The sequence below is a fragment of the Phalacrocorax aristotelis genome, chromosome 7 (assembly GCF_949628215.1).
Source record: "Phalacrocorax aristotelis chromosome 7, bGulAri2.1, whole genome shotgun sequence".
Classification (NCBI taxonomy): Eukaryota; Metazoa; Chordata; class Aves; order Suliformes; family Phalacrocoracidae; genus Phalacrocorax; species Phalacrocorax aristotelis.
In genome coordinates, this window is record NC_134282.1 from 48,485,956 (window position 1) to 48,773,022 (window position 287,067).

At 45.5% G+C, this 287,067-nt stretch overlaps 2 protein-coding genes across 11 annotated transcripts; one reads left to right on the forward strand and one right to left on the reverse strand.

The window, feature by feature from the left end:
• The first annotated feature begins 33,009 nt into the window (after positions 1-33,009).
• CHD2 (chromodomain helicase DNA binding protein 2) lies at positions 33,010-106,647 on the forward strand. Of its 10 annotated transcripts, XM_075100624.1 has the most exons (42): positions 33,010-33,362; positions 36,007-36,078; positions 36,789-36,878; positions 41,119-41,179; positions 50,146-50,279; positions 64,571-64,778; positions 67,590-67,676; positions 74,065-74,126; positions 75,454-75,576; positions 75,908-76,057; positions 76,948-77,081; positions 77,733-77,958; positions 78,691-78,791; positions 79,471-79,515; positions 79,675-79,850; positions 80,532-80,656; positions 81,261-81,477; positions 82,106-82,195; positions 83,019-83,209; positions 84,235-84,423; positions 84,899-85,061; positions 85,446-85,598; positions 86,115-86,186; positions 87,395-87,544; positions 88,172-88,320; positions 88,842-88,938; positions 89,693-89,785; positions 90,246-90,419; positions 91,331-91,506; positions 93,001-93,042; positions 94,082-94,221; positions 94,949-95,087; positions 95,226-95,376; positions 96,715-96,837; positions 97,152-97,280; positions 98,040-98,180; positions 99,383-99,517; positions 100,899-101,077; positions 101,482-101,581; positions 102,108-102,324; positions 102,683-102,932; positions 103,047-106,647. In XM_075100624.1, the coding sequence occupies exons 5-42, from the start codon at positions 50,218-50,220 to the stop codon at positions 103,378-103,380; spliced, it is 5,493 nt and encodes a 1,830-aa protein (XP_074956725.1). In that variant the 5' UTR covers positions 33,010-33,362; positions 36,007-36,078; positions 36,789-36,878; positions 41,119-41,179; positions 50,146-50,217; the 3' UTR covers positions 103,381-106,647. The 10 variants fall into 10 exon arrangements, with proteins under 10 accessions (XP_074956725.1, XP_074956730.1, XP_074956726.1 ...); XM_075100629.1 differs by lacking the exon at positions 67,590-67,676; XM_075100625.1 differs by lacking the exon at positions 41,119-41,179 and having other exon boundaries at positions 33,182-33,362.
• A 3,293-nt stretch (positions 106,648-109,940) lies between these two features.
• RGMA (repulsive guidance molecule BMP co-receptor a) lies at positions 109,941-136,228 on the reverse strand. Its single transcript, XM_075100623.1, has 4 exons — positions 135,861-136,228; positions 128,545-128,660; positions 115,586-116,097; positions 109,941-113,158 (listed from the first exon to the last, which is right to left on the reverse strand). The coding sequence occupies exons 1-4, from the start codon at positions 135,872-135,874 to the stop codon at positions 112,457-112,459; spliced, it is 1,344 nt and encodes a 447-aa protein (XP_074956724.1). The 5' UTR covers positions 135,875-136,228; the 3' UTR covers positions 109,941-112,456.
• Positions 136,229-287,067: the final 150,839 nt, after the last annotated feature.

Consider the following 287,067-nt stretch of genomic DNA (forward strand, 5'->3'; position numbering starts at 1 on the left):
TTTATGAACACTTAACAAGACCTATATTAAGCTTCAGGCCTCTTCAGTGCACATATTTTACATTTACATTGAATCAATGCAGCGGGGACAGATCCATTTTTTTGCCAGGCTCACACAGCAGGTCAGCAATGGACCTGACTGGCCTGCTTTGGTAATTAGTAATTCATAATGACCCGCTGCATGGAAAATGGCAAGAGAAATGCTTCAGGAAGAGGTGGCCTCTCAGCGCTGTCATGGTTTCGGAAGATTCGCTGCCTCTTCCTGTCCTTGCAGCCTTTCTAGGAATAGCTGAAGAGCGATAGCCTCGTTTAACAAATATAGGCTCCCGCTAAGTGGTTTTGGAGGACAGGCACAAGGGCCAGTCTGCGAGCCTGGTGCCTCTCTACATCTGTTCCCACACCTTTCATAAATACCAGGACAAGAATAATAAATGAAAGCCTGTGAGTGTCCCAATTAATGCAGTTATGTGTAAGTTATACAGACTGGGAACCTAAGGCAACGAGCTTGTGTTTCAGACAGTTCTACATCCAGAGTGCCAGACTTTTGTTTGGTAGAAGATGTAGGATTTAGGTCAAGATAAGCATTTCCTGAAGGAAGATGCTGAGGACTTCACTACTGCTGGTCCCTACGTTTCTACACTGGGAACCTTTTGAATCTGTCTTGAATCTTTGTCAGTGGAGCAAACCCATTTTTTCTAACCTTTGATTTAGTATTTCTGCCCGGGAAAGAAAGAATCAAATTTTGATCCACTTCACTCCACCGCACTTCTGCAGTGCAGAATGACGCTGATGGACAGTAGCTGTTTCAGCCTGTGTCTGGTAACTCTGAGCTTTCAAAGCTGCAGAGCAATGACAGGGCAGTGCAGGTCTCTGGCCTCTTCTCAGGCAAAGGCTCTTCTTGTGATGTCCTCAAGTCAGCGGGTATGGGAAGGTAGCAGTGTGGTAATGTGGAGTGGAGGAAAGCCAAGAAATTAGTTGCTTGATTTTCCTAGTGTCAAGCTTAGACCCCATTCTGTAAGCCAATAGAGGCCACAGGGATGCATGGACAAGCCCACGGCGCTTCTCTGGGCACAGGGTTGCAGGTATGTTCTCCATCGGCCGGTGACCCATCCCCTCACCGTGGGAAGCTTCCAGCGCCTAGTGCTGGAACAAGGTCTGCATGCACCATCTGTCAGGGGACAGAAAGCAGCAGGGTCAGAGTCCTTCCAGTCACCTCTGCAATCTGCTTTCAGGCCTCCCAACCTTGTCTTTATCTTTGTAATATTTAAAAAAGAGCAAACATTAGGTTTCCCCTGTGCTTGTTAATGAAGCCCATGTCCTTGGCCATACCAGATGGTAAATTTGTCTGGTCGTAACTCCGGTATCGCAACAGGTGCATGCAGGCCACAAATTCATATGTACAAAGGAGACTGTTGATGCAGGGAACGGACTCTATACCGCCTTGCCGGGAAGGTGCAAAGCAGGCAGTCACCGGAGCAGGAGGCTGCCTGTGCAAGGCAAGCTGCCGGCAGGGTTGCAGGCCCCCTCCTGCTGCCTGTCCCTGCCTTGCCTCTGCAAGCTCATACTGACGTGCTGCAGAATGTGCCACTGCCCATCTCTTTCTCCTGAGTGGGAACAGCACAGGGAGCAGGACAGGGTTGTGTTTGGATCCCTCAGCCTTGGCCTGAAGGGACCTTGTCCATTGCCAAGGGGGCAGTTCAGTTAATGAGTCTGATTAATCACGGACATCTTTTTTGGTTTTTGCCAGTGAAGTCTTTGATGGCTGATAAGTTACACATCAGGCAGCTGCAGACCGGCTCACTCTTGAATTGCAGCCATAGCCGCCAGTTCTTACATGATGCCCAGGTCTGGGACAGTGTTTTAGCATTGAATGGCTCTTGATCCTCCAGCTGCTTCCCAGGAGCCTGAGACGTTCACTCCTCCTCCCTCCTTCTGTTGTGCCTACTAAAACTTTTCCCAGTGCGCTGGCTCACAACTGCTACCCGCTGCATCCACTGCCTGGAAAGGAGAAACTGCTTGAGGCAGGGAAAGCTGTGAGCTGGCTTGGGCTCCTGCAGTGATCCTCCCACCCCTCCCAAGCCCAGACAGCTTCAGGGCATGAACGGTCTGATGAGCCTCTTCCCTCATCTGGGAGAACTGCTGTTGCTTTCAGATTTATTATCTGTGTAGCAGAAGGCTGTACCAACATATCCTTTATCCTGCTGCAAGCAGCAGTGGGCAGATTTGCAGGGGAGTGCAGGGGTACGTGCATAGACATGTGTGCTCTCCCCTGTGGTTCAGGACCAGGACGTGGGTATCCAAGTCCCTGTGTGCTTCCACGCCATCTGGGTCCCTTCACTAGTTTCTTTGCCAAGTATCTATTGATTTCAGGCACACTGAACGCAGTTCCTTAAATGCATTTGTTGCTTTATGTCTTCAAAGTACTCAACAAGCATTAGCTAATTAATCTTTCTAGTGTGGCCTGTAAAACAGGTAAATATTATTCTTGCTCTGGAGCCAGAGAAGTGGAAACAAGAAGATAGAGTGGCTCCATGAAACTATCCCAGAAAATTGTGTTGAGGCCAGTAGTGAAGACTCCTGGCTATTGATGGCAGCCATCATCTGTGCTGCCACAGGCATACGTATCTAGTGGCAACCTTTTCTAGAGGAATTAACAGTAAAGACCTCAGTTGTCATCACGGTGATATGCCAAGATACAGCACAAATTCTGATTTCTAGCCCTGTAACCCACATGGGCTTCACCAAGTATGGAGTTGCCAGAAGGGACAAAGTGGAGCGTGGTCCCTGTTCTCAGCATCGCTGTGTATTAGATGCTCAGCTCTCTATGCTGAGCTGCATTTACAGATGCCATGTGAGTTAGAAAATGAAATACTGTGAGACAGCCTCTTCTTTTACAGCCACTTCATTGACAGCTGCCGAGTAAATCGGATTTTGAAAAGGCATCCGAATTTAGGATGTTTCTTTCACCCAAACCACTGCAATTCCCAGACATGTTAACTGTGAAGGCATGAGGGTACCCTAGATGTGAAAAATAAAGCAGCTTCCTATTGCTGTTTTCAGTTTGAGCTAAAATTTCCCTGTGAAAAATATGTAGCTGCCAGCACTGTGGGTGGAAATTATTTTCCTTACTTTTTTGAATAACGTAAGTCTTAATAAGAAAAAAATACAGCCTAAGAGCTTGACACGGTTTTGCCCAGTTTGATGATCAAAAGTGCTTTTGTTCCTTCTGCTGCTCCTATTGTTTTGCACGGAGAAGACTCCAGTAAACAAAGAGCAAGGCTGCCCAGGCAGCAGCAGAGAAGAGGATTAAACTTTAGGAGTGAGGCATGGATGATACCTGGAGGTGACGTGTTTTGTACTGAACATTTCATTAGCTCCCACAAAGCTGCCTAGCTGGCGCCTGTTCATTAGCCACACACATCCCAACCCAATTGCCCATGGAGCTCTGCAAGGGATCCCGTCGCTTTATCCCAACGGTGCCGCATACAAAGCAGGAAAGCTCCCGATTTCAAGCTAGCCCCTCGGTAGGAGATATAATTAGGGAGTCTGGTCCATCAATATTTCACCGCATCTCTGCTCCATGAGGGAACGGGCTGTGGGATCTTTCTCTGTAGCTCATGTGCTTCTCAAACTTATCTCCTTGACAACTCTTTAGTTTAAATAAAGATTATTTTAGAACTGGAGCTGTCAAAAAACCCAGCAGCTCCAGGAAGTTTTCTTGTTAAAGCATGTTGGCTCGGCAGCACCATCTTCTGTTCTGCCCTTTAAACAGCCTCAGATATCACACTAAAAATGAGCGCTTGTGCCTTGGTTAGCTTGGGGCAAAAGAACAGTTTGAATAAGATTCAGTTTATGTTTTCCATGCTGGGAGTCGAAGCAATAAAACAGATCTAGCACAAGAGATTGGAAGTGTGACCCAGCTCTGCAGACCGACGGGAGGCAGCGGGTAAACCCTTCCCATAGCGGCACCTTGCAACCACGGGCAAATCGCTCCGAGTCAGGTGGTTTCCCAGGTGAAGTACCTTCACTTTGGTGGTTGTACTCCTGTTTATAGGATTTTTCAAGAGCCATGACCCCCGCTTTACTGTAGTGGCTTCAGGGGAGCAGGAACTGAGTGCCTGCTCTGCACAACCCATCTTGCATGCTCACTGAGCCCTGCTTTCCCCAGACTTTTGCTGTTGGGTTTGCTAGGCTTTGAGGTGAAGACATTCTTCCTCTACAGAAAAGTTGCCCGATGGTTGCTCTTTGGTGGTTCTGCATAAATGCCAGGGCCCACCCAGCAGAGCCCAGGGAGATCCAGGGACAGGAGGCGAGGCAGGGAGAGCGCAGAGGGGAGGAAGGGCTGGGAGGAGCCGAGGCAGGCTGGGGAGTTCTCACACAGTGGCAAAAAATCAGGAATTACGGAAGGAGCTGCTCCTTGTCCCACTTCTCCACAGCACTTTGGGATTCAGGCAGAAATTTGTGGCACAAAGGTTAAGTTAGGAGGGCAGCTACAGTAAGTTCTTATATTTTCTTGTGGCTGGCTGCTACCTCTTCTCAACATCCTGCATACACCCTCTGGGCTGGCAGCTCACTTCCTTCACCTCCAAATACAGCCCTGCTTCTTCAGCCCACCGTATAGGCGGCTGCCCATATGTGTGGCTGTAGTGTGTGTGTGAGAAAGAGAGAATGCCCATATTTACCTTTCACTTCAGAGTGTTGTTGCAGGCCCTAATTAATAAATATCTCAGCAGCTCAGATCTTTGCATGGCAATCACCACACAAGCAAAAAGTGTTCTTATGAAAAATACAACAAAGCCCTTAAATCTAAAACACAGCAGCTCTCTTGTAAGAGACACTCTGTGGCAGGATTCTGCAACACAGCATTCTCGCTTTAATATACAGACCAAGGTAATATAAGAAATACTTGGAGAGCAGCCACAGATTTCACAACAGCTGATGCTACATTTTTGTCAGGATTAAGTTCATTTCAATTATAGAAAGGCTTGTGATCACCTGCTGGGAGGTTTTAAGCAGTTCAGGAGGCTGAGGGTGTGTATACAGCTATATTTAAATACCAAATGCATAGCATATTCCAGCACCATCCCATTCGCAGAGCACTCTGCAGACATCCCCTAATTAAGTGTTTAAGTACAGATTCCTTCTGCCTTTATGGCTTGATATGGGCAGATTTTTTTAAAGATGCACATAAATCCTAATTTAATTTGGAGACGATCTAAAGGAACTGAGGAGACCGAATAAAATGGGCATCATGCCGTGCATCCCTTTGTTACTGGTGCATTGCTCAGGCTATGCCAGAAGAGGGCTAAACCTTGTACCTTTTGGTGCTGCTTCAACCCTTCACTTCGTACAATGAAACCATGAGATGCTCTGTCCCAATGTAAGTGCACAGATGCCAAGGCAAACCTCAATAAGGAGACTTTTATTTTGCACAGTGGTTGATAGACAACGGAGGCAGAAACAAGGCTGAGAAACCTGTGTGGAAGCCTGGAGCTGCCCATGCAACCTCAGAGGGAGAAGAGGACTGGGAGCTGGGACAGAAAATGAATTCCTATTGAAGGAAGGTGCGCAGTTTCACATGGCTTTTCTGCCAGCCACTGACCCCAAAGGTGTCTTCCGTGATGTAACTGGGCCCAAGCGGCCAGAGCCTGGTTGGCTGCAGTGTGAAAGGGAAGAGACTTACAGGGATTGCTCAGGGTTTAAAATATGCATTTTGCACAGTACTTGCAGCCTGTGCCATTTTCCTCCCCGCTCCAACCCAGGTACGATGGCAAACACAGACCTCTGGGGATCACGAAGTTTAATCATACTAAGACTTTGCCCTTCTGTGCCCTCATCTGTGGGAGGTTTGCAGAATTAGTAGCAGATGGTCCCGCAGGAATTACCAGTATCCCAGTTTGACTGAAGGAGAAGGCAGGTATGAAGGAGGCAGCCATTCACCTCCTGCTTTGCCTCCTGCTCCCCATCGGGTGGCTGTAAGCAATGTCGTGTTGCAGGGCTAGCCAGCAGGGTCACCACTGATGATCCCCTGTCCTACCATGCCTGTCTTGTCATCGTCAGAGCCCACAATTGGTCTGAAGGTGGCAAAAAGGGACAGAAAACAAAGAGGCCAGAGGACTCTGACAGCACAGGCAGAAGGGAAACCTTTCAAGGGCTTGGCAGCTGTGGGAAGTTGTCTTCTGGTGAGGTCTGGCACCTCATCTTCTGATAGCGACGCTGGAAGGCAAGTCACAGCTATCATTTAACCCAGGGAATGATGTCGTTTGATTGTCCTTTTAAAAATAAATTAGGAAATGGCTAATGCAAATTTTTAAAAGTGTCAGAACAACAGAAGCTCCCTAGCACTTTCCGAAGTGCTGCCAGAAGGTTGTTCTCAAAGGAATTAATTTTGTATAATTAAATATCTCCACAGAGCTCTCCAAGTATCAAACCAAAACATCAACAAGCAGCACTCTGCAGACTAATCGGAATCACACTGAAGATTGGCATCATGTGCTGAAGTGTTAACAGATGGAGCGGATGGTCACGATGGAGAAGTGGGAAGACAAACCTCCCTTTCCACCTCTGCCCCAAACGATGTGCTTCATTCCCTGTCTCAGCTTACCCATCTGTTAAACGCATGGAAAATACTTCCTATAGCGGGGATATACCCAGAGAGCGAGCTAGCTATGGCCACGGAGCGGTGCGGAAGAGGCTTCGAAGGAGCTGAGAGCTTTGGTTTTTTGGAGGTGGTTCAGACGAGCCGGGGTAGAAGCCCTCGTGGGATCTGGAGGATTACATCTCGCTCTGCGCTACAGCAACAGGACTCTCATTGCTTGCAAACCCTGAGCATTCAGGCCTGCCGGAGGCTGACTCCCACATCTCTCCGTGTTGTTGTATGTTGCAGCAGAGACGGACCGGAGGGTTGAGCTGCATCCTGGAGGCAGAGGAATGCCGCCAAGTCCTGCCCTGGAGCATACTCTTCTTGGGTTGCTAATTCATACAAAAAATCAAGCATTTTTGCTTTCAGCCTGATCCAGTTACTGTCACTGGCTCCTTTTTGAGGCCCTAGGAAGTAGAAACCTTCTGTTACAGCCAGCTCTGTTGCTGCCCCCAAGTTGTTGTTCTCAACTCCTCCTCTCTGTTGAGGAACAGTGTGTTTACATGCATGGCCATGTTTTGGCAAGCTGGAGAGATTTTTGACACTTGGAAAATAGAGCTTTTTAAAATGTTTCTTACTTCAACACCTTCCATTTTATAAAACCTGGGCTACTCATTACAAATCAGGTAAAATGAGAAGAAGTGGGAAATAGCAAAGTCCTCAAAAAAGTGTAAATACTGTGTAATAGGTGAAAACGCTGGTGCAGGTTGGTACATGGTATAATACAGCCATTCAGTGCAGGCTCAATTATTTCTCAAACTGGTCTGAAAAGCCCACTAGCTTTGCTATCTATTACGAGCATTTACCCCACTTACAGGAGACATTTCTACACAGTGCAAGTTCGGGATGAGACTCGATGTGGTTCCCACCTGATGCTCCTGGGAATTCCTTCCCGAGGCAGCTGCCGCGGTTTGCAGTGCACACGTGGTGCCTTAGCACAGTACGGGATCATCTGCCTGCCAGGCAGGAGCATCTCACCCTCTTAAAAATGGTCAGATTACTGATCCCTTGCAGCAGACAATAAAATTATCCCAGGATAGGGGGGCTTTGGGCTGTTTTAGTGGAGTGACAGACACTCAGGTGAATTGTTTGCATGCCGGATGATTTCCATTGGCAGGGATAATCATGCTGCAGTAGGGAAAAAATTTTTTTAATGACCTTTTGTTTTGTAAAGCCACTGCAAATAATAAAGGAGAGGGAGATAAATTACCAGTGCTGTGTTTCTATATACACCTAAAAATTTCTGTTTATAGTATCTCACATTACCGTTGGCCTGATCCCCATAAATGCTGGGTAATAGCAACAAATCTCCCAAGGATGGATAGGGGCTAAAGATTATTTTCAACAGGAGGGGGAACTCTCTCTGCGCCAGCTGCTGGGGAATCACCGCTTGCTTCAGGCAGAAAAAATGTCAGGGGAAAAGCTATGCTCACCATTTTGTTCCTTACATGTTTTCTCATATGTTTGCAAGAATTTCACAGGCTATTTAAATGCAGTGATTTGGTTTTATATGTACAGTAACGGTCCATAAATCTAATAGTAAAACAAGCTTCTGTGCAAAGTGTGCTTTCATTTGGTCCAAGAAGAAACAACATACCCACTGAAATGCAACAGCTTAGGCTTTCGGAGAGGTTTGGCACAGGAAGGGCAGAGTACACTTGTCACACCCCTTGGAGGTCTGCAGGTGAGAGCCTTTCCCTTATAATGTCAAGATGTTTACAGAATGCTAAAATCTGTGCAAGACACAGCCACACTTGATATCTGAATTTCTATTTAAAAAAAAAAACAACAAAAGTTCAGATCAGAGAAAAGTATTATTGCCCTTTTGACCTAAATAAATTTTTAAAAAAATCAAGAACCTACAATTTATTTAGAGAGAAGGGAAGGGAAAGGGAAGGGGAAGGGAAAGAGAGAGAGAAAGAGGAAAGAAAGAGAAAGAGAAAGAATAAAAGAATGTGCTGAACAATTCATTTCTTTGACTCCATTTTGTGCACTTACAAATACACAAAATCCTTGTTTTCTGAACAGGAGGACTCAAACAATTGGGGGCAGTTGACTTGTTCAGAGCTCCTGGCCCAGATCTTGCTCAGTTTTTACGGCATCGCACACCATGACATGTTCAGGCTGTTCTGGAACCACCTTATTTCTCACTTTCAGTAATAGTACTTCTTGCTTCTCAGCTTGTTTCGCTCTCTTGTACGCCTGAGGCAAAACACGGGCCGTCCACACATGCACACACGCGCTCGCAGAAGGGTGCCCCGCGGAAACCCACCGCCCGGGCGGCCCGAGCTCCCGCGGGCTGGGAGCTGCCTCGGCGCCCGGTAGCGCTCTGAAACCCAGCCTAGAGCTTACGGACGCGGGTTTCAACCACGTTCAACCCCAGCAGCGGCGCGACACCGGGCGCAATTCTGCATGCTCCAAAGAAGCCAAATGCTCTCTTTTCTTCCCCTCTGGGAGTTTGGCCCCGAATGCCCGGGTGGCGGGTTTCTCCCCGTCCCGCGGCCCCCAGCTCTGCGGCAGGACCCCCCGGCCGGGCTCCCACGCCACGAGGTGGCAGCAGCCCGTTTCCAGCGGGGCCGGCGGCTCCCGCCGCTCCTGCGCTCCCAGTCCCGCCCCTGCAGGGATTCCTCTCCCCTAAAGAAAGATGGGGTTTCATCTCACACCGCCGTCGCCCTCCCCCGACCTCCCCCGACCTCCGTATCCCCCGTGAGGGTCCTTCGCTGCGCCTTATAGCGGGCTGGGAATGGGCTCCGGGCTCCAGGCTCCAGGCTCCAGGCACAGTTGATAAGGGCGATATTATTAAACACTGGTGGCGTGTTAGGGTGCTTTAGGGTTTGGTTTAGCAGGCCCTGGGTTTAAGGACTCCTCGCTGCTCCTGCTGGGTGGTAAAATAGGTCTCTCCTACCTCTGTCCTCTGGGATCCCTAAACGGATCTGTGGGAGTTTAGTTCTATTTTCTGTCATACCTTGCCCTTCATTTCACCCTGTCCATTTGAGTATCAGATGTGGTTTAATTCTGGCAGTTAACACACAGAGCAAGTATGGCAGATTAGCAGCCCTTTCATTTGACTTCCCAATCACTTTTTTTTTTCTTTGCCATAGGAATGTCTCAACTCATAAGCGAGAATTACTTTCCAATTTACTGCCATGGATGAAGCAGAACGTGGCAAAGATGTGTTTCCTTTTCGCACACTGTGCTGGTTTTGGCTGGATTTCAAGTCTGAAGCTCCCCTATACGTACGTAGGTATATGCTAGATGTTTATGCGCTATTGTGGTTGGTGCTAGACCGAAAGCATTGCCAGACAAGCAGACGTTCTTTTCTCCTCATTTGCAAGGGCTTTATCTTCAGCGCAGAACAGGATGAATTTAAGTCTGCTGGCATCAATTTGGCTCAGAACATGTAACATTTTTCATTACTTCTTTTTTTTTCTTCTCTGTTAGGATATTCTTGAGCACTAGGAAATTATGCAACCAAAATGACTGTGTTACTCATAATTGCAACAACTCATAATTGCAACAGCCTTTGGAGTCAGCTTACGCCTGACTGCTGAAATAGTTTTATTCACCGATAGAATATTTCTGTGTTTAAAGAAGAAAGCCTGTGGTACATACCCTTACAGCCATGACTTATGCTTCGTTCTTATAAATAGATGGGGAAAACCACAGGGCTTATTTGTTTCTTAGCCTAGGACAGCCATAGTCACCTCTCAGCTTTGGTCACAAAATTCCTGGCAGAGCAATGGCATTGCAGGTCTGGTTTAATCTCTCTGTACTTCATAGTTACGTCCATGAGGCACACAGGGAACCTCAGCACTTCACAGTGACATCAGGACTGAGATGTGGACCTGCCTGCGCCATCTCCCTCAGCCAGCAGCAGGTAACGGTCTTGGGGCTAGAGCAGTCCCAGATCCACCTGGAAGAAGGAAATGGGGCCAGTGTACCCCATATTAACCAGTTCCTTCTCCAGAGAGGTCTACCAATTTCTAAAGGTGCATGTGCAAGACCTGCATTTCTGCACACAGGTGAGATAGCGAGGAGACACCACACATCATCTCATCGCAGGCCAGGCTCCAAGTATGTGTCAGGCAGGACCACCTGAGTGACTGCCTTCCTCGTCAGTCATAGCTTTAACAGAAGCTGGAACAGCAGGGATGAAAACTGATGCAACTCTCCCAGCAGGTCAGTGGTGAGCCAAACCACAGCATTAGAGGTGAAGTCAGAGTCGCTGGGAAACTCAGTGTCCTCTGAGCACTGCTTTAATCTCTTGCCTACCTTTGGTATTTATATTCATTTCTTCATTAAAGGTCTTTTGTTTGCCCAGGGTAATGTGTCATTCTTCCCAGTGGAGCTCAAATTTTAGGCAGGTGCAAGTCATGGCACAGCTTTGCCAGATGACCCGCTGCGCTACACTTGATGACACAGGGGAAGCTGCAGTTCTGCGGTGGAAGAGGAGAATCCCTGGTGCTGGTATTTAGCGGCACAGCCATGCTAACAGGGATAAGGCTGGGATGCCGATGTTTGACCCAGCCTGCTGAGGGACCTCCCCATCTTCTAATGCCCTTGCGATGGAGGGCATCAGCCAAAATACCAGTTCCCCCTTACAAGTGCTCTCAGTGATGCTAAATTGGCATTATGTGTGTCCTGCAAAGAAATATGCATCCTCTAGCATATTCCTCCACATTTACACCAAAAAGGAGACAACTGGGACACGTTTCTTCATGAGCAGGAAGCAAAGCCTCATTTCCTGCAAATTTGTGTCCCGTATTACTGCAAAAATCCTGACTCCCTCTCCATGCTCCCGTCACATCCACACCAAGAGAGAGTATGTGCTGTGATGATACTCACGCTAATTAGCAGGCTAAAATGCACGTGCAGCCCGGCCGGGCAGCTGCTGCCGAGCGGGATGGCAGATGGCCACGCTCGCAGCCTTCCTACCCCGAGCTCGAGTGATTGGAGGTCAGGTGGGGGAAGGGGTTTTGGGAGACACACAGAAACTTCTCGGTTCTTCTACAAGTCTTTCAAGTGTGGTTGGATTTGGCAACAGAGCTGAAAGCGTTGTAAGATGCACTGCCAGATTGTGCAGCACAGTGTTTCCATAGGAAAGTGGGGTAACAGGGCTGGGTTGAGCTGAGCTGGCTGCTGTCTCACGGGACTCCACACAATCTCTACCTTCTGCATCTTCTAAACATCCTCAGCGAGTCTGGTGTTGCAGATGCCAGCACACCAGAGCAAGCTCCTGTTGGCAAGAGCCTGCAGCATTTTCCAAACTTTGCCTTTTTGGGGGTTACACAGAAATATGTGCTGAGTTAGAAAATGTATAAATATTGAAACCAGAAGTGGGGGAACTTCTTTTTCAGAGTGAAAGAGTTGGTAGGATCCCTTCTATAGTTCCTCTTCCTATAATTCCTCTATACCAATGTGCCCCCTTAGATGGTCGTTTACTCTGGCATTAAGGCAACGCAGAGGTACAGGCCCTTTCTGTTCCCCTGCTGATCTCACAGTGTGCTCGGAGTGTGCTGGCTTAGGAGAGAGGAACCGGCCGTGCCGAGAGCTGTGGCACTATGGGGCTGTGTCGGGGTCAACATGCACCAACCTGAGTCCTTGGTGCTGCTGGCAGGAGGCATCTTGCACGCCTCTGTCCCAGTCCCCTATTCCCAGTTTCTGCGTGCTGGCCGTTGTCCTCAGGGAACTGACCCACCTGAAAAGGAGAAAAAAAGGAAAAAGAATGAGTTCGAGTCTGGGTTAATTCATCGATCTGGCTGACAGCATGGCCCTTGATAGCAACCATCTCCACAAGAGAAGGGGCCACTTTCTTTTGGAGCAGCAACTGATACAGAAGCCAGTTATTAAAAAACATCTTCCATAGGCACAAGCACTGGTGCCAAGACAGTGCTGCTCTCCTCCAGCCCCGGCCACTGTTTCCCAACACCACAGTGCCTCGCCTCGTGCTGATGGGTGGTTTCAGCCAGGTCTGAGCTGGCTGGAAGCTCCTGGTTAGTTGTCAGCTAAATCAATTCCCTGACCCAGCACCCCGGGGTGGCCGCGCATGGCCCGGGGTGGTGAGGAGGACATCTGTCCCGCCCGTTCAACATTACCATGGATTTGTGCCCAGTTAAAGTGACTATTAACTGTGGCCTTCATTAGTAGGATTGACAACGTCAACTTTTAATCAAGCGTTTGGCTTGCGGAAGAGGCGGAGGAGGGAAAGGATCACTTCTCCATTTACCACGGATATGTTTCAGGAAAAAAAAACAAACCTAACTAAAAAAATTCCCCATGAGTAATTTGAGTGTGATAGAGCTGGATTTTAAAATTCAGGATTTAGCTGTGGGAGGGATAAAATATATTTTAAATCCCTACTTTCTCTCCCCAGACAGATGAGTTTTAGCAAGGATCAGGTTAAGGTGGTGACTGTTTTCCGTGTTGGCTTTTGAATGTTTCTGCCAGAACTGGATTTTTATGTCCCATTTATAGCGGGGCTGGAGCAGGGGAAAGGTGCGGTAATGGAAGTGCTGACACCACTTCATCGCACGGCAGCCCTGCTAATGATGCCCACGGAGCTGGAGGAGCCAACTTGGCAGCTTATATGGGGCCAAGCCTGACAGAAAGGCTCTTTGAAAATAACTTACTGCTCTAAAAATAAACACAAAAAGAACTAACCTTCTTCGCACTGAATGAGCAGCCCTTGGCTTTACTGGAGTCCCAGGACATTGCCCAGGGCTTCCCCAGCCAGCGCTGGCACAGGACAGGGTTAATTGCTTGAGGTGTGGTGAGAATTGTTGGGTGTGATTTATTAACATTTTTTATCTGATATAGGAGGTACCTGAAGGAGAGAGGAAAAACTAGCTAAGCCAGAATAGCCCTGGCCTTGCTGAGGGTGGAGGCAAGGTAATACACAAGACTAAAGGCATCTTATCTACATCAGGTCCCTCTGTCCCTGTGGAACTGCAGGAGGAGAGCTGCTGGCCACCAAGCGTCCTCCCAGCCCCACACCCCAGCCCTCTGGGACTGTGACGGGCAGGTGTGGTCCCGCTCTCGGCTTCCTACCACCTATTTCATGACTGTGATCCCTTTTGCTTGTACGGAGTGGAAATCCGTTCCTGGGGAACAAAGACTGGCTGCTTTAAGCCACCGTGCTGTGGTCTCCAGGGAGTTTCTGATTTTGTTCTCGGAGAAGCTGCTTTCTTCTTTTCTCCTGTTGAAATGCTCGTTGTGCCACAAACCACAGGGCAAACAGTCGGCAGAGCAAACCGACTGCAGGTGTAGGCAGCAACCGCTGTGCTCAGCGCAGGGCACACAGACCCAGGAGCGGTGGTGCTACAGAAAATAAGTTTCTATTTAACACCACGTGAAAGCGCTTCAGCTGGTAACACCATAATTTATCTTGATTTTTCAAGAAACCAAGTCCAAAGCTGAGTTTTGAGCAGAGCTGAACTCAGTTGTTTGCGGCAGAACTGTGCAAAAACCAGGAAGTTCTGAGGCTTGCTGAAGCAGAAACACTTGTTCAAACCACAAAATCTAAAGGGAGATTTAAGAGATCCTGGTGCTTTTAACAAGAAATTGTCCTTTTTCATAAAGACAGTTTCTCTTAGCAACACACCAGTGTTTCAGCAGGGAGGTGACACCTAGCCAGCAGGACCCAGGGGATGGGAAATGCAAGGGATGCTCAGGAGGTGGGAGAGCAATGGAGGCACCACAAGAGCTAGGAAAATTAATTCAAAATATGTATTTTGAGTGGACTTCTACAGTTGGGAAAAGCATACGGGTTACTTGAAAAGCAGGCTGAGAACAGATGTTTTAAACTCAGAACACGTTAAGGTGAAAGGCCCCGACGCAGCCATGCTCATCGAGGCCCCGGCACAGCGTGGCACATCCCGTACTGCAGTGCACTGCCTCACTTCGGAAAATGTATTTATTTAGCGGCAGCCAGTGGTTGTGTTTACCCATTCCCCTGTGACAACAGTGTCCACTGTGCGGAAACCCAGGTTGCATTAGTAAAGCTAATAAAGCTGGGGCATCTTTGCATTCACTCCTTTGTGCATGTTTACTGAGCTCAAACCCTTTCGCTTTCTTTGTCTCAGATCACGGCCTTGGAAATGCAATAGAAAATTCCAGCAGTTCCCTCCAGCTGAGCAGAGGCTGCCACGTGGGCAGGTCTGTGCACAGCCATCGGTCCTCTCCACCATCAGACGTCTTCACGTAACTCCAGACTCAGACCGAGATTAGCTTTCACCTGGAATGCACGTTTGCAATTCTTCCAGGGAGTCTCTGTAGGAAGCCTTGTGGGCTGTTGAAGGGTTTAATTTCATTTCTCTGTACAGCTTGTAAAAGGCTTCTTGGAAACCAGATCTTTGCATTTTACTTGAGTTTGCTTATCTGCCAAAAGCTGTTTCAAGTTACTCTTTCCAAGCTGCGTTAAATGAATCTTTAGGTAAGAAGGAGGCAGCAACAACAAGCACTGTATATCTTTGTTGAGAAGTCACTGCTTCTAATTACGTTCCCTCCTTATAAGCTTTAATATCGAGGACTACAAAATGAGGTCAACCTCTATTAAATGTAATGACGTTCCCTGTGGAGCTTGCAATGAAAGCAGCTTCACAACAAAGGTTTCTATTTAAGGGGGGGAGTTTCTGTTACAAAGAAGTCCCCTACCTCAGTGCAGGGACTTCATTTTCATTTGCTGGCTACCACAAAATGAAAAGATTTGGGTTGATACTTTAACCAGTGTTTATCTGAGAAAAACCGATAGGAGAAGATTAATTAAAACATGAAGATGGGGAAAAGCAAAAGCTACATTGCTGCAGGAGCTGACCTAGAACCGGTCTAGCAAGCAACACCTTAAATTGCAGGCAGCTCAAGAGAGGGCAGAAAGCACAGCTGCATCTTTGAACCAAACCAGGGTCCTCGTGGGCCACAGCTGCCTGCAGTGAGCAAAAAGGTTATAGAAGAGGAGCGGGTTTGCCTCATTTCCATGCAGGTTAGACACAGTTGGTTCCCTATGGGTGCTTCAAGGAACAGGCAGTGTTGTTTGCTCCTTGAGGAGATGAAATTAAACTTGCAATGGATACAGGAGCCAATTTTGAACGTTGCAAAGAGCGCTGTTTGTGCAGCAGTGCGGTGGCCCTCTTGCTGGGCAGCTCTTGTCTCTGTGTGCCTGTCAGGCAGGTGTTGTCCTGCCCAACTGGTAAGTCTGCCAATCTCTGATTTTTCACATGGCGAAACTGCAATAGCTTGAATGGGCTGTTTAGTGTGACTATACCTGTTTGTGTGGCTTTTTATCTTGGTATTTTAAGCTAGGCAGGCACAGTGCTGTCTTCAGAAAAAGTTCTCTTTTACACTGGAAACTGGAAGTAAACATGGTCATAACTTTTAAAAATTGCTGTTGCCCTGATAATAGTCTAACAACTGGCAAAGTACGTTTGCTCTTTCTTTAAAGGCATTTTTTTCTTCCTGCAGCCCTGCAGGCAGGAATTTGCCAGGCAGTTGTTAAAACATCACGCCTGCCAAGCACAAGAGGATTATTTTGGCATCAGCTCTCAGCTAATATTAACTGCGCCGCGTTAAGGTCGCCATGTTTGAGGCTGTGTCGAAAGCAGTTTTAGAAAGGTGGCTGCCAGCTTGTTCACCTCCTGCCTCTGGCTGCTCAGCTTTCCACCCCGCCCCCCCTCCTCACTGCTGCTTAGCTCTCTGCTTTACATTTTTTATCGCTGAAGTCAGTTGAAATATCATGCAAATGCTATCTGCCTTTATTAACGCCCCGGCGTGCTAGTGACGCACTGCAGCCTTTCTCGCAGGAAACAAAAAATTACCCTGGGGTGCGCTGGGAAGCGGGATGCGGACCAACCTTCTCCGCCAGAGGAGATTCTCGCCCTTTAAGAGAAAGCCTGCAGTAATTTTCCATTACCCTGCACGGTCATGTCTACGTGGCAAGAATTGTTTGTGGAGGCTGGAGCATCACGGGTGAGGCGCAAGCCCCGATCTGGCTGCGGTTGCTTGGCTACGCGCTCGGCATGCCGGCAGCATGCCAGGCTCCTGGGAAGCACCTTTGTTCCCAAGAAGGGATTTGAGTTGTGTTTTCATGCCGAAGGCAGGGGACAAATGCTGCCCTTCTCAAGCAGCCGGGCAGAACTGGGGTTTCCACATAGCACGAGCCAGCCAAAATACTCAGTAATAATAATATGTTCAGAGTTCATCTGCTGTGATGGTTTCTCTGCCTTTGCACAAGGAAATGTCTTATAATGAGTTAGCGTTGTTTCCTCTTGCACTGATCAAAACAGTCACTTAATCAAGGCACCGTGTTGAAATAATGTCAGCAAAATCTCCCTCTGCTTTTCTTGTTTCCATCTAATAAACTAGATGGATAGTTGTTGTTCTGCAACTTGATAAACAGATTTTTTTTTTTTTAATATAAGTCCTATTGGGTAAGTTTCTCCTTTAGTCCAAGGAGAGTTGTCTGAAGTGCCTGAAATATTTCAAATGCCACTGGCAAAATCTGCAGCGGTGTGGAGGGTCGGGTTTGCATGCTTTCCCTGCTCGCTGGGGCTCGGCTTCAAGTACAGCAGCAGTGTTAGCGCAACAGGCATTTTCATGATGTCTCAGGCACGGCTTCAGCTCCAGGGTAGATTATTTTATTTGTGTGAGGCTTGATATTTCCATTAATAACACAGCTTTGTGTTCCTCTGCTAGCAGCCTGTGTTGTCGACTCTCCCTACACCAGCAGCCAAGCCTACACTGATAACAGTTGAGCAAACAAGTCCTCCCCGTTAGGTAATGCTGCCATTTGCTTTCTGCAGCAGCTCTGGGTGCCCTTGGGAGCTGGCCCCCAGGAGGAATGAATGAATGTATCATTTTGGGGTGTCTGGCTACCTCTGGAAACCCGAGAATTGAAAAATGGTATAGGTGGAATATATCGAGTGTCAGCCTTAATTTTGTTTCAAGGAGTATGAAGCCAGAGGGGAATTTTATGCTCATAATATGGCATCTTCCATCACACAGAGGAATGAACCTCACCCAGCAAAGCTGTGGCACAGCTACAGAGGGGACCACCTACCCAGCCCCACTCCTTGGGGGGCTCCAGATGAATCATGGCTTTGAGGCACCTCTCCCTGGGCACAGGTATACCCTACCTGCAGCCCTCCCTATAGCCCTGTTACCCAGCAATGTTTGGCTCCTAACCACAGCCCCTCTGAGGTTTATAGTTTAAAGAATTTGACTTTCTGGAGTTTCTCTAGAAAATCAGCAATGTTCTCTGCTTTCTGTTCTCTTTTTGGTCCTGTTTCCACACGTCCAGCCTCTCTACCACCTGCTCCTCATCCCTGCTGCCGATGGATCCCTTGATGCCAACTAGCAGCTCAGCTGATGCCCTGGCCATCTGGGGACCTGCACAGCGCTCCCCGCATCCCAGAGAGCCACACAGGAAGGGTGGAGCTGGGCATGTTTAGCAGCTTGGCTGTGTGCTGTCTCTCACCCGGAACATGCTTGCCCTTCATTAGTGAAGTCTGCTTTGTATGTTGGCAATGACTGAGCAGATGTTTAGGATGGTGAGTTTACATATCCATAGGTCAAATTTTCCCATCTCGGTAACTTGATGGTTAGAAACAGTACCTTATCCACCTCATATGCTGCTTGGCTCTCTGTTCAGTTAACTTTTTGACTTATCTGTCCTTGGATTGTGTTTTTTTTTAAAAAAAAAAAAAGTCAGCTACTGCCTCTTAGCAATTTTAGAAAACCTTGGTATCTAAGAAAAAAAAAGAGTTTGGCTTTTGAAATGTAATTGTTAGTAGTAGCTCTTTTCCTTTTCATTGTGTTTTCAGCTGTGAAAAGCAGGACTTCTGAACTCAATTTTTTTTTCAGGAAGGCAAGCTAATGCAGAGGATTGCAAAGGAGGGTCCCTTTCTGAAATATATTTGGCCCTGCACTGTGTCTGCTAGAATGTGCCACCACCATGGCTTGCCTTTGGGATTTGCTCCACTCGATAAAACGCAGAGGATGCGGTCTGCCAGGAGGAGGGTTTGCCTCCCTTGTTTGAGCAGTTAGGAATGTGGGTGAGTCACTGCCGTGTTTGAGGAATGAAACCTTCCATCCCAGATTCTTATGCCTTTGTTTGCTTCTAGAACTGCAGTGTTGTTGAAGATAACTCGTGCTCCCATGGCTTCTCTGTGGCTCAGTCTTAATATCTGGTTTCACATTTTGTATTTCCTTCTTAAAAGCATGTAGACGAGACTACATCTTTCTATGTGTCCTTGGAAATCCATAGACTCCAGCAGACTTATGAGATCAGAGCAGGCAAAACCAATTCTGTCCCCAGTGAACGAGGCTCGTTCTCAGTACAACCGGTGCAGCAGGGTGTAGTTCTTCTACAGCAACGTCGCTAATTAAAATAGCGGCAGTTTCCAAATACAAAATTAGAACAGTCTTTGAGGACAATTTGTTTCAAGAAGTCAAGAAAAGCAGAGAATGTGTAGGAAAGACACAAAAAACACAGGATAATTTTCTAACTTTTCTAGCTTTCAACTATTTGATTAAGCTTAGGGACCTATGGCCATTTTGAGAATGAATTATCTGATTTCAAAGGTTTTAAATACCTCAAATGATATTACCACCTTTGAAAATAAGGTCCTTACTTTATGTGGTTGCTTAAGTATGAGTTTAGCTTCTTTCTTTTATGTTTTGCAGATTGAAAAAAAAGAGATAGTAAAAGACTCTGCATACATACATTGTGCCATTTTTCCTTTACTGCAGTTTGACATCTATAAATTGATCATTTTTCCTTATATAATAGATAGCTTTCATTCTTGGGGTTTTTTACATGTTGATTTAAGTCTGCCAGTTATTCCCAAAAGCTCAGTATTTATATTTATTCCACTGCAAGCATGTGACTTGTGATTGCATAATTATATCAAAATGAATTTGGTTTTCTTTTGTTGCAAAATGTTCTAGGGCTACAGATATGATTTGAATGCATGATAAGCTCCGAGTATTAAGATTACAAGAAAAACTATCTACAAAATCCTATGGATTAAGGTCATGCATGAGATATTTAATTCTCCCTCCTGTGAGGTTTGACTGCAAGATACAGTCTGCTCCCACTGACTTCTTAAAATGAAAAGCTTGAAAAATTGACCAGATTCTGTCAAATATGCTTCGCTCCTGGAGGTGTTTGAAGGAATAGGGGACTGTGAGGAAAGGAAGCAGCAGGGACCAGGAGGGTCAAAACCCCTGCTGGCTCACAGCTTGAAAGTGAGGAAAGCCACCAAGATGACTCTCTGCCAGAATTCAATCCACTATAGAATTAACTATATGAGAAGGGGAAGCTCTTCCTCTTCTGTGTGGCTGTGATTGCAGCAGTGTTTCAAGTTTCAGTTGGGACCAAGGCTCAGTTGTGCCAGGCCAAAGAATCTGTGTCCCTGCAAGTAAAAGATGCAAGGTGAGGTTAGGAGAAATGTGGAGGGCAGAATGGAGGTGATAGGGGAAGCATCTTGGCCCTATGGAAATTTAGTCATAGGAGTTTTTTCCCCCAGAGGCAGATACATGATCAGACAATAAGCCACAGAGCCTTGACTTGATGGGAGGTAAAATTGGGATTGCTCTGTGTTGGCCAGCCCATCCCTGAGGCACTTAAGTCTACTGCTCACCTCTAAATCTGCTAGGGGCTGAGGGTTTGGGTTTTTTTTTTAATAGAAGTGACCATTCTTCTTGTACTTGAATTTGCTCTGAGATGACAAGTTCTTTTTTCCACAAGCTATTGACAATCATCTGATGGGAATAACTTCCAGTAACTGGTTCTGACATACAAATGGTGTGTATTTTTATGGCGAACAAACCACCCTGTTATTAACAGTTAAACATGATCTGCATGCATTCCCTCTCAAAATAACCTGTGGATGTAACAATTTCACCCTGTTGCAGACATTATTAGTCTCTTCTCTCCTTCATGATGCCTGTAACTAGGGCATCTCTGCTGCCTGACTGCATGCCCCAAGGGAGCCTGGTGGTGTTTGTGCAAACCTGATTGGGCTGAGAAAGGGGTGGAGAAATGCAGTTCTCTGCCCAGGATATATTTAGTGAATGCAGCTGTGGGAGGCAACAGGAACAAGAGAGCTCTTGTATTGCCAGAGCTCTGACAGCTCACATGCCGAAATAATCTGCTATTTTCTTAGCAATACATTCCCCCCCACCCCCCACTGTGTTTTTAATTCGAATGTAAACTTAAACTTTTCTGTAGCAGAATTCTTCCTGCAGCTTAAAAGTGAGATGCGTTATTATGCCAGCCTTGCTATAGCCCTTCGAGGGGAGCAGCAGGCACCTTCCACATGCGCTGAACCTTCTCTGTGGCAAAGAGGGAGATTTGACTTCATTTTCACCCATTAGAGAGGCTAGTGGTGTACGAATAACGCCTTTCATGTACACTGCAGTGCTTGCTTGGGCTGGAAGCAGCCCTGCAGCACTAGCACAGCCCCTCCCAAGCAAACAAACTCTGCTTTTTTGCTAGGGCTGATGAGCTGGGGTGGAGAGTATGCTTTCAGTATGCCAGGGCACTTCATTGTGCTGTGCAAACTCTGCTGGTCTTCCTGGCATCCCTGAGAGTCTGATCCAATATTCTCTGGTACATCATGGAACAAAAAAAAAAAAAAAAAAAGCACAAAAATAGGTTTACTGACCCGCTGGGTCAAGTGGGAGCTCTGCATTAGGACTAATTTGTCTGTGCTCCCTGGCCGTGTTTAGACTTGCCCTGGAGAAAAAGACCAAGGCTGGGAATTCCCTGTGCATCTTCTTCCCTGGCTTGTTCAGCCGTGAACAAAAAGCTGTGAGCTAGTTGGCCTCAGGCATTAAAAGTTTATGAAAAATTAAACTGCAGCATATAAAAAGAACAGGGTTTTTTTGGTCTTGTTCTAATGCAGTTAAGGGGTTAGAAAAACAAGACTGGTTCAGGGAGGTCCAAAGTATGTCTTTGTCTCTGGGCACAGCCCAGGGATAATGGAGATGTACACATTTAGAGGGAGACACACCATGCTGTCCTTTTCTTAGAGCTTGCCCTACCTCAGGGTGCTTTTCTGTCCGCAGCAGCATTGCTGGGAGATGCTGCAGTGAAACAGCCGAGTTTCCTCTGCCAGGGCAGCACCCTGACCCTTCCCACCCCACAGTGGGCAGCACGGGTTTGCTGTTCCCGTGGCGGGGACTTGTACCCACCAAAAATCCGTATCTGAAGTGCAGCTCCTGTGGGCGGCTTTCATGGTTCCACCACAGGCTGGCACAGATCCTGAAAAAAATCCAGCTTTTATTAAAATTGTGTGGTATATGTGTTCTGGATATAGCTGTCCCACCTTGGCATGCTGTGACCAAAGGGAGCTTCAGTGGTCAGATTGTTCAAAGTGTTTACTAAAGCTTAGAAAAATGCATCTGTGAACTCCTCTGCACTGAGCCCGATGCCCTGGGTACCCACACCATCTTTTCTGTAACTAATGTAGCTGAGGCTGTGTCTGAGACTTGAGTTTTTCAGCAGTTAAATGGTTAACTTCAGGACTAATTGGCTCTGAGAGCTCCAGTCCTTTGCAACAGATTATTGGCATGCTGGTAAGAGCAGCTCCCTTCCTTCCCTTCCCCCATCATTGTAAAAACATGTACTGTAGCGAGAAACCAAATACCACATGGCGCCCTACACGGAGCCCATCAGTGCTCCAGCACGGTATTTAGCACAAAAGTCCTTTTATATTTGGGAAGCGGAGGGAGAAAATTCTGGAAACGCAAGATTGCGGTGATACCAGCTGAATCAGCAGATTTATTTGCACTGTACAGGGCGCTGGAGTCCAGAGCCCTGCGTGCCAGCCCAGGCTGCGTGCACCCACTCACCCCACGCCAGCGTGGGGAAGAGCCCTGGGTGTTTTCCAAAAGCTGAAGGCAGATAGGAAAGGCTGGTCCCTGCACAAGGAGAGCTCTGTGCGCTCCCCGTTGCTTCTCTGTTTGTCAGGTTACGGCTTTGTGGAGGGCTCAGAGGAGTCCCCAAGGGACTGAATGTAAAGAGAGAAAAATGAGAGCTTTTAAAAAAAAAAAAAAAAGGTTGCACTTCTGGTTTCCTGCGGGGACGTGTGTGTTTTTAGGCAGCTGTCTACAGAGGCAGTCGCCATTTTGTGAGGCCGCATTAATGCAGCAGGAGGGGACATGTTGTGTTCATGGGAGTTTGTATTTTAAGGTTTTTCTCCTTGGTTTTAATCAAGAAGCTTATTCATTCCACCTTCACCCTCTTTCAGTCCAAAGGCTTTGATTTTTAAACTTAGGGCAAAAAAGAAATGGCAACAAATAAGAAAAACCAGGAAAACAGGCAAAGTTCTCCTGGGGGCATCACAGTGCCCAACCAGAATCAGGTCTCCCCCCAGGAGACTTCAAAAATTTTAGAGGTGTAGTGTGGTCCCAAAACCGTCACCAAGCCCATAGTGAGGATCACCAGGATGATAACGCAGCTGCGCACCTGGCCTCGCGGCGGCATAGCTGAAGTATTCAGAGAAAAGGTACTGTATTAGGTATGTTTTAAACAGAGTGTTTGGTTCTAGTATGAAAAGATATCTGACTGGTCTGTGTGCACAAGGTACCAGCCCTTTTTGACTGGCATGGGCTGACTTCTAGGTATTGAGGTATTACTTTTGATCTAAAATCTCAGACTACCACTAGTGCTGCAGAACTGCTCATTTGATCAAAAAAGGAAACACTGATTATGGCAGAAGCAAGGTCAGACTGAATCCTCCTCAGTGCAAATCTCTTAGAGCAAGCAGCAGCATTTTTCTTAAGGGTCTTTGATGTTGGAGTTTACTTTTTCCAACTTGGGTTCTTTCAGTTGCAAAATACTTTATAAGGCTCATTTGTTTGACAGGTCTCTGGGAGCAGGAGCATTAATGCTGGCGTTTTGGAATACAAGCAATGTTGCATTTGATTTTGGTTTTGGTCATTTTCTGGTTTCAGAGTCAGGAAAAGCTGCTCATTTATTTTTCATGTAGCTGTATTTTTATCCTGGCTTCTTAAGGAGGCGGGGCTCGTGAAATCATGCTGTTAGAGGCCTTGAGCTTTTGATCTGATGTTCAGTTTCAACAAATTTCAGTTCTAGAGTTTCTGTGCTTCGGGGGAGGCTGCGGGTTAGGAGGCAAATTGCTTCTGCTAAAGAACGAACTACGAAATGAGTGCAAAGGCTATCTTTTCAGCTTTCCTTGCTGACCAAGCAATCAGCATCTATGTGCCAGCTGACCAGCCAGTAACGCGTAGCTCAGAAATATCGCAGACGCTGCCTGAACATGGTGCAGGAGAGGGGATGCTGCAGCAATGCAGTGCTAGTTGGGTATGCAGGCTGTTGACTATCAGAAAACCGGGTCTCATTATTTCACCTGCTCACAGAAGACTTGATAACTTCTAGCCATGACATTCAAATACAAACTAGGACTGCAAAAAGTATTAGTCATATTTAAAACCAAGAGTAAGTCAGATTCTGCCATGTTAACTGCAGTTGAATTTTGCAAGGTCTTTGATCTTCTCGCTCTGGGTCTAAAACAGCATTTTCTTCTAAACTGTGTCACCTGCAAAGATTTCTCTGAGATGGTGATTCCTTCGTTATAGAAAAGCAATGTAAAGCCACCTTTTTGCTACCTTAACATCATTATTTTCTTGATTGCCCTTTTGTACTCTGCTAGGGTTACACTAAATCCGCAGGTGAAATGTAACTGGAATGCAGTGTGCACCAATGACCAGCAATACATGTAGTACAGAGCTCTAGTATGAAGCTCGTGCACATCTTTGATTTGTTTGTGTAAGACTGTGTATTATAATATAAAGCATAAAATAATTTTCATATATAAAAATTACTTTTCCAGCATATGCTAATATGCCTTTCTGAACCTCTTAATTAGGTTATATTTTCTCCTATGCTTAATTCCATTTTATTAACAACACTTGAGTAGAGTTTCTGCATTTAAATAATGGTTCTTCAACTGTATTTTTTGTTCCAATTTTCATTATCTTTAGAGTGTGTGTGTATATAAAGATAATCCTTTATTAATCTTTTCAACAGAACAGTTTTTGTTCATGCAGTAAAAGTAGTTTCCCTGAATATTCATTATCAGCACCTGATATGCTAGCCAGGAGCACAATATCTTAATAATTGGAGTTTTAGGGGAAAAAAGCCTGTTACTGAAGTCCCAGTGTTTCATTTTTGTTCATGTTATGATTCTAAATTATTCAAGCATTTGACTTTATCTCCCACACATACAAAGTCATGTTCCCCATACATTTTTTTTTTTCCTCCAAAGTGTTCTATGGTCTTTTTTATCTTACGCACTAGGTCAGAGCATTCAAATGTACTGTTTAATACCAGTAACATGTGACTTGTTACAAGAAAGTTTTAGATAGTTTCCCAACTAATTGCATTTTATTTTGACCTGTTTGCTTCTACTTAAGTCTAACATTTGGTGTTTTGATATTCTGTTTTATGGAAGGGTTTTAAAGGTATACTGAAGGAGATAAGAGGTGAAGTACCTAGCACAACTTATTCCTTTTGCCATTATTAACAAAAATAGGCAAGAAAAAGAAATGTTGGGGTAAATACAAAGAATAACGATGCAATTATACCTGCATATACATGCGTCCTCTTACTCTTCAAATTCAGACCTCTGCTTTCTTCTACAGACTGGGTTAGTTTATGGCAGCTACATTTTCCAAGTACTGACATACATGTTCATTCCTAAATTCACTTCATATGCTTCCAAATCCTTAGGACAACATTCCTTTCAGACACACCAAGAAAAACCTGGAGTGATTCCACTGACCTAAATGTAATTACTCAGCACTGAATTAAAGGCACAGGCACATAACTTAAGACCCGTATGTTTGGAATAACAAGAAGAGATCAAATCCCAACTTTTGTTATTAATCTAAATGCTTCCAGACTTTAAACAAGACACATTTGTAGAGAGAGGTAATAACTCATTCCTAAATCCACTATTAAATCTTGAAGCAAATAAGTAATCTTCTGGGCACGCAGAATCTTGTTCAGGTCTTCTGCTGGGTGAAACTGCAAAGAAAGTTGCAGTCAGGTTTTTCGGGCAGTGATTAAGTGCTGTGGATGTCTCACCCAAGATATCTGGCATTCCCTTTGCTGCTTTATTGTACAAAAAGCCATTGACCTCATTTTGCGACAGGACTGTACCACAGTGTTTTCTTGGGCTGCTTACGTTTTCTCACCAGCTTACCTTCTAATACTAATATTTGACTAAATACATTAAAAAATATACTGTGAATGATTTCAAACTGAGACAAGATTGTCACCGTTAATGACTTGATCAGAGAGAAAGAGTATTTGTTTCAGCATGCAAATCTATTGCCTGCAACAGTTAAAGCTGCTAATTCTGGAGTTTAGATGGACAACATGCCTGACGTGCACAAAACTGTTCTAGCCCCTAGGCTGATGAGCTCTCCTAGCTGGATAAAGCTCTGGCAGGAGCCAGTTTATAGCAAATTGACTGTAGGAAGAAAATATAAAAGCTTATGGGAAACATCAGTCTGACACAGAACCTATTTCTGTTCAGGTGACATTCTAATCCAAGCGTGTCCCTGATATAGTAGCACTATATAAAAAATTGATTGGACTCCGCATCTAAAAAGTATTGACAATTATGAAGAAGTTTGTTTTGAGCTACAAATATAAGGGGTCGTCCTTTCTGTGTGGTACATTCCAACAGGGTGATTCAGTGCTTCGTCAGACTGTCTATAAAATAAAGAAAAAAATATATGCTTGTAAGATTTCAGAAAAAGACATGGTTCCTTTTCACTGCATGTGGTGATTTGCTGAATAATGCATCATTTTGTCAACTATTATATAGCAATCAATAAAATGCCCTATGGTGCTACCTGCACACAAGAGACAAGAGCGAAGATCGTTATGGATACAGGCTTGAAACTTGCATGAAATAAAAATCCCAGTTCTGTACTTGCAGTTTTGGAGGCCTGGGTTGTTTTTCTTTTCATTCTAGAGTAGCTGTAATTCATCTTGTTCACTCTGAGTGAAATTCATTGTGTTTGCAGGGCTAGTATGAAGCCCTTTGCCTCCAAACCTCCAAGGAGATTTACCAAGAAAGTATACTGGTGGTTACGCTCGTCATCTAAACTTTCCAAAGTATCCGCTAGAACTCAAATGGGGAGTTAGTAAAAAATAAAAATTAGAGCTTATAGTCGTGTGTGTGGGTTGATCTTGATGTGTAAACGCCTGTTTGTGCTAAGTCTGTTTTCCCTTTTCTGATCATATTCCTTAAACACTTAAGCAATCGAGCTTTACTGGCTCATGTTTGCAGCAAATGAATTTCAAGGATGGACAGATGAATGCCTTTGGAAAATGAACTTTAAATCTGCACAAGTAATCATGCTTGAATTTCAAATTATCTAAGTTTAAAACAAAACCCAAATTATTATTTTCATTATCTAGATCTTCTAAAACTGTGTATTTTCACAGCTACATTTAAAATTCAAATATTCTGAAGGTTTTGCTTAGGTTACAAAATGTTTTCTTCTGACTCTTTATGGAACAATTATCTGATATACTGGAAAACGGGAGAACAATATCTTTATTTTGAAACATAAGATTGGGTACGGCTTTCTTAATCTTGCCAACGCTTTTTTTTTTTACAGACTTTTGGTAAAACAGTGACCATCTCGCAGCTCAGCAGAACGCTCCTATGACTCTGCAGACCATATTTACAGCCAGAATGGTAAGATAAAGAACACTGTTTGCAGCTTCTACCTTTTAAAGAGATTTAACACCCTACCAATGTGTCTAATCCTTGCATGTTTCCAGTCTTGCAAGTTTCCAAGCAGCAAACTTCACCAGTACAGAGAGGTTAAAGCATGTAAGTCAAATCACAGAACCTGCCTTTGCATGCTGTAGCTGTAGGTATTGAAGCTCCTGGGAAAGGTGCATGTTAGTTTATTTGCTTTCCAAGGTAATTTCAGTAATAAGCAAAGTTGCATCATTCTTTTCTCATGTAAGGAGACATGTAATACCTTGTTAGCGCTTACAGACCTTCTAGTGTCTAAGTAGGTACAGGTGAAATGGGCATTCAGTATTTTTTTTACCATGTCCCCGTCCTCTTATGAAAGTTTGCCAAGCCAAGCAGAATAGTTTGTTACCTAAAAGCCGACCTTAAAAATCCAGATGATTTCATACAAGTAGCAGGGGTTAAAAAAAAGGGGTAAAGAAATGGATTTGTTGTTCTAAGCTCCAGTGGCTTACTTTAAGAAGCAATTAAACTTATTATTAAAAAATCACCCAAATTCTTTAAGTTCAAAGCAGTCTGGAGTTTTAAACTGTCATAAGATTTCATCAAAATAAGGGTTACTGTACCTTTCCCACATTTCTCATACCTCTAAGACTGCCAGTTAAGGCAATCACTGTATGTTAAATGTTAACCAAGTACAGCATAATTACCTTGACTGAGATGGTTGCTATTTCTTACAGTTAGGATGGCAACAAGGGATAATCTGCAGATGATCTGTAATAACAACAAAGAACTTCAAATTTCAAACCTCCTTAAGAAAAGTGGACTTGATTTCTCAAGAAAAAGAAATGTATATTCCTTAGAGAAGCTAATCTAAAGCACAGTAATCAATCCTCTCACTAGACAACAGTTACTGGTATTTTATTTGCCTTATTGTATACAGGAACTCTTGCCAAACTGAAATAGCAAGGTGGGAAGGTCGTTCAGGAGCTCTAAGATCTAAAATTTTAGCTAAGGCCACAAGATCGCACCTACAGAAGGAATACTAATTCTCTGATGCATTGTGGCCAATGAGTTAAAAATTTGCTGAGGGAAGGCAGTTAAATCGCACAAAAGATTTTGGTACCGCTTCTCACTTCCATTGCGTTGTTACACTTTTTATTGATAACTAATTTTTTTTTGAAAACAGGAATAAAAAGAGCTGAATCTTGGTTAAAATTGCTTCATCTTGAATAAACCAAAGAAGCACTGGAGTTTGGCTTAGCAGGCTGAAAGATTTTTTTCTTTACCATATGTTCATTGTTTCTAATCATTCATGGTAATAAATCTTTTTCTTGCTGCTCACAAGGTTCATCGTTCTAAACATGAGCACCATAAAAGTGCTAGCAAACCCACCGTATTAACATAATCTTAGTTTTCAGTGTCAAATCCTAGAAACAAAAAGGGCGTATGTAGAAGTTCTCTCTATGTGCGTAGATGTGTTCGCAATTATTCATTACAGGCTGGAACAAAAGTCTGGATTTGAATACCAGTTCCAGACCCAGAGCAGAATGAATGGCACGAGCTGATTGCTAGAATTGGTTTTGATCCTTGCTGCTGCTGTTGATACTGCTTCTCTTGTGACAGTAGCAAAAGCTTTAGCTAGGATCAATGTACCATAATCATCTTCACCAGTCACAGAGGGAGGTTGTTTCCATGCTTAGAAGAACTTTGTCTCTATTTACATTTCTGGCTGTTGATGTTACTCTGTGTCACTGCTAAGAAAAGCCCACAGATGACAGCAGCGCAGGCAGAGCCATGCTCTTACAGCGTCTTTGCGCACGCTGCCCCAAAATCCCAGGTTTTCAGAGGTGTGATAGAAGGTAATTTGTATCTGCCTGTACAATTACTGTGATTTTAACAGTGAATTACTGAGGAAGGAAACAGAAAGGGGGGAAAGCATGTTGTTTTAGCAACTTAGTACAGGCTACATACAAAAATAGAAAATAAAGCTATACTTTATTCAGGTCAAAGCAACAATTTCTGTGAACGCCCAGTTGGGAGGAAGTTAAATGCCTCCCGCAAAACAGCTTGCTGTGTTCAAAGGGTGTTTGATATCCTGTTTGCATATTGTCTATCGAAATACTCCAAACTATTATGTTTGGCTTAGGGCCTGGAAAGTTGTTATTGATTTCTCCTGAAAAGTGGTACAGTTTTGGTTGAGGAAAAGTTTGGTGACATTGCACATCTCTGTTGTTTAGCCTCCTGCTTTCCATTTCAAAAGGCAGATACAATACTTAACCATTTTGCCAAATATCGGTGTCAGATCTCTGCCCTTCCATTATATTTGTGTCTCTAAAGAGCTGTCTGCTATGTTTGCACCTCATATATGGCAAAGAACAAGACGCTTCACCAATCTTTTGGTATCCTCTGGTAGAGAGGGCTCGTTGGGGCAGGCAGGGAAGGGATGCTGCCCTGTGAAATTACAGGGTGTTTTGTGTGTTGTCCCTAAGGGATAATAACAATCTTCATGGGAGCTGGGGGGGAGGAAAAATGGTTGTAGAAGAAAATAGTCTGGGTGAGTACCAGAAAGTGAGGTTGTGTACCTCTATCTGGAATTCTAGCCACAGATGCAGTCTCAGAAAATAGTTCCCAAATTAGTAATGGAAACATTAATTTTTCTCCTTATTATCAGACACATGGTTCATAAAACATGGCTGAAGTATTTGGTCTAATACACAAAACAAGAAAGCATCTCATCTAAAACAGAAGAAATAAACTGTATGGAGGAATTTGCAGTTGTGCAGAAATGCTGAATTTAGAAGGAAGAAACTGGTGTAACCACAGAGGCAGCAGGAAAGAGAATTTTATGTTTATAGAGAGCTGACCGTGGGAGATAAAATGTGGAAAAGGAGACTAGCACTGTTTTACTGTTTCGTTGGGGAAGAAGAATGCAAACAGATAGACCAGTATGTGAACAGCAAAGTTGTCTGAGTGCTGTGGCTCTGGAGAGAGTGACTGTACTCATGTTCACATACACATATAACTCACTTGAAGCCAAGGAGCAGAAGAGGTAATGGATACTTGTGTAAGCTTTTTTGGAGCTGCGTTAGGCCTTGGTGGCCAGGAAGCAGAAGAGCAGCACTTGAATACGTTTAATGGGGATATGAGACTTCCAGTAATTTTTTGGTTTCATGGAGCAGCAATACAGTGACTTTCAAACACACTTCTGTCTGTAAATGTACATGAATATTTTTAAGAGGAATAGTTTATTACACTAGACAGGCTGGTATAGTTAGAGAAAACCAGATAACAGTTTGAGCACACAGGTTAGGTCTTGTTCAGTTACATTCTTAAACTCTTCTGGCTGGACTTGCGCTACTCTTACAAAGTGCAGTTACGTCTTGAACGCCTGCTCTCTCTTCTCCCTTTCATGTGGTTGTTGCAAGTGATCGCACTTCATATATTTTTCTAGAAATGTACTTGTATTCTGGGAAGAAACAATAGAAAGGCTGGAAATTGCACAGTGACCTTGTCATCTCGGTCCTTGCTGTGAAGTCATAACTCGCAGTGTTGGCTGAAAATGCCAACATAACTACAAGTGCTTTTGCTGTGCCCTACTTTTGTATAGTTCCTGCCTTATCCTTGGTTGCCTTTCCCCTTTCTTCACTGTTGGTCGTTTTCCAAGGACAGCATCTGGATTCTGTCCATGCAAACACCTTTACATATAGTTATGTGTGAGTAGTTCCATTGAGAGCAAGAGGATTAGCCTTTGCAAGGATCTGAATCGGAATGAAGCTGCAGGACAGGCTTCCTGCTCTCCATAGCCTCTCTAGACCAGAACTTCAATTATTCTTCTTGTGGGGGCGAAAAAAGGCCTTTTGCCCTCTTCCAGTGAGACACAGTATCTGGTGTTTTGCTCCACCACTGATTTCTTGGCTGTAGGCTCCCATGCTGCGGTACCTTTGTACAGGCCGCCACCATCCCTCCCTTGAAGACTGTAACCACCTTATCACCACTGTCTACAAGCCAATAGATTTGTGCGTTACTATACAGGAAGGTCAGCTTTTCTCTGTATTTCTAAAGGAAATACATCTCTCAGCTCAAAATCATTTCTCCTCAGGGACATTAGTGAGTGATTATTTTCAGCAGACCAGCTACTCCTGGACCAGCTCAGGAGATTGCTGCTAAAATCCAATGGCATGATTCCAAGTGCCATACTAGCTCCTGAGATCTTCCATAATAATTTTAAGCATTGTTGGTTTAATTACTGCCATAACTACCCACATCATTAGTATAAAAAAGGAAGAATGGGACACCTTTTCTCTCTGCTTTTAATGGAGTAAGCTGTGCAAATAAAAGGAGAAAGGCATGCCTATCATTCAAAGTGACTGCTGAAGTATGTAAATATTAATTATGCTGTTCTGTCAGGTTTGCTGGGTGTGCCTCTGGCAGAGGAACATCATAACCGACTGGCTGGGGACAGGTGTTCATGACAGTGACCAAGAATGTGGGGGAATGCCCCTCTATCATGCTGGTATCTTAAGTGGTTTCCATGGCAGTAGTCAAAATAGGAGACGGTGTCCTGGTGAGGTTGGCACACAAGACAGTTTCTATGGTGTTGGCTAAAAAAAGCTCCGTACCTAGTTTTGTTTGGGTGTCTGTGGTGTTTTTGGGAGGTGCTAATGGGGACTGATTGATGCTGCAGACAGGCAGGTGACATGGTCACTCCGGCTCTTTCCACCGTCGAGGCACAGGAGCAGGTTGAGGGTGTACAGCACAGAGGATGCCCAGGGCAGTTGGCTGTACTTGGGTCAAAGGAACAAAGGTTTTTTGTGGCACCACTGTCTGTGGTGAGGGGGAGCTGGTGCCCAGGCCTGGCTAGCAGGTGAGCTGGGCCAGGGCCCAGGCCGGACTGCTGCCTACCAAGGGCTAGTAAGAACCGAGGTCCTTTTTGTGGGAAGGGCAGCGATGGCAAACGAGGCCGTGAGGTGACGGCTTGTAGGTGCAAGCTGGCGAGGGGCGCCTTGGGCGGTCTGAGGCATAAGGAGATTTCTGAAGCCTAGAGGAGAGGGCGGCGCTGAGCCCGAGTGGGGTCACGGCTGAGGCGCGGCGGGGCGGAGCGGGGGAGCCCCGGCCCGGCGGGGCTGGGGCTGGGGCGGGGGCGACCTCAGACCCCGGGGCCGCCGGCGGGGCGGGCACTCCGCTCTCCGCTGAGGGGACGCTGTAGAGACGGGGCGCGAGCCCGCGGCTGGCGGGGCGGGGGCGCGAGAAAGCGAGCGGGAGCCAATGGGGAGCGGCTGGCGCCGCTCGCCAACACTCGGCGGCGGGTGAGCGCGGCCAATAGAAGGCCGCGGCTGCCGTGCGCGCGGGCCCGGCGTGGGGAGGTCGAAGGAGGGCGCGGCGCGGCCAATGGGAGCAGTGCGCGCGCTCGGGCCCGGCGGGGAGGGCGCGGCGCGGCCAATGGGGAGCGGCGCGGGTCGCGCGCGCGCAGCCGAGGGCGGGGCGGCGGGGGGGAGGGGAGCAGGGGCGCGAGCCCGCCCCTTCCTCGCCGCAGTGAGTAGCGATCGGGCGGCCATGTTGTGCGGGGGGGGAGGGGAGGAAGGAGTTGAGAGGAGACGGGAGAGACTCTCTCACACACACGGCACAAGATGGCCGGGGAAGCAGCTGCAGCTGCCGCCGGGCTCCCGGGCGCTCTCTTCGCCGCTCGGAGCGGGGAGGCCCGGCGAGCGGGCCCCCACCCCCGGCTGCCGGTCTCGGGGGCCGAGTCGGGGCCCGGCACTGTGAGGGTTCCGGGGCGCCGGAGGGGCGGCAAGCCGGGCTGCCGCGCGGGGCTGCCGACGGGCGGAGGGGGTAATGGCGCCGGGCGCCGGAGCCCTGCCCGCGCCTCTCCCTCGCCGGGCGGGCGCGGGGCCGCGCTTCACCGCGGACAGGTCGCAGAGGGAGCGGCGCCCCGCTCTCGGGGCCCCCGTTGCCCGCCAGCGGGCTGCTCTTCGCCGGGTAAGTGCCTGAGTCTCCTCGCGTCTCATTGTCCTTTGTCCTTGGGAGGAAAAACAAAATGTCCTTGGAGCCGGGAGGGGGAGGGGGCGCCTGCCTCTCCCTTCCCCCCGCCGCCGCTTCCTGAGGGGAGCCTCGGGGACCCCCGCTCGTCTCCGTGACCCCTTTCGGGCGAGGGGGGACCCGCGGGTTCGGGAGAAGGGGTGCCGCAGAGGGAGCCCGGCTCGGCGGCCGCCCCAGTGACACTCGGCTGCCGGGCTCCCGCAGAGCGCGCCCCCTCCCCCCCGCTCCTGCAGCACCGAGGGGGCTCCGCACGCCCCGTCCCCCCGTGCAGCGCGGGGGACGGGGGCAGCTGCAGGCGGGTTCCCCGATGCAGCAGAGCGGAGAGGGGGGGCTGCAGACCTGTTCCCCTCCGGTGCAGCGTGGAAGGGGGGCATCTGCAAACCAGCTTACAACTCCAATGCAGCAGTAAAGGGAGGGGGGGAGGCGAAGAGACTATACTACATCATCAGTTAAATGTTTAGCCCCAAGCCCGTAGCTGTTTAAAGCGCATTTGTTGCCCATTGCTGCTCAGACGGGGATGTTTTCGTAGTTTGCAAGAACAAAGACGCCATGTCCTTTTCTCTTAAAAATAAAACTTGGTGGTTTTTTTCGTGGGGTGTTGGCTTTTAACTCTTTCTAAACCAGTAAGAAAAAACAGTCTGCGGATGAGACAGCTTAGTACTTTAAGGAAACAATAGATAGAAATTTTACTTCACTTGCAAAACAGCACTTTAGGTGCAGAACTTTAAAGAAAACTCGTAAGAATTACGTGCAATATGATTTTACAATTAAAACGGCAATGCAAAAACTTACAAGCTTTAAAAAAACAAAGCTCGGTCATGCCAGGTCTACAGTTTAAAGTTGGCAAAATACTACAGTTGTGATTTAGACGACACTACGAGAAGAAAAGGTAGTTACTTAAATATGAATTACGTGATAAGGAGACGAATAGCTTTGTGTGTGACATTAAAAGATTTAAAAAGCATTAATTGGGTGTCAGTTTTGGATTTAGTATTCAGTTTGTGCATTTTTCAGGGACCTCGAAGTCATTTCTGTTTACGTAGCATTTTTATCGTTGTTTCGATTGTTAATAATTTAGAAGTCGTACAACACCTATTGCAAGACTTTCTAAAAATGCAAGTTTAAATGGAATGCCTCATGTTTGTTTTGCGTTGGCTTGCATTCAGCAATTGCCAATTTAAGGGTAAAATCGTAATTCCAGGTGTATAAAAAGTAACTGTAGTAGAGCAAGAGGTAGATATTAAGAACTTGAGTTTCAATTGGAGATTGTGTATAGCCATATTTGTTGGATTTATCTGGTGTACGCTTGTACAGGATTATAAAACTCTGTGCACGTTTTAAATATTGCAGTTGAAGGTAGATATACATTTTTTTTCCCGTACTTCCTCTGCAAATACAAATCCGTCATTGCAACAATGAAAGTTCGGGTTTTTTTTTTTTTTTTGAAATATAAATACAAGTTTCAGCAACAATTGGACTTCTTTCACCTTTATATAAAGTGTTCGGTATCTTTATTTTAGATTTGGATTATGGTGGTTTTATAACCCCAGCAACAGTTCTGCAGTTTAGACCAGGTTCTGACATACACACTTTGCTGAAAAGAAAGTTCTAGCTTTAGGTGGGTGTCTGGTGTGTTTTTATTTTTTTTACATATTAGGGGATAATTTTTGAAATAGCTTTGACTTCCTTCTTTCAGTGACTGAAAATAAAATACCAGCTAAGTGTCCCTGAAAATAACTTGCTCTTAATTCTTTACGTATTTTATTTAATGATTCTGCATTTTTGTGGGTGTAGGAATTTTAATTTATATTTAGATATCTTTTAATGTAACTTTAAATTATTTTAATTACCCATATATTTACAGAATTATTCCAGACTTCTTCTAGAGTATGAAGTAGTGGTGATAAATATAACTGCTGCAAAATAAAATGTTAAGCCTTTTCACAAAAGGCAAGAAAGTTGGCTAGAGGTAGTGCAAATATGATGTTCCTTGTGTTAAAGAGCATAGTTTGGGATCTGATTAAAGGTTAAAGCAGCTGAAGGTTTTAAAACTGTTCTGAAGGGCGAAAAGGTATCTTTTTGGGGGAGGTCAAGTAACTTAAAATTTAAAATTCAGAGAAGCTGATGACAGAAACCATTTTAAAATTACTCTGCTCTCACTAGAGGTTTTATTTAATTTTGCATAGCCTTCTTGTAACAACTTTAATAAGAAAAAAGTACAAGGACTGAGAAGTACAGTGTGATAAATTACTCCTAAGAAAACAAATTTTAAATCTGCTAGACTTCTGATCTCCAAGTCATTCAAAATAAATGGGGGACAGAAGATTGCAGTTATGCATGATCTATATTTTTGCATGAATGTTATGTCAATCACTCTTCATCTCCAGTGTTTTTCTTCAGCCAAGAATGTACAGCCACCCGTACTTTTATTTTTAGAGTTGAGTTCTAAAGATACAGTTACTGCTGTCATAAGTTTTTCCTAACTTAATAATTACCTAAAGATCAATAAATTTCAAGCATCTGACTTGTTCTGCTTTTCTAAAGCAAAATGCTGAAAATTTCCAAACTTTCTTTTTTTTTTTAGGTAGAATTCTCTGAACAATGCCTTGTTTCCTGACTGGCTTCCAGAAGAATCGTTCATACCTTATTTTCTTAGGTAAGAGTGGTTACGACTTGTGGTAGTATGTTCATTTCCTTGTTATTTTATTTTTGATCTTGGGATTTATCTTTTTGCTACTGTGCAGACAGGAAAAAAAACCCTCTTTTTTTAAATTTGAGAGGGCACGTTTTATAAATTACCTGGATTTCTTAAAAGCCTTTTTTTGCAGATAGGGTAGACTGTCTTAATGTGATGTTTATGCTGCTAACTCGGTATAAATTTTAGTTTACTATGGCTATTTAGTACGTGGGTTTTTTATTTTTTTATTATATATGTATACACATACATATGTGTTGTATTTGGTGGGAAATGACAGTATTTTTGTATAAACCCAGAAGTTCTGTATGTCCCATTTCACCAGCAAAAGCATGCATTTAACTTCAAAAACTGTTGGTTTTTGTACTTAATGAGTTTGTAGCATTAATGCTTGGGGTTGTTATAGAATTTGTATATGAGAAATAACCCTGTACTTCAGGTATTCATACAGAAGATTTTTGGGTCCTATTTCTTGTTTTTGGAGACCTGAATCCTAATGCTTGACAAGGATAGAATATTACATTTTTGTACTCTAGGTGAAATTTTTATTAATGGTAAGACACCTTATGTGTTTTGAAAAAGTTTATAGCCGTTGAACATTAGAACTGTATGTAAAATCTATATGTACCTTTTGTTTTCAAACAAACCTGTTTGTTTTTTTTTCTTTAAAGGCAATTACTGGATATTGTTCTTACTTCCAAAGATTCAGATGGCTGGTTGGGTAAAAGACCTTGAGCAAAATTCTGTACTGTCCATACCAGGTATGTTACACTGTGTTGTGGTGTTTTTTTTACTAATTATCCTGGAAGTAATTTTTTTCAGAATAAACATTGAATGTTTAAGCTGCAATGTTTCACCTTGTTGCATTTTCTTTCAAATTGTAGTGGATTTGAAAACAGCTAGTATGTACTAAATACAGTAACCTTAATGTCTCCTTACACGTCATCTAAGCTTTTTATGGTCACTCATAAACAAGATGTTTTTTAAGAATCTGAAATGACCATGTCAACACATTGTAAAATAAAGCTGTGCTTTTGGGAATTGCCACCTCTACTAAGGACGTTCAGTCTAATCGAACTTTAGAAAAGCTTTTCTTTCAGTTCAAGGTATTGGTTCGTTAGCAAGTGACACTCATAAGCTTTTCCTTTCCAGTAAATTCTTTTTATACAAGAAACTTGGAAATGCTCTTTTCAGTGTAAATTTTACTCTAAAAGCCTAAACCTGCACCCAGTTGTTATGAAGTATCTTGCTGTCCTTCTTGCAGTATAAACAAATGAGCTTTCTAATGTTTGATTATTACTGCTTTTTACACTGTAAGGTTCTGCATTTAGAGACAGAGTAACATGTTATATTTGAGTCATGCTTTCACCACTGTGTAATTAAAAGTTGGGGATCTTGTTTGCCTGTCTTAACTGGTTCCTTTTTACAGCTTTTACCATGCTAATGTACTTCAATACATATTCAGGACCTCAAAGCGTAAGGCATCTTCATGAAGACGTGTATCAGGATTCTCAAAAATATTCTTGATAATTTGTTTTTTAAAATTACATAATTTATTATGATAACTTAAACAGATCTTATGAACCTCTGCCTAAGTGCAGCTCTTCTCTTGGGCTTGGATGAAGCTTCAGCCTGTTCATATAAGAGAAGTTGTACCAATTTTGTATAAGCTTCTTAAAAATGTCTCTTTAGGTTGTAATAAGCCTTTATATGCAGTAGGTCACTGCTAACATGCAAGACAGAATTAAAATAATATTTATAGATAATAAACCTGTACTGTACACCATGGATGTCCTGCAACAAAACACAATTAGTGAACAAGGCTGTTAGGTATGTTCTAGAACTTCGTTGTGTAAATTGCTGATGTGAAGTTTGAGAATTAGAAGTTTGTGTTAAAAATGATCTGGTACCTTGACAAGAACAGCAGAATGTATTTGAAATCCCGTGCGAGTTTTTAGTCAGCAGATATTGCAGAGTCTACTACGATAAAGGCAAGACTAGCCTGATGCACATAAAAGTCTCATAGTAATGATGGGATGGAACTTGTCAAACTCAAGACTTGTGTTCCTAATGTTAAATCCTTAAATGTTTAAAGCTGCAACTTTTAATTGACGTGTTCTTGGAAAAAAATAATTAAAAAGTAGAATGCTCAAGAGCAGAGTCCTCTTGACTGACCTGTGCATTTTATGGTGAATAAGAAATTGAGCACTTCTATCTTAACGGACTTATGCATTTCCTATATTGTCATTATGCTGTTTGTGCTGAATAGATATTACAATAAAAACAGTTTTAAATGTGTCTTGTTACTTTCGTGACCTCTCTGGAGCTGCCTTCTCTTTTAAGAGCAACGTTTTCACCTAGTAAATGGCAGCTTGATCTTTAGTTTAGGTAGACCTCACTAGGCTAGATGCGCAGTACTGGGGACTTGATGAAAGTTCGAAGTTCATGACCACCCTACAGCATAGTGATGAGGGTTGATGGGTCAGAAGAATGCCCTGTGGTCAAGTCTTAGTAACTTTTGGTAGAGGAGTCTCTTCCTCTGTGGTGATGCAAAGCTGTCATGGTTTTAGCTGGGATACGTATTAAGTATCCTCATAGAATTGATTTGTAGCATTGACACCTTATGTGGAAAAACATTGGTATGGTGATATATATATTATCTTTGCCGAAATACTTTCTGAATTTATCCTGAGAAAGAATATGATGTCGGCTAAATAGCTTTACAGCATCTGACCTTACCTCATGCTGTAAAAGGGGATACGCTTTCCTGATTCTTAGAGCTAGCAGTGCCAGCCTTTTGGTGAAGAAGTCATGGACCTATGATGCAAGGCATGTCTTATGTGATGCAGGCTGTACTGTACTTCTGACATCTCATTCTATAATTTAAAGATAAATATAAACCACAACTATAAGACTGCCTACAAAAAATAAATCCATCTTTATTTTTAAGTAGGGGATGGATTTTTTTTAATCACATAGGGGCTACAGCAATTACTGTGAGTAGTCTGATTAAAATATTTTTAGTTTGACATTTATTTAATAAATTTAATGTTAAATAGGAAATACAGGTGTTAATCTGAAAGTCTAATTTTTGTCAGCTGAAACTAGTATTTGCTGGCTCTATAGTTCATGGCTCTTGGCGTAAACCTTCAGCTTTTGTGATGCATTCTATAGTTTGGGAGTGAATGTGTTCTGGATATTGAAATTAGAAAACTCAAAATACAGTGGTATATTTTATAATGATGGAAAAATGATCACTTGTGTGATTGTATGAAAGAAACATAATACGTTATTAACATCTTGGCGCTGTCTTTACAAAACTCATTGTTCGGTTCGTTTGTTCACTTCCAAGTAGAGAAGTCTTACTACTACTAAATGATACGACCCAGACAAATACTAGATCCCTTTTGCAAAATTGTGGTGAGTTCAGAAGAATGTGCTCAGGTTGAGTCTTAGTGACCTCTGCAGTAGAGGAAGCTTGTTCCACTGTGGTGATAGAAAGCCATATTAGCTATACTCATTAAAGTTTCTGTGAAATTACCATGACTGGATGCTAACTCTAGAATTAAAGAAAACAGGAACCAACTTGAATGCAGATGATGTATGTTTAGCTGTGCTGTAAATTATTAAAAACAGCTGAGAACTGTGAGTTGAAAATCTTTCAGTCATTAACTTTGCCTAGCCTTTATATATAAAATCATAATTTCTAAGCAGGTTTTTTTGAGCGAAATGCTACATACAGGGCAGAAGATTTAAAGGGCATAAGTAAACCTCTTTACCTAGCTCAGTCTTTGCTTTGCGTGACTGATAGATGCCCCTTTTGTGATGAAAGTTCAGCAACCATGTTTTGTTTCTTCTACAAAGTGCCCATCCACCATTTTAGAAGTACTTCAGTTTTGTGCTTACATTTAATAGCAGCTGCTGGATCACATTTTAAATGCATGTTTTAAACCTCTCTATTTCATGTTCATTTGGATATTGTGCATGTTTGTGCCAGTTCACTGTTATAATTTTTTATCGTTTCCCCTTTCTAAAGGTATCTTTTTCCATATTAGTAATTTCAAGTAATTTGCATCAACAAAGAAATTGCAATTCTGTTCATCACAGCTTGCTTTCCTTCTACACATCTGAGTAGATATCAGTTTGAAGAGGAGAATTTAGAGGATTGTAGAAAATAATGCATAGTATCATATCACTGAACAGGTTCATTAATTTTTATGTATTTGAGGCTATATTCCAATATAAGTAGATTCTGAGAGGTCACAGGAGAGGCAGTTCACTTGTACATGTTAGGTGGATGACTTTTATGGCTCATGATAGTGGATGACTTCACGCAGTTGAAATTTACAGTAAAAACTGAACGGTTCATGAGTTATTCTAGATTCTTAGGTCTTATTTTAAACCTACTACCTACTACCTACTACCTACTAAACCTACTATCACTTAAGGTGATTTTGATTAAATGTTTATTGAGCTGTATTGCCAATAAGCATTTTCAAAGTTGGGTTTCCATATATGGGCAAGGCCCAAATTTGAATAACTTGATCTGTATTAATGTGTTAAATAATTCCACTGCATCTAGCTGATGCCACCTCTCAGTAAAATGAGTATTTTGATTATTTTTAGGTGAAGGGCAGGTCAGTTAGTTTCAGCATACTTCCACTTGGTACCCCATTGATATTTTCCAAAAATTTCAGAAAATGTTGGGATTTCTTTGTTATTGTTGCTTTGTTTCTCAAGGGATTTGCGTAGAGGAATGGGTCTGAATTTCTTGGATGGTTTGTGCAGGTTCTTTGGTAACAGGTTGCCTAATGATGCTTCAGGTTTTTTTTATAAAAATGTCTTTTGTACCATGTGCTGTGATCTGCTGGGAATTTTGGGTGTTTCTGTTTTTTTTTTTTTTAGGATAGGGCTTTTGTAGTAGTCACAGGCTAGTGCTCTGGTCTTTATTTTTTAAATTTTCTTTTAATTCAAGTGTTTAATATATCATTTTCCCTACAGATGTGTTGAGGAATTGATTTACTCACTGTAAGCAAAATTACTGCTCTTGATTGAAGCACTGGTAAGTTGTTATTCCTAATAACATTTACTTTTTAGCTTTAAAAAAAATATGAGCACACATGGCTATAATGTTTAACTTGCTGACACTTTTGGCTGAATACATTCTGAGGTTACTTAAAGTGTGTCTGTGTGTGCATGTGTGTTTCTAGAAGGATCAGGTAGAAGGACCACAGGAGCATTCTTGCTGTGCTCTTAGGAAATAAAGCTATACTTGGATAGTATTGTCAACATCAAACTGGAGAACAGCTTTCGTCTCTAATTGTAGTTCCTTGGTCTTCTGCTTCTGTGAGTTGACTCCATGTTTCATTGAGAAGTACTAAATCATAGACTTGCTTGTTTGGAAGGGTTTGGTACACAAATGTCTGTCTCTACAGGGAAGTACTACACACGATTTGGATAACAAATGGTGTGGGAAGTATCATAGCAGGAAGAACTTGTCTTACAAGCATCTCGTGTTGTCTTTTTATGCTTCTGTCAGGATCAGCGATGGTCTTTGAGCAGATAGTAACTGTCTGTTCTGTGATTATTCTGTTTCTGTTCTTCATTCATAAAGCTTCAGCTTTGCAGAAAATGGGATGTAATGCTGATACGGTTTCCTGGATTAAACTGCTAGCTGGTAGACTTCATTTAGGAATCATTCCCCGTTTAGTCAAAATCCAGAATTGGCAGGCTTGAGTAGAAAAATTCATTCAGTTCTATACTGGATGAATATGAGGATAGGATTTTCTCCAGTTTCTTTTACTAAAAGGAATTTGGTCTTGATGACCTTTTGCTGTGTCTGGCACATTCTGTGACTCGCTTGGGAGTTGCCTCTGGAAAGCCCTAAGTCCTTTTGTTTTCTTCTCTGCTTAAAATTCAGACTCCTGGACTTTATATTTTTAATTAGGGCATCCATTGCATTTTGTGTACACGAATTAACTACTTTTTTTTTTTTAGTGGGAAGCTCTATTATAGAACTACACTTCAGAATACTTGCTTTTCTTTAAAAGGCACAGTTTCTTGGAGGCAGTTCTTACAGTATGTCATGCTACCTGATTGAGTAATGCCTTCCTTAGACTGCAGACAGCTTGAGAAAGTGTTCCAAGATGCAAATATTCTCTTGTTTCAGTGGATAGATGATAGTGATTTTTAACTGTCCAGTGTCTATGTATGTTAGCAGAGACCTTCAGCAACCATGCTTACCTTGCACCAGCTGCCATCTGTGCTGCCTCACGGGCTACAAAAGCAGCTGCTCCCTGTTTGTACTCCAGAGTCCCATGCTTTCTTCTGATCCACCCACGTGGTGTCGAGACTAATGTAGAGCTCTTCTGAAAGGAAAAAGGAGTATGTGGGGGTAAGGTGCAAACCTCGCTAGGCCATGTTATCATGGCCTTGTGTTCCTTTTTGTTTGGTATGTTTCATTTTGAACCAGTTTTATCATTGAGTTTTCATTCCTGAAGCAAAATAGTAGAAGACACTAAATCTGAGGAATTCGGTTCTTACTGTGAGTACGTGTGCTCACTTTTGATGATCTTTGATTAGTGTTTCATTGCTTCTACTCTGTGTTCTGTAAGTTTTATTATGTTGTTCTTTCAGAACATTTTCACACTGCAGGTGTGTGTAGAACAGCATATTTCTTGCTGTATTAGAAGTAAATGTTATTCCTTCCAACTGTTCCTCAAAACTCTTCCTATGTTGTCCACTGTTGCTCTCTTTCCCAGTCATCTGTTATAATCTCTAACCAAGCGACTCATGTTCCCTTTTTATATTAATCTTTGTTTCCTACATCTTTCTATGTGCATTTTTTCTGTTTTCTCTAATTGCATTGTAAATTTGCTGTTGTCTAATCTGGTTTCTTGAGCAGGAATTTGGCTTTTCAGTTACACTGAGTAATTCTTCCATCCTTTTCTGTTTTATAGTCCTTACCTAAAGGGGTGAATGTGAAACTCTTAATTGGCTTAAAGAAACAGTTTCAAAATGCGTTTGTAAAAACACTGAAATGTGTGGATCTTGAGATCTAGTATTACCCTCTCTGGTTAACATAGAAATGTTGAGTTGAAGCGCTGATTTTAACTTTTTTAATAGAAGGGGGAAAATACTTGAAAACACCAGGAGCTTTATTGAAGTTGGCATACTTTGCTTAATGCAGTAAGATTTATTATTTAAAAATAACACACACAAAAGAGTACATCTGTGAATAAAGTCACATCTTACCTGAAATAAATCTCTAAATCTGAGAAACCTGTCAAACAACCTTTCTTAGCTAAAAATACCTGATGCTGCGTGAGTTGTACATTAAGCAGAGCAGTAGAAGTACATCTAGTAGTGGTAAAAGCAGACGTAGGACTGTCCAGAGTACTTAGTTACTTCTAAAGGTTGGACAGAACATCATTATGGACTTGAGATGTTAATAAAGGGCATGTCTGCTTTTTCCTCTAGGGTGAAAGTTACCAGAGATGTGTCTCTGAGAATAAATATTGCTTTAATGAACTTTGAAGAGTAGAACTTCAGGTTTGGTTTGCTCAGAACCTCATTCTGTCCATTCAGCTCCCTCTGTTGGAGTGAATTCCCTTTACGAGCAGTATGTCACCTTGGTTTTTAAGTATAAGCCTCAGTGTGAGAGATTTCAGTCTGGAAAATTTTGTAAATGTATCGGTCTCTTATACACTTGCAGTGATGCATGGATATTTTACATGTTATTGGCCTTCGGTCTCATACTTAATGCAAGGTTTCAATAGATGTGAAATTGCCGAGGCTGCGGTTTTGGCTATAAGAGGTTTATCTTATTGATGTGGTCTCTTAATAGGTAGAACAACAAATAAGGAATTACAAAAAAACTGAAGAGAAACTTTTTCAACTCATATGTTTCAGAACTGTTGCATTAAACCTTTAGGCATGGTTGTAAATGGTTTCTGTCCCTTAATAACTGAGTGTCAATGTGTTACCAGTGATTTGATGGAAACTTTGAAAGCATTACATGACTACACAGGTCCTTCTATTTATCATGACCAAAATACTGTGTTTGAAAACAAATACAGTATATAGTAGATAATTAAGCTTGAAAAATGGGATGATGCCTAACTGATGTTACAGAAGGAATGAAATATTTGTGTCATCCAGCAAAAAGACTGGACTACTTAACAGCTACCTTGAGTGTAGGATCACTACATAGGTCTTAGTGAAGGAGTATATTTCTGCAACATTATTGAAACCTCTTAGTAAAATGTGCCTTAATATTTAAGTAAAGAAATGAAATCTTGTAAAGCAAATGTAGATTTCACATGAAAAAGTGTACAGATTGTTATTAATGTTTTGGCCATTATTGTGGCATCTTTTGATGTATGAATAACTTTCAAAACAAGGGCTGTTGTAGCATGTTCTTAATTATAATATATCATCAGTTCCGTTTACTGCTAATTATTTTACAAGGTCAAGAGGAGATTTTAAAATTAATGTGGTGGGGTTACTTGCAAAGTTTTTGGTACAATCAAACGTAGGTGAACCTAGTAGGGAAACTTGCCCTTAAATTGCTTTTGGCAGATCTCATTAGTGTCTAAGGCAGAAGGCTACCCCAACTGAAAAGGCTGACTAATACGTAACTAAATTACATTTTTGAGAGGTGGGGAAAGCTAATGCCGGTAATAAAATAATTTTTATAGTTATTGTAAGAAGCTTAATGTACGGAAATTTAAACGGTCTCATTTATGGCGTTTCCGCTGTGCTCATGTTAGTACTTCTGAATATTTGATTGTGACAATAATGGACAACTTTGTGGTGGTTCATTTTTCGTGTTTGGTACCTTGGTTAAGGCATTAGCATTAAAAATTATTCAAAGTTTTAATTGATCTTCAAATGGCTAAATGGATTTCAGATTAGGCTAGTAGACTAGAACTAAAAAAAAAAACCCCCAGACGTAAACAACCCCAAAAATTTGTTTATTCAGTTTAATCTTCCAAAATATTTAATTCTTGTCTTAACTGAGGATGAATTGCATGCTCGAAACAAAGAATTTCTGCAAACTTGAATGTTCAGTTTCTGGTTCTGAAAATGTGAAGATCCTGTGGTTGAATACTATTACAGCTACCCATGTTGCACAATGCAAAGTGAATTACCAGATCCTGCATTCCACTTTTATGTGCTGTATTTCTTTTCCATTGTATTTAAAACAAGAAAGTCTACAGACAACGGGACATATGGGCAGTTATGAAAGTCAGACTGAGGCTTGTTGCAGTGGTTCCATTGCTGTTTGGTTTGCCATAACTGGTTATTTTGAAATGAGAATGGGGAAGCTGGAATGATGAGGCAGAGACCACTAGATGGCTCCACTGATTGTTGCTGTACTGTGGGTAATTTCTGCACCACTTGTGAGAATCTGCCCAGGATTATCAAGGGAACGACATAGTGGTGGAGTTGGCTTTCAGACAAAAATGAGGTTAAAGTTATACGCATTCAAAAGAATAAATTGATGTTGGAGTGCAGATACTCAAAATCATAAGACATTTCAAAACCTTTTTGCTAAGTCAGTCTCTTCTACAGCTAGCATTGGTTTTAAAATGATGTTCTTAACATTTAGTAACCTCCTGTACTTGATTTTTGCACATTAGGAGGAATAGTTTTTAAGTACATGAGCTTATTTTTCTTGGAAGAAAATGTAAAGATGGGGATATTTTGTTTGTATTTATCCACGTGGAAGTCATTTGATCAGTTTGGTTTGTCACTCACCTGTGGGCTTGGTTGCTGGTATATGAAAAGTAAAGTTGGAATATGGATCAGGAGTGGTATGGTGGCCTTGCTAAAGGCAACTAGTGTAACTTGTTACCATTTTCATCTGACTTCTGACACATCCTTTCCCACCAGTAACTGAGCCAGTCATTCCATTTGTTTCTAAGTGTGTGCTTGCTGTTGCACTGTGTGTCTTTCATGAACTGGAAAACTGGGTTAAGGTGGTGGAATGTCTTAAATCCAGTCACCATCTGTATATAGGAAACCAGTTTTCATGCCTATTCATTGGTTTTGATGGATCTATGTCTTTGAAGAAGGGAGCATGGACAGTAGTTAAAATATTTGGCTTATTGTAATAAACCTGGTTTTCTACTAAGTGGTGTCAGCTTTAGTAGATGGGTCTGTCCAACAAACATGGTTGCCAGAGCAATGATCTCAGATTTCCCACTATTGATTTCTCTAGTGTTCTAACACTATGGAGAAATTTCAGATGGAGTTTATGGAGCCTGAAAGGGTTCTTGAACTTCTAATTGTTCCTCCCCTACTTCGTTTTAGTTTTGGTTAAAGTTTATATTTTTGACTTGATGATTTGACATTGTTTGTTCATGGTAAAAGTAGATGTTCTGGAATATGTAATATGGGTTGAAGCATATGTTTAAACTATCTTCAAGGTACAGTAGTTGAATGTCTAGTTTAAAGATATGATCTATATTCCAACAGCATTTTTCTTTTAATTTTCCATAAAGAATCCAATCAGATGAAGAGTCTCAAAAGGAGTCTACGAATGAGACACCAAGATGGCAGTTCCACTGTTGATTGAGAGGTTGAGGAAATGGACTAATGCATGAGTGCTGTGATATGTCTGTCCAAGAAAAGGATGTTAAAACATGGACTCTCGTGTTACTAAACCAGAGAAGATCTGGGTTGTGACCATCCTATCAAAATGGACTTTGCACTTGAATTAATCAGGGGACTGTGTCAGTGACTGTCCAATGATGGATCTGTTTGAGGACTGGGTGGCAAACTCTTACTCTCGGCTTGTGCATGCATAACAGGCAGATTCATTTGGTAAGAGATCTGTTGCTACCCTGTTGGAGAAAATGTAATGTTTTTTTAAAGTGACTTAATAAAAGGTTTTGGTTTCTTTCACACTTTGTGTTTGTCCTTTCTGGCTGAATATTTTTTCTTGTTTTGATATTGAGGTGGGTTACATTTTTGGTTACTATTAAAGTGAGAAATACTGTAGCTGCTAAGCACTAAAGGGAAGGTGAAATTTTGTGCTCTACTTGACTTAAAATGTGGTTTTCATTTGCAAATTGTCTTCACTTTGCCATGACTTCCAATGAATTTTTATTTGCTGGTTGGTTCATTCAGGTGCTTAATGTTAGGGGTTTTTCAGTGCTTGGCCTATTGTCAGGGTACTTCTGCTGAACTTTCTGAAGTTATTTTAAGATGGAAATTATATTAATTGAAGGCTGGGCAAATGACAATAAAGGAGTACTTGAATGTTTTTGTGTAACTTTTGAGGTATGCTGCTTTGGTTGTGTATGGGTACAGAAACTTTTCACCAGATTTCCTGGATAATGTACTTCCTGAACAGTCTATTCTGTCTTAAAATTGTTCTGTACAATTGTCCAATCTGCTTCACTGCTAATTAATGTAGGCTTAGCTGTGTGATGCTATACCATGTATTTGATGAGAAAAAAATTGAGTTACTTTTGCTGGTGCTACAGATGACATATTAACCTTTACAAATTTTCAAATGGTTCTAATGTTCAGGAAACAATTCCCTTTCAAGTTCCTTGTGGATCAGATAGTTACACTGTAGCCACCTTTATGTATGTTTCACCTGAAATTCGTAGTTAGACAATTGTTTTATGCCGGAGGGCCAAGGTGACAGACCTGGTCCTGAGATAACCTAGGTGTTCTCTTTTAAAAACAAACAAAATACAAAACCAAACAAAACCCCATTGTGTGTATTTAACCATTTGGCTTGCTCAGACTTCCTTGTAAATATCCATTTTTACTGTGATGAATTGTTCATATGTGATCAATCCAGCTTTCTGATGATACATGCTTGCTCAGGGTTGGTTTTGCCATGTGTTACGTGGTGGAGTTGGATACTGGGACCAACCTAAAGGTATCCCTATTCACATGAGTGGATTTACTTAGTGTTGGTTGATTAGAATGGTCTTGCATTGTGTTTTTTAGTTCTTGTGGTTTAGGTGCAAGGGGTCTTCTGTAAATAACTGGTAAACTGAAATTCTTTAAAATGGACTGTGGCAACAGAGCATATGCGCTCAAACCTCTTGATGTGGGAAAGGTGATAGGTTGTTGCAGGATGGGGATGGCAAGTGAGTGGAGTTGACAGGGACTATCTTGGTTCTACTGGTAGAAGCCAGTGTTTTCAGGCTGTTGGGGTGCTGTGCCATGGATGTCCCCACAGAAGCCCAAACTAGCTCATTACCCCCTTCTCCCCCAGCAGTCCCCCAATGTCTGATTTCACTGGCTTGTTGTGATGCTTATGAATATGCGAGATGTCCTTGCAATTTGAGTCTGTTGCTTGTGGGAAGACAACTGGTAGTCAGAATACAAGGGTTTGGGGGATGCTTGGATCTCCTCCATTTCCTCTGTGGTGCATCCTCCCAACACCAGGATGTTGTATTTGAGATGTTGCTTGATTTCCAGTTCTACAGCTTGGCTATTGTATGGGTTTAAAATTGGCTTTTTGTGTTAAAATCTATTAAGGAACACTAATGGGTTAAGAATGTGAGTTCGAAATAACCCTTTTAATGGTGTCAGACTTATTTTACAGTAGTGCCTTCGCCTAACTGATGAAAATTGTGTAGCTGTTGGATTTTTGCTGTTGGGGAAAACCACTAGGGAGGCGCTGTCGAGCTGGAGGGGGTTATCAGCAATGCGGGGCTCTCTTAGGAGTGGGTGACGCTCTTGTCCCAGGCTTTAAGTGCAGGTGTTGGGTGACGGATGGAGGACCTATTGTCTGGGGATACTGCCACTGAATTGAAAAAAATAGCTACCCCTTGGGTGGGCTGAGCCCCAAGGTGGGTTGTTGCTGGCTGCATGGCTGTTAGCTCCACTGCCATTCTTTCAAAATGGCTTGTAACAGCACCACTTCCTGTCCAGGGAGGAAGTAATTTTAGCCCAGGCACTGAAATATTTAGCAAATCTTTAAAACAAAAGACACAAATTCCATTTCTTTCTGGTTTCAAAAGGGTGCCTGAGCCACATGGGGTTAAGGTGCCCCTTCAGCTGGGGTAGTTGGAAGAAGCCAGGGCTGTGGGGGTAGCAGGCACCCTTTAGGTGGAGGCTATCTCTTTTTTTGGTAGAAATGAAGGGGTGGGTCTATGGTACATCACCTGAGTTGTGGGGTAAATGTAGAGAGTGTCAATCAAAGGCAGAGCTCAGAGCTGGGAAGGAGCTCTAGATGGCGGCTGTGCCTTAGAGAGAGCGCGCTCAGCTCCGTGCCTTCCCCAACACTTTACGCAACTTTCCCTAACTTTCGGGCAGCCTCAGGGGGCCCCCACAGCCCCTTGCCTCTCCTAGGCACTAATCGGGGGCTGAGCGGACCTTTTTCGGGCAGAAAAGCAGCTTTTGAGGGCTCCCTTTTCGTGCCTTGCTGGAAAGAAGAAGCCGTGGAGAGAGCCCAGGTCGTTGTTTTTCCAGCTTAGAAGCCATGGCGTACCTCCATTTTTGTGCGCTCTCCTAATGAGCTTTTTCCCCCGGACATTTTTGTACCAGTTATCGCTTCTTTTGCTTTATCGGCACCATATTTTTGGGATTAGAATATATATTTTTTTTCATTTTCTGAAATTTGTATTTTATCGTTATAACTCTAAATATTTTGGATCTAATGTTTTTCCACTACCCAAAACTAATATCGACTTGGTCCTGGCGGCGGTGCATGGATCAGGTAGGTGAGCAATTAATAATAATAATTTTTAGATTTCTGCTGTTTTGAGTACTTTGATTTTCGACCGATTTAAGCTGTATTGGGATGACGCAATAAGATACAGAGATTATTTGCATCCAGTGTTACTTTGGGAAAGTTTGCAGGATGCTCCTCTACTGTGTTTATTCTCGGATTTTTCTTATAAAAATGATTATTTGTTTTAAATCTCCGTTTTGCCGTGTTGATCAGTGTTGTGTATTGTTATAACAATATCATTGCAGCGTCAGGACTTTGTTCCTGATAATGAAAGCCAGTGAAACGAACTGGGACCTTACCTTTCTTTCAACTTTTGACAGTAAATACCTGGGCACAGGACTTCAAAGCAAACAGACACCCCTGGCCCCCTCTTAATATTTAAGAATAAAAAGATGATGAGAAATAAGGACAAAAGCCAAGGAGAGGAGGGTTCAGTCCACAGCAATGCATCGAGGTATGATCTATCAACTTTCTTTTTTTTTTTTTAAAAACCTGTGAATACCCTGTTTACTTTGACAGCCTTGGGTTACTGTCAGTGCTTAATACAAAACATTTTACTGATTTTGCTTCCTTTTTAAGAAATGACCTTGAGATTGTTAGCATGCCACACCCTATTTTTTTGGTAGCAATTTCTGAAAGTTGTGTTGTGACTTAAGGGCCCATGTCATAGTCAAAAGGTACTGTACCTTTATTCAGGGGAGCCCTTTCCTCTATATTATGTTTTTCCAGCTTTTGAATTTCAGTTTTTAGGTTTTTTGTGCTGTGAAAAATGACCTTGTCGGTTTAGCCATTGCTGCATTGCACCATTTTACATACAAGGCAAATTTTTCTTTGAAGAATCTCAGAAGTCTAAACTTTAACTGAGGGCCATACAGAAGCCTGGTGTAGTAGTAAATTATAGTAAATAGACACAAGAAAAAGTTACATGAATGAAAAAAAGCTCATTTTAAAATATAAACTGGAAAGTGCCTGTTTGTCTGATACCCCTTGCTTCAAATTTTATTTGAGCTTGTAGAACTTTGATACTGTTTAGGTATTTTAGAATATTTTTATACAATTTAACCAGACTTTCTCCTGCTGGTGATAGCATTTCGTTTCATAAAATATACACTGGGACTGTTAACAAGGGGCTCCAAATGCTTTGCTTGTTTGTTTAATGTATTTTTGCTCAGGGTGTTTTTATTTACTTTTGTTGAGTAATGAGATTCTTTACAGATTTTTTTATAAACTTAACCTTGATGTGGGAAAAGTATGAAATACTGGAAATGTTTGTTTGCTATGAATACAGAAGTATAATTACTGAATTGCTCATTTTGTATTTAAAGGGTTGGCTTTTTAAAAAATTGGGAACTAAACTAAATGCTTTTTTGTTTTCTAGTTTGTAAATACACTTGAGTTTTGCATTTTGTTAAATTTAATTGAATTGTGGCCTGTTTATTTTTTCTGGTGTTGTCTTCAGCAATTTTTGACCAACATTAATAAAAAAGAATTTTGAACTGTCTGTTGTATCACATGTGCTCTGTGATGTTTGCAGGTGTTTGAATAGTATTCTTGATGTCCAATATTTAACCTTCTTTAAACACACAAACTTGAAATACTGTGGGAATATATATATTATCAAATTGCTGTAATCTTCTAGCATAAATTTGGACGGTGTTCTGGATGTATTAAAATTACAGTCAAATTTTAAATCCTAAAATGGATATGGGTAAGTTTGTTTAATTTGAAATTATTATAACTAAATTAGCCTCAGGGACTATTGAAGTATTACAACACCTATACAGAGCCTTTATAATCAGTTTAAAACACATCAGACTTTCAAATCATGCTATCTTTATATTACTGTAAACAGTGCACACAAAATATTGCTTAAAAAGTCGATTTAAAAAAAAATACTTATGATTCAGCTTATTTAATTCTTTCTGGTTTTTTATTCAAAGTGCACGTTATCACCAAGACCAATAATAGGTATAATTTGTTCAGGAAATCTAAATAAAGTTATTTTATTGGTGTTAGAAATATTATGCTAAATAGGAGGTGAAACTGGAGACATCTAGCAGTAGTTCCACAGAAAGAAGACCTTTGGGGTTTTTTGTCCTTAGGGGTATTATATTTGCATAGTCTCTCATGTGTGCTTTTGGTGTTTTCATTGAAAGGTTATTTATCATAATTGATCAATTTACATGGAACACCTGTTGTGTGAGGTTACCCTCCCCCTTCACAATTTTTTTCCCTCATAATAAACTTGCTGTGGGTAACATCCACTCACCTGAAGTGTGGGAACAATTGAGCACAGGATATTTGTGAGTGAGCCCTGTCGAGCTTATTTCTGAGCTGTGAGTCAGCTGAATGTCGTAAAATGGGCTTTACTTCCTGAGGTTGACTTGAAGTTGTAGGGGAAATGATTTCTAGGAAGTAAAGCCACCACTTTGCTTTACTGTAGCCCAGAAATGCACTGATGTCTCCGCTTCACGTGCTGCTGGCCAGCTTTCTCCCCGGTTGTGAGACCAGCTCGGCATCCCTGGAAATACATGAAGTCCTATTACATAAAGCCTGGGTGGGAGGCCTGGGTGATGGGGACGGGTGGAAAAGGTAGAGGCGGCTGGTGCCATTCACCTGGGCTGGAGAAGCAAAAATGCAGGACTAGCGAATGGTGTTAAAGCAGAAGAAAATGAAATTCCTGCACACCACCTTAATGTCCTAACTGGGGAATATGTTTTGAACTGTCTCCTACCTTTCCAGTCCTAAGAAAGTGCAAAGGCATATGCTGAATAAACAAAAATACCAGAGGACTGTCCCAAAACAAATGATTATTCTTGGGATGGGAAATGGTGTTAAGTCTTTACAGTTGGTAAGCTATGGGGTGTACTTGGTGTCTTCCTAGGTGAACAGCAACACCTGGCCTTTGTATATTGACAGTAAATCTTGCCAAACTTGAAGCTGATTGATTTCGTGCTACTTTCTCCACCTAGGATAAAATTTGGGATGCTGCAGTTACTAATAACCACCACTGCTGTATCTGGGACTTGCATTAAATAATTGAACAAAATCCTGGTGTGTTTTCTAGCATCTTCTATGCTGCGTTTCTGAAAGGCAGGTGGTGTGAGAGGGGTATATCCATGATGCAACCCTAATGTGTACCTCAGAGGTGAGAGGCAGGCTGGGGTCCCCCAAAGTCCAGGATTGAGTTTTGATGGGGATAGCAAGTAACACACGGTGGATACGTTGTTCCTCTAGTTGCCCCCAGCCTGCAGATGCTGCAGTTGCTCTTGGACCTCATGAATACCCCAGTGTGGGAATGGTTTCTGCTACAGAAGCTGCAGGGTTGAACAAGCCCTTGCAGCTGTGTCCAGCTCTTGGCTTCTGTAGCACTAAACCATCATTTTGGGGTGAGGGGAGGGGGAGGAAGGTTGTGGTGGGTTAGATTTCAGCCTGTTTTCTGTTCAGAGAGCTGGAAGTCTAAGGTTTGAAATGGCGGGTGTTTTTTTTTTTTTTTGCTCAGCGGCCACCTCACAGAGGCAGAGTGCTTTGCAGTGTATGCTGCAGCCTTCACAGAGCAGAACACCCTTGTTTTACGTGGCAGCCATTTTATGAAGATGTAGTTACATACGAAAGAGGATTTGGTGGGGGGGGAGGAGGGAAATGAAGACATTAAACAAAATTTGCCGTCCCTGGCTGCCGATGAAAGCAGAGGGCATCCCCTTCTCGTTTCAGTAGGGCTCAGGAAGCCCCGATTCCCGGTGAAAGGAGAGGGGAAGGCTGCACCGCCTGGCATTTTGGTGCGGGTCCAGTTCAGTCACAAAATGGCTGTTCCTTTGTGCCGCATAGCTGACAGACATACTGCATTGCACTGTGTGTACTCTAAAAACAGCAGGAAGTTGCTGGTGGGGAGTTCAAAGGCCATCTTGTGCTCGCTGGGGACGGCGATTGGCTGCGCTCGCTTGGTAACAGGCGGACGGCGGCGGCGGTTCGTGCGGAGGCAGAGCTGTGCCTGCGCGTGATGGCTGCGCACGCCGCACGGCCTCTCCCACGCCTGCCCCGGCACGCCAGCCCCGGGCTGTACTGGGCTGTACTGGGAGCGTGGCCATGGACCGCGTGGTTGCGGCTGTCTTCCCTCGCTTCCTCTCATCTGGCAGCCTTGAGCTTTTATATATTTTTTTTTTTAATAGTGTAGGCTATTTTGAGAAGCAAGTGACTTGAAAAGGAGCAGGGTTATTTTTGGTGTGGCTTTTTAATTTTTCCCTTTTTTTAACTTCAAAAGGAATTGCAGAATATCATAGTATTCCTGGAACATCTGCCCTTTTTTTTTTTACAGCATTATGGCTTTCAGCATCCTTGAATCACTAAAACTTACTCTCGCTTTCAACATGCATTTTGCAACTGATTTTTTTTGAGTGGAAACGTTAAGCGCTTACTAAAATGCCTCTAACTATGGTTTTCAACTTTTCATCTAGGCTGACGGCTTAGTTTTTAGCTGTTACGGGCCGTCGTGTATGTACTGAGTCTTTCAGTTTCGTTTGCACTGCTGGATCCTTTAACAAAGATGGGTTTTTTTTTAACCTCCTTTTTAAGCTTTAACCCTTTATGAAACTGTCCTGAGGCTTTTATGAAAAGGGAAAATGCTTGATCAGTGCAGGACACAAAAGGAATAATGTGCAAGGAATTAATATGAATAATGATGTAATCTGTGTGCAGCACAAAGGAGATTGTTCTTGTGTTGCTTTGTTACTTCTGTTTCACATTAGAAGGAAATGTCTCATCTAATTACGAATGCACAATTCTGAGACTTTCAACTTCTCTGTTTCCTGTTTAGTGATTGCTGCCAGGAATGGATACAATATATACAGTGCTATAAAAGAGGCTCATCAACTGCAAGAAGCTACATTTAGCTGAAATTTAATCTCTTCTGGATTGTTCTCTTTAGTTAAACATCTTAAGCTAATTAATCAAATTTTATGTATTCTCTAAATGCATGACTTCTGCTGAATAAAAATGGAAGAATGGGAATAAAGAGCTCACCTGGGTAATTCTGTAACCCTGCAAAAATGCTTCCATGGCACACAGCGTGTGCTGCTGCCAGGGCATTGCTATGCTTGTGTGCACGTGCATGCACGCATGCTCCCACACCCGTTCCTGCCTAAATTTATTAGTGCCTTCAGCCAAGAGGAGTTGATGTGGCTGAGATTGTAGATTAGAGCCTGTTCCGCTTTCTGTTGGGTTGATGTTTCACCTGCTGTACTTTGAGGGCAACAGTTGCCCTTATCTGCACGTTCCCCCCATTTCCTATATGAGCTGAAGCCGAACTCTCCCACGGCTCAGGAAGAAATAATGTTGTGTTGCAGTGCCACAGGGTCATACCGCTCCTAGGGGATGGCACTTCTGAGAACACAGGTTCTCGTGTGTGTGTCTTGGGAGCAGTGTGGCTGACTGCATTTAGGCTACAATAACCACACTTGCATTTGCATTAAAACAAACATTTCCACTGTTAACTTTGAGCATTAGGAAGGCTCAGAGGGAGGGCCAGGAAGGCAGTGGTGTTCTGATTTTAATCTCTCCAGCTCGGTGTAGGGAGAGGCCAGCTCCCATCTTTGTGTTTGTGTTTCACCGCTCCTCTCAGAAACCTGTTCATACTTAGTAGTAACATAGTGGGTTACTGAGTTGCTAAGCCTGCCTCTGAGGAATTTTTATGCTGGCATGTCTCTCTATTGAGGCTTATCGCTGCTAGTTTTAAGGAGCAGATGAGGGTACCAGTGGCAGATGCAGTGAGACTCGCCACACAGTTAAGTACCTGGGACTGTGAACAGGAGTGTAGGAACGGAACTGAAGCTTCTGATGCCACGGCCTTGCTTCTTTTGAGCTCGAGACGGCTAAAGCAAAGTTACTTTGGGTGATTTGGGCAGCTTATGCTGAAATTGCATCTCCTCATACATAACCTGGAGGTGTGTGTATTCACTGTATCTTGTTTAATGCTGCAGACAACAGTTCCAGCAGGAACTGAGGTGTTAAATTAGGCTGTTAAGTTCTGAAGATGGAGAAGTGCTTCTAAATCTCTCATTGCCCCCAGCAATCCAGCTCAAGAAGGTGGTGGTAATGGATGGAGAAAGATTCTGTTCTGCATTATCTCTCCTCTCTTTCAAGGAAGATAAATACAAACAGAATGGCACTTAGGGAGGGGATGGCCTGGATTACCATAATTAGATATAAGCAGCCTTCTAGCGAAGGATGTACTGTTCTACTGACATGGTGTCTTACATAAATTTTTCTAGTGTGTTTTTATTAAAAAATGTGTGCTGAAATGCCATTTGAAGATGCTCTTTCAACAGGTGGTGGTGCGCTTGTAAAGTCTGCCTTTATATCCTGTAAAGAATCCTTGAAGTGAAAGCAAAAAAGACAAGATGAAAAAGTCACATCTGGTGACTTGCAATGAAGCTTTTGTAAGTCTGTCATGCTGTTAATGCCTCCTTTTCTTGGAGCAGGGAGTGTCTTTTTGGATATAATAAGCAAAACGTTGATGAGTCTTTCCAAATGTGCAGTAGCTGTTATTACATCACTGCTTGTGCAGAACTGCTGCTAAATTATAATTTTCAATATACAGCTTGCTTTGTATTTACCTGTGGGCTGAGATAATCTATGCTGTGTAGTGTATGTGGTTTATGGCCTCGACTTCTAAGGTTAAAAAAATAAAAAGTTTAAAACAGTGATCTCGGATTCCCTTCTGGTGCTGTGCTGGTAACGCTTACATGGCGTTTCGTCTTGGCAGGGCTTCTGTGAGGTGCCTGCCAGGGACAGGGTGCTTTACAGACGGGATGCTGAACACTTCATTGCTCACGAACTTTTAACCCGGCTATGAACAAGTGTGTTGCAACGTCAAGAATCCACTGACTCCAGAACACCTGGCTCCTTAGGAAAAAGTTGTGTTGTAATCATTTACGTTTCTTGCAAGTTTTATTGCTAGGTATAGATGACTTAATAGAATTGCTAATATATTAATTAGAGTGGTCATTTGCATCTCTTTCATGGGAGGAACCTCTGCTCTGAACTACTGAGCTGTCACCAGTTGAGAGCTTTGAATGCCCTGTGTTGTCTGTAAAACATAGGCTTAATGATGAGCCTCAAATCTCTTGGTTAAAACAGTTTTTAACAGTTACTTGGAATAAAACCCTCAGGCCAGGTCAGGCTCCCCTCTTCTGAACTGCAGGTCATCTGGAACCAGAAAGGAATGTGTGCACCTTTGTGTTCTTGTTAATGATTTTTGGGTCTCAAATTTCCGTATTACTGCATTTCTTTAATCTGTTACATCTTAAAGGAAGTTTGCAAATGTTACAGGAGAGAAAAACGACGACCCTTTTTGTACCAATTTAAAGGAAAATTGTGTATGCTACTCCAGTCCGCCCCCGTGCACCTACACATCCTTCACAAAACGTCGGATGCTGCCTGTGTGCAGGGTCCCCTTTGTGCTGCCGTTGAGCTTTAGCCTGGCTGTCCCCTGCTGTGACAAAGCAGAAGCTGTGGCTGGAATGGCAGAGGGGCACAGTGAGTTAACCCCTGCCCACCGTCTCTGCCTTACAGGAAGGTGGGTGCCCCTGGGCTCCTTTCACTGCGGTGCTATGAGGAGGTTCTCAGGGGTGGGTGCTGCCAGGGGCCAGCTTGGGTCCTCCCGTGGATGGTGGATGTGAGTACTGAAATGCTCCGCCACTTTCCTGGGGAGGGGGAGATGGGCCCTTTCCAAAACCCTGAGAACTGCAATTGTCCTTCCCTTTCTGTGCAGGGAAGGGGAAGGATGCTGCCTTTGGAGATTCTCAATGGTGCTCCTTAATCAAGCCGAGAGATTTTGACTCCTTTTGTCCCTGCCTGTGCTGGTTTTTTTTTTTTTTTCTTTTCTCACTGAACATCCCGGGCATTTTCAGCCTCTGGCTCAAAGATCAGAGAGCGAGAGCGCCAACTCTCCCAATCATGAATGAACTGCTCGTTTTGCTTGCTTATGCAAGCATAATGTGGTGTCTTTGTAGTGGAGGGGAAAAAAACCCACTTTTGGAAAATACTTGTCATTCAAGATAGCCCAATGTGCTTCGCAGGCAGCTGCAGCAGAGCAGTGAGGGATATATTTAGCTCACTCTGTGCTCAGGATTGCTTTGCCTTTGGCATTTGGGAGTCTTGTGCTGGGGCATGTAGCAGTGGCCAGAGTGTGTGTTAAGATTTCCTGCTGCCTCCTCCCCTTCCTCTGAGTGAGGCTGCAAACCCTGCACAACCCAATTCAGATGGTTATTCAGATAGGATACCTGCTGAGTGCATAATCCCTCAGTTGTTACAGTAGCACGATGGCCCTATTGTGCCTAGTGCTCTGTAAATGTAATTAACACCCATCTTCTGCAAGGAAGGTTTGCAGTCACATGTGGAAAATGTGTATGTTCTCCATGGTAACTCTTCTCACTTGCCTATTTAAGAACAAAAATAGTTGCCAGTCACAAAATGAGGTTGAGGAAATATTTCTCTGGTTTTTTGAAAGACATGTTTGTTATCTGGCAGGGGCAACCCTGAAACCTTGCAAGTGTTTGTGCCCCTTGAAAGCCTGCCCAGAGTTGGCCAAATTATATTGTGAGTATTGAAAGTTTTTTGAGACTTCACTTCTAGATAGTATGAAGAGCCTGCCTGTGTTTAGTATATTCCAGTTTAAGTTCCTGCTTTGAGACAGATAATTGTTAGAAATACAATTGCACATGGGTACAGATGGTAGAGAGCAGGAATATTTCCTTCCCTCCCTTCCCCCCTTTGCCTGCAGGAAATAAGTTGGGAAAAGCTGTTGCATTGACTGACACTTCCCAACTCTTATCACTCAGAAAATCTTTGCCTTGGGAGACAGGCAGGCACCAATCACTTTTTAGTAGACTTTCCGAATAAAATAAAGGGAACTCAAAAAAGCTAGGAATGAATCTATCGTCAGTATCACAATCTGAGTGTCATTCACTTAGCTGTGCTGCAAGCCCCACGTACTGTCTGTATGGCCGTGGCTTGGCTATTTGCTCATGTGGTTCACGTATTATCCCCTCTACCAAACGTTATTCTCTCTTCATCAGATCATCTGTGGCCAGAATCAGTCTTGTGTCGTTATCCCTGACTTGTTTGGCCTAGAGGAGAAATTTAATGTGTTTGGTGCTTTTTACAGCTACCGTGTGACTTGGGTGTGTGCATCAACATTAACTGGTGGCGAATGTTTTTATTTGCAATATATGTAGGCATTTCGTATATGTTTATAATAACAGGGAACATCACATTTATAGATCAAATATTCAAAGGAAATGTTGAACAGCACCACAGTATCCATCTGGGTCAGTGTGTTAGCGTCTTCCATGGTTTGTCACTGTCCCTTTGCATGTACAACAGTTTGCATGTAGGTTACTTTAGGAAGACATATTTGTTCAAATAGTTTTAAATTGGTAGCCTCTGATGGCTTTGCTGATCTGTGGTTTAGCGTAAATCTAGAGCTGGTGCAGCCAGTGGACGGGTGAGGCTGGGAGTCCTTGCTGAAGAGCTACAGGGGACAAGAAGCCTTTTACTGGTGGAGCTGGATCTGACAGGTACACCTGGTCTGGAAAAGACATCCTGCTCACTTCAGGGAGTCTCAGCTCGGCTGCCCGCTGCTGTGTCGTGGGTCGGCAGGACCGTACGGCAGCAGGTGCACTGGGCTGACCTGTGGTTCTGTCACATGACCCGACTTGTGTATATTTGAAGGTTGCCATGGGATTGGAATGTTTGGGCTGTTGGCAGACAGTTGGCTTGGCTCTGCCAGAGAGGGATGTTGAGGACCCAGGGGTGGCCAAACTGAGCAGCTGGCTTGCAGCTGGCTTGCTGCTGCCCCAAAATTGGGGTCTTGCTTGCCCCTTTTCTCCTCTGCAACTTGTCTGTGCTACCAAATGTAGTGTACTTCCACTGTTCCCAGTTCCCATAAAGGCTTGCTTCTTATCTTGCTCGCTAAGCCGGCAGAGACCTATTTTGCTGTTTCTCTGGGCTAGTCTTCTAATGTGCTGTCAGGTTCAGGTGGCTCATGGAGGAGTCCAGTGGCCCAGTCACTGCTGGCAAAAGCATGAGGTGAGTACTGGGCGCATGGGCTGCAGAGTGAGGATGGTTGGGAGAGGGAAGGGGGTGTCTCCCGGCTAACTGCCGATAGCCTTTTGGTGGCAGCAAGGCGAGACCTGTTTGGAGACCTGGGTGTCAGTTACCCACAGGAATAGTACCGAGTCTGCACGGGGTGATTTCACTGGTGCTGAGACCCTGGTGAGCTTGTGAGGCCCAGTGGAGCACTGCTGTTTGGATTCAAACTTGTTTAGATTTAAAATGTTCACAACAATTCTTAATGCTAGGAGGAGCTTGGTTTGTGGGAGGGTCTTGGGTCATTAATCCTTCTTGATCCCTCTGGCTGAAGTCAAGTTCTATCCATCAAAAGCCAAATGTTAAAGTCTGGGGCAGAATGGCCCCAGCTAGAGCCATTCCCTTGTCAGCTCTTGGTTCCAGAAACCCATATTGGGTCATTTTTTCAGCTTGTCTTGCACGTTCTGGAAACATACACTGTTTGTACTTGTTGAGGGCTTATAAAATGTTTTGTTGCTGTTAGCAAAGATGATCTAGAAAATGAAGTCATACGTGAAATATTAAAACTCTAAGGTTGGAGGCTTCAGGCATGCTGTAATTGCCTTGTAAACTTAGATGCTTGATTGTAAAGGGTCTTATCACTGCCGTTCAGCTACTTATTTCTTGGAAGGAACATGCCCTTCTTGGAAAGGGATGATTTGGTTTTCTTACCCCTCAAGTCAGGAGAAGGCTCTTAATTGAAACAGAATTATAGCCTGAAGTATTTCTTAGAAACCAGGGGAACATACTTGGCTGACGCTTAGCAGATCTCAGTTTTTATAAGTTTCTCACTTCAAGGGAGTTACTAACAGTCCAACTGTAGCTTTCTTGATGTTCACAGGCATTTTTCTGCTGAATTTGGAAGGGAGTTGGACTAGCTGAATCATGATTTTGTGACAATTATAGCTTATCCCCCCTTATAGTTCTATTGAAAGTAGGTCTTGTTTGGGTGTGAACTTAGGAGCATTAAAGCAGGGCAGATTCCAAAAGTAGCTTCTGAAAAGAGGACTTAAATCTCCAGTTACGTGCAGTGTAAGGCCTCACTTGACATAATGTTGCTAATCCTTTATATTCTGTTGACAGACAGGGAACCACTGGAGAGAGTCCAGTGGAGAGCTAGGAAGATGGTCGGGACTGGAGCATCTCTCTTATGGGGAAAGGCTGAGACCTGGGTTTCTTCAGCCTGGAGAAGAGAAGACTGAGGGGGTTCTTATCAGTGCTTATCAATATCTAAAGGGTGGGTGTCAAGAAGATGGGACTGGACTCTTTTCAGTGGTGCCCAATGACAGACCAAGGGGCAATGGGCACAAGTTGGAACATAGGAAGTTCCTCTTAAATATGAGGAAAAACTTCTTTGCTTTGAGGGTGCCAGAGCAGAGGCACAGGCTGCCCAGGGAGGCTGTGGAGTCTCCTTCTCTGGAAATATTCAAAACACACCTGGACGTGGTCCTGTGCCCCCTGCTCTGGGTGTGCCTGCTCAAGAGGGGGGTTGGTTGAGGTGGTCCCGAGAGGTCCCTTCCAACCCCTACCAGTGTGTGATTCTGCGTGACAGGTAGCAGTGCTTCCTGATTGTCTTGGTGATAGTTAGAAAGGATTATTTTATAGAATTAGCCTTTCATTTCTCTTTTTTTTTTTTTAATTCTATCAATGTATAAAAACAAGCACATATCCTTTTGCCTTGATAACAGGTTGTTTATTAAAAATAATAATTTGCAACAGCCTTCAAAAGGACATACCGCTTCGCATCTACATTTCTTTCCTTAGGGCAGGCGTGTGCATACCTGTGTGTGCAGATGTGTATGACATCTGTCTCTGTCGCTAGAGGAGTTGCCCTCTTTTCAGATGACACAGGTCACATCTTGGAAAAAAAGAATTATAGTGTCCAGATAATGTTGTGGATAAAGCATATGAATTATGGCTATTGGTGTGCGGGAAGGCGGTGTTCCTGTGTTCTTGAAATAAAGCTTAGGGCCTTGAGAAACAAAGATCTCCAGAGTGGGAGGAGGCCAGTAATTACTGTTCTGCCTTTAAACAAATACTGCCAAAGCTGTCTGGCCTCAATCTAGCCTGGGTTGTTATAATTTCTTCCAGCTATTGCTAATAAAACTGATTGAAGAAAAGTGTCTTCCTCTTTCGTGTGTCCCTGTGGAACATGGGACGCCAACATGACTCAGCGAGAGCCTGATGTTGCCACTTTGCGTTGTGACCGTAGAGGTTTGGATGCCTCCAGATCCCATTCTTTCACAGAGGTCGAGTCCCCGTCTCCGCAGGAGGCTCTGCGGGATGGTGTCCTGCCAAGACCTGCCCGTGGAAACCGGCTGTCCCTAGAGCTGCTGGAGCATCGTTTCCTTGAGTGGTGTGGCAATGCTTCCTAATAAAATTCCCTTGGTTTTCTTGAAAAAAAACCTGGAACTCTGAAAATTCTCCAGTGGAGTATCACTCTAAGTAGACTTGGTTGCAAAGCGATGTGGTTGAGTGGGGTGTTGGGAGCAGATGTCAGATCTGCGGATGTGCTCCATGAGAAACCGCGGAGACCTGCAGGGCAGCAGGCGAGCAGGGAGAGATGTGAGTGGATGGCGCTGCAGTGGGGCATAGCAGGAGAGCACAGCGATGGAGGGCCATGGTGGGGAAGAGGGAACTGGAAGCTGCAGAAGACCTAGAGGAAGGGACAGGCAGCCGCAGGGTGTAGCAAGACAGCTCTATGCTTTGGTTGCCTCGGGTAGGAGTGGGACAGCAGGAGATAGGGTGGCCTGGAAGGATGCTAGTTCAACTTGACTTTCCAGTCCTGCTAGGAGTGAGCAATGCGATACCCTCGTTTCCTTCAAAACCAAGCTGGGATGGTGAAACCAGCAACTACTGGTGACAGCTCACCCTCTGCTCCTTCCTGAAAAGGCTCCGTTTCTGTTGCTTCAACCTTAGAAAGTGTCGCTTACCGCTCGCTCTTTTTTCCTGGCGTGTGCTGCACCCTTCCATTTTAGGACTTGTGGCAGACCCAGAGCAGCAGCTGCCACTGCAACACAATCTCAAGATGGTGGAAGAGGGATGGCTGTAAAATGGCGGCTGGGAGCCTGGCTGTGCGCCCTGCGCTGGAGGGATTTCTGGAGCAGGTTCCCGCGGCGCTCGGCTGCTGCCCTCTGCCCGCTCCCTGGGAGACAGCAGCCGGGAGCTGGGCCGCTGCGCGGGGAGGCAGGAGCAGCTCTGCTGGTGCACGAGCTGCTGGGGGCCAGCCCTGTTAGATTTCACAGATACCTTAAGGATTTTTATCTGAGAGCGGAAAACTTATTTCCATGGTGTAAATTAGCCCGATTTCCATGTGGCTATACCTATGAATAGCAGCTGACTCTAGTGATCCCATCCCTACAGCGTGCGTTGATTTCTGTAGAACTGTATATAACTGTACATATGCTTTTGCTCTTTTGTCCTTCTATTATTTCTTTCTTGAATTGTGAAATCTGAGCAGAGCTTTTCATGTATCTTGTTACTTTTGTAGCTTTGTACAGAAGGAGAAAAATTATAAATCTGGTTTCCCTCTGCGAAGTTTTTCTTACTCTTCTTTTCATGATGTTACATCTGCAGCGTGCCCTTAAATATTACAAAATCTATCTAGCTGCAGATCAGGAGCGACTTGGAAAGAAATGCTCCAGTTGTTGTTGCTGCATTGCATTTTGGTTTGTGGCGGAGTGGGATTTGTAAAGCTGCCTTCCTAGGACGTATGTTATGTGTTGTAATGAGTTTCCCGTTTTCTTTAATTGGATTTTAAATGAAAAATAGGTGTTGGAGTGATTGGGGAAAGGTATTTGAGTATTTTGGTAATTTAAAATAGTTTGACCTGCCTTTGTTTTGTAGAGGAGCCTGCATTTAAGTGAACATTCTGTATATTAACCCATTTTAATATAAGGAAAAAAAAAGAGAGAAATATATCTATTTCATGTTGTGCTCTCCCATTATTGGCTGCTTGAGAAATGCAGTCTTCAAAGCATTGGTGTAATCCTTCCAAGAGGAACAGCCCCAGCCACGTGCCTGTATAAGCTCCTTTCTGCTCCTCTGTTTCTGAATTTATTATTTTTGCAAGAAACATGATATTTACTGTAATATATAGTATTACGCATACAGTAGTTAGTGCTGGTCTGTTTCAGAAATTGGATGTTGGATTTTTGAACGACTGGCCATACTAGAGTGTGGTGCAGAGCCATGATGGAGCAACTGCTTATCTTTAATATAGCAGGATGGTCTCTGGACACCCCAGCTTCCAATATATTTTCGTATTGCTCACTCTGAGCAAGCCAGATCCTCCCTGGAGGGCCTGTGCTGCTGGTATTGCTCATGCCTCTCTACGTGGTACCGCTACCCTTCTTGTTTCGGCTGATGAGCAGGAGATAGTGTACAATGATTTGGAGCCTGCACTCTTGCTCGTGTGTTCAGTGCCGGTCCTGGGAAGGAATTGTTTCTGCTTCACTATCCCAGTGCAGGGTGCCTGTTTGGGACAGTGCAGTTCACACCTGCGTTTAGGTTATTCCAAGCCTGTCATTGTAGCTTGGACATGGCTCAGGTTTGCTTGCTGCGTATTTGAAAGCTGTGACAGTACAGTTAAAATGTAATCTCTTCTTTCTCTACCATCAGTCACTCAGCATCTGAAGAAGCCTCTGGCTCTGACTCTGCAAGCCAGTCTGAAAGTGAGCAGGGCAGCGAGTCAAACAGCAGCTCGGAGTCCTCTGAAAGTCAGTCTGAATCCGAAAGTGAATCAACGGGTTCAAAATCCCAGCAGACCCCTCCTGAAACCAAAGAAAAACCAGCCTCTAAGAAGGAAAGGATAGCAGATGTTAAAAAGGTATTGCCCCTGCTGCTCTGCATAGCCATGTTACCCCCATACCCACCATGAAAGGGGAGAAATCAGGACCTTAACAAAGCTGTCCTCAACTTCCCTGCCACTTTGCACGATGACCAAACAGCTTCTGACCTCTGGTGTCCCCAGGTCACTTGTTGGCTGTTTGGTCTGTGTGCTTGTGACCTGCTGCTGTCATCCTTGTGAGCAGGAGCTTGTGCGTTTGATGGGCGCCACATAGGAAGCAATGGGGCTGATTGGTACGCATGGGGGCAGGCGCCTGTCATTGACACATGACCCTGTCTTTTCATCCTCTCCCTCTGTCTTTCCATTCCTCTCTCCTGTCTGTCCTCCCCCTCAGAAGTAGTAAAGCTTCCCCATGTGATATAAAATCAGGAAAGTGCTTGTCTAGGATTTCGGCTGCTTCGGTTTGTTTCCATCACTGTCTTCCTCTGAAAAAAAATAAAGGGGGGCAAAAAAAAGGAGAGGAGGAGGAAAAAAGCTATTTAACTTTTATTATTTATTATGTCCAGAACAGTGGTTCTTTGTGTGTTTTGGAGTTTTTTTCTGCAGCTTTCCAGCTTACCCCCTAGTAATACCCCCCCCCCCCCCCCCAAAAAAAAAAAATAGCCAGGTTTGCCTTCTACCTGTTGCTGTGCAGGAGGAAAAGGGATTGCAGGTGTTGAATGCATGTGGGGTCCCTCTGGTGAGCACCTGCCCAGTGCAGAAACTGTGCCTTGGGTACCTGCTTTCCGTAAGGGATGGAGGCACCCGAGTAACGCAGTGTGGTGTGAGGAGAGAAAGAGGAGCCCAAATCCCCATTTGGAGACAGGAACTTGGTGAACTGAGTTTACCTGGAGGGAGGAAAATCAGGTTAGGTCAGGGTTTTTTTTTTTTTGTGATGTGTAACTGTCCTGTTCTCAGCTATGGTTTGCACTTTGCACAGCTTGCTCATGCGAGTGAGTTTTATGGAGAAAGTTGCTACGTATGTAAAGACTGAGAAGGACGGTGCTTTCAGCCAGCACTCCCCATGTACTTGCGAGGGATAAGCGAAGGGTTCTGTTACCAGCTTCTCCCTCTGATAAATCTCTAGGCTGTTGGCTCAGGTCATGGCTAAATCCCCCATGTTCAGACTGGCAAGAAAGGATGTGTTTATAAGGCAGTTGTGGTAACACAATATTAAAATTTGTTTTACTATTGGTAAGTGGGGACTGAAGGAAGCTTGCTCTTCCTCTGTGGGCTTCTAAGAGCATGTCCCTAATGATAAACATAAAAATTATCCTATAAGGGAGCACATCCATACACATAGTGATAATTAGCATGGATGAAACATGAAAAGGTCAGGGCACCCTCTAATAAGAAAGCCTCTCCCTTCCTTAATTTCTCTGTTAATGGGTGTTTTCCCTAGCTAGGTCTAACCTAGGCATGTTGGTACCTGTTCTGCTTGAATAACCAATGCAATTAATTATTATATTATTGTTTATTTTGTATTTCTGTCTAGATACACCCATGAAGGTGAGGTTAACTTGCATTAGGTGCTATTCAGATTTGTCATGGGAGTTGATCCCTCAGCCAAAAACTGTGCCATTTAAAAGATGAAAAGACAAGTTCTTCAAACGGTTTGGGGAATATTCTGAGTTTTTCTTTCATGTGAATTTATCTCTGTACTCTTATGCCCGACAGATACACACCTTCACAATCTGCCTGTGCAGTGTTATCCCATTACTCCTTTAACAGCAGCAGAAAAATTGCTGGGCTGCAGCTTTGTATTCATTATGCTCTCAATCTCTAGTTGCTGCTACATCTGGCACTGTATTTTGATTTCCTTCTCCTGCCAGTAGCTTGCACAGACATTTAAGGACTGGAGGGAGAGAGAAGTAGAGGGAGAATGAATAGGTTTAGAAAACTGTAAGAGGATAAGCTCCTGGGGGAGAGAGGGATTGTTGGTGTAGGTGTTTGAAAGGCATTGTTGGTGGTTTGTATCTGCCCTGTAAATCTTCTGGTGTCCTGTGTCACCAACACAGCTCTGCATTCATGTCCCTTAGGGCATCAGTTCTTGTCTCCCCCTCCTCCTGTCCATCCAACAAGAACAAATGCATGCTGTTCTACACAGTGTATTAAACTATTTATGGCCTGGTTACAGCAAATAGAGCACGACCATTCCCAGTAGTCGGCTCTGCACATCCACATGTCCTGCGCTGCCAAACCGCATTCGCATCAGTGCATTCAGGAGAAGAACCGGCAGTCCTGCCACCTCGCCTCGCCAAAGAACAGGGTGTCCCGGTCCATTTGCCATCCAGGCTGGGCCACAGAATTCACTTCTGAAGTAGCTGCTGGTGATGTCACGTCAGGCAGCTGGTGGGGTTTTCCATACAGAAAGGAATTGTGGTGGAAGCTGTTAGTGACAGTGAATTGTCCCTTTGTGTTGGTACGTCCATGCATTCCACTCCACGTGCAGGGTGTTGCCTCCTTACCTTCAGCACCATTGCTTGCCGAGGCTGGCTATCTCAGCCTCTGCCCTTCAGCCTGAATGAGCTGGAGAGTAATTTGTACCCTGATGGAAAGATGAACCACTGTAAAGATAACGGTGAGGTAAAATATGCTGCTTCAGAGGGTTACCAAATACCTCAAAATAATGATAATCCTTTTCAGCCAGTTTTTTTTTGAAGTATCCAGCTACTCACTGGTTGCTAATTCCCTAATGGGTTTATGTTGATTTTTTTTCTTAAAAAAAGAACTTTCACCATCAAACTTCTCTAAAAATGTCAGGAATAATCGGGGTGAAGCAGGCCTTCTGATGGTCTGTTTATTTTGCAGATGTGGGAAGAATATCCTGATGTTTATGGGGTTAGGAGGTCAAACCGAAGCAGACAAGAACCATCGCGATTTAATATAAAAGATGAGGTAAGGAAAAAAAAAAAAGATGAGGAATTACTGAATATATAGAAACAACCAAATCCAAAAAGCAAAAGCGGGTCTCGTCTGCATTGCCTTGTAAACACCAAGTCCTAGCTTGGTGCGTGGATGTTGGAGCTCGCAGTTAAGGTCCCAGTCCTGCAGTTGGATCCGCTTGGCCTGAGACCTCTGGAGTCAGCGGGACGCTGCGTGGGCTGAGATCTGCATGCACTGATCTGATTGCTGGAATGGGGCGTAATGCAAGTCATGCTCTGCTGTAGAAACGTCCTGGAGAGAATGAGGCTGTGGAAAAAAAAAAAAAACAAAACACAAACCCAAAGCAAAACACAACACAAATCCAACCAGGAATAAAGGAAACTTCCCAGAAGCACCTCACAACAACAAAACAGTCATTGTTGCCCATCCTGGAATCGATCACGCTGATAATGCATTTGTGTGTATTCAGCTTTATGAACCATCACTTTTCTTTGGTTGAATATTGGGGAGTCTTTTGTGCTTCAGTTGGAGGTGACAGTGGTCAGAACCTGGCAGACAAACCTTCTAATTGTTTCTTTTTCAGAACATTGTTTTTTTTTTTCCTGAAGGTGCAGGAATTAGTTGCCACCTTCATTTACATCAAACAGGCTTTCTGCATACAGCTTTTCATCTGCAGGCCTTCAGGAAGGCTGAGTAGCTATAGCAGGGGGGAAAGAAAACCAGAGAGGCTTAGACCGAAAGGAAAGTTTGGGGCTTAAAGGTAGGTACAGAAACATGGTTGGGAATCTGAAGAAAAGTAGCCAGATTTTCAGCAGAGCGGAGCCCAGTGGAGCGCTCCGGCAGCCAGGCTGTTTGTGCGTCACCGCCGAAGTATGTGTTTGGATGCTCGAGGGGTCCGAGGCGTGCGGCAGACACAGGTCTCTGGCTCCTTGCTCTGGTGCGTTATCGTTGAGCCTTGTGGCATTCCCAGTGCCACCGCCTGCCTCCCCAGACTCCTGTGCTGGATGTCCCGCATAGCAGCAGGTTAGGAAGGGGCGCGGGGCACATCATTGACTTAGCTTTTGTTTTCCTTTTCAAGTTCGGCAAAGCCCAGGCTCGCTGGCCACCTCTCTGTGCGATGCCCCGGCATGCACTGTGCTGGCGATGTCACACCCACCACAGACCTCCGCTGCAGACCCGAGTGCCCTGTTAGGGGCTCAGGTAAGTCCCGTCTTTTTTTGTTTTACAATATTACGTGGTTTTGCAAATGTTGTTTTCTTTTTCGATATCTTTATTTCCTACTACTTAAGGTACGATAAAGATTAAAAAAAAAAAAATTCCGAGATGTAAAAACTTTGCTATACCACAAAATATTGTAAAAAACAAAAAAAAAAAAGTCCTCCAAATGACCCCACTGCCACTTTCGTGAAAGAGAAAGCCGACATTAACAAAATTGGACCACCCATTTCCCCCCTCTCTCCCAAAGCAACGCTGACCGGTCCCCATAGGGCAACTCCCATCTGCAGCAGAGTCTGATGGAGGGTGTGACGTGTCAGGAGCACAGTGCTGGGGCCTCGCAAAGAGCAGGAGGAGATGATGGAAAGTCTTGCTTTTGGAAGACCTAAACGCCAAGAGAGAGGAAATAGCGTAGCTCGAGCCTGCATGGTGCTGAGCATTCCTTGCTGCTGCTGGAGCTGGCAGAGACCCAAGGCGCTTGACACCTCTTAAGATTGCTTTTTACCTTTACAGGGTTAATCCTGTCGCCAGAGTGACCTGCCCTTGTCGCTTGCTGCTTGGGACTTCCAGCACAGTGTCTAGGGGCTTTTAATTGCCTTCTTCCCTAACGCTTCTCTGCAGTATTAGCAAACAGCATTGCCCAGGCAGCGTGGCAGGCTCAGAGGGCAGAACAAGAATCAGCCATTGCACCTCCCTGAGCGCTGCCCTGTGACTCACCCTGGTCAGGGGAGATCGCGCGTAGGTGGAGGTGGTTCAGTGTTTGGGGCACTGTTCAATCGCTAGTCTGTCCTCTGAGACCAGCAGTTTGGGCAGGGTTTTTTCTGTGTTAGAAATGATTGCCTTCTGGGAACTGCCCGGAGGCCACTGGGCACGTTGTAGAGGTCTCTGAGCTGCAGTCAGAGAGGGTGATAACTTGCGATCAATACTGAGGCGTGGGCTGAAAGATCAGGAAGCGAAAGTGCAGTTTTGCATAGGGGTACAGAGCTGCTCAGAGGACTAGAGCTGTATCCAGGAATAAGAGCACATGTGAGATTTTTAGTAAAAACAGTACTTGCCCATGCGTTTTCTTTGCAGTTAATAAATCAGCTTCAGGTTTCAGCCAGGGGAAGTGAGACGTGCAGAGCCAGGTGCCTTTCAGAGTATTCTGGGGCAGTCAAGAAATAAATGTGCCCAAAACAGACACAGCCCTTTTGCTATGAAAAGGATGGTTTGAGATTGGAGTTAGTAACAAATGTCACGGTGCATCTTTGCGAGTCATGCACCAGAGGTGTTCCCAAAATACAGTTGATTTAATTATTTAAAAAAAAAATTCTGCTCATTTGCATTTTGATTAATGCTTGCCTCATGTCTTTGAGGAAGGTTCAAACACTACCGGTATCACCGGGAGAGAGAACTTCAGCAGACATAAGAAAACTAACCCAGCAAGCTCAGATTCTCCAGCTTTTCTGGAGCACTGGACCTGGGCCTCTGTTAAGCCTGAAATGAGCAAATCCTCACTTTGACTTTAGTCTGAAATTTTTCTTGCCTCTGTTTAAGCAAGCCTTCATCTCTCCTACTAGGCAGCATGAGCTCAAGAGGCTTGCCTGCACCATGCCTATGGCCTTGAGTCTCTTTCTCCTGCCCTGAGCCAGCAGTGAGGACTCTTGTAGACAGTCTGTAGGACCAGAACATTAAAGCTGCTGCTGCGTTGCCCTGCTTGGTGCTACGTACGCAGCATCATTATGTTTTGTACAGCACTGCTCTGCAGCAAAATGCAGCATAATTAATCTAGTAAAAGTGCGTGCATTTTTAAGTGCTGGGAAAGAGAATAAATCAGATGGGAGGTGTCATTGACGAGTGGGGAGGCTGATCCCTTCAGCTGGAGGTGGGGAAAGTAAATTGTAAGAGACCAGTTCCTAGTCCAGTTGGAAGTAGTGGTGCAGGAATAAGCTGGGCATGTTTATAGTGTTTGGTAGGGGAAGGGGAACTAGGGAAGGCAAGTCATCTTTCTCCTTGGCCACAGCAGCAGCACCCTGGAGGGGCAGCCTGAGCCCAGCAGAGTTTTACCAGTGCTGGTACTCAGGCCCTGAGAGCGAGGAGTGTGCACCTGGCATCTCTTGCTTGGCTGACAAAACCCCTGGTGGGGACTTGGAGACGGATTTTGTCAGCTTAGCTTGTGTCATTCAGGGAGATGATGTTATTAAAATTCAAGTTGCATGCGATTTCCCAACCGGTCTGCTTCCTGATGATGGTAGGTGGCAGGCTGGAGTGCAGACGGGACCTCAGGTGCATGCTCTGGACCTGGCGTGCTCCCAGTGTCCTGGTTATCGTCTGCGCTTCCTTAATCGAGGAATTTACCGCCAGCCCAAGCCTGTGGGTTGATGTTGATAATGGAGTGTTACAAGCACAAGCTCTGTTTGTGCTGCAGAGTCCAAGGCAGGGGTGCAAATCTCACCCTTGGGCTGATTTGAGCAAGTCAGCATAGAGTTTTGCAGCTGGGTCCTGAAATGTGGATTTAAGTGGAATTAAGAGGTTGCTAAAATGAGCTTAAGCTTTAAAAAAAAAGTCTATTATTCTTTATGTATAAAATGGTAGAAAGCAGCTTTCAGCCAGGGGTTGGAGCCTGGCACCCCAGGGTCAGGAAGCCAGGAGGAGTTGGTGAGAAGGCGACATTGGTCTGTGGTAGGCGAGGGAGTGGGGAGGAAAGGCTGAGTCACCAGCGGCTGGGCGCGGGGCTGCAGGCACGGCGCTTCCCAGCACTCAGGCAGGGAGGATGTGGGAGCACAAGGCAGGCAGATGACTCAGGCTGGGGACTGGCTGTGTCAGAGGAGATAGAGCTGGGCTTGACACAAATCCAAAAAAGACAATGGTGTCTTTGAAAAAACATAACTGAAGGCGGCTGAATTGCAGTCACAAGCTAAATTTTTCAAGGCAGAAAAGAGGTGAGGAAAAGACGAGTCATTAAGAGATGAGCATCAGCTTCGTAGAGATAGCAACAGAGCAGAGGGAGAGTTAGAGGCATTAGGAAAATGGTCACTAGAAACTTAGAAAATGGGATTTTGGCAAAGAAGTGGAGTTACTTTCAAAGAGTCAAAGGTTGTATTTGGTTTTCTCCAAATCTCATCTTGTCTGACGCAGAGCAGAAGAGAAATCCACCTCTCTTTACTGGTGGCTTGCCAAAGGACAGCAAAAAGTAAATGTGCATTGAGGGGCAGCTCTCAAAAGTTGGAATGGCAAAGCAGCATACTTCAGAAAGCGGATAAGAGATTAAAAGAGAAAAAGAAAACTGAGGACTTTTAAACTTTGCTGTGTTGAAACTGAACTCTGTGGAATGCTTAGCTTATGTTGCAAGGGTAGGTAGGGCTCTCCGTGATGCTCACCAGTCACCTGCTTCCTGGATGCTTGGTCTATGAGACAGGGATTTCATACAGGGCCGTGAAACAGGTGGATGAACACGCGTTTGTAATGAGATACAGTGCAAAAGGTGTTATTGTGTCACTTGTAAATCTGACACCAAACCACTGTGAAATTCAGCAAAGCTCTTGGTCTAATGTGGCATTCAGTATTTCAGTATATTTGAATGGAAACACTGATAAAGGGAGGAGGAGATTTCTGTTGGTGGAAGGGAAACTGGAAAATGGAGATAAAGGATGCAGAAAGAAAGTGGGGGGGGACAGCCCTCCAGAGCCTTGACATTTTTCATGCTGCAGCTCACACCATTTCACAGAATACTTGAGTGAACAGCTCTCGGCTGTAAGCTTTGCTGGCTGTAGCTAGGAGGGTTGTGGGCGTACCAGGAGATGCAAACTGAGGTACCCATGGTGATGGACAGGCATCACCTAGAGCTAAAGCTGAATGCTGCAGCAAAAAGCAGTATGAAATGGAAGATTTCCAATAAGCGTGTAGAGCAAGCAGTCTTGGAGGCCACTTCTATCGTTTTAATACTCCTTTAGAAATCTCACGTTGGTTTCTTCAGTTTTCTCCATGCAAATTTGTGTTTTCTGGGGCAAGTGTATAAGACTAAGTCATCTGTTGGTTGAGGGGCGTTATTTGTGTGATAATCTGTTTTTACAGTTGACTAGTTTTTACAAAAATGGGGTTGTGTACAACCCGCCTAAAGGTTTTCAGGGTTTTTTTGAGCTATCTTGGTCTGTAGGAGTTAATGACACCCACATTTAAAATAGTACATCAAGTAGTTAGAATATCTCTAGATATATTTAGCCAGAGCGACTTCACTGGTGGAGACTGGAGGATTAGAAGGAAGCAAAGCAGCAGGGCATGGCTCTGACCCAGTCAGGTCCTCGGCAACTTAGGAAACCGAGGACACTCTTGTGATGAGAATACTGTCTTTTTATAAGAAATTCCTTCCTTATAGGAAGTTTCTCTAATGAAGGCAGAGATCATAATGCATTTGTGTGCCTGAAAAAGTTTCTGCAATCACAGACACTAAGCCTGAACACCCCCAAATATTGCAGGATTCCTTCTGAAATGGCAAGTATGGGCGCTCACAAAACTACATTCGGCTGCTGCACTTTCAGTTAAAAGCCTTGTAAAATAGCTGAGCCTCAGCACTGCGTCAGGCCCTGAAAGTGCTGTCCAGAAAGCACAAAGTCATGCTGCTGCCTGAGCTGCTGCCTGATTCTGAACCCTCAGGCAGGAGTGATGCTCGCCTTGCACCATAGGCAGAGGTAGCAGCAGCTGAGCTGCCCTCTCTCTGGGGTACATTTTGCTTCCGGTGCCGGGCAGTGCAAGGTTTGGTGGGTTAAATTCATGCTGTGGTTTTGTAATCCATGGGGTATTGTACACACTGCAGGACTCCTTGGCCACTGCTGCCACTGAGACGGCATCTGCCAGGTATTGGAGGTTGATGCTGAGGGGTAGGTGGGTCGCAGCCTTGCGCATCCCAAGCTCAGGGACTCCAGAACAGATGTAGTAGAGCTCTCCATCCTTTCTGCAGATTTACCTTCTTCATGCTGCGAGCACAGCGGCACTAACCCTGCAGCTGAGGTGGCGCAGAGGGAATGGTGCTGGGCAGCTGGCTGCTCTTTTGCAGCCCCATCGCACCAAAGCATCCTTCCAGTGCTGCAGTGAAAGAGCAGTCGAGCTGTGTCTGAGCTCAGACCGTGTGCATGTGTTTCGGTTGCGCCCTTGAGGAGACAGTCCAGAGTGAAGCCTACAACCTAATTTTCTTTCTTTTCAATTAAAGGCAAGTAGTGAATCTGAAAATGAGAGCCCAAAAAGAAGAGGCCAGAAGCAAATGAAAAAAACGTAAGTTTCTAGGGAAAGGCTTTTGAATGGTGGTACTTTGTCTTTTTTTAGTTTTCAAAGCAGTAGTATTGGATTGTTTGATAGGCATTGTCAACGTGGAGAGCTTCTAAAATAAATTATTTAATATTTCCAGTAATACTACTTTGGATGACTAAAATTGAAGTATGAATATGGGCGTACAGATGGATGCAACTTCCCAGCTTTTCTTTTGTTTATGTTTTTCCACTTTGCCTGTGACAGAATCTGAACAAGTCAGGTTCACTTTCTGTTGTCAGTCTTTCGCTTCTCCATCAGGTTACTTATTCTCCTTCAGAGATACTTAAAAGTGTTTAATCCCTGCTCCTCTCCCCTTTTTGATTAGTAGAGAATAAAATGCCAAATTATTATCCTTTATCTTTCAAAACCCTCTGCTACAACAGAAGACCTTCCATAAAGGATATTTTGGATGCCTGATCACCATGACTGAATTCACTTAGTCCTATTTTACTGCCTTTTTCTACCTAATAAGTACCTTCTATTTTTCCCAAACGCTAAAACGAACTGAAGGGAACTGCACAGCAGCCTGCTGGAGAAAACTTAAACATAGCCATGTCTTTTAATTTTTCATTCAGTTGTACGCACCAGTGCAGAACAAGAGGGAAGGTAATACAGCGCAGGGAAGACTGTGGTAGTATGGACCTCTCCTGAGCAAGGGGAATAATCTCATACTCCTTGGAGGGAGGAGAGGCTCTCCTTCAAGGGGAATTTCAGAACTGCAGCTTTGCTCTAATTGCCCACAGGGAACCTGCTTTCTTCCACTAACGATACGGCATGATTTGGCTTCGCACTTGGAAACTTTAATTGCCTGAATTTAGATGGCAAGAGAATTCTTGCTCTGTTTTCTGGGCTACAAAGAGATCACGTAACTGTGCATGTTGTGGCTTATACTCCATAAGTGAAAGTGAGCACTCATAAGATTTTTCTAGCTCATTTGAGGAATGCAGAAGTGGAAATGAAAAATATATAAAGTGAAGCATTTGCCCACCCAGTTGTAAGACTTACAGCTCTGCCACAGGCACTGTTGTAGTATGTGTTAAGAGCCACTCTCGCTCAAGATATACTGCCCCTACATGAACAAACACCTAGGTGACTGAGGCCACTTCCTAAAAGCAGAGAATCATGCCATAAAATCCCCCATGTGTTGCACTGAATGGCCAAGGGTGCAGTTTTGGACTTTTTCTTGTAATTATGGCCTGCTAGTATTAACCTAGATGACTTGGATGTTTGCTTAGCCAAGTATTTCTGTGGAAATATGATTGCCCTTCATGACCTACATTTCTGACTGTAGAAACAAATGGAAAAGAGAGGTCTCTGGTGAAGATGAGGATGAAGATGGAGGGGAGCAAGGCACCAGTGGAGAGAGTGAGCCTGAACCGAAGAAAGTTAAATCAAGAAGACCTGTCCAAAGGAGGTAAGGAGTCCTTGGTTCAGTCTGTCTCTTTTTCTGCATATGTCTCTTCTGCCTGTGCTGGCTGGAGGGGTAATCTCTATTTATCGCTGAAGAAGGGTTTTTTCCTGCAATATTACCCTTGTTTACGACCTAATAAAACTAGGACCTAGTTACTCTCTCATCTACCCATTTCATGCTCCAGTGTGTGATGCAGTGGTTTCCATGGTAGATAGAGCAGACTAAATCCCTAGGAGTCTAATATTAGAGATTCATGCTTTCTTAAAGACTTACTAAAATGGATGTTTAAGAAAAAACATGCTGTATTATGGCTTTCTGTTAATTCTTATTTCAGAACAGTTGCCAAAACCAATGTTAAAAAGCCTCACAAACCCCAGCGTGGGAAGAAGAGAAAGAAACCGGACTCATCTGAAGATGATGATGATGACGAAGATGATGAGACTCCCAAGAGACAGACTCGACGAAGAGCAGCCAAAAATGTCAGGTATCAAGAAGCGTGGGGTTGCTTCGTGATGAGAGCTGGCTGGCTGGGGAAGAGGGGGCACCAGATGGGCCACCCTGACTCCCTGTGTGATCCTGCAGAGAGAACCAGCTCTGCCCCACAGATACCTGTTGGCTGAGATATGGTTCTTTTGACAGGCTCATGCTGCAAGCATCTGACTTCTCTTTACTTTGTTTTGTAAAGGAGGGAATGTTTACCAGTCCCTCTCAAAGAAATGTGAGGAGGTTTGCATAACGTTTCTGAAGAACTCCCAGATGAGATTAAGAATTGTAAAAAATAGATTAAAACAAGCTGTGCTAGATTGGACCAATTGTCTGAGAGTGGCTAACAGGTAACGCCTTGGGACAGAGTGTTGAGACATGGTGGAAGTAAAGCACTATCCATTCCCTAATATACTTCCTCACCTTTTGGCAGCCCTAATAAGGGACTTGTAAAGAGCCACTCAAAGAATATTTTTGGTGGTAAATGTTCATCAAAGATGAGAAGTGTAGTTCCTAGGGCAGTGCAGGCACCCATGCAACCTCTCGATGCCCTGCAGCCTGCATTGTTAAACCTAAAACCTTTCACCAGATAGAGGAAATTTTCTCTGTTGATGGTCTTGCTTCTGCTGCAGGGATTGTTCCACCTCCTCATGAAGCATCTGTTGTTGGCCATGGTCAGGAAAAGTATATGGACAAGATAGAGCATTAATCTGAAAAAGTGTAGCTATCTGAGCATCTCAGGGGAAAATACTGAATGGCTAACTTAAATGCGTGTGCTAAACCCCAGGATAAATGCAGGAGAAGGCTTGTCTCCAGTCCATGCTGTTCTGTGGGTTTTGGGACTGGAAAGAGCCAAGGGCTTTTTATCAGTTTGGTTTTAATTTTGTTCAGCTACAAAGAAGATGATGATTTTGAGACTGATTCTGATGACCTGATAGAGATGACTGGGGAAGGAGCTGATGAACAGCAAGACAACAGTGAAACTATTGAGAAAGTCTTAGACATCAGGCTTGGAAAAAAAGGAGGTGCGTAGTTCTGGAGAAAGCCTTTATTTCTGATGTCAATTGTGCACTCACAGCACCTCTTGACCTGGTGCAATGCTTCTGCAACTTCAAAGTGGAGCCAAGGGTCGTTTTAGTGCCCTTCCCTTTCCTCTATGCCTCTTAATCATGTCTTCTAGCAGTTTTTGTAAAATCTAGTATTGAAAAACCTAAAATGTCAAGTTTATGTGCTTGGCAGCTTTCATTTAGTGTGCACGCGTTTTAAGGACACACTCATTGTTCTGCAATTCTTGCTTTTCTCTTCTTTGAAATATAAAGTACATCTTCCAGTAGAGTCACTTTTCATAGCTCTGTTGACAAAGCCATAATGAAAATAAAGCCGATGTTTTGTTCTCATAGCCTTACAAAAGTGTTTTTGTAAACCTGAGTTGTCGCGAACGTTTTCGAGAAACCTTTGAATTATACTTAAAGAACAAGCATTTATGATTGAGAGATTTAAACAGATTCTGCTGTGTGGAAAACTTGTGTGTGCCTGACTTATTGGATTGCAGATCTGTAGGATATTCTTTGTGCTGTCACAAAAGATGTATTAGAAAAATAACTTTCTGCTCTAATGCAGTTCATGTCCAGTGCTTGATAACAAAGGTACCGACTGCAGTCTGATTTCTTTTGCAGCCACTGGTGCTTCCACCACAGTGTATGCAACTGAAGCCAACGGCAACCCAAGTGCCGACTTTGACCCTGAAAAGGATGAGGGAGAAGTTCAGTACCTGATCAAATGGAAAGGCTGGTCATACATCCATAGCACATGGGAGAGTGAAGAGTCCCTGCAGCAGCAGAAAGTGAAGGGCTTGAAAAAGCTAGAAAACTTCAAGAAAAAAGAAGAGGAGATCAAGCAATGGTATGTGTTACTTAAATTGGTGATACGGCCTTGGGCGGATCTTTTTTAGCCAGAGGTTTGCAGAGTCAGGACTGAAAATATTTGATTTCTTCGTGCAAAGCATGTTTCATCCAAAGCAACTGGTTTTGGTGCACAACACTCACGTCTCTCTCTCCCTGCTGATGAACATGCCCCTCAGAAATGGTCTGTGGCCTTTGTGTTGGAAGAGGAGGCGTGAACTCCCCAATATTACCACTTCCCAGGCGTAACAATTGGGGTAGCTGGCAACAAATAAATGGTGCACAGATTCACCTGGCCCAGGAGGTGACGTGAGGTCCTGTAGCCTTATTGACCCTTGTTAACGATGGGCTTGTTTGTATACAAGTTTTTGCATCAGTTTATGTCCGACCTCCCCAGGAACTATAAGGGGAGCTTCGGCGTGTTTCCAAAGTGATAAAGCTGGAGTAGCAGCTTCTGTCTCTGAATCTGGTTTTGAGGCAGATTCTTGCAGCAGAATAAGGCATCATTTAACAGGGAGACAGTATGAACTTCTGTGATATTTGTGTCTCAGTATTGATTTGTAATTATAGGAAGTTTTAAGAAACATGTCATATAAGCAGTAGTCTGCTTCAGTGACTTGTCTGAATGACAGAACCATATAGGAAAGCAGAATTTCTGTGTGTGGCCTCCATGAGCATTAGGACAGAAGCATTGTAGTGTTTATTTTTTTAATTTTTTTTTTTTTGCATTTAGGCTGGGCAAGGTATCACCTGAAGATGTGGAATATTTCAACTGCCAACAAGAGCTAGCTTCAGAGCTGAACAAACAATATCAAATAGTGGAGAGAGTAATTGGTAGGTGAACATAACGCCTTTGTAAAGGGGTGAAGATGTGGAAGCTTTAATCTTTAGTGACAGCAGAATGAATGTACAGTGCTTTCTTCTTCCCTGTCCTCCAGTATCTCTGAGAATAGAACTGGTGTTAAGTGTATTTCAGTGTATGAAATTCAGGGATTTGAACAGTAGAAATCCAGGTTTACAGATCTGTATTTACAAGCAATACAAGCCAATCACTCTCTATGCCTGGAATACGGGATGATACACTAGTTTCCAGGGGGATGTTGAAGTTGCTGCTGCTGGTGGAGTTCTTTAACCTCCACCCTTTGGATGCAAGGTGTTTGCATCCAAAGCAGCAATACAGGCCTGGCTTTTGTGAGGACCACTTTCCGTGACATTGTGGTTGAGGATGTGGTTAGATTGCAAGGCTGCAAGGCAGCTCAGCGGTTAGATTTTCATGATTACTTATTAAAAATAAAAACAGGACTTACTGAGCACTTCAGTAATATCATAGGCGTGTCAGTCAGAGATGCCAGCATCCAGTTGCTTTGGGAATTGGCTTGGAGAGCTGTTTAATCTATCCCCAATATAATTCCTACAAAAATGCGTGGGGTGTGTGGCAGTGACAGCCTGCCTGCCCTGCTCCCTCTGCTGGCTGCCAGCACTCCAAACCCTTCCCTTCTGTCTCCAAACACAGCTGTGAAGACCAGCAAGTCTGCAACGGGACATTCAGATTTCCCAGGTAAAGAATAATTTTTTTGGGCCCTCTAAACTTTACCTACTAGCCAAGACCTGTCTTGTGGTGGTACGGGTGGTTCAGACTGCCCCTGTGAACCATGCTTGTGGTTCGGCCACAGAACCACAGCTGCTGAGGTTTGGGCTTTTTTTGCATATTTTTCAGCAAACAGTCGCAAAACATCCTCAAATGACCCTGAATACCTGTGTAAGTGGATGGGGCTGCCCTATGCTGAGTGCAGCTGGGAAGATGAGGCTCTGATAAGCAAGAAATTTCAGCACTGCATTGACAGCTTCAACAATCGTAACAACTCCAAAACTATTCCTACCCGGGACTGCAAGGTTTGCATGCTTCTCTTCTCTCCTTTTGCTGGGCTTCTCCAGGCTGGGTGATGATGCAAGCAGTGGGAATGTGAAGTTTTGTCAGGATAAATGTCAGAGAACGTTTTCCCATCCTCCCACCAGCGTTTGAATGGTTGTTTGCTGTTCTTGTATTGTACTTTAGGCAGAGATGAGAACCCCTTTTTGGTTTCACTTACTCTGTGCAAAGTGAGAATGTTGTGTCCCCCTGGGGAGTGGGAGGCTTAATTAATCGTTGCAAAGTGCTTCCTCCTCAGAAGGAGCTGCTGTAGAAATGCAAAGGTTTAATATCAGTTGGATGAAAAAACAGCACACCTGGGAAAAGAGAAAATCTGCGAGATGCTGATATAGTGCAGGAGAGGGACAGAGATAATGGGGGAAAAAGCAAGAAGACAAAAAAAAGAAAGTGGAGCTTTTTCGATCTACTGTGCATTGTGTACAGCTTACTACACTTTTGGTGAGACTCTCAGCCCTGGTCATCAGAACCAGAGGACAGCAGGCAAAACGTAACACTGCAGAGTGGTTTTCTGAACTGCAGACATAAGCACTGGCTAGGAAAATGTGGCCAGACTTTAACCAATGAATAGATATACACTTACTGCTGAGTTTTTCAACCTTACTTTGTCTTTTTCTTCAGTGGGCTTACAGCATCTTCTTTTCCAGGTATTGAAGCAGAGACCGAGGTTTGTTGCCTTGAAGAAACAGCCTTCTTACATTGGCGGTGAGAACCTGGAGCTGCGGGATTACCAGCTGGAGGGCCTCAACTGGCTCGCTCACTCGTGGTGCAAGTACGTACAGATGCTACGTGACGTTCGTTTTGTCCCAGTAGGATCTGGCCCTCTTGTTTTCAAGTGAGGTCTACTCATCCTGCTTTTGCAGCTGGAAGGATTTCAAATGTTATCACACCCAGCTGCATTTCAGACACCGCAAGCAGGAACTATCTAGAGCATGAACTTAAGAAACCTTGTGTGAAAACAAAAAGCATTTTCCCTGTCTGGGCCTGTTCACATAATGGACTTGGCTGCCGTGTGAGCCTAGTGCATATCAGCCCTAATTTTCCATTGCCCTAACTGAAAAAAGGGTTTCTGGCTCTGCATGCTTACACACTTGTTGAGGTCTTTGAGAAATGTCCTTCTAAAATTAGGCCACTTAGTCCCCTCTCCCTTTGCCTTTGTCCTTGCTTGCCAGTTTGCAGTGATCATAGTCTGTTCCTTCTTGCAAGTTATTGGGCCATGTACAATCTGCGTGTCCCTGGGGTCCACTTGGAAGCGTTCAGATAAATGTTTTTGCACTGCCCCTTCATGGATTGCTATGCATGCTGGTGCACAGTAAATTAGTAGTGGCGGACACACGCACTCAGACAGGGTTTATGTTTGTTCTCTTCCTTTTCAGGAGCAACAGCGTGATCCTGGCTGACGAAATGGGCCTGGGCAAGACAATTCAGACAATATCATTCCTGTCGTATCTTTTCCATCAACACCAGCTGTATGGCCCTTTCCTGGTGGTGGTGCCTTTGTCCACTCTCACCTCATGGCAGAGGGAGTTTGAAGTGTGGGCACCTGAGATAAATGTGGTGGTTTACATTGGAGACCTGATGAGCAGGAACATGGTGTGTAATTAGAAAGCAAAGGGTGTGGGGCTGGGTAGGAATGCTGGGTGCAAAGCAGCAGCTTCTGTGTAACGTGTGACACATTCTGCTGGAGAGGCGGAGGGGCAGTACTGCAGGCAGCTAGAGCTGGTGTAGCTGAGCACTTGGGTATAATTCGTTGTTGCAGGGACTTTCTACCTTATTTTCCCTTAGCATGGGCACAGGAGTATTAGCTTCCCTCAGAGGGTCTGGAAAACTGCTACTGCACTGGGCTGAAACATGCTGCAGTAGGCAGTATAGCAGCATAAAAGTGCTTGCCTCTTACGTTCTGAATTATTGAGGCAACGGAACACACAAATGTTGTGAGTCTAGTGGTATTGCCAGTGAGATGATGTGTTCATCTGGCAGATGAGGAGTAATGTCACAACAGCAAGCTGTTTTGCCCTTATTTTGTTACTTGTGCAAGGGCGGTTGATCCATGTGTGCGCTAAGACAAGCTGCTCCTTGGGCACCCTGAGCTCATCAAATGGCACCTTGAACAACAGGAGTTTGGACTATAGTCTCTGGCTGTAGCTACACTAAAATAATAATTATTAACTCTTTCCTTTCAATAACATTGGTTGAAGTTAACATTTGTCTCCTCTCACAGATACGTGAATATGAGTGGATCCACTCTCAGTCTAAAAGGTTGAAATTCAATGCACTTATCACAACATATGAGATTCTCCTCAAGGATAAGGTGGGTAATAGTCCAAGGATTTTTTCAATTTAGACTTTCTCTTGCTTGCAAAGCGGGAAGTCAGCCCCCTACTACTGGGTTTCACCTTTTTCCTCTGGTGATGGAGAATGCATAGCTACTCTTTGCTTTTGCTTGCTAGTAACGCAGAGGGGATGTGGGACACCCATTGCAGTGTCTTCACTCTTGTGCTGTGGCAGTTGGGTTGTTCTTTATACTTATACAGACAGAGCAGTAGCTGGATTTTACCTGGTTTAGTTTAGACTAGTTAAGAGAACAAAACATGACACTGAACCACTGGCCACAGTGTTAACAATATCTGGATTTTTACACTTAAGAGAAATCTGCCTGCTTAGGAAATGTTCATCAGCCCTGTCAGTGCATCACTGAGTTCTTGCAGAAAACAAGAAACTTCATACTGATGCAAAAAAAAAAAAAAATTCCAAACTCTCAGGTTACCTTAACTTTATAGGCCTGTTGGCCTGCTCTGCTGCTCCAGTGGGGCTAGTGCTACAGCAGGGCCCCGGGGGCATGGAGAAAGGGAGGAGTTGGGGGCTGGGGGAGGACTCTGCTTTCTGAGTAAAGCAAAGGTGCATTACAATAGGTATGCTTGCTGAAAGACTACTCAGATGTGCTACACAGTATGGCTAATTTTCATCTTTCCTTTCTGCGGAGGCAAAACTAGTTTAGGGCTGCTGCAGGACACCTGGGAAGGCACACGCTGCAGTGCTTTCTGACCATGGAGAGAGAGGCACGTGCAAGGTGGTGGGGCTTGTCTGACCCAGCATCTCCTTGGGGCCTGTTTTTTTTATTTCTTTTCCTCCAGGCTGTTTTAGGAAGTATTAACTGGGCCTTTCTAGGCGTGGATGAAGCCCATCGGTTGAAAAATGATGACTCTTTGCTGTACAAAACATTGATTGATTTCAAGTCCAACCACAGGCTGCTGATCACTGGCACCCCACTTCAAAATTCGCTCAAAGAGCTCTGGTCCCTGCTGCATTTCATCATGCCAGAGAAGTGAGTCTCCTTTTGGTCCTTAAAAAATATCTCTGTGTCCATTCTTGTCCATTAAATAGACTCGAGGGAGTGCAGAATGGCAGGAATCCCTGAGTTAAATCCCTGAATTAAACTCAGTGGAGTTAGAGCAATGAGAGGGGAACAAACACCAGTGGGGAGAATCAGAGGTTAAATGACTAACACAATGAGTATTTCTGGCAGCAGATTGAATGGGGAAACCTAATACGTGTCTTTCAAATCTGTCTGCTGTCTTAGAGCCACCTCTGAAAAGCTAAACTTGTTTTAAGAAATCATCTCAACCATTTCTGAGGTTTACAGTACATTGTGGTTCATCCACCCTGGCCAACCATTTTATGGCAGTCTCTAGGAGCATTGCTCAAGGATGGTGCTGTCTAGCCAATTGTTCGTGTGTCTGCATTATAACAAATGTTTTGTTTTCTTTAAAACACAATGGGCTAAGACAAGCAAGCCCCAAGACTCACCAAAATTACGTTTGACTGCAAAAAGAGCTGTCCCCCAAACTCTTTTTGCTATATCAGAGAAGGAGTGAAGGAAAGATTCAAGGTCTTCCGATGGAGGAGGAGAACAACAGATCTCAGCATTTCAAAGGGGCTGTTGGAGGAAGCAGCAATCTAAAAAAACCTTCAGAGCAGTGTAAAAAATAGTCCAGTTGTCAAAGCCCTGCCTGGGGGGGCACTGTGGAAAGTTCAGAAACTGCTGCCAGGTAAATGCCAGCAGGGCAGGGGACAGCAGAGCAGAATACTGGAAAACCTGGGATTTTGGGTCCTGGGAGTCAGTGTGGAGCTCAAAGATAAGATGTTAGGAAGACACCTAAGTCTAGAGAGCTTCTAGCTTTACCACCAGTTTTAGTTAGCCAGAGCAGAGTGAACCTTTGATCCTCCACTGTACCTCCATCAAATTGATGATCTCCTGTCTTGTGCAGTGGAAACATATCTGGTAGATGATGTTTGGTGTAATAAGATGAGGTATTCTGACCCACCTCTGCTCCTTGTTTCTGTTGCTAGATTTGAGTTCTGGGAGGATTTTGAAGAGGATCATGGAAAAGGTAGAGAGAACGGCTACCAGAGCCTTCACAAAGTCCTGGAGCCGTTTCTCCTACGCAGAGTAAAGAAGGATGTGGAGAAATCTTTGCCAGCTAAAGTGGAGCAGATCCTTCGTGTGGAAATGTCTGCTTTGCAGAAACAGTATTACAAGTGAGTCATTTATTAAGTTACTGGGAGTGCCAGTAGAAATGGTCACATCTTTCTGTGTGCCTTGGGAATACGTTTCAGTACACTGTCTCCTTCCGAATGTGACAGCCATCACCTGTAGCAGCAGGGGCTTCACAGTAGGAATCTGAGGTAGGGTCTTGTGGTAACTTTTCCTCCGTAGTACTCTGGAGATGCTTTTTTAGTGTGATGCAGTTCAGCTGTGGTTTTTTTGGGGGGGAGTAAAGCACCCCACAAAATTGTGGTGTTGTTTAATGTTAAACTGTAATAATAAGAGGAAAGTAAGATCAGGGTTTCTAGTGAGGAAACAGCAGTATCCTGTAGAAGTGAAGAGAGATGGAGGGAGGGGAGTAGACTGATGCCTGAACAAGGTGTCCCTGAAGGTTTTATTCCTCCCAGGCTCCAGCATGCCCAGTCTGCACTGTGAAATGATCTGGACTTCTTGTTTTCCTGCCTGCAGGTGGATTTTGACAAGAAACTACAAAGCTCTTTCAAAAGGAACGAGGGGGAGCACATCTGGTTTCCTGAACATTGTGATGGAGTTGAAAAAGTGCTGCAACCATTGCTACCTTATCAAACCTCCAGAGGAAAATGAGAGAGAGAATGGCCTTGAGACACTGCAGGTGGGCAGTGTCTGTGGTTACCATTGTTTTTCCTTAACTTTCACCTTTCTTTTATCTTCCCACCAAGATAAGATCTGGTTGAGCATTAGCTTCTGCTGCTTCTCCATTAGAAATTGTCCTCGCAGCTGAGCCACTGAATCCTCTGCCCTCCCCTTCCACTGCAGGCAAAGTTTTGTAGCCATCTAGAGTGGGAGGTGCATGCAATGTAAGATCATCTTGGATGATTCATTTTGTGTGTGGCCTCTGCTGTGTAAATCCACCTAATTTGATTAGAGATGTATGGGAGAAGCAGGACCCCAAAATAAACAGATCTCTGCATGTCTGTGTAGTGTACATAAGGGTAAGGTTGGAAAGCATCAGCTGGAATGACGGTTACTTCTTCAGTCTCTGATCAGGAGCAGTGGAAAGCTAATTCTCTTGGACAAGCTGCTGACCAGGCTGCGGGAGAGAGGCAACAGAGTGCTGATCTTCTCCCAGATGGTGAGGATGCTGGACATCTTGGCAGAGTACCTGACTATCAAACACTACCCTTTTCAGGTGAGAAACAGCAGCATAGAAAACAGCGGGGTTCACTTCAAAATTCAAGAAAATACAGAGGGAGCTTGGGCAGTGGGAGGCACTGGGTTTCCCAGAGCTTGGTGGCTGGGATTACAGGTTGCACTTACTGAAATGCACTGGAGGGAACTTGGAAGTTCCTTCATTTCAGTGCGGCCCCATCTCTGCAAAACACCTCCTCTGACAGGCCCCTGCTTTGGCTTTTGTCCTGTGATAAACCCTGAGGAGAGGATAGCAAATGCAAAGACCCTGGCTGGGAGCCTGTAATGGGAGCTGGAGTGTCACCCGCTGTGTGACTAGTGCCTGAGCATAGCCCCCCCTCCTGCCCCCGCGACACAGCAGGCTCAAGTAGTGCGGTTGTTTTTAATTGGCGGTTATTTTTAATGATTAAATGCTGCAGGCAGGGAAGGGGGCTGTAGGGCTCCCAGGACTTGGGTGCAGCAGTTCCTCAGGGTTCCTTTACCTTCTTTCTTTTATCATTATTGCTGATTTTTCCAGCGCTTGGACGGCTCAATCAAAGGGGAGATCCGAAAGCAGGCGCTGGACCACTTCAACGCTGACGGCTCTGAGGTACTGAAGCTGGGGCTGTCCTGCCTTAGGAGGGTCCGGGTGGGCTGTCCGAGAGGTGGGTGTTTATGGCTGAGCCACAGGTTGTGACTGCTGAGAGGGGATTAGTTCAGTTAATTTCTTTTTACAGGACCCCAGATACTTTTAAAGACACAAATACAGCAGGTTTTGCAACTAGTCATTTTGCTTGTTTTAAATCTCCCACATCCAAAGAACTGGGCTGCACGTTGCGTCTCAGAAAGTCCTGAAGAGGTTGGGAAGAGCCAGAATTTAGCAATTCTCTCCCCGTGGTCTGGGGGATGACATGGTTGCTAAATGATTCCTCTAGTCTGAAACTGTTTTTGGATATGAAATGGCAGAGGCAAAAGGGGGATTTTAAGTGTTGGCAGGCAGCGGAGTCTGGCGTTGGAGGTGAAAGTCTCCAGCGTAATAGGAGAGGGCATCTCCAGCCTCTCATCTGGGCTTGCTGACTCACAGTGACTGGTGCAGGGCACTTGTTTTGTGCCACGGTCAGCCCAGCCATGAGAAATACCTTTCCTCACTCCAGAAGCCTGGACTGAAGGGGGATTCTTGGCTCACACAGGAGATACAACTAGGTGCTTCGTGGTGGTAGGAAAGATAACATATAGAAGTGAGGAGGAGACAACAGTGTGGGTGGGAAAGTAGCAGGAATGCCCATAGAGGCTGCCCTTTCCCCTCTTCTGGGGGCATCCATGGGGCTGGGGCATCCATGGGGCTCAGGCATCCTGTGCCCTTGGGCAGTGACTCAGACAGTCTGTGTTAGCTGCTGATCTCACCCCCAGCGGCCTTCAGGCAACAAAAAGCACGTGTTTGCCTGCTGCCTTTGTAGGAGTCTGGTGGGCAGAGTGGTCCAACCATCCAACCTTCGAAAGCAACTCCAAGGTGCCCTTGCCCTGAGCTGTTCGCGTTGCTCTCCAAGAAGAACGCGTGCTGGGCCCTTCCTGGAATAGCACACCTTTTACCCCTGCCAGCACCGCCTCACCTTGTGCCTCGGCCTAAAGACCAGTGGTACTTAGTCTGAGCAGGCTGTGTGGGAAGGAAATCCTTTTTCTGCTTTCTTAAGAAGCATGAGTGTGACAGAGCCCTCCATCTGTTTCCTCGCATAGCTTTGAAGTCACCATTGCTATTTTATGTCCATAGTTATAGGCTGGCTAACTCATAGATGCCTTTTTTTCCCCCACCCTGCCCAGGACTTCTGTTTCTTGTTGTCAACGCGAGCTGGAGGGCTGGGAATTAATTTGGCTTCTGCTGATACTGTTGTTATCTTTGACTCGGACTGGAACCCCCAAAATGATCTTCAGGCTCAGGCTCGGGCTCACCGGATTGGACAAAAGAAGCAGGTCGGAAGAGTTACCTGGGTTGTTTTCTCTGTGGCTTCAGTGTGTGCATCTAAATGGTCTCCCCCACCTCACCAGAGCTTCTGAAAACATGGTCTTTTTGCCCCCAGTCCTGACTCCAGAGAGTACTGCCAATTCAAGTGAAGCTTGCATAGGAGCCAAGAAGCAAAAAATCAGCCCAAATTTGCAAGATGCCAGGTCTTTCTCTTGGCTTTGGATCCTGGCATGGTTCAAAAACAAGAATCAAACCCGTGGCATTGCACTTCTCAGCCTAGTGGACTTTCCAAATTTTTCAGGGCAAGAAGGAACAAAGTAGAACATCCACCTTTACTAGGGTTTTATTAGATATGTGAAAATTTTGATGCTAATTTGGAATTTAGAGTGATTGTTTCAGATAATTTTTACTCTGTGCTTAGTCACACTGCAGGATCTGTGTTAACCAGCCTGATTTTAGCTGATCCCCAAGTTATAAAAAATATGTGATGTTTTTAATTCGCAAAAGACACATCTGTGCATGAAGGGACCATGTCAGCAGACTAGTCTCCTGCAAAACCACTGAGGGATGCATCGCTGTGTCAGCAGAGCGTGTTCAGGTCCAGGAAGTAGCTCTGTTCTTTTCTTGCCCTTCAGGTGAATATTTACCGCCTGGTCACAAAGGGTACGGTAGAGGAGGAGATCATTGAGAGGGCCAAGAAGAAAATGGTGCTGGATCATTTGGTGATCCAGCGTATGGACACCACTGGCCGGACTGTTCTGGACAACAACTCTGGGAGATCCAAGTAAGTGATTGTGTCAGGAGGCAGAGATGTCTGGCACAGCATGTGGCATAACCAGCTTCACCTGCTGGTATCTCACAATATTTGTTTGATAGGGTACAGGGCAGAAGGCTAATAAATAATGGGAGCATCCACTGATTTGGCTCATGCAACCATTAATGTGGACATACAGGGTAAAAATGATCAGAAATCGGAAACTAGTTTTAATGCATTATGTGTTTTTCCTTCTGTATTCCTCCCAGAGATCATCCTGGTCTGAGGAAACCTGGTGGTGGTAGAAATGTGGTTTGGCAGTGACCTCAGGCTCCTCCCTATTTCCTCCCCAGTAGATGGAGGCTGTTCCCTTTACAGTAGCTGTCCATGCTAGAGCAGGAAAAAGATGAGGGACTGAATGAAAAGGGGTTTTTATAGTGCTGAATAGAAAACTTACTTCTTGCTTTAATTAGGAAAAACTTTTGTATGGTTTTATGCTGTAGCAGTGCTGACTTAACAGCTCAAACCACACTTTTTGTTTGTTCTTGCAGCTCAAATCCTTTCAACAAAGAGGAGCTGACAGCTATTCTGAAGTTTGGAGCTGAAGATCTCTTCAAGGAGCTTGAAGGGGAAGAGTCAGAGCCTCAGGTAGTTTGAAATCGAAATCACATGGCTGTTTGTAGTCTTCTGCAGGTCTGCATGAGGGATCGCGTGTGTTTGCTCCCTCTGTTGTACTTGCCCTTTGCTAGAGCAGGCGGGTGAGTACGGCATGTGTGAGTCCAGAGAAGCTGAAGGATGAGAGCTCTGGGGCTGGAGGATCAGGGGTTGAGAAGAGCCTTGTCAGGGGGTTAAATAGCAGTGGTCACCAAAAGGGTCGCTTGGCTCCTGAGGATTCATTAGCTAGTTACAGCACAGCCTGCTGAAAGCTCCTCTCCCTGCCCCCTCTGAGTACCTCTTCAGCATCCTTTTTTGGTTGTTTGCATAGAGAGGCAGGAGTCAGCACAGTGGAGTTGAATAGGTCGCTCTTTCCTGCCTCAGCGCAGCATCGCTTGACAGTTTAGTATTGAGTGCTTTGACCAGTTGTCTTAATGGCCTGAGTAGCAGAGCTTTCCCAGAAGGAAACAGTCCACAGTTAATAAATCTCATGGGAAATTTTCCCTGCTGCTCAGCCTTGGTGGTCCTTTTCTTCTGTCCTACCACCTTTATTTATACTGGTTTGTACCGCTTTAGATAGTTCATCCCTGCCCTCAGTGATGACACCCTGCAGATAATTGCCCTTTATTTAGCTCATATCAGCACAGTGCGTGTTTAGCTATTGCAGCTCACGAGACTGTTTTCAAAGCCTCTTACTTCCTGCTGTGCTTGGCGCCCTCCGCTTTATCGCTCTCTTCCTGACTGGTAGGAGATGGACATTGATGAGATTTTGCGTCTGGCTGAAACACGAGAAAATGAAGTGTCCACCAGTGCCACTGACGAGCTCCTCTCCCAGTTCAAGGTACAGACCCCCGGGCTCTTTAGTGGGGTGTGGGGATGTGGCTCCCCACAACTTGCCATGGTGGTGAGTCAGTAACAGGAGAAATCAAGCCGGTGAGAGGTGACCGGTACAAAGTGGTTTGCTAAGGGGTTGTCTGGGTTTGGTAGCTGGGGAGATATGTAGGTATTTAATTTCAAGTAAGTGGTTTTGAAGGTTGTGAATAAAATGCAGAATTTACCAAATTTGGAAACAAACCCAACAACTTAGAGGCTCAGAAGTACATCTTAAGCTGCACATACTTCCTCAAAAGCTGTTAGCCCAAAGTCGTAGCAGGGAATGCAGTGACATAGGGATCAATTATAAAGTAGTTATGGAAATGTTGGCAAAATTCCTATGGGGAAGGAGTTGAGGCTTAGCAGGCAGCTCTGGGGTATTTCTGCTAGGGAGGGAATTTCTAAAAGTGTTTCGTTGCTTATAAAAGGTGGCCAACTTTGCAACCATGGAGGAGGAAGAGACAGAATTGGATGAGCGGTCCCAGAAGGACTGGGATGATATCATTCCAGAGGAGCAAAGGAAAAAGGTGGAGGAGGAAGAAAGGCAGAAAGAATTGGAGGAAATCTACATGCTGCCTCGAATCCGGAGCTCAACTAAAAAGGTACGGCCCATCTCGAGGAGCTGAGAGGCAGGAGGCAAGCGCTGGCAAAAGCAACACTCAAGGAAAGCCTTCTTACCATCTGAGTGCTTCTTTGCCTCTGCCAAAGCTGGTTAGGAGTAAAGCACAGAGGTAGCACGTTGACCTCTTGTTGGCATCGTGCATTGGGTTCGTGTTTTGCAATGGCGTGTGAGGGGCCGTATTGGATTTGGTGTGACTCGTCTTAGCAGACAAAATACGAACAACCTGTAGTGAGCACAGGGCAAAATATCCGTCTGTATAATGCAGATTTTGCTGCAGTTTATGCCATTTTCTGGCTGTTTCTTTTTCTTGGGCTCTCCAGCCCCCTGGGCTGCTGTTGCCTAAATGTGACTCTTGCAGGCAAAAAGAGATGATGTCTTACCAAGTTGTTTTTTTAGGTGATGATATCTACCCCAATCCAACTGAAAGCAGACTGTGCAAGGAAACTCTTCTGGGATATGGGATTTTAAGGGGTTTTCTGGGATAAACTGGGGAAAACAAAGTGAAAACTAGAGAGAAGGATAATTCATATCGGATGATTCCAGATTAATTTCTGAGGAGTCCTGTTTTTCCAAACAGCCTAAGGGACTGTGGCACAAAAACATCATCAGTGTGTTTTAATGTACCTTATACCTTAATAAATCGAAATGCAATTGCAAAGTGGCTGGCTAGAAGGCTCTAAAGGGAGGATGACCACCAGAGCCATAGCTAGCTGGAAACTGCAAGGGTGTGCAGCATCTCTGGGTTGATCACATGGGCTTCTGCATCTTCAGGAAGAGATGACAAGGCATTTTACAGTCTGAACATGGAATAGTGCCAGTGCATGGGAGCAACAGAAAAGGTTGAGAGATTAGCAGTTGTTAACTGTACTGCTGTTTTTCTGGTACATACAGGCTCAAACAAATGACAGTGAATCAGATGCAGAAACTAAGAGAAGGCTTCAGAGATCATCTGGATCAGAAAGCGAGACTGATGATACCGATGATGAGAAGAGACCAAAGCGCAGGGGGCGTCCTCGAAGTGTTAGAAAAGATACTGTGGAAGGATTTACTGATGCTGAAATCAGGAGGTCAGTGCTGAGCACAAGAGACAGTTCAGAAAACAAATACAGAAATCCCATGCAGGTGGAGAAAACCCCAGAATAATCCAGGAGGTGTTCAACTGTAAGCACGTCAGTGGTTTAGGTGAAGCTGGTTCACTGGGCCAACTTCTGCCCTTTGTACAATTCAGTTTGCTCCCAGCTGATGAGCTTAACGTTCAGATCTGTGCAAAATGGATTGGATTGTCTTCAGTCAGGCTGTGGTGAAGCTGGTACCTTCCTAAAATTAATCCATATTGTAACTGCCCTTCCTGAACCAAGTGGATTGAGCTAATTCCTTATTATATGTGAGGTCTCAGGTGCCATGAGATACAAAGCTGGAGAAGCCAAGGACTATGGCTTTCCTGACACTTTTCTGGCAGTAATCCTGCTGATTTAAGCTTTAAGTGAAAGGCAAACTCTGGCAAAATAACCCCATGAGAAGCACTGGTCCTGTTGATTCTAGTGGTTGTGCGTCCTCTTCTGCACTCTGTCCCTGAAGTCAGCTGGGGGCTGAATTCCAGAGCATTGTTTTCTTCTCATATCTTCAAACTCTTGAGCCTTTCCCAAAGGCCTTTGTCGTATGGCTCTGCCCAGATGTTCAGCCAAAGATGGAAAAGAGGGGGTTGTGAATTTTCCTTGACTCTCTGTGTCTGAGTTGATGTATTTTTAAACAGGAGATGATCAAACTTTTCACATTTTGGTAGCTGCCCTGTATCCAGCTTGAAATCATAGAGAAGGAAGGAGGTGGTGTGATGTGAAGTATAGCAGCCACTTAGGTTATTGTGATGTAGCATAAGGAAGCCGAAAGAGCACAAAATTAAAAAAGGAAGGGAAAAAATTAACTCATTTAAAAAATAACCTGTCGTTGAGGCCATTGGGTCTACTCCCAGCACAAGGCATTGTTCAGCTGCAGCAATGGTGTCTGACTCTTCCCCTAAAGTTGTGTTAGCCATGGCAGTGATTTTCACAATAAAAAATAAGACATAAAAATAAATAGCAATCCTTGTCTGGAAACCTCTGATGGATTGTACCACATTTGGCTCTTCTGTAATGCGTTCTTACACTTAAAGCCTGAGCGTTAAAATTACTAATGACATTGATTTAATGCCTCTTTTCTCCTTGGAAAAATGAAGTTAATAATTACCAACATAGTGTGAGCCAATGCTTTCTTTCAATTTGTTTTAGACTAGACTTATGACTCTTTTTCTCCCCCACCCCTCCCCCACTTCATCTGTGGAGCATCCAACATTCATAATAATGTTGTGTTCTTCTCCAGCCAAGGTCACAAAACTCTTTGGGGGGGGGGCTAATGGATTAGGCTTCCCAGTCCTTAGTGATGCTTACCTAATCAGTGTGGAATGCAAGGCTGATAATGTGGCAGGCTGTAATCAATATATTCAAACGTATTTGTGATATTGGACCCATTTTTTACGGCAGTTGCTTTAGTTTCTGTTTTCTTTTTTTTTTTTTTTTTTTGCTTAGGTTTATCAAGGCTTACAAAAAGTTTGGACTCCCTCTTGAACGGTAAGTCGCAGCCTGGCCCTGCTCCAGAGGACTGTCATGGGGGAGACGTTGTGTTTCTAAGCACAGCCACACATCGCTGTGGGTGTTTGATACAACCTCCATGGGCAGCACAAAGCCTTGCTGTCATGTGGTCAGTAACCCAAGTACTGCCATACTGTCCCTCACGTCTCAGTTGATGGGCACTGATGAAAGCTGGCCAAAAAGCAGCTAGAGCAGTAGTTGTGTTGGGCTGTACACAGCATCATCCTGCTGGCAGTCTGGCCCTTGGGGCATTTCCACTCTGCCTAGAAAGAAGAGAGAACAGCAAATGCTACCCAAAATGCTTGCCAAGCTTCTCTATGCGTATTAGTTTCAAGACCAAATTCAGACCATCTTTCTCTCTCTGCCACATCCTTCTTGAAGGGAAGTGGGGAGAGGCACATGCCATCCTCAAGCATGGGTCTGCAGAGCCCTGCGCGAGTGCTGTGCCTCAGCATAAGTGGGGGAGGAAGGGAGATGGGCACATGCGCTGGGTCTGGAAAGCTGTCGCCCTTGTTGAGGTCTCAGAGCTGAGGCAGGGATCCCTGCGTACATTGTGTGAGAAATGACTGTTTTTTCAGCTGGTTGTACTCTTCTGTTGTGAAACACAAGGCTTGCGTATGGGCTGTGACGTTACTACAGCGAGGCAAAAGGGACAGCAGATGGCAGCTTTTGACCATCAAATGGAGTTAATATGAAACTGAAACACTGGACAGTCAGTGAGGGTGCCTGATGTGCCCAAGATAGACAGTTCTCACCTTTGCTTTAATACTAAAAAATCCAAAGTACTGGATCAGTTATACTACAGTAGGACTGTACTGCAGCTGTTAGACCTAAAACAAGAAAAGACTAAAGCTGTGTTGTTTCCTGCGCAAACTCCACTCACGAAGGTTTCATACATTCATACTTATACAGCATTGACATTGAAAAGCTAAGGAACAGTTGCTGTGGAAGTGACTGGGAGCAGATATGCTGTATCAGATACAAAACTTGCAATTCTTTTTTCCCCTTGCTTTCCCAGGCTGGAGTGTATTGCCCGGGATGCTGAGCTGGTAGACAAGTCTGTGGCTGACCTGAAACGGTTAGGGGAACTCATCCACAATAGCTGTGTGTCAGCAATGCAAGAATATGAGGAGCAGCTGAAGGAAAATCCAAGTGAAGGTAAGCAAGAGGGTTGTGTGCTGCTGTTATGATGTTTTTGGGCAAGTTCCATGGAACTGGTGAGAAAACCATTCCCTTGCTGGACAAGGAGGCGTGCCACATTACGACTTAAAAGCAAAGAACAAGCACACGCTTAAACCATCTCACCAACAGAGAGAAGCCCCAGAGTCTTCTGCTCAAACTGGAAAGTGCCATTTGGGTCTGTTGGCTTCTGATGAACGTAAGTTTTTGTGGGGAGAGGCTGAAATCAACAGCTTATTTAATGCTGGGCCACAAAGCAAAGCAGATCATATTTTAACTCTTGGGACTGGGAATTAAACTGGTGCTGTGTACTCCACGGTAAAGCTGAATCCACAGTTAGCACTTCCTGGAGCTGGCATCATCAACCACTCTGTATGGCTGTTCTGTGCTGTTGGTTTGGAGATACAGGGGTCTGGGCTGGATTTCCCTCTGGGTCTCTGCCTATTGCAGCTGAACAAAACTACTGAAGCAACAGCTCCAGCGTACTTAGATGTATTTTTAAGAAAATGACACTGGGAGGTGTTCGAATTGCAGATCTCTGAGAGTTAGTGAAAGAAAACTTATATTTTTGGCCTGCCTTAGCAGACAGCTTCATGTTTAAATAAGAGATTGTGGGCAAGGTCTTGATTTTTGTGTCTAGACATTTTTACGGAGACACTTCTTTCTGTAAGGGTTGTCTTAGTTCCTGTGTTTTATTGTTGAACAGGCAAAGGACCTGGAAAAAGAAGAGGTCCTACTATCAAGATTTCTGGTGTCCAAGTCAATGTGAAGTCCATCATCCAGCATGAAGAGGAGTTTGAAATGCTGCATAAATCCATTCCTACAGACCCAGAGGAAAGGAAGAAGTGAGTTTGGCTAAGTAGGCAATGCAGAAAGAGGCTCGGAGAATTTGGATTTTGTAGTGGAAAGAGAATAAACTAGATATGTGGATTTGCTTTATCCTCTGCAGCATTAAAAGTAGCTCATGTTTGAAATGCCTTTAGGTACCGCCTGACGTGCCGTGTCAAAGCTGCCCATTTTGATGTAGACTGGGGAGTGGAGGAGGATTCTCGCTTGTTAGTGGGAATTTACGAGCATGGCTATGGAAACTGGGAGTTAATTAAAACGGATCCAGAATTGAAGTTATCTGATAAGGTAGGTTGCTTTGCTTTTTGCTTGCTGCTTGCATTGGGTCCGTTGCAGTGTTCACAGAGAACATGTTTGATTTACTCCAGAAACAGATGCATGTGTTTGTAACCACTCCAAAAATAATAATAAATAATAATGAGGAAAATAGTGACCTCCGCGGAATGTTGTACACTTGATGGAAAGCAGAGTTGTGTTATTTGATTGGCAGTAAATTTTGTCTGAATAGTACCATATGAACCACACTGAAATGATGCAGGAAGAAAATGGTAATGCTGACATATGTGGTTATATGCACAGTATAGAGGGTGCATTGCATAATCATGACCTGATATTTCCTTGAGCATCTCACAAGAAGCTGAGTCTGAATTTCTGTGTGGAAATAATTTTTCACAGATTAGACACTGCTTATGTCAAGACCGGTCTATGTTAGCTTTGAGGGTGTAGTTACATGACTGGCTATGGCAGCAAAGCCAGCTGGAGAGCCTCCATCTAGTTCTTCTCTTCCTCAGTCATTCCCATAAGAACTCTTTATGGAGTCCATGTTGAAATGATCCAGGTTAAAAATAAGCCGCCATCCGTTTTGTCAGCACAATGGAAGGAGAGCAAACTGCAACACAGGGCTGAGGACCATCGAGGCTCTACATCAGCTTTGCTGCCAATATGCTGCATTCCCATGACGTCCTTGCAAGTGTTTTTAGCAAAGATCAGACTGTGGCTGAGAGCCCTCCTACATGAAATTCAGAAAGGGATTATTAAAATGGGAGTAATTGCCTGAGACACACCACCCAATTTCCAATGAAGTACGAAGGTGACTGAGGTTGGCAAGCTGAGATACTTCCTTCACAGAGTGGCACCTTACAGCCTCGTTTTCCGCTAAAAAATCTGCATCTGTATCATTGCTGTAGCAATATCTGGGGTTACCAAAGACAACCAGCCTGGTGTGTCAAGGCTGTCACAAAACTGATGTGGCAAGGAGAGAGGACTCAGGTTTGCAATGCAAGGTCCCAAATATGTTTTGCAAAGCTTTTTTTTATTTTTTCATTTTTGCACACTTACAGGATTGTAGAGAATCTAGAGAGTAGCCATGGGGTCCTTTCACTTCTGCAAAAGGCCAAGGGGAGGGATGCTTGCTAGGAGCTTTGCTTTTGACTAGGCAGGGAGAGTCTGTGTGGGAGTTGGAAGAAATGCTTGAACTTTCTTGTTCCCCCAGAAGGTGCAGCATCTCCAACCTTTTGCTGAGCCTGGAAAGACTGCTGCTAGTGTGTGTATCTCTTTTGTCAAGGTTTGATAGATGCATGTGGGTGGTTTTCTTTTGTTTTGTTTTTTTTTTCTTCTTTATCAAAGATCCTACCTGTTGAGACAGATAAGAAACCTCAGGGAAAACAGCTCCAGACCCGAGTTGATTACCTACTGAAACTGTTGAAGAAAGATCTGGACAAGAAAGAAAACATGAAAGATGGGGAAGAGGTGAGATGTGGCTGCTTGGTGCTGGGGGTTTCAGTATGAGTGGTTGGCTGGTGACGGGAGACAGCCTGTGTTCCCAGGTCACTGAATGTCATCTATGTGAAAGAATATGGACTTGTCTTTTATCCGATTGCACTGTGATACTGAAATGGTAACTAGTAAGGGACAAGTAATTAATTATTATGCTTACAGAAGGGCTCAGGCTTATCAGGCTGCAGAACATGCGGCTGTTTGCAAGATGTTCAGGAGATGGGGTATGTCTCCAGGAAGTAGCTGTAGCTATTTACTTGCCCTGACTTGTTCTGTGTTTTCACCAGGGCAAGCTAAAAAAGAGGAAACCACGAGTAAAGAAAGAGAACAAGGCTCCCAAAGTCAAAGATGAGCATGGGAATGAACTTGCCTCTCCTCGGCACTCAGACAACCCGTCAGAAGAAGGTGAAGTCAAGGTGAGTTAACATGGTGGACAGCAGCTTTTCCAGGTTTCCTTGAGCTATGTTGTTACTGCAGAAACTCACCTTGGGAAGCACCCCTAGCAAATGCCCTGTGGAGTCAGGGGCACTACAGAGTGCATTCCCACAAGAGATTGGCAAGCTCACAAAAACATATACTCAGCCTTTGGGGTGAAAGAAGGGCCTTTCCCACCCACTCTTTTAAGTTAGTGCGTTAAGTGTTTTGGGGGATCCTAGAACGGCCACACACATCCACATATTGACTTGGAGGAAAGGTTGTCTCAGAGCAAAGTCTGTTGCCCTTATAAAGGAGAGAAGAACTGTTTCATTCTCCTTCTCAGTACGTCAGCCAGTGGTGAAGATGGAGTGTACCAAGGTCATGCTGTTGCCTAGAAAACCTTCTGTCTTTGAGCGGTTTGGCTTGTAGTCTGAGGCTTTTTGTTCGTGTGCTGATCAGTATCTACCTCAGGGGCTGAGCGTTCTTGAGCACAGCTGGCACAGGAAAGCAGTGCTTATCTACAGTTCACCAGCTAGTTACAGATTGGGGCTCGTCTATTTTTTTTTTTAATATCCTTTTGTCAAAGTTTGGGTGGATTGCAGCTGGTTAAGCAGGGCTTGCTGTCTGGTTAAAGAGGTGTGAGGGCAAATTTGGATGGACCTCGAGAACTGCCTGCGTTTCAAGGATGTAAGTTTTATGGAAGAAAGTGTATGTGAGGTGAGGAGCTCCAGCTTTGACTGCTGTGACTGATTTTCTAGGAGGATGGCTTGGACAAGAGCCCAGTGAAAAAGAAACAGAAGAAGAAAGAGAACAAAGAGAACAAGGAAAAACAGACAACTACTAAGAAAGAAAAGGAAAGTGATAAAGAGAAAAAGAAGACAAAAGACAAAAAAGAGAAGGTATGTGGTACTCTCAGTAGCAGTTTGAGGTAGGAGAGTCTCTGAGCGGAAGGGCAGGTTGTGGGGCTTATCATTAATTAAAAGCCCTCTGTGAAGAGACATCAGTGAAGCACTGTGGGTTGAGGCAGTATCACTTTTTCAGCCCTCCTGAATTCTTATTGTGAAGAATTGCAATAAAAAGTAGAAAAGGCAATATATCCTAAAGCTGGATGGAATGTGAACAAAAAGGAAGAGGTTTTGTCAGACAGCCTTTAAAGTACAGCTGTCCCTCTGACAGCAATATGGCCAAATAGCTGATGTTCAGGAAGAAAGTGGGGAAGAGCCTGGAGCACTCAGATCAAAGTTCTGTTCAGCTGTGATTTATCACAGGGGTTGGCAGCTCCTTGTCTGTATTCCCCTCTAATTTAAACTCACCCCAAATAACCCAACTGTCAACACCATTGAGACTGTAAGTTGACCTTGTCACTGTTCAGGACTTAGCAGAACAAGTGTTTCAACATCAATGGTATGTTGTGGACTAAAATGTCCCTTGAATTTTGGGTACAACTGCCCTGAGGCTGGATTCAAATTGGAAGGGGGGTAAAAGCTTCTGTAATAATGACCTGAAGTACCTGCCCAAGGAACAGGTATGTACTGCATGCCCAGTGTGTTTTGACACTGAGGACATAAGTGAAAACCAAGAAGCGTCGTTGCATTTGTAGGGGAAAGTTTGCTTTCCAGTGATTTTTGGTCTGACTTTGGCTCTAAAGGGCTTTGACTGCAGATAAGTCATATAAGTCAAAATTTACACTCACAGGCTATGATTTGAGATTGCTTCCCAGACGGTCTGAGGGCTAATTGACATCACATGAAGTTGCAGATCCTCATAGATGTGAGACTACTCTGAGCTCTGTCCTTTGCAAGGGACCTTTAGCTTAACCTCTCTTACAAGTCTTCAATGTTGGTTTTTCTCTCCATGAGTATGAACATCATATTCATGTCCAAAATGTTGGCTCTGATTTATCTCTACTCCCTCAGGGATGACGTAAAGCTAAATAGAGGCTTTGCAGCTAAACAGTTTGAGATCTTGGGAGGAAAGTTGTAGGAGCAGTGCCCGGGGTTTAACAACTGCCAGTAACAATAGTGTGGAGGTGGTTAGTTGGATCGCTTGGGATCCTGCAGTCTGGCTCATCGTGTGATGTGTGTACTTTGTCCTTGTAAAGCCTAAAAGCGGTGAAGCCAAATCTGGAAGTAAAGGGAAGAGATCGCAAGGTCCCGTTCACATTACAGCAGGGAGCGAACCGATCCCCATTGGAGAAGACGAGGAGGATGATCTGGACCAAGAAACATTCAGCATAGTGAGTATTTTCCTTGGGAGATGGGAGGGCAGTGGCAGAGAGCCCAGAAAAGCAGCTGGGGTTTGCTTGCACTTTATTCAAGGACATGTTTTAGGTGTCAGGGTGTGAGCCCCCTCATAGCACCCCACAGTGATTTCCTCTGGCTGGTCTGAGAGCATGGCAGAACAATGCTGTATGAGAGTTGTCCACCATCCTCTGTGCCTACCAGCTGGCTGCTGTAAATGGCACTTCAGCTGGAAGGAACATCAAAGCTTTTCCAGCTCCTGATTCTCACCAAGCAATTGCACTGTTAAAGGGTTCAGATAACCCTCTTCAAAATTCAGCTTTGCATGAGTGCACGTTATGCCCTCCCTCTGCCAGGGATGCCAGCCGGGGTAGAGGAGGGCAGCATGTCAACAGAGCATGCAGAAGGGCTCTCTTCTTCAGCAGCTAAGTTCCCACCACTCATTTGACAGCCCTGGATTACAGAAGACCCTGCAGCCTTTTGTGGCAGTCTCTCTCCTGTAGAATCAAAGGAGCCATTGGGGCTCTTCCACGTGGGGAAATACAGGAGATTTCTGAGGGTGACCTTTTATGGCTGTAGGAGGTACGGAGTTGTCTGAGCTGAAAGCACTTCCCTAGCTGTGTAAATGCTCTTGCAGCAAACATGCCTGCAAGAGCATGTTTGCTGCAAGAGCTTGTTGTAAAATTAGTCTTTTAGTAAAAGTTGTCACGACAGACCCTCCTTGGCCCGACTTGCACAGGGAAGTACTGAAATATCAGTTTTTAAAAACAGTTCTCTAAATTAAAATCTGTGTAGTCCCTGCAGGTCCTGTGTTATTTTTGTCTGTTTTTTTTTCTTTAACTTTCCCTCCGTGGTGCATGAAAGGTCCAGTCGGGCAGCAGAAACCTGTCTGATTTGCTGTCTGTGCATAGTGTTGATGTGCACAGCTGAAAAAGATGGTGCTTTCATCTCATGTCTTCCACTTTTGGTAAAAGTGATTGATTAAAGCGACCACAGACGGGGATGGACAGGGAGGCTATTGAGTGGGCACTCATTCAGCTGGGGCTGTTGGTTCAGCCTGTCAATGCTCGGTTACGCTTCCCTGCCTGCCGTGGGATCAGTGCAAGAGCAGACCGTGTGTGGTTATAGTGTGCAAAGCAAATTGTTCCCCTTTAAAAGGGGGGCAGTAGAGATGGGGACACTCATCTTTTCCTGATTATTTTCTGCAGCATGTCTAACAAATTGCTGTTTTCATAGCTGATTTCTCCTTGCCTAATGGTCAGACAAAGCTAATATCTCATGCTAATGAACTTCTTCCAGCTCTGTCTGATTAACAAGGGAACAGTGTAGAGCCCTGTGCCAAATGAATCATTTTCTGTCCTTTATTGCTTTTTCAAGTGCAAGGAAAGGATGAGACCAGTGAAAAAAGCACTAAAGCAACTTGATAAGCCTGATAAGGGACTGACGGTTCAAGAACAGCTGGAGCACACACGCAACTGCCTCCTAAAAATTGGGGACCGCATCTCTGAGTGCCTTAAAGCCTACACTGACCAGGATCATATCAAGCTATGGAGAAGGTGAGGGATCATTACGTTTTCTTTGGCTGGTCTATGATATTTAAAAATGCTAGTCAGAGGCTGCTGGGTTTTTTGTGGGTGAGTGTGCCATTTGCCTCTTATTAACCTGTGAAGTCTTGTGTTCTCTAGCCCACTCAGTCCATGACCAGTCTCAGGTGAGGGTTTTGCCTGCCACTTGTGCTGGTTTCATTTAAATTTATTTCAGAGCTAGTTTAGATAAACTGGTGCAAACCTCTTTATTTTACTTTGAAGAACTTCGTTCCAACTCTTCTGATCAACCTGTCTTAAGCTGGGTTGAGTGTGTTTTCCAGAGAGGGTAGAACTGATTTTGACGTTGGTTTGAAAGCAGATGGCAGTTAAACTGCTGATGTAGCAATTAACAGAAAATGTTCGTGTCCTTCTAGGAACCTATGGATATTTGTGTCAAAATTCACAGAATTTGATGCCAGAAAACTGCACAAACTCTACAAGATGGCTCATAAGAAAAGATCACAAGAAGAGGAGGTGAGATCTGAAGTGCCTTCTCTCCAGTTACTCTCTTTAAAACATGTTGCACTTGAAGTGTCAATGCTTTCTGTCTCTTGTTGTGAATTTTCTTCAGTGTTAGAGACATTTTCTTAGCATGTAGACAGTCCTGGTTGTGTTCGCCTCCTCTTTTATGTGGAATCTCTTCGCTTACCTAACAACAGTGGTCTCTTTGTCCTGTCTCTTCTGACTATTCCTTGGTGTGGCACATAGTGTTGAGTTTTTGAGTGAAAAGCCTGGGAGTGTTGCCCTATAGAGACAGGATGTAGAAGCAGAGTCATGTGGGGCAGAACTGCCCCGTCCTCCACCACACCTTTACTGTTGCCATTCATACCACGCTTAGGCATGGTTGATTCACAAAGCCCTCATGAAGAGGTGGCTGGCCCACAGTGTGGGGGGACTCTCCAGACAAATCCAGAGCCTGACAGATGAGGCCATTGGTTGCACAGTCTGAATCCTTTGGTGGGAAAGCAGTTGAGCTGTAACCCTCTCTTGCACCTTGCAGGAACAAAAGAAGAAGGAGGACATGTCCAGCATGAAGAAGCTGTTCCGCCCAGAGCCTTCAGGCTCTAGCCGTGATTCTGTGATGTCCCAGTCTCATGTGCCTCACAATCCTCATTCCCAGAAGATCCACCTGCCCCCTTCCCACACCCAGCAGCAGATGCACGGGCACCCGCGTGACAACTATGGCCATCCAAACAAGAGACATTTCAGCAACACAGGTGAGCACTGGCAAGCCAGGAGAAACCGTCCCTTCTAATCTTAATGGCTGTTTGCTCTTGGACACAGATTCTTCTGGGACTTGTGGCCGGTCAGGTTTAAAGGTGATGGGATGGAACATATATTATCGCTGGACTTATTGCTGGACTAGAAAACATGATATAATGATAAAATGAGTATAAGAATAAAATTTGCTAGAGTAATGATGAAGAAATTCAAAGAAAAAATTGGGCCCACATAGTTTAGGGAGGAGAAGGTTAAAGGGGCACAGCAATAATTATCATTTTTTCGAGAATTCAGCAAAGTAATGGGCTTAAACTAAAGTATGAAAGACACTTACTGGTGCTTTCCTCATTGCAGACCGAGGAGAATGGCAGAGGGATCGAAAGTTCAACTATGGTGGCAACAGCAACCAGATGTGGGGTGGGGAGCGTCATCACCAGTATGAGCAGCACTGGTACAAGGACCACCACTATGGGGATAGGCGATCTCGTGGAGAGCCCCACCGGAGCTCTGGGAACTACAGACCAAATAACCTCTCCCGCAAGAGGCCCTATGAACAGTACAACAGTGACCGAGACCACAGAGGCCACCGAGATTATTACGACAGGTAATTGCCTTCCATCTCAGAAAGGCTGGGAGGAGTTTGCAATGATGCACCTGGCCACAGTGGCCGGGCTTTCCTTGGGGAACTGATCTCCATCCATTTGTTTTCTCTCTGCAGGCACCACCATGATTCCAAGCGTCGACGATCTGATGAGTTCAGGCCTCAAAACTACCACCAGCAAGATTTCCGACGGATGTCTGATCACAGGCCACCCATGGGATACCATGGCCAAGGACCTTCAGACCACTACCGGTCCTTCCACACAGACAAATCGGGAGATTACAAACAGCCTCTCCCTCCACCTCACCCTGCAGTGTCGGACCCTCGCTCACCCCCCTCTCAGAAATCCCCCCACGATTCCAAGTCACCTCTCGATCACAGGTCACCTCTGGATAGGTCGTTAGAACAGAAAAACAATCCAGATTATAACTGGAACATTCGGAAAACATAAAGTGACTAAGAGGAGAAGAATTCACATCTGAAATACTTGGTTTGATGCAACAGCGGCTGGCTTCTCCAAGCCAGCAACCAGAAACTCTGAACATGCTGCTATCATCTTGCTGGGTCAAGGAGGATTTTGAAGGAGCAGGCGGAGGAAGATTTTTCCCTAGCTCTCAGTTCTATTTTGGATTCCTGTTTCTTTTCCCCTATTCTACCATTGAATGCTGGAACAAGCCTTGCTGCCTCATTCTTTGTTTTGTTTTCGTCTTCCCCAGTCCGATGAACCCAAGGGGATTTTCCTCAGCCAGTATTTCCCCAAACCAAGAAGGCGGATCGATGCTGCTTAGGATTGTGCAGAAGGCTACGTGCCTGCTCTGACTTGATATTACGTGACAGATGCTGCTTTGGGTTTGGGGATAAACTGGTTGGGCTGGGCTTTGTGTGTAACCAGCATAGGGCAATGGGAGGATACTCAAGGAGGGACAGGAGAGTCCTTCAGCAGCCAAGCTTGGTTGAAAGAGAGACTCTGTGTCCCTGCAGAGTGACTCCAAAGGAGTTGGAGCCATGCTGGTGACAATCCGTCGCTTTTCTGGCCACGTTATCATTTCTCATGTCTTTATCCATTTCAAGAAACTGGCTCTGCTTTGAGTGCTGTTGTGTCCCCTGCAACAGAAGAGGTGCGGGGCATCCTCTTCCCACCTCAGGGCTGGAACTGGCAAAACTTCACTCTGTGGGGTTTTGGGATATGTGGGGAAAAAAAAAAAAAGACAGATTTCTGTAGCAAAGGCTTAGTTCACTTCTAACCAGTAGGAAAGAAATTGGGGTGAGAACAGTATTTCCCAGTGGACAGGGCTCAGGAATTCATAACAAAACTCCTCTTTTCTTCTGACATGGACGGCTTGGATGGTCCAGGAGCTAATATGGATCCTGACTGGGAGCTGCAAGGTCAAAAGACAGCTCTGGGTGTCCGGGGATTCTGAAGCTCCTAACCTCCCTGTCACTGTAGTGCTCAGTTTTTGGGCAAGTCATTTCTCTCTGTGCTTCGCGAAACAGTGATCACAAACCTTTTCTGCAACCAAAAGATAAGGGATGGTTGAGCAGAGTTAAATAGGAATCCAGTGGACTGATCACTGTTCAGCGAAGGGTCACCTTCCTGCCACCGGTCTGGCGCTCAGCAGTAACCCTGAATTGCTAAAAGTACCTGCACTGAGCAACCTTCTGTCTGTCCAATTTGGAAATGTGCCTGGGGACTTAGCACCTAAGTAAGCAGGGAGAGAACGAGGAATTCAGGACTGGGTCCTTAAAAATCCTTGGAGCAAATGTCTTAGGAGCCCAGCCTGGCAGACGGAAAAGAGGAGTGTGCAGCCCACCTCAGTGGACTTCAGAGCAAACGCTCCTCCAAGGATTCGAGCCACAGTGTGCGATGCAGAACAGTGTCCAGCCTGGAGACTGTGGTGCGGTGAGAGGGGTTGCGCACAGATTGCTGGCCAGAAGTAGCTTGGGTGATTATTTTTCAGGTCCTAGGTCTTTGTTTGTAGAGTCCCATCCCTGGATACTACAAAGCTCTCCCAGCGGCCAGGCTGCCCAGAGCACGGTGTCTGGGGATGTGTCGTCTCCTGGAGCTCAGTATTAAAGACCAGGCTGTTCGAGACTCCACATTTTGGTGGGGGGCAGAAGCTGGGCCTCCTTTTAAGATGCCAGTATGTGACCCTAATAAGCTGTGATGTCCTTTCCTCGAAAGACTGAAGGGAGATGGGTGTTCAGGACCGGCTTCCCAACTCCATCCAGCGCCTTGGAAGGCGCACACAAACTGACACTAATACCCCCATATGCCCCCCTTCCCCCCCAGTGCATCCCTTGAAATCCGCTGCTGTCACTCCTTTCTGAGCCCACTGCTTTAATGGGACACATGGGAAGTGTTTTCCTCCCCTTTTGTTTTTATTGTATAGGATTTCCACCAAATGCAGGGTAATTTTGCTTCCTTGGGGGGGAACCGGTATGGGCAGCGCTGTACTGCCCCAAGAAAGTGTTACACTTGTGTTTACCTCCGTAGGAGGAGGTGAAGGTGAGTCTTCCAAAGTCCCCCTTGGAGCTGCCGGGAGGTGTTGAGATAGCATGTTTCCACTGCATTTCTCACTAAGCTGTGATTGCAGGTGCGCTTGCTGTGATATTCAACAAAGAGGTCCTTTCTTTTCAGAGGTATTAGCTTTTAATGTGAAAATGGAAGAAACCTCAGAGGGGCAAAGAGAATTGCTCTTTTTGTTCACCAAGCGGTGCTATCGTGATGAGAAGTTTGTGCCATGCACGTGTAGCAAAAGGCAATACTGGCCAGACCAGTGTTATGGTTGGTGCAGGAAAACTTTGAACCCCAGCAAGAGGCTTCTTCTGTGTCCAGACATGGGGGTTTCTGCTAGTCCTGGGTTCCAGGTATGAGGTTGGTTGGGGTTTTCTTCTTGTGCAACAGCAACAGCTTTACCCATACCCACCGAAGAGCTGTCCCCGCTGTCACGCAGGCCTGATCCTGAAGTCACATAGTTCACTTGTGGTGGGTGGGTCTTACTGGGTTTGGCTTTAGTGAAGCTGGAGAACTAGATTTGGGAGAAAGTCCTCCCTGAGCAAACACACGTGTATTTTATGTCCCCTCAACAGGGACCATAACCAGACGCAGTCACTTCGATTTGAGTGGGATCAGAGGGGACAGGTCCATGGCCATAAACTTCACTGTGGTGTTTGTGTCAACATCTGGTACAGCTTTTCTTTCCAAACCAGCTGTGGGATTCCCTATAGTCTCTTTGCAGGAAGAAGTAGTAACTTGCTGGGATTTTATTTAAAAAAAAAAGTCTTTTCAGTCTGACCCCTTTGGAAATGGTGTAAAGTTGTGAATTCACATGATGGAAGTCCTGCAGACCAAAACCTGCTGTGGACAGGTGATGCGGTGCCCAACCAAAGTGGATACTTAACAGCTCTCTGAAGTCCTTATGTGAACGGTTTAAGTGATCCACACAAAAATACTATTCTCCTTTCACCCGTTTCCTCTCAACCTCCGCCTCCCCTCTAGGGAGAGAAGGACTCTTACTGTAAAAATGTGGACTTTCAAACCTGTTGACTAAAAACAGTAATTAATATTAATTTATATTTGTGAAAAAAATGCCACTGTCCTAGTGATTTCTGATGTAAATATGTTGTTTATATAGTATGTATTAAATTTTCCTACATTGTAAAACTGCTGTACTTTTGATTCTTGTATATTAAAAAGTGTTACTGAGATTTTTCAGAACCGCGCCAGCGTGGTGTGTCTGGGAGGGTCCTGCAGCCCCTCGGTACGGCGGCAGGTCTGGTGGAAGCACAGGTGAGCGCCTAAACCCGGGGCTGTTAGGGGATCGCGGGGCCCTCTCCTGCCAGCCGCGGGCACGCCGGGATGGGTGTTTTCATTGTGCAGGAATAAGCATGTTCTTCTCGGCTGTTTTACATAGTTATGCAGTCTGCGGTGATAGAGACTTGGAAACCTCTTTGTGTGGGAATTTCCACACGATCAGGAGAAGCCATGCATTTCCTCACCCATTTCCACCAGGATTTCTCTGGGATGGTAGTGATATTTATGTGTTTATCCAACCTCTGTCTTCTCTGGATCTCTGTGGATGTGTAAACTTCTTTCTGACCCTTTCTTGGGACAATTCCCCTTTCTCTAGGAGAGGAACTCTGCATTGGTGGAGTCCTCTGCCCCGTCCCTGGCCCCTCATGGGCAGGGTGTGCACCTCTCTCCCCAGGTGGGACGCGATGGCATCCTGCGGGCTGCGTTGGTTTGGTCTTTACCCTCCACCCCTTCACACTGAGGCCCACACAGCGAGACACGGTGCAGGGATTGAAGTAATTTCTCCCAGGTTATAAGAGCTCCTTGTAAAAAGGGCTTTTCACACCTGTAGCCACTGGGTCCAGCCCTTCCCAGCCTCTCTGCTGCTGAGCCAAGTTTCAGCCAAGAGTGAAATATCACAGCTGAGTTATGTGCCCCTGAAAAATGGATTTCCTAATGGAAAGTGTGACTGACTGTTAGCTGCAGAGCTGTGGCAGGGAGAGAGGACTCGGCTGCAGGGAGGTGCAGGGACTATGGGGAGCTAGTCTGGGTGTCCCTGCCCAGAGCACAGAGGTATGAATCTATCCAAGATGATCTTTTTAACTCAGCAGTGACTCATCTTTTATCCAGGGGTACCCCCAGGAAAGCAGAAGAAGTGGGGGCCTGAAGAACCAGAGCAGTGGGGAGGCAAGGATGTGGGTGCCCTGATGCTGGGGCACAAGGGCCTTGCCTCCTTGGCACAGCTCAGCCCAGCATCCCCCTGCCAACCCCTATCCACAGCACCACGCTGCAAACAGCTAATGAGGAAGTGACCCCTTGGCGTGATGCAACCTCCTGCATCTCTGCAGGTCCAGTTGGTCCCACAGGAATGTCTCCTCCCCAAGGACATGGTCCTTGCAGCGCTGTGGCCATCCCAGGGGGCTGGGCAGGCCTGGGCTGTGTCCACAGTGTGCAGGCTGGGGCCGTGGTCACTGCTGCTGGCTTATCTTGGTGAGGGGACCCATTGCCTAAGGTGGTCAGCAAAGCTGTTGTGCAGCCACAGGGAGCAGGACCCCCAGGCCTGCCCCACACTCACCCCAGTGAGGGGACGGAGAGGCCGAGAAGCCCCTGCTTTTTGCTTTACGCCGTGCCAGAGTGGACCCTCTAGAGGGCAGCCGGTTTCCAGCAAAAAGACATTTTTTGGTGAACAATATTCTGCAGTTGTGGTTGTTCCCAGACAGCCGGGTGTGAAGAGCAGCTGGGTGGCTGTGTTGTCCCCGTTCCCTGAGCGGTGGGATGCAAAGCTCAGAGTAGCCAAGGCTCTGGCCTAAGGCCAGGGGATGGGCACAGCCAAAACAGGGCTCAAAACCATCCCTGAGACATGAGGCTGCGGCACTTAAGCAGCCATCTACCACAGGACAATGTGCTTCAGACAGAGGGCTAGGATAGGAGAGGACCTTGGAGTCCCCAGGGGCTGCCCACAGAGGCTGGGTCTGCACCCTCACTGGCTGTGGAGCGTGACCTGGAGAGCAATTTGAACCTCTCAGAGATGCCATAGGGTCATTGCTGCCACCACTGCCCCATGCCCCGGTGTCCCCGCACAGCCTGTGCCTTCCCCACTCGCCTCCTGAGGAAGCTTCGGTGGAACCACATGTGATGAACAAGGACGGGTCATCCTGGTCACTCCGTGGCCACCATCCCCTTGCCCCCAGCACTTTGTCCCACCAGGAGATGCAGATGTGCTCTTGCTGCCCGAGGCTGGTGAGCCGGGGACCACTGGTGATGTCTTGGCAGCGCAGTGAGTGAGGGAGTTCCCCAGACTGCCATGTTTCGTGCAGTTTTCAGTTTGGGGTCCCTCACTACAAGGACACTGAGTTGCTGGAGTGTGTCCAGAGAAGGGCAACGAAGCTGGTGAAGGGTCTGGAGAGCAGGTCTCATGAAGAGCGGCTGAGGGAGCTGGGGGCGTTTAGCCTGGAGGAGGCTGAGGGGAGACCGTATTGCCCTCTGCAACTGCCTGAAAGGAGGCGCTAGCGAGGTGGGTGTTGGTCTCTTCTCCCAAGTAACTAGTGATAGAACGAGAGGAAATGGCCTCAAGCTGCACCAGGGGAGGTTTAGATTGGATATTAGGGAAAATTTCTTTACTGAAAGAGCGGTCAGGTACTGGCACAGGCTGCCCTGAGAGGTGGGGGAGTCACTGTCCCTGGAGGTGTTCAAAAAACACGTAGACGTGGCACTTTTGGGCATGGCTTAGGAGGCCATGGTGCTGTTGGTTTGACAGTTGGACTTCATGAACCTAGAGGTCTTTTCCAACCTTAATGAATCTCTGCGTCTATGACTTTGCAGATTTGGCTAAAGCTGAGCTCTTGTGAGCTGGTGCAAGTGGTGACAGAGGAGTGGGTTTGGCTCTTTCCAAAACCTGCTGGTTCTTCAGGGCTCTGAAGGAGGGGGAGGTCAGGTCTCAGATTTCTGGTGCTGGGTGTCTTTGCACAGGTTTGTCCAATAACATGTTTTCAGTTGGTGCTGGTGTCCCACCCTGCCTCAGCATCTCCCTGGGCCCAGCTGCAGGGGCAAGGAGTCCTTCAAGCTTTTCGAAAAAGGGACAACAAAGGAAAAAAATTGCAGTTTTGGTTTCTCTCGTTAGAGGGCAGTAACAGACCCGACTGGGGCCACGAGCAATGCCCAAGAAAGGGGAAATCATCGGGGCATATATCCCAGGTGCTGGGGTGAGCAGGGGCAGGGCAACAGTACCTGCTTGGACTCTCATTGCTGCGTATCTCCTCTCCCAGCAAGGCTCTGCTCCAATAGTTTATTATTTATAATTTCTCCCCCCTCCCACCCCCCTTTTAGTTTTCTTGTTTGGCTGCAGATAAATAAAACCCCAGAGTGAAATTCCAGGAGAATTTAGGACAGCTCTCAAAGGGTCCTTTGCTACAGATGGAAGAAAGCTGCTTTAGTGAATACAGAAATGGGGCAGCATTTGCATCTGGAGTGGTGAACAGCACCATCCAACACATCCAAACAAAATGAGACCCACTCATTTATTGTCAAAAAACCTCAAACTTTACTTGCATTTCTCTCAATAAATAATTTACATTATATACATGCGGTGACACTCCCATGGGTCTCAACGCAGGAAGGAGGGGGGGAACCTTCTTGTCACGTGTGTCCCCCCCACCTTTGCCTACGTACTTTTTAGTTTCCAAGTATCGGGTCTTTCTTGGCCACACTTCACCTTTAACCAGAACTGGGTCAAACACAACCAAAATAAAGTGCTTCACTGTTTGCTTCTAAAATAGGGATACCCTAACCACTGTATGACAGCCGGCCACCACTGGAGTGCTCACCTGGACAGCAGGACTGAGCCATGCCGTAATCAAATAGACTTTCCTTGTCTGGAAATTACCCCTAAACCACAGCGCGTCATGCCATAGGGTGAATGCTTTATAGCAAAGGGAGGTCTTCAGGGAAGCACTGACTTGTTGGCACATGGTGGCTTGGCCAGCTAAGACTGCTTTTAAGAAGCACTGTGCCTTCAGAGGGATGCTTGGCACAGCTGCTGTTCTCTATGGGGTAACAGAGCAAGGAACAGATGTTTCCTCTTACCCAGTGACACATTTTGGCTTTCAAAACTTGCATTTTGGATTTCTAGGGAAGACAAAAACTTGGGGTTGTTTCTTGAACAAAGGAAACAAAGTCCAGATCAGCCTGGCTGATCAATTAGTGCATTGGGAAACTAAACTGTCCTGTGCCGCAGTCCAGTGGTTGCTCTCCTCAGCGCCTCCAAACTGTGACAGCCTTATTTCAAAATTCCCTAAACAGAATACCTGGGGCACCAGCAAACAAAGCAAGGAGCAAAGTAGTAAACACATCTTTTTGTTTCTTTTCTTTCCTTAAACATTTAAAAACCAATTACATCTCTTCATCTGTACAGTCACACGAGATCAATGCCAGGGCTCTATATATTAAAGAGACAATATAAATTACATCCATTGACACAATTTTGCATTTCTCTGCTGCTTTACAAATGGAGCTCTAGAGCTGTTAGGACACAATGAATAGTCACGTCGAGTATTTACACCAGGCTGCCTCTTGGCACCAGTTCAGGCTGCCAAACATAGCCTGTTCCCACCTCTTCTGGTGCTAGCTTGTCTCATCATGCCCAGAGACCTCCCTTGAGAGCAGAAGGTACCCCCAAGAGTGACACGTGTTTTAGGGCTTGTTTCTGGGAACTTCCCCCTGAGGAAAGGAGGGGAAACCTATCAGGAGGTCTCCAAGACACAGACCAAAGGTGGTCTTGCTGCTTGTTCAGTGAGCAATGAGGTGAACCACAGAGGAACATGGAGAGGAGACGGGCAGCACTGTGTGGTGGGGGAAGGAGATTATCAATGGTTTCAAGGCAGGGAACAGACATTTGGAGTCAGTTGGGGGGGGGGGTCCTCTGCTGCATCCCATCTCCTGGATAGATTTCTAACATTGCCCCATTTCTGATTCAAGCCCAGAAGAGCTTAAGGTGCAACTGGTCTGCAATGGGGAAGCAAGTCATGGCCCCAGGACGAGGAACGGAGCAGAGACCTAGCAGCAAACAAACAGAGCGCGACACTCCTGCTCCATCCCAGGGCCTGGCCGAGCCACGGGCAGGTGAGTGGGTGCAGGGCTGGAGGGAGGTGTAGGGTGGGGTCTCCCACTGAGCAGCCTCCCTGCTGTCAGTTTTAGGTGACCGGAGAACAAATGGTGTGAGGAATTCGTCCAACGCTGGGCAGAAGTTGCAGAAACTGCTTCAATACTGGCCAGGTTTCTCCCATTGCCATCAAGAGTCCTCGGTGGGTCCGGGCAGAGGCAAGGGAGCCAGGAATAAAGCTACTGAGTGATCAGCCAAACGAACTGCTAAAATAGGAGGTGCCCTTTGAACCACAGCAAACGCAAGCTGAGGCTTGAGGAATGTAGCCTCCTTCCACCCAGATGTCTGGCACTGGTGGTTGGGCATGCATGGGGCCATTCTCCACCCTTCTGGCCCCATGCACCATTTTCTGCAACAACAGGGCTGTGGCCAGGGCAGGACATGCCCAAAAAGTTGAGCACGGCCCCAGCGAGCAGAAAGCCCAGCCCCACCATGCTGGCCAGGCCTGGCCCCGTACTGCTGCTCTGCACGCTCCTTGCAGGCTCTGCTCTCCGAAGCCACAGTGATGCACGCCAATGCCGCAGTCACCACATGCATTTTTGGGACCTGGGGGAGCGCTACAAGGAGGTGGGGGGTCCTCAGTACCCACACTACTGGAAGGAGGAGGAGAGGGGGAGGTGAGGAAGGTCCAGACAAGGTACAGTCCAGCAAAAGCTCCTGACTGGTCCCATTGGCAGCACATTCTTCCCAGGCAAGAGCTGGGAAGATGGAGGACCTGGTGCCAAGAGAGGGGCTGAGGTCTGAGGACAACCCATGAGGCTCTGATATCCAACCTTCCATTGTCCAGCACTGCCATCGCATCCCTGGTTCCCTCCTGCTCCCCGTTCCCCGCTTTCCACGGTGCGAAGGAGCAAACCTCTATAACAAGCACAACCAACACTGACTCAAACACAGCAGTGCTACCCAGAGGGTGGGGGCGGTCCCCGAGGGAGCTGTGTTGCCTGGGGCCAGGTCCCGTGTCCTTTCATAGAGGTGCAGCTTGTCTTTGTTGGAATGAAGCATCTTCACGTCCTCAAAGGCATAGTAAGCAGCCAGCATGAAGTTGACATCCCCTGTGGTGAGGAGGTCGAAGACGCAGGACTGAAAGTAGAGGTCCTCCACGGGCAGCTTTTCCCTGCACTTGGCCGTGGCCGTTTCGTACGTGAAGGCCTCGGGGGGGGCCGGCACACTGGGCCCCTTCCTACGAGCACGACCCTCTGTGGCCTGAGCCGAGCGGATGGTCTGGAAGTCAATCTGTTGGTTGAGCGGGCAACCGCGGAGGCACAGATAGAGGCCCTGACTGTCCCGGTCCTCCACAGCATTGACCACCTCCTCTGGCATGCGCACGGCGAAGGTGAGGTACCGGCCCACCTGCCTCACCACAATGGTGGTGCCAATGTACTTTGCCTGAATCTCGATGTGCTGGCCCGACACCTTCTCAGTGATCTTCAGGCTGTTGGCTCCGTGCTTGTCCCCACCGTTCTTGGAGCCATCGGCAAAGGCAGCGGGGAGCTCGTCCATTTCTGCCTGGTATACTTTCTGGTCCACACACTCCTGGAAGCTCTTGAAGATGATGGTGAGCTGTGGGTGAAGAAAGAAAGGAACAGGGTTACAACCAGCAATGACCATGTGAAAATGTACAGCCACCACCAGGAGCAGCACAGGAGGTGGAGGAGCTGTCTGCTCAGCCTGGCCGGGAGCGTAGCCTTCAGCTCATGGGCAGGTGCTTCATCCTAGAGAAGCTGCCCAACTTCTAGGCACACAGGCATGGCCATCCTGCTTCGGCACAGGGGTGAGGACACCGTGCATGGAATCAAGACCCAGAGGCTGTACTGAACATACCACCTGGAACTGTGATGTTATCTCGAAGCCCAACACAGGAGCTCTGTTGTAGCAGGAGCTGGTTGGAGTATCACTACTCACAGGCTTGTGGCGGCACACCCATGCATGCAGCATTGTCTTGCTTCCAGGGCCTGACTCTCCTCGAGATGGTGGAGCTTCTCCTCTGGCTCCCACAGCATTTACATCCCAAGGACTGGACTGGCCACTCCCAGACCAACCATCTTCTCCTCTGAGCCCCAGGACATGTTGTACTCCATCTCAACCACACAGACACACATGTGTTCAGCATGTTTGAGCAGGCAGGCACTTCTGGGGTGATATGGGTGTAAACTGAGCCCAGCATGGCTCCCCACCCTTGGCGGGGCTCAAACACGGGGCCCTTGCTGCACAAAGGTCCTCACAGTACTTGCTCTTCCCTGGCTTGAGGAGGAAGAGTAGATTTTGCAACCTGCTCTTCTTCCCATGCAAAATCTAGGTTTTCTCTTTCACCTCTTGCAAACTTGCTCTTTCTCTTGAACCTCTTTCTGTGACAGAGAAGCAGTAAGGGGACAGTCCCCGCCATGTAGCCCCCGTGAAGGGGCAGACTGAGATCTGGCCAGAGCAGGGCTGGACTGGAGGGGAGATGGCTCCAGCAGCTACATGGCAGACTCGCCCGAGGGCTGAGTATGAAGTGAAAAACTGAGGGTTCCCAAGGTCTGGGCTAAGCATGGTGGTGGCTCCCAGTGGTGCTGGCAACGAGCCCAGAGCTGTCCAGAGCCCTGGCAATGTCCCGCTCTCCCACCCACTCCTCTGCTGAGTGACCAGATGCTCCCAGCCCCATCGCAGCCCTGCTAGCCCCTCCTCAACCATGTCAGAAGGCACCACCTTGCCCTGGGTTTCAGGCTGCACTACCCTTCACATGGACCTCCTCCTACCTCCTCCGGGTCCAGCCCTGCCTCTGGCTGGAGGAAGAAGGGTAGTGCAGAGAACATCATGCAAAAACACAAAGAGCCCCATGGACCGAGAGGCTCCCATCCTTTCCAACAGCACATGGTCCTCTAAGCAGTGACGCAGTAATGATTTCCACAGCTCATGCTGCAGAACTCATGACTAATCCCTCCTCACCACAAGCCTGTGAGGCAAATAACAGGTGAAAAGGCTCAATTAAGATGGTGATCCTGGGATCCAGCCTAGAAATTGCATGGTTCTGGGGACCTTAGGGACCACTTTCCTCAAGCAAGACTTCCTTTTAAGCTTCAGTAGGTTTTGATGTCATTTGGTAGGTATGTTGCTGATAGCATCATGAAGTATGTTTCAGGAAGTTTATTAGGGAAAGGTTGAAACCAAAATGCCAGTTCCACCTCAAGCTGAAAACATCACATCCAGAGCTGAGCAGCAGTCCCTGTCCTGTACGTGCCTCTCTCTTCTCCCCACTAGCAGGGAGAAGCAGACCTCCCAGACACAGTGGGACAGGACACCTTCCAAAAGCAAGAGGATGCCTCCTGCTGAGCCTCCCTTTTTTTGGCACAAAAAGTGGCCTGTTAGCTTTAGAGCTTGTGCACCACAGAGCAACATGACAGTTCATCAGCTTCAGGTCTCTCCTGAAGCTGAGGCCATGTCACACAAGTCCTGCTGTGTCACGGCAGCACATTTTCTCTTGGGTTTTCCCAGTGTTTGCCTGAGTGACAATTGACAAATTGACAGAGGTAATTTCGAGGCTTCGCAGAGGGGAAGGCAATGCGAGGAGCTCAGGTCCCTCCGGGCTTTTCCCTGCAAGCTGGAGCACCCCTGGAGGGCAGTCCCAGGATTGTTTGGACCTCAGGTGCCCCCCAAGGGTGCCACCACCATTCCTGGTCTGGCTGTTCACAGCAACCTGGAGTTCCCCAGGTGGGAGCCCTCTTAATTCCAACTTTGGCCATGATTGCCCTTCGCAGCCTACTAACCAAGATGAGGCTGGACATGCTCAGGAAGAAACCACAGGCCATTTAAGTGAAGGTGGGGAGAGAGGAAGGATGGGTGTCTGGTATTTAAGGCCAAATACTCAAATTCAGAGGAGCTCCCACCCGGTCTTGCCCTCTCCAAGGAGATGTGCAAATGCTGAAGGAGAGAGACAGTGAAAAGAAAGGCTGTTCAGAAACACCTCTGCCCTTGCCCACCTCTGCTCGCGGGGATGTGCCCAAGACTCACCTTGCTAGTGGCGGTGGCTGTGGAGCCAGGCAGCACCGGCGTGTTGGTGACCTGGACGTTCAGGTAGTTATTGTCTATGAGCGGCCAAGCCCCTTGCACCTTGCAGGTTTGGAAAGTGTCTGTGAAAGTCCTGAGGTGGGGGTCCCCAAAGAGCCCGCAGTGGGTATAGTTGGGGGCAGCCGAGTGTTTGTGAAAGCTCTTCTCATAGTGGCAGATTTCAGGACTGTCAGAGCGCTCCTGGCTGTCCCCGGGGGGCAATGTCCGGAGGCGGGGCTGGGACGTGGGGCCATCCTTGGAGCAGTTGTGTTGCACCATGAGATCGTCTATGCCATGCACGGCGGAGTGGTAGGCCAGGTCACCCCTGCAGGTGCGGGCAGTGCGGCGGGTGCAGTGCGCGTAGGCGCGCAGCGCCGTGCAAAATTCGGGCGCCTCTTCCGTGCCCAGGTGGTGGGAGCCCGACGTGGCCGCCCAGAACTCAGAGTTGCACTTGAGGATCTTGCATGGAGACGTCACTGCGCGAGGGGAAGAAAACACAAGGTGGTCGATGCTTGCATGCCTGTGTGTGGGACATCCAACCCTACCCCCACCAAGAGGTTGGTGTCCTCCTTGTGCAGCCCAAACTCATGACATTGGCTCTACCGCATCATGCGGCCTCGCTCACCAGACATGACCCTCTCACATGACCCAACTCTCATGCGTCAAAGCCAAAGAAACCAAGTGGACCTGCCCCAATTTAAGCAAAGAAGGGAAAGAGCATCCAGCCTTTAGATGAATGCTCCTGGAGGGGAAAACCAGGATGGGGAAGAATGGGGTGCATTCATTAGCAGGGATAAGGCAGGATCGTTAATGTGGAGGGAGCTGCAATGGGGTTTTTCATGTCTTTTTAGGGTTTGACATTCAAAGCTCTGTGCTGCACAGATTACTGAGCATTGTGTCCAGACCGAGCTCTACCAGAGCAAAAATCTGTCTGCCTTCCTTTTCCTCCTTCATGGGCATGGGGAAATCCAGCCCCAGCATGACTGCTGCGCCCGATACACATGTCAACATGCAGAAGTTAGAGCAGAATCTGTGCCGTGACCAAGTCTGCACAGCAAAGCCAGCAGCCACCCCACCGTCCTTGGGGCTGCAGCGGTGCGAGGAGCAGCACTTGCCCATGTCCCTGGAAAGACGCAGGAGCCAAAAAAAGCTCTTTCGTGCCTGCTGTGCGCCTTTGCCCAGCCCTGGGAGCCCATTCCCTGCCACGGCTCGCTGAGAGAGAACAAGAGGTGGAGGAGAAAAACCGGTGCAGCAGGATGCAGGGATGCCAGCCGAGCCCCCGCCTCACATTGCCCACATGGAGGCGAAGCCAAAGGCAGCAGGGCCTTCACCGGGCTCAGCCAGAGCCCCAGTGCTTGCTGGCAAGGCAGAGGAAGGCAAAGAAAATTCAGATCCCGTTTCTCCCACTCCCCACGTCTGCTCCCTGGGGCAGCATGGTTTCCCTGGAGCAGACTTGAAAGCAGCTGTGCAAAAAGCACATGGCCATCATGGAACATCACACAGACACTGCTCTGCTCATGCCAATTTGGAGTCTTGCTGGGTGAACTCAGGCTCACACCACTTAAAATTCATTGTGTTTTCCTTCCTCTCCTCTTAATCGACCCCCTCAGAGGGCTTGGAGACAGGATGGGCTCAGGCACAAAAGGCAGCAGCAGGATGAGAAAAGCCCCACCATTTCCAGATGCTTTCATGGTGCCTCTCGCAGGCACACACGTATATTCCTGTCTCGGGGTTTGTTTAGAAGGAGGCTGGCAAGGCATCTGTGCCAAAACCGTTTCAGATTTGTTTAAAAAGAAAGTTACAAAACCCAGTATTGTTTCAGGGAAAACAGTATGGTTTAGTTTTAAACATTACAGTGCTGGAAACCTAAACACAGTTGGTACTGGAAAATCAGAAAGGGAGACCGAGGCCATAAAACACTAAGCAGTCCAGCTTTAAGAAACAAGCCCATCTCCTCTCCCTTTCCAAGAAGGGTGAAGTGCAAATAGGAAATGGTGACAGGTTCCTCATAGTTTTAAAATTCATGTTGAATAAACTCAGATGCTAGCGACAGCACCAAGAACCCAGGAGCTGTTTCACCTTGGCAGCATCCCATTTAAACCTGCAAGAAGTGCTGTGGAAAGCCTTTAACTCATCGCTGACCAGGGGTGAATTGATAACAAGCTTTTGACCTGGGCTCACATTTCTGCTGAGCGTTCTGTATTTATCGGTCAAACTTAAAAAACATTTATTGTTTCACGTCCCTTTCTTTTTGGCCCCAAGAGCATGGTTTTCCACCAAAGACACTTCACTTATCAGCAGGCTTCCCACCACAGCCACTGGCTTGCAATGGAGTGTATTGCTCGGCCTTTCTCCTGGATGAGAGATGTGATGCAAACGATGCCTTGTTGCCGGCACACAGAAAAGCCCGGCTCCCCGGCACTGCCCACTTTGGCCCTACGTTCAAACGTGGCTGTTGGAACATGCTATAGCTAGCACAGTGTCTGAACTCCAAGGGAGAAGTCAGGGACGGTATTCAGTGCAGGAGATCGCACACGGTAGCACAGTCGGCGTGACAGGAGCAAGCAAGTTTGCTGGCTTGGGTACTGCAAGCAGGGGCGTTTCAGGGCAAGATGCTCGCGGTGCAGGTGTGGGTTTATCAGGGTGGAAAAAAACAGAAAATGCATCTCGCTCCCTCTGACGAGAGACCGCGAGCACAGCTTTGCAGATCCCCCAGGACCCTCCCAGTGGAAGGCAGGAATCAAAAAAGCACGCAGGAGCGTGACCCATGCCACCGGTTATCCCAAAGAGTTGTGGCATCAGCCGATTAAAATCACTGCTCTCCAAGTAGTTTTGCTCATGTACAGCTTGAGGATGCCTTCAGGTTGCATGCGGCCGAAGGCGCCGTCACTGCAGCCAGACTTGCGGGCACAGGCCCGGGAGGAGCTGGAGGACACATCCCTGGACATGCAGGACCTGCACACCCCACTTCACCTGACAGCTCAGTAAGGCAATGGGATGCACTGTGCAAAGCATCCCAGCCAGCCAGCTGCTCGCAGAGCCCAGGCTGCTCCAGCCCTGCAGCCGCTGGGTAGATGGGGGTTTTTTTAGTAGGAATAAAGCTGTAGCCTGCTGTTCTTTAAGGCTGGGCTTCACTTGCTTGGATCAGGAGATGCAGGCGTCAGCTGTGGCAGCCTAGGGACAGGGTGGCCTGCTACAAAACAGCCCCCCGACACTCAGTGCTGATCACATCCCTGCACCGAGCATCCCTCCCCACCGTACCGCCCCAGGGTCCTGCATGACTTTATAAGGTACTGACTTAAAAAAAAAAAAGAAAAAAAAAAAAAAACAGAACAAAACCAAGGGCAGGGGAGCCCATCTCCTTCCTCCCTGGGCCTGAAGGGGGAGTGTTCTTCTTTAAGATGTTATCGCTCCAGTTTTGGCACCCGTCCCCATTTCTCTGTTTCGCTCAGGGCCCCATATAAGGCCAGATTTCCAAAGCCAGGTGCTGCAGCGGCAGAGGCGGTGTGTGAGTGGGGCTGCGCACCCTCCCCGGCCGCTCACGCCTGGGCTTTCCCAGAGATGCTTCTCCAACCGCACCAGTGGCCGCTGGGTTTGGCAAACCCCTCGTGCTGCTGGGGAGGGGACACGGCCGATAAAGGCCTCGGAGGAGAACAGACACTCTGCTCTCCCCCTCCCAACATACACGCCTTGCCTTGTCCCCTCTGGCAGCAGCTTTGGCACATTTGTACCCTGGCCAAGAAACAATGTTTATTCAATTTCGTATAATCTATTTTCCATCGACTCACAATGGATCTGTTTTTCAATCACAGATGACTTAGCACGGAAACAAATCCCTCTCAAGCAGGAACCCAGCAAGGCCCTCCTGGGATCCTGGGATCATCCCCAGGTCTGAGTGATGCCACCACCCTCGTCCATCTCCCTTCATCCCAGGGACGGGTGACTTCAACCCCTGGTAGCCCAGCCACCTCCCAACCTCCCCATCATCATCATCTTTCAAGGACTTGGCGCCACTCAAAGCAGGGACAAGATTTCCTTCGGTATCTTGAAACCAACAACAGTTCAGGGAAGTTTAAAGCCAGAAGAAATCATCAAACCACCCGGACTAAGACAGCCCCGCTGTGCGCAGCCCGGTGCCCCGCATTTGTTCATGTATACTTCCCACGAGGACTTCAGTGGTCTGCACGGTCTGAAAAGCCACCCTTTTCCTCAGCGAGCTGTTTCAGGGGTTTATCACCTTTACAAAACACGGGTCTTGGTTCTAAGTGGATTTTATCTGACTTCATTGTAAGGACATAAAAAGAACCAGTGATTTTCTCCAAAGCAGTAAAGGTCCGTTAGTAACCAGTATGTTTCCCACAAAGGTATTTACACACTGCAATCAAGTCACTTGTCAATCCTCTAGATAAGCTAAACGGTTTGCGCTTTTAAGTTCTCACTGGAAGGTGTTTGCCCAGCCCCACCATCTGACCTCCCTCCAGCAGGCTTGTTTCCTGCAAAACCTACCACCCCGACGGGCGATGCCGACGCAGGACACGCGCCCGCCGCTCTCCCGAGGTCACCCCTTCCGCTGGGGCATCGCGCCACAGCAAGCACCAAGACGTGCTGTCTGGCCGTGACCTTTGCCAGAGCTCCCAGTCTGCAAAGCATCCTGCAAGCATCCCGCCGCCAACCTGCCCTGGCGAGCTCCCACAGGCTTGGGAGCTCGGGGTATCGCACGACCCAGGTCCCGCCACTCTGCCCACATCACTGGTATGGTATATTACATGCTGTTAAATTATGCGTTCAAACATATTACATGCACTCATCTAACTTTAACAGCCTTTTAATTATCAGTGCCCCTATTTTCCCTCCAGATGGTGTCAGGTTACCTGGATTTCATTTACCCAAATCATGCTTTTTCAGAAAACTAGCACCAAATCAACAATTCATCAGTTCTCCTGTAATTTCTCTAGCAAAGAGAATTACTGGAAATTAACTTCAGTAAGCAAAAGCCAATTCTTTTAAGACTCTTGGGTGTATGTTAACCAGACCTGCTAATTTTAAAGCATTCACTGCTAAAAGATGTTGTTTAATATCCTCTTCGTTACTAACAGGCTGGAAAGTATTTCATCACCCACATGTGCTGCAAATACATCATCCCGCGTCTTTCCAAATATATGGATTGAAGTGTCGATGTGCAAGCCTCACACATGCAGTAAAAGGCTTTTTTGGAGAACACAGTAAAACGTAATTACCTTTGGCCTCAGATCCGAGCACCTAGACTTAGGCTCCTAAACACATATTTATTTAAGTAATCTAAATAAACATATTTATGCTGACACCTCAATAGGAAAGGCACGATTCTTGGAGGTGCTAAATACCAGCAACATCTACCAGCTTCAAGGAGATGTGGGCCGCTCAGCTGCCGGGCAGACAGCAGTCACCACCAGCACCAAAATAACCCCAAGAGGTTTAAAAAAAAATCAATCACATTGCTCCCCAAACCCCTGGCTGACAGGACCCCTTACAGCAAGATTTCAGGAGTCCAAAGCAAAAGCAGAGAGGGTGAACATCATCCCTCTGCATCCAGCCCCTTGCACTGTCCCTGTTCCAGTGGGGAGGTCTACGCGAGCCACCCCACATGCCGACCATGCCGGACCCACGTCTTGGTGCCCGCGTGGGCTGCGAGGCCGACACGTATCGGCCGCTGCCTTGTCACGCTGGGGAGAGAAATGAGCCCATCGGTGCCATCGCAGCCCTGATGGATGGGGTGTCCTGGGCTGGGGCAGCTCTCCTGCAACCCCAAAGGGCTCCGTGGGGCGAGGAAGACCCAAGGGCCACATGACCCAAGCTTCGTGAAAGGATTTGTGCCCCATGGCAGCGCTGGGCTCTTCCAGCGACCTCCTTTGAACTGTTAATCAAGCACAATCTTGCAGAATAATAGCCTGGTTATTATTGCCTTGTTTGCATAACAAAGAGGCCCAATAAAACTGATTTGACTGTGCTCAGAGGGGGTGTGAAAGATCAGCCCTGAGAAAAGAGCTGCAGGAATGCAGCAAACTGCTCCAAAGCCTCAACCCAGGAAGAAAGACAATGCAATTTGCCATCAAGAAAAGCCCAATAGACCAATAAATTACCCATGTGCAAAGGGATTAGATCAGGTTTCAGTTGCACTGAAGTGGGGGGAGGAGGACCAGGAGAGGGAGGGAATTGAAGGAGAAAAATAAACCTGACTCTCTTAAAGAGCTGGAGCTCATATTTTTTAAGGGCGTGCATGGGGAGGTTGGCTCGGAGGGGCCACCTTCCATGGCGGCGCCTGCGTTTTGTGCTCTCTTTCACTGGCAAAAGCAACAGATGCATTAAATCCAGGTAAAGGACGTGCTGAGAGAGTGACTCTAGATGTATCCAAGAGCACACCTCAATCCACGCAGTTTCTTTTAACCCAGTCCTTGCCTTGCTCAAGACGATGCTGGGGAAAAGGCTTTCTCCAGTTTCTTTAAGTCAGAAGAGGGACACAGAAGGAGGTTTCTCGTTTCAACCTGTGTCAATCACTAAAGCACCTGGAGGACCTGCCATGGCCAACTCCCTTTTGTCCTCAGCGTCGGGTTCACAGCCCCCCATCTCTCCTCTCCTGGCGTCGCGGAGACATGGGGCAAGCACAGGCAGGAAAAAAGCAGAGTCAGTGTCTTCACCGGCTACAGCACGAACCGTTGGATGCTGCCGAAGGAGCCCTTGATGTTCCTGTCACTTAGTCAGCTCTTTTGGCGCAGGGCGTCACCTTACTGCTGACCCGGCATGCTTAGCGGGGACGACCGTGTCCCTCCCCAGCCCCCCCGGCCTGCATTGCTCTTCCACGCTCACCTCGACATCCCCGTGCAGGGAGAAGGGCGAGCAGACACCATCGGAGAGGGCATCAACCGTGCTGCCCATTGCCAGGGCCGTGAGCAGTTGACAACGCTGCTCTGAGAGTTACCGACAAATCTTGGGAAGTTTGGGAGGCACAACGGGCTCAAAAGAGGAACCAGCGCTTACAGCCAAAGGAGCAGAGTCGCAGACTTGGCTCTTAAAACTTCATCCAGGGATTCAGGCTTCAGCGTTGCCTTTGCCACAGCTGTTGAGCTTTCATCAGCTCAGAGGAAGCAGCGCTGGCGGATGGTTCAGGGGATGCAAGTTTTGCTCCACAGACACGTACTGTGAGCTAGTGGTTGAAGGACGAGGGAGGGAGGGAAGCAATCTCCTCTGATTCTCCATCTGCAGAAGGGCGCTAACGAAGCTGGCTCCCAGCCATGGCATGCCGTGGGCTGGAAAAGTGGTGCTGGAGCTGCGCACCTGGGCTTTCCCAGCTGGGGAGCACCCAGCCGCTTTCACCAAGGGTTCTCACGAGCCGGTAAATCTCCTTGAGAGGAGTGGTCCCTTTTACAGATGAGGATGCTGAGGATGAGAAGGGTTTCACCCAAGACAAGCCAGTGGGAAGAGAGGTGGACTCCCTCTCTCATCCCCTGCATGATGCATCACCCTCATCTTCCTTCCCCAGCCAACACCACCCATGTCCCCATCCCTCTGAAGCAGCGGTACGCAGACAAGGCCACCTCCACCAGCCACCCCCGTCGCCGAGTGTTTTGGGTTTCCAGCAGACATCACACTCCCCACGCCAAAGCTGTTTTCCCAGGGTGCCTTTGAAGGCCCGGCTGCCACCCACCAGCGCCCGGGGGCCCCCCAGGTGTGGCAGCGGGTCCCTCACCCTCCTCCCCCTCGCCCAGGCCACGGCGAAGCTGGCAGGGAAATGCTTTCTGCTCACAGGTGTGGATTCCCTCTAGGAATAATCATCCCTGCCGTGCGCTTGTGAAATTTCAACCCTTCAAACGCAGAGGTAAATGAGACACGAAACAAGGAGATGGAGAAAAGCCTGGAGCACGTAAATCTGGATGAGGCAAATTTATACAATTAAATACCTGCCAAAAAATTGCGGCATCTCAATCGGAGGCGTTGGTTTGCACGCAGGGCGTGGGGTGGCAGCTGCCCAGCTGGCGGGCAGCAGCCCCACGAGCCCACCGCAAACCCACGCGGGCACCCAACTGATGCTGGAGCTGCACCCAGGGACACACTGGGATCTAGTGGATCCCTCCTGTGGGCTGGGCTCCCACCCAGCACCAGACCTGCTCCCCACTGCTCATGCCCCACGGAAGCCACAATATCTGCTCCTCCTTCACAGCTACAGACATTCACAGATTTATTTTTAACCACATCTGACTGCTGGCCCGCTTGGGCTCAGATTTTAAGAGAGAAAGTAACCTTCTAACTGGAACCCACTACCCCAACCCTGCTGCTCTGCACCCTCCTGTTCCCAGCACAGTGATGCTCCAACAAAGAGCAAAGCCTGGAACCAGGATCTATCCCTAAACTGTCCTTCTACATGTCCTCATCATCTCAGAAAGGGCTGCTGGACCGTGCCACACGGCAAGAAAAAAAGGTAGCTTGTCCAAAAACCAAATCGACACAGATCATTACTAGGGCTTTGGGGACCAAAGTCAACAGCTGTCCAGGAAGGAGAGGAAACTGAGGAAGGAGAAAATACTTTGGGCTCAAGTGAACCTTGCTCTCTGCCTGAACCATAAAAACCCCATATATGCAGGGATAGCTCTGATTGCTGGGAATTAAATGGCCAAACTCCCCTGGATGCTCACGCAGCGGAAAGCAGGACTGACACCCTTCTGGTGCTCCACCCTGAAGCACTTACTGTTCTCGCATCTGCAGGGACGCCAGCCTCCAGCTGCCCGCACACCACGGCTGTCAGACAGAGCAGCTCAGTCTGCGCCTACCAGGGCTGCGTGTGTGTAGGAGCCAGCTTGTTCTCTGCAGTAAGAGCCCGATGACTTCATCAAGGGGATGGCATCTGGTTTTGCAGTTGGCCATAATTCAATTCTCCCCCTTGCTGCAGGAATTTCAGCTGGTGATGCAGTGATTTACTCAGCCAGGCTGCACTTGAGTGCAAAGCAATCTTGAGGCTACAATCGAACGCCCTGTTATTTTGAGAGCTCACAGACAAGGGAATAAATATCCTCTTCTTTTCATCCCAGTAGCTGCCAAGTGCAGGGTACAAAGCTTTTTAAAGGCATTTAGGGGCACTCCTCTGACAAGTGCACTCTGGGTGCCGTGCACGGCCAGGCAGGGCCCTGCCTGTGTAGCTCGCTCCTGATCTGAGATATCAAGACAGGATTTGCCAGGATAGCAAGAAAAAGGCCAGGGCACCCCCTCACCCACCCCACAACAGCTACATCTCCAAGCATCCCCCATCCTCCCCAAAAACCCTTCCCCGTCACCCCAGCACACATCCCCCCTGGCTTGTGGCAGCCCCAAATTCACCCCAGCCCCCTTCAAACCACCTGGGACCCTGATGCTTTTTTGGTCCTGAGTTTCCACACTCCCCCTTATTCCAAGTTTGGCGTCTGCTCCAATGGGAAAAGCAAATCAAACCCGATCAAATTCATCCAGCTGGGCCAAACCCCCTCATCTTTGACCTTCTTTACTGTTCCACTAATGCTCATCTCTTGGGAGCTGTAGGACTCAGCTGGGGGGTGCCCCAAAGGACTGATGGGCTGAGGAGGGGCTTGCTCGGGGCATGCACAACCCTGCCAGAGCCTATGGTTGCTTTATGGGATGCGCCCATCAGGGAGCCAGAAGAGAGACCGCAGAACTCAGCGTCGCTGGGGCCTGATCCAGCGCTGCAGCCCGGCTCTCCGGGGACAGCAGGCTGGTGCAGACCCCCCAGGTTAGGAAGTTCTGATGGCTGCCCAGCCCTGTGAGCACTTTCATATGCACATCCAACTCGGCACAGGTGTTTCGGCCACAACGAAGGAAACCTCAGCTGCTGCTATTATAAACCCAAAGTCACTCTCAAAATCCTCCCATTCTGGTAACCAAGGGCTGGGAATTTCGGGGTTTTCAGTGAAAAAAGCAACATATCCACCCCATCTTATTAAAAACAAGGCGCCTCCTTCCAGCCCCACAACGATCCTTGCTGGCAATTGAAGAGAACGCCCCGTTCCAAGTACGAGACCGGCTCTGAGCAAGCAACAAAACAGGGAAGCCAAAATATTTCCAGGTTTACGTTTGAATCCCTCCCTTCTTCTCTGCCCTGACAACATCCCGCACAGGCGCGTTCCTCCCCTGCCGCCACCTTTCCCGGCCCCCAGCCCAGCTCCCCATTCGCAGCTTTGGGGAGGTGTTGTTTTAACAGCCCCTAAGCCCCCCTTCTCAATTTTGGCTTAATGCTGCAATCACATCCCTCTCTGCCGCTGAGACAAAAGCCATTTATCAACCAGTCCGATACACCTCCAGTAAGGATGGATCCTCATCTGGAATCAACTGTATTGCCCGAGTAGACTACGGGCAGAAAATCCCAATATTTTTTTTGGAGGCAGGAAAAGTATACAGCTGAGATGGCAAAGCTGAGGACAAACAGGGAAAGCCAAAGCAAACCAGAGTACGAGCGGGAGAGCAATTCCTAACATCTGGGGCAAAACACCCAGAGCCAGATTCTTAAAGTACAACAGGGTACAAAAGGGTTTGCAAGAAAATTCAGCACAGCCCGTACTGGGAGGCAGAGGCGTGGGCAGCTGAGCACCCTGGGAGATCAGGGTCCCAGCGGGACAGTAGAGCACCCCTGAGCATCCGATGCTGGGACTTGGCACAAGCCCTGAGCAGGACTTCTGCCAGGGAGACTGTCAGCAGTGGCCTGCTCTGCCCAAAACTCCTTCCCCCGCCGCCCCATGCTCAGAGGTCACCCTGACCCACGCACAAGCGACCCACTCCGGTGCCCCCAGCCCAAGGGTGCTCGACGGCAGGGGCCGCCCAGAAGGCAGCGGGGTGCAGCCATCGGTGCGAGAGCAGCATACGCGGGAATCCAGCCCAGAGTGTGCGTGTTGGGGGGGGTTAAGCAAATAAATAAAGAGGGCAGGACTTGGCGGGGCACTGATCTGACACGTCGAGAACCCACTTGGGGAGCCTCCAGCAGCCCCCCACACCCAGGGCTCTCAGGAGGGGTGCAAAGCTTCCTCGGGGCTGGGAACCTGCTGGGAACCCACAAATTCCCAGGAAGCACAGGGAAAAAGGGGCAAAGGATGTTGCCACGGAATAAACCCCCCTCCTTTTTTCCTACCTTCCCACCCCAAAAGCTTTCAACCAAAGCCCCCGGCGTGCTCCCAGCCCTGCGCATGGGGAGCCCCTTCTCCGCCTGCGCCCCGCTCCCGCGGGCTCCGGATCGCCTCGTTCTGCCAGTTCTTTGCACCTTATTTGACTGCTGAAGGAAGAATCAAACAAAGCAGCCAGCCAGATCTCCTATCAAGTTCTTTCTTGCACCATAAATCTCACGGCCTCAACGCTTTGCAACTTGAATGCTCCGAAAAGGGCGTTAAGCAACATATATGGGAGCAGCTCCAGAGCTTCCAGAAGAAAGCTGGGGGGATGTTCACCTTCCAGCCTGCTGGGAAGACCCCTGGGAGGACGGGGGGACACCCCAGTGCTAAGGGCAGCGCTGCAAAGCCTCGCTCGCCTGCACTAGGGCTAAGAGGGCAAAGGGGGGAGGGAGGAAGGGCGTAAAGCAGTTATTTATTTATTTACTACATGTGTGTGCAAGACTGCTTCACCTACGGTTATGCAAAAGAAAGGCAGAGGCGATTTTAAAATTAATAAACTAAAAAAAAAAAGCGGAAGTTTTACTAAAGTAAAAAGATAAACGGGGAGATTTAAGCGTTAGGGCTTTTCTTTCTCCCTCCTGCTTTCTCTCCTTCCCCCCCCTCCATTGCAAGTGAAAAAAAAAAGAAAAAAAAAAAAAAAGAGGTAAAGAAACTGGAGAGTTTTGGAAGGAACAAATCCGCCTCTGTGGACTGGGTTTCCCCTCCCCCAACAAAAACAAGCACTCAGGGCTTGAAGGAATTTGCAGGCAGAGATCTGCCAAAAACATTGTGAAAAACTATGGGGGATTCATTGGAAACAGATGGCGTTTTCAGCTGTAATTCTGAAATTCTCTCCTTTTCTGACACAATACAAACAAACCGGGGGCTGGGGGGGGCCGAGCCCCGCCGTAGGTGCGAGCCGGGGGTGCGCGGGAAGGGCCGGGGCCGGCCCGGGGCTGGCGGGACCATTTGGTTGCCATCCCGCCCTCCCACCGCCCCGCAGCTCCGGGCCCGTGCCGGGCAAAGTTTACCAACGAAATAATGGTGCTGAGACCCCCTCCCCCCCCCCCAAAAAAAAAAAAATTTTAAGAAATTCCCCCCCCCCCCCCAGCCCGAGGCCGGGGAAGGGAAGGGGCTTTGCGCACCCCGCGCATCCTGCGCCGCCCGGCCCAGGTGAGCTCGGCTCCCCCTCCCCGCGCCCCTGCACTCCCCCCGGACCCCCGACCCGCCCGAAATCACAACGCAACCAGCCTTCTCACCCCCTCCGCAACCTCCCTCTGGCTCTTCCCCTCCCGGGGGTCTCGGAGCGAGGACGCCCCCCCTGCACTTAAGGGCTGAAATCTGGCATCTGGGGTGTTAACGTGTGGGTCACTCCCCCGCCCACCCCCCCCCCTTTCAAGGCACACCCGGGAACGGGAGAACAACGTAACCTGCCAGACGCTGTCAGAAACAACCCCCGGCCGCCTTCGCCAGGGATTGCTTTGATTTCGACCATCTCCTTCCTTGTGGGATGAGGCAGCGAGGAGACAAAGAAGATGTGGTCAAGGAAAAACACCCACCGCAACTGCTTGGGGAAAAGGGAATGGGACACCCGCACACACACCCCCCAAAACTGAGCCCCGCTTGCTTATTTTAAACATGTGGCAAACTGCTGCAAAGAGAGGGAGAGAGAAAGAGGCCCAGAGACGGGGAACGGAGGCGGCTATCCAAGGGCTGCGAGAAATACAGGGGGAAAAAATTCTTCAAAATAAAGAGGCTGTTCCTTACCTGAAGGGAAGATGCAGAGAAAGACAGGGAGGATTTGGAAAAGTCCCAGGGCTGTGGATCCTGCCCCTCTCCCCATACCCATCCATCCAGCTCGAGCTTTAACCACTATCCTCTCCCTGGAAGAAGAGTTTTAAAAAGAAAAAAAAAAAAAAAAACAAAAGGGAAGAGAGGAAGAGAAGAACAAAAGGGAAAAATAAATCAATCGAAAGAAAGAATTAGGAAAAAAAAAAAAATCAAAAGCCCCACATGGCTCCGCGGAGCGATGCAGGGACGGGCGGCCCCAGCTCCGGCGGCCTCCGCACTGAAAGATTACACAGACTTTTTCTCCTCCTCCTCCTCTCCTTCCCTCCCATTACAAAACAGCCCAAACCATCAATCACCCCAGCTGCCTTCCAATGCCTGCATCCTCTCCCTGCGCCGCCCCCACTCGGGAGCGCGCCGCCCGCCTCCCCGGCCGTGCTCCGGCGGCGGCGTGGAAGGGGCGGGGACCGAGGGCCGCGCACCGCAGCCATGGCAGGCAGCCGGGAAGAAAGAGCCTGCGAGACCCGGGCAAGGGGCTTGTGGCTGGGGGTCGAGGCACCGAACCCTCCCGTGGCCTCTGGGGATGGGGGTCGGCGGAGCGGGGGGCCATGGCCCCACGCAGGGTGGGCTGCGGGAAGAGATTTTGCTCTTGAGATTTTGCCCTGCCGTCACGCGTCGCGGCTCGGCTGCAATGTGGGAGAGGGGCGTCCTCCCAGCCCCTCGGGGTCTTGACACCCAGCGCGCCCTCCTGCCTCCTCCCCATGGGCCTAACGAGAGCGCTTTCGATTTCCCCAAAATTACGCAGTTTGGGGTACAGGGGCTGTTGTACAGCAGAGGGGGGAAACTGAGGCAGGGAGGCGCTTGGCCGCTCGCGCGGGGCAGGGATTGCGGGAGCGATGCTGTGGCCCCTGGGCCACTGTTGCAGGACCCCCCCGGCCCAAGGAGCTCCTCCGTGCTGCCCCAGCCCCGGCTGTGCAGGAGGTGCGAGTGTTTCACAACCTTTCCAGGTCATTCACCCGCGCTGGCAACTGGCAGCACTGAAGTAAGCTCAGATGACTCAGAAACAGCAAGTCTCATAGATCCTTATCGTTAGACTGACACTCCTTGGAGAGGGGTACGACTGTTCGGGGTCCCCGATCCAGCTGCCAGCACACAGAGGACTGAGAGAGAGGGCTAACACGTACGTACGCTTCTCAGGACCTCCACCACAGCCTAGTCTGCACCACCAGCCCATGCGTAGACCTGGATGTTCAGCTTTCATTGGGGAAAAGCCTCACCAGTTGTGCTGGTACAGATGTCCTGGGGTGTCTCACTTTCTAAAGTGCCCCATAGAGACCCTCTGGGCAGGCCCCGGGCAGACGGCAGTCCTGGGAGCACCCTCCCTGCTCACGGACCATATAGATGGAGCAGCAGCTTGAAGCACGCAGGCATTTGCCTGTTGGCCTTCAAAATCCTGCTCTTTTCCACCTCCTGCAATGCCACAGCATGAGGAGTGAGGAGGTTGGATCTGCCGCCCCACCATCCCAGGGGTCTGCTCCACCCAGGAAAGGGCTAAGCCAGGAGGGACACAGGCCCTTAACAGCCTACTTGGATCTATTTAAATTTTCTCTTGAAATTTTCCCTGTATTTTAGCCACAGTGAACTAAGACAACTTCACTTCTGAACCAGAGCGCTCACGGGTATAATACACTCTAATTAATATGCTTTAACTTCCCTATTTTATATCATTATCCCTCCTTTGATGGAGTGCCCCCTTGCCATCCCAATGTTTCACCTCCTTTCTCTTGGGAAATCTTATACAAAGAACAAAAGGATGCTGGTCGTTTTATACAACCCTTCTCCCAACTCTGTAAATGCCCTTTAACAGTGGGTCTTTCCTCCTGCACTTTGGTATAGGCCTGGGATGCTTCTTGACTTTGCTTCTAGTTGTCCTTGGAAACCCCCTTCTCTTCGGCCTCACAATCACCCTCAAGGACGCTTTTTGGAGTGATGGTAGCCTCGAGTCTCCAGTAAGTTTGCGATCTCCTCGCTATCACGGATTGAATCTGTGATTCAGCTACAACAAATAACCCATGGAAGGTGAGGTGAGAAGGAAGAGAGATGGGAGTAAACATACAAGGAGCAAAGATCTCTTTTAATACCTATCTAGTTCTCCTGGGGGGGGTTGAGCCCCCGTGCCTCCAAATGAAGGAGGAGCTTCACTGGGGCTTTATCCAGGCTGCAACAGCAATTAAAATGCTGAAACTTTTCCATCTGGGACCCAGATGGGATCCAAAAATCCTGAGGCCTTGCCTGCTTGACTGGAGATCTGTCTTGGTCCTGATCCTCCTACAGCTGCGCTCGGATGATGTCCACTAAAGTCAGAAGGAGCTCTGTGTGCACAAGAGCTGCCAGACCGGGCTGAGCTGGGCAGGAGATGAAAGCTGGCAGGCCGGATCCAGACCTGTAGCAAAGGCAGTGTGGGAGGAACGCCTACTCGAAGCACCTCTTTGTGGGGGATGTCAAACAGGGGCAAATATGTCCAAACCCTGCCAGCTGCTGCTACCACCCAAGAAGAAATGCCTGCTGATGGGATGTGTAGGCAGCTGGAGCTGGAAGGGGCCTGGGGAGGCTGGAAGGAGCCGGGGGGAGGTAGAAGAGGGTCCGTGAGCTGGGGAGAGCCCAGGCAGGGAAAAAGCAAACCAGAGGATGGGGTTTCAGACCCCAAATCCCTTCCTCTTGCTCTCACCCTGTCCTCTTGCAATGCAACTTTTGCTTTTATTTGAAACTGGAAAACATTTCTGCTTTTATCCTAGTTGATGACATATAGCATTATCTATTTATTTTTAACTCAGAAAAACACCTGAATTATGAACTTTTAAAATCCAGCTGCTAAGTAGCTGCTGCAACACTGGTTTGATTGTTCAACCTAACGAGCCACTTCGGTATCACCAATTTATGGCACGCTGACACGTTGCAAAGATAGGCTGGAATCCAGTTTGAAGCATTACTTTTAAAATAAGACCCTTGTTGGGGCTTCTGCCTTTGGTGTAGGGAAAACTGTGCTGCTGTAAAGCAACGGTCCGATGCCCCTGACTCCAGTTTGTAAAAATTTCTCCTCGATTTTGCTCAGCTGCATCACGCATTGCAAACGGGATTGCTGTTTTTGGCACAGATCAAAGCAGCGGATTTCACTGGAGAAAACAACAGATGTGTCCAAACCGTAACTGCAGAGCAGGAAAAGGCCCCAAATAAGGTGCGTTTCTGAAATCCTGCTACCCCTTCCATGTTTTTTGAGTAACTTTCACCTTTCTGATTAGCTGAATCAAAGATCTGGACTTTAAATCACCTACTGAAATGCAGGTTACGTGAAGTTCGGATCTCTGCCTTGCTAACTGGGGATAACTAGGTTTGGAAATGCGGATCGACTGTGTTTTCCTTTGCTGCTTTATTTCTTGAAGCCCAGCTGGGACTCCTCGTTTAGGCAGCGCCGAGCCCAGTGCTCTTTGCAAACAGTATGTGGGAAACCACCCACCGCTGAAATGCAAACACCTCTGAGGCACAGCGGAGTTACGCCGTGCAGCGGCTCAGCTCCGGGGGCAAAGGCACCTCCGTGGTCACTACACAGTGTTTGGTGTCGTTACGGAGGGGTGACATGCAAATCAGAGCCAGGGTTAGCCAGCAGCATTCTCCAAGGCATTCGCAAGACGAGCAGCAAGATTCCCACTTCCCAGGGGAAACTCAGCTGGGATCACTCATCTGAACTTCACTCTTCCGTGCCCTGTGTCACACCGCGCATGGCTGTGGGCTTCAGTGGGGTTGAATGAATGTGCCTAATTTGAACCCTCAGGTTTACAGATGATACCTCCCCTTACAGCCTTCCTAATGGAATTATTCACTACCTGTAATTATATGGCTAAAATAGTAAACATGGGTATTTCTGAGGACTGTAACTAGCAGTTAGAGGAACAGCTGTCAGGGCTCCGGGTCTGCTCCTGACTCTCCCATGAACTGTCTGCATGGCCACTCTCCACGCAACTATTTCCGCACAGCTTCAGCACATGCCTTTGCCTGCTCGGCCTCAGGAGAAGGCGTTCAACGGACGCTGCTCGTGGCCTGGCTGCGACAAGCCGTGATTGCCCGGGAAGGAAGCTAATCCTGAAAATGTTCTGCTGCAATACATGTTTGGGGTGAGCAGCAAAAAGGAAATTGCTCCTTAGAGGAGGAAGAAAGGAAGCTTGGAGTGGAACCCCCCAAATTGTTGTCTGGGGAGGTTTGACAGCTGATTCCAAAATGTTCATGGAAGTAAAACCAAACATCTGTGCACTGAACGGTTCCCTTCTTAAAGAAAAAAACCTCTGAAAAAGAAGAGAACAAAAAAACCCCCTTCGTCTTTCTGCAGTAACAGCCGCACCTCTCATGTTTGCAATACTGGACGATGCTGCATTTAATTTTAAAGACCCTCCTTTTACCATTCATTCATTTTTAAAATCATTTTACAGTTTCTCTGGCTGACAGCATGAACCAACGTTCTCCCTGAGCTGTGCACCTCGAAGCTGCCGCATATGCATCTAAACCCCCTTCCCTCCTAACCTGTGGGGTTACGGACCTACTAACCCTACTAACAGCACTGGGCAAATAAAGTGGCTGGCAGGGCAAGTGTCCCACCAACGTCTGCGCTGCACACCCGCAGGAACTGAACGGGGCAGGCGGAGGCGATGGCACGGAGCTGGGCTTTGAAGATCGACCCACTCCTGCGCAGCAACGTGCGGAGAAGAGTTTGCTGGTTTAGCTAATCCACCTCCCCACAGCTGCCCCCGTGAACGTCAGACTCACCAGTCTGGCTGTGTAAGAAGAGGCCAGTGGGTTGAAGGTGGGATAAAGTACGGCTTTGTAACACACCAATAAATAAAATAGTAAGAACTCTTTGTTGACCTGCATCTTTGCATCCGCAGATTAACTGATTAACAGCAGCCCCAAGTGAAGTCCCTGCCGTGGGCTCTCTCTTCAAAATGCCTGCTCCAAGCTCTCAGCCATGAAATCCACTTCTAAATGCTCACAACCAGCCATGCTGGACAAGAGGAAGGGAATATGGGCTGGTGGGAAACTTCCAGTCTCACCCATGACAGAACGCAAAACAAGCAAGGATATTTTCAGGCAAATAGAGTTCATCACGTCTACTTTTTTTTGACTGGTGGCATTCATTCGTGTCTCTCCTTTTCCCTTGCTTGCAAAGCCCGGTGGGGTGAGGCCTGACTCCTACACATGGGAGCGTGTAACCATCCCTTTTTCAGCAGTGTTTGGAGGGTTGGCTAGAATTCACCATCTGTATATTTAGTTCTCTGCAGGGAGCTGGTCTTCCTGGCCCAGTCTCCCCTTTGGGGTAAATATCAAGCAATATCTCTTTAGTGTATCTGTGCTCCCCTCTAAAAAAAATAGAAGGTGGGCTGGGAGGTAACCAAGAGCGAGTCTGAACGGCCAAATGTCAGCTCAGCAGAAAAGAGGGATAAATCTGAACTGTGACAAAATAAACAGCGGAGAAGAATCACAGAGAACTGTGTGTTTATCAGCAGAGACAGAAACCAGTCTGTGTAACGGGACAGTCATTCTCTGCTGCTTTTAAAAACTGCTGGTATCTTGAGAAAGTGCAAACACAGCTCCCTAATTCCTCCCCCTCTAACCGACAGGTCAGCTAAGGACATCTCCTGGATCTCCTTTAAAGGTGGGAGATGGCATCGAGTGTTTGCAAATTCACATCTTCAGCCCTTTGAGAAAGCGGTGTTTGACGGACCCTGTGGAAGGAGCTCTGTGAAATCCAACCGCCTTTCCCAGGTCCCCTTCTGTCAATTCCCGACAGCAAGGGCCAGAAGTTCGACCCACCGCAGGGCACCTGTCCTGCACTCTTGGTCACGAAACACTAGGTGACAGTGTCATCAGCTGATTTAGAACTTTTTCCTGAATATCTGAGAAAGAGACCTTCCTTCTTTGGGGTGGGGAACAAACCCAAACAACTTTCATTCAGTACATCTATCAGTATTTTGGCACATGAAAGTGGGAGTTTTGGTGGAGGGGATGCAGCTCTGAGGTGGCACTGGGAGTTGTCCCAGGTGTGGCCGGGTCAGGGCTGGGACTGAGTTTAGGCTTGGGCTGGGGCTGAGCTTGGGCTGGAGAGGGGGCTGGGGCTAGGCTAAGGCTTGGGCTTGGGGCTGGGCTGGGGCTGCGGCCCCGCTGGGTGGTGCTGTTATCCCTGCGCCGTCTGCAAAAGTATCCAGTTTGTAAAATAAATGCAACCCAACGCCGCCTTAAACCACATGACATAACAGCAGCTTGCGAGCTCCCATTAAAATCTCAATTTGGGGAAATTGATTCTACCTCTGAGCAATTGCGATGCAATTACTCCAACAGGCAGCAATCAAGAATCACATCAAAACAACACCAAACTTTCATCTCCTGCCTTGCAACCACCGCCACAACAAAAAGCACCTGTCTTGCAAACACAGGCCGGTTTCCTTAAATGTATATAATATTTAGGAAGGGCAACGTGCAGGTCCCAAGAGTGGAAGCAAGCCTCGACAGGGGCTGATCTGGCTGGTGCCTCTGAAATGTCCTCGCTGAAGGCTATATTCTAACCGCCACCACCCCCCCTCCAGCTCCTGGCTGAGGTTTTGGGCTATTTACGGACTCGGTTCGTCAGGAGCAAAGTCCCCCCCGCAGCCAGACACGCTCCAGCTGCCCATCCTCTCCCTGCGCACAGATGTGGCCGTCCCTGCCCATGTCCCACATCTGTCCAGCTGTCACACACCCCCACACACACCCCCTTACCCCCGCCTTTTTTCCCCTCGGAGCTTGCAAACACCCCAGCGCTTTGCAACGGCGGGAGTTACGGGGCAGCTTTCTGTCCCCGCGAACGAAGCGCTCCGGTCTCGATAATCGCGATCAGCCCCGTGATGTGATCCAACGGAAAGGGGGAAATATTGGCGAGGGTATTTTCAGTTCTCATCAGTGGTCTGCAAGGAATCAGTCGACTGACTGAGCCCAGCAGGGTGCATTTTTAGTGGCAACCATCAGAAGGGAGGATAAATGAATCACCGCATGCACGGCAGGCTAGCAGCGAGCCGGACGGAGGGAGCGAGCCGGGCAGAGAAAATGGGAAGAATCGAAGGGTTTGGCTTTTTTTATAAAGACGGCTGGGGAGGGAGGAGGCAGCCGGGGTCCGGCAGCGACAGCCTCAACAGGTCCCGCGGAGGAAGGGCCATGCAGGGAGCCGGGGGCAGCATGCGGCCGGGGGGGCCCGGCAGCCCCCCGCCCCCGCTTACCTTAGCGGCCGCATCAGCCTCTCCAGCCCGCCGCGGGGGTCGGCGCACGGAGGGGCTGCGTGGTTTGTTTTTTTTTCCAGGAGGGGGAGATGAACCAAAAATAAACCCGAATAAAAAAAAAAAGAAAACAAAAGAAAAGAAAAAAAATGCAATAAAATAAAGTAAGATAAAACGCCAGCGCACAAGCCCCAAGGGCGGGAGCGGCGGCGGGGGCGACGGCCGGCCCCCCCTGCCCTGCGCAGGGCAGCCCCGGCGGGGTGCAGGCGGCCTCGCTCAGCGGGACGCGGGGAGCCGCATCGCCCTCCCGGAGCATGTGAGAGGCAGCGGAGGAGATAGAGCCAGATAGGGAGGTCCCCTCCCTCCCTCCTTCCTCCCTCCCTCCCCTCCTTCCCTCCGCACACGCTGAGCAGCGTCGTTAGCCTGCGGAGGGGGGGCAGGCGCAGCCCCCGGCCGGGCGGAGGGGAGGGGGGGGGTCCCCGCTGCAACCCCCACCCCCGGCACCCCTTCTCTCCCTGTGTGCAGGCAGCCAGGGCTGGCGGGGTGGAGGGGGGCTCGCAGGGTACCCTCCCTCCCGGAGGGGTGGCGATGCTCCACCTGCAGCGGGAGGGTATGGAGGGAAAGGGGGGCTTGGGGGGACACCCCTCACCAGCGAGTGGGGTGCATAGGCGCTGACAGCACCTCTGCCTTGACAGGGATTGTGGCAAGGACTGGGGTTGGGAGCGGGAAGAGGGCCCTTTCCAGGACTGCGTCTGTGCAATGGGGAAGGGATGGAGACCCCAGGCTGCCCTAACAGCCCCTCGGTGTAGCCCCCTGCCCCAGCTGCCCCGGCACCCAGCATTGCCTGGAGTCGGGCAGTGTGGCAGCCCCCCCTCGAGCCCCCCTCGCTATTGGGGTGAGCCTGGGGTGAGCACCCATCTGCCATAGAGGCCTGGGGGGAGTGATTTTGGCACGCACGGGTACCAGGGTCCTGCTTTTCTGTCCCTGTGATGGGAAAGCTCTGGGTGCAAGGCTGTGCCAGCCAGAGCGTTAGACACACAATTAATTACTGCAGCCCCAGAGCCACAAACGCACTAAATATGCTGTCGCCGTAGTGTGTGGATAATAGCAGCCCTTTGCAAAGTGTTTCTTTCTCCCTTTTTTTTTTTGTTCCAGAGCAAGAGGCAACAATTGCAGAGAGCACACAGCAGCTATCGGCTGCTTGATTAAGTCAGCAGCGAAGACAAAATGTGCCTGTACAGCTCAGGCTTAAGGAGGGATTTGAGTGTGCGTTAGGTACAAATTAGAAAATGGATGTGATTTAATCACAACAAATCTAAACAGCCCTGCTACGGAAACCCTGCCAGCAAAGAGGTCTTTTTCTTAAATGTGGATACTACAGTTGTATAGTCCTGACAAAGGAACAGCTGGGTTGGGGAGGAATTGTTAAAGCAGGAACAGAGAAAAGACTGGGGAAAGCCTAATGTGTACCAGATAAGTTATCAGCTATAGAAGGAATGGCTTCCTTCCGTAATAATTATTTGCAAATCAGTTCACAGTTCTGGATGCTGTGGTGTCTGGATACTATAGTACAGACAGAGCTGCTTCTGTCAGGCCTGAGACGCTGCACAGACAGGAAACCAGGCGCAAACCCTGCCTGAGAGAAGGTAAGCTGCTTGTTCGGAGAAGCCAAGTGAATGCAGCAGACAAAGAGGAGGTGGGGGAGAAGTGATCGCAAGCCCAGGCCTTCCTGCAGGTGTGCACAGTGGGTCGGGCTGGAGTCCCAGGCTGTAAAATACCGTATGCTGGAGCGTTACTAATCTGAGCGCCTGGGGACTGAGCCACCACTGGCTGGGGAGGGAGATCGCCACCTCGAACACATCGTCCTTGGCTGTACTGTGCAAGTGCTTCCCTAAGAAGACAAAGCACAAGACAGAAGAAATGCTAATGCACAGGGTGCTGGAAGTGCCTTGGTAACGGCAGCAGGGCATCTCGGCAGCGGCAAATTGGTGCTGAGCCTGGTTCCTCTTGGGAACTGGGAGCCCCGAAGTGGGGAGGCTCCCAGCAAAGCACAGCTGCGCTCGCAGGAGCTCTTAGAAGTCTCCGCCGGCCACTTTCCCCAGTTCTTATCAGCATGCCGTTAATCTTTGGCATCGCAACAGGAGTTGGTACCTTCAGTTCCAAGTGCAAGGTGCATGTCTTTGACCTTGCCATTTCCGCCATAAACACCCAGCAAGGTGTACACTGTAGATGTGTAAGTGTAATGGCACCCTTCCGCGGGCACCCTTCTGTGTGAGCTTTGCCCCTGGGGTGAGAGCAACACCTGGCTAGCAGGGCATTGCTGTAGGCGCAGCAGATAACTGCGGATCGTGGGAGAAGAGGAGGACTCAATGGAGAATGGACTATTGGCCTTTTAGATAGGTTCCAAGGTAGGCACTGGTGTGAATTTGCTCCCGATGTGTGAAGTACAGCCACGTGAACATTAATTCCGGAATATTCAGATTTCCCTTTTCTTCACTTGTCCTGGGAATCCCCAATTTAGTGCCTGTGACCGGTTTCACTTACTTGTACTGAAGATGAGTTTGCCCCTCTCCCTGCACAGGGACCTGCTTGGCCACAAAACAAACAAAGCAGATAGTGCCAGTACACTTTGCCCTTTCAGAAATGCTTAAGACAACACAACTGAGTAGGCAGTTAAAGGAGGAGCTTGGCCATGGGAGAAAAGGGATGGTAGTGCAAGATCCATTAGCAGCGGACAGGTGGCGGTCCTGAAGAGCAGGAGGGTTCAGGTGACCTGGGGAATGTTGGTGGGCTGGGGCATGTGGCAGAGATTGCTCCACAGCTCACTGAAGCTGATGGAAGTCATCTTCAAGGGTTTGTGGGCATCCCCTTGTTGAGATGCAGGGGCAATGGAGAGTATGAGACACACGGGCTTTTCATTTGCTGTTTTCATCCATGCACAGGAGTCACATAAACCTATTATTTTGAAGGCATTTTCCATGCTGCAGCTATCTTCCTTGACCTCTAAAAGATCTGGCTGATCCTGATCTTAAGATGAAAGATTGCCACCTCACAGGCCATGAACACCCGTCCGTGAGATTAGGCTCTGAATTATTAATACAATCAATGACTACCTCTTTTCATCCTAGAAGAGGCATAAAGGAAAGCTACGGGGGCCCTGAAAGGGAGGGAGGGGGAATTCTCAAGCAAGGGGGAAGAAGTCACCAGTGGAAACTGGTTTTCTTTGGGTGGAAACGCCTCCTGTGTCTGTTTTATTTTGGAGGCAGGAACAATGGCACCATTCAGGAGGTGATGACCCAGCTGCGTTGGTAGGGCTGATGGTGGCACTGAGAAACCCCCTGTGGGGACCGTGTGTCTGTGGAAGGACATCCTTCCTTCCAGCCCCTTTCCTGTGTTCAGTGCCTCATGGGCTAAACCAAAATGGGGTCCCCCAAGAGCCTAAACTGCAGCGGTAAAGCATCTGCAACCATTGAGGAGAGGAAGGGCCTGGGCACAGAAAGAGGTGTTCATCCTTCCAGTGCCACAAAGCTACCAACATCTACACTGTGTTACCCACGCAAGGAGGTGAGGCGTGACCTGCAGGCAGATGATGGAGCCTGGGATTTGTGGGGTGCATTTAGCTCTGTGTGGGGTTTCTCCACCATGGGGAGGGCGTGGATGTCTCCAGACTGGAGCCTGGCAGTGAACCACCGTGGGATGGACTGCCAGGCTGCACATTTGCTGCCTGGAGCGAGGCAAGCCTTTCCTTTCCCCTCTCCCCTGTGAATGCTGTGGTGCGTAGGTACTGTCAACATGTGCTGTTGGTTCTCTGTTCTGATCTGTTTTCCTTGGCTTGGGCCTGACCTACCTATGTGGGACATTTCAGTGGATTTGGTTCCTCTCTGTTCCTTTCCCTGTTGCATTTGGGAGGAAGGTACTATGGCCCCATCCTGATCAAGGACCAGGGAAAAGGCACAATTCCCTGATTCTGAGCCCCATGTAGAAAATGAAGCCAACTGGAAACCAAAAATAAAATGCTGTCTTAATTTCATTTTTCAAGAGGCTAAAAAAAAAAGCTATTGTGCTAAAGAGCTGTTCTTTCTGGGTAGATAATGCAAAGCATTGCTTCAGAGCTGGCCAACATGTCTGAGAAACTTTTTTTTTCCTCATTTTCATTAAAGTTCATATCAACATTGCAAATAAGATAAGAAAAGAAGTGTACAGTTACAATTATGTAGCGCTTTGTGATCACAAACAGATTCTGTAATCCCTACTCAGGGGGTTTTTAAGAGCTGAATTTAGCTTATTTCGGAGCATAAAGTTGAGCTCAGCCAAGACTGCTCTCCTACTCTGTGTGATCCTCATCTGCGCTCTGGTCACACGAGAGACCCGTGGCAAGCCAGGCTGCACAGCCAAGCAAAATCTCACAGATGCATCAGCTGCCCTGGCTGGGGACCAAGCCTCCTTTTTTTCCTATGCAGCATTTATTAATATTCTTCTATCTATAACTTTTAAATTGATGCTTGCTCTAAGCATCAAAAACCCAATATCGGTTCAACTGCAGCCTGAGCAGTAAATGCACAGCATGGCTACTGAGAAACACCAGAAGTCCTTTCTCTTGCCAGGTATTGCTAGAGAAAAATACTTAAGCCTTAGTTCAACAGAGAATTTATAATTCTGCCACACCAGTTCACCACTACTGAAAAGCTGCATGTGGGCACATCACACGTCTGCCAGAGTCCCTGTTGAAAAATGTGACAATCCAGCAAAGATACCATGGAAAAGGCTGTTGAGCTTCACATCTCTGGGTACGAATCTATCAGCGGCTGCAGCCTCGCCATGGCTAAGAGTGAGCACCCCCTCCCTCACCCGTGCTTCTAAACCATCTGACCTCAAGGTATTTGCAGCAGGCATGGGAGTAATCCCTCGGGTTCACCGTGGCCATCCTGTGTTTAAATTTAGGCAGGAGTTGAAATACCTGGCTGAGTGGGGGCCTAAGCGTAACATTTATAGTATAGCAGCCCTGTCAGTTAAATGGACTCAATGGAGCGATGTAATCCACAGGAAACATTAAATTCAGTGCCAGGCTTTGCACAGATAAAGCTATAGAGACAGAGAGATGGACAGGAGTCAAGTGCATCTGGGCTTCTGGGGAGCAACCCCAGCTGCTCATGGCTCCTGCTGTCATTCCTCGTCTTTACATCACAAGATGGAAAGAGCAAAGGATATAAGGTCAGTAGCAAGAGGATGCCCCCTCAGCGAGAATAGTCCCTCGCTGTGGTACAGAGCTCTACCTCCATTTCCAGGCAGCTGTTAGATCAGAGAAACATTTTTATATCATTAGATCTCCTAGAGCAATCTGCAAAGAGTAGCTTGGGGAGGCATTTTGTTTTTATGTGAATTTAGGTTGCAGTTTGCAAAAGTGCTTCGCTCCTAAAATGCTGATTAGGTTTCCTGCAGAGACTGGTGCTTTAGAGGCAAGTCTGGCTAGCAGGTCCATAAAATGTCACCTGCCAAGCAGTTTGGAGAACCTAAGCCTCCCTAGATAATTCAGTCCCATTAGGTGCCTCATGCAAGACACCAGCCTGTGTAGTCTTCAGTTCAGAAGGCTACATCTGAAAGGAGAGTGTTGGGGAAAAATTATATTCAACTGGAAAATTCAGTCAAGAATTTGGGTGTTGTTCTGGAGAGATGGTGTTAAGTTCAGTCTCAGTCACTTCCAGAGTTGGTGACAAATCTAAAAATAAAGAGTAATGGAGGTTGGAGCTCCAAAAAGCAAAGCAGCTCCATTGACGAGTCCAGTGCCAGCAACATGGCGTGAAGATGCTGAAGAAGCATTAAACAGAAGGCATCTAAGACTCTACTCCTCCAAAGCAGCAGTTTTTAGGCTGTGTGCAGCCCACCCGGGCAGAGAGGTTAGCGCAGCATCCCCATCCCCGCCAGCCCAGCACACAGCCCCACCACGCACAGCTGCGATGGCCCCCTCCCCGGGACCAGCCACCCTCTCCGCGCTGTTGCCAGTGGCTCGCTACCGCTCGCTGCGCCGCTCCAGCTCCTCCTTGCTAGGGGAATACAAATTGGGCAGCACTGAAGCATATGGAGGGGAAGAATGCTCAGCTGTGAATTTCGGGGACGGGTATTATACAAAGCCAGCCACCAGCACATCACCTTTTCAAAGGCTTCAAATCCGCTACAAATTGCTTGTGAATGACAATGGGAATTTCTCACCCTTCACAAAGCCCCCCATATTAGCATCTTTATTGGAATAAACTAGCTAATTTCTCCAGTTGGAAGGCTGATCTGGAGAATCCCTAATTCCAATTAGATGGATATTCATCAGCACCCTGATGCTTACGGGGCAGCAAGGAAGGCTGCCGTCTGCTTTGGCGAGTGGCTCGCCACCTGCCCACGTCCGGATCAGAGACAAAGAGAAGGGGAGCACTCGGTCCCCGGGGCCAGCAGAAAAGCAGGACGTCACAGGGACCAAAGGGTCCTTTTAATCCTCAGTTTGTTCTTTGTGGCGTTTGGTAATTCCCAGGCACAGGGTGGGGAAGCTGAACCTGTGCTTACAGGAATAATGATAAATCTATGCCCTTTGCTATCATTCAGGTCTCTGTATGAAAAATATACCTACGGCTAAGCCAGGCTGACTGGCTGCAGCTGGACTGAAACACACATGGAATAGAAGGAGTTATAGTCTGTCTGTCTATCCATCCTGAGCAACTGTATGGCAGTTTGTCATTAGGTTCAGCATTTATCTTGTAAAATGGTTAATGGGATTTCTCAAACCAAGGGCTGATGCCTTGCAGTTGACAGTGTTGCAAAGATGAAATGTCTTCTTTTTTGCTAGTGATAAATTCCATACAGAAAAAGGAAAAAAGAAGAGAAAAGGCAAACTCCATAAATACAAATATCCCAAATCTAAAACCTGATGATCGTGCAGGTAAACAGAGCTCATTTCTCATTATGGATTGAAAATGTGAAGATGTGGAAGGGTGTCGTGGTTTTAGCTGGGATAGAGTTAATTTTCTTCACTGTAGCTGGTATATTTTCATACTAAATCCAAAGCACAGCACTATACCAGCTACAGTGAGGAAAATTAACTCTATCCCAGCTAAAACCATGACAAAGGGCTTTTCTTAGAGGTATGCTCCCTGGAACAGCATTTGTTTGGGCATTCATGGTGTGGCATGGGCCTGGCCTGTAGCTGGGATGGCTCAGGACTGTCCCAGGACCCTCCCCACAAATAACCCTGAGCTATAGCCCCGGTACCAGCCATGCTGTAGTAACTGCAGGGTTATCAGAGGGAGCAAGGAGAATGGGCAAGGTGCCTTCTTCCCTATAGCAGGTATCATTAATCTCTGATCTGTTTGGCCAGAAGTGTCTCAGGTCAGTTGGATTCAGTGGATCTGACTGTCAGCAGGACAATATTTCCCCTTTGTTTTGATGTTAAACTCTTGGATTTAACCCATGGAGCATGGTAGTCCAGGAGCACTGAAGTCTCCATGGTGTCACTCGGGGGGGACAGATCCTTTGGATTTTATTCTCTTGCAAGGTCAAACTCAGTAGAGGAATTCTGAAAATGTCTCATCTCTGTGCAGAACAAACACAGCCCGAAGGCAGAGCGGGGCTAGTTTTGACATCGTCTGTCTAATGATCAGAACAGCAAAAGCCGCCTCTGATGTGCGGCATTTGAGGCAAAGCTGGCGACTTCAGAGTCGTTACAAATGCTCCCTGTGTGCTGTGGACCAGGCAAAGCAGCAAGCCCATGTCAGGTTGCTGTCTCCATGATTCCCCCGTCGATAAATAGTGGCTCAGCCTCTCCCGTGGTGTTGCCTGAGAGCAGCTCTTTGCCTTTCGTGCACAGCACCAACTGCCCAGCGTGACAAGCCCGTTCCTGATCCCCCTCCCGCCTCCTCCGGGGGTTAATGGAAACAGGAGATGGGCTGCTGAAATGCCAGTAAACAAGGCTCAGCTGCTGGTGGGGGAAGAGGGTCAAAGGACAAAAATGAGGACAAGTCTGTACGCAGCCCCGGCGGCTGCTGCTGCCACCTGCCCCAGCCCCAGGATGGAAATTGCTGCTTGACTCTCCCTTCCTCCCATTGAAGGTGTCACCCTTTCTCTAAACTGTGCTTATTTGGGCTAAAAAATGATTCACTGTATTTGTTAGAGGGTTTCTTCTCCCGCAGAGTAGTGGCTCATGAAGTTCTTACGAATGTGAGTTGTCTCCTGGGTTTTTTTCTGAGACAGAGGCACAAGGGTTCCTGCTGAGGAGGGAATTTGACCCATCACGTGCGGAGCAGTGTGCGTTTGCTGTCCATCACCCAAACTGCCAGGCCACCTTCCTGCCCGGTGCGCCACTCATTGCACAGGCAGCTCGTGGAGCCTGAACCTTGGTGCCGCATGCTTTGCGATCACGAATGAGCCCTGCTATGGACTTATTTATGATGGATAAATTATATTGGAGAATTGCTTCACCAACCACTGACAGGCAGCCGCTCCTGGGGTGGGACGTGTGAGCCCTGGTAAGACTGTAGGCTTTCCTGTCCCTTGCAAGTGCTGCTATCCCAAGTATCAACCATCTTTCAGCAGTGCTCTGGTGGTGGGATTAACGTGCATTAGGAGTTTTTGTTCTCATCTCTCCTAGGGAGGATCAAATGCAACGAAATATCTCATTTTGCTGGTTGCTTTTTGAAAAATGCATGGTATGTGTTAATGTTAGAAAGGCAAGGTCAAAGGAACAGGACCATAGGACACAGGTTTGGAAAAACCCTTTTAGGACATAGAGTTTGGTCCATGTTATTATACCCCTGTTTGCTCTGTTTTAAAAGTAGTGCAGTTGTTTACCCTCGGCACATGTGCTGTAAGGCTGTTCCTGGATCACAACTGTTTTCTGTGAAGAAATGTGGAAGAAAAGCTGTGTCTTTTGTGTCACTTGTCCTTCAACAAAAGACCAAACCCTGCACCATCTCAGCGCGAGCTTCTCCTGCACCCACAGGCATCATCCTTCCTGGGGAGGTTTCCACTCTACCCAAGGAACATGAGGTGTTGCTGATATTTATCCCATAGTTTTACGTTGGCCATTTAGGCTGGAGGAACATGAACTTGAGTTTAAGCAGTGCTTCAGCAGAAATCAGCACTGAATGGAGACCAACGTTTGTAGGAGACAACCATGGGATGATTTAGGAAGGATGTTGAGATTATCAGATCCAGCTGAAAGGAGCATCGGCACGGGCAAGTTTAAACACCAAAAGCCGTTTAACCAGCATGAATATATGAAGTACATTGCCACTGGCATCAGACGCAGCTGTTAACTAAGCCCTTTGATGGACAAAGGGTCCCATGTGTCACCTCTACCAACTACCTCCTGCACAACTGGATTCCCACCGATCTGTGATCCAGTTCTCTTATGAGGCTGATGGCCCCAGCCTGTCCCACTCGAGCTCAGAGTCATCTCAGCCTGCAGCTGTTCCTCATGTGGAGGCAGAAGTGGTTTTAGGTGAACTGCTTGGGGATAATTTATGCTATGGTTCTTCTAGTTTGGTAAATATGGTATGGAGAGCTCTGGAGAAGTGTGTTTGTAATGGTGCCTCGCATATTGCTTTTCTTGGCTTTTCCCTCCTCAGATTCATCCTTCTTCCTGGATTGCAGTAGTGCTGGCGTGGATCGGTGTCCAAAGAGTATTGCACCTTCCTTCAAGCAGATGTGACACTTAACAGTGACTAGGGGTAACCACTGAGTGGACCTGGGTCATGCACCTGCCATATGGCTTGAAGTGAATCCCACCCTGAATGGTGCAAATGGGAGGGTTATAAACCCTTTCAGGAAACAGATTTACAAAGACAGGAGTTGTTTTACAAGCAGTGGAATAGAATTAGTAGTAGCAATGGCAGAAACATTTTTTTTTTTTTTGTGGTGAAGGAAACACTGTGTAGACAATGCCAATACATCTCAACCGGCTTCCTGCAAGACTCTTCTGAGCAGTTTGTTTCACTTTGGCTGTTGGCACCATCTCCCAGACATATTCTGTTCGCTAGTGATTTTAGCTGAGTTTTCAAAAGCTAGGCCTCCAAACTCAGTGTTGTTGCTGAATCAGAGGTAGATTTGCCAGAAATGCCTGGACTCAAACCTGACTGTGAGCTCTCTCCAAACTGTCCTGGACCAGAGCTGATGTCCCACCCAAGTCAGCAACCATAGATGGAATGAGGATGGCAATAGATGAAGCGCCTCAGTGGTATTGGATGGTGTCTTGGCTGCCAGGCTGGGGTGGGAAGGCACAGTTTATGTTTTATGAGGAATGACACTTCTCTCCCCATGGCCTGAGTGTTGTTGGCTCCAGCTCCCTCATGCTGAAAGTTTTAAAGGTCTGACTGCATACTGGATACCTGACAGGCACCCTTCGGCATGGACATTGGGCAGACCCTTTTCCAGCACTTCCTATAACAGTGATGCACTTCGTATGTCTTTTATGCTCTTCATGCCCACAGAGCCCCAGCTACGCTGTGAGATTAAAATTAACCGCAGTGGACAGTTCCAGGGGGGACGTGATCTGGAATTGGGGCAACCCAGCAAACTGTCCAGAGCCTTAGGGGGTGAAATGAAGGAGCTAAAATGAGAGGCTGGTATTGTGGGGATGGAGTACAATCCCCCCAAACCCCTGAAGGCAGATGGGGCAATGAAGGGAAACTACTCGCACCAGCATTTGTCAGGATGCTGTGATTAGCAGCCGTGACTCTGCTTATGGGGGGTTTCCATTCACAAAGATAATAACACACTGGCAGGAGGGAGCAGGGAACCAAAAGCTGGGTTTTTCGACTGTTAATTATCAAGGTCACATTGCATTTATGTTGTATTTTCCTGCTGTTGTGTTTTAATGTCATTATGGTTGTGTTTGTTAGGATATAGCTGCTGTGAGCACGGATGAGTACTGAGAGAATTCCCCCTGCAGAACACGTTCTTCTTCCAAACAGGCAGTTCATACGTTGCTTGTTCATAACAGCGTATTTCTGGAAGACAAGCAATTTTCTTCCCTTTAAAAGGACTTGGGGAAAAAGGACCATCATTTCCAGGCAGAATTTTTTCTGAGGAGGATATTTTTGTGCCTGGCTAAGGAGAGACACAAAAAGGTCAAAGAAAATTAAAATCACATGCTCAGAACTTTTCAGGGCAGGTGTTTTTCCTAAGCCAAAATTCAGTCTTCGGAGGGTGTATCCCAGGATTTATGCTCCTCCTAACATATCACCTGTTGCACTAGTACTGCAGGGTGAATGATTTCATAACCCTAGGCAGCTTGGTTTCCCTGGACCCAACTCAATAATTTTGCTTTAAACTCACTGCAATTTTTGCAGCTAGAACGAAGGCTCAGACAAGCACTCCGGTCTGGCTGCTCATCACTGCATTTCACTTGGCATGTAGGCTACGGATGAGGAATGCACAGAATTTCCTTTTCCACCCCATCAGATCCTCTGTCTTGAGCCTGGCCCAGCCCCAAGAGCACAACGGATGCAGCTGGAGAAGGGCAGGTCCAATCTTGCTGCTAAGCTCCAGTGACACTTAACCTCCTCTGCTGCGTGATCAGCCAGCAGCTGGAGGTGGATGCTAATAAGTGGCTGAGCATCAGCTGTTGCCTGTTGAAATGGGTCATTTGTGAAGGAAAAGGAGTTTATTTCCCAGGCTGGAGGAGGTGATGGAGGCTAGGGCTCTTATGGGAGAAGAAGGAGGCGGTCTTGAATCTGAATGAAGGTGATTTCCTGATGTTGCTTCTTGATTTCTCCATTGGTGCTGGTCTACTTGAGCAGGTAATGGGACTGTAGGCTTTCCCTCTGCCTGCTAAAGATTGCTGCCAGCAGTCTTGTCCCACTGTGAAAACTGACTGCAACTAATTGTAATTTCTTAGTGTCAGCAGTAGGTGGGAATCAATAGGGAGCTTTGAGCTATCAAATAATGAGACCAGTTAATCCCTTGTGTTGCTCCGGGAAAGGCGTTAGGGAGGAACGTTAGCTCTTTGGGGCAAGCTGTCTTCTCAGTGACACCTATGCTCTCTGAGACAACGAGGCTTTCCCACAGGTCTGTTAGCTTGGCCTTGGTTGCAATGGGAGCTGTAAACACAGGATCAAATTCTGTCTTATCTCATCCCTAGAAATTATTTTTCTTGGCCTGGAATGGAACACTAACTGGCTTCTTTCCTAAAGCAGCTGTACAGCAAAGATGGGGTTGAATGAATGTCTTTCCCTTGAGCTTAGGAACAGCTCAAGATGGGTAGAAAACTGCTATTGCATCACTAATACAGTAATAACTATAATTCACACCATGTACAAGGATACCAGAGTCTGATTGTTAACAGTGGTGGCCGTACTGGTCAAAGCTATCTCTATTGCATCAAGAAAACAAGGTTTATCCCAAGGATGCTGCTGAGAAATAAAGAAGAGGGTTTGGGGTTGGTTGTTGTTTTTTTTTGTTTGGTTGGTTGGGTTCTTTTTGTGGAATCAGCCCAGCAAGCAGTGTATAAATGGCTGGAAGAAAGTCAGATTTCTAAAAGGCATCAAAGAATACTCCTCTTGCTCCCCAGATTATAGATTTCCTTTATTGGAAGAACAGTGCCTGGAAAACAGCCTGTAATGAAATTTGCTGTTTAATTAGTCTTCATTTTATTTATCTCTTTAATTTTGCTGGAATAGTAGATTACTCAGGTTGAGGGAATTTCCTTTTTTTTTTCTTCTGCGTATTTCCTTATCTTAAAATTTTTAGGACTATCAAGCGTTTTCCTCTGATTCTGCTAGGAGTTCTTAGCTGTGTAGAGGCAGGTTTGCCTAATAATGTTTATTAACATAATCAAAATATTAACAAAGAAGTCTTTTAAACAAAGTGCTGGCTAGGCACTGGAATGAAATAACTGTTAACAAAACCTATGAGTTTAAACTAGAAAGGAACTTTCTTCAATCACTCAGCTTTGTGTTCTAATGGTGTCATGATTTTGCTATTCAGTAACCATATAGAGCTCAATTCTCACTTGCATTTTTCACATCAAAAAAAATCAAAGAGAAATCAAAAGTAATTTCTGTAGAGAAGTTTTTCAGGCTTTTCTCTCCAGCATACATGAATCTAATCTTAATTCTACATATTGCTGTCTTCGGCCTCTTGGCCAACTATGTTGGGTTGCATTTAGTTTAACCCAAAGCAATCATCAGGTCATAGCAACTCTGGAAACAATTTTGGTTTTTTTTTAAACTGAACTATTTTGTTCTTATTTCTTCCCCCCAGTTGCTATAAAGCAAAAGGCTTCAGTTGTCTTTCCTCCAGAGAGATCAGCAGCCGCATGCAGAACAAGTGCTGTGCTAATGAAATCCTGCCTTGGTTTAATCTAAGCAGGGATTTCAGTTAAAGTGTGTTTCTTCAGTGTCTCCCCAGCACAGAAGTGCCCTGGGGATGGCTCAGGCTATGGGACAGTCCTGGAGAGAGTGAGTCTGGGGGCTGAACCCAAGTGGTGGTATGCCGGTGCCGTCCCCAGCTCCTGATGCTTTGCTGGCTGTGATGGGGATAGAGCAGATGGGAAAACATATCTCTGGTCTCTTCTGTATAAGCAAGAATAGCTTTGTAATGTGGACAGCCACCGCAATGATACCTTGTCACCCTGTCCCCATGCTGAGGTTGGTGAGCAGGTGATGGCAGGGAGGAAGGGTGCTGTTCTGCTAGGGCTGCCGTCCTGCTGCTTGGCAGAGCATCCCGGGACCCCGAGCAGCTTGTGCGGGTTGTGCATGCTGTACCGTCTCATCTGCAGCAGGCAGGTAAAAGCACACCCCACCTTACCGGTGTATGGTGTGGGAAGTTCCCTCCCAGACTCTGAAGCATATTACAGTGATGCAGGATGTACAAAATGGACAGCATTTGAAGTGTTTCCTTATAGGATAATCAGAGGAAGTCATTGTATTAAATATCCATTTGTGTCATTAGCCTTTTATTTGGTGCTTTGTCCAGACATCCTGTTTGCTTCCCCTTTGAAGTAATGAATATATTTCCTGTGAGCCGGGTCCGATCCAAAGCTCCCGTGCAAAATCGAGGCACAGAGCTGAGATCAGGTGTGTGCGTGAGGAGTTTTGGGATAAATCTAGACCAGTGTTTATTGGTTGCCCTTAAAACCACAATCCTTGGGCTACCCTGTCCAGAGGAGGTTATAGCTGTCGGCTTCCCACGGTACAGGGAAGAAATTTCTGGTGTTTGAGACCTCGCACTGCTGTGGTGGGACAATACAGCAATATCATTATGTCGTCCTGGCTGGTTCAGAGGTCTGGTCCAGCTCCCAGGCTGCAAAGAGCAAATGCTGAACCATAATTCCTTCTATTAGGGGGTATCGGGTGTGAAGATTTGGGACCTCTTCGTCTTTAAACATGGAAAGTGGCAAAGCTGCTCCACATCCCTTTTTCTTCCTCCTGCCAGTTCCCACTGAGAAAGCTCCCACTGCCTTTCATGCAGGATCAGTGTCCAGCTACTTATTTGCAATAATTGCTTCATATTTGCTACCTTAGTCATCCTTAGGGGTTGAACCCTAGATGTCCACAACTAGCAGGAAAAGATGGTGTCTCTAAATCTGCGTCTGGGAAAAGAGATGGAGGCTTTGTGTATAGGGCCTGGAGGTGGGGCCAGGACGTACGCGAAAGGATGGATTATAATTGCATCCAAGGTACATATTAAATCCCATGAGTAAGTGGGATCCTGCCCCAAGAAACAGCTGGAAGAACTGTATAACCCCTTCAAATGCCTCTTCGCCCTCGACTGTGGTGGGGACACCAAGGCGGGGGCGGGTAACCAACTATTTGTGTCTATCAAACAAGTGCTAGCCTCTTTTTCTGCCAGGTTGGGAAGGGTTAATCAGGGAAGCAAAGCCCCTAAGGACTGGGACTGTTGTTTCATGCAGATTGGCTTGTTCTTGTTTCTTCTATTGATCGCAATCACTCAGAGCTGTGCCTGTAACAAACTGCCTTAAATCACTGCAATCATAATAAGCACACCTTGGTAAATAATGCATGAGATGTCCGTAAGCCTATATTCATTAGAAGGAAGGTGCATACAGAGTGTGGTAATCATCTGGGCTTGAGCGGGGGCTTGGCCGGTTGCATTGGGATGCAGTAGCTGCTAGGGATCAGCCCTGAACTGAGCTGGGTTTCAGGCAGGCTCCTCAGCCCCTCAAGATGTTGGAAATATAGACAGGCTCCTCTTCATGTTCATGAATTTTGCACGAGATGTTTAAAATGCCTCCAAGGTTCACAGCATAATACAGGTTAGGCGGAAGTGGGCCTGTGGCAAGTCTCCAAACAGCATAATAGCAAGGCATCGCAATTAATAGTGTTTAATATATCTTAATGACAACAAAACACATAGAGGGTAACAAGTTTTGCTGTGACAGCCTCATAGCCAAGTTAATGGTCTGGATATTAGAAGCCTTTGTTTTAAAATGCAAATTAAAAATGCTTAGTTTTCCATTTGTTTTGAGGAGCAGAGTGGTGTTAAAGTGTGGAGCTTCTTTAAGGCAGCTTTGTCTGCTCAGGTGGGGGGGGGGTGGTGTAGTCCTTGGCCAGACACCACAGCAGGGCAGGCTCAGGTGCTGTAGCCTTCATTAGAAGGTTCCCAGGGCAAACTACTGCCTAACTAATTTTCCCTGCAATTTTCACCTCCCTTTCATCCTAGGGAGATGACTCTTTTTTTTTTTTTTTTTTTGTTAAATAACAGTCATAAGGGCAGTTTGGCTTTTGTATGGTTAGAAGAAATGGGAAGTAGAGGCAGAAACATTCCTGGTTATATTGGACAGCTGTGGATGGTGATGGGTCATTTCACTCCATTATGGTTCTGGCAAGTGATTATTAAAGGGTGTGTGAGGGCATCGTTTCTCAGCAATGACTTCATTTGGCTGTCTAAGCAAACAGCCGTTCCTCACCAGGTGCAAGGGCCTTGTATTTGTTTTTTTCCTCCATGAAGGGAAAAGAAATACCTAAAGTGAAAATACAATCCACTGGTGCTATCTGCTTGACAGCTGTGGTGGTGTCTGCCTCCTGCAAAACAGCAGTGATGTGAGCCATGGCAGGGAAAACTCACTCGTCCATGCTCAGGCCCGATGGGGTGCCTTCATGGCCAGATGAGTGGGTTCAAATGCCTGGACCCCCAAACTCACAGACCTTCTCTTTATGCCAGTCGGCTCTAGGTTGTCTGTATCCAACATGCAGGTCTGCTGAGTAGTACCCACAGTGGGTTGAGTGAGTAAGGTCTGAGCTTGTGCGGGACATGAAGGTCTTGTAGGAGCAGTTGCTAAGCCCTTGGAGGTATGTGCTGAGAGAGGGCTAAACCTCTGGTGTGCTTGATCTGTCTGAGATTGACTGACTCCTCCTAAAACACAAGTGTGGGAACTGATTTTGTGGATGGTGGCTGAGTTTGGCCTTGAGAATAGGCCAAGAGGCAAACCTGGCTGCTGACACAATTAGGCAGCCCACTTCTAGCTGTCCTCCTGCACCCCGTCCTTCACTGGGGCAGCTACCTGCATCCGAATGCTTACCCTCGCCATGCATCAAACCTCAGTGACCCTGCTTTCCTTGAAGTCAGGAAGCAGAAAACTTGGAAGTGCTGGGAAGTCTGCTGTCCCTGGAAGGAGGTCTCATCTTTGAGGGTACCGGGAGTCAGGTGGTTTAGAAGAGCATCTCGCCTTCACTTCTTTCTGAACAAAACCAGAGCATTTTATAGATGCAAACAATTTAAACTTACTTCAGATCCCTAAGTAGGCCACATCTTAGATAAATTTAAAACCCCAGCTCTGCTGTTGGCAGCCACATCCTAAACTTTCATTAAACAGCTCTACCTTCATCTCTAAAGCTGTATTTTTGTCCCTGATACTCTTCCTGGAAGGCTGTTGCAAAAACTCGCAGCTGGTGGTTACGGTTAAATATAAGGAAGAACAGTAAAACTTTTTCCTCTCTAAAAATACATTTCTGAGTGTCAAGCTCAGTCTTATCTCCAGGAACAGTCTGAAGAGCTTGAGATGATTTTTGGGTCCTGTTTTTTTTTTTTTTTCCAGAATCAATTTTTTCTTCTTTCTAGTGTAATTAAAGAAATAAATCCCCCAGCAGTTCAGCTCCACATAAAGCAGAGCCCCCCAAAGAAAAGTGATGATCCTAGCTATTTTATAGTTAAACTATAATTTTTTTGCGGTGCTCTTATCATCTTCGTCAGTCACAGAAGCAGAATGACAGAGAGAGAAGGGGTCAGTAAATTTTAAGCTGGTCCAGTTAGACTGGAGAAGATGGATCAACTAAACTGGCGGAGAGCAGATAAATAGGGTAATGTTACTCAGCCTGCCTTCACCTTCACACTGCGCTTGCCTTGGATGCTGCTTGCCTTTGCAATGCTCACAAAAAGTGTGGAAATTTGACAAGACTGATAGTTCCAGTGTTACAATGTCCCCTGGAAGTGGAGCCCCAGTAGGGGCATGGGTGCTGGAGCCGAGTGTGGTGTGTAACGCGTCTGTGCTGGCCTGGCTGCTCAGGGAGGCAGCTTTACCCTGCAGATGGTGGTTAGAGCCCATCAGACTCACTTTCTTTGGTAACCTGAGCCAGGATTTGAGCCGAGGCCTCCAAAGGTGAAAGGCTAATATGCTCGCCTCCCTCCCTGCCACTGAGCCCCCTTTGCTTTGTTAAGGCGATGCACTAACTTTGGGAAATCACTCCTGCAACCCATAAATGATGAATGAAATGAGAAAGCCCTGCTCGGTGCACAGGGATAATGTGCTGGCTGCTGGGCTGCTTGTTCTGTGATATTCAGCAAACAGGCTGCATAGAAAGCTCAGCAAGATCCTGGACAAAAGGAGAGGACAATCAACTGAAAAACTCACTGGGTTCAATTATGGTCTGGAATTTAATCCCAGTAGGTTTGGTAGGTTTCCCCCCCAACCATTTGCCCCCCAGGCAAAATCTGTCTTGCAAGTGGGTTTCTCTGAGGTCTCTGGACATCATGCAGAGGTATTAGGCTCATAAAGGGTTTCTTATTCACAGAAAGTCCTGTAGATACCACAGAAGCTTGTACAGATTACTTCTGGGTGAGGCCATAATGCTGGAAGTGAAAGGGGCTGGGATGTTCTTGTGGCTGGGAAATCCAGGCTGCAAAGAAGAGAGGGGTGGTTAAAGCCCATAAATAGTTCTCAACTAATGAAATTGCTGGGTGGGGAAAAGGGGAAAATAGCTCCTTTTTAAAGCAGATGAGGCAAACATGCCTTCGAACATATTTTCTGCTCATAAAACTCAGTCTGGGTTTCTAGGTAACTGGTGGAGATACCCCAGGGAGAAGTTTCTAAGGGTTTCCCACAGTTGCTAGATTTGAATAACCAAATGAAAGTGCTGAATATCAACCTTAACTGGCACAGAGCGTGACTTACCCCATCCCACCTCTCCTGAGATGCACTCGTGTACGAAGCAAACCTGAAAGCCTGGGGGTCCTTCACATTGGGAGACCCGCTGTCAGGATCCAACATTCACCAAGTGTAAGACTAAGAGGGACCATTATTAAATAATCTAGTCTGATCTCCTCACTATCTTTGCGTAAATCCCAGTTTTGCTCTCCATGTCTGATACTAATCCTGGATTCCTGGGGCTGCCCATCCTCCTGCAGAGCCATCTCCCTTAGACGGCTTGTTCACCTGCTGGATGGGGGGGTTCAGAGGCTGATGGGCACTCGTAAGGTACTGATCCTCCTCCAGATCTTGATGTTTACTTTGATTTATTTCTAAACATTTTTATTTCTAAGCAGCTGTTACTTATTGGAGCTCAAATTCTCTGCTGGTCTCAGGCTCACCTTCAGTTCTGCCTGTGCCCTTGCTGTGTTTCGTAATAAGGTAGTGAGTCAAATTAGTTATCAAAGGCACAGAGAGGTTCAGGTGTTGGGATGGATTTTTTTTTTTTCCCTTGCAGGCCATGCTTTGCTTGCCAGGACCAGGCTCTGCCTGCAAACAGTGGGGAGTTAAGCAAGGAAAAGGGCTCCTCCTTCCCTCCGCTGTGAGGGGTGGAACTGGGAGTGAGCAGCGGTCCTATTAAAATTATTTTGAACACTTCTCCCTGACTCTTTGAGATAGTTAGGTTTACCCAAATTATTATTGCACTGGAAATAAGCATTTTGATCCCAGCTAAGCTTTGATGTGAGCAGAGGCATTACAGTGAAATCAATTCGGGCAAACATTTGGTTTATGTGGGGCTTTTTCCATACTGGCTCCCTGTCTTCACTGGGATTCAGACCAGTTAATCCAGCACGTGAATGATTATCTGGTACAGTGCTGCAGTCCAAAACAGCGTAGGGTTTTCATCAGTCTTAAACTGAATCTCAAGTCCTGGGAAGCCTTAAATGGCAAAGCGGGCAATCCAGGTGGGTTAAATGCACTAGTGCTGTTTTGTGCACAAGGACAATGTAAATCTATATAACGAACTTTACATGTTAGTTGCTGCTATTAAGAAGCAGCTATAGTGAAAGTAAAGAGTCGGCTGATCATCCCTGCAATACAAGCGGGGCTCAGGATAGAGAAGGTGCAGATACTTTCCCTGTTTGCAGCCAGTGCTGCGGTGAGCAGGCAGGGATGCTGAAGGGGCAACAGCACAGAGATCATTTACTGTCATGATAGAGTTTAATATTACTCGTATGTCCATGTAAACTGGTGGGCACATGCATGAAGGTGCGGGGCAGTGTCTGTGTCCTTCCCACCGCGCAGAAGAAAGCAAGCTGCTGATGTGTGCGGAAAGGATAAGTTCAGAGGAAGGAAACGGTGTGTGCCTGCTTCCAGAGGGACAAACCTGTGCAGGCTGAATACAGCTGTGATGAAATCTGGTGATAAGTGCATTAAAAGGGGGTGTCTTTCTGCAGATGTGAGGTCAGGTGTGACTGTCTGCAAAGGCTGAGAAAACTTAACATCTCAGGATTAATTAACAGAGGCTGCCAATCTCTGCAAACACAAGCTGCTCTTGTGTTTGCAGAGTAAAAGGAGCTGTAAATGAAACACAACAAACTTCAGCTGACAAGTGAAGAAAAGAGATTCCTGTTAATCAAAATCTGGAAAAGACTGTCCAGCAAACTAGTTTCATACCAGTCTTGTCAGGGCTGGGACTAGCCAGTCCCTGTTGCTGGCAGAGATGTTGGGCAATCCCACCAGTTGCTCTTGCCTTTTCAATGTGCCACTTGCTGCAGCTGTTCTCCTGGGTCTTGCTCCCAGCTGTTTTGTCCTGACAGCCAATTTCTGCTTCCTGTCGTGGCTGTCCTTGTCCCTGCTCCCAACCAACCCATCCTACCATGCCAGGCTGGCCTTCATTGTACAGGTTCCCCCTGCAAAGCCCCAGAGTTTGCAGGGTGGTCTGGTGTGACTGAGCCTTTCTCTGACCTCACTCAAGCTGTGGGACACCTGCCCTGTCTCTAGTTTACTGACTCTTGGCATCCCTGAGCATCCCTCTAGCCCAGGCTTGCAGTTTAGTACAAACCCAGATTTCTCTGTTTCCTTGTATTTGCTCCAAAACCAGTTCTAGCTGGGCTCTAACCACTTAGGCTACCTGCATCCTTTTCTAGCTTAACTGATAGTTTGAAGCCCACAGGAGCTGCTAATGTCTGTTCAGGGATTTAGCAGAGGCTGACTTGTGCTGTGAGGAGAGGACTATATGTTCTGTACATCCCTCCTGCCCTGAAGCCATTGTTTTATCTTCAGATCTATTTTATTCCCCTCACTAGACACTCTTTGGGAGGACAGATATAAATTAAAAGCAAATTATGCAACCTGATACCATCAGTCAACAGACACCTATCTCTGCCCACGTACCCTGAATAAATGAAACCACTAGAATATCTGACTACAGACTATGGAAAAGCTGAGGGGCGGTTTGAAGGTCAAAACACTCAGACACTGTATCCATAATGCGTTTGGGCAGATTTTGAATAGTGCTGCCTCAAGCAACTGCCTTTCCCTTCGTGGTCGTGCTTGGAAACGCTGGCAGTTTCAGGTGACAGCTATTGGATCAAAAAGAAGCGATGGCACAAAATTCCCTTCAGAGGAAAGATGGATGATGCACGTTTCTGCTCATGGACCAAGTACCTGATGCAGTCTGGGATCTGCTTCCCATTACAGAGACTATTCTGTCCTGTAGCCGCTGCTGCAGGTGCACAGACCTTTGGAGAGAGCCGACAGCTAGGTGAGGAGGTCTGGATGATGGGGTGCAGGGCACTATTTGTCCCTTGTTGTGGGAAGGGGGTGCACGATGCCACTTTTCTTTGCCTTGACAGCAGGTACGTAACCCTCTGGCCCCCCCAGGAGGTCAGCTCCACCTGTGCTGGAAATCAGAGTTGGCCACATCTCATCTCCAACTACCTTTTGACCACTGAGAGTCCTGGTGTCTCTGGGTCTGTCCAACACCATGCACTCCAGCCAGCCGCCCCCTCCTCCCAGCTGCAGTTCACCAGCGTAAATGCAGCTCCCAGTTACGGCTGTGCTTGCAAAGCTTTAAAAGACTCCAGATGCTGAAACCTGACTTCTTGGGCTGTGCTGCAACCAGGTGGGTGCTGTTTATTGCCCCAAAAGCACTCTTTAATTGCAGGAGCTAGCGAGGCAGTGCTGACTGAAGGGCTCGGCTGCAGGTTCCTGTTTCACTGGAGGAGGCTGAGCATAGCAGTTATTCTCCTCACTTTTTCCCACATGAGGATTTTGTGTCTCGGGGTGAGATACCGGTCTGGCCACTCATTATGAGCTCTCAAAGACTGTGTGAGAGCCCATGTTCTCCCCCTTCCTCTCTGCCTTTTTCTTGCAGGTGGTATGGAGCTAAGCCCACCCTGACGTGAGGGATGCTCCAGCTGGTGTCCATAAGAGACCCCATCTTGTGCTTCTGTTCTGTTCTCTCCAGAACTGAAGAGTTACATTTTCCTCTGAAAACCCCACTGTCCCTCTGGAGAAGGGGGAGACCAGGCCTGTCCTGAAGCTTGAATGCTCTCCTGTGGTGGAGGGTGATGCATAAAATTAAGCAATCGTGGAGGCTAATGGAAGATGACGGTGAGCTCAGGGATTCAGCTTGAGGGTCCTGTGGAGCAGAGCCCTTGGAACAGGTCTCCTTGTGGCAGGGACAGCCTCCTGCATGGTCTGCCCTCCATCGGAACCTGCTAAGCTTCCCTGTTCCTGATTTGGTTGGTTATGCACCAAGAAGCTGTCTTTGTAGATGGCACTGTCTCTGGAGATGGCGTTTCCTTCTTCACGTTTGCTTCTATGGCCATGCAGTAGGAGCAGGAGGATATTTCTTCTGCTTGGTTGAGAAAAGCATCCAAGCTACTGTCTCCTTCATATGGCTGAAGAGTGCTGATGGATTCAGTGGGTAGGAAATGCCCATATCTTCTTTAAATCACCAAATTCTCTTCGCTCAGTGACACCCAGATGCACAGTTACTGCAGTGCTGACTTTGAGGCACCCTCTGTCCAGAGCTCAAACAAACCTGTTGCATTTCAGCTTGGCTGGATAACTTCTCCAGTGACAAGCTCGGCTCACAAATAAGGTTTGAAGGATATTACTGCATTTCCCAAGAGCGCCCAGCTTTTGAAATGCCATTTCCCCTGGTATTAGGAGTTCTGGAAGCTGAAGCCAGCCAGAAGATCGGTATCTTTAACCGTATCGTGAGGACTTCTTTTGGGAAGAGGCATCTGTATAATGAATTGTCATAGGTGCGTGAATGAAGTGTTGAAAATCAGCTGAGGGGCAAAGTGTATGGGGGAGGGTGTGCCTCTGGGTGTGCTGAAAGGAAATGTTATCTCCACGTTGCTCATTAAAAACTTCATTTTAATGTCCTGATTCAGATCCTGTTTATTCCAGTGCAATCAGGAGTAGTTCCCCTGAAGCAAAGCCTGTGCCTGGTGATATGGCAGTACCAGCCAGTGGGGCTGCAGCAGGAGGAATGCGAGAGCAGAGTCAAGCCCCACATCTCAGACTCCTTATTGTTTTAGAGCACACAGCAGTTTTAACTCAACCTCAAGAAAAGCTTCATTTGAAGGAATTTCTCTGTCAATATTGAACATAAGCCCCAGCTGTTGATTCTTTGGTCTACCTGGCTTTGATCGTCAGCTAGTCAGTCCTGGGTCTGCTGCTCTCGAGATCCAGTAATGCTGCTTTGGCAGATTGATGAGGCAGTTCACAAGTAGTCATTCAAATGCTGTTCAAAACCCTCATCTAATAAGCTAGTAGCAGAGCAGCTTCCAGAGCTGTACTCTATTCCAGCAACTCCTTTTGCCAGCTAGAAATTACACTATTTTCCAATTTCATTATTACCTCTGTTTTTTATTATAGCATCATTAGAGTGAGAAAACTGGAAAGGAAGTGGGGATTGTATAATGCAGGAAATAGTGAATTAATACCTCTACCATATGATGGAATGGTGCAGAGCTGTGACAGTGTCAGGAAAACATAGAGCAAATAGAGATTATGCTGGCTGGATGAGGATGAGACTTCTCTTGCTCTGAGGCATATTAGCTTGCAAAAAGAATTATTTCTTGGAAATGCCAGATCTGCGTTTTCTTTTCACATGTACGTGTGCCTGCTTGTGAATAAAGCCATCGCAGGGGTATGGAATATGGGGGAGAACAGCTTTTATAGTACATAGATGGGCTTTAGCACATCGGCAAAAGAAAGCTGATTTATTGCCTGGGAAGTCTTGTCAGGGCGTTTTAAAGGAAGGGGCTACATACGATGATAACAAAGAATTGTCTATTCCTTACCATGTGGTTCTCCAGTGCTAAATCCTGAGAAGTGTTTATTATCTCTTGAGCATTTATAACTACAGCTTCAGTGGGCTGGGGTCTGAATAGGAAAGTGCAGCTCGTGACAACCAGGAATGTGAAGGGGTTTGTCTTTTTTAATCTGAAACAGGGTAGGGAGTGCCAAATAGTGAAAAATGCTCTGGGTTTTTCTTTCTTTTTCTTTTTTTTTTCTTCCCCCCCCCCGCCACTTTTCAAATGACATCTATATTTTCAGGCTCGCTGACCTTACACTGGCATACACAAATCAGACAAATAACCTGTTATTTACTGTGCGCTCTAAAATTTCTGGCAGAGCATGGAGATTTGGTTGTTATAATACTTGGAGGTGGCATTGCTCGCAGTTTCTGTAGATCCTTGGATAAAAGCCTTTGTAAAATGTACCCCTTAAAAACCCATTTTGTTTGTAGTAACACCAGAAAGTAATTAAATAGGGGTATGTATCATTTTTATTTTGACGCTGTCTTTTGAGAAGTTAAGTGATTAGTTAGTGTAAACAACTCCGCAGCAGAAACTGTACGTATCTGTTGTGCAGTTGTCAGATCTCAGCAAATGCGCTTTTAATAACAGCTTGTTACTCAGTTCTCTGGGTTGCGAGTAGGTGCCGGTTTTAGAAACAATTTCTTATTTGTATATCTTCTGATCATTTTGAATGCCTGACAGCGCCGCAAAAAAGATGCCTCTTAGCTGTGTAAATGTCTTCAAAGGAGCTGCAGGCAAACCGATAGCGAGGGGGAAAACACAAATATCTGTTGGAAAGCATCAATGGGCAGGGAGCTATGAATTTTAAAGTATAAAATCCGGATTATACATTTCTAGTGCCTCTTGAAGCTTTAAAGTCTTTACAGCCTGTTGAGAGCAGAATGATCTCTGACTTCCTGCGAGGAGGCCAGCGCTGGGGTGGAGGGATGCAGCTGCTTCACCGGCACGGAGCAGCTGGGCAAGGCTGGATGGGATGTGAAGAAGCATTTTGCGTTGCCTGAAAATGCGAGGAGGAGGTGGAAGGAAGCCGGTCGCGATGACTTAACCTGCGAAGAGTCCCTAGAAATGCAATGGCTTTTGGGCATGTTCCTGCTGCGACTGTAGACATCGGTGTGGCCGGCTGGGGTGACCCCCAGCAATGCTTTGAAGGTCTAAGAGTTATGTAGGAAAATTATGGGATGTGAAATAAAATACTAGGCGATCGATTTAAAACATACGTTTATTGAGATGTAACAGTCAATTGCATGGCTGTTATACAGCTATAACTATGTATTAAATAATCAGTTCAGCTGGTATTTATTTAATATAATCGCAGCCTATTAAACCTGAATTAAGTACAGAGTTAAGTGTCTCTGGGACACACAGCTGAAAATGGTGCCAGGAACATTTTATGTTGCCTGAAACCCTTTGTGGAAAACTCCCACAAACACAGGCTTTGCAAAACTGTCCTTCGCTTGACAGGGGAAACACCAGATGAGATTTTTAATTTTGACCTGAACTGCAGCAGAGTTATCTAGCAACTTTTACCTAGACAGAGACTTGTATAATTTCTGTAGGTCAAAAATACCTGAGTTTTTGGAACTTTGTTCCTTTGCAGATTTTTGTATGGTTTGTTTTGCTTTACTTGCACATCTTTGCTCCCCCGATTGCCTGATACTTAAGCAGTTATTCACACCAGCACAAAGTGAGTCCAAAGTAAATGTAAAATGCTGCTAAATCAACAAGAAATTTTCTCTGACCTGGCTGGGCATACAAATGGGAGATGTGAATAAGGAGCAACCCTCGCTCTCAAAATGTGAGGTCAGAGGACCCGAGGGGATGTATACTCCTCAGCTCCCAACAGCTCCTCATTTTCCTTCTACCAGCTTATGGAGGTTTGTGCCCTGGCTCAAGGGCAGGGGCCATCGGTGTGTGTTCAAGTGCTGCTCTGAAAGCTACTGGTGCCAAACACCTTGGAGCTAGCGCACACTAACACCTGGGATGAAACTCGTGTCTGTTACTTGGTGAAATTGCTGCCATTGATGTTCTGGGTTTGGGTCCAAGCATTTATGTTTTTGCTTACCGTGTGCCGCCTTTCTCCTTTTTTAGTGATAAAAGCAAAGACTCTTGTCTTTCAAAATAAATATCCAGACTGAATGCCACATAAACTGCATACGGTGTGTATTATAGATTGATTTTCATGAGATCTTGCAAAGAAAAGCTGCTGAAGTCAGGTCAGACCCTCACTCATTAGCCCTCAATGCCAGGGCTGCCTGTGGTATTTTATGTGCAGATTATTTGCGTTTCTTTTACTGGGCTTTGTGCCTTTTCCCCAGCTTCCTGAGCGGATGTGTCATTTCACCATTCCCGTGGCGTGGGAGTGCTCTGGAGAGCTGATGGCAATTTATTCTCCCCATCAGAGATGACTCCCCTGATAGTGGCAAGTACAAGTGGAGAGGAGGCAAGTGAACCCACGCGGGGTGTGATCCCGCCTCCCAAAGTCTCTCCCATCTGGCGTGGGGGCAGAAACAAGACGGGATTGCACTAACTGGGCAAATCCCAGTTCCTGTGGAACCTGAATGCCTCTGTGTAATGAATGCTGCCGCCACCATCCCTGTTCCCCTCCCTCCAGCTAATTAGCCTGCGTTTAACACCCAGACAAAACCCTGCTGCACCTGCACTGCCTTGGGAAGCACAATGCTGAGGCAGCCAACAAAGCGGCATGGCAGGGACCCCAACGCGCTGAAAGCCCTGCCATCCCTTGCAAGCACTACTTTGAAAAAGGATGATAGAAAAGGGGGAAGAAAAAAAAAAAAGAGGAGGAGGAGATTCACTTGCTTGGACTTTTTCACTGTTGGAGAGAATGGGTGAAAGCCCCACAAAAGCGGCTTAATAAAGAGGAGAGGGAGAACAAGGCGAGAGGGGAAGTGCAGGGCAGGCTGAAAGGAAGCAGGGCTTTCCAGGTTGTATTGTCCCCTTCGCCCTCCAGAGATCCTTAGTCCAATGTCTCAAAAGCTGTCGATGACATCAAGTTGATTGGTTTTGCTGCAGCCATTAAAAGTAGCGGCTGGAGAATCGATGCGGCCATCTTCTGTGCAGGACCCACTTGTTAGGAGGACAAAACGAGTCTCATTCATGGGCACTACAAAGGGGCAAGCTCTGCTTTGATGTGGTGATGGATGGCCTCTTCACCTGTTTCTTCCCTTGGGAGGAACTGTGCGATCCATTTCATCCGGCTCTGGCCAAGTTCTTCCTAGAAATAGCTGCAGTTCAGCAACAGGTTAAATTAGTCATTTTTGAAAAAAAAAACCAAAACCAATAAGTCTTTGATGAGAAGGATAAACATAATTTTCTACCTCCCATCCAAAAAAAGTAGCGTTATTCTCAGCCAGACTATGCACATACGGAAGGAAGCCTTATGTAGAAGCTGTGGTTTTTTATGGCCATGTTGGACGACAGTTTGGCTCACTTTTAGGGCATGACTTTTAGAAGATGCTGCTGCTTTGCGATAAATAGAGGTTAAGTCTCATATGTGCATGGTGGGGGGATTCAGGCTCCCATGCTGACCGCTTGGCAGTTGATGTAGGCAGCCTCAGGAGAGAGCAAAGTGGGGTGCAGGGCTTACAGTCACCTGCAAGATGACCTGAGTTGCTACAGTTGTTTGTGTGATAGGAGGAAGACCAGAAATAGGATGGTTAAATGACTTTACTGAGATCGGTGAAAGACTAAGTGTTTGAGGATGGCTCTACACCTCAGGAGTTTCTTACTTCCAGGCCAGCATGGCCGTATCTGTGGTCATCTTTTATTGTTGTTATTTGTACAGGTTGAAAAAAGTGGAGCCCATGAAGCCCAGTCAAGATCAGAGGTCTGTTGTGCAAGGTGCTGTATTTCTCCCTGCCTGAGCTAGCGCTCCCTGATCCACAGTTTGGTGCAAAATTCCTGAGAGGGATCTTACTGGAGAGAGTCTGTTCCCTGTGAATGAGCTCTCTGACTCAATGATTCACCATTGTTTGTGCTTAGGAGGTCTGGGACACCCCAAGCGCATCCACATCACCTTCACAGCAACCCCAGGAACACCAAGGCATCATGGACATGGGTGGGTTTTCTGTAACTGACCAGTCGCAGGGTGATGCCCATGTTGGTGGGATGTCTGGCATCTGGGACTGCAGGACAAATGGTCAATTAGGAGATTGCCCATAAAAGCAAGAGTAACAGTCATTACAGGCTTCAGGCATAACATGGTTGATCTCAAAATCTCCAAATATGAGCAGAATACATTCAGGCTTAAATAAGAGAGTGATCAGAAGGTCATTCCCAACAAGAATCCCTAGGAGTCTAATATGCTGGACATAAATTAGTATCATCAGTTCAAACACCTCAAAAATTGGAAGTAAATTACTTCAGACACTTAAGACAGATGGTATCTATGTACCAAGCAGAGCCAGAAAGCCTCTCTCTCAGGGCAACAAGAGTTCCTCCCTCTCCTGTGAGCTGGACCGCAACAGTGAGATGATGAGACTATTGCTTATTTTATGTGAATTCCCTGAATCTCCTGGAACAGCAGACAAAAGAAGGGGAAAAGAAAGTGATTTGCGCCTGGGAACAGATGATTTTTCTGGAAGTACTGTTTCAGTATCATCCAGAACACAAGCAGCAGAGAGAAAAACTAGTTCCCTAACCCAGCCTCCTGCTGCGTCCTCCTACGGTGATGTAAATATGGCTGGAAAATATCTGTACTGTTTATTACTTTGAAGTCAAATGTACACCGGTTATTGTCAGAAACATGGGAGAAGAAATGCTTTCTGGCTGGCTTTGAGGTGGTAGGTCATCTGACAAATTTCCCTTTCCCTGTCCCCCTGCTTTTATATACATATGGATATCCAGACATGGATATTTTAAGGTATATATTAAAACTAGACCAAACGTTGGTGTGCTGTTTGGAGATGTGTGGCATAGAAATAAATCACTGAGGAGAGCAAGGAAGGAACATGCGCTGCTGCCTGGCAGCTTCGGTTTGCTCAGGGCTGCACATCCGAGCAAGGCACAGCTCCTGAACTAACAGGCAGGCAGGAGGGTGCAGATCAATCCCTATGGGCAAAACGACCATCCATGTTTTCCTGTGCATTTGACAGGAGATTTAAAGCGTGTTTAGGGAGTTTAGCACAATGCTGACAGCTTCAGGTGGGGAGAGGGCTCGTGGCAAGGAGACGGGAGAGGAGGGCTGGTTTCTCCATTCCCCAGGGCTACGTGAACAGAGGCTGCAGCCTTGGGGGACCCTGTGGAGGAGGCTGCTGTGGAAATGGTGGAGGAGAGGCCACAGAGGCCAGCTCCCTGCCTCGTGTGACTGCATGAATGTGTCCCAGGACATCAGCTCCAAACAGCCAACCAAAGTGAATCAAGACTTTAAAGAAAGCACAAGGTTAAAGAAGATTATCAAGCTCATTTGTTTTCTGCGTGTCCAGTTGCTGTTATTTGCTTTCTGACCCTTGTGATTAGATAAAACAAAACAAAAAAGCCCTTGAAAAGGTGACTTAGGTCTATCCAGGGCCACAAAAAGTGGAGGTGCTGTTCTGACAAACAATAAGATATTAGACCTTGAACATAGCAGAAAGCACCAGGGCCTGGTGCCCCACCTGTTACCAGCAAGAGCAAGCTGGCTCTGCTTGAGGGCACCCCACACTTCCCAAATCCCTGCCTTTCTCTCAGAAACCTGGTGTTTTCCTGTCTGTGACATTGGGGGCAAGGCTAATAGCATAGCTCAAACGCTAGAACGGCTATGTGCAAAGCTCCCTGAGAACACAGCCTGCTCATTACACTCATCTGTGCCTTTCCAGACACGCGATGTATGGGCAACCACATGGCCTTGAGAGGGTTTTGTGCACAGACCCGTGCACTGACAGAGGGGAGAGCTGTAACGGGGAGGAGGGCAGGGCCTGAGGTTGTCTTAATTGAGTGTTAATGGGTCCCAACTGGGAGACAGGCTCAGCTGGGTGCCAATTACCCTAATTGATAAGAAGCTCTGGTTGGAACCTTGGAGGAAGCTAGTTCCTCACCGAGCTTACTAAAGGGAGGCTGAAAAGGAAAGAGTTGTTGCTTAAAAGGGAGAATGTTTGGGGGGTTTTTCTTTTGGTGTGGTTTTTTTTTTTTTTTTGTCATCATCGTTATGATTTGGAAATTTGCTAGGCAGCAAGTGGAAGGATTGAAAAACAGAGAGCTGTGTGTGGTAGGGAAAGAGACTCCAGTGGAGCAAACACAAATACTTAGAAGAAAGTTTCCCAGGGCAGGTAGGAGAACGGAGCCTTGGCAGGGCTTCCTGATGGGTGTTTACTTGTTCAACTACTTGTAAGGAAAAACTAGAGCTCCATCTTTCTACTTCTGCTGTAGCACTTTCCCAGCAAGCAAGTGGGGCTGCGAGGGGAGCGTGTGGAAGCTACAGGCTGCAGGGAAGGTGGTGTAACGGCTCTGACTCCCTCCTTACTTGGTCACAGCTGCAAGATGCAGAGCTGTCCGTGCTGCTTGCAGGGGCCGCTGTATGCCGGAAGGTAGGGCTCCCAGAGGCCTGCAGTAAGATATGGATGGTCTATATGTTAGGATGAGGCTATCTATTTGAGCTTGGGATAGCTTTCTAATTTCTGCTGTACAAAGTATCAGACTCTGTGTCAGTGTTGTGTGGAGAAATGGGGAAGAGCAGCTTTTTCTTCCTGTGTGTCTCTGAGATGAGTAGTATTGACGTGAATGACAGGTTTTACCTTAAAGAATGTTTTCTTCCTCCTGGGATTTGCTTATTACGGCTGTTGTGCACAGTTGGAATAGGTTGGTTCAAAGGAAATAGGAACTTCTGGTTGTCTTTGAGTCTGTTAGAGTTAACTCTTTGCAAATAAGAAGGAAATTGAGACACAGAGAAGTTGTGCACAAACTGCAATCCAGCAAGTCTAAATTAGTTCTGTTCTGCCAGATAACTCAAAACTATAACCATGCAAGCAAATCTGGTGGTGGAGAATCTTTGCTGTTTATTTTGCTTTTGTTTTGCTGAAAATACTAGAAATTTTTCCTTTGCCTGCCAAGTTGATCCACGGCCCTGACTCTCTATTGAGAGATGGTACTTTCGGTGTCTCTGTCAGAGCCCTTTAAATCCTTCACACAAAGGGTTTTCCTTTCCTGTAGGAGGAAGGAGTGCAGCAGGCATTGTGCAGCCTTGCTGCAGTGCCAGGCACTGGCAATAACCTGATTAGAGGATCCCCTCTTCCTCTCTGTCTTTCCCTCTAGAACCATAAAGCACTTGCAGATGTGAAGGCAGCTTCCAAGCAAGGCTCACCTGCTCTTTGCAGTGCTTGGTCTTGATGTAGCTCCAGGGAGCTCTTTAGAAAGTCCTTGTAAAAGTATCAAAGGGATCATTGGATGTTTGTGTTAGGATGGATGTATTGCCTCTGATTCGTTTTTCTGGCCCAGGCTTTGTTGTGTTGTTAAAGCTTTATCCTTCCGTGAGCAGCTAGGGTACCTGGGCAGACCAAAGGCCTAGTTTGCCCAGCACCCTGCCTCCATGGCTGTAGTTTCATACCTATTAGTACTGGCTTTGTGCATTGGACCAGCCAGTGATGCATCCATTCTGGATCGCTTGTTGGCACGTACAGAACTTGCGCTGGTTTTACGCTTGTATGCTGAGGAAGTAGTTATGTAGGAACTCAGATGATATTTAGTGCAACAGACACCTAATCTGTCAGAATTAGTCCACCAGCATTTTTTGAGCTGGAATAACGAGGCTTTATTGGAATGCTACTCTGTTTTTTGTCATGTTTTTGAGCTCTAACTGGGGCAACAAAGCTGGATTTGATGCATTTTTTTAAAATTATAGCCTTAGATGGTCAATATCAAATGCTTTGGGAAAGAGGATCAGAAGGGGGCAAGTAAGCAGTGATTCCTCATACTGTTCTCTCAGATGCTGTTAACCAAACAAGACTGGCCATTATGATATGAATTTTATCTGCCTCTGCCGGTGAAAAGGAAAAAGTACAACAGAGACATCAAGGAAACCAGCACAGTCTTGTCCCCAAGTACGCACTGCTGACTTATCAGCTTTTAAATTGCTGACAAATGACAAGCTCCTGTAATGATCCAGTTCAGAGGACGCCTTCTTGGAGAAACACAGGGATGCTTCTGGCAGGGTCATTACTGGAAGTCGTTAATCACTGATTTGATATTCAAAGCTGATGGTGAAGTCAAAACAGGTCAGCATGCTAATGGTCATCAGTGGTGGCAACGACCAATTTCCACAGAATTATTGTCAGTGCAAGCAGCAATAAGCAGCTCAGAAAAGGCAATCTTTTATTTTTAAATGGGAGCCAGTACGGGGTGGGCTGTAGGGGCAGAATGAACTGCTGCCTGACAGGAGGCAGATTTGCTTCTAATTGGGAGAGGCGAGCAGTCAGGAGAGATGCAGCTGTAATTCCAGGGGCAAGCAACATTTCCCAGCTCAGACCATCTGCTGTCATTTTCGACTGAGAAATTAAACAAGGTAATGCTTCTGGTTAGCACGAGGGAGCTGGCGTGCATTGGCTGGGGAGGTGGTCTGTCCTAGTGACTGCAAAGCTGTCCTTCCTCGACTGCCTGCTCCAGGGTGGGAGTTGCGCAGAGCTGTGTGTTGCCCAGTTTAAAGGTGGAAAATAAATGCTGGGAGCTCTTGAAGTCATTGCTCAGCCCTTGTCTGGGAGCACACTGTTCAGGAAGGCTACAAAATGCCCTTTCATATCCAGTACTCCTGTTTTCTGGCAGCCTGAAAGATACTCCACGAACAGCGAAGGCAGGTTCGTGGTGTGTTTTCCCCTAGTCCTACATGGTGGTATGGAGGTACATTCTGGAGCCCAACTGGTGTGAACAAAGTCACAATTTCTTGTGGACCCTCTTGTTTGTGTCCGGTAGTTTCCTGCTCTGTTAAACAGCTGAGTCAGTTTTCCATGAATGTTGAGTTTCAAAGTGTTTTGGTATTTAGTTTTATCTTTTAAACACCTTTGTGAGTGGATTTCCCTCAAACATTTTCATTTGCTTTCTTTAAAAAGAGAAAGAGCACTGATTCTTACTGGGAGCCAGAAGTGGTGCTGCCCAGCTATGGCTCAAAGCAGTGAGGGGTTCTCCAGCCTGCACTTATTCCTGCACTCGTGGGTGAGGAGCTGCTGTGCTAATGGCTGTGCAAAATCGGAACAAAAAGGCTGTCCCTGCCCTATAAATCTCCCCGTCTAACTCCATCTTGTTATCTCAGACACTTTTCTTCGGGAAAGAAAGATTCCAGCATCACATTAGGGATTATTGACTGAATTATTGACTCAGGGTAGGTGAAGCTGAGACATCTTGAAATTATTTCTCTACAAAAGCATATGCGGTGTGAGAACAATACCTCTGGAAATGGAGAGAGCAGGACAACAAGTGCTGTTTGATCACACTGACCTTTGCCGAAGGCGGGTTTCCATCTGGGGATAAGGCAGGAGCTTCATCACCCTTCACTTCTCTGCCCCTGTGCTCAAGCGGCCTTTGGCTGGTGCAAGTTTTACTGAAATGGACACACATGTACTAGGAATTGGACTTGAGACCAGCAATTAATTTCACATAATACCTTTGTTGTCCCTGACTTGGACCAGATTTGAACTAGTGACCTGGAGATGAAAGTCACCATAGTCCCTTAATAGTCCCCTGAGGCGGGCAGGCCACCTTCTTGCTGGCTGTGCTAAAAAACCATGGCCAGGCTAATTCCCTGCCTCCCTCAAGTTTAACCCTCTCCCACCCCCCTTTCCTTCTCCCCACCTCCTCCAGCCCTCCTTTGCCTGCTGGGCATGACCAGGATAAAAGGAAGAGCAATGAGAGCCATATGCGAAGCCTTTTAACCCCTCTGCAATGGCTTGTGGTGAGTCTGGCTGGGGGGTGAGTTATGCAAGTCCTGGGGTCCTCTGGGTTGCTTGAGCCTCCAGACACAGCTTTGAGAGGGGACTGCATCAAGTGGAAATGTATTTGCTGGAAAAGAAATGGGAGTGTTCAGGAGTAGAAGACTTGTAACTGGCATCCAGGTGTAGAGTACAAGGCTCTCCCTGGTTCCTGCCATTCTTCATCTGATGCTCATACAGTCTTTACCCTCTAGTCCCCTGCATCTCCCCATATGGAGGGAGTGGCTAGTGGGATGGGTTGGAGAGCGAATTCCCAGCATCTGTGGTGTTGCAAATCTGAGTGCAAACACAAGGAATTACCCTTTCCCATAGCATTATCTTCAATCCTATTCCTAATGTAGACTAGGAAAACCCCTCTGGCCTTGAATCTTTCAGACAAGATGCAAGACCATCCATTTTCCTGTCCTCTGTGTTGCTGAGCCATAAACCTGGAACTCCAGAAGCCAGTGTAATACTGATGTGCCCTCAGCTGAGGAGGTAAACTGAGTCTGGGTTTCACTCTTTAGCCAAGAGGTTTATAGCTGAACCTATCTTGCCTCGAGGACCTTCAGAAATAGAGCTTGAAATATATTTCTAAAAGGGGATTAACCTAAATTTGAATATATTTGTGAACAGAGCAGACAGGAGTGCCTGTCTGCATGCCTCTTACCTTGACTTGTCTTTGCAGTCTCCCTGCCTCATCTTGATGTCCCAGGGCTCCTTGTCTGACCCTGACTTCGCAGGGGAAAGGTGGGAGTGTGATGCCCTAACTGAAATCCAGCCTGGATAGGGAGTGAATGGCGACAGTTCCCATCTGATGGCCCAGTAAGTCATGTTCTTGTAAAGTACCAGCAGCTGTCATCCTGTTCCCACCGATGTCCAGGCCTCCTCTAGGATGAGACGTAACCCCTCAGCACTAGTCTTGCTTCCACTCGCAGCAGAGCTGCCCTGTTTTGGGCTGCATCCTCACCAGTGAGAGCTGGATCTACTAAGTGCCAAGTCCTGTAGCTGTGGTTGCATGGTGGGGAGGTGGGGTTCTCTGAGGTGTGTTTTATGAAGCCTAAAATCCATGTGAGAGGAAGGAAAAGTGAACTACATCCTAGGAAAATATGTCATTTTGGTGCTACCCAGGAAGTGTCTTGCTGTGGTCTGGTGAACACCATGAAGTGACGGGCGTGCTTTGGCAGCAGAAGGCGGCAGTGAGGTTTGTGCTACAGAAAACTCCCACCCTGGAATGCAAAGCATTTTATGGGCACTAATAAATTAAACCTCATGTGTTGACTCTAAAAATGCAGTGGTAATGAAAGAGCCTGAATTTAGAGATAAGGCGAGTGGAGCAGAGTAGCGTGCTCATCTCTCTGAGGTTGCAGGACCATCCAGCAGCATGGGTGGGATGATACCTACGACCCCATCTCTCCTCCACAATGACCTTTCCTTTAGGCTCTTGCTCCCCACCACAACATACCCAAATATTCTCTTCCAAAATCCTCCCTCTGACTTTCATTGAGCAAGTTAATGGGGTACTTGTTAGTCGCCTTTGACAGATTCCTCAGAAAAACAGGCTTACTATCGTTAGCCTGGCATCCTCTATCCAGAGGAATGCCTCTCCACTGGAAAAAAAAAAAGAAGTTCTGGAAATTAGAAAAATGCTGAAAACTCCATATGTCCCACTCTGTTCTCCAGAGCTGTGGCTGCTCAGCAATCCCTGCTCTGAGGGCTGGCTGCCAGATTAGTGACATGAGTTCGTTAGGAGGGGGAACACGTTTCTGCAGGTCCCATGCTGAGGAGTGTGCAGGCAGGTGGGTGGGAGCTCTGCAAGGCCTTCTGCGTCTCCCCACCAGCTGACATGGAAACAGGAGAGGCACCCTGTCCCTAGCTAATTTTCTTTTTTCCTCAGTCCTTTCTCCCTTTCACAGATGTCTTAAGGACCTTATAAAGTCTTTTGCATGTGGGCTCTTGGCCCTGATGAAGCAGAATCTGCCTGCAGGCAGAATAACCCCCTCTTGGACAGCTGGATGAAGACATCACTCATCAAGCATCAGCCCTCTCCAGGTAACAAATCTCTTGCTCCTGCTTTGCAGGAATGTCTGCAGTCACACGCTTGCACCTGAGGCTGTCAGCCTTCAAAGCCCCTTCTGCCCCGCACCCCCTGCTCTCCCGGTCTGACCCCCTCCCTGCTCCCCCGGGAGGAGGGAGGGTGCACACATGTGCTGGTTTGGGGTTTGGCCCTGTGCAGCCTGCACAGCTCCAGTCCCAGCCGAGCACCTCCTGGCTGCCAGGGTGGGGAGGAAATCTCAGCGCAGGGCAAAAGGGGGTTGGGTCCTGTAGGAAGGGAGCAAACTCCCACTTCCATGCTGGAAGGGTTTGCTAGGATCCAGCACTGCCCTCCTCCTCAAGCTGCTCTGCAGGCTCCCTACAAACCCATTCTCGTTCCTCTCTCCTCCTGTCCACCCAACCTGGCTGCTCCGCTCAGCCTTCATTGCTACCTGTGCCTTCTAATCTCCCCCACTATATAATAATGGTATTAATAATAATGAACAATTTACACAAATCTTTTTTTCCCCTGGGGGTCACAAAGTGAAATGGGGAAGCATGTGAAAGGATTTACGTGAATGTGAAGGACATTAGTTCAGGAGGTTGGCCCTGGTCAGTGAATTAGTGTCCCTTAGTGTCTTGCCACAGGGAGGTGATGAGATGACAACTCGGTCATCCTGCTGTCATGCAGGAGAAAAAATGAAAGGGTATTCTGCAGCAGGAGTGAGAACTGGCAGTCCTGGGAGGGTCCGTGCCTGCCTTACATAGCATAACAACAGGAGATGGGACCAGCTACGAAGGCTATGGCTGAGCTGTCCGTTTAGAAACAGGTTTTGGGGGTTAGGTCCATGTCCAGTGAATTTTGGATAGTCTGCTCCCTCCAGGGGTAGGGCAGGAAGGTCACGTTCCCCTTGTGTAACAACGTGAAGTGCAGTAACAAGAAGCATATTTTGCCTTAGAAATTGTGTTGCAGTAGATCAGGTGATTGACTTGTTAAGCTTTCTGCCTGTCAGCAGGGTTTACACTTTGTGTTGTCAAAAATCAAAATTTCTGAGTACAGTATCTGCCTTGTGCGCTGTGCTGTACGTGAGGGATAGGTCTTTGAAGCACTGTTATGTTTTTTTGAGGGAGAAGCCTTTCCTTGGAACAACAGGAAATATTTCTTCAGTCATTGCCATGTGTCCCAAAGCATGAATTGCCTCTAGCACATGGGGAGGGTGCTGAAAATAGCAGTATGCAGACCTTCCCTGAGAAAAAAAAAATATAAAAAAAATTAGACACATGGTAGGCACCAGGAGAGAGGCAGTGATGGAGCCCTTCCAGGGAAAACAACCCTCCATTATGGGTCATGGAGTAAACACAGATGTCTTGAATTGTAAGTAGCTGGAGGAAGCAGAGCAGAACCATCGCGTGGTTTGCAGGAGAGGGTTTGCCTTGCGGGCAGGCCTGCGGGATGTTGGCCGCAGTGTGAGACAGCAGAACCCAGCTTGGAAATTAGGTCTGGGGATAGCACGGCAGCTCTGCGTGGGGCTCGCCAATTGTTCTGGCCCCTCAGCTGCCCAGGAGCAGGTCCCACGTTGGCTTTCATCCTGTCCTGCAGTCTGAGAGCTCTCTGCCTCCCGACTCACTACACAGAGAATAGTTTTGATTTTTGGCTTGAACTTTTGTTAGGGGAGGGGAATCTATGGTACAGAAAAAAAAGGAAGCAACTTGGCCGAAGTCATGCCTCATGCATGTTTTTATCAGAGTAAGAATCAAGACTTGATCTCCCATATATCACTGGGCAATCTCACCTTTGCTCACAACCTTAAACTTTGAGAAAGAGGATCCTTAAAATAAATCAAAGTTAGTGAGGGTAAGGACTGGGAACATATCGTGAGATGGGAACAGAGAGGAATTATCCTTCCCAGGCAAACCTGGGTCCTGCCCCAGGCTAGCCTCTGCTGCAGGAAAAATTGTTTATTTTGGTTACTTAGATATGAAAAATAAAAGGAAGGAACAACCGACAATTATTTAAAAAAAGCATCGGTGGCAAATAGCTGACACTTATTCACTTCTGGGTGAACAGTCAGAGGAGCACCACGATGGGGTGTGCATGGCAGCAGTCCTCCCTCCTGTGCTCTTGTGAGCTCCTGCCTCTGAGGACTCGGCCAGCTGAAGACGGTCCAGCCCTTTTCACTAGTTCTCTGTTCATATTGCTTGCATCCTTTGTAGTGACTGAGAAAGAAGGGAAAATAAAACTTGAAAAATAAAGATGAGAGAGACTGCAAAGGCATCGTCCTTTTTTTAAGCATGTGGTTAGTGCTCTGCAATGAGACACGGAGCAGCTCAGCCCACGGCAGCAAAAAGGAACCTGGGTTCTGACCTCACCTGGGCTGCGGGCAGTTGCAGGATTAATAAAAAGTAAATCTGGGCTTATTGCCATGAATAACATGATGTCTTTACATCCTGACCTAATTGTATTAATTCTTCATGGCAAGTATCATATGGAAGTGACTGTTCAGTACCTAGCAATGAGAGTAGTATTGACCATCTGGTGCTCTTGGCTTGGAAGGAAATAAAAGAAAGGTGAAACAAAACTGAAAAACACAAGTCTTTCAGATAATGAATTAGCCAGGTTCATTAAATTTCACTTCAGATTTGTCTCTACGGGTATTTGTGTATGGGCAGGGTGTGAGGCAGTTGCATGGCTGTATCTAGGAGGGAAGTGAGCCCTCCAATGCGCAGTGAATTGTGGTTATTCGGTGAGTAAGACTCCATAAGAACCAGTGGGGTCAGTTCGGTTTTACCTTACTGTTGGATTTCCCTTTGTTCTGGGAAATCCTATATTAAGTTTCTATAAGTCCTTACCCAGGTAGTGGAGCTTGTTTATAGGCAAAATTAATTAAAGTCAACCTCTTTTCCTTCCATCCGTTAAAGCAGACAGGGAAACTGATCTTTTTCTTATGTCTTACCTAAGCTTGGAAAAGCATCTGAGCCTGGTCTGGCAAGGCAGTCATATAAATCCTTTCCTTTAAATCTGCTTACATCTGGCTGCACAATAACAGGGAGCTCAGAGACAAAAGGCCTGTCTGTGCTTTTGTGTTTGATGTTTTTTTTTTCTTTCCCCCAGTCCTGTGAAAAGGTGGTATGAGAGAATGGCACTCTGCATTGACCTGAGGAGCACTGCAGCTTCTCTTGGGGTTTGGCAGCAAAAATCTCCCATGACATCCACCAAGGCTGAGGGTCCTCTTCTGAGGCATGCACACTTACTGAGTGAGCTTTGGCTTCAGGTGCTAAGATATTGGGACTTTTGCTGAAGATTTTTTTTTTGTTGTTGGAATTAGCCAGCAGGAGCCCAGCTTGGTTTGGAAAACAGGGTGGGAAGCTTGAAATGAGTACTAGAGGGCTCCAGGGGGATGACAAAGTGGCTGGGTTCCTTGGATGGGTGGGGAGAGTAGTCAGGGAACCTGGGTTTGAGTCAGTGGTTTCCATCTGTGTAAGGGTTGGCCAGAGATGAGCTTGAACTTGCTCATCAGCCAAATGTCCTTGCTGGACTGGCTACTTGTGGAAGACCTGTGTGTGCCAACAGTTTGCTGTGCTCCGTGGTGCTTCCTCCTGGAAGGTTTTGGGGAAAAAAGGATTTAATTTATTTTTGTTACCAGGGACTTTCCTGCACTGCACCTACGTGGGCTGGAAACAAGTGAGTAGTGGCAAATTTGTTTGCATGGTAGGGCACTGGAATGGGTAGCAGAAAGGGGATGAGACCTCTTGGCTGAGACTGCAGAGACTATGTCTGTATGCTTGCACCCCAGAGCTTGGCTAATCCTATGCTAAATCTGTGGAATCAAGCAGATCTTGAAGGCAACATCCAAGATGGTAAAAAGTGGTGGTTGAATCTCTCAAATGATTGAATCTGAGTTATTATTCAAGAAGATCTCATAGACCTTCGCATGAACAACATACACTGCTGTAGACTAGGTTTAGGTTCAAATGTACAGACTATTACTCCTGTGGTTTTGACTGTTGGTCAGACAGCACATCACCTCTGTTGGGATGCTGCAACGTTTGTGCAGTGGTCTGAAAGTTCAGTGCCACTGTTGTGATGCTGCTAAGAAGGGAATCGGCCAAAGCAGGTGTGCCATGAGGGCTGGTTCTCACCTCTTGGAGGGGGTCACGTGTAGGGTGTTTCTATTGTGAGGCATCAAGATGGATGGTTTGGGGCAGTCCATTTATGTTCTACCTAAAAATTTCCCATAATAAGGATTTTGAAGAGTCACTGCAAGTTGCTGCTGAGTTGCAGGAGAAGGCAAACACTCAGGGAAACACCTTTCCTCCCTTCCTGAGACTCAGCTTCAGTCCCCACCTCTCCTCCCCCCTCCCTAGTCTCACCTCCCTGTGTCTTCGCAGCAGCACCACATGCTCCCCTGAGTGGCTGCAGTTTTGGGGAGCAATGGGTTGTTTTCCATGGGTTTAAGAGTGATTGAGAAGAGGCGGTGTTTGGCCAAGGTTGTTCACAGCGTCCCCACGCACAGGACACGCTGCAGCCCCAAAGCCTGTTGTTTATGCCCAATACAGCATCATCTTCAGCCATGGACTGAAGGAGGCTGATAACAAAGCAGTTGTTCTGACAAAGAACCAGGGTCCTGGATGCTCACAGAGAAGCAGAAATGGGAAGCTGCACACTGAGCAAGAGCAGCACTGAACTGGCATGAAAACCCTGATCCCTTAGCCCCAGGTATGGTTATAAGGAGGAGCTGAGCGTCTTTATGCCCCATTTACTAAATGCCTAATCAGCTCTGGCTTTGCTTTTAATTTAAGCCTGTCCTTCTTCCCCCCTTCCCAATAATTAATGATCAACATCATAATCCAGCCTGATTGCTTGACAGACCAGGAGCGCTCTATAACCATGGCCTTTTTAACAGGCTCCTTATTAGGTGTGCTTGTTAGGTAAACAGGCTGGGGGGAGCCCGCTATGGAGTAATATAGTTCCAAAACACTCCAGAGTTGCCAAAGCTGTAGACCAAAGCATGTGTGTTCAGGGCCATGAGAGAGGGTAATCTGTCACTGGCTTTACTGGCAGATGCTCTTAATTGTCTGCGCCTTTCTCTGAAGGATGGGTCATGGTTGCACTGGGAGAACGGTAAGGGTTTTTCTTCCTTGGGTTTCAGAATAACTGTGAGTGGTAGATGCATATGGTTATTGCAAAAAGCCCTATATTTGTGATATTCATGTAGGACCCAGGTTGCCAGGATGCAACCAGCACCTTGCATCCCCTATTTCAGCGGGTGCTGGAGGATCCAACCTGATGATGTTGCAGGATAAAGGCTTACGTGCTGTGGGCTGGGACTGTGCAAACATCCTCCTGTCTTCCCAGTCCTGCTCCGCCCTGACTAGATGGAGTCTTTCCCTTAGGATTATAATGATGGATTTCAGACTTCTACTGTAGATATTAAGCTGGTTCCAGGGAAGTATTTTATGGATGTGGCTGCTGATGGTTGCAGTGAGCTGGGGTGGGGTGACCCCAGCATGTCTCTTGCTTGGACAGGTTTTGTTCTTCTCAAAGGTGCAGAGCTGCCACTGAAAATCTTGCTGTTGAGTGCTGAAAGGCGGCTGTCAGGCTGTGGGCAGCTGAGCTGGAGTAAGACTTTCCTATTTATTTTACTTAAAGATGCAAACAACAATCAGGCAGGAACCACTTTTGATCACTCACAAAATCTGTCTGGATTTTGAACCAGTGACCTGCAGGTCAAAGGCTTCATGCCCTCTTTGCTCCCTGCAGAATTGAGTCTATTGTTGTCCACCAACTGCAGGTACAGCCTGGCTTTCAGCAACTGCCTGCTTTTGAAGCCAAGTATGCAGCTCCTGAGTGTCTCCTCGTTGTTACACTTGCGCTTTTCACACCTTATTTTCATTTTGCAAGGCTAACAAATTGGGATGGGAACCAGAAAGCCATGCAGCTTGTGATGGTCCAGAGCCAGGCTCCTTCATCCCTCACCTTCTTTCCTAACTGCTGTGGCTTGGGTGAAGTTCTACCTAATGGTAGATCTGATCAGCCCACCATCTCCTGCAGCCCGTCTTGGAGATCATCTTGTGAAACACATACCGCAGGCCCTCCCCACCCCATGCCAACCTGTTTCTTGTGTAGATTCTATAAATGAACCTGTGATTTCATGCCCTGGGGGAGCATCTTTGTGATAACATGCCCAAAGGTGGATGGTATGTTGAGGCCAAGCTTGATGCTATGACATTTTTTGGACAGAGGGTGTGATGTAATGAGCAGTTAGGTGTTGTCTCTGCAACGCTGCTTTCAGTGACTGTGCACACTAAGGACAAACATTTTGCTCTAGGATCATTCAGTTTCCCAGGGAAGCAGTTCTCCCTTTATTTCTCCTATGGACTCCTGATGTTTGTTCACTACTAATCTAAAAATAAACAGCATCTTGCCTGAAAGCAAGCCTTTGCCAGCTGATTATGGGAAACTTAAAATGTACTGAACTCTGATTCATCAGGGCATGATAAGACTTCATCCTTTTACAACTGGTATGTGGATGATCGATTGCTTTATAAATAATATAATGTGATTAATATGAAATATACATTAAAATTAATAACAACATTCCATGGGGTGAGAAGAGTCCAGCCAGACACCTTTCCCACTCCATCTCCATCTGAAACAACATGCCTGTGGCAGTAAAGCTAGTGTTAAAAGTACGCCTGGCATGGCACAGCACACAGTGCTACAGAATGAGACACAAAAAAACCCCGAGCTTCCATTGATGAAAAAAATTAGAAGAAAGATAATCAGCAAGTGACATCAGCTGCAACTGACTGCACCGTGCAAATATGCATAATTATGCAAGCAATTGGCTTAGCATTGATGGTATCTGTTATGAGGTAAAAACATCCTGGTGCACTGGGGGAAGGTCCACACAAAAGGCAACAGAGCCAGTACTTGCTAACTTGATTTAGAGCTTCACTGAACTATAGATAGTCCCTGCAACTGCGTAGCCTCTGGGGAACTAGAATATTTTCTGCTACCTGCATTCTCCATGCATTTGCTACAGCTGTGGCCGAGGCAGAGATATCTCCCACCTCAAGGGATCAGCAGACTAGGCATATATACACCTGCATTTATTTGATTAAAAGAAAACCCCAAACTTAAACCTTATATCAATCCTAATATATGTTTGTTCATCTGTTCCTCTGTTCGCGGGACCCAAATGTATTGTTTTTAAAATACTCTTGCTTCTCCAGCAGTTTTACTGCTTCCAAATATGTACTGTGCCCCAGCTCAGCAGTAGGTACTTATTTAAAACAATACATTTCTCTTATGTACGGTGCTTTCTCAGAGGTCTTGGCTTGTTCAGACTTTAACTAGGCGTTTGCATGCAAATTAAATGTGTCATTGTGGCATACTTAGGAATAATTAATATAGAGGAGTTACTTGTAAATTAGTACTAGGGATAGATTTGTGAACCCAACCCCAGCAGTCTTTTTCCTTTAAACACTCGAGCTGATGACAGGTTTGATGTGAGTGTCAAGTGACATTTACTAGCCAGGAGTATTTATATTTTGGATGTGTGTGGTGGGAGATTTTTTTTTCCCCCTCACTTTTTTCTGTTCCCAAATTTTGCAGCTGTGCTTTGATTTACATGAAGTGGACCAAACTGCAAGTTTACAGCGTTCCAGCTCCTTCCCTCATTAGAAACCAGAGTAGCAATTCCAGCAAATCCCCAGGAAAGGGGCTACAATATTTTACGTACAATATGAGGGCAGCTGAACTTATCTCATGAAGTCTTGGCTAAGATATGCTGAATATAGTTGTATCTCTATAGCATGAAGCTTTTCTCTGTTAAACAGGTAACAGAAGGCTGTAAATACTTTGGGGGTGCAAGAGGCAGCTCTTTTGCTGCCCAGAAAAGCTGTCTGGCTCCTTATTAACTGCAGTACCCTTCTGAAAGCCCAACGTAAAAAATTTGTAATTTTTTTTTTTTTGTAACATGTAAAGAAAAAGAAAGTTGGAAAGCTGCAAATTCTCTCTTCAAAGCTTGGGGGTGGGGGGAAGCCCTCCTGTTTCAGGATGCAAACTGACTTGTTACGGACACGGATTGGGAACAAGCCTCCCCTGAAACAGCTGGGGCCGATCCCCATTGGAGTCAGGGTGCAGGGCCAGGTGGTCAGATCTCCTCTGACGATTCTGTTTTTTATTTACATGAAAACACACTTTTAGTTAGGGAAAAAAAGTTGTAACTGTTCCACTGTGAACAAATGTAATGCAAACGTAGTCCCTCTTCTGAGAAGTTCACTGGCTGCCATATCGCTGGGAGTATCAAACAAGGAGCAAGCAGATCAAGAAGGGAGTGCATCAGCTATTTTTTTGGCTTTCAGGGACCAGCAAAAATACAGAGAAAAATGGTTGGTAGTTGATATATTGACCTGTTTTCATTATAACTTCAGCGTTTCTTTCAGCTGAAAGAGAAGATATGATATGTCTTGATTAAATGAAATGTCATCCGAGTGTTGAATTAATTACATGGAACATGGGTAAGGACTTGGTATTGTTTTAAATTGGCTGCTCTGGAGAAAACATCAATAGGCTGTGAATGATAACTTTATAGTCTGTCATCTCTGTAGGGATCTCACAGATCTTTGCAATCACTGATGTATTAAGCTTGGTAGAGGTAGGAAAGCATTAAAATCTCCTTTTTGTACAAGCTAGAGTAGCACTAAGAAAACTTTCAGGTTTTCCTCTGCAGTTCAAAGGCAATGGGAGTTTGATAGACAAAGGTGTGTAGGACTAAATAAACCATTAACAGCCTTTCCGGTGCCTCAGTCCTACTGAGTTGCACAGGACTGGCAGAAAAGCTGGTAAGAGAAGACCAGGTTTCCATGTTTTTTAGTGCTGAGTATTTTAAATGAGCATTAAGTTGTTCCCCGCCTGGTCGTTTATTAAGAACCAGCCACAGCCAGAGTTTGGCCAAGATCAAGATCATTTTTACAAGCCCAGGTTGACTCAAGTGAGTTGTCACATACTGCTTTCTGGGAAAGGCAATTACTACTCAGGAGGTTGACTGGAAAATTATTTTGGCAGATACAGTCTTTTTAATATATTTATGCATGCTAAAGCAATAGTGAAGATAAGGTGATGGTAAAGATGAATCAAAGCAAAAGTCTGTTTGAGTGGGGTCATGCTTTGTTTCAGAGATGTGCTCAAAGCAAATCTGAAGCTATTCCCTGGACTTGCCACTGCATTTAATGTGTCATTTAGGGCTTGAGGAGGGGCTGAATCTGACTCCTGGAACTTTGTAAAAGTGCTTGAAACCTGCCTTTTTGAAAGACCCCATGGGCAGAGACATGATGATTGATCTACCCACATCTCGGCCCTGATTTGGGTTACACTAGGGGCAAGGCAGGATAATAGTGTGGGTTCACTGCCTGCCCAACCCTTCACCCTCTCATAAAGATGGCTAAGGCAGATTGTTATGTATCTAAGCGCAGAGACCTCCCCAGCCAGGTAGCGTACATAAATAGCAGGTATCGTTATTGGCAATCATTGTGTGAGATTTTATAGTGCAGACGTGGTTTTATGGTTATTATTTATTTTTATGGTTCATTGGATCAAGGCACCCAATTTACTTCATAGCTCTCCAATGTCAACAGTTATCAGGCAGCTGCTAATTGGGGCTGGATCAGAATCAGCAGCCTATTGCTGAAAATCTCCATGGGTGACATTTCTGACACCCCTGAAGTCAATGGCAACAAGCCCAATGACAATGAGAAAGCCAGGAACTTATCCTGCTCCCCCAGACCCATCTCCAGTGACAGGTCTGCAGAGCTCGGAACGAATCCTGATTTCCATACTGATAGCAGCTAATGCAGCATGGAGGAGCATCATTAAGGCACAAGCAGTTTTTGCATTAGTGGCTGGATGCAAGGAGGGATCAGAGGGTGGGGGTTTTCTTTTGGTGGTTGTATAACTCAGTAGGACGGTGTTCTGGAGAATTCAGCCTTTGGATAATGATGAGGGGGAAAGTAGAGAAAGATAAAAGATAAGGGAAGAATGATTGCATCATTAGAAGGAATGGGAAAAGAGTAAAAGCATTAACTTTTTGGACAACATTTCTTAAATTTCACATTCCTAAAAAAGTAACAAAAAAATTGAAAATAAAATGTAGGCTTGGCCGTAGTTTGGTTCAAAAAAAAAAAAAAATCCAATCAAACCCAACAATATCAGGCACAATTTTTGGTCTCAAAACGTTTTTAAGCTTTTTGTTAAATTCCGTTTTTCTATGCATCTTCTATAGGGCAAAATATTTAAAAATGGTGTTCCTACCTGCTCTAATAGTGGCAGTGGCCAACACGTGCTACGTGATCCTTGCTGTCCCTGTTGCCACCTGTCCTGTTGCTTTCAGGTGGCAGAGCCTGCAAACCTCGTGACAGCTGTAGTGTAGGAGGGGTGGGAGTTTGGTACGTCCAACCCGTCTGTTCTGCGGGCTTAGATGGCAGATCACGGCGATTCTTCTGTGCAGGCAGTTGACATAGGATGTGCTGAGAACAATTTAAAAATGTGCATTTGATAGATTTTAAAAAATAAGCCATGCTTGTTTGGTGGTGTTTTTCTGTCTGAGAAACCACTAAATCTATCATGCTCTGCTTGTGCGCCATGCAGGGAGGTTGCAGACCCCCTAGAAACCAATTCCTCCAGCCCTATATTTCACCTTTCTTCTGATTACTCTGTCATTTTAAGACTTTAGATAATAGGCCATTATTCTTAGAATTGCTATTATATTTTATTAATAGGATGGGGGGAAATTTATTGTCACAAACTCGAAAAGATTTGCACTCGGAGCACTCACAGCTCTTGGAAAGGGCAATTCATTTAGCTGCCTTGTTTGATGGATGTAGACTCTCATCTCTTCCTCCCTACTTTTCCGGGTCCTACCAGCATTTGCAACCCCTGGGGGTAGGTCCCGTTCAAGGTCGGTGGCAGGACCAGCAATTTGGTGTCCTGGCCTCCGAGCATCGGCCAGAGCCGATCTGCTGTCCGCCACAGCAGTGAGTTGCGGTGATGGAGGCTGGATTAGAGCTGGTGGCTGGAGCCCAGAAGATCTGAGTTTTCCTCTCGCATCTGTGCGTGTGGGTGTGTGTACATGTACGTACAGCCAGAACAAGTCTGTTCCTGTTTGGGAAATCAGTGTCAAAATTGTGTTTTGTAAGAGCTGGCCAGGCTCCTGTTTCCACATTACTAACCAAAAGCAGTTAGCTGTTTTTTGGGGGGCCTCTGCTTTTCCAAATCAGTGCACAGCTCTGTCTCTTCCTGTAGAAAAGGGAAGGGAAGGACATGCTCCAGAGCCCTTTTAACAAAAAGCCTCTCCATGGAGGTGCGTTACAGTTTGCCCGGCTTTGGTGGGGCTGGGCATCGTATGACAGTGCGGGCAATGTGTTGACTGCAGCAGTAAGGGAAGCAAAAACCCATGCTGGGGGATGGGGACCAACTTGCAAAAAGATTTCCGCTCCCCTGGTGCTTACAAGAAAGGAACAAGTATGGACACGTTGGATCTAGCTGTGTCTCTGCCTTTGTACAAACCGTACCTTCTTCAACACTCCAGAAACTTAGAGAAAGGAGGGTTGGGGTTTGTGGTGTTGGGTTTTTTGTTTGTTGTTTGTTTTCTTTTAACCCCAAAATGCCTGAACACCAGAGGCTGAAAATCCTGTTCTCACTTCTGCCTCCCCTTCTTGTTCACCCATGCTGGGGTGTCTCCTTAATTCATTTCCCTTGGTGCAGGGTAAACTACTAATTGCAGTGTCCTACGAGAGTCCATAATTTTGCCCATTGAAAAGCATCTTCTGGGGATATTTTAAGCATCATTATACAGTTGGGATGGGGAGAGGAGTAAGTTGTGTTGGATGAAAGTGGCTTTGTGAACCCCTTGGTGGCTGCAGGCATGTTGGTGGCTGGCTTGCCTCTGCTAGCAGGAGGGAGAGTAGGGGGGAAGGAAGGAGACCATGGTTTGCTCAAGTCAGTGCATTAACCCATCCCACTGCCTCTTGAGTTGTAGCATCTGGAGGGAGGGAGGGGGGCACAAACAGCAAGAGGTGGCCCTCGGGGGAAATAAGACACCTGCGGCAGGAATCAGCTTTTAGTTACTAGCCATTGCCTGACTGTATTTTTTTTCTTTGACACATTTTTCTCCAGCTCCCTTTTCTGTCAGACCCAGAAAAAATGGTGTTTAATCTGCAGATACAGCCTACAGCTGGAATAAATATATGCATACCTGCACCTTTGCCTAGGTTTAGGTATTTGTTGGGGGAGCAAAGGTGCTTCCATATTCTTGGATAGGGTCATGCATTTTATGCAAAGGAGGAATATAAATTCATAGCTACCTATTATAGATGTAGCAGCTGGTCTTATTAGACATGCTTGTATCCTAAATGATCTGCTGCAGTCACCAAAGTGCTTGTTTACAATCTGAAAGAGGACGTTGCAGCGTGACCTGTGACAGCTTGAGCACGGGGAGGGCTGTATGAATCACCCATGGCCAGGCTCAGTGTTGGTGGGTGCTGGAAAATAACTGTCCTGACACCCAGCCTGTGCACTGAGCTACTGGGGTTCCTGCCTTTATCTTGTTAATGCAAAGACTTCAGTGTCATAAGCCAGCATTGACAAATTGATATCCCAAATGGAAGGATTCGAAGACAATCTTTCCTGGAAGAAATGCTCCCAAGTATTCTTATTGATGGAGTTGGTAATAGAGACGGGACTTATTGACTCCCTGTTCAATCTGCAACCAACAGGTTCAACTGTTGAAAGAAATCAATTGGGAAGTCAGCGGGTGCTTTATGATAGTTTAGTGGTTCATTTCCAACGTTTCTAGTCATACCCTTTCAAATCTCAAGCTTCAAAAATCCTTGGTTGGGTACAAACAATATGGTCTGGTTTTCAAAGCTGCTGAGCTGTCAGGAACATGTTGAAAATTAGAACAGGGACGTTAGATGCCCAAATGTATACTCAGGAGCCCAGGTTTAAGCATCTGAGTTTGCATACTTTGTTTCTACTCTCTGCACCTTTAAAAAGTAGAAAACAACTACCATGTTGCTCACTACTTATCATTGATCCAAACAATTTGAAGGTAGTTAATTTTGTTATAAATCAGTCAATTAGTTAATTCACTTTGTTGCAAATTATCGGGTTATAGAAAGTTTCTGTACATTAACAGAACAAATCTTTCTTTGGTATTGTTTTCTGAGTAACCCACAGCTAGTAGCAGTCAGATTCATTTATTTTTTCCATTTTGAAGTTTTCTCTGGTTAAGTTCGGCTCTTACACAGTTTCTTCTGTCTGTCTGTCTGCTGACTGCGTGATTTCTGAGGGCCCGTCACTTCTGGGGATGGGGTTCAAAAGGTCTTTGGGGAGAGCTGGTTTGCAGCCTGAACTCAGGAGCAAGTGTTACAGGTCCCAGTTTGCAAACAAGGAACTGACGACACTAATTATTTTTGTTGCTTATTTATCTCTTATTAGTTACTGCAATCCAATTAAAATCATTGCCATTCCTTGCAGGTGGCATGTTTCTTCATTTGGATTTCAGGAGACATAAACAACAGCAGCTTGTGGAGAAGACCCTTCTGTGATGGGAAAACCCACTTTTGAAAATTTACTGTGAAATTCACTTTTGTTCAAAAAAAAAAATAAAAAATGCAGAGACTATGGAGTGATCACAAGCCTCTGGCAGCGGAGATTTAAGATGGTAAATATTGTAAATTTTCTAATAACCCTTATATCAATTTTAATGGTATTGAATGAATGAGGTCTTGAATTACCAGCAATTTCTGAGAAAATTGTCACGAGAAAGCACAGCTATGCGTGCCGGGACGAATTGTGTTTTAGAAAAAAATATAGTTTTGTTTTAAAAAAACAGAAAACATTGTCTTTCAAGTGGTTCCTGAGAAAATTATTGGTAAATAACTGAGGGAAATCGGCATAATGATTTAAAGTCGGACTGGAAAGTTGCACGCTACATATGGGTCTTAACAGTGAAATTAGAAGTAACATATACGCTGAGCTATGAGATAGATATTGCTTTAATGAAAGGCATAATGGTGACACTGCATGAACTTAATATTTAGCCAGTGACGTTTACACTTCGCAAGAGCCCAGGGGAGGCAATTAGGAGGGCTGTAGAAGGAGGGAATAATTTTACCTGTCAGGTTTGTAAGTGGGCAGCTCTTTGTACGTGTGTGCATATGTATGCATATTTGTATGTGTATGAAAGATCCAGGCACTAATGAAGTAGAGAGGCTTGGCGGGGACTGTCAAGCCTGTGGTTAGAGGTGGGGAAGGAGCTATTTCCAAACCCACAAGATTTATTTGTGGAACGGGTGGATAGGTGGGGGGTAAAGTTAGCAGACTTCAGCCTTCAGGGCTTTCATCTGCTTTAAATTCAGTTGAAAAAATTGCTAATTGTAGCAGCAAGCAGGTAAGTTACCCATGTACATCTTACAGGTGACTTCATTATATTTTTATTTAAAATTTGTTCTCTGATTATTTCTTTCCCCCTCATCTCTCAGAACGTGACTAGGGGAGTGGTAGGTGGAGGAGCCTCACAATTCAGTGCTTGCAGCTCATGGATCTCCACATGGCATGGCTCTGCCCAGAGTTAACCTGGCAAACCAGAGCTTTCCGTTCGGGATGGAAAATGAAATGGTGCTAAGCTGGTGTTAAGAGCTTGCAGTACAGGAATGGTCCTTGCTCCAAGAGCTTGCAAATACCAGAACTGCAGTGCAACACACAGTCCTGTGCTCACAGGAAGGTTTGACTGAAGTCTGATCTTAACCTCGTGGTCACCCCAGTCTTCAGCTAGCACTGAACCCCAGATCTTTCATCCCCACTGTTTTTGGGAGGTGAGGATCTACCATGTTTCATGCCCAGGGCAGATAAAGCTGATGAGGGACAACAACACCGCAGAGCACCAAAATGCCAAATCCAAAGAGCCATTTCAGTGTCAAGTTATTAATAATTTTCCGTTCTCTGAGATGTTTGCAGGGTGATTCTTCTTTTTTTCCTCCCTAAACAAACCTTCTGCCCACCTCAGAGCTCACTCGTGGCATCTCTGAATTCCTTGCTGGGGACACCACCATGGACATAACCAAGATTTCCTTGTCTCCATGTGTTTGGCCGTGCCAACCAGTCCGAATCGTCTGAGGTCCCCGCCTGACCTACTGGCTGGTGCAGCTGGGGCCAACCCCTACCACGGGCACTGGGAGGGGTATCAAAGCAGGGGCCAAACATCGTGGGAACTTGGTTCTGGTGCTCTGAAGGAAATGGTGGTGATGGGTCCAGGTGTCATTCTCCTCATCAAGGTACCTGCCCTGCCTCTGCCAGAACCCTGTATCGGTTGGTGGTGTGAACACATGGTTCAACTGCTGCAGCACAGCAAACCCATCATCAAGCAGTGCTTTGAGCTAAACCACTGCTGTGACTCTGAGGCAGTTATTTTTGGGGGAATATGCATGCACTAGAGCTCAGAAACTTGGCTTGAGCCAAGGGCAGAGAAGGCGCCTCACTGAGCCTCAGGAATGCTTTTGACAGACACATTGTCACCACACCTCTTGGCTGGGAAAAAGGTGTACCTTCCCTGCAGATTGAAAGATTTCACTAAAGTCCAGCTGCTGTAGGAACAGCAGCTTGTCTTTTGATCACCTTTTTGGTTTTAAAATCTATTTCTAGTCCAGCAATAAGGAGAAAACCCGAAGCTCATTTAAAGGAGCTTTCTAATGGAAAAAGTCGTGTTAAATCTAAACCAATCTCATGATCTTGTCTGTGTGAGTCATGACTTCTTAAAGACCAATTAAGGATGTGTTAGGAATGCTTGGTACTTATCTGTGAGTAGAAAGGTGATGGTGGGGAGGGGCTTATGGTGTTATTTTTTGAAGGGCCTGATGTTTAGCTATCTAATTTGGGAAGCAAGACTATCTCGGACTGACTCTTATCACCCTTTCAGCGAGGCAGATAGCAGCCAGTGCATTACTCACTGTTACCCCATAGATATCTGGTGTCTGAGTATGTGTTATAAAACGTGGCAGCCGAAACAGTGAAACCTCTCAGCACTGGACATGGCGAGGTGGCTTTAGTCCCATATGAAAAGAGGTGGATGGACTTGTCCTTGTCACCTGCTGCAGAGGATGCAAGAGCCTCCGTGGCTCTGCTCTGTTGTCACTCAATTAGTCACTTTTCCCGGATATTAAAGTGTGGGGAGGGGATAAACTGTGCTACAGGAAAGTCCCCTAACTTACGTTACTGTTGCCAGAACTGCAATAATAAGGGCAACTTTATTATAGTTAAAGAAGGAGAAAAAGCTTCTCTCCGTTGCTGTTTTCTCCCTGACAGCTGGTTGTGAGGCACCAGGAAGGGATTTAACCTCTTACTAGCACTTTGCAGCTTTTTCCTGTGCAGGGTTTCAATTTGCTTAGCTTGTGTGTAGTTTTCATTTCTGTTTTACAGATGGAGAAGAGAGCCATGAGTTCAGAGGTGCCAACAGCTCCATGCTGGAAGTCCAGCGTACCAGTTAGTGGTACGGCACAGGGTGCAGCCTGGGCCACCTCATCCAGATTTACCCCTTAGGATATTCGCATGTACTGGGCTCTTGTGGTGAGTCTGGAGTGTTGGTACTGGGAAACTGCTATAAGATCTTGCTCTTAAATGTTTTTCCAGGGTAAAAAAAAATGTGCTAGGCTCCTTTCTAGCATAGGTAGTCTCCCTTTTGCTCTCAGTGGGAGTATGGGGGAAGAAAAAGATGGAGTGGAAAGTGTTTGCCATTTCCTCCAAGTATGGTAGAGAGGTTTTGGGATTGCATGGGGCTCTAATACCTGCTATGCCATGGTGCTGGACTTCCTGAGGGTGAGACAAATACATAAAATACATGTTGCACACAAGCTCCTGGATCCCTTTGAAATAGGGTTCTTTCTTTAACCTGGAAAGATGAAGCAACTTCAATACAGATTTCATTTATTTTTTGCCAGTGGTAGAAATGTTTGTTTGTAGACAGCCTTCTGACTTGAAACAAAAAACCAAACCCCTCCAAACTGCTCCAGAATCATTTAGCAAGTTCTCGCCGTGCCTTCTGATGGACCCGTTGGATTTTCAGACATATCTGCTTGTGGATGCCCATTACGTGTAACGGAGTGAAAACAGATATTGAGGAGGTTGGAAAGCCTCGAGAGCCCTGGGTAGAGCCGTGAGGCTGGGTTGGTAGGAGGAGGGTGCAGAAGGTAGCACTTGCTCCTCATGATGTGTGATGCACGCCGCACTGACTGGTATTACTGGGAAGCACTTGTGGCTTGCTTTGATCACCCTCAAATGTGTCCCAGTGCAAACTGGCCTATTAACCAGGAACGCCCTGGTTTATGTGTATGCATGCAATGGGGAGCAGAGACAGAAATGAAGTAATATTGACTTTCAGCAGTCAAGAAGGATCAAGGATCGGCAGTTTTCATCACACAAAGGGTAAGTGGTACTGAACTCTTTATAGACTAATTCTAGTTGAACACAAAGCATTTTAACCTCTTAATCCTCACTCCTGAGTTATAGCTCAGACGTTCAGGGCTTTGTGGCTTTTTGGAGATTCTCTCCTGTGTGACTCTAGTCCCAAGCAAATAGCAAGGCACCCCTGACTGTTGTCATGTGTTGCCTGCTCAGTGTGGTGTTAGTCTCACAAGCTTTTTGGTTGTTTGCCTCCCTTACTGACCGTGAAGGGAATTCGTGGAAATCCTTACTGAGAAAGAAGGAAACCTAAAGTGACCATGGGTGTAATGTCTCATTTCCCGCTTTGATTTGTGGACACTGAACCCAGGTTGCACCTCACTCTTCTAAGGAGACCCGTAACCTTCCTGTGCTGCCTTCAAGGAAGCTGTTTCTGGGCTCCCCTCTATCATCTTCCCACCTAAGCCAAATGCTGGAAGATTCCTCCATGCTTCCCAATACATGGACTACTGTAACTACGAATTCCGTATATATTGGTTGTAGATATGAAAGCACTATTTTGTTTTAAGCCTTGTTTGTATTATTTTTGGTTTGCATATTTGGACTTGACGTAAAACACAGCAGAAAGACTCTCACTTAGCCAAGGCCGTTTCTGCATTCACTGCAGATGAGCATGATGCTCCAGGGAACCAGTTTTGTTCCAGGCTTCGCCAGTGATTCATTTCTGGATGCTGTCTGTGTGATTCCCTCTGGGCCTCAGTTTCCTGTTCTATAAAATGGAGATAATACCCTTTTATGGCACAGGGCTGCTTTGAAACCTTCACAAATACTCTGATGTGTTGGGATGAAAGTTTCTATAAAGCAGATTTTAAAAAGCATGCAGCTCTCATTGAGGGGCTTGCATGAAGTGATTGAGACTCCAGAATTGCTCCCCAGGATGAATGTGTCTATGTCGAACTCTCAGACAATGCTGAACACTGAAACAATATTTGTGTAACTTTTCTAAAAGCATCCACTGTTGGTGCCCATGGCAGGGTGTGCTGCTATTCATTCTTTTTGTTTATTTTATGTAAATCCTTTTTCTTTCTCATTGAAAACGCAAAAAAGGGGATGACAAAAAAAAAAAAGAATTTTGCTCCGTAAGCCCCATAAAATTGATTCATCCTGAAGAAGTTTTTAACAGTGCCAGCCCTCTGCCTGTCTGTCTAATTTTAAAAGAAACTCTCCTCTTTCTCCTGACTGTCATATTATGGGGGGAAAAAAAGGTGAAAGCAGAAAAGAAAGTGATGCAGAATTTTTGTCTCCTCTCTTTTCTCACTCTGGTCCCTTTATGTGTGCTCTCCCACCTCCCCCTCCTCCATCACCCTCCCTCCTGCTCTGCCTCAGTTCCCATTGAAATGTCAAATGCAGCAGTTGTCTGCAAGTGAAAGAGGGGCTCCCTGGTGGGAACAGGCTGCCCTTCTAACCTGAAGGCCTCGGCTGTTCTCTTCTCCCCTTTTTGGTGTTTCCCATCCCACTTTCTCAGCAGATGTTGTGTGGGGCAGCACAGGCTGTAAAGGGGAATGAGTTTCTTTTCACCTGGCCATGTGAATGGGCTGGCACAGAAATGCTGGCTTATTCTCTCAGAATCTGGCAACAGCTTACACAGAAAGAGATTGTTCCTAAGAGCTCTTTTTTTTTTTTTTTTTTTTGAGACCAAGATAGGGAGGGGGAAAAGGCAGAGAGAAATGCTGGCTGTATTTTAAGCTTCCTCCTTGGGTGCCAAAAGAGTCCGTAGAGTTTTGTTGCTGCTACTTTTGTTCCTTTTATAGTTTCAATACAAGCCCCAGGCTTTCAGTTCCCCTTTGTCTTAGCCCTGTTTTTCCCAAGCAGTTGACATGAGAATCGTTTCAGCAAGTTGGTGGAGGTTCATCTAGGAGTGTTGCCCCGGTTTAGTCCAGGGCTGTAGTTTTGGACTCTTTCAGCAGCTGGGTGGTAGGAGTTTGCGAGAGAGTGACATTTCACACACTTCTGCATAGAAAATACTTAATTTCAAAAGAGTTCTGCCAGAAAATATGTGACAGTGGGGTGCAAAAATGCTCAAACTCTATCCTAATATTGAGTTCTGTCACTCTGCTATTTGAGATAGGAGAGGAACATTGAAAGTGGAAGAAATAGAGGGTGTGTGAGTTTTCACCCTTTCTCTTTTTTTTGGCTCCCTGAATATCTGACTTCGTGTGGCTGGTTGTTCCCTGTAGCCTGCTTGGTCTCCCTCATCAAGACCTTGGGCTTCTAGGGTTGGCAACTGAACTGCCCCAGAGAGGTATCTGGAAGAGATATTCCCCTCCCTTGTGCAGCCGTCTTCGCTTGGCACCTCCAGAGCGGTGTCACTGTTGAGCTCGCTTTTGGCCATGTCTCTGTGCTCTGAGCCCAACACATTGTATTGAGGCTCAGTCTGTATTCAAAAGCAAATTACGTACCTGGGATAGTGGATCATTTGATCCTCAATGAGAGTAAAGGAACGTGGTGCTGATCCTGAAAAATGGAGTTGTCATTAACTTATTTAATGAGTACATAATTAGCTATTCTGAAGTGCTGTAGGGATATTATGCCAGTGGTTCTCTTTGGGTATTTATACACATTTTAACTCCAGTTTTGTTTGGTTTTTTTTTTTGTTGTGTGGCATGTGGTTTTTTAAAAATCTGAAGTTTATTTTTGCAGTGGTGCTCGGAAAGCTGTAAATGATCCACAAGGAATTAACAGACAAAAGTCCCTGGCTCTTCTCCACACTATTGAAGTCAATGGCAAAACTCCCATTGACTTCAGTGGAAGTAACAACTAAGGCCTGCAAGAATAAACAATAAATCAGTTTTATAATCAGAATATCTTTCTAAGTCCTGTTCTTAGTGCTTTATGTGACTGAGGTGCTAGGTGCTCATATGATAATGAAAGGCATAAACAAATCACAAGCGAATTTCTCAGTCAAAATACAGACTTGTAAAGGTGAAATTTCTAAATTTGAAAGCTCTGGGTAGGCTTTACCTTTAAAGCAATATTTTGGAAACCTGCACTCAAATTCTGTTTACAAGAATACACGCAATATGTTTGAGAGGTTGAACTGACTCCCCATCCATCACGTAGCCAGCAAGTGTATGAGAACATTTTCCCTTTCCTGTTTGTAAATAGCGCAGTATTTGGAGACGTGGGACTGGAGGTGGCAGCAATTGAACCTTCTGCCTGGACAAGTGGATATGTCACAAATCCTATTCAAGAACTAACCAGAAGGAGGTGGTTCATCTCCAGTCAGAAATCCTGCACGTGTGGTGCTTGTGGTTAGAAGTTTGCAGAAGCATTTTTCCCTGTGTCTGTTCTGGCACGTCTATCAGTGTTAAAATTATTCTGTTAAATGATAGGATGGTATAAATAACTCGGAGGTATAGTTCTTATTTTGTCTCTTCTGTCAGTGGACTCCAAATGATTTCATGAAGGAAATAAATATCATTACATATTACACGGGCGAACCCAAGACTCTATGACACAGCCAAACATGCGAGGATAGAGTTCAGCCCTTTCCTAAGTCCTAGTCTAGCATCTATTCCCTGCCTTTTAAAGGCTTTACCCCTAAAACATGTCTTGAGCTAAGGGCTCTGTATTGTAAAGTTTTCCTATCGATGCCTTCCCTGGAGTTTGTGCCTTTTGGAGGAGATGGGGCATTGCTAATTGCTTCAGCTGTTCTTGACTGTTACAGGGCACTTGAGCAAAACTGTGTAGCCTGAGTGTTTGTGCTTTGTAAAATAATCCTTCAGCCTTGCAGAATGGAAGGATTAACAACTTTAGCCTTCTTGATTTGTTCTGAATTATTTTGTATGTGATATTCATCTAGGGCACAACATAGCTGAAGGTAAGGCAAGGTTGTCACTAGGTTATCTGAAGATGAGTGGGATGGAAATAAAGCTCTATTGTTGCTCTCCAAGCAATGACACTGACTGAAATAAAAGATGTGGGTAGGCAATAGCAGACTGCTTCCAGGGAGCATCCATGGGGTACCTCAGATTGCCATGAATGCTAGCCCTGCTAGGCAACCAGTAAAGGGAGCTGCAGGCAGCCATAAGCCAGGCCAAAAAGAGAAAAGGGAAAAAAGACTAACCCTGAGAAAAAGGGGTACATTCTTCCTAATCATGCTCGGGACTGGAAGTCTTTTTATTCTTGTCTTTTGTTTCATTTTTCCCCTTCCTTTTCACACCCCAGGAGCAGCCAGCGGGGCTCAGTGCTGGAGAGCATTGGTGGCTGGATCCCACCCCTCCTCTCTGCTTGACCTTCAGGTGGGTTTGGGGCTCGTTGTAGGAGAGCTGCAGCACATCTGATGGGCGGGCTGTGCCACATGGCATGTGGCCATGTGAGCAAGGTCAGACTGCAGTGTTGACCGTGACCCTTGGGAAGGGATGGTGAAACCCACCATCTGCTGAAGGACACAGAATCTGTCTCTGGATGTTGGTAGAGTTGTGGTTTCACCGAAGGATAAACATCCAGCCATAATGGGTAAGATTTTCAGCAAGGTGGCTGACATCATGTTCAAAGTGTTTCTAGTCTTAAACAGATTTCTCTGAACAGTGCTGTGAAGAAGGCAGTGGTGGACAGGAAGAGGAGAAATAGCATGCCCGTGGCTAGATGGGAAGTCAGTGGCAGAGGGGAGAGAAGTAAATGTGTCACTCATGCCCAGGCAATAACCCTCACTTCTGGGCCATCTTTTCTCTCACCAGTCTAGACTAAACTTCAGTTAAAATCACAGTGTGAAGGACAACAAAAAGGTGGGGTTGCTCAGGGGAGAGAGGAATAGCTTTGGGCAAAAGCTGAGGGGAGCTGCAGAGCTGAGGAGCCGGAGTAGCACAGGGTAGTGGGATGAGAGCAGTGGCACCAGCAGAAACTGCTCTGAGACCGTGAGGAATCGGGGACCAGGAGCTGCCTGGGCATGGAGGAAAGCTCCCTGTGGTGGTGGTGTCACCTCTCAGACACATTTCTTGCTGTCTGTTTTGTCTTTTAATGATTCCCTGGACTCTCTTCCTTTATTATAAGATGTGGATTGGCAACAAATCGATTCTCAAAAAATTATCAAAATTCTATATTTGATTAGTCAAAATTTATCATGTATTCTTCCAATCTTTAAACACCTGAGCAGTGTCCCTAGAGCAGCGATACCCTCTGGAGATCAGGAGGTGCTGGAAGGAACCTGAGGCACCTCCTGCCCCCAAGCACAGGCTTGGGGCTGAAATGCAGGGAAGGTTGCTAGCATGGCCAGCTGTAGCTCAGGAAGCAGCCTCAAGAGGGAGAGGAGGCTTCCTCACAGGCTTTTGCAACCAATGTTCAAAGAGAAATGCCTTTAGAGAAGAAAAGGCTAGGCTTTCTGGCAGTACAAAACTCAGCCCTACAAATCAGTTCCGTGGCCTTTGTTTTCCTTGATGCTCCTTTTCTGCCTGTTCCTTCCTTTCATTCCTGCTGATGACTGGGGACTACTTTCTAAACCTGGTTTCTGTAACGGTTAGCCTGGGATGAAGGTCTCACCTAAATGGATGCGGGTCTGCGCCTTTTTTCCTCAGTCAGAGATGCATCATCCCCATGTGTGACAGACAAATAGATGGGACAGGAGGGGAATGAACTGACTAGTTCCCGTGAACTGAAGGATGCCTTGGCACTGTTTGGTTGATCACTGGACAAGACTAGCACAATTGGAAAAATGACCAATGTAATAAATAACAAATGGAAAACACACTACTTCAGCAAAGGAGCTGAATCTTTAAATGCAGCAAGAGGTCGCAGCGCCAGCACTAGCGCAAGTTATCCCAAACACATAAGTGAAGCAGAGTTCCAAATATGAGAGTCCAAGCCACCCTGAACCCACCATATCACGCTATTAATAGGAAGGGGGCCTCCATTAACTTCTTAAAGGGTGACGCAAAAGCATCAGAAGAGATTTGCAGTGCATGTAAAGAAGCAGCTTGTTGCCCCATATCTAATTGCCAGAATAATTATTTTCTGCTATGCAAATTACCAGGAGCAAATTCACTGCAGTACATTTATGTGTATTTGATTATCATCAAGAGCTGGAGTTGAGGGACTAGATTTAATATGTTCATAATGAAATAGATAGAATTTATGTGTGTCTTTGCAGAGAACTCGTTATTTTACCACAGCTGGATTTGTTTATTTTAAATAAATCATTATGGCAGATACAATTTCTACATGTTTGCCCATTTGCCTATTTATTGTAAAAATTGTGGTTTCATTTATATGGGTGGTTTCTATCAAATGCACGTCACCCCTCTTGCTTGCAAGCTACATGCTTCTGTATCTTTTAAGGGGGAGTTTAATGCAAAGAAAATACATTAGTTCATGTGTAAATCAACAGTAGCGGAGTAGGATGAATTAGGATAAGCTGGATGGGTTAAGGTTTTGTAATGGGCCATGGGTATTCATCCTTGTACGCTGAAAACTTGAATTCCAGCTTCACCCATTTGTAAGCCAAAGCTGTTATTGTTTGGTTATTTGGTGGTGTGTATAAGGCAAGTTAGTGCCTTTGGTTTCTAGTGAATACTTTGTATATTCTCCTCATAACAAGAAACAACATAAGTGGATGTGGGATGCAGGATTACCACTTCTGACCCTGAGGTCGTTCTTCCCCTCTTAAGTTTCAGATTTTCTGGACCAAAGCTATATTGAAGATATTGGGATCTCAATTCAAGGCTCAAGTTGTAAGAAAATATTAAAAGTGGGAAGAAATACTTTTGCCACTTAAACCTTGTGTTTTGGTTGTTGTCTGTTAATGGAGCTCTTGGAAAGAAAGATCTTAAAAGTCAACAACGTAGATGGCTGTTCAGCAAATTAAAATCATGTTTTGTGGTTCCCGGGAGTGGTGTATGTGACCTGGTCCTATTGAAAACTGGGGATCTGAGGCTCTGGAGATGCTGCTCTGTATCAGTCCAAGCTCTGGTTAGGAAAGCTGATTGTTAAGGGACAGATTTATTTTGTGGGTCTCCTGCCTTGTAGCTTTGCTTACCTTCATCTGGAAGCAGCAGCAACCTGGATGCAGTTGGCTTCTGCTTAACACCCAACTGTTCGTTGTGGTCACCGTTTCAAAAACAAGGAGGGAGGCTCCCAAGCTGGCTGGTTCACTGTGTGCCACAGCGGTGCCAGGTGAAAATGCAGTTGCAATGCAATTAGAACCGTTGCCAAGCCTTGCTTTGTGTTTTCCTTTGTTTCCTCTTGTGGGTTTCAACTCAAGTTGCAAAACACAATAAGGCAGGGGTAACGAAGGGTCACAAAGGTACTGTGCTGTGTCACGAGTAGTGGGATGGGGCCAGCTTCTGGTGATGTCTCCATGAGGATGCCCACAGGACCCTCATTCACGGTGTCCCTGAGCTGGTTTGTGTATAATTGATGGGTACCCTGAGGTTCTGCCTCCCCCTCCTCCCCAGGACGTCCTTTTTTGTGTTAGTTTATTTTTTAAATAATTAACAGACTCTGTGACTGCCTGTCTATCTGTCCCCCTGGAATTCCTCTCCAGCTGCTCTCATCCCTCCCCATACCCCTCCCTCTCCTCCCCAGCATGCTTTTCCTTTCATTGTATCTTAAAGGGGTGTCTTTTGTTTTAACTTTGTGTGATGAAACCTCCAAGCACTTTTTGAATGAGATGCCCTTTGCTGCTCACCAGTATCCTGAAATCTTCCTTTCCCTCCCAGATGCACACGGGAACCTTCCGCTCCTGACAAAGAAAGTGATTCCAGTCTGAATAATTCAGTGAGGGTCACTCTTGTCTGAGGGGCACCTTCTTTCTCCCCAAACTGCCATTTAAAATTGCCTGTCCCTGTAGCATGAAGGGCTGGGTGCCGCTGAGGATGGAGAGGGAGCACTGTTCCCCCGTTTGTCCTGTTCTGCGCACCCTCCCTGTGGCTGGTGGTGACTACAGCTCGCTGTGGTCTGACCCATGCATGGGTTGGTATGGCTGACGTGGGTATGAGGTTATTCAGGCAGCATCTTCTGCAGCTGTTGGCAGCAAGGGCAAGAGCCTGTTCCCTCCCTCTTCACAGTGCATCCACCTTGCTATGGCGCTAGCAATGGTACGAGCAGTAGACAAGCTGTAGCACATCTTCATGCCGCTGGGAAAAGCAGCTATTGAAGGTGTTGGCTTCCCTTCTGCTGCCACACTGGCCTCTGTTCCCAGAGGAAAGACCTGCTAATGGAAGAAAAGCCCCAAAGTGCAGTAGAGCTGCTGGAGACATTCATTCCATGTTTTGTGCTTTGTATAAGTTGTCAGCAGCAAGGGTGGGTGCTGTGGCCCGATGGAAATGGTGATTTCTGTGTAAAAGCCTAGGATCCCAGGGAAGTGCTGTTTTCCTGGGGCATGTACTTGGGAGTGAGAAATGCTAGGACCATGGTTGTTGAACCTAGACCTCTTCTCATTGTCAACGTAAGACACTGTCAGATTGTTCCTCTTCCACCTCATATGAAGACCATCCATCTACTTCAGTAGCTTTATAAATAACAACCTTCTTTCCCGTCTTTACTTGCCTGGGCTTGCTGCTCTCCAGATCCCCATTTTAATTGACACACAGCTTGTGGTGTGGCTGGAGGCTATGCCAATAATGCACATATTCATGGCATGGCAGGCAGATAGGCCCCTTCCCTCAGACACCATCATTCAAAGCAAACATCAGACAAGCAGCTGGCTTTGATGTGGGTCCTGGGTTTGCAGCCTCAAAAGAGGAATCTTTGGAGCACCATTTGCACTGTTCCTCATGCCAGACGTTGCAGCAATGTCATAACGGCCGATAACTCTGTCCTCAGCATAGTGGAAGGAGTATTTTGCTATTCCTCAGCAGACACGGTTGTGTTAGTAATCAAAAGCAGCCTGGGCTTTGCGGGGATGGGTGCTGTGAAAATAATAATCATCAGGGATGGTGAGCTGGGTAGGGAGGGTGGGTGATAGGGCTCCTCTTGGACCATCTAAGGCACTTGTCAGAGGGCATTAGCCCTGCAATTAGGAGAAGCTGAAGAGGAGGGAAGGGAAGACAGCAAGAGAAATGCTGCAATGGGGAGGGCTTTGTGTCAGGGTACAAAGCTTTTTTCTCAGCAGGGCTGCTGGGATTTGCTCAGGTCTCCTCCCAGATAAATTAACTCAGTACAACACCTGCTCCTTTAATATGGCCTGCAGACCTGGACTTTCTTTTGTTTTTTTTTTTTTTTCTTTTTTTATATGACATGGAAGCAGCCTGTGAACTCCCTTCTCCTGTCTTCTTCCCCCTCTAAAACCACCCTTTCTCATGGAGGGTGAGATTGTTTCCCCCAGAAGAATGACTGGAAAAAAAAAAAACCAAACCTAGTTGAAAGATTTAGAACAAAACCCCACCAAAAAAACCCCCAAGCTGGCAAGAGGTGAAGGGTATGTAATTGCTATTCCTTATGCAGCCCACTAAAGCTGCATGTTTTAACCATCTGAGGACAGCAGGGAATTTTCTCTTCCAAGAGAGTCAAATGTGGGGTTTGCATTTTCTTTCTTTTCAGGAGGGGTGCGGGGAAAAAAAGAGGTGGACTTCATTTTCCTTGGGATTAGCTAAAGCTCCTTCCACTTTTATGTTGGCAACATGAGGTTTCATCAGACCTCTGATCCTGCGCTGAATAAAAATATAGCATTACCGTCAAACTGCAAAACAGAGGGCTTGAACTTAACTGGATTAAAGCGCATTCGAGACAGCATTCTTTGCTTAATGTAGTGATAGCGTGGGGGGTTGCTGCTGCGGTGCCCACATCGGCCCACGCCTGTGCCGGAGCATAAGGGGGGCTCTATTCGCTGCTGCTGACCAGAGAACCTCAGGCTGAATTTTCTTCCAGGATATTTGTCCTGATCCTCAGATGTCCCATTGCTGCAATTCTGTGGATTTATTCTTGACAATGCACCATTGGCAACAGGCTCGCTAATCAGTAGCGTGCACCTCATATTCATGGAGATGTATGCATGAGCTTTAATTGCAAATAAATGCGCTGAGCCACATTTGCTTATAGTTTCGTATTTGTCTTTCCCATATGAATAAATATCCCTGGCTGCTTGTCTCCATCCTACATGCACTCTAATAGCACTTTCGCAACCTGTTTGCCACCATTGGCTCTTGGTTTGCTATTTGGGCACTTTTCTTGCCAGATTTTGCAGGTTTTTCCCCTCTCCTAGGAGGAAGCAGGTTTTTCTGACCTCCACTGATGGTCCAATGTATCGTGGGTTTAATGGTATATTTTACAATGGAGCAGAAGCTTGGAAGAATCCACTCGTGACACGTTGTGTGTTGTGCCTCCCATCTCAATGAGTGCCTGCATGCCTGGATGTATCCCCATATGTCCAGTAATGAGCATGGGCTAATTGCCTAGGCAGATAGAAAAATAGATAGGTAATTTGTAGCTATTTAATTTTACATTAGGCAGAGGGATGTAGGGGCAGAGGCTAATGTTGTTGGCATTTCTTTTCAGGGTTGTTAACCAGATATGCTGCCTCTGGGGCATAACAATGCCTCCCTCGGTAGAGCTCTCTAATACTTTTATTACGTTCTTATTAATTTAGCAATGGCCTAAAGTCTGTGAGGCACCTTCCAAGGCATGATCCCTGCCCTGAGGACCTTACAGACTAATTCCAAAGCATGATACAACCGGGGATTACTCAGTGAGGGCAAGAGCCTAATGGAGTAAGAAATGGTTTGTATTAGATAAATGGATAAGAATGAATCAGTGGAAGAGTTAATCACGTCGTTCCTTGCAGGCATGTGGGGATAAGCAGCTCCTTAGGAGGTCTGTAGTGTGGCTGGTCGGTTTAGCGAGGTCTTTCCAAGCAGGGAGCATGGATGAAGGTTGTCTCCCAGCTCTGTTCTGCGCCAGCTCCATGTGGATGGCTGCTCTGGGAGCCAACGTGCTCCAAGTGCAAAGAAGCTACACGGGTAAATGGTCTGGTCAGCCAAAGCGGTAGCTGTCAGCTCCAAAACAAGGCAGGTCCTGTCCCCCCAGGCACGCAAACAGCTCTTAGCTCATCATCCCTCCACCTGTGCTGCTAAAAGGACTGGAGAAGTTTTTTGGTTTGGAGAGAAATTGCAAAGCTGTGCCTTTTTGCATGGATTTCAGTTCTCGGGAAGCCACAAACAAAAGAGCTACCCAGGAGGCTGAGGAAAGGGCCGGAGGAAAGCGGGGGCTGGAAGAGGACTTCTGCTCAGGGGTGGCCGAAGGGCCCCCCCGCATGCCCCAGCACCTGTCCTCCTCGTTTGAAGCCTGTAAGCTGCCCAGCACGGCCAGCGGCTCGTGGGACAGATGGGTCTGCAACAGCTGAGGGAGCTCAGGGCAGGAGGGATGAAAGCAAGACGGCGAGCCCTCCCCTCGATGCCTCGGCAGCGCGGGCTGGTGTGAGCCGGTGGGGAACATTTGGTGTCCATGTGGCATCTGGCAGCAGAGTTTGCTTCTCTGGCATTTCCTTTGGTGAAAGGAAGAGCAAAGCAATTCGCTTCCAGGCAGCTGCTCTGCTCCGCTGGGAGGGAGCAGCATCATCCTCCTCCCCGCCCCAGTCCTTCGGCAGGGTGCTACAGCACAGTCCCCTAAACTCACATTCCCAGCCCCAGGTAAACATCCTTTGCCCTCATTCACTCCCTCATTTTTTTTAATACTGTGAAAAGAAAAACTCTCTGCATCACTTACTTTAAAAACTAGTTGCTGTGGCAACTGGATGCGGGGTTTAAAGTGGCTGGCTCCGTCTTCTTGACATCATTGTTTGACTTTCAGTTGCTGGAGCAACAGATCGCTGGGAAGAACCAGCGAGGTCGAGGTTTCTCTTTCTTTCTTCTTCCACGTTGCTTTTCTTTGGGGCCTGAGAGCACCAGCGATGGTTTGCTTTTCACTGAAGACACACACTGTTAACATATGATGGGAAGATGTCAGGCAGTATTAGAAGAAATGGAGGCTAGGTCAAAGGCTTGTTACAATGGGAGAATTCCTAAAAAACTGAAAAAAAAAAAAGAGAGGGAATGAATGAGCCATTATATTTCCCAAGATCAGAGGGTTAGAGAAGATGTGGCTTCAGCACACTTAGTGTTAGGCATTTACCGTGTAACGTTTTTCTATTGATTGTTCTGAACCCCAAGTTTTTCCAAAGCAGAGGCGTAGCTGTGGTGATAGGCAGAGAATGTAAAATGCCATCAGATGTAACCATATAAGTCAATACTATAACATAGCTCCTTCATTTCCTCTTAATGAAATGTTACACTTACAGCTTCCTTCCAAAAAGTTTTTCTTTCTGTCAGTGTCATCTCTGGCCACAGAATAGCTGTTGGACCCATCCCAGACTGCTTTTCTCTGCAGCAGGATACACGAGGGGATATGGGACAGCTATTTACTTAACTATTGCTTTCTCAAAGTTCTGTGTCCACCATGCTGATTGTCCAGGCTCTGGCTGTAGCCACAAGGGTGGCAGCAGGGTGCTGCCAATCGGAGGCACAAATGTCGCCCTGAGCCAGGAGCGCAGAGGGACCGTGACCCACTGGGACAAGGGTATCTTAAAGATGATGCGCCGAGACTTCAGTAAGCAGAGTACTGCCCTTTATCAAAATGCTTATAACCAGGAATAACTCAATTCCATTTTCCTGGGCTGAGACTGTCTCCACTGGGTTTATGCGCTGTGGTGGCTAACAGCCTCCTTGTCCTGGCTGAGCCCTGTGGGTGAACAAACGCCGTGATCCTGCACGGAGCGCTTGGTGAGCTGGTTTTCCTCTGGGGTTAGTGTTTGCAGAGCTTGAGGTGACAACAGCTACCAGCTTTTCAGCTGATGCTGAATTTGCTGTTCTCTGGGTTTGAGTTTTGACTTTCTTCCTGGCATGAGGCTGATGAGGGGTGGTGTAAAGGCCAGAGCAAAGGGGAGGCTGGAGGTAGGATGATGCATACACTGGAATACAATTTTGGCATCATGCATTAAATTAGTAATAAGTGAAATGTCAAGAGCAGGGGCTGGTTTTTGGCAAACGCTTTATGCTTAAAATCTACATGATAAAATGCTGCTCTTTAAGGAGGCTAAACATGTCCTTGATTACCTGACAAAACATCCATAGGATTTCAGTTTGTATCAGTAAATCAGGACTGGCCTTAAATGGTGCTGTTGAACAGAACAGGGTAAATGAAATGTAAAATGCACTTTTTAATAAAAATGCAACTGGAAATGAAAAGTAAAGTTTGAAAACAAAGTTAGAGAAATAGTTTTTTTAAAAAGTTAAATCTGTTGGTGTCCAGGTAAAGGGAACTGCCATTAAAAGGTACTTAAACAGCTGAGCTTTTCTTCTGAGAATTCCTTCTAATGCATATGCCTGTCCAGCTCATTCCAGGTTTCCATACATATATAAAAAAGTGCAAACTTTTTCACAATGAAGTTATGGTTTCAGTATTACACCCTCATTGCCCACAAAATACGCAGAATTCAGATTAACAAATATACATGCCTCAAAGTCTACACAATGTCAGCCACAAATATGCATGCAAGAATGCTGGTTGCTAGAGTTTGGAGTTAGCTATTAGCGAACATTTGTATGGCGTTCAGATAATTTGTTCTTAAATGCCACACAAGTATCACATGGTTCAGATGTGGTTTGGGGAGCTATAAAATGGGATTTCAAACTGGTTCTGTCCCTACTCTTAAACCCGTAGCTCAATTAGGGCTCAGATGCATCTCAGCTATAGGGCTGGCGTCCTGAGTCTGGGATATTGTGACTGGCTGGGTTTTGTGGAGGCTAAAAGGCATGGATGCAGCTGCTTATTAGTGAATTTGTGCACGTGCCAGTCTGCAGTGAAATGCACTTGAAATAACCTATCCTAGATGCCTCTATGAGGATGATGGCCCTGATGATTTAGCTATTTTGGTTCCAGCTTGAATTATTCATGTATTTGAAAACACTCATGAATTATTTGTGTTTTCACTAAATATATAATTTAAAAACCTGAATCCTTCCGATGAAATATAAAAATGAAATTTTTTTTCTGCTCTGAGATGCTGCCCCCGCCCCAGAACAACCCTTCAGCCGTAGGTTCACAGGGAGCTGCGGTGTCAGGGCACAGTGATGTCTCAGGCATCAGCATCCCTGCCTTAACCTGTGCCAACAGGAGATCAGCCCCTGGTTCAGCAAGAAAAAGGGAGACTCTTATAAAACTTAGGTCTAACCTCAACTTGTTTTCTTAACTTCTGGGTACTGGGTTTTTGAGAACGGTGACTATTTTGCACACATGGGTTTAGGATTTAGAGTCTGCTTTCACAAGCTGACACTTCTGGATTTAAGGTGCCCAGCAGTGGATCAAAAGAGCTTGAGCTCTGCGATGCAAAGTCCTGATCTGGTACAAATTCACAAGATGCATTCAACTGTTTTGGTGACATAACTTTATCCTGGCAACCTTTATGCCAAGTCCAGTACTGTCTGTCGTCTTCAGGCTGACATAGTGTGGCCAACTCACTTAAAGCTGGAGCACATCATATCATGTGCTTGGGCTAATTGAATAAAAATGTGTTTGTGCTTGATCCAGATCAAATCTGTCCTGCCACGAAATCTGGGAGTACAACAGATGTGATATTAATAGATGTGGAACCACAGCCTAAGCCTTTCCCCCTCCCCAAACATCTGCAGCGGAGGGGGGACGGCAGTGCTGGGAAGAGGCATCCTGTAGGGACAGCAGTTCTGCTCTCGTCTAACTGTGTGAACTTCCCAGCGCTTGCATTAGTTTTAAAGAAAGTACTTTGGCGTAAGTGACATAAAATCTGGTCCCTTCACCTCAAGGGATTAATTTCTTCCCGGGGAAGTTTGAGTAGCTGCATGTTAATGAAGCATCTTAACATACAGTGTAGTTTCTTCTCATTATTTTCCTCACGACTCTTTCATTGCAGAAGAACTGCTTTATCTAGCTGCTATATTAGTAGTTTTTTAACCTCTTTGGGCTTCAGATTGTCTGCAGGACCTGGCTGGCCAAGAGGCCTTGATTTCACCTGGATGCTATATTGCCCTGAACTGCCCAGTGGCACTGCTGAGCCCAGTTAAAAGTTGTTCCATCCATATCATTGCTTCTCTGAGACCAAGACCTTCCCCTAGTAAAAAAAACCAAATTGCCTCATAGCTTTCCGTCAGATTCCCTGGTCTTTTTTCTCTTGTACTGACTCCATATTCTGCTAGAAATCTTTCACTTTCATGGCTTCTGTCATAAGAATTTAGATCCCCCCCGATATGTGCTTTCATTTTGTCTAAAGTACCAACCGCTTACACTGACCGCTTGGGGTGCGTGTGTGTGTGTGAGTGTGAGTGTGTGTTCAACAAAAGCCTTTTCTCTCTTCATCTCTGTATTCTGGGACTGAGGCCAAGTTGTGATTGTAATAATGTAATCTCTTCTGAATACTTGAAGTGATGGGAAAAAACGAGATTTTGAAAACGAAATAGATTAATCTATACAGCTAGAGGGGGGAAATCATGCATTTTAATTAGCTCTTGAGAGTAATTTTCCTTAAAGTAGTACAAGCCAGGTGTGCAAAAGTGTTCTCCTGCCTTAAGAGTCTTGCTTCTCCTTCTGGAGTCCTTGGAAAAGATGGTGACAAGTGACAAGTTAGTTCAGGATGCTTCTGCTGAAGGGATTGAACATAAGGCAACTTGACGGGACCTGATTTTTCAGAGGTTGCACTTATGGCACTATCTGAAAATCAAGCTCCTCTTCCCCTAAAAACGCCTCAAAAACCGAAGCAGCTACTCACTTCAGCATGCAGGAGTACTCTGTTTCTTTGTGTGCTTGTGTACACGGGGGAACGGTGATTTATCAAGTTATTTTATTTAACTTTTGTTCAGGATGAGATCATTCCCTAAAAGGTGTTTGCGGTTTATTACCTCGCTGACTGGGGCTGCTGGCTGTTCTGCATGCAGGAGGGCAGAGAAAGAGGATAACATATGCTTCTCACTGGCCAGGGGCATGGGGCTTGTGTTGGAAGAGGAAAGTTGATGTGCTCTAACTCACCGTATGCCTGCTCCTACTCTGCCTCCTTCTAAAATGAAAATCACTTGCCCATGGCAGGGTGGTTGTGCTTGTCCTCACAGCCGGGGCTGGGAGGACACACCAGGTAATGGCCATCCCTTGGCTGATGAACACCGCCTATTAAGCCAGTGTAATCCAATGACTTTTGATTGTGCACCAACACTCTTCAAAAACCATTCTTAGTTGTGAAGCCACCTAATATTCACCCTCATTTCCGTTTTTTAATGGGGAAGGGGCAGTTTTCTGATGTTATAGCAAATAAAGCGTAGTGACTTGGACTGGAGAAGTGTTTGATTCCTTGACAAAGATGTTTATTGACTGATTGAGTCTGGTCGTTGCCCAGAGCCTCCCCCGCTTTCCCTGAGCCAGGTGCATAACAAAAATCCCCCATCCTGGAGTGTGAAAAGCTCTTCAGCCTCCTCTTTCAGCCCTGATCTACAACTGATTGCAAAGGACACGTGATTTTAGAGAATGTGCTGCTCTACCTCAGCCTGAGTTTTATATCCCAGCTAGGCATACTGAAATTTTTTAAACTTCCTCTTCAAGCAGTCGCTTTGGCATTGTAATGGCTTGGGTTGCTCTTTTCGTAAGTCTGTTTTAATTCTTCACCTTTGTATTTTAGCAGCAAGTTGCCATGAATTTACAGTTCCTGTTGAATTCCTCTATGAATAGCACCTAGGTTTCCTACTCTGCAGCTGCAAACAAGGTTTAAAAGCTTTTGGGATTTCTTGGCAGCTAATAACTCCCAGACTTCAGCATAGTTCATTTTCGAAATGTTTCTCATGCTTCAATCTGGACAGCGTTATGCAGGTCAGGGAATCCTGTCAGACTGGGGGCCAGGGGAGGATGTTCCATCAAAAGCTTCTTTGGCAAATTAAAAAAAAAAAAAAAAAAAGCCAAAAGGACCTTTAGGAATACTGCTTAATATCCTTTCCATCCAAAATAGGAAAAGCACCTGTAGCTGATGCCAAGCACAGGACAAAATAAATAAAAAAAAAAATCCCCAAGCAAAGACCTCCAACTGGAAATATTTTCTGAATGATCTCACTGAGAATCCCGTAAGTGGCTGGATCAGTTTGAGGGAAAAGGGAACAGGGGCTTGAACTCTGTACTGAAAGACAAGAAAAAGCTTCAGGAAAAAAATGAGCCAAGCCCAGATGCAAGCTGTCAGAGGTGCTAGGATTTTTTTCATTCCTGATTGGGACCTTTTGACATTTACACAGAAAATGTCATAGGGATACAGCAAGACTTGAGGTGAGGAAACAGGTCTAAGAAGTGACATAAAGTTATGCTTGTGGCTTTCATCCTGTGCCCACCCTGGTACAGAGGTAGAGGTGAGCAGGGGTGAATATTGTGTCCTTATAGACTTGGTACCAGTACATGAGGGATGTGGCATGTGATGGGCTGAGCAGCAGAGGACTTGTTTCATCACAGAATCCCAGGTTGGGAAGGACCTCAGGGATCATCTAGTCCAACCTTTCTAGGAAGAGCAGAGTCTAAACAAGATGGCCCAGCACCCTGTCCAGGCGACTCTTGAAGGTGTCCAACGTGGCCGAGTCAACCCCTTCCCTGGGGAGATTATTCCAATAGTGACTGTCCTCACTGTGAAAAATTTCCCTCTGGTGTCCAGTCGGAATCTCCCCAAGAGCAACTTGTGTCTGTTCTCCCTTCTCCTCTCCATGGGACTCCGTGTAAAAAGGGAGTCTCCATCTTCTATGTAGCTGCCCCTTAAGTACTGGTACCTGGGGATGAGATCCTCTCTGAGCCTCCTTTTCTCAAGGCTGAACAAACCCAGCCCTCCCAGCCTATCCTCGTATGGCAGCTGCCCAGTCCTTTGACCACCTTGGTGGCCCTTCTCTGGACCCCTTCCAGCCTGTCCACATCCTTTTTGTACAGCAGGGACCAGAACTGTACACAGTGCTCCAGGTGTGGCCTGACAAGCGCTGAGCTGAGCGGGGTAATGACTTCTTTATCTGTGCTGGTGATGTCCTGTTCGATGCAACCCAGCATCCTGTTGGCCTTCTTGGCCGCAGCAGCACACTGTTCGCTCATGTTGAGCTTTCTGTCCACCAGGACCCCCAGGTCCCTCTCCACAGAGCTGCTCTCCAGCCAGGTGGATGCCAGTCTGTGCTGCACTCCTGGGTTATGTTTTCCCAGGTGCAACTTGCACTTAAGCAGTTCGTTCAGCTGTGCTGTACAGTAAGTGTGCATGTGTTTGATGTGATGCCCCACATAGACAGGACCCTTTTAGACTTGTACCATCACATAGATTTCAGACTCCCCTTTATTACAGACTTGCATTCTTGCGAAGAACAAGCTGCCCCATCAAACTCATCACCAAGATGGGGTTTGTCCTTAACTACAAGTGGATCTTTGCTTGCATCTGACCAAGAGTCAGATACTATCTCTCCTTTTTAATGATGTGTCTGCAATTAGTATTTATTTTAGATTTAATCAGTCAGTGCATGTCAGCTAGTACCTCAATAATTATGATCTTGCTGTCAGGGAGGAAGGGAATTAAACCTCAGGAGGTCACATCAAAACTGTGAATCTGATCTCAATGTAACAGGGGTCCTAGGCAAGACTGATGGTATTAATGAGGGATAGGTACTTAGCAGGTTTGGAGGCATGATCCAGGGAAAAAAATGCACCAGATTTTTTCTGTGTACATGGGCCAAACTGAGTCACTGAGAGACACATATGGATGTGGTATTTTCACTTAGCAAAAACACCTGCTCAGAGCTGGAGCTCTATTGTCCAGAATTTGACTTTCGCTCTGCTTCACTTCTATTCTTTGTAATTTTATCCATTCAAAGAGGTTAAACTGGATGTATCTTAAGAAGCAAACTCCATCAGTCTTTGCTTCCAGCTGCACTGAAAACATTGCAAGGCATTTTCTTGTTGAGGCTAAGAAATGTAAAACAACTGGATCATACAGGTCAGATGTTTTCAACCTGTAAATTGCAAATGAATTTGAAGGGCCTCCCTCCTATTTTAACTGCCAGGAAAAAGTCTTGAAATCTTTCTTTTCCATTGCAACATAGGATCATGAGATAGAAGAGGCTGAGACCTGCCAAAGTAAACCCTCATCGAAAGCTTGCTTGGAGCTTTAGAAAAGATTTGAAGAACTTATCTGAATTGAATTAGTTTGCCTAATCCTAGTGATAATTTGGCTGAAGATGTTCACTCTTCTCAGATATACTGCAGGCTATTTGTTGTAGTACTTAGACACAGGCTGAACAAGAACAGAGAGTCTCAGTGAACTTCCATACCACCATCTGAACACCTTCAACTTGCCAAACTGATGCATTTCATCCAAGCAGACTTTTCTGTCACAATACAACAGCTGAATGCGAGGTATGAGCCTGCAACTGCGAGTGTGTTTAGAAGGGAGAGTAATGCATATGCCATATGGTAGAAATTGATGTCTGGTAATAGATGTTTCATATATTCCAAGAACATAATTTGCTCCAAATGAAAAGTCATAGTCTTTAACTCTTTTTTAACCTACAGCTTGGTTTTTAAGTTGAGGTCTTGGTTAATTCTGCTTCTGTTTGTAATGGTTCTTATTTCTCTGAGATTTCATAGCATCACTACTGAGTGCTATACACTTCCTCTGCAAATGTTATCTGTGGTCTCAGCATCACGTTGCCCTTCACCCTCGGTGCCCCCACCGGGAAGGCTGTGCAGTGCTGACAGCTTTTAATGAGCTGCAGAAATCCAGGGCAGAGAGGGTTGCTTTCAACGGAGGAGGGTGAGCTTATCTCTTTATTTACAATCTCAAAAATACTCTTGGGTCCTGGGAGATGAAGGGCCTGTGCATGTAAATGTAAAAGACAATTACCATCGTGGTACTGGCAAGTGAAGACGCTTGAAACACCATGACAGAACCATCCCCTGGCAAAGCTCTGGTTAGAGAGTGCAGTTCTATCCCAGGCTCAGAGCGCTCCAGGACTGTGACCATTTCGTTGAACGATTATTTAGAAGAAACAGAGGAAAGAGGTTCCAGCATTATTGCATGACTCAATATTTCAGCGGGTTTGGGGTTTCATGTTCTGATGCTTCATTTAAAAAAAAACACCTTTTTGTTTTAAAACTTTTATAGTACTTAGTTGTAAAAAACTAAGTTACTTATTGTGTTCTTAAGAAGGAAAAAGGAAAATTACTAAACAGAGTAAGGCTGAATCTCATTTTCAGGAGAGAAGTGATCCGTAAGCACTTGATAAGAATGGCATTGGTAAGTTTTCTCTGGACAATTTAAATCTGACTGTCCAGCAAAAGCAATGCCTCGCTCTTTTTGTGTGTCTTCAGTAAAATTCACCTCTAAGACCTTTTTGTGCATCATCCTTTAGGAACAAATACGGAAGTGCTGCAGTGTTTGGGGTGGAGGATGAACAGTGTTCAAGACAGTGCTGGCACTGCTCAGCAATGAACTTTCCTGGGATGGATATGAACAAAAATACCATTTTCCCCTGAAGCTCTTAGGGGCATGCAAGGTATCAGAGTACACTCAGCAGGTAGTTTAGCAAGAACCATGCAAGCAGCAGCACTGGAGAACAGGCTGGGGTATCCTCAGAGCTTCATACAGTGTCTTATCCAGGGCAAAGTGTTTCCCACTGCCCCCTGACCCCTCCAACCTTATCTAGGAGAAGAGGGCATCTACCAAGCCCCCATCCCAGCACCTGCAGCCTTGCTCAGACATGCTCAAAGGCAGCTGGGTTCTGGGTTCCTGACCTGGCATAGGATGGGCCAGCAGAGGTCTTTGCCTAGGCAGAATAATCCTTTGGCCGCTGCACACCCCATATACATATGTATCTACGTGTGTGTATATATGTGTATATATTTATATAAAAGGTACATGTATGTATATAAAGTACATATATGTCCTGGACAGTTTTCTCCCTGACATGTTTCCTTTTCTTCCTCACTGTGTATGACTGATCAAGCTGTGTAACTTGAAGTGCATATGTGTGGAGGTCTTGTGAGGATGCATGGCCAAATTCAGGGGCATTTTAAAATGCTGGAGCTTTGCACTTCAACATGGTACCTTCTGGTGCCAAAGAAATTCACAGGTTCATATGTGAGTTGGAGGGATGTGTGGTGGTGTTATATGTTTGCTTTGGAGGGCAGCCTACAGCCAACCCACAGGCCTCACAGCCCCTTGTGCTAAACGTTTTACACACACGTAATGAAAAGCTGTATCTGCCCCAAAAATGTAAAATGCCTCTATAATGAGTCACTTCTGAGAGGGAACATCCAGTCATGTGGAGAGAGGAACAGTTGAGCAAAAGGGCTGGAAATTGGTCCCGAAACTTGACTGTGATCACAGGGCAAATTTTGCTGAGATTGCCTACGCAGACCTGCTTCCAGCTTATTTCCAGCTGCAGGTGAACATTTAGAGAGAAGTGTTCTAGTGTCTATCCATCTGCAGATACTCAACAAAGTACTGAGAAAAAAGAAACAAGAATACGTCTAATCTACTGCTTCCCCGCGGCATGGCAATAGTGGGATATTGGAATTGTGGTGCCTGTACTTCTGCTATGGACAATGTCCTTGGTCTCAGCTTCAGAGAAGATTGGAAAGAAGAAATGTTTTCTCCTTGCTTCTGCACATACATATTTCTGAAAGCCTCAGGATCAGTAGATTATTTATGTATTTTTGTGTGTATGTCTTCTGTCATCATGTCACTTGCTTTTGCGGCGTGCAGGGAGGAAACTCAGTCAAATGTCAGGAAGGTGAATGAGCTGGACATGCAGTAGAAGCCTAAAATTCAGGAAAGTGAATGCACTCCCTGTTTGTATCAGTCATGGGATAGCGGGTGGAACCGATCCAAGTCATAAAGCCTTTTAACTCCAGTGAGGCAAAGGATCACGTGGTTCAGACCCCCATCAAATAGGGCAACAGAAGTTGTATCTGATGAAGACCGGGGGGGCACGTCATCAGTTCAAAACAAGGGAACAAAAACAGAGCAGAGAATTGCAGCCAATGTGCTGGGAAGGACTCCAAGAAAATAGCAAAACTGCCTCTATGTGTGGACAAGACACGTTAACTGGACAATGGAGCGAAGAAACACCAACAAAAAAAAAAAAGAGAATTTCATTTGCAGAGAGAGGCCTTATCCAGTGCTGTCTTCTTCCCCTTGGACTGGTGCATGCACATTTTGGCTGGTGCCAAGAGAAGGTGCAGAGGAGGTCCTGGGGTTTTGTGACAGCCCTAGAGACTATAGCTCTCTCTGCTTTGTGATACACACATCATGTGTAGCAACAGAGTAAGGTTTTCAAGTAGTCTTTTCCACCATTCAATGAGACTTTGGCTGCAGCAAAGAGAAGAGAGTCCAGGGCCTCTTCCTATGGGTTGTTTAGATGTTTTGCTGGTAAGATATCTGTGATGCACAGACCCAGCTTTTTTCCCAGGCACGAGGGAAAGAGAAATTGAAGGGGAAGGGAGAAAGGAGAATGCTGGAAAGAAGAAGAAAGCCTGTGTATTTTTTGCTTTATGAGCATAGAAGCAGCCCACTGTTATACTAGGTATAGGTGTTGGCCTGTCAATTTTGATACGGTGAGAAGGTGCCTAGAACGACGGATGGGCTCCTGTTAATGGAAGAATGGTTTATATAACTGGTAGTGATAAATAGGTATGTAAATCTCCAGCAAATAAAGGCACTTTTAGCTGCCTAAGGAAGATGCTGTTAGTTTGAAGAATTTTTTCCCCAATGACTCTATTATTTCCTGTCAAAATAAGATTTTAACAGGGAAGAAGACTGTGAGGAGTGTTTCTTGTGCTGAGACAATATGTGATCAAACCTTCTGTATGGCTATGGAAAGAGAGGCATGCCCTTAGCCTAAATCTATTAACTGGCCATTTAAAAAAACTTCCTCTGCGGTAACTGGCATAGCCAATGGCACAAATCATGAGCTGCATCCTATACCTGAGAAGATCTGGAAAGTGGAATGCACCAAGGTACCTGCTTAAAACCTGTGCTGTGCTCTTAGATGACTCTCAAGGGATGGAGAGCAGCAGGGAGTTTCCAGGACTTGCATCCTGCAGATGTACAGATAAAGACGAGAGGACATCTGGTCTCACCCGCAGTCTGTTGTTAGCCGGCTGCGGTACCAGAGACGAGCTCTTGGCAGAGGTTTCTAAAGTGGCTTGAAGCAGGGAGGAGGGAGGGGTGGTTGCTGAGGATTATCTGTCCTCATTCTTTTGAAGAAGCAGGAGGGTCCCAGGGAGAGGGCTGAGTGAGAGAAGCTGCCAGATGTGAAGAGATGCCTAGCCAGAGGAAAACATCCAAAGACTGAATCTGATTTTCTAAGAGAAGGCGTGCAGAGGTATTCCCATGCAGAGCTTTCGTGTGCTTCTCCAGACTGGCCTCTCCTCAACATTGCTTGCAATAAGAAAAGTTTTCAGGCTAGTGGTACCCTTCCCCACTCTCAGCTCCCAAAGGTATACCAGTTTTGGCTTTTTTTTTTTCATGTTCTTGTTATTTAAAGAAAGAATCCTCTCAAATAAGGACAATATATAATCAACCTGTAAAGGTACCTCAAGGTTTTGCTGTATGATAATCACATAGAGATTGACTATCTAAAATTCAAATATCTCCCTGAAGCCCCCAACTCAGAGGTACAAATATCTCCCACACACAGAATCACCTAGGGTCATATTCTCTGCTGGTGTAAACTGGCAGAAATCCATTGAATTCTTCTATAAATCAATTTAATTAAAAGCGTCTTCTGATGTGCCTTTGTTTAGCAATAATGTTCATCTGAGAAGGTGTTATGACAGGAAAACTAATCCCTTCTTTACACCCCCTCCCCGCAACCCTTTGGCTCAATTATAATGTTTTTTAAAATTTTTTTTTTAAAAAAACAGAACAATAATGCATTGTTCACAAAGAACCTTTTGTTCTGCCAATACATTTGCTCAGAGGAACACTTATCTATGGTTGTGTATTGAGAGGGAAGAGAAAGAGCCGGTGCAATTCACAGGTATAAATTGTCCATATATATAACAAAGATGAGTTCATCTGATAAAATAAGACCACCCTTTCTGCAAAACTATACCTGAAGCATAAAGAAAATACTTTTCTGAACTTCTGAAATAGTGTGATTTACTTAAGAATTTTTTTTTAAGCTTTTCTACAAATCTGACTATTCCACTCGGACAAACCCATTAGGCCCAATTCAGCAAAATGCTCCAGAGCTTAAATTCACTAGCAAATCATTTAACCACATGCTTAACTTTAAGCAAGAGCTTAAGTCTCAGGCATTCAAACCATTCGTCTGTGATTTATTCCTGGCCTTTTGGAGAGCAGAAGGAATGCAATGTGGCCAATCCACAGACGATAAGGAGGCAAAACCGAAGTGACAGACTGAGGTGTTGGGAAATATTTGCTTCACTCTGAACTTGTGTATTGGCTGGAAAGGGTTCAGATGCTTTCGTGAATTCGATAGGGAATCCTCATGATTTTGTTCCTTCTTTTCATGTGGGGTTTAGCCAACTCATGAGCTTCTAAGCCCCAGGTGCTCTTGCTCAGCACTTGCACTGTGACAGCACATAGCATGAAGGCTTCAGGACTGCTTTGGGAAAAAATTGAGGCAGATGGTAAGTCTGCTAGACTACTATGATTGTCAGGGGTCAGCTCTCAAACAGGTCTCTCTCCCTTTCAGTCTTCAGTGCATCTGTGATTTCAGGTTACTTACACTGTATGGAATATGTGTCTTCAGCATTTTCTCACCTTTATGTCATATGGGGTCTCCCAGAAACCTAATCCTGTAATGTTGGGTGTTCTTATTATTTGTCCTGTGCCCAGATAGTCCTAAAGCCAAGTCATGCTACAGACTGTCAATCCAGTCATTCTTTTAAGCATCCTTGTGATTACTTCATTTTCATTTCCTACCTCTTTCCTCTGGTGAAGGAGCCGTCCAAATTGTGCGCTTAGATACCAGGTAAAAACGCATTTCCCTACGCAGCAAAATGATACAGTATGCCTGCATTGTACTTTCTTCTTGTTTTAGTCCACCCCAGATCTCTTCCTCCTCATCTCTCACCATCACTTAGACATGCTTCAGAGCACCCCACAGGTTCACAGCCCACCAGGCAAGCAGGTGGTGTAACAAACGGTATCATCCAGTGGTTTGCAGCAAGAAGGAAGTCCTGGCCTCCTGGGGACTAAAGAAGAAACTTGGGGAAAAATCCAGACATGGAACATATACTCTGACAAGGTGACTAAAGATATAATGTGCTAATGCAGGGATTTTCTTAGAAATACAGGAGGCTTCAGCTCCCCTTGGGTTGGCTTTGGTGGATGGGCTCCAGTCCCACCTCACAGCTCACTACCACCTGTGGTTTCTCCTAGGTAGATAAGAGCTACATATTCCTTGATCTTCACTTTTGCAGTCCTCACTGCATACAAATGTGCAGTTCTTTCATGCATGAAAAAGAAGGTTGTGTCAGTGCTGCTATAGTGAGACCATCCACTGAAAACATATTTGCTTTATTAAATCCATTTTTCTCTGAAGTTTTCCCATCATATGCTGGCTGCGTTGAGCTGGTGGGACCTCCTCACCTCCTGAGATGTTTATAGGCTTTAGTAAAGAATTTGATGGACAATTTCATCCTTCAAGAGCAAGGATTTAAATTTTAGGCTGCATTAAGCAGGGATATACTGTGGGATAAACTAATATTTCTTACTTAAAGGTCTTATTTCATTTGATCCAAAGCACCTTATTTTTCAGAGTTAAACATTACTGCTGGAAGTAATTTTAAATTTGCACAACATTGAATCCTAAGAATAGTTCTGAATTGACCTTACAAACGTATATGTGCTTTTCGGGACTCCAAGAGGAAAAAGAATTAGAAAGGGAGAAAAGAGAAAAGACTGCAGGAGCTAAAATAAAAAAGGCAATCCATTCATCACCCAAATAAAACCCACTAAGTGTTGAAATGAGGTTGAAGGATATTCGTTAACACTGTGAAGTAGAAAGGCAGCAATTATTTCTTTGCAAAGTCTCTCTTAAGGACTTAAGTAGAAGCCTGGAGGAGGCTGCCTCCAGCTAGAAGGAATTGCCCCTGGCTTTACCAGGAGTGAGGGAAAGAAAGGAAGCAATTACCCACTGAACAATGGTGTATTAAGACACTCCTTTCTGTTTTCAAAACCAAGCTCCCTCCCCTGTGTGTTTTCCAGCTGGGTGAGAGGAGGAGATGGCCTCCTGGGGAGGCAGCCAGATGCAGGCAGCAAGCTGCTCTCAGGTCTGGCTGGGCAGGCGATGGAGATGGAAAGGAGGAAAGTGCTGTGGGACCTCTGAGGTTTGCTCCTTCCTTCAGGGCCAGGTAGCTGGAATAGAGTTCTCCTGTGGACCCAGTTTTGGCAAGCCTTTCATCATTCCTGCCTGCCCACCGACTCCCTCAGCTGTCCTCCATAGCCAAAACTCATCCAGAAGCTTCTTGCCAAGAAGTCCTTGCGTCCTGCTCCCTCCTCAGTTTCTCTGGTGTTTTACCACCTGGCCAAAAGGCCGAAAGCATGATGCGGTTTTGCCATTTCCTCATCACCCCCTCCTTTCCCTCTGCCCAGGACAGGGATGGACAATGCATGGCTGCCCTGAGAAACCAGCCCAAACCTCACCATGGCTCAGAGGAGGCAGAAGGAGGATGGGCTGGGGATGAAACTATCACTTCAGGCAAATTCAGCTCTCAGGGCTGGGAATTGGATGCGGAGGCACCTGACTGACCAGTGGGAAGAGGCAGGGGAAATAAATCCTCCAAAGCTGGGGCTGGGCAGTCATGCAACCTAGTCCTGCAAGGTGCCAGAGTCCCTCCGCTCCTCTGGAAGTTAGTAGGAGTTGGAGAGGATCAGCCAAATGTGCTGAAGAGGCAGCCCTGAGCCTGTTTAAAAAACACATCACCCTTTTTAATTAAAACCCAAGCCGAAGCAACGCAGGCCCCCTCTCAAACCTGCCTTGATGTCAGAGTGAATTGCAGAATATCTTGCAAGCAGCACAAAGCTGCTGGGTTTTAATGCATTGCTACAGCGGTGTCCCTGATGGGGTAAAATAAATCAGCAGCACACACGGCCCCTTGTAAAGGTCAGCGAGAGGCGTTAAAGACAAGAGGCCCTTCCAGCCTTCACCGCTGCTTCCAGGGCAGGCGGTGGAGGGAGGGACCGCTCCGTTAACCGCCCACACGGGAGCACTAATGGGGTTTCAACACACACGTGTGCTCTCGGCCACTGCGCGGAACATTCGCCTTCCAGGAGCGGCGGGGCGGGGGTTACCCATCTCCATCGCGCTCGGGTGCTTGGCTTTGCAGGAACAACCCTGGGCATCAGTGTGTCAGGCTGAGCCCAGCGAACAGCCAGAGCCCTGACTGTTTTATGAGGTCTGTAAAGCTCTTGCAGGCATTGGCAGCCCTCTCTGCCCCTCCTCTCCCCTTCCAGCCACATCTCTCCCTCCTCCCTCAGCCAGGCACCCAGCCTTGGCCTCTGGCCCCGTGTCTGTGTGCAGCTGGACGGTATTTTTGGGCTGCTTGGAGCAGCTGATTCCCACTGCCTTTCTCAGCCAGCCTTGTTCCTCTTTATATATAACCTTAAAGCCTTCCTGTTCCTCCTCCCATTGCCTTATTCTTACACTTTGCCTTCCCTGACCCATTTCTGCACTTTTTGTTTCCCCATCCTGTTGCAGTTAGGTCAGAAGGACGCATTCCCATCTCTAGGACACTTCTGGTTGTCATCTGAGAGTAGTGTTTCGCCTCCTTCCTCATGACTCTGTCCCCAGATTCATATTTCTGCCAAGGTCATATGAAGCACACGAGCAGACATTTCTGCAGCCGTGGGTTGGTCTGCCAGCTGAGTGACCGGGGGGTGGGGTGGGTTGCTCATCTGTGTGGAAACCACCCCAATGCCTTGGTGGCTTGCGTGCACCCTCCATGCCTGTCAGGCTGCCAAAAGCTGCCCACCACCTTTGTGTGTGTATTGCCTCACCTGTGTTGGAGGGCAATTTTCCCCTTTCCTTTTTCCTCTGGGTATTACTAACTTCAAAGAGATTCTGTTCTCCATATCTGTAGGTCAAAATACTTGAGCACATGATGTGAGCAGGGCTGACCCCTGTAATGACAGTGGGTCACAAGGTCAGCAAGGCAACCAGTTTTGTTCCCTGGACAAAGTGCACTTGTTGCAGCCTCTCCTGGGGCAGTCTCTGCAGGAAGAGGTATAATGGGGAAACCAGTCAAGGTAGAGCTACAGTGCCCCCAGGGACTTTGGTGTCCATCCAAGCTAAAAGAACTTGATGGCTGAAATGTGGACTTTGAACTCATCTAATGGTCTAACCTTGAGGCTCTCTCAAACTGAGTGAACTCTTCTAGACAACACCCTGGCCAGTAGCATGGATGCAGCCACCGTTGGGCATCTGTTTTACAAGTCTCTGATGTCTTCACATTCTTTATAATATGTGTCTGTTCAACCCATGAAACAGTGGGTCAGATCTGCTCTTGGATCTCAGAAGCAGACTTCTCCCCCCCTCCACACTGTGAGGCCTGAAGCTTGCACTAACTACCACCTGAGCCCTGCTTTGGGGTTTAGTGGTGGAGAGGACCTGAAGATGATGATGATCTTGGGCAGGTCTGGTGAGGATGACAGCAAAATCACAGATAAGCTTATCCACAGGTGTCCTAGATATAGCTCCTCTCTGCTAATGCTGTGGGAAGGTGGTAGCTGGCCGGGTGGGTGGAAATAATAAAAGTTATGGAGCTCAGCTGTTGAGCTATGACCCTGCTCAGAGAGTATATATACCCACCCAGCCCCCTGGAGGAGCTGCGTTTGTTTTGTTTGGTCTAGTGGGGGTAGCAGGTCACTAAGGTAGGGTTAGTGCTTATGGTTTTGTTACTAGGTCATTCCCTTTACCTTGAGAGCCTGTTGCTCTGTTCTCCTGTCTCACCTATGTCTTATTGACAGCTGGGAATGAGGAGCAGAGCATGCATGCAGCCATGCGTAGCTCCCCTCTGTGTGCTCCTCTGCCTGGCAATCTGTAATCTCGATGAAGCACCATCTGGGCTGTAAGCGTGCGAATATCCAACATGACAGCACCTCAAATTCCTAGTTTATGCTTATTAATAACAAGCTGTAAAAATAGCAGTCAGACAAGATGAGATCATAAGGCTGATTGTGGGATGCCATATGCTGTCTGTTTTACTGAGAAAGCCTCACACAGAGGAGACCTGTGCTCCCTTGCCAGAGCAGGGTGGGACTGGGGGGCAGCAAGGGGGTGTATGGGCTCTGTCCTTCCTGGCCAAGGCCCACGGGAGCAGGGAAGCACTGCTGGCAATTACTGAAAATCTCCAAGTCTGAGTAGTAGCAGCTCTGCAGATGGGACAAATATACCATGGATTTTAGGTAGCTTTATCTGGCTGTGCCTCTAACTGCTCTGTCCTGCTATGGCGTGGACAATGCATAGAGACTTTCCAGAGCAGTATATCTCTGTCTCTTTGGGGTGATCATACTTTAACAGAAGCTAAAGATTTTCCCTCTTTCTCTTTGATTCTGTTTACTGTGAAATTAAGAGTTAAAAAAACCTACTGAGAAAACACTGGGCCCACTTACATTTGTACATGCTTCAAAAAGATGATGTAGATCTTGGCCAGCAGTGGAGTAGCAACATTTTCTGTACTTAAAGGAATGATATTTCCAGCACCTAGCAGCGTCCTATTTGTCTTTCACGGTCCTCTGGCTGAGAAGTGCTATTCTAGATTAGGGCTCTTCAAACTTAGCTCACAGACAACTGTGCTATGTTGGTAAAGCGTGAAGGGCAAGAACCTGCTCTCTGCTAACCTGGGCCAGGGTGCTGGTGACGACTTCTGCTCAGGAGACTTGCCTGCATCGCACCTGCGCTGTGGTTCACGGCAAACAGCAGAAACAAACTTTCTGAATTCTTCCCTCTGTTTACGGAATTAATTCTTCTAACTTATATTATTGCTCCCTTGGTAATGCCCTGGACTGCGGAGCTGCTTATTCAAATCCCCTGGCAGATCCTTATTTGGTTCCCCTTGCTGGTCCATTGCTGCCTTGCCAGAGGGGCTGTTTTTGGAGGGTGGGGGAGTGACTGTAATACCCAAAGTAGCTTCTTGCTTGTCTGGTCTAAGAGAGGCCCAGGTGCCAATTAAAGCTTGCACAATCAAGAGAAAGTAGGACCTTTGGTAATACCCCTTTTCAGTGCCGCAGGTTCTGCTGTCCCAGGATGTGTGCATGAGTCATTGTCTGGAAATCCAAGTGGCCAGATGTCCGCCAGATACTGCTGAACTGGAGTTGCTAGCTTCAGCAGGAAGGGTGCAGGAGACATGGCTGTTCGCTCCCGCAGAGGTGGCGTGCAGGTGAGGAGCTCGGCACATCCCTGCGGGCGGCGAGGCAGGGAGCCGGTGCTTGTGGGGCCTGCCCCAGGGGAGGCATCTGCAGGCAGCTGGGTCCATCTCTGTGCCCCCCGCTCGGGGTGGGAGGGGAGGGTGTTATAACAGCTGCCCTGAAGCACTTGCTCTCCAGCTGCTTTTGCCTGCGGTGGTGCTGGCTTGCAAGGAGCAGTAAGAGGGACCCCTGCAGGCCCCTGCTCCAAACAGCTGGGAAAATGCTCCTTTGGGTTTTGCTGGTGCCAAAGGCTTTTATTTCTTAGCACAGCATTAATTTGAGGGCTCTGCCCCTCGCTGTTCCCCTCCATCCCCTGGATCGCAGTCACACACAAAGCACAAGCAGACACGTTACTGTAGCATTTGTGTTGGGAGTTTCTAGAGGGAGGCTGAGCACCCCCTCGGGCTCTGGGTTGTGTGGTGGCCTTGCAACCAAGATGGTATTCTTTTATTAAAAAAAAAAATTTTCTTTTTTTCAAAAGTTTTCACATTGAGAACCAGTACAAAATGTAGATATTCTATTGTTTCTAGACAGCACACAAGATTTTTATGAAAATCAATAAAATAACTAGTGTTGAACTTAATAAATGCTTTAAAATGTGAAATACCAGGGAATCCTGTTTTGAGGAAGGTCATTGTCTCTCTAGGAGAAAATCACAGCTTTCTGAGGAGGCGAATAAAAGTGACTAGATGTAGCTGATAACTTGTTTGCCAAGGATAGTGCTCCCTCTCCTTGTTTCAGCTCCCACTCCAGCCTGCCCCAGAGCCCTGGGCTCAGCTGTACCATCACGAGTTGGTGGGCAACTGAGTCCAATCAGCCTTCATAGGTCAGGCAATTCTCTCCTCCTTGGAAAGCGGAAATCAGCTAAAGCCCTCAAACTCTGTTGTGATGAACAGGGCGCTGCAAGAAGCAGCTCTGCTTTGGGGCAACTCCCTCCTCATCAGTACAGTTATTCTATGGGTGCATTGTTCACATACATGCCCACCTTGGGGGATGTATAGACCGGGGCTCCATAATGCACTGCCACACTCTAGGAGCGCGGCAGCAAAAAAGCCGTTTTGTGTCTAGCCCTGAAGGAGTCTTGCTGGAAGGTGAGTCAGGGCAATGGCTCTGCAGGAGCCTGTTGTAATTGCCAGATTTAGGATGTTGGGCTCTGAATAAATCTCTGCTTTTACTTTGCTGGGATAATTCAGGCTTGAAAACTGAAGTGACAGCTTATAGCTGGGCTTTTCAGTTTGGCTTGTCAAAGATTGTGCATGTGTGTATGTGGCTAAATGCAAATAAGCTGCACCCAGAAAACACACAGTCACAAATGCTAAACTTATTATCTGCATGGACTGATGGTGTGAGCGACTGAAGACCCCATAAATTACCTTCTTTCTGCTCAGAGTGAAAGTGATACTGGTGCTGTAGTCCCTGACAGTAAGGAATGGCTCCCTTTCTGGTTGGACAGGTTTGATTGGCCACTAATTTACTCTCCCTCCCCTCATAATTCAGCACAGCTTTCTTGATGTGCTCTGCCAGCTCTCGCCAATTTGCTGCTAGGAGGATTTTCATGCAAGTGAATTGTGGATTCTAGTTAAAACATGTACAAGGCACGCTCCTGCTTGATGGCTCTGCCTTAGATGTCACAGGAAGAGACAGTGTTTTGTATAACTGCAAGAAAAATACCATGTTCTAATTAGTGTAATTTATAGTCCCTTGCAGGCTAAAACAACAGCTGATGAGTCATGAAAGTTCCTCCTTTGACATTTGCTGAAAGAAATGTTATTTTAGCTCCCATGACTTTTGAGGAGGGGGGAGGAACAGGGTGGGGAGGGAGCAGTTGGTCTGAAATGCCTCACCCCTTCTCCAGTACCTACCCTCTGCAACATATTTCCTGCTTAAAGATTTCTGGTATGTTGCTCTGCAGTGAGAAGACACTGATTATGGCCACGTCTAATTATCAGTCATGGTGGATCCCAGTTTGAGTGTTCAACTCTGGACTGGAGTTCCTGAGCCAACTGCAGTTGCTGGGACAGGAGGTTTTGTCATCGTTGAACTTGGTGTAGCTGAGCAGGCAGAAGACTGGACACTAAGGTCCCCCCCATGTGTTATAACTGGCCACCGGTGTGTTGTGAACATATCCGCTCTGGTTGGGTGAGGTCTGAGCACAGCATGGGTCCCTCAATTCCATTTTCAAGGACGGTCTTACAACCTCCTCCTGCCCCTGTGATCCAAGATTTTGTTCAAACTGGTCTCTGCAAAGGTGCGATAGTTGGGTTAAAGCAACGTTTTTCTCCGAGCTGTGGGTTTTTTCACCCTGAATTTGTCACTGATGACTAGGTGAGCAGATATAAACAGCTCAGGAGCTGCTTGTCCTTAACCACAGGAGTGACAGATGCAAGGTTGGGAGATCCTTCTACCTTGTCTGGGAGACTGTCCCTGGCCATGTATGTCTGGCTCTGACCATCAGAGGTCAGCAATGGACCTGCCCAGCAGCCAGCTTGCCTCCTTGGAGCATGCATCTGCAAAGCCCTTTCCATTTAAGTATAAGGGATGCCATATGGACTATTTTGTTCAGCATGTGTTGTCCATGCGTGTGTTTGGAGTGGTTAGTGACATAAAATAAGATCCCTGAAATAGTGGTGTATGAAGCTGTATGAAATGCTTTGCCCACAGCAAAGCTGAAGATTGCTTTAATGATGCTTTGATGCCTTGCTGGCTTTTTTGTTTGGCCACCATGAGATACAGGCATTCTTCAGTTTATCTCGTTGGAAGACAGACTGTTCGCTGTCTGACAAGTAAAAAGATACCAAAGTGATGGCTACCTTGCCCCCTTGTCTATGTATTTCAAGAATTTATGGAAGCATTTAAAACATTATGCTGGAGAAAAAACAAAATGCTTGTAGAAATCTGAATCTTTCAAGTTGGGAGAAGGAGTTGGAGAGGTCACCTAATGATGTGTCAGTTATGAAGGGTCCTCAGGCAGCAACTGGAGTGGCAGTTGCCTGGCTCTGCTGAAGGTATGTGAAGGACTGTGTTGGTCCACAGATCTCACACTCCTAGAGGTGCTACTAAAGTTGTGGTGTTGTCCATGACTTTGGAGAATTTCTTCAAAATTCTGTGGGTTCACAGAGAAAAATCACTGCTATTTTAGGTTGGTTGATAGACAGTGGGGATGTGCACTTTAGAGTGGAGAGTCAGTGGTCAGGAAAAGGAGACAAAGGTAGCTTTGAAGGCAGTCAGGACTGATTCTGGTGGTAGGTGAAGATGTAAGAAATGAGAAATTGCAAGGAGAGGGAATCTTATGGGCGTAGGAGGAGCACACTGCCTCCCGCCCCAAGGAATGTGGTAGAACGCTAGGATTTTTGGTGACATCCACATAGCTTGCTGTGTCTGGAACAAGGTATGACCTTTATTTTTCAGGCTTATCAGGGTCAATGATAAAACATGATAAAAACCAGGGAAAAATACTGCTTTGTATCCACATGCAAATGCTCTGTACCTGTGCAACCTTACAAAACCAGAGTAACTCTTAAGGTGAAAGATTATCTCAGCTAAGTGGTGCCAGATAACAGGATTTCTGGCAGACAGACACAATTTTAAGGTGATTTTTCCAGCTATATTTATGGCTGTTCATGAGATGGTACTTGCAGCATTGAATGACTTTAGAAAAATAGCAAAGGATTCAATAATTTCCAGAAGAGCTAATTTCTCAGGAAGAGGGCTTTCTTCTCTCTGACAGCAGCAGCAGCCATCTTGGTGAAAGCTATGAAAGCTTTCCCATATGCTCACAGGAATGTCTCTGGAAATAAGAATCTCTGGGGAGATGCCACAGATTAAGAGTGATTTGTTTCTTGCTTTTGTACTTGAGGAAGGTTTTGATGAGAGAGAGGAGAGGTCTAGAATTGGAGGAATATAGGTTGATATTAAGCCATGGGACTGGGAAAGGAACACTATTTGAGTGGAGGCTGATTATTAAAGTGGAAGCTCTATGCTACAACACGCTCTGGGAAAATGCAAGATGAGATTTGATCAGGGTCAAGAAGCAGTGATGCTGTGAAAGCTGTGGATGGTGTGAGGCAGGGATGGTCACAAGATACAGCAGTGTGGCTACAGCTAAATAGTACAATGAACAACCAATAGCACTGCTAAGATGTATTTTCAAGCAAAAGAAACCATCCATCACACCTTTCTTCACTGGCACTGTGTATGAGGCTGTCACAGAAATGGCTGGGGATCAGCAGGCTCCACAGCTTGGTTGCCCAGGTAGATCTTGGGCTGGACAAATGCAGCTCTAGGAAAAAATGGAGTTAACTGAGGTTCTGGTGCTGAAATTTCTTTCTCAATGTGTTGTCTCCAGTGATATGTCTCCTGAGGTGTCTTAGTCCTTGAAGGGGTCCTAGCCTAGGTTTAGATATCTGAGGGGTTAGTCTGGACATGTCAGTGGCTCTGTTTATCCCTGCCATCACACATACAGTGAAAGGAGAGGTCAATGGTTTGGGCAGAGGCTAGAAATATGGATGGTATTTCTGCCTCTGAGGTGATTCCTTTCTGAACCCATAGGCCACTTCTGGCAGATCCAAATACCTTGACAGGATTTAAGCCTTTTATTTTAGGGAGCAATATCCAAAGCTGGTCTTCCACATACTGTGCCTTTGTTTTTCTGTGAGCTAGTAGCACACAGCTATGTGCCAGGGCTGTTGTAGGGCACATCTGTGATGCCAGACCTTGAGCCCCAGATCTTTTGGTAGAACTTGCTATCCAACTGAAAAGATAAAATTCCTCAGAGAGCTTTAAAACTCAAACCATTAGAACATTCCTGAAATTGTTATGAAGTGATACTACGTAAAAACCTAAGGCAATGTTTAGATGTGGCAAGCAAAGATGCCCTGAAGCTGTTGATACTTGCCAAGTTACGTCTTCAGTGTATTCCGGAGCACTCAAAAAGGGCTTTTTTTTTGACATAAGTGACCATGCGAGACATGTGAAATGCCTGGGTAACTGTGGCAGTCTTCTGCTTAAATTGGAACCTGGCAAATCAGTTGCCAGTGGGCAGGCAATGCAGCTTTCCTCAAGTGAGGACCTCATTGAAAACATACTTGATACTCTCAGAAATTGCTTTTCACCACCTGCCATATATCATAATCAGTATGGCTGGGGGAGGAAAGGGGGGAATGTCTCCTTTGCTCTGCTCCTTTGTGTTAGAAGAAAATCTTATCTGAAAAGCTTTAAATCTTTTCAGAAAGGTAGCCCTCCAGTGGAAAGGCTGAAATAAGCCTGGGCATTACAACTATAGCAAGTGAAAGTCACTTTAAATCCCCCATTAATACATTGTGATACTTACATGTGGCCTTTTTTCCACTAAGTATAACTTATACCTGTGCTCCAGTGGCTAAGCAAAGCATAGGGCACAGGGAGCAACAAGTTCAGCAAATTGTAAGCACAGCTTGTGTTCCCCTCTCAGGATGTTAGCAGGCACAACAAGAGCAAATTCCTTGCCTAGACCATAATTTATTCTTTTTTAGGTGTGTCAGGATCCTGGCTGACAGAATCAGGTTGATGGAGCAGTTGATCAAGAAACTAAGCAAAGCCTATACCTTAAGAATTAATTTATGTAGCAAGGTGAATGTCTTTCTCTGAAGTGCCTACGTGGTCTTGCTGGTGACTATGTTTTTTTCAAGTCTTATCTGCAGTTCCCTCAAGCCTAACCAAGGAGCTCTGACTTTTCCCCCCCTGTAATTCATCAAAGACCTGCTTCCAGTTAAGGGGAAACTGAGTTTAGCTTTAGCAAAGATGGACAACACATGTATGCAAAATATGGCTGTGTCTTGACCTTCATGAAGCCAAGGCAAGATTCAGCAGTCAAATCAGAGGCTGTCATGCTTTGTAAAGTAGATCTGAGTCTTGTGTTAGTATGCTTTAGGAGTCAAATTTATTGTGCTCAATTAAGCAAAGAATTAAATGTTGACGCTCATGTTCTTATATTCCAACAGTGCATCTGAGCACTGGGAAAAGCTTCACTACGTGCTCACCTTGTTAGATTGCCACCCAACGTCCTGAAATAGTGGAGAAGCCCTGGGACAACGACTGCTTGCACCGTCAGGCAGTAAAGAGGCAGGTTGAGTGCACCCTTGCAGCCATGACTGGAACAAGGCAGAGGCAAAAGGCAAGAGGGGATCTCAAGGGAAAGGATGTGGTTACTTGTGGAACTGATTGCAGAAAGCTGTGAGCTGCGAATGGGGCTAGATTTTCTAGGAAAGCCTCCTGTGCATCAGTGTGACAGTATAAGATGGGCTGCTTCTAATAATCTGTTCAGAGCTATTTCTGCAAGAACAATGAATCTCTGTGCCTCAGTCACTCCCCATCTGTTTTCAGATCTCATCTGAAAACTCATCTTTCCTTCCTTTTCTCTCCACTTCCGTTCATTCTCCACTGTCATTTTTATTTTAAGTTTGCCTTTCTGCTCTCCAAAGCTTTTGAGAGGATGGAGTTTGAATGAGGCAATAGGCAAGGTTACATGCATTAACCAGTGAAGCAAGAGCTGATTTATTTTTATTGCGCTCATTTATTTTCTTCACACCCCAAACATCTTCATAAAGGAAATGATTTAACCTTCTGAGTACAAAGCATAAGCCAAGGATGTCTGGATTCATGTTGTAAAGTATTGTAAATGTAAATTAAAAAAGGAAAAGCATTAATCCATCCCAAGTTTGATGCAACTTTTGTGAGCTGGTAGTGTGAGATGCTCCAGGTGATATTATTTGCTGTGGGAGGGATTACTGCCTTCACTCCCTGAGTAAATATGAATAGTAGTCTTTGGTTTTCTATACAAATATAAAAAGAAGCAAGGAGGGGAACAACATTTTTACCGAGGTGTGTCCTTCAGGGATACTCCTCCTCCATTACAGATCATGGTGGAATTCAGGCTGTCTGGGAGAGGCAGAACAAGAGTGAAATGGGGATATGAGGTGTTAATAGTTGAAATGTCTTAATGCATTAAACATAGGCTTTGGCATTCTCTTTATGCTCTTCCAGTTACCTCACCCCAAATGCTCTCAAGGGTAAGCTTCCCCTGGGTTAGAATAAGGATCTCTCTGGTCTTCAATCAGAGTGCCTCTGTTCAACAAGTATTTATAATTTTTTGTTAGGATAATTTTGCTGTGTAGAATCTTTTCTCCTACGAAAATACCCAGCCGTATGCTATTTTCTTCAGGTAAACTGCCACAGCTTCCCTTTCCTGGGCTAGTGTATGTCAGGCAGAAGCCTGACAGCCTCCTATCTTGATAAATGATGCAAGCCTAAAGGGCAGTGTCTCAAGCTGGTTCCCGTGCTGGCTGAGCGTGTGTGCATTGGCCAAGAGAGCTCAGGCATTCTTCTTGCTGTGGGAAGTTTGCACTAAAGGTCACAAGAAGATTCATTGTGCATAATTTTCTTCCCCGAAGACAGTACCGAAAAGTGCTACATGCCGGGAATTAATGTCGGTGGTAATAAGGAATAGCAGTTTACCTAAGCTTGCAGCATATTGTAAAGAGATTTTATTTGCAGTGGCCCAAAGTCCTTGCTGGGGAAATGACCAGAGGTCTGGAAGTCTGTCAGCTGAAAATAAAGTCAAAGAGCAATTCTTTATTTGATAATCCACATTGAAAGATGTTTCCTGGACTGTAACTCCATTGATTTTCTGTTTTTTAAGACTTGTGTCCCTCCTATGGGTGTTAGGAGTGTGCAGTGTTGAATGCTGCTGTTGTTTCTAGCATTGTCCATCTGAAGGCCTTAAATATTTGGGACTTTCATGTTGGGTGGTGGTGGGATTTGGGACAGGTAGACTTTGAGAGCTGGGAAGTTGTGCTGTTGAACTAATTAGCATAAGCTAATCAGCCTTTGAGCTCAGTGATACAAAGCCTGTATTTGTCATGTTGCACAGCTGTGGTTATATCTGGCTTTGAAGGCTTGTGAAGCTTTTCTATGGGACCCAATGGTGAAGAAGAAATTCCAGCTCCTCTGTCCTGTTCCCCTGTAACAGTTCCCTTCATCCCACCCCAAATTAAAGGAAGAGTTTTTCTATGAAATTAAATACATAGCTACAGATCAGCTAGAATAACTTTGACTCAATCTGGTTGTGAAGTAACACTGAAAAGGAGAAAAAAAAAAAAGATTTAAACATAAAATGAAAGTTTGAGAAGCCAAAAATCCCCTTAAAAGAGCTGGCTGCCTGTTCTCTAGCTTCTAAATAAATGCCTTGTTATCAGCAGCATTGCTATGGCTCGTGCCATTTCCCTGCTGTGGTTAGCTTGCAATATTTTATCCTCCCTTTCCCACAGTTCTCCTGACTGCATTGTAAAAGAGACTTTGTGTTTTTCCCTTCAGCATCCACTATTCTCTGCTTGTATCCACAGACCTTAGGATGCACTGTATGGCAAGGAGGAAAACATAAATAAGCAGAGTTAATTTGCTGGTATCTGTTCTGAACATGATTGCTGTTAATTGTCAACCTTCTCCTGGCTGCAGAAATAAGCTGGTTGAAAATAATCCACTGTGTGCTTCTGTATTTTGCTGACAACTTGCCAGCTACGGGTGTGATAAGTGCCCAAATGTATAACATTTCCAACCAGTCCTCCATTCTTGTGGTTTCAAAGCTGTGCTTTTAGTTTCAGGCTTGTAATCAATGTGCCTGTTGCCTCCTCCACCTCTGACAACCAAAACTCAGCAAAATATCACCAAATCCACTGGCATTTCAGACTTGGCCAGCATCTACAGCCCCCTGAACCTGGGCACGCTGTTGTATGGTGATGCTGATAACTTGTTTTCTAGCCATGTCTTAGCAAAATTCTCCCGAGCAAGGTAATGCTTTTACTGAGCCAAGAGTCTCCTGACTGGGCAGGCACCATGTTAATTCTGTAGGGGGTTACAAGCAGGCTTTCTTCTTTTGCGGTGAGGATGAGGAGGGCTGGGGTGTGTGCATAAAGCTGTTAGGCTTGAGAAATAATACTAAAAGATTCATATTTATTGTCTGACTGGAATCATGCAATGGAGAATTTCTGCCTATCTTGTACAGCCAGCGAAGCAGTTGTATCTGGCAGTTTCGGATGTGATGCTGACATGCCATGCACAGCTGCTGTCTGATAAAGGTCCTCAGGTTTTATAAATCTAGGTCTGACCATTTTTTGAAGTGTAATAAACCTCAGAATTGGGCTGCTTTGAGGTAGGGGCAGATGTGCTCACTGCATAAACTGATATTGGCTATAAATATTCTCTTTTCATTGCGTTGCTCCCGCGAACGCACAGTGCTGTTAATGATGCTTTGCTTTAATACCACAGTTAGTGCTTTTTCTCCCCCTCAGGCTTTAAAATGATTGACCAGTTATTGTCCAGGAATCGAGTAGCCTTGTCTTGCCTCTTTGGGAAGGGATGGACAAATATTGAGGCTGTGCACTTAATAACTCTCGCTTGTGTCATTTTCCCTGGAGATCCATGAGCAATATATTTCTTGACTCTAAGGTAACGGTTCAAATGAAACTTCGATGCCCTGAAGAATACCTGCAAAAAATAGAGTAAGGACCTACTCATCTTAACCCGGAGTTCTTGTTTGAGCCTGAGATATAAAATGCAGATGGGAATCTGACGTTTCTTTGAACCCAGATGAAGCTGAAATTAAAGATGGTGTTCAAAAGAGTTCTGAGTAGCTTGGCTGCCAACTTGAACGTGGTGTTTTTCTACTTGCTGGAGCAGAGAGAGCACGTGAGGGCAGCGCGCACAGATAATGTTGCTTTTTTGTTTGTTTCTTATTAGATAAAGTGATGCTTTTAATAGAGTTTAATTGTACTCAGAGGAATGAGTGAGAAGAATGTAGGTGTGGTGGTTTAAAACAATAAAATAAAGGATAATAGGGCAAAGGGAAGACCTAATTATGGGCATTTCAAAAGGAAGGCATGGTCTGGTTCAGTTCTGTCCTGAGTTTTTTCTAATCACATTTGCTGTAGTAGCTCATGCAGTTTGATTCAAAAATGTTCATAGTAATGGGAACTCTACTGGCCCAGAGACAAGTAAACCTCTCTGTCCTGACTTCTGGCCCAGGCCTCAGTCTAGCATGTCCCTGCCTTCCTTTCATCCTTGTAGTGTCATTTCTTCACCCTCTGCAATGGTGGGACACATTCTAGCTCTTTCTTGAATAAAATTATTTTAAAGGAAAGATCCACACCCTTTGTGGATCAATTTTCTACCCAATCTTAGAAACGGATCCATGGCAGAAGGGTACAACCTTCTCTCACTTCAGATTAAGGTTTGACATAAATGCCAAGGTTCTGATCTATAAAATAAAACCAGTATGGATATTTTATGGAATTGTATTTTGATCCTGGGCAAAGGCAGTGGTTGCTTCTGGCAGTTCCTCACTATGTGCTTTTCAGGAAAAGTCAGCCTATCCTTTAAAACCAAAAAAGCCTTCATACATCAGCATGCTACAGTGCTCGCTGTGCAGCAGCTGATAACATGAAAGCATGAACATCAGGACAAGCCAGGGGAGTGACATGAGGAATAAAACTGGCACAAGGACTAGAAGATAAAGTAAACTCAGAATGAAATCCATGCTATGAGAGCAAAACGTTGCAGCTGGAGGACATCAGGGTTCCCAGTTACCAGTGATGGTGCTTTTCTAGAGGCATGGCTGAATATGTTTTTTTTTTTTTTACGGGATAAAAACCAGATTAATAGGCCAGAAGGGAACCACCATGTAGACTGGCTAGATCTCTGACAAGCAACACAGGATCTTTAGAAATAAAGAATTTTTTCTTAACGATTTGGGCGTTTGGTGTGGTATTTCTGTAACCACATTGGGACCTTTGGCTGAACATTTGAGTTGTTACAACCATTCCTGAATCTTTGGGTGGGGAAAGAGGTCCAGAAGGCAGAATGGCACGACTGAGGTCATACAGAGCCTGGCTCTAAAGGAAAGAAAAACTTCCTGCTTTCCAGGCTCGGTCCATCTGGATGATTGAACAGGACTGGAGGATTCTCCTAGGTCCCTTGTTATCATTCACCACCTGTCTTTAAAAAAAGGAGTATTTCCTTACAGTATTGTGGTGTTTTACACAGCGCAGTGTTTTTTGAGGCCTAATATGCCTCAGTAGTGTGAATCCACTATGATCTCCTTTCTCCTTTTTCCATGTGAATGATGGTGCTTGATAGAGGTTGTCAGTGAAAGGAGGTCCTAAACATGATTATTTCTCTGTGGGCAAAATGGGACAGGGTTACTCAGTGGATAATCTTGACTTTCTTCCATTGTGGCTGCTTTTCTAATTAAAAATGCTGGATGGCAGTTTGTATTATCAGTAGGACACTAGAATCTGGGCTATGCTGAGGGCTTGCAGGAGGTATTTCTCCTGAGGTCTGGGAGCCACCATGCTGTACAGTGGCAAAAGACACTGGAAACTGTCGTGACCTGGCAGGTGGATGGAAATGTTCAGCCATTTACCAGCCAGTGTGAGCAAACTGATAGCAATTCCCAGGAGCTAGATCCTAATTACATTTCTCTGCTTGGGGATCATTTGAACCTTTAATGAGAGGTTGGTAAGGAGAGAGGGAGAGGTGGTTTTTTATTACAGCTGAGGAGAGGGGAGGGCTTTGCTGCCAGGGAACATGGTCTCCTTCCAGTGCCATACAAAGGTAGATGCCTTTCCCATCCACTATAGAAGCAATAGCTGCTCCCTTTGCATTCAGCTCAGTTAGCGGTTCATTTTCCCAGCAGGATTTTACTTTGCAGAGATGCATACTATTCCCAATGCTGATATTTAGTGGCATTTCTCTCACATTTTGGGGGGTGGGATGGAGGGGAACAGATTTTTTTTTTACTAGCGTCTCCAGTTTGGTAATGTCAGAGTTGGATCTACTGGTGTACAGGCAGTGGTAGGCCAGAAAGGATTGTTTCCTCCTCCCTGCTGACTTCTGATCTGGCCACAGATAATTTATGGCTAATGGCCCCAAGTCAGACACCATTCCTGCATGTCTGACTGAACCTCCATGTTCTGCCCTGTGCCCTCTTTGTAGACAGGACCAGTGCAGGCACAGAACAGAGTGCTGCCACAGAAGCTTTACCAGGATTAGTTTAGAGGTTGCTCCCCCAGTTGCCTTTAGTCATAAACCCTTGAGATTGAAGACTGGTCATAGGATTGTTGGTGCAAAGTCATGGACTGACTTTTTGGAGTCCATCATGTCCACGTAAAATTTCAAATCACCTGATCTGGGAACAGAACTGGTATCAGACAGTATAAATCAACCAGACAGAGAACAAAAGGTTGAATAAACCATTCCAGGAATGTCAGGAGAGAGTTCTAGGATGTCGCTGACAAAACAGCCTAAAAAGCCTGTGGTGGTTTAACTGAAGTCTCTTCAGCTTGAAGAATACAACCCATTTCAAGACCTAGCACACTCTTCTTTTAAGTCCCAGTGTAGTTGGAAGTCATTTGATGCTAATTCTGTTTTCTGATTACTTAAAAACTTAGTCTATTGCTGCTATCAGCATTTTGGGACTTTGACCATCTATGGTTTGTCAATATTGTTCTTGCCATTTGGCACTAATTTATCACAGATTACTTCTTGTTAACAATGGGTTTTTCAGGTAGAAGATCTTATAGCTTCACCGAGCAAATGCTGATCACAGCATATGAGCAGAAATGAGCTCAGCTGTGAACAGAAAAAATAATTTGGGAATTTCTTCTGTGTCCCATCTGTTGTGACGCTGAAGAGGTGGCTGAGGAATGAATAATGTGAGAAACCTATGGATAGTACATGCTCCTCCTAAGATGAGGAATCATGATTTTCTTGCAGTACCATGAAAAGTTCTATCAAGGACATCACTGTTTTTCACAAGGGCAATATGAAAGTTACTGCCTCTGTTTCCTCTCCGAGGTGTTTATAGTCTGTTTTAGCTGTGAGGTGCCACCACGGGAATGAAGACACTAAATCCTAAGCAGGCTCCTGGAAACCCTCTGTGCAGTGTCAGGTTGGTTTTTCAGACTTTGGGCACTGGGAAATGTTTTACTATAGTCCTGAGTTACTAGTGAGGATGGTATAGTTTTAGCAGCTCATATTCCATTGCCTTCTTTGTTCTCCAGGCTCATCTTTGTCTTCTTTCATAAACATTCTACCTGAGCAGCTTCCTTCAGGCAGAGAACAAGTGGAGATTTTTAAATAACATCAGTAGGCATGAAAAGGAAAAGATAATTTCACAAATAACTAGTCTTTGAATGGAGTAGGCAGGGATGTTCTCCTCAACATCCCTTGTGCAATGGCTGTGGGTATCGGCAGAATATGCTGAGGAAGGCATCGCACAGTCTTTGTATTCTGTAAATAGCATCTCCTATGGCAGCTGTTGGAGAAATTACATTGGGCTACATGAACCAATGATCTAATAGGGGATTCTCATGCTCTTCAAGGAGTCATATCTGTCCTTTTCTGAGTATAAATTGGAGTTCTGGAAAGTAATAATAGCTCTAAAATGGCTGGATGTGCTCTGTGTGTGTATCTGGCGCACTAACACAACTGAGTCTCCAGCTGAGACCCTGGCAGAGTTTGCAGCCAGGTGCAATTGTAGCTGAACTGAAATAAAGCATCTCGGGTCAATCCAGCTGGCATCCTGCTGAGTGTCTCACCTTTTGGCATAAGCTTCTCACTTACTCATGTTCCTTATTGTGATAGAGCTTGTGCTGTTACCTGCAGTTCCTTTAACTATCATAATTCACACTGATGCCTGGTACCCAAATGGTTAAATGCATTTGGCTTTGCTGTTCTCCTCGGTCCCTGTAGATTGTGTTGGAAGAATTGAATGAAATTGATAGAGCTAGCATTACAGTGAGCAAAACCCCCTGAAGAAAGAGTAGATGGGTGGATAGAGAGAATGACCCCAAAGAAAACAGCTGTCAAGGGCAGCTATTGGTTTATCTTTCATGGAAAGAGAGATGTAATGAATTCTAAATTAAGAGAAACTAGAAGCAAGGCTGTTTATCAGCTCTCTGCTGCAGCATAAACAGGCACTTTAGAAGTATCGACTGCAGTCTCACTTAATGTACCAGTAGGTACTTCTCCTCAGTGCCTGGGAACACCACATAACCGTCAGGTTAGACTAAAGCTGTGAGATTTAAAATATGTTAGGTCAGGGCAAGAACTGTTTTGCATCTTGGTCTCCTTTCAGAGGGTCTTTGAACAGGGTTTTCATCTTCTCTTTGTAAACTAAAAGAGCAGTACACGCATGTGCAGCCCACATGGCCTTTAGCTTAAGGAAGCCATAAGGTACAAATGTAGGTAAAATCCCCAGGGACTGCATTGTGTAAGGGTCTCTTCTTTGCAATTACTGGAGATGCCGTGAACAAAACAGCTTCTGAGTTAAATATACTATGAGAAATCTCAAAGAAAATGTTATCCCACCATCTTATCTGTTCACGTTGTGAGAATAATTGCCTCTTTGTAAGCCCACTGTTCAGACCCTAGCTGAGTATTTATCAACGGACCATACAGGGGTGGCAAGCGCTCTGGCAACTGACTCCAAATAATGTAATAAGGCTGACTGATGTGTTGCTCTTGCTATTCTTCATTTTTTTTTCCACAGCCTGTCTGAGACACAAGATAGGAAAAGTTGTCTGCTCAAAGAGGGTTTTGTGCCATGAATATACATTCACTTGAATTCCTTTAAATTAGAGGTGAATCATAGACGCTGCAAAACATCATAACCTAGACAGGATCTTCAATTATTCCCGGAAATGTACGTTTCACAGAACATATTTTGCATGTGGCCCACAGAAAACCAATGTGAAGCCTGCATCTAGTTCGCAGCAGAGTGAGGGACATCTGAGCCTGTATTTGTGAACAATGTACCCATTAGCAAGCTTTATAAGAGCTGATGTAATATATCTTATTAACTTGTTTGATAGATTGAAGAATATATCTTAGGAACTAGTGAGCATTTAGTGAAGTTTACTTTTGCTTAGATTTGAAGGAAATTTTTATTTTTACCATGTATTGAGCTCTAGTGTTTGTTCTTTGTCCTATGGTTAGACAGATGGCAGCAGGAGGTTCCTGCAGCCAAATAACCTGTTGATTATCTGGCTTTCGCATATCATCATTATTGAGCTGTAGCTCTCTGGGAGGGCTTGAGTACTAATGGCTAAGCCACAAAGCCAAAGATGCTAGAAGTGGGTCCTCCATTCCTTCATCAACACCACTTTTGCTTAGCTGAAGTGTTGAGGATGAATCTGTCTCAATGTGTCAGCTTAATAAGGTCAAAATCCAGATGCCAAGGATAATATGGCTCATTACGTTATCTCCTTTTGAAAACAGTCCTCACCATCCTCTGAGGTGCTTTGATTCTTGTCCTTACTTGGCCACATGATCTTTTGTCATTTTTGCACATTTTCATGTCTTTAATTAAAAGAAAAGGCCTTCCCCATGGAAGATTAATTAGGATAAATGCGCTGCCATTAATATCTGCCATGTTTAGAAGGAGATGATTCACCCTGTGATTAAAGCCAAACGGAATCTGGAATCTGAGGAGTAATTAGCCCTCAGCGGCTCGTAAGTCTGAAGAAAGCACTATTTATCAGTGGCAGTGCTAATGCAATTACTTCTCTACTGCAGCCTCCTGGACTGATAAATCATATCCTGAGCATTTGGAGAAGCTATCAATTCAGGATTATGCTTCCATAAGTCTACAAAGAAAAAGGGGGTGGGGGTGGGGGGTGGGACACACAATCAGCTTCTCAACATCTCTAACTGTATCAAAACTACAGGGGCCAATGGAAACTGAACATCTCTTCTGAATCCATTTCCTCCTATAGAAAGCTGCAAACCTTTACAAAAGTCATTACAGCTGATTGAAGGTATGGCTTGATTTTGTTTTTCAAAGAACCTGGGCCATTCCTAGAGCCTTTCCAATTGATGCCATGAAACTCTGTGCTATGCACCTTCTATTAACACTGCATTCCTCAAACCCTTCTATTTCCTGAAATGGATAATATGGAATAGATCAGCCAATAAAATGTCTGGAGGATATGGGTGGGAATATGATATGCTAGGAACTGATTGCTGGCTGGAACCACAGGGAAATAGCTTGGCCCATTGCATTATGGTTATACAAGAAGCATGCATTTAAATTTGACTTCTTATCTCTGAGTGGAGCCCAAATAAACAAGCACAGCTGAGGAAGTACAGTGGGGATCAGACTAGATGAAATCTTCCTTCTCACAGCTGCAACCTGAGTTGTTCTGGGATCATTCTCTCTGCTTATTTTCTCTGACACAGAGGAATTTGTGTCAAGTCCCAAGCTGTTTCTTACACCAGCTGAAATAGTAAACTTGGTTTAGGTGTTTCAGGAGCAGCCTTGTAGGAATCATAGAATCATTAAGGTTGGAAAAGGTCTCTAGGATCATCAAGTCCAACTGTCAATGCAACACCACCATGTCTCCTAAACCATGTCCCAAAGTGCCATGTTTACCTGTTTTTCGAACACCTCCAGAGATGGTGACTCTACCACCTCTCTGGGCAGCCTGTTCCAATGCTTGTTGGAGCTGTAGTCTGTGTAGGATGGAAGATGTATTCAGTGTTTTTTGTTGGCCACCTTCAAGGTACTTTCTGTGGTATTTCATACCTGCTGTTCTTGGGCTGGAGAGGGGGATAGGGTTAGTTGTGGAGCAGCAGTGTAAAGATTAAGCTTGTCCTTCAAATTCCAGGCAGGTCTTCATACAGGAACGTAGAAAATGAACAACTCTTGGGATGCTCTTATGTCAGGTGTTAATTGTGTTGGTTTTTTTAAGCAGATGGGCAAACAATGGCAGACTGAGATTTTTTGAAGGAAAAGATAACAGCTAAAATTGTGTTAGCAGCTGCTGTGTTGCATTTGTTGACATGTTGTCTGAGCATGTACGTATCACGATGGAACAGCTCCAGCATCAGTGGAAGAATACTGGTTTTTTTTTAGAAGCTAAAAGAGGAAAATCTGATGTTCCCTTTGGCTGCTGGAAAAAAAATAATCTAATTACCTATTGGTCCTTTTATAGAAAAGATCTGACATGAAATGAACACTTTTCTGAGATTATTTTCTTTAGCAAGTATGACTTTGACCTAGCTAGTGAAAACACTTTGATTCTTTTTATTTTCACAGTGCATACGTGGGGTTGTTTTGATCACATGTCAAATTTTTGGGCTAGTTTATTGTTCCACAAACAGCTTGCTGGGTAAAATTTTGGCCAACAAACCCTTATGAAGATCAAAGGGATTAAGTCCAAAATTCAGAAAAAAATTGGAGAAAAGATAAGGATTGTTTTGTGAAATTAAAAAAAAGTCAGTATTTAGACAGTGTCTCTGTCTTAGTGTCATGATAACAACCAGTTAAAATCTTTCAGTGAGACATCAGCAGCACTTTAATGAGAGCTTGGAACCACATGGTGAAATAAGCCATGGGCTTAATATAGTGGGACTGGTAATAATAAATTTCTGTGTACTTTATACATATTGTCTACAAGAACACTTTTCTTCTGTGAAGAAAGGTGGTATGAAGTCCCAGTATCTGTTGGTATTAATTGTGTAGTAGAAAATTAGCTCCAGAAACAAAATGCAGAACGAGAAGTGGCGGGTCAATATGACCCATTGTCTTCTCTGTGATATACTTCCTTGGGTAAGCAATTGATGAGTACGTCGATGTTCTTTCTAGAAGGTCAGTAGTGGGAGCTATTGGGTTACCAGGGAGGTGGATTTCAAGAGACCGTTGCAGTGTAGTTGCTTGGCTGGTTCTGGTTGGCCATGAGGTTGAGTTTGTAGAAGGACTGCAACTGGCAAAAAAAAAAAAAAGGGCCAAGACAAGTGAAGATTGACTTGATTTAAAAAAATGTTGTGGGTTTTTTTTCCACCCCTTGTAAGAAGGAGGAGCCTCTGGTTCCTGGTGCTTCTGTTTGAGGCTCAGTGGGCCAAAGGGAGAGATTAGCAGGATTGTTCCCCGTTATGAGTGCTTGCTGCATAAATCTAAATGCTGCAATCCATCCCAAGCTCTCCTTTTCCCCGTTCACAGCAGTAGTGGATGGGGAGAGGTGCTGGGGATGAAAAGGAAAGGACTCCACCCAGCCCTTAAAATGATCTGCAGTTTGCTTATTTATATTCTGTGGTTTGAGCTAGTGTGAAAGCCCTTGCTGACTTTGCAGTGTTAAATAATACTAACGAGCTGAAATGTCGATACCTCGTAAACTAGGGATGTTTCAGTAATGCATGATGGAAAGAGAGTGAGATTGGCTTTAGATGGAATCTGGACACTCACACATCTTTCATAAAGACTGATTTTATTTTTTTTCCTCCCTGGACCCTCTTTGTCGTTTGGGATGGCTGAATGGATTCAAATAAAAAGACAACATACAGTGTCTCTTCCCCGTTCTTCATTCCTAGCTGCGATGTCACCTTATGCAGAAGTGGGCTCATGTTTTAACTACTGTCAATTATTTCCTGTATGTTTGGTGAAACATTCAAAAGCTTCAAACCAAAGTGAGTTTTGAAGAGGTGCTGAAGCAAAAGTCTGTTCCTGAAAGCAGTTTAGATATGCGGCTGCAGAAACATTAGTGATTGGCAATAACATTTAGCTTTCTAGGTGACAGGCTGCTTCTGCTGGCCTTAGAGTCAATGAATCTACCTAATCTATTCCCATACACATCCCAGTAATCCCAGAATACTCCACATTACACTGGCTGGAACATGTATTTTAAGAATATTCTAGGTGTTCTTTAGTTGTTGTTTAATTCTTTACTACTAATGATCAACTGTAGTTCTTTCAGGACATTGGAATAGGAATTTTGTTCACTTCTGGTTCAGAGACTCGAGGTCTCTGAAAACGTCAGTCAATGTATCAATGTTTTTCCCTTTTTGTTTCTTAATGTCTCAAATACTGCCTGTTTCGTCAAATTCTGGCTGACGTTGGACCTGGAAGTATTAAAACAGGGTTTAACAGGACTACCTGAGTAGTCTAGAGAAATCTGGGGAGAGAACTTCCTCTTAAGAGATTTGAAACCCTTTCCTGGAATTGCAGGAAAGTTTTCATCACTTTAGTAAGCTTCCTCTTGCTTTTCTCTGTATCAGCCTGGGGTTTATTCATCACTTAGGGGTTTCTTTCGTGTTATGTTTTTATTCACACCTGCAAAACCGATCAAAATTCACCATTTTTTTAAAAAACTTGCTTATTTTCCTGGTTTCTTTAGAGGAACTTGAAATGGTAACAATCCAGTTTCATGCCACAAGCCTTACATGTGCTAACATGGGCATGCAGTCTGGAGGTTAGCTATGGAGCCTCTGGCTTGCACACAATTTCCCTGTTTTGCTGCAATAGCCTTGTGTACGAGCCCAGTGTGCAATTAAGTTTGTGCTTTGACAACTGAGTTACACAAGTGTAAGGGGGAAGGAACCCTCAGAATCAGTCCAATGTTTTTATAACTGGCTAACAATTGTTCTGTCATCCTCAGAAGGCCCAAAAGAGTAATTATTTTTTTTCCCTTCTCGTATCCCTGCAGCACAACATATAGTAATTGCTATTTGGAAGTGGCTTTGGGTACGTGGCTGGGAATGTGGTGTGCTGATTCAGCGTCAGTGACCTCTGTGACCAGAGGGACTGACTGGTTGACTTAGGCAGAAATTACATTTCATGTTCCCAACCATGAAGGTCCCGCTGGGCTTTCCAGGTGCCTGCTGCAGTTTAGTTCAGTTGCCAACAGGAGGTACCCACTGGTCCCGTGCTGCTTTTCTGTTCTATTTAGGGTTTTCATTCCTTTGTACTAACATATCAAAATGCAGGATTAAATACATTGTACATGGACGTGCTGTGTAGGAGCTTCAAGACAGTTGTAAACGTGAATTATATTACTCTGCACCTGCTGTCAAAAGAACTTATCAAAGTTGCAGGCACTAGTGGCTTCCTTACTCCTCTCTGAAATGTGCAGTATCATCTTGACTTTACAAACAGATGGAGCCATGGAAAGATTTAGGGCCCTGCCTGAAGTGGCAATGCACAGGGAATAGAGCCTTATGCTCTCTTTTCCTTCCCCCTTTTCTGTGGGCACCCTTGGCTCAGTAGGGCCTTTCACCATCCAGGAACCACCCTCAGAGACTGCAGGAAGAGTAACTGTGTGTACTGTTCAGCCTGACAAGAGCCCCACTAGGATCCTCTGCTCACTCATTAATAGCAGATGCCCATGATGCTTGGCTCGGGTTCAGGAGGAAGCCAGCCATCAACACTCAGCAGCTCTGTAAATACTGCTAGTGCTGCAGATGCCTTCCAACAGCATCCAACACGCCATATTGGGTCTTTGAGCTGAAAAAACTTTTGCTGTTTTTTCTCTGAGTATGATCTGGTTGCCTTCATTGTCAGACCTGCGTAAATAGATCAGTAACTGGCCTTTTAGCTGGAGGGAACAAGGCAGACAGTTTAGGAGGAATGTGATACGAGTGGGCTAGAAAGCTCAGACCTGAAGGATTGCTGCAGATATCAGCATTCCCTACTGGTCAAATGACAGCCTTGGGTAGTATTTCACTGCTTGGTCTATTTAATCTTTTTCCTGTGCCACTGGAAAATGGAGAACTGTGAAGTTCCTGTTCAGTACTTCATTTTTTATGCAAACAGAAACAGAAAAATGTCTTTTAGGACCTAATATCATCATTGATTTTAAATTTGGTGTATTGTCAGGTGTAACAAGTCTGCAGAAAAAGATATTTCTTCCTTGCATGCCACTCCAATGTTTCTGCAGCCAATGGAATTAATTATTATTCATTATTATTACACTATTAGTGATGAATGTCCTGCATTAGTGAGGAACATAGGAGGAGTTAACATTACAAGCTTGCACTTTGTATAACTGGATTTGAATGGACCTGTTCATGTCTGTATGTCTGTGTGGTGATTTCTGACCATTTCATGTGCAAATATATTTCTTCCCATGAAGAAAAGGGTGGAGGGATTGTGTGTCAGTGTATTTGTGTGGCATCACAGGATTTTCCATTTCCAAATTAAGAGCTGGAGGTGGAGACTGGGAGCCTAGTAGACAGGGATGACAAGGTCAGGGGCATGCCTGTTCTTCTTTCCCTGGCTGAAGGAAATTGCCTCAGTTGCTGTTGCAGGATTTTGGCCACTTCTAAGTGTCTCAGTTTGGGCTGGCCGTCATGGGGGCACCCCAAAGTGTGTATTGGTCACTTGGGAGGTATGGGCGAAAAGATAGAATCATAGAATCATTGAGGTTGGAAAAGATCTCTAGGATCCTCAAGTCCAACTGTCAACCCAACGCCCCCAGGCCTCCTAAACCATGTCCTGAAGTGCCATGTCTGCATGTTTTTTGAACACCTCCAGGACAGTGACTCTACCACCTCTCTGGGCAGCTGGTTCCAATGCTTGACAATGCTTTTGGTGAAGAACAGGGGCATGATCACTGCCCTACTCCTGCTGGCCACACTGTCCTGATACAAGCTGGGATGCTGTTGGCCTTCTTGGCTGGCTCATGCTCAGCCGGCTGTCAACCAGCACTCCCAGGTCCTTTTTTTGCCGGGCACTTTCCAGCCACTCTGCCCCAAGCCTGTAGTGTTGCATGAGGTTGTTGTGACCCAAGTGCAGGACCTGGCACTTGGCCTTGTTAAACCCATACAACTGACCTCAGCCCATCCATCCATCCTGTCCAGACCCCTCTGCAGAGCCTTCCTTTCCCCAATACTGAGCCCTGGGGAATGCTGCCTGTGACCAGCTGCCAACTGGATTTAGCTCTGTTCACCACAACAATCTGGGCTTGGCCATCCACCCAGGTTTTTTTCAGCCAGTGAAGAGCACATCTGTCTAAGCCATGAGCTGCCAGCTTCTCTAGGAGAATGCTGTGGGAGACAGTGTCAAAAAGATTTAACAGAATGAATCCATTGGGAAGTGCTGAGCACACCAACAGCACGTTAGAGACTTCTACTTTTTCCATCTTCCATCTTTGTTCCATTTCTGTCTTGTATGGAGATATATGGATATGTATGATACTTGCCATTCCCCACTCACCTCCCAAATGAATCTTTTTAAAGGAAATCCCCAAACACCATCTCTGCTAGTTATGAACTTCTTCCTCTCTGTCCCCTCTGCATTAAAGTCTATTAAGATCATTGCATTTGTTCCGGGAGACAAACCCTTTCATGAGTACCTCCTGCAGCTGCAGACACCTCAAACTGCTCCTGTCCTAGTGATACCAAAGTGTTTGCTAACATTTGTGTGCAACGCAGCAGGGGAAATAAATTTGACCTTAGACTGGGTGAATCAAAGTGAACATTGAGGGCTCTGATCTTCTTGCCCCACCTTGTCTCCTGGCCCATGGATTTTGTTAGTAATTCCAGCTTGGTCTGGTGGCTTTGCCTGAGGCCTGGGATATGAAAGATTTCTCTCTCTGCATGGCTCCAGTAGAAACAGGAGTTTATTATTTTCCACACCTCACTGGAAAATAACAGAGATGAGGCATCTTGAGTTTACATTTAAATGTTTGGCTGGTTTTATTCTGGCTGGGAGACTGAAAACTAAAATCACAAGTGGAAATAATGCGGGCTGGGGGAATTTTGAAACTCGGAAAGCTGCATGTGTTGACTGTTTGCCAAAACCCACACCTAGGTGCATCATGAAAAATACCTATAGAGTCTATCTGCTTAAGGATCTGTAGGCAGTAGTACTGCAGTGAAGAGATATAGATGCAGTTACGTTAGGCTAAAATATGTGTTTTTATTATGCTATAACACTATAGTTGCTCATCTAAATATTTATCATTGCATTTGGAACTGTATGTAAGTCTGTCTATCTTTATCTGCTTAGCTAGCGCTTTTCCCTTGTGTGGCATACTTTATGACATGACTCAATAGTTAAAATACAGTCAGTTCACCAAAATGGTACCCGTGAGAGTGGATGCTCTTAAATTTATGCCCTCGTTACATCTCCAGACTGCATTTTATACAAGATATTTTCATGACAATTGCTTTCTTTTATTCCAGTTTGCTTGGATTGCAAATGCTGTGCATCAGGAAAAGTCAATTTTTTCTGTATCTGTAATGTGTAAAGTCCTGGGGTGTCCAGGGCTTCTTGGCTTTCTCATAATACAAGGAAGAAGCAGTGGGAAATCCTTAACTAGGTTTTCTGTCCCTAGGAAGTTGAGAATGGTTCAGTTACAGGTCAAAACTAATGCTGTGCAAACTTCTAATTTGAAAAATGTTACAAGAAGGAAATATACATCATTAACTCATTTCTGTTAGAGGGATAACTATTTTTGCTCCTTCATCTTTCTTTCAGCCAGTAGTTTGGGGAATCTGTCAATATAATTAATGATATCTGATTTATGTTATTCAATTATGATGTCTTTCTTGCTATGAAAAATGACTGTATTATGCACACATGTACTTACCTGTCATATAAGGCCTCCAAAACATGCTCACTAGAGTAAGACAAAAGACTGCTACACTTTAATGCCTGTGCTTGACAAACAGCAGATATACTCAGGAAGGAGCTGGAAATTGAAAAGTCAGTTCCTGCTGCCGCTTGGGGATGAGGAGATGGGAAGAATGGAAGATAGTAGGGGCAAGACAAAGAGAGAGGTTACAAAGAAGGCTAAAAGGGTAATTCTTCCGTCCTTGCCCTCTTTAATGGACACTCTGGCTGGCAGTCTCTGGGATGTCCAAGGACTGTGTTAAATGGATCTTCTCATTGTTTTTAACAATGTGGTTTGTCAGGGAAGGTTTGAAGCACACTAGGAAGGAGGTAGGAATTTAATGACTATGAGCTCTTTCATTGCCCATGCTGAATCTCTCCTGAAGGCTGCCGACCCAGAATATTCTAGTGGAGCTAAACATATTTCAATTACTGCTATTTTAATTGAAACTGGATGTCACAACTCATTTGGCACTTTGCTCTGACCATGCCTTGTTTTATCTACGATTATTTAGAATAGTGCTCAAGACAGGCTAGTGAGATGTGGAGTCTTTGCAAATTGCAGTATGAATCTAATTTCAAGTGACATTTGGCAACCCAAGTAAGCATTTACTTAGAAATTGTTTCGTCTTCCATCCATGTAGAAGAGCTCATGCTCCCAACACATAGCAGAGGCAATGTCATGCCACAAACTACAAACAGGGGACGGATGCCTTGCTGAGTTACAGCTAGGTGCAGGGAGCTCTACCCACCCCTCCGTGCTGGCAGATGTACATGTATTATGTGGGGAAACTTTTTGTCATTCATATGTGGCTGCGGCTTCTGTGTTGGGGGGTGTGAGGTAAGCGAGACCCCATGAAATAGAGAAAAGGAGAAAGCCAGATGCAAACCCAGAAGCATGAATAACTTTGGCAGACTAGTATGGTTTGATTACTCATGTATTTATTTTTTCATCTGATTGTTACAAATTATCTATGCGGACTGAAAATGGCAATAATAATCCTCAGCTCATGTTAAAGATATCAACAGAGCAAGTGAGAAAATCCAGAAAGTGAAAATCTGAATTGAATCCAATCTGTGTGAACATGAATTCTCTTGAAAGTAAGAGACTCCCTGAAATCCCCTTTAATGCAAGTCATGGCAGAATTTGGTGTGCCCAGAGTGGTCAGTTCTCTTAGATTTTCTTAATCACGAGTGCTAGGATTTGTTTGTTACCTGCTGAAAAATATAGGATGTGTGACTGGGTTGGAGGAAGGTTACAAGGAACTGGAAAGCTATGGAAGGAAACATTCTTCATGTCCTGTAAAATAGCAGAATAAACCTTACTGCTGATAGGGAGAATGGCTTTATAATGGCCTGTACGAAGGGAAATGATGTGCTGCTCCTAAAGCTTTCTTACTGCATGCTGTGGTTTAGTGAATGCTCTTTTCTGCTCTAATTGCCATCTGTGCAGGTCCTGGTCTCCAGCCTTTTTCCTCCAGGGAGACTCAAATGGACAGCCTTACCAGAGGGGCGTCCAGGCTTATTGCATGGGTATGAGGAGGGAGGGGTCCTGCTTCCATATTATTGCAGGTACATCTTGAACCTGAGCTCTTGTTCAATAGCTCTGTCTTATAAGCTGAATTCTTCTTGAATGAAGGCTATGCCAAGCTTACTTTCTGTGTACCTTAAAATTGCTGTCCAATTTCACATACATTAGTAACTGCTTCTTAAGAAGAACCTCATCTAAAATATAGCATTTAGTTTTCAATGGGATTTCTATTTCTCACCCAGTTTTACAACTGGGTTGACTTATTACAATATGAAGGGGTGAACTGGCTTGTTGAAGGCCACACAGCAAGTGAGCGACTGAGCCAGGAGAAAAATCCTGTGTTGCATTTTATTCCCCTAAGTGTCCTTTATAACAAAACCTCACTGTGCCACCACTGACTTAGGCTTTCGGCGGCACAAAGTGTCAGCAACTCCTAGAGGTTAATTAAAGAAACAGGGTAGGAGGAGAAATGGCCTCTTGGACATGGTCTGTCAGTTTGAGAATGACATGTTGGGAAGACGCTGTCAGACATTGCTATCCTCACCATGCTGTTGTCTTTCTCTTCTCAGATAAAATCCATGTCATATATTTAAAAAAAAAAAAAAAGGGATTTATTTCTTCATTTAAAAAAACATTTCTTGCCACTTGGAAAATAAAACCAAGGAAGAGCTGCTTGACACTGGCCTTTGGCTGCCGTGACCATGAAGGGAAGTGGCCAGGAGCTGCCAGCAGTGGAGCAGTAAGAGCAGCTGGCTCATCCATCCCCCTCGCTGTCCCTTTCTCCCCACCCTGCATGTCCCCTGCCTTCCAGCCTGTGGCACAAACAGTGCCGGCCACATCTGCAGCCAGGTCTGGGCCTCTGGAAGCTCTTTCTAGGCCACTGGGTGGATTTTTCAGCAGTCAGTCAGTCCTGTTGTATTTTTGCAGCCTATATGCGCTGGTGGAGACTTTGGCCAACAGACTGAAGCCTACCCAATATATCTCGAACTTTCAGCTATAATCCTGCACCTCCCTTTTGGCAGGACTTTTAATAAGATTTTTTCATTCTCCCAGCCTTATTCCTCCTGAAACCTCCTTCCCCCACTAACACCTTAGGCTGGCTGGGATCCTGGAGTTTCTCTTTTCCAAATGAAGGGTCTGGCAGGAGGAGGGATTGTCCCCTAGAGCCAACTTGGTGACGGTTTCTGCCATTAGAAGAGCCCTAAATTAAGAAATTTTGTTTGGCATTAAGGCCAGGATTTCAAAATTTTCTGCTTTTATTAGTTTGTTTGTGCTTCCTTAGCCCCTGGATGATAGGTTTTTAAACCACAGACCTTGCTGCAATCCATCTCTGTTCTTTCTTAACTGTGCTGTTTGGCTCAGTCCGATCCCACTAGACACTCAGCAGAATGCCTAAAGCTGCAAAAACTAGGAAAAAAAAATGTAGAGAGGAAAAAGAGGGAAGAAAACCTCCTCTTCCCCCTTTCACTTTCCAGAAATTTTGGCTTAGCCAGAAATGAAGACTTTCCAAGACAAACAGGCTGCATTATCGCACCAGACTCCCCTGGCAAGGAATGAATTTTAACAGCCTAAAAACATATTTTTTACGTGGATGGGGAACAAATAGTTACAAAGCAAACACTGAGCGTGTTCGCAGGTGCTGCGCTCCATTGTGTTAGCCAACCAGATGTTCTGTGCTGGGATGCTGCCCTGGCCTTTTCTCGGATGAAATGTCACTCTCTGGATGAATTAGAGCAAAACTCTTTATGGTTTTCTAGAATAAGCCGAGTATTTAATTTGTAAACTATTAATATAGCTGTGTCTTTGTATTGGGCAGGGCACCAATCAAAATAAACATGTAAAATTTGACCTTTAGAAAATGAACTACCATTGGAACATAAAAAGCCGGACTTGCTACAGCAAGTTGTGGTGCATTTAAGTACTGTAACAGCACTTTTAAAAACTACCTTGGCATATATCACTGCGGGGCTGGGAGGATTTGGGGGAGCTTGCTGTGCATGGCATTCAGTTTGAGCACATGGAGAGTTTGTGGTGTTGCACCTTGACCTGCTATAGCTGAGTGCTACAATGTCCGTCTTGTGGTGTCAGGGAAAGGTGACAAAATGTGGCCCCCTGCATAAGCCAAATATTAAGGATTTCTGTGAGTGTCTTGTTTACAGTCGTATTTTCTCTACTGCTTCTGCAGCAGGGTGGATTTTGGGGAAAATATCCCAAAACGTCAGAATAGTGGTGTTGGGTCTTATAACCAGTGATCCAAGAGGGAATTTTTGCAGACAGCAGGGTTTGAGCAGCTAAGAGAGTAGGCTTTGCTAATACAGAGGTAGTTTTTGCTATAAAGGCAGGTCCTTTCTGTGAGGGAGCAACTGAACATAACTATGAACTGCTGCTTTGGATCAGTGAATCCACTGTTGCTTCCACCCTTGCTTGTGTGATGTCCAGTGTGTGTTTCTTTCCCTTTCTAATTTTGTTCTTACTGGAGAACAGCAGCAGAAATTTGTCATGAAAATAAAGCAGCACGTATTCAGCCTTTACCAAAGAACTCAGAGGAAGAGATTGGAATATTGACTCTCAAGCTGTTCCCTGTTGAGGCCAGTGGATGCTTTTCTCTATTACGTGGTTCATCCAGCAACATTCTGACTCATGGGTTTTCCCTGAGCGAGCAGAAACTTGTTTTCCCTGCAAGGAAACTGGCATGGTCTCAGCTTTTCCCCACCCAGGAATTAACATCACTTTTCTTCTTCCTGCTCCCTCCTGCCTGATGTAAAAGCAAAGTGGGTCTTCTCTTTTGTCACGTTTGTTTCAAGGGCCACAAGACCGGCTTGTTTTTTCTGTTCTTCCTGACCTTGTTTCTTGCACACCTTGTGCTTGAAGCAGCACCACTAATTGACAGGGGCTCAGAGGAGGTGCACCCATGTCAACTACTGTCTCTTCTGGGACCTCTGGGGAATATTAACAGCCATACTTACCTCTTATGTGGAATATTTAATCCCTAGTTTGGAAACCTCTGCTGCTCTGCTTTTGTGAAGACAGGCTCTGGAACTGGAAGGAGTGCTTCTCATTTGTGCTGGCAGCACCTCATGAGGATTTTCTCTGTTAAAATACCACAGGCCAGGCTGTCATGGACGTAAAAGCCACATTTCACCTCTCTAGCAATGCATGGCATCCTAGGGTAGATGTAAATAAAAAGGGCCCTCACTGTTCCCTTTGCGCTCCCATAGTAATGTAAAATAGCCCTAAATGAGAAATCAGGCTGGTGTGTGAGAGGGAGGATGCTCGGCCCATGAATGAAGTGCTATGATTGTGCCTATCCCCAAACACTTGAGCGCTGTCAATTCTTTTCCCATTAATAAACCATTTATATGTAGCTTGCTTTTAGCATGGAACAAAATACTTTTTTTCACTCAAGTGGTGACGTATAATTATATAGTTGACATCAAACATGAGCAGATACCAAGTCACAGGAATGAATTTGGTCTTGTTCCTGTAATTCCATTTTCACGGTAACAATTTTTCCCCCTCTTCAAATTATATTTTTATTGAAAGTGTCAAAGGTCAACTTAGACATTCAGAGAAAATTTGTAACTCAGATTGTTTAGTGTTCTCTTGTACAGCACAGCCCCACATTACCCTGTGTCAGCAAATTAAAGAAACGAAAGTTGTGGCCAAGGATTACAATAGTACTGGTGTTAACCTTTTATAGCATATGGCATCCTATCAATTCTAGCCACAGGAGAAACTTGCTGTTCACATACAGTAAGTGGGTGTTGAAGTTTTTAATCTAAAAATGAAATCTTGCCTCTAGGAGAGGGATATAAAGACCATAGATCTTCCTTGCTGCTGGATAAACCTCTTCAGTAGCTGAGTCCTTTTCAGCCACAAGTTTTCCCTTTATCTACTTTTTCTTCCTTTCTTCCTCACTCGGGCACAGAGGGACACCTATTCTACTTGATGAGAAGGGCAATAATCTAGCATAGACATATGTGGGTGCCCATATATTCACAAGATTGAGAGCCTGGGAAGATGGATAGATAACCTACAGACTTTCTTAGTTGCAAAACCCTGACTTTGCAACAAGGTCTAGCAACATGCATTCACCTAATGTCAATCTTCTGTGTAGTCCTGGGGAGGTTAAAGGGGTCGCTCAGCTGTTTAAGTGCCTTGCTGAATGGAGGTGATAATTAATCTGGCTGCCAATTATTCAGAAGAACTGAATTTTAATGTTAGGTTTACCTTACTCAATAGTTGCTATGTACTTGTTCAGGGCACACTTGATTCAGCTGGGCCAATAAAAAACTGATAGGCCAGTTTCACTTCATTGCTATTCAGTGCTGGTTTTTGATTTCCCTGGAAGTGTTTCCCTTCCCTTTCTGGCATGGGATTTTTGACCTCCTTTTCTTCGCAACATTTAAGTCTTCATCCCAAATCGCAGCAGCATATATATCCTGTAGTCTTGGAAAGGCTTCATTTTGGTCTCTAAACTTAGAGACTAAAAGCAATACATAGATGGTTCTAAAATGTTGTCAGAAATAAATTTCCCTGGGGGGCTGTGTAATAGGGTCAGAGTTTATTGGGTAATGCTCAGTTAGTAGTTGGTCCAAAGATTAGGAATTATTTCAGCTGCAACATGAATAATTGAGTTGAAGGCAAACTAAAGTTAATGATCCCACTTAGCAGGTTCTATTACTGTAGGGTATGATCATTCAGTCTTTCATGTCCCAGAGAACTGCTGTTAAGTTAAAAGTGATATTGCTACCTGAGCAGGTGAGGTACAGACCAAGAAGCCTGTTCATGCTGTCGTGCCTAGATGACTGAGCTAGGTAGTCTGTAAGTGCTCTTTTGGAGAGAGAGGATCTTCTTCAGACAGGACTTCACAGCCCCTGATTTTGTCTCCTGCTTTGATTTACCTTCAAAGGAGATGGTTTATGGCTTGTCTTGCCTTCACAACATCACCTCAGCAGTGGGTGGGAGTCTTAAAATTGTTGCTGGACCAGGTTTAACATCCCTTCCCAGTTCTGCAGACAGATGTGTTTTAAGGGTAGTATGGGCATGCCCTTTCCTACCTACCACTATGCCCTGTGGCTCCAGTGCCTGCTGGAAATACAGGATAAGCTGACCTATGTGTCTTTGCAGGCTGTTTTTAATCTGATAGTTCATTCAGATCTTGTCTAGCCCATCTACCCACCTTCCTCTCTCATTTCAAGCATTCCACGTACAGCTAAGATGAATTGTGTGTTGGCCAGCCCCATAATTGATTGCTTTGTGAAGAGCAAGGAAATGACTAAAGGTAAAATGGGATGCCCCATGTGAAGACAGCCCTGCACATGTGACACATTGGGAAAAGTACAAGCCATGTTTTCAATCTCCCTGTCTGCGATGGTGTCCAGGATCAATGCAGCATGGAATGAAACAGTATAGAGGTGTTTAGGATTGAATGTGTGACCTAGAATACCGATCCTGACATCTTAATCCCTGGGAAGCATTTACATGTCCAGCTTAAGCACTTGTATCATTAAAACAATATTGCAAAGACAAATCATACTGGACAGCAAGTCTAGGGTTATGATGTTGGCTCTTTTATTTCTTTAAATGGGCTCTTGCTGGGAGGATGGAGTGGCAGGGGGCAGAGGTTGGCTTGGTAGGCTGTGGTGAATTGGAAATGATTGCATGCAGGCAGAATGGTGGAACAGGGAGATGAGTCGTGCTCTAAAAAACCCACAAAACTACCCATTTTCTACATTGGTTCTTCTGCTGGAGTCTGTGAGCTAAAGAGGTTGCTGTCCCCAACTACTTACCATAGAGCCCCTCCTGGGGTTCCTCCTGTGATTTTAATTGATTTTAATAAAGACGATCCAGTTTGCTTAAACTCTTATGAGCTCACTTTGACAGGAAAGACTCAGCTAACAAAGGGGCTAATAATATCCTACAGAAGGAGAGTTGGAATGTGCTGAGGATCATAAACTTGTCATCTCACCTAACTGTAGCCAAAAGAAGATGGAGATTCATAAGAAGGTTGAGTTAGCCTTGAAAACCAGGTCTACTTACTTCTAGATTTAGTAATTATAAAAAGCTATACATAGAAAGATTCTGGGTTGTTTTTTCTTTTGTGAAGAAATGCTGAAAGAAATTGAGTTTTTAATATATTTTAGCTGCCTTGTAATCTCTTCAGATATGCATAGGAAGACCTAATCCCAGCACTTCACATGTAAGCAATATCAATATTTCACATGAACCATTTTCTAAACTGTCTGTTGCCTTCAACAGAAAATGGATAGAATCTCTTCTGGATGGATAAACTGGCAGGCATTAATTTAGGAGTCCAGTAACTAATACTGGATTCATAGGTTTGAAATAACACTGGAAAATGGACAGGGAACTGCAGATAGACTCCTGATGCTAAAGACCGTTTCAGAAGTAGGTTCATGGGACAGTGATTCAGAAATGAATCCCTGACGCCTGGCTATCCAACCTGTTCCATAAGGTTCAACCCACAGATAACGTTAGTGGTGTCAAGGGTCACATCAGATAACATCTGTCTTGCACACAGAAGCCAGCATGCTCAGTCAAAGTTAAACACAACCTGCAGCTGCCAAGATTGGTGGGATGGAAATTGTGTCTTATGCTAGACCTTTGGGATGTTTTTTCTCTTAAACAAAATATAAAGGTCTGGTCTTGAAAATTTAGAGTTACTTCTATTTAATGTTACTTTTTTTAACTGGGAGAATTAAGTCTTGATTGCATCAGAAATATAGCAACCTTATGCTAGGCAGAACTCGCAGAAGTGAAGCTGACAGGAGGCGGCCGGACTACAAATTAAAAATGAAGCAGACCAGCCTTTTCTCATTCCACCAGCTCAGAAAAATATTGAAAGTAAACCGCTGGCAAGTAGACAGTGAAAAGCAAATTAGATTTGGGACCAGATGGTGTAGATCAGTATAATACAAGTTGATGTCAATAAAGCAGTGTGATTAACGCTGCCAAGAATATCACTCATGATCTTTTTCAATTTCAGGTGTTATTTGTAGCACAGGTGAGGCGGTTACACATAGATGCAGGCACAGATCATTTTGGAAAGTAGGTTTTAATTGAATCTCTGTTCCAAGAGAAAGGGCTAGTCTTGTATCCAGATTTATCTGGAAATTTGCAGGTGGTGGAGACGGTCCTGGGGTGGGTGGGGTGGTGCAGAATCTGGGGCTGAGGAGGGAAAAGAGCAGCACATCTATGACTGGCCATGAAGCTCAGCACAGGCCTTGCTCCTGAGCACTGAAGGCTTCCTTGCCGGCAGGGGACCTGAAAGGGCCTTGAATTGGTGTTGAGTACATGTGAGAGCCTCCCTTGACCGCTTTTGTTTTGCATGCCTGCATCTCTCGCCGCTTCGGAAAAGCTCTGAAGGATTTCATGTTGCTTGCTGCTTGGTCTATACAATTCCTTATGCACTGCCAGCAGCCTCCCTTTCAAGGGCAAAATATTTACCCAAAATGCAAGTCTCTCTTACCTTCAGTCAGAATGTGAATGATTAGTTATGTAAATACTGTTGCTGATACAAGGCATGTTTATTCTTCCTTTTTATCATAGTCTCAAGCAGGAAGAGTTGGGGAGTCTCATAGGAGAGGTGTCTTTTTGTGTTTGGTTGTTTTGTTTTTTTTTTTTCTTTTGGTTAGTTGGTTTGTTTGCTTTTCCAGATATGTTCCTCACTGATTAATTTACTGTACACTTTGCAGTTATGGTCCAAATTAATAGAAGATTCAACACCGGGGTATCTTCATGGTGCATTTTGTAAATTAAGCTATTAGAGTTAATCGATGATAAGAAGAATCATTGCTAGTCCTGTGTGCCAGTTAAACCATGACTATTTTATATGTGAGTAATAATAAACTATAGCTGACATTAAAGCTGTAACCTCCTGTGTATGCTGATAAAAATATTTGGATTGATGTTTCGTATGAAAAAAACTTAAAGAATGGGCAGAGCATGTTGTCCTTTATATATATATATATATTTAAAATTAGCATCTGATAATTGGGCAATGTGTATTAGGATTATGGGTGTGGTTTCAGTATGCTTTATATCATTCCAGTAATTTTGTATTTTATTATTGTAGTAATATGAGTGTGTCTAAGTGGAGTGTTACCTCATCAGTACTGGCTCTCTCTTGTCAGAAAAAAATCTACTCATCTTCACTGTTCATGGGTATTGCCTGCCCATAATATATCCTTGAAACTCTTCATGAATCTCTGTGAATTATGAAGAATACTTCATATAGTCAGTAGCCTCAATGTAGTAGTTCAGCTTCTGATGGCAGGCTGAAACTCTATATGAATATCTGATAGAAAAATGAGATTTATGTAAAATAAAGGCCTCACTAGTGGATTAGATAAAAATCTGCGAAACAGATTTGTAAAAGATGAGTTTGATGACAGAATGAAGAATATCTTCAAATATGAGTCACATCTTGGGTGATGTAGATGTTTTCCAGGAAAAATCTGTTGCTGAGGATCAGGGCATCCTTGGCAAGCTTAAATGTGCTATCAACATCCTTTCATAGAGCTGAACTCTGTTCTTTCTAATGCTTTTGATAAGGAACTTGGTAAGAGACTTCAGCTCAGTTCAGGAGAAGAATATCAGTCAAAACTGGCTTTTTGTCACTTTTGCCCTTAGGCAGACATGAAATAGGCCAGCTCTGAGAATGTTTAGATGCTTCATTCTTATATCCTATATATTGCCATGGGAATTTAGACATTCAAATAGAAAATCTGATTCTTATAGATGAGTATTTCATTCTCTGACTCTGCCTCTTGAAATATATTTTTAATGACTTCATATGCGAGTTCTCCATTCTCTGGGTGCATCTTTTCCAGTGTTTCTTGTGCTCATTAATCACATTAGCAATTCCTATCCTTTGTAGCATGCCAGGAGTTAATGTATTCGCTCCCTTTTGTGTGTGTGTTTATAAGCGTGTGTCTCCCCTTTGGTTTGTATTGAATCTGAAGCCTGAAGTGACGATCAATGGCTCAGATTATTTCCTTGCTGTCAGCTATTGACTTTCTCTTGGCCTGATATCAGAGCTCCTTTCCCAGGGTGATGCTAGCAGGGTAGAAATAGGTGGGGAGGCGAGGGGGAGCTGAAGAAAAGCTTGACAGAAGTCTTGCAATTTATCTTACAGCATCTTTAACTGAATGTACATGAAGGGGAAAAAATACCAGAAATCTGCAATTTAGGGTGGAAAATCAGACAGGCTGAAATTATCTCAGTGGTGTCAGAACAGGGCTAGCTTTTTTTTCCCAATATGATTATTTATTTATATGATGATAGTTGTTCTTCTCAACTTGTTTTGAAGCCCAAAACTATTTCATTAGCTAAACCACTGTGCTTGTTGGGCAGTGTGGCTTCCCCTCATTACAGCAGAAATAATCAAGACCAGTATGTGTGAACACAAAGTCCTCCAGGTTCTGGAGGAAGGCTTTTCACCTGTCCATCTATTAAAGCGTGCATTCCCGATTCATAGTTCCCTGCTACATATATAATCGCCTACACCAGAGCACAGTAGCCGCAAATCAATTCCTAATTAGAATAGCAACATTTTACCTTTTCTGCTGAAGATGATGCTGAAATGTCAAAATAGAGAAAAAAGTAGATGCTTTCAAGAGAAAGTGAATTTGTCATTAAAACATTAATAGCTCCATTACCTGTATATGAAAAGTATCTCTTCTTCAGGTCCCAATTTTTTATGGGGAATTTTAAGAGATAGTATAGATGTGGAGGAGAACAGGGAGGAAATGACAGAGTAATGGTGAAAGGGGGAAGGTAGACATGGGTGATTCTTTGAAGGACTGGCAGCTGATTTTAGAAGAGAATGTCCTGAGTTGGTCAGCATCTCTCCAACCTGGCTTCTCTTCCCAGCTCCGCCACTGAGGGTCGGGAGACTCCTTTGAGTCAAGAGAAAATTTCCACTGACCTCAGTGGATGGGAGTCCTTGGCATTGCTCCAGCTCCAGGGCTGGAAGATGTAGAGGGAGAGTGTGTGTGGCAGCCTTGACTCAAAGCCTCAACACCAGTGTGGGAAGCTGGGCAGACAGGTGGGATGTCTTCTGTCTCTGAGTTGTGGCATTGTGTGTGAACTGTAAGCCGTTCCTCTGCTGGGTGCCCCGGTGCCTTGGGTGTGGAGGTTTTAGAGGAAAGGCTGGAGGAGGAAAGGATGAGTGTGTCTGTGGGCAGAGAAACACCCTGGGTTTGGATCTGATTTGGATTTGATTTCGGTGCCAAATTGCTCTGATCTGTCAGATTTGGGGCTGTACTTGTGCAGTTCAAGGTGTGAGGTGAATTTAAAATAAATGTGTTGATTAAAGACACAGTATGGATAAGGCAGCTGACCAAGAAGTTGGCATAATCTCTATTTTGCACAAGGGAGATCCCATTCTGTCATAGATCTTCCTGGGATGGGATCCATTCCTCCCCTCCTTTCCCCATGCTTATTTTGTTGGTTGGTTCAACCCTACATTTTCATCATATAGTCTGTCATTAATATACAAACATACCTACATGTAAATAGAAATATTTAAACTAAACTTCAGCTAGGTTGGAAAGATTAACAACTACCTTTAACAGAAGTTCCCCCTATTGGATCTGCACGAAGGCAGACAGTAGTTGCTTGTTTAGCCCAATTTAGTTTTCATTTAACCAGACCAGAGAGTTTATATTACAAATGGCACGTGGCCACCACAGTAGCAAAGTCATCGTTTACTTATTCAAACATGATTAACGCATTGGTTTTACATTAGTATCTGTTTTTCTCCATTGTGGGAATAGTCAAGGGATTCCCTTTGTCTGCTAGCAAGGAAGAACATGTTTTTTTATCCTACCCTGCTTATTGTGCAGTCATGTCAGCAGTAAAAAATGTCTTCAGATATGCCTTCTTTTATCAGTGGAGAGATCAATACAGCAACTTTCTGAAAGCATAATTCAGTTACATGTGTTGTGGGAGACTAACGTCTACTCTCTTGGTGAGGCTGCTTTTCAGATAGTCAGGGAAAGACAGCATGGACTTTATTCTTGAACAGGATAAGATTAAACGGATTTCAAGTGTGCTTTAAAAATATCTTATAAGGGAGGATGGTTCAGGCTTACAGCAGGACATGTGCTACAGAATAGAAATAAAGCATTGCTACAGGTAAGGTTCGCCTTTGCTTCCAGTGGTGGAGTCAACAGAAAATGTCTGCTGCTGAACTGGACCTAAACCTAATGATGACAGTGGTGGATGGTGAGGACAGTGGCTAGATGGATGTGTTGACTTCAAGTGAGAGTCACCACTGAAATGGGAAGTTTTCGCCAAAGAAATAAATGCAAGGGCTAAACCTTGCCCTGCTAAACTTCCTTGCAAATGCATGAGTCCTTTTTGACTCCAAGAAAGGTTGGGCCAGTATCTTTCCTAGACTCAGTCTTTCACAGTCATATCACCAGTCAGGATAAATTTAACTGCTTGTGACTACCTATTTTTATAATGTGCTCACAAAAACTCATCTTGAATCATAAGAGACATCCATAAAAGCTACTGAAATCCAGAATATTCATCACATAATTGACCGTTAAACATTTCTTCCTTCTTGCTGATGACTTTGTCCTTAGCACATTGTCAGCCTGGTTGTACTTCATTACCTCTGTGCAGAAACGTTTTCATTTCCAGACTGATTCCTGTACTTGTCATAGTCATTAACATGTAAATACATCTCATAAAGCACAGGAATGAACTCATAATTATAGCTTTTCCAGCCATTAACATGTGTGATAGTTAAGTCTGATCATGAACTTTGCCTGTCCACAATTCATTGGCAACACATTCCTGTGGGTCTCTATTTCTCTGCCTGCTCTGAGCTGGACTGACTTGGGAGTCCATAAAGCTAAAATCTAATTAGTTAAATAGCAGTACTAGTCCTTGCATTGGGCTTAAAAGTGAAAAAGAGCATTTCTTTTTCCAATTTTCAAATGTTTTTAACCTGCTTATTGAAAATATCATCCTAGAAATATGAATCCCTGACTTCGAGAAATGCCCTGGAATTTAACAGCCCATTATTTTTCTATGGGCAATTTATTGCAGTCAGAAGTGATACAGTTCATGGAAAGCGGGTGGATGGATGGCTGAATCATTCCATCACCTGTCATGACTCATTCCCATCATTTCCATCTCTTCATGAAGGGTTCATAAACATGTCTGCAGACTTAATCATGGCCGAGAGTGTCTCATTAAAATATTACCTTGGTTAGGGTCAGAAAAATGGTTATGTAGCCCCATGGCTAGATTGTAGAAGAGAGAGGGGGATCAAGATTTTGACTGCTTCATTCAGGGGATGTCCAAACCAAACCCGTGCTGGGTCTGGCAGAGCAGGGACTTCAGTCTGGGCTCTTTTTCTTGTGCTTTCTCACCTCTGCAGGCATTTGCCCAGATCTGATTCCTTCAGGTACTTTGTAGTGTTTGGTCTGGCCTCTGTGTGGTAAATTAGCATACACTCTGTGTATTCTGTCCTCCTTCCCCAGCAGACTCTCATAGGATAAACCGTGCAAGCCCTTTTGTGGCTTGGCTTTATCCACCTTCAAAGTGAGCTTAGGTTTTTTACCCAGCCAGTTCACCCTGACAAGTGCTTGCTTGACTCATGCTCCAAACTGACCTGCTGTGAGCTGACCTGACCAAATGCCACGTGGCCACTTGAGCAGAATTTATTAGCTCGGAGAGGGCACTGCATAATCCAGTTACGCAAGTGATTTTTGGGAACTGGCTTGCGTCTGGTCAGGATGGAAGATGGGCAAATGTCTCTGAAAAAAAGCTGTAGCCTTAATGTATGTGTATCTTTCACAAAGAGCTATGGGTTCTTTTTTTGTTCGGTTGGTTTTGGTGGTAGTAAGGCCCTACTGAAGAGTTAATCAAGTGCTTGAAGGAAGGTGTGTGTGTGTGGGCCATTTCTCTGATGCAGCCAAAAGCAGCAAGGTGGCTGGATTGCTTGCAGGTGGGGATTATTTCTTTCATTATTGACCACTGCTTAGCAAGTCCCAGATTGGTGAAATTGAAAGGAAGGCGGTTGGACCACGTACTCCAACCCCATTTCGAAGGGATGAGGGAAGAGGAAAAGAAAGAAAATTACTCAATAGTAGCATTAAAAGCTGTTTAACACATGCTTAAATCTGTGCAGATACAGTAATTATTGTTGTAACAATAAAATTTTATTATTTGCTTGCTGTAATGCCTAAGAAACCTAACCACAGATTAAGAATGCATTACAGTAGGGATACCTCAAACAGACCAGCAGAAATACAGTGTGTGCCTGAAGGAGTTTATAACCCGGATGTCACATACCCTTGATAGCGAGGTATCTCTATTCTGAGCACAGCAGTAATAAGTTTATGCACCTGTTGGCTTTGTGGAAGAAACATGGTACCAGTGGGGAAACGAAGGGGTTCTTGGCTCTGTGGGTAGTGCAGCCACTGCTCAAAATAGGGCTGAGGTTGAGACACACCAGGCGACCCCCATGGGACGGCATCCCTGGAGTGCAGTGAAGCATAAGCAGGCTTGAATTTGCCATCCCTCAGCCTCTGGAGCTCGCAGAGCATGGGTGATCTCTGTCCAATGTCTTCTCCAGGTCTGTGCCTCACAGACATCACCTCAGCAATTGTTGTTGGCTCTTCTTGAGATGATTCTTCATCCCTGGCTGCATGGTGACGTGATGTAATCATGCAAGTGCGGTCCCTTTATTGTGCTAAGAGCATAATGCCCCATTATTCTAAAGACAAGGGTAGGGGGAAACAGCTGTTTTACTGATTAAGTAAATAAAAGCACGAGTCTCCGGTCTCCCCTCCTCCAGCCTGTAGTAATCTGCCCAGACTCTGTGCATCGTCACCATCCACTCAGCTCTTTGCCCTTGAGCGCTGTGAAAGCGGGCAGTGCGCGGATCTGGAAGGCTGCCCTTGCTCTGCTTGCTCCACTCCAAGCGGTTTTGTGAGTCAGGCACTTCGTTTTCACACAGAAACCCATCCTCTGTCCTGCCTTTCCATTTGCTCATGCCCCTCTCCTGCCAAAGTAACCATCGCAGGGACGGCGTGTGGGAGGGCGGAGAGAAGCGGTGTTGCCAATCTCTCATTAATTTCTAGATGCAGAACGATGGGGAGATGCATGTGAGAGTCTAATAATAATGAGCTGAGGTCCCAGAGATGGTGAGCAAGGCGAGCTTCTTTAAGAATTATAATAAATTTTTGATTCTAAGAGTACCGGGCAAGTAAATCAATCAACCCTTGCAGGCGGGCTCATTAAAACAAGTAAAGTACAGACCGAAAAGGTAATCTTATTAAAAGGGATTAGCATTTTCCAGTTAAATCCTTTGCTGCCCGTAGGTGCTAGGAGAGGATCTGGATTCTGAGTTTGTCTGTTGTTGCAGAGGTAAAAGGGCTGACCTTGCACAGCAATAAATGCCTTCGGTCCCTGTGGCCAGGCCTTTGGCTGGCCAGTGCCAATGGGCAGGGCTGTATAAATGCTGGTGGAACTCTGCCAGTCTGGTCCAGCTGTGGGTTGCCAGCTGTCCTGTGGAGCACACTGAAACACGATCAGGGGTGAGTTCTCTCTTGCAAAATACAAGTGAGCTCGCTCTCCAAGCTTTTATCCACTTCTGTGTCTTACAGACTGAGACATCACCTCAGTAATTGTTGTTGGCTCTTCTTGCAATGAGTCTTCCCTGGCTGTGTGGGATGTCTCTTCTCCTGTCAGGTCTTAATGTATGGTAGCCCTCAAGCAGCATTTTCTATCTTTACCTTTCTTTCCTGGCTGCAGGATGCAGTACTCTGGGTTTTCTAGTGCTTTGAGAGGCAAATTTTCACAGACCCTATTATAATCTTGTTCCTTTAGGAGAGTATATTTACCTTGGAAGAAACATTAAACTGAGAACAGCTATCCAAACAGCTGGCATCCTTCTTCCTGTTTTTCTTTTCTATCAGATGTAGTGGTGGTGGTGGGAGAGACCTTTTTTTTCCTTTTCAAACTTTCCTCTACCCACACTCGCATTCCAGTGGTTGACCCTCTGCCTGTACTCACAGAAGAGCGATATGAAAATTGCTGCATCATTCAGAGCATCCCTGCAGCTGGAGTGGTGAGCCTTGCAGGGGATGCTGCTGCAGCGCTCTTCCGTGCTCCTGCATTGCATTCCTGATGGTAACTGATTTTATGGGGGAAATATGAATTGTGTCGCTGTCTGTCGTTGGTTGAGCAAAACACCTGGAGTCAAGATGGTCTTTTCGAGTAAGAGGAAACTGCACTTAGGGAGGTGGGGGAGAGGTAGGTTACATAGACCACTCCCTGTGTAGCACACCCACAGTTCTGCCCCTCTAACCCTGTTCTTGACAAGCCTACTATCTCCCAAACAAGTGACATTTAGGTGGCCACTACCTCGACCCTGCTGGAGCTCTATCAGTTTGGTCACGTAGTGAGGCAAGGGGGCACATCAGCTGTGCAGCCCTGGGTCCAGACTGACACCGCGTATAGCGGGTGCAGCTCATGGCATGCTTCCTTTGCTTCCTGCTGCACTCAGGCAGCGCTTCAATTGCACAGCGGTTTGCAAATAAGCGTACGGCATACAATGGAAGTTCCTCTTCACTATTCTTGCTCATTTTTGATGGCTTTTTTCTTTCAAGCCTTGGGAGGCTTCAGGGGCATGTAGGAAATTAATTAGAGAGTCTTGCAGCAGTTGAGGAGTTCATTCAGAACAAGTAGTTATGTGTTGGAAAAATACGGTGGGAGAGGTAAGTATGAGAAAGAGATCAAGCACCTCTTTTTATCTCACTAAGCTTCCCTTTTGCATAGGAAGTACTGAGAGCCTTTCGAGCTCTGCTTGACCCATCAGCAGAGCACATCAGAGAGGGACATGCTGCTAAGCAGGGTGAGGGGGGGGGAAGAAGGAAGAAGAAAATATTTATATTCTACTGTGTTGTCAGCCGGCACTGTGGTACTTGAGGGTGCTTGTGCTATCTCTCTATTACAGCAAAAAACTGCTGAGAAGAAGGTATGGGTCTTGAGCCTGTCTTTGGCAGGGAAGTGCTGGCCACTTTCTTATGCCTATGCCTGCAGGCACCTTCAGTTTCACCCATCTTGAGCCTCTGAATGTCACTAGCTTTTCATGGATTTCTTGTCTCGATGAGTGAGTTTCCTTGAATAAGGAGGAGCCCCTTATCCTCCCTATCTCTAACAATTTTTCCTTCTTCCAAGGGGCAGGGACAAATTCAGGATAAATCTAGAAACACCATCACTGCGTATGAGCTCTGTCAGCCAGTGTGATCAATACAGGAATTAATTGAAGTAATACAGCTTTATTGGAATACTCTAGGAAATACCTATTCTTTGTTCTCTCATATTTTCCACTCACTGCCACCCCCCTTCACATTCCTAAAGGATTCCTAAAGGCCTTTGCCCAAATTTCACCTCAAACCACATGCAATTACTCTTCTTTATTTTTTCCAGGAGGTGAAGGGTTAAAACAATAAATATATTGGATCCTGTTTTTCTTCTCTGCAGTTCTGGGCTCCAGCTGGGTGCAGACATGGAATAGTAACAAGTCCATGGGAAAGGCTCATCTTCTCACAGCCCTTAAAGCAGCACTCCAAGCTCAGTGTGAACTTCCCAGAGCACAGTGGTGGAGCTGAAGCCCTCACTGCTGCTGCCAGGAACCTTTTGCAGGGAGTAAAGTGATGGGGTGGAGATGATGCATGTGTTAACCAAGCTGGGTTCAAGGTATGTATGAAGAGCCATGTACTTGGTTTAAACTCAGCTGAGTTTAAAAAAATATGCATACTTATATATTGCTGTGGCTATTGGCAGTTAGCTATTTCCACACTGTGTGTCTCTGGCTGGTGCCTTCTAGACCTGGAAGAAAAATACATTTCTCGTGGAAGAGGCAAACACAAGGCAGCAAGATCAGCTCAGTGGTGTGTTCTAGTGTCCAGATACATAACAAATAACATGGTTTGGCTTTTGCCCTTTCACAGCAGGTGCTCTGTTTCCATGAGCCATAGCTCCTGGGGACCAGGTAGACAATTTCTGCTTGCTTACACTTGCCTCTCTGAGCTGGTTTATATGTTTCAAAAGAAGCAGAGTCAAGAGACGACCTTGGTGCCCCAGGTGTGAAGGGTTGAGGGGTAGAAGGAAAACCAAGCTCTCCCAGGGCTCTCTGGCCCTGCTGGCACTGAGGGCATGTCAAGTATTCGCTGCTGCAGCAGCAAACTCTCCATGTGCAGCAGGAAGCAGCCACCTCCCAGCACATTTCTTGCCTTCTTGCCTGGCAGAAGGGGTGCCTGCCTGCGGTACAGGTAAGCCACTGTCCTGCAGTGCCTGGTGCTGGGGCCCCTGATCCCCATCTCCTCCCTCACATGGAAAGTAGGTACTTTATATCTAGTCCTGCTAAATACCTTCTGCTCCTTAGTGATTCCTGATGGGAGAGAGGGAATACTGCATCTTTCCTGTTTGATAGGTTTGCTTTGATTGGTGTCTCAGCTTGGAGAATTACAAGAGCTAAGGACAGAGGGAGACATGCTCACCTCTGCATGAAAACTGGCACAGTGCAGGCAACCTGGGTGGTCTCAGCTGAGTGCAGTCCCATCTCCATTTTCCTTTGGCTCCATATGTGCTTACAGAGAGTTACTGTCCCTCAGTTGTCATTGCTGTTGAGACCTAATCACTGCCTCAAAGTCCAGTTCATGGGAATGTGAGTGACAACTGTGTTCCTAAACTAGTATTGGTAGGGACTGCCAGTTCACAGGGAGATGTTCAGTGTGTGGTGCACGGTTTGTCTTCCAGGGATGCGGTGGAAAGGAACAGCCAGATGATACTAAAGTTGTGGCAGGGGGTCTCATCAGCTTGGCACAGGTGTATTGGCACTGTAAAGTGGCAGGATGACCTTATGTAGCAATGTTATTATGGTTTTGTTTTGCTAAAAGATACTGAGGCCCACAGTCAAAAGGACTGAAACTGGAGTGGGCAGAGATGAGAGAGCGTTGCTGGACATCTGTCACGCCAGCTAAAGTGGGGTGTCAGGAAGCCAAAACCAAGAAGCTGTCCCAAATCGTGCCTGATGCTACTAAGAACTGCACCCCTTGCAGTCCCTTTAATTAAACGCAAGAAATTTATTTGGTTTCATGAATTCTTTGTGGAGAAAAGTAAAGGAAAAAAACCAGGGAGCTATGAGACAGTCTGCACTTCCCCTACCCCTAGCCAAGCAGTAGAAAGCAGTGGGAAACTGTTAGTGAAGGTGTCAGATTTTCTCTGAGGGCAGCCACAAGGCCCTTGTGCCAAACACTATTTGACATTTAATTTAAGACCCATCTAAAGTAACAGCCAGAGCAGGCAGAGCGTTCCAGTTGACAGACTGGCTCTATTGGCTTTAATTTCCTTAGCGTGATGGCCAAGTTTATCTGCGAGTGACAAAAACTCAGAGTATTATTTCTTTTGTTAGCTCATCATGAAAAGAGAACAGAGTGTTGTGTTCAGACATCGTTCTGGGCTTCAGGTGACCTTCATTAGGGAACATAATGCAAGAAAGCTGTCTGTCAGTGCCAGAGGAGTCAAAGAAAGTTGTGCCTCTCTGATTAAATAATGCTGAAGTCAAACATCTGAACCGAGCCATTCAGGAGGTGTAAAGATGGAGAGAGAGGATTTGTTCATGGTAGTTAGCAGCCTCTAGGCAGGGGGTGTTGGGGAGAGCAGGAAGGGTTTCCTTCCTTAAGTGTGGGTGTCACGACCACTCAGTGCAGAGGGGTTTACGTGAGGATGCTGGTATGTTGTACATCTGCAAAGGGACCATCCACAACACATTTTCTGCTCTGTGTGGTTTGTGCTAGAAGCCCATAGATAGGGAAAGAAAGGTCAAGGGTGGTCATGAGAAGATTGCAAAGGGGTTATTTGCATTTTCGTTGCTTTTGTTTTTCTGCTGTCACTGGGAAACAGACCTACTGTGCTGCTAAGGAGGTGAAATGGGAATAAAACCTCCCTGGGTATACGGAGGCATTGGTGGGAGTTTCTGGCTGAGCCCTGTTTGAAGAGGAAAGCAGTAGTGGAGGCTGGGCTGACTGTGTAGCCCATATTGGCAAAGGGGAAACATTAAGAGTTGGAGCAGAAACAAGTTGGGAAATGTATTAGTTACTTCGTTTTGGGTTGGGTTGGTTTTTTTTTGTTTGTTTGTTTGTTTTTTTTAGGAAAATAAACGTATTTGGTCAGCAGAGTGATGCATGGTACCTCCAAGGGTGCAAGTTTGGTGATGAAGGTGTGGAAGGGTTACACTAGCCACACAGGTAAGGAGTATCAGGGGAGGAAATGTTGATGGAGTGGTTTGCCACAGTGAAGACCAAAGGCAGCTGCAGAACGTGGAAGTGGTTAGAGAAGAAGGGCTCCCCGGGCAGTGGGACAGAGACAGCAGCCTGGAGGCGGTGTTGGCTGGGTGGAGGAGGACTTGGCTGCTTTCCCAAGGTCATTAGGAAGTCTAGACTTTCCCATAAAAGGGTCCCATTTGCTGAAGAAATCCTTGGGCTACCAATGCCCTGAGGGCTTCACAGAGAATGTAAAGGCATCAAGAGCAGCTTTGCTACACTGAGGTACCTTCCTTGAGTGTTTCTGTGTATATGGACCTTGGAAGCTGACTTTGGGACAGGCTGGCGGGAACGAAGGCAGCTCTGGGGCTGGCCCACCTGGTAGTTGGGGCACTGCTGCTCCAGGCTGGCTGGGTTTTGCTCCTCATCAGGTTCCTCGCCCAGCAGACAGGACAGAGGAGCCAAAACCAACTGCATTCCTCTTAGAAAGCCAGAAAGCAAATAATTGCTTCTGTGTGCCGATGGAGGCATTTGAGGAACTCTATTTAGGCAGCTGTTCCCAAAACTCAGAAAGGAGACTTCCATCTCTGTGACAAACTTCTCCTTGGTAGCTGGTGACTTGGGAGTTACTTGACCAATTATTTGGTGCCATCCTATGGCTTTAGGCACTTTAAGTACTGACTACTCTCCTTATGTAGAAAACATCTCTGTCTAACATGCCCCACCTGGAGAGAGCTTCTTTATAGCAGCGTTCAGAATAAATCACAAGTCCAAACCCCTCTCAGATCACAGAGTACACTTTTGTTCCTATTAACGGGGCTTGCCAACTTATGCTGCAACATACCTTGGAAGGAGAAACCAGAGTCAGTTGCTAAAGGCGGGGAAAAAATGAGTGCAGCTTTCTAATTGAGTCAGGAAAAAAAATTAAAAGGCTGAGAAATGCTTTTCTTGAATAAGGGTTTGAATGCCTGGGAGACTGGCAATTGTTGGATCCCATTCTTTTTGCAAGCCCAGCTCTGTTATCCTTGTCTCAGGCCCCCCTTGTGAAAATCAGTGTCAGAAAAGTCTGGCCTGGTGGACTGCATCCTGTGAGTCTTTCCCCAGGATAAAGTGTCTTCTGATATGAATGAGCACTGGGGACAGGCAATGGTGCCCATCCCAAAAGAAATGATGCTGGGGGCCGCAGTGGTGGATAAGAAGCGTGGTCAGGCTTGTGTCCAGTAGAGACAGTTTGCCGAATGTAAGAAACCTCCTGGCATCTGCACAAACTTAGATGATGTTGATTCAAGCCTTGAGGAGTTTGTAATCTAGCTGGGACCAGCAGTATGGTTTGGACAGCCATAATGCAGTTGAGGTGATGCCATCTTGGAAAGATGTGACTAGCCTGGGACCATTGTAAAAAGGTTTCTGTGTGCATTTACCATAATTATTTGTGGTATGATTTATTTTTCATAATTGGGTCTTCCTGAAGGTCAGTTGAATGGTTCAGAAAAGAGAAGAATGTGTATTAAAAATCGAACAGCCCACCACAATGTGGGAAGGAATTCCGAATAGCACTAGGGGACCTTCCAAAACTGGTGTTTATCTTTTCTTTGCTTTTAAGAATCCAATTTCTCTTTGTGCGTTGTGCGTGCATAGGGGCTAATCTAAGATGAGTTTATCACAGCAGAGAAACTGGAGCAACTCCAAGTACATTGGCCTATATCCTGGAAATAGAAGACTGCTTATCCAGTTATCTGCAGCTTATTTTCAAGGGAAAAAGGAAGGACTCGAGTTCTGCACAGGGTAAAATCCTCTTAGAATGTATCATCTCGTCCTATGGAGTAGGACATAGTCCCAGGTTTCAAGAGATGCTGGTTTCCCTCCTGGGTCTGTTGAAAATCTCCTGTGTCAAACTGGGGATCTTTCCTGCTCAGATGGGAAAGTACTTCTCAGCAGGAGTGAGAGATCAGACTTAAAACACATGTGATAAGCCTTATCCTCCTGTCCCAACTGTTTTCACACACTGCCATTATTCAATCTGTGAGAACAGTCATAATAATAAATAAACTATACATTATTGAGGGCAAAAACTCCCAGGAGGGGAGACATTGAGTGGTATAAAGAGATACAGGCACGTTTAACAGTGAAACAAAGGGGCAGACTTTGGTTGAACATCAGAAAAAAACATACTGAGAGTAAAATAAATTTGGCTGTAGGACAGTTCCCAACAACAGTAGCAGTGCTCCTGTTACCCTGTCTAATTTTAAACACTCCTGTAGGCATCAGTTCCATCTGGGCCTGGTTAGAGAAGGTTTCGGACACATGAATACTTTGGAGATGTCACCTTTTCTTTGGCCTGAAATTTTCCATGGAAAATATTTTGAATCATTGGAGGTAATTTCTTTCCATTTCAGCCATTCTCTTCTTTCTGTGTTTTGGATTGTTCCCCCCCCCCCCCCCCCCCCCGTTTGAAGCAATGATTTTTAAAATAAAAAATCACTTTGGAAAGGTGAGGACAAGGAATTTTTTTTCAGCTGGTTTAGCACGTCTCTTCCTTTAAAGGAATTTTGAATCAGCCACCTTCAGTTCATATTTTTTGCACAAGGTAAGTTTATCAAGACGAGTTGGAGAAAGTGATTAAAAGGTGAAGACACTTTTCCTTCCAGTCGTTATCACAAATCTACATCTTCAGAGTCAATAAGTGGGTCTGCACAGACTGGCAGTATCAAATGCTCCCTGCCCTCATTATACAAATCAGCCAGAAAGGGATAAGGAGTCAGAAACAACATTTGGCCAGCGATGCAGATACGCCATGTTAGCCACAGTTTTGCTCCAAACTCTCACTTCTTCCTTCTGGTACGTTTCTCTTTCCTGCAATCAAACTGAATCCAGTATGAAAGCATTTTTACTTATTCACTGGGATTAAGCACTCAGCAGAAAAGGTATGAGAGGTAGGGAAAAATGGTACAAATCCCCTCCTTGAGTGCCTGTGTGGGCAGCCTGAGGGCATCATGGGCTGTTGGCTGGGAGGGCATGGTGCTTGTCACTGGGCTCTTGGGATGGGGAGGGACTGGACGGTGCTGGATGGCTTTGTGTTTGCTCCCTGGCTTAGGTCTCTCATAACACGGCTTGCAGCACATATTTTGTGAAGTGAGAATGTGCTCTCTGTTCACTTCTAACGCACCTGTTAGCTCCACAAACAAGCCTGCCAATTAAGCACAGAAGTCAAATCCCACAAGGAGCTTGGTTGCATATGCTAGAAGATGTATGTATGTAATAAACGGTATTATGAGGTATACACCCAAGCCTATTTATGAGTTACCATCTGAGAGAGAAAGCATGGTCAGAATACTGAATAGGCTCAAATAACATACGGATTTTATATGCTAGATCCACCTCCAAGCCCTTGTTTCATCCTGGACAAGTCATTTAGCTTTGCTCAACCTCAGATCCTCTACTGAGTACATCCAGGGTGATTAAAAAAAAACCAAACCTCTCATCTGTTTTGTCTACTCTGATTCCTAGTGCTCCGAAACAGGAATTGCCTCTCTGTGTATATACTTGGTTTTGTTGGGACTTTTACCAGCACTAAGTAACCCGGGTATTGCTGTTGCATCTCAGCCTGTACCCTTGCAGAGCAGAGATTACATAGAAGCAAAAGCAATGTTACTCCTTTGAATCCTCTTTTCTGTTTCATCAGAAGTGCCTCCTCTCATGAGTAAGTGAACTGGATTTTACTCATCGTATGTGAATTAAACTTTGGTTTCCATGGAAGTCAGGTACCTCTGTACTCAGTAAAGTCCTGTTATTACTCATCAAGAGAAGGGCAGCCAACATTGTACTTCAGCTGTAGCTGCCAGGCAATTTATCTGGGACGAATCCCTTAACAGTGGGCTTCAGCCTTTCCTGAAATCTTATCCTTTGCCTCTCTGCGCAAGCGGGGCTGCTGGTTTCACGGAGTGGCTCATTCCAGACAGATGCTGACAACTGGAGCTGAGTGGTGGTGAGGGAACACGATGGAAAGTAAATGCACCAAATGTATTAATTGCACTGGTTAGGGAGGGCTAGTTTCTTTTTTTCCTTTTGCTTTCTGTAAAAGCCTCGTGTGTGTGTGTAGCCTTACTGAGGTTTTCTCTTGTATGGTAATCAGCTAACGCAGTTCAGAGTCCTAGGCTTCTGCTTCATGTCCCAGGAAGGTGTGTTATTAACCCAAAACAATTTGATACCCTCCCCCTCTGTCCCATTTTTTCTCCTCTTACCTGGCCCTCCTATTTGCTTCAGCTTCCCAGGTACATTAAGATCTTCTTGGTTGCCCACGCACAAACTTGACAGGCTCATGGGGAGATTCTAAAATTATGCAGGTTCAATTAGCAGGATATAATTTGCCCTTTGGTGAGACCCTGGGCTCCCCTGCCAGGCTAAGCTCTTGCTGCCAGAGCACTTAGCACAAAGAGGAGCATTCCCATCACATCTTTCTCACTGGCAGGTCACAGAAACAATGAACCCGAGTAGCTGCAGTAAGAAAGTAACTGTATTTTTATCCCAGTTTTATTTTTCCTCATGAAATGCAGTTTAGAGACAACGAGAAAGCCCACTTTGGTCATTTGATGTGAACAAACTAACTGGCAGCTGTGGCTTTTATTTTAGTCTGGGAATCCTGCTGGCTATTTTATTTTTTTTTCCTTCCCTCTGAGCCCCTCTTGCAATTTGAGTTCTTCTGCCCTGTAGGTCACAGACCAGTCTGGTATACAATTTTCTGTCTCTGTGTTGATCAAATGCTTTTCTGAATGCTTCGCTGTTCGCTGTGGTTGATAACCTCCTGAGTACTCAGTGTTGCTTCTCCCCTTCACCTCTGAGATGTGCTGAAATATCTGAAGAGTTACTGGTATCAAACCATATATATTTACAGTGACTATTCCCCATTCAGCTGCACAGACAAAATTTTTTGCATGCTCACCAAAAGCAGAGAGATGAGTCAAACTTCTAATGAAAGTGATGTTCAGAACGGGGGGAGGGAAGGAAGCACAAGATGTATTTTGTTTTTTTCTCAGCATTCAGCCACTTTGGACAGTAGCTGTTCCCGTGAGATCTTTTGGAAGTTAGAGAGATTGCAAAGGGATGAATTTGCGTGCTTTGATGGTGAACTTCTCACACTAGGGAGGTCTTCTTCTAGAGAGAATATGTGGAAAACACTGGTGGCTGCTGGGGCAGGAAGGAAATCCGGCCAGAGCTGCAATGAGAATAGTGCCAGAATTTGGTCTGGGTGTGTTGGCTCTCTCTTGTGGTGGGAAAAACCTGCCCTTAACTCTAGTCTTAAGGAATGCTTCTTTTTTTTTTTTTTTTTTTTTTTCTTCTGTTGGTTCTCTTTCCCAGGAGACTTCCCTGGGTTTATAAATGACTGCATTTCCCGTCAGTGTGACAGCTGCAGCTTCACCTCTTCTCTTGTGAACCTGGTCAGGCTAAAATGCTGAATCTTTTCTTTCTCCTTCCCGTGGTTGTCTGGCCCCCTCCTTCCTTCCCCATATCAACTGGCTGTATTGCCATAACTTGAGGATTAGCTTTTCCCTGCAGGACTGAGCTGAAATGCAAGTGCCTTACCGAGCAAAACAGATCTCTTCAATATTAGCAAGGCAAAGCAAAATGCTTGAGCACATGTGGTTTTTGTTAGCTGACTTCTCCCCCAGCCTCATGTTTGGTCCCAGTGTCAGATTCCCTCTTAAATATGCTTAGGAGGTCACAGAAAGCAGGTGAATAGTCATACAATAAAAATCACATCACACCTCTTTAAAAAAAAAAATACATCCCCTCTTTTCCCCCCTTATGCACAGTAGAGGCAAAGACTTGATTATGCACTTAGTGGGAATGAACTTAAAATGAGTTTTCCTAGCAGCTTTGAGCGTGGTGATGTAGTCAACAGATCAGACTTTTGCAAATGAGCACAGAGTTATAGGGTGCCCTAAGTTAAGCAGGTAAATATAGGTCAGACTCTCAGCCGGTGTAAATTGTCTTCTCTGGAGTGGTGCCACACTGCATCAGGGTCTGGCTTCCAAACGCATGTACTTGTGCCAGCTGGGTATTTTCGGGAAGTGTATATTGAGTAAGATGCTGAGAAGATGGCAAAGGTATATATGTGGAACACACCTCTGAGTGTTTAGTGCAGGTGTGTGCAATAAAGCTTGGATGGGTTTTTTGAAACCATGACTCAGTTCCTTTAGGAAGATCAGATACTGGGTTTCTGTTATGTTAGCTAGGAGAGAGGAGCCAAGTGCCCCAGACACCCCCAGCACTTCTTAACTGGTGGAAACGCGTACAAATCTCTCCAATTGATTTGACCTTACAAAAGCAATTTAATAAAATGTTGAGGTCCTGATCTTGTGCATCAATTTTATACGTCACCCCAGCCAAGGCAATACCTGCGCATTGGCACATATGTGACCTAACTCAAAGCTAGCGTGAGCGCTAGTGACACTGTGAGAATTTTGTCTTTTCTTTTTTTTTTTTTAAATTCAGTCTCTCCAGCAAAATTATCTGTCTAGGAAGATATTCCCAGGTAGTGTTGTTCTGAAAGGTTTGCGAATTTAGTTGCTCAATGGACCCGGTAGTGTTGCCTGAAGAGTATCAATTCATTTTACAGCCCAGACACTTGCAACACCCCGTAGTGACCTGCGGTGCGTTGCATCAGGAGGCTCGGACAGAGCTGGGCACCTGCTCCCAGCTCAGAGGCTGGTCCTGTAAGCCCTGGCTGGCTGCAGCCATGACATCCTTGCCACCCAACATCCATCTGCCCTTGCTGTAATTGTAGTGCTCTCTAGATGATGTTTGGATGATACTGTTATACATCACAAAAGAAAAAAAAAAAGGCAAAAATTGCCCAGGAGCTCAGGTCAATTGTATGGACAGCCAGCAGCAGGAGAACCACTTGCCACAGGAAGGTGCGGTGTTTAAAAAGTGGAATTAAAAGGGAGAGTTGAATGACACTGCAGGATTTCAAACAAAAAAGTTTTATTCGGGGCTATCACAAGTAATATTTGTGATACAAGTGCACATGCCTGACCCTGGCTTATGGAGGGAGTTCAGCCCTTCCTCAGCAGCATGTCCTGAGCGAGGACCCTTCAGGACTGTTGTGTTTTGTCATTGTCAGCATGTACGTGGGCTTAATGCACGGGTCATGACTATGCAGGCACAGCGAGGGATGGGTATCGGGCAGGCAGTTGACTTGCAGCCCCAGTGCCTTTTCCTTGCTAGGTGGTGGTGCACAACTAGTGCCGTTCAGCAGCTGCCTAACGGCAGCAGAAGCTCTAAGAAATCTGTCTCCCTGTAACCATAAACACAATCAGGCTTTGCTGTACGCTAACATACAGCAGAAGACAGTAAGTGACTTCCTTAAGTTGAATAAAACCTTCCATTTCCACCTCTGGGTTCTATTTGGTTTGTGTGTATACCCTGATTTTGACGGCCAAGTGGATACAGACTGGAAAATCAGAGAGAAATGTTGAGGAAATTTGTATTCAGCTCTGTGCTTGGGGCGTTTACTTCTCTGTCGGGCACAGCTAAAACTGTGAACAGCACTAACATGTGAAAAGACTTTTTTTTTTTAAGAAAGACTAGATCGTGATAGATCAGGGCCAAGACCTGCCTTTTGTTTTACTGAATGGTGTGTTTGACTTATAGTTGAGGTACCTTTTGAAAGGGAAGCTGTCATGGTGTGTGCAGGTGTTTAAGCTATGAGCCTTTGTATAAACCAGTGAATTTATTTGAGTTGAGATTTGATCTCGGAAGTTAGCCTTTGGGCTGCTAAAACAATTCTCCTTGTTATTCTAAGATAGCTTTTCCTGGCAATAAGTATTCTGGTTTTTATCATCTTGATTTTTTTGTTGTTCTCACAGTCCTGCACTCTGCTCCTGAGTCTTCACTGCTCTGTTATTTCCAGTTTTTGCTGATGTAAAATAGGGGATGAAAAGAGCAATTGAAACAATTGCCGCAGAATAGGCTTTCAGCCTCTAACATCTGTGGGTGCTTGCTGGCATACCGTGAGTCTTAAATAACGTGTTTATAAAGTGGTCTGATGTGCGATGCTCAGACGAATACAAGTGTAGTTCAGAAGTGCACAGCCCTGCGACTCCTGTAGTAAATACAGCTATCATGTCCAGTAAATTCAAAGTCAATCACCACATTCTCGGGGTGACAGTATTTTAAGGTGTAGCTGTGCAATTCTACTAATTAAAAAGTTGGGAGAAAGAAAGGTCACAATAATTCAGCCTGTATCTCTTAATCCTTTTGGCTATGAAAAAAGAAATAATCAAAACTCTTGTTGCAAAAGGTTTGACCTTTAATTTTTTTTTTCTTCTTGCGTTTGGTCATAAAATCCATGTAATTACTTCTAGGGGCTCTTGGTGATCACGATGACAGTGTTTCAAAGCAAGTAATTTGGAGCTTTGGTCTCATAAATAGTAAATGGCAGTTGCTGTAGCACTTGCTAACCAGAGAGTGAAGCAGCCTTGGACCACTGAATGCTTTCAGGGTATTCAGCTGAGATTGAAAAAGAGAGAAGTCTTTGATGTGGGGGTATTGGGTATACTGAGGGTATATTGAGGGTATTGGATATTACCTCTGGAACACCTAGGCAGGGTGTTGTCCCCTTCTTTGAAGAATGTCATAGGGGTAAAAATGGAAAGGGAACTGACAAGAATGAGTTTTAAAAGCTCATCTCATAGTGAGACTTTTGAGATTATCAATAACATCAACTTTTTGAAACGAATAATTCATAGGTATCTGAAAGCATAGTAAAGGACTGGTTATAATCTCACAGGGGAAAAAACCAAAACAAAACATTAACATGTAGCAGCTGAAAACACCTTTTTAATTATTATTTTTTTTGTAATTTTTTACTAATGGTGGAAGTTTGCTATTAGAGCCACTTACCTAGGAGTACAGTGGCAATATCCCTACATGGAAACACACCTTCTATTGATTGTGTTTGTTTTTCCTAAGGGTCTAATTTTCTATTTCAATCAGGAGCAGAGTGCAGAGACCTGCGTAATATTATGTAGCATGCGTTACACATGAGGTCATAGTGAAACACCCATTGCAGCCACCTTGTGCTTTTAACATCTGAGAGGATGAAGCAGAGCTCAGTTGCACGCTGTAACAAGAAATAGGGAGAAAAAAAAAAACTTACTCAAAGTAATATGCTCCCCACACACCAGGAGTAAAAATGTAGTGGTGTCCTGCCCCTTCCAGGCAACCTCAGGAAGAGAATCAGGGAAGACAGGCTAAATTGTGCTCCTGCACTAATTCTGCCCTTTGCACCGCATGACCTGCACGACCTGCTCCAGCTCGTGTCCTCCAAGGGCCAGGGACATTCGCCAGTGGTGGGGACAGTCCACACACTGAAATGTACCGTCATGCTGGAGCAGGAGACTGGATATTGAAGCGGTGATTGCTTTGACCTGCTTGGGACCAGCCCTGTGGGATCCCTACATGTTGTTTACTATTTTAGACAGGAACTTGGCAGCAGCAATTAAGCAGGAGGAGGAGAGGCTGGGAACAATGAAAGATAGACCTACCCACTCCGCTAGCGAGGACGAGGTTGCTGTGAGATACAGTCCTGTTTCTCTTCAGCACAGCTGCTAGGTTTTGATACTCTACTGTCTTTTTTTATAGTTAGGCTTTGGGTTGGACATTTCTGTCTCAGTATCACATGCCTTTTGCTTTCTTTGTGTCTTGACTCTAGCTTGGGAACTTGGTGAGTGAGGTTACATTTGGAGAAGGACCTGCTATGATGACAAATAAGGTGCAACCAAAGCCATGGGCCCCAGATAATGGATGTTCCATTTTGCAGGATGCACCAGTTTGAGGAATTTAATTTCTAACTAGTTAAAGATCCGTCTTGTGAAAAATGACTTCCCATTTCCAACCTATAATGAAAGTAAAATAGTGGAAAGACAGATGAGTTAGTGCTCCTAGTAATCTGTTATGTAGCTGGGTGAGAAATAAACCCATTTGTCTCTCCCCCTTGACTGACTTTTCTTACACAAAATAACTGTGTAATTGTCTTAAACCCTGAATAGAGAGCGTAGTCTAGAGGAGAGAGGTTCTTATATTTCAGCTGGTTCACAGCTGTTCGTTTAGGGAGGACAAGGTTGTGTGGGTGAAGGGAATTCACTGGGAATGCATTTCTTAGAGCTGTGACCTTTTTCCTGTTTGTCAGATGCACTGATTAACTGGAATATGTTTTCTTGTTAAGTATATTCTGAGATTCTGGTAATATAGTTGCCTTTGAGCCCAAAAGGAGTCCTTAGCTGGCTGAGACTTGGGTGGACAGTGTGAGATTGTGCACTTCATGGACAGCGAGAGGAGCTGGATGGAGCCACAGAGTTCAGACCTGCACCTCAGATGTGACGGTGTTTGGGAAAAATGTATGCAGGAATCGACACTATAAAATAATCTCAGTCCTTATCGTGTTTGCTGTAGGGTTTGGTTCATACTTGGAGTTTCTGAAAGTCTAGGTGTTTTTTCAGTTCAGTGAATGACCAAAAAAGAGTCAGTTACAATTGACCCAAGAAGCTTCAATTTGGAGGATATTTAAAAAATTCGCATTATTAAAATTTTTACTGAACTTTTTAAAATTGTTCAAACGTGAAGGAATTTTGTGGGAGAAAGACTATTTTTCTGAGTTTACTGGAGCTGGAAATATTTTTTGTTCTTTCCTTAAATCACAGTTTTAAGTGCTAATTTTGAAAGTTCTCCGTATAGATTCACAACCTCTTTACCACTGCATTATACAGGCTCAATTTTAGAGCTAGGCATGGCAGTGGTTTCCTGTTATTGAGAAAGATTGATATCTCTTCTGATGGTGCTGGAACATCATGGGGTTTGGATCAGGAGGGGGAAGAGACGTCAGGAAGCATCAAGGAGCCAATATTTCGGCACAACTCGAATGTTACCTTCTGGGACAGTGTCTTTGTAAATTGCTTTCCTAAAAAATGACCAGTTTTTTTTCAAAAAGTTGTTGATTCCCCCCTCCTCCCCTGCCAGTATGTGGCATGTGAAATTCAAAGACTATCAAGTCTCTAAGTTTTATCCAGGGGCTAGTAATGTCTATATCTTTCAACTCAAGCTTTCAAAACAATCAGTAGTTTATTGTGTTGAGGCAGATTTTTCCTCTTCTGAGAGCAGAAACTGAGTTTTAATTGTAATCATGATAGCAATGTTGTTAACAATTTAAAGCTGTAATATGGAGAAACGCAGAGATCTCAACACAGTGCAAATTTTGGTAATTCAGTCAGTGAACTCCCCTATTGAGAAGTGACTGACCAAAGGCTGTATAGTTCCGTTCCCTTTACGTAATCCCGGCGGTGTAGAAAGTACAGTCTCTTTCCAAAAATTAGCGAACACAATAAAGGCTTAACGCAGTTCATCAAACACGCTGAATAAACAGTCATGGAAGAAGTTCAAGTTTATATAATTTGATGGGGGAGGGGGCGAGTCAGGAACCAACACACTCTTGAAAAACCAGCAGGTGTGAAGGGGATTTCTGCGCTTCCGTCTCCGCTGCAGGAGCGAGTCGATGGCTAAGGGCAGGCGCTGCCCTGCAGCGGGTATTGTGTGTATGTGGGAGCCTGCCTGGCTTCTTGTGGGACTTGACCTTCAAGGTGTGTTGGGTCTTTTTTGTCTGTGAGGTGCAGCAAAGCCCTGAAGTCACAGCTGATATGACATCCCAGCTCTGAGCCATGACGTAACCCAAACCTGTGGTAGAGAGCAGCAGGGAACAAGTTTGCTTTGAGGGTGTCCCAAGGATGGTTTAGATAGCATCTTATTGATGTTGTGGCATTGCTCTGGGGAGAGGTGCTATGTTTGTTTGCATTTGCACTCTTTATGTATGGATTTCTTCCTACCCTGGGTCTTCATGTGTGGGACTGCCTTGTTAAGACTTGACTATGGCTTAACTGTGTGAGACTAAGGGGAGGAAGCTGTCCCCTGAGCATGACACAGCAGGGCAGAATTTGATCCTATATCTTACCTCCTGCTTAGCTTAAGCTCCTCCCCCCAATAAGACTTTACCAAATGAGTTTGGCCAAAGTGTGGATGCATGTGTAGAGGTGCTCCTGTGCTTGGGGTCTTTGCCTCCAGTCTGCTTCCAACCCTGGTACAGGAAGGTATGAACAGCTTGACTGCTCATGTACAACCTGCCTCTTTTGCCAGACCTCTCCTACTTGACTGTTGCCTCTGTGTTCCTCCATGCACACGCAAGATGCAGAATAAATAACTGGTTCAATGGGAAGGAACTGAAAGGTACAGATGTTTTGGAGCATGAGTATATTAAGGAAAAAATAATGACAAATAATTTGCATAGGTGTGTCAATAAATATCGTCTACATGCTTTTGGCTGGCCAACCTGAAATGTATTCATAATGGAAACAAACTGGATATTTCAGTCAACCCAGTGCCTTTCATCAGTCCTGAACTCTGCTGAAAAACAACATTATTTTAACATGCTTTTAAAGCACCTTTTCCTAACATGATCCAGGCGGCTGTGCAAAAACAACTTGGAATAATCTTGAAACCCATACAGGGCCAAGTCAGAGAGAAGGAGCCAACACCTTTGGGCAAAGAAAACCAGAAAATCTAAGGAGAAGAGCCAGGAAGAAGGGAGGGAAGAGATGTTGATGGAAAAATCAACCTCTAATGAAACATGCTGTCCAGAAATGCCTTTTTCTTTTCTTAAGAAATCTCCATGTAAAACCAATATGATGCTTTATATATTTATTCAGTTTTCTCATTGAAAGAATACTCCATCTGTTGAGATAACACCTAATGCCAACAAGCTGTTGTCTCTGGAGCTCCCTCAAATAATAAACTTGGTTGTTTTGTTAATGGAATACGAGATATGGGAGTTTGGAGTAAATACAGCATCGAGCAATAGCAGTGTTCAGTCCAGATCCCAGACTTGGGTTTGCGTGATTGGTTAATCTATGAAACAAGGAGACCAGGTGTTTAAATTCCACCTTCTTGATAAGGAAACATGCAACCACTTGTTCTATGAATGATGGTGTCAAATATGGAGTGGGAAACCTCCCCACACAGGCTGCTAAAGCGATCCATACTCAAAGCAGCCTCTTTGCTACATCACTGCTACTTGAAACTATCTGAAAATACAGTAAGTAGTGGGTAGGGCTGTCTTTTCCAATGTAAATATTTTAATTGTGAAAGAAAATCAACCTGAAGGCTCCAGCATACCGAAGCTGACCTTCCTTGCGAGGTCTGTTGTACTGTGTAACAGAAAGCATTTGGAAATATGCTCCGATGGATGGGGTGGGCAGGGGAGGATGTATGTCTTTTTATTCCTTTCTAGCTTGGTGCCAATACACACAAGAAGGGATGGTCTGGATTTTCCTGTCATTCCCTCCGTCACTCCAAACTGAATGTTGTTGTTGAGATTCAGCTAAAAGGTTTTGGGCCCTGAACAAATCTCTAGGTAAGATTTTATGGCCTTCATTTTCACCCAAGGTCAGACCTGAACATCACAGAAATTATTTCACTTGAGATTTTTGTTGCTACTTCAGGTCCTACAATCCTCTCTTGGGTATCCATCACATACACTAGGCACCAGTAACCGATGCAGTGTGGAGAGTTGGCATCAGGCCAGCAGGTTCATTTTTGGATATCCTCAGAATTCTGCATTAAAATCAGATTAAAATATTCTCAGAAAGTAGAGTGGCCAAAAGTAGACCTTCAGGTCTGAAGCTGGTGCTCTTATTCCTTTAACGGTGTCTCCCAGTCTATGGGGAAACGTAATCATTTGAGGCAACCTCTGAAGGCACGTTAAAGTAAAGCATAGCTAAAGAAAGTACCTTTTAAAAAAATGGTAACTCTGACGTTTGTGACAATCCTATTGTGAGCAAACTGACATCTAAGGGACTGACAGCAGCAAAGATAAATATAGTAGTAGTACAGCAGGGGAGCTGAGATGAATAGAAGCGTATTCCACTGAGAGACTCTGTGACATCCTGATCTGCATCGGTAGAGAAGTCCCAAGATTTGCCCTATTGGATTCAAAGGCACTCACTGATGGACCCTGAGGCAGCCTTCTCCTTCCTTGAACCTTGTTCCCACTGGGCTTGAGTCCTCCCCAAAGATTTTCAGATCTGATAATACAGGATCAGAAACTTATTATGAAGTTGGTCTGTTCCTCGTTTTGTGCTTCCATGCTGGTTATATTTGTTAAAGCTCATCAGGACTTAACTTCTGTTTGATAGTAGGAATATTGAACTCTGTTCTACTTTTGCTTTTTCAGTAAGATCTGGAGCAGCCTATGTTTGTAAAATAGAAAAGTATGAATAATCCTTAGGTCAGCCAAGACCTAGAAGAGGAAGAGCTTAATTCATTATAATATAGCATTTTGTTGTGCTTTTAAATTTAAGATGTATCCTTAGTGGTCCACCAGGTCCACCAGCACTAAGTAGAATCCAATGCAAGGATAAGAATGTAGTTTCCTGCCTTCCACTGACTTACGCCTGTTTAGAGAGTTTAGCCTGTAATTTTGGGATGATGGGAATGATCGGCTAGCTTCAGGCATAGCTCTTTTTTGCACATCTAGTAGAGGCCTCTATTTTGAGTCCTGTAGAAGCCTGTTCTACTTATCTAGGTAGGGATATGTGACTGTGATAGGAATGATTACCAAAGATTTAGGAGAGAAGGAATATCAGCCAACTGCAGATACTCTTATTTCTTTTTGCTTTTCTCTGCTTATTTAATAATAAACCCAATACTGTTACAAATAGAAAATGTATCTGGTCCCCTCCCCTTTTTTGCATTCTCTGTGCATCTAGACACACTAAGGCAAGCCACATATTTGAGGACAAAACTTCTCTCTCAGAGAAATTTTATGATGCGTCTTTGTATAATATTATACCAAAGCAGAGAAAATATTTATGGGAGAGTTAACCAAGCAATGTGTGTATATATGTGCACAGCCATGCATGCGTGTAGAATCTCTGTGCAGGATAAAAAGCTTTTGTGATGCTTTAAGAAAATGTTGAGCTACCAGGGGGACTGGAGAGCAGCAGTTTTCTGAATAGCTGTGCTTTTTCCAGACAGCATTCAGAAATAACCTTTAACTGCTGAGGCAAGAAATAAATAAAAACGCAGCAAAATTTCTCTGATGGGGATGGTTTGGCTTCTGCATGAGCCTGGGCGATGTGACTGTGCTGGGTTGCTTTAGGAACTTCACATTAAGAAAGTGTCTCAAGCAATGCACTGCAGATCTTTTTTTAGAGTGCTCAATTCAGAGACTGCTAGGTACTGCAATTAGATAATGTTTTTAGAATAGAGGGAATAGAAAAAATAGTCACGTTACAGCTGCCCTGTGTCCCAAAGCTTGTTTGGAAACACGTTTAATTGATCTATCTATCATGCCATTCATTTGGATTAAGAATGGCTAGTGCTCTCTGCCCAGAAGCAATAATCTCAGCAAGACCATGTTCTCTTCACAGCTTCATTAACCTCTACAATAAACAGTCAAGGCTTTATGGTATAATTGTTCGTCGAGTAAATGTTCTGCAGCTCTTCAGGTGGGCCATCTGTCTTCTGAGGTAGCCATGGGTGAATGCTAGATAGTTATTTCCTAAAGAGATCAGTACAAAAATTAATTTTTCAGGGGCCTGCAGATATTGCAAGTTGACCCCAGTTCTTCCGTACACCTATTCCCGGAACCCACTTGTGGGCTCCTTCAGCAGAGCTCAGTGTAATTGGAAAGACACTCAAAATCATGAGTGTGTGCTTGGGATGTCTGTACCCCTTAGGGTGGAAGTGAAAAGACAGGTTGCAGTTATTTCCCTAGAAAATAAACAGTGCTTTTTGACATGCTGCATCTTGCTGAATTTGGCACCTGACTGTATTATGCCCTAGCTGGGAAGGAAGAGCTGGGTGGAGAGACCTCATGGAAAGATCTCATGCATAATAAGCTTATCTTCTCATCTGAGAAGTGCTTTAAGAGAGGAGCAGAGAAGGGGAGAATAACTGAACCACACAGGGATGTGGGCTTCTCATAGCCACGACTTGGCTAAGTGACCCACAAGTGGGGAGTTGGCTTTGGGAACTGTATCGTTAGATGGTCCTCTCAGGCAGTAACTAAGCTGGCACTTAAGACAATGTGTTTCAGACTGGGCGGGGAGGGGGAACCCACAACAAAACCCCCCCCCAAAATACAGCAACAGTAAATGCATTAATAAGGATTGGAAAAAAAATCTCTGACAAAATCCTGAACCGGTGCAGTGACGTGAGGAGGGAATGTACACCAGGATCAGGAGTGAGAGTTGCTTTATGAGATTAGCTTAAAAGTGGAGCTGAGGGAGAGAGTTCATGGTGTCCAACACTGGGTTTTGGGTGTGATGTAGTCCCTCAAGCTTTTAAGATTACTGCTTTGCAAGTAATCCCATGATAATCCTGTAAGCCTGCCCTGTTGCTAGCTCTGCTAAGGCTCTGCAGGAGAAGACTCTATGATGCTCTGACTTGGAAAATATGCAATATCTGATTGGGCTGAGATTGAGTCAGTCTGTAATGAGGTTACATACACGCTAATAGAACCATATTAGGCAGTTGATATAGCTATGCTGCTTCTGTCACAAATTGTTTTAAGTTCAACTTGTGGCAAACAACAAAAAATGGGAGCAACGTTTGTTCATGCTCTGGGCTCGCAATACAGATCTCACCATTGGCCTTTGAGTCTTTTAATACTGGTTGGAAACAGCGTTTTCAGGGAGAAACTGCAAGATAAATTCCAGTTTCTACTTGGGCAAATCTCCTTTTTAAAATCTAACTTGTGTCTCTTGTGTTCGTCCAGGTACTCACAGGAGTTTCCATCAGCCGACCTTAACTCAGCTGTCTCATAAGCCTACCAGAAAGGAACGGGCACCTGGCAAGTAAATTTTGGGATGGCATGGAGTTTTATTGGCGCTATGTATGCTTTTTGAATTTCTTCTTCTTTCCTTTCCAGAAATGCTTTAGGGTTCGATCTGAGTCTTGAGAGGAACTTGTCCATGGAACAACAATGAGTTGTTTTATATACAAGCTACTGGAAAATAGATGGGACCTCCTCATTTAGCTGATGAAAGCAGAGATGGCATCTTCTAAATTCTCTGGGCCTCTAGCCAAATTCATCCCAAAGATTATGGGTACCACAGGTAATTTAATGAACAAAGAGCCTCTCCCCGCAGCTATGTGCAACTGCTGATGGTTTCCTAATCCTGCAGCTGCACACAATTGCTGATGGTTTCATGATCCTATCTCCAGCTATCTCACACAGTCTGCTTGCCTCTTTTACACTGCAAAATCTATTTCTTGCTGTGTGTTACAGACTGTCTTGTGGCTGGACACTGTCTTACAGGCCATTTATCTCTCTTTGCTCTAGATCTAATCGAATTTCTCTTGATTTGATTCCCCTCTGGTTATACATTTTTCTAGTGTTCTGAGGAAATGCTCTTGAGCAAACAAGGGTAGTTGGCGAGTTAGGTGAGTCTTCATTTCTGAGCATCTTCATGAGACAATCTGCAGTCATCCTTACTCACTGTTCTTTCTCCCTCTCACTGTTGCAATAGACTTTTATAGCCAGTGAGATTACGCATTCCGAGATGTTGTCTTGACGTAAACTTGTATCTGTTAATATGTCTGCGTGAACTATTTCACATCAGCTTTCAGCAGCAAACTAGGGTGTTTCCCGTTCCTTCACATGTGCTGGATTTCTTTCCTTGTGGAATTTTCCGGTGATAAAATAAAATATATATCAGGCAGGAGCTATATCAAGGTTGTAAACATCTTATCTCACAATTTCGCAGATATTTCATGGTCTCAAACCATTTAGTTCTCCTTATGTCTTGTCTACTTTAAGGAAGATTTTACTGATCTGTTAGTTACTGGTTCCCTTTGTACCTCTGTCTTTAAACTCTGGGTCATGTTAAGTGGATCAGTGGAAGCCGACAAACATTAGTGGTTTGCCCAAGGTCTTTAGCATCTGTTTAGATCCTAGGAACTTTTGCTTGGAGTCTTTTGCACTAGTTATGAGAAATAACAGCATAGCATCTGTATTGTAACTTTCATCTGCAGATCTTGAAATTCTTCATAAAAGACTGCCAAATACTCACAAATCTACATGGGAAGGTAAAAGCCCAGGTAAGTGGAAGGTCCAAGTTCCCAAAGGGATCAAAGCAATGTACTGTCTCTTCCCGCCATCCCAAAACGCTCTGGACCCACAACTCTGAATGAGATGCCCAGACTTCCAGTACAACACTCTGGGGGAGCTTGGGATGTCAGTGTAGTCCACAGAAGCTGGAATATGGGGTAGAAAGCAACCTAGTTTAATAAAGGATTAAGGGCTTACACAGATGCCTCTCTGGGTGTGGGTGCTTTTAGGTACCTTACTTGCTGCTCCTGGAAAGGATTTTTTTGTTGTTCTTTTCAGATGCTTAAGCTGCTTTTTGCATCCTCAGAACAAGATGACAAGAGAGACACTTACGTTTTTGACTTTGTAATTCCTTCAGTAACTAATTCCATGTTCTTGGTTCCCATGGCTTTTGCTCAAACTTCTGGAACATGGTTCATTTCTCATTTTATTTTCCAATTCATATCTCAATGGTAGGAAGGAAACATGCACAGCAACAAACAGGTCCTACGACTGCCTAATGATTTAGAGATCAAAAAATTCCATTGAAAGCAGTAGAAATTTGAAGAGCTGAGCCATGTGGAAGGTAAGGCTGGGCATTCCAACTGGTGCTGGAAGATGCTCGTTAGCAATGCTGTTTTATAGTGTAAATGAATGCAGAGGGCATGTTCAAGAACACCCTTAAAGCAAAATTTTGAGTTTACTTTTGTGTGTCAAGGCAATGTGAGCATGTGCTTCAGTTGTTTTAACTTCCTTGTAACTAACAGCTGAGTGCTTCCTATGAAGCTGAACAGCACCTAACTGGTGTACCTGGTATTCTTTAAGCATAACTTAGTGAACCTTTTTAGAGGATGTTACTTCAGTCTATGATAATGTGGATCTGAACTAAAGCTCTGAGACTATCTGACTTGTCCATGTGGATATAGACCTAAACCCTCAAAGTAAAGATGAGTTCAGACCCAATGGTATGATGCCACAGTTGACATGAACACAACTCTACATGTTGAATTGGAGTGGAGATACGGTAGCTTGGAAGAGCCTGGTTCATACATGACTTCATGTCAGAAACAATTTTATATTGAGAAGAAAGTATTTGCATGTGATTACTAAGAACTGTTGTGTTTAGTCAACAATTATTTATATTTCTGTATGAGGGAGATAAGTAATATGACTTATTAGTAGGCAGATTTATACAGATCTTAATCAGAAAGCTTCAAGGATTTATATTATGAATTTTACATGAAAACACAGTTCTGGCTGTATCTGACACCCATTAGCCAAACTAGAAATGAATATTTCTGGTTTTGATGATACTTACGAAGAAGGAAGTCAAGCTTGTCAATGCCTGTCATGCAATGAAACTGACTTTTATTTTTCAGTGAAAATCTGAAAGGTTTTTGCAAATCTTGAGGGCTGAGGATTTTTTTTCATCAGTTGCTCCAGAGTAATCTTTTCCTGTGTAAAAACCTGCTATTTTCTTCTTTTTATGAACCTTTTCTGTGGGATGTGTGTTGGGGCTAGGGAACCATGTTTACTAGGAGATCTTATTTTTCTCCATAATCTCTTTATAGTGTATGCTTATATGTTTCTGGCTACATAGAACTCCATTAGCTTATGCTTAAACTCGTGGAAACTTGTGGGTGAACGATTGGCTCAGAGAGTGCAGTGCTGAAACGCATAGATGGTTTAGTCATTTGGCCAGTTACAGAACTTAAAATCTGACTGAACACTGGAGGTATAACTCTTGCAGGGACTTTCTCACCTACATGCTGATTTGTTTTAATAAGAAAAAAAAATTTAAAAAAGGTTTGAAACTAAAAGTCTTTGGAATGATAATAGCAATCTTTCAGGAATACCGAAATGAAGAGAGTAGTTTTATAATAATTCAGCAGTGTCTTCACCTATGCAAGACAAACTGGTACTTATATTCTGATTTTATGCTGCAAATTTTTCTGCTTCTTTCTTTTAATCCCTCTGTTTATAATCCTTTATGGCTTCTTGAATTGGAAGGATGAACTGCATATGTCAGTCATGAAACAAAATAGAGAGAAATGCAGTTTCTAGGCTTAGCTACATTTATGTTTTGTGCCTCTGTGAAAGGAATAATTTTGAGCTGTTGCTTGGCCAGGTTAAATATTGAATTAGGGACTTAGATTTGTAGGTACACCCCAACGAAATTGCTGTTGTCCTCAGTTGGTTTTGTTCCCTATCTTTTACAACATCTGCTGTTATAAACCTGACAGCTTTGGGCTGTTGCCTACCTGGGCTAGATTTCTGATAGCTAAATGTCAGGTCTTCTCTCAGCTGGGTAGCCTGAGGAACTGCTGGCTCCAACTTCTCTCCTGTCTTTCATCATATTCTCCTGGAGACAAGATAGATAATAATAAATATTTCATATGGCCCAGTTTTGGCAGCCCCTGTGCAAAAGGAAGGATGGCTGAGGCAGAGAAACAAGAGAATAGTGGAAACACCCTTTTATAGGATTAAGAACTCAAGCCATTCAAAGGAACCGGTATAGCTAGAGCTGGCTGGTGATGCCTGGCTTAGCATGACTGACAAATGCAGAGAGATCTTCTCTTGCTCTGCAAGTCCCTGTAGAGATTTGTTGCAAGTCAGTGCCATAGTTCACTCCAGGTTTCTTCAGTCATGAAAGTCAGTCATGGTTCAGCACCAGACTCTTATGACCCCTTCTGCAAAGGAGCGTGAAGGTGGAGAAGAAGCACTGCTCTCTCTGCCAACACCACCTGCCTTTTGGTGACAAATTAAACGCTCCAGCTCTGCAATGTTGAGTATCCATCCTTTTGAGGAGGACTGCAGTTTGCTACTCAGGCATCAGTTCAGCTATCTATATCCATTAGCCATGCTGTATGGCAGAATGAATGGTGTGAATGATGTTCTGGCTTTTCAAAGAATCAGTAGTGAAATTTAAATTTATCTAGAAAACAAAATGTAATGTTTCCATTTCTTCTTGTCTTCCTTAACTAGTGTTCAATATGGGCCTGTCTTACTGTATTATTTCCAGGAAAGGTGTAAGCATGCTACTGCTGCGCTGAAGGCTAATGCTATGAGAGAGGGGTGAGTGAGCAAGGACAGGCACCCTATAATGCGATGTAACAGAACAGTGTCCTTGCTGGATAATATGAGTGTCTTGAATACTTTTTTTTTTTTTAAGAAAATCCTTTGCTGACTGAATAGCTGAGGCAGATATCTGAAGACCTCTATTTGCCCCCTGTGTAGCTGGTGATCAGTATAAGCTGATGAACTGTGGGATTCTGGGTTTTTTCATTCATGTAGTGTCTGCTAATGAACCTTCACTGTGTCTTTGAAGAATCCATTATAGTGGTAAGAGGAGCAGCCGATACATCTAAGCAATCTGGTTTATGATGCTGCCCACAGTGTATTTTATTTTTTATTCCCCTCCTTTTTGTTTTCTTTTTGTTAAATTTGGCTTACTTGAAATGGGAATGCTCTGATGTTACTTCCTCTAAAGTCCTTCAATTACTTTTGCAGGGATAAGTAACAGGTTTGCACTATGGAAAATGAGTATGCCAAGGGGAATGTCAAGTTGCGGAAGCTCTTCCCTCCTGACAGACCAATTTGACCACAGACTCAACTGTTTTATCCTTTTTTATTTCTCAGGGGAGTAGGTGCATGTTACAGGACCCTGGCCCCTGCAGGCAGGACACCTCAAATTGCATTGTTGTGGGAAGCAGCTGGGAAACTGTTGAAAGCCATTGCACAAAATGTACTTAAAGCTGCAAACAGGGGGAACATCATTAAGTTGAGGATGAACTTCCTCCTGAGCTGGATCTAACAACCATCAGCTGAAAAAAGCATTGAGAGAAGCAACTGGGCATTGGACTTCTGAGATGGCAGAAATAAATTATAATGTCAGTACAAAGTCGTGGGCAGAGGGTCATGATAGTCCTGCCAAGTAGTGGTACAAATTTTAGGGTCCTGCTATCTATCTTCACAAGACCTTTCTTTCTGAAACAGTCTGAGCCTGCAGGCTCAAATTTCAGTGATATTCAGGAATGTAAATACCTAACTGTGCTTGCAAATCAGGTACTTAAACTTCGAAATCCTCGTCGTCTTAGTATCTTTGTTGTCCAGATTATATGAATCCTAAGGGTAAGAAAAGGAGATTTCAGTCTGTGAAACTGTCATCCTGATGCATTTCATACAGGACTGTGGCATTTGTAAATGCCACATTAACAATCAGGGAATGAGGTATCACCCAGAAGTATTCTTAGTAAATGAGTAGAGGCCTCTTAGAGGCAAAAATGGAGACTGTCACACACATGTCCCCAGGGCAACATGTTTTCTACGTTGGACACTGTCACCTGTTGGATCAATGACAGAACACATAATTTCCCTCCTCTGCTTCCCATTAATCAGAAGCTGCTTGGGCAGGTTAGTGAGATGAGAAGTCCTCGCTTAAGAAGATGGCTTCTGTGGAAATTGTGTAGGCTGCCACTTGCTCTGCCGGATAGCAAATGTCAACTCTTACATTTTGCTTCCAACTTCAGAAAACACCATAAGGAACAAGTATTTATTTCAGTGTGGTTTAAAATACATCTACCCTTAGGTAACAGTACTTTAGCAAAATGAATCACTGATGGAGTTAAGTGGGATTTGGACCTTCAGCTTCTTATTTATAACATAATTTCAGTGGGAGGGAAGAATGAATTGGAAATTTTGCGATAAATGAAGACTTACATATGGTAAGAAACTGTGGCTTCTTTCTCAGAATGGCAGCCTCATTTATTTTTTTAATAGTATGAAATTATTAGACTCCAGGAAAAAATACGGGGTTTATCATCCAGTGTAGTACTCCCCCTTTAATGAGATATAATTAACACTCTTACCTGAGCAGATGTCCTCTCTAGAAAGAGGCCAAGTAGTACAGTGGAGCCTTGCACTTTGCCTTTAAGGCACTTCACAGATGACTGCAGGTGCTCTTTCTGTGAGGCATGGTGATGCTATTCCCACGGGAATATATGTCAAAGTGAAGCCCCGACATCTTGGAGGCATGATGGGGAGAAGAGGATCTCTGGCTGCTGCTGTCTGGGCATGGCGAGTTCTGTGGCAGTGAAATGCAATCACGTAAGTGAAACTATGGGCAGAAGGATGCTATCATCGTTGTGCGACAGCTCATTCAACTATCTTCTGCAGACCTCCTTCCTGCCAAATTAAAATATGGGCCTCTAAGAGCTCCTTGTGAATGCCTAGACAACAGATCAAGATTTGGTTG

Coding starts and splice junctions, on each gene's coding strand:
- CHD2 (XM_075100624.1), top strand. CDS start 50,218: ATGATGAGAAATAAGGACAAAAGCCAAGGAGAGGAGGGTTCAGTCCAC. Junction 82,196..83,018: donor AGATTCTCCTCAAGGATAAG/GTGGGTAATAGT, acceptor CTTTTCCTCCAG/GCTGTTTTAGGAAGTATTAA. Junction 102,933..103,046: donor CACCGAGATTATTACGACAG/GTAATTGCCTTC, acceptor TTCTCTCTGCAG/GCACCACCATGATTCCAAGC.
- RGMA (XM_075100623.1), bottom strand. Junction 116,098..128,544: donor TCTCTGCATCTTCCCTTCAG/GTAAGGAACAGC, acceptor CCCCTCGCGCAG/TGACGTCTCCATGCAAGATC. Junction 113,159..115,585: donor CAGCCACCGCCACTAGCAAG/GTGAGTCTTGGG, acceptor CTTCACCCACAG/CTCACCATCATCTTCAAGAG.